The sequence below is a fragment of the Corvus cornix genome, chromosome 9 (assembly GCF_000738735.6).
Source record: "Corvus cornix cornix isolate S_Up_H32 chromosome 9, ASM73873v5, whole genome shotgun sequence".
NCBI lineage: Eukaryota > Metazoa > Chordata > Aves > Passeriformes > Corvidae > Corvus > Corvus cornix.
The window spans coordinates 4689125-4924285 of NC_046339.1; the positions used below are offsets into that span (position 1 = coordinate 4689125).

Consider the following 235161-nt stretch of genomic DNA (forward strand, 5'->3'; position numbering starts at 1 on the left):
ATGTGGTTTAGGGGTTACAGCGGTGCCGCTGGGTGGGCGGCTGGCCTGGATCATCTTGAAGGTGATGATTCTCTAATTCTATTATTCTACGATTCTAAGTAACGATGAGCGGGTCGGGGTGGACACGAACAGCGGAAGACGCGAAACGACACCGGGGAGAGGCGAAACAGAAGCGGGGCGAGGGGCCGAGCGCCGTGTCCGCCCCGTGCCCGCCCCTCCCGAGCCCCCGCCCCGGCGGCGCGGAGGCGGGGCCGGAGCGGGGCTGGCCGGCGTCCCACGCCCGCCTCGGCTGCCTTTTCGGCGGGAGCCGCTACTCCAGAGTGCGCGGTAGCGTGGGCCGGCCGGGGCCCCATGTGGTGCCGACATCACTGACATGGCGGAATCCCCGCCGAGTCCTCCCGGCACTCGCTCCAGCTAACCGGGACTCGCCGCCCCGCACCGCACCGCCCTCCCGCAGGTAAGGACGCGGCGGCGCTGCGGGGAAGCGGGTGCCGGGTGGGGAGCCCCGCGGCTCCGCTCCGCTCCGCTCCAAGCGCCGGGGAGCCGCGTCCCCCGCCCCGCGGCGCCGCTCCCGGTCCCGGCTCTTTTGTTTAGCGGCGGGACGCGGCCGCACTCGGCGGAAAGTTTCTCTCCCCGCCCCGTCGGCTCCCCCCGCCGCGGGGAGCGCCCGGCGGGCGGGCGGGAGCGGCCGCGCTCGGGGCTGGCGGCGGGACGGGCGCTCCAGCACCGCCCGGCTGTCCCTGGGGGCGGCCGGCCCGGCCGCTGTCATCGCCGCCGCCCTCCCCGCCCGCTGCGGCTCCCGGCGGAGAAGTGCGGGAGCGGTCGGGGCTGGCGGGGGCCGCGGGCACCGCGGGTGTGTGCGGGGCGCCTGCCCGCGGCGCCCTCCGAGCCGCGCCCCGCTCCGCAGCCCCGCTCCGCAGCCCCGCTGCCCGGCCGAGGGTGCGGGCAGGTGGAGGAACCGGGGGCTCCTCCGCCTCCAGAACGTCGGGATCCAGAGGGCATGTTGGAGAAAAAGCTGGAGAAAGGCGCGACCGTCTTCTCTCGGCCCCGTCCTCCCCGCCCGGCTCCTGGCAGAGGCGGCTTGGGGAAGGAAAGCCCTGGAAACTTTTTATTTTTGCTTGCCAGACACCTTTTTAAAATGGCATGCGACCAGCAGACGGAGTGAAAAAAGAACAACTCTTTTTAAAAGCTTAACCTCTCTTAGGTTAAGACCACAGCTGCATCCCCCCCTTCCCCGGTTCTCAGAAATGTTCTATTTAAATAAGGTTTTGGCGGAGGTAGTGCGGCTTGGAGTTAAATGTAACGAACCATTTATCCCATCTATATTTGTAGAATACAAGGCGCGGGGCAAGCCTGCCTCTCTCCATATTAGTAATTTTGTATTTCATTTGCATTTCTTTGTGTCCTTTGAGTATCTAAAAGTACTGGCCTTAAAGGGGTAGTTACCCCATCACGGAGGGGGGAGCTGAGATGGGGAGAGATTGCAGTTTCTTGTTGGTCTTCTTTTTTTATTTTGGATTTTTAAAAAATTTGTTATTTGAACTCTGTGCTGGATCAGTGAGAACAGGATTCACGTATCCCAGTTCCCTGTGCCCTAACCACAGCTGCTCTATCCCTTAACCGCTTACCCTGCAGAACACAGGGCTCAGCCAGTATGTTCCTGAAAGGTGCCAAACCAGTCTAACTCGAGTTTAATAATGTGCTAGGTAATGGGGTTTCAAACTTCCACAGGTTTTTAAGTGTAGAACACTATTTCTCAACGTTTTTTTTTTTTTTTTTGCAGCAGAGCTTGCTTAAAAAAGGTTGAGAGTGCCAGGCCTGGCAGTGCCTCAGTGCCTGTAACTGGTCTGGGTCTGCGCTTTGTTCTGATGGGGAGCGGCTGGTCTGGACACGGATGACACAATGTGTGCTTGGCTGCAAATCCAGATAAAGGCATTGCTTCCATAAACCTCAGGAATGGGCCACGGGCTGCCTCCTGAGTGGAAGCATCTTGCTCGTCTCGCCGTGTCCAGCGCCGGTCTGGCCCACCTACCGCCCGTGTGTCTTTTTCAGCAGTCGGAGAATAAGCTGCCGGTGCTACCAGTAAGAAAATGATTCTTGGCCGTGTTCCCGGGGTCATTTCGGGTCTCGAACAGAAGCGGTCTGTTAGTGCTTTTCTCTTAATCTTCAGCACTCTTGTGGTTCCTTCTTGTTAGTTTCAAAGCTGTTGTGATTTGTGGTTGTATTGGGACCCTGCTGTGGCAGAAACGTCTGCTGCCCCAGAAGTATCGTGTATTGTTCTTCCCCGTTCAGTATCTTTTAGCTGCTATGCTTATAATGTAGCTCAGAGATGAGTCTGTGTGGAAGGTGATATATTTTAACTTTTTTTTTTTTTTTTTTTTTTAATTTTAGGCCTTTGGGACTCATCTGGTTTGGGTTTGAGGTCACTGCTGGGACAGCAGTGAGAGGTTTTTTTCATACTGTTAGCCTATAGTTGGCCAAAGGATAAGAAATGAAGGTAGTTGGCAGCCAAAATAAGCTGATATTCTGCTATAGCCAAGAAGCTCAGAGCTGTAACTCTGTACTGCAAGTATTTTATCTTTAGTGTCAGAAGAGTTTGTAACTTCCAATCTGAAATCTGTTTATCCTGGCACTTTTTTTTCCTACGTGTAGTATTTAGGGAACTGAAAGAAGATTTCTCCATTATACCTCTTTCTTAGCAGAGAATTTGGGTTTTTTTCTCCTCACTTTATAGTGTCCTTTATGTCTTCTGAGAAAGAGAAGCAGTTGAGGGCAGTCAAATTTACGCAGTTCATAAATCTGTGCAATATACACAGACCATGCAGCAAACTTCTGCATGTGTGTGGTTATATTCATGAACTTTCTAATAAGTATAATTGACTTTTTCCCTCAAAAATGTAGGTTGTCAGAACCAACATTTACAGTATGAGTAAATATTTGTAGCGTGGGGCTCTTAATTCCTACTAAATACATATAATTAAATAAAAGGCCCAGAGCCCAAACATACCTGAATAAAACAAATGACTCTCTACAGTGCTTTTCTCTTCACTGTAGTCTGCCACTTCCCTCCAAAGAAAAGACACGAGGGAAGATGGAGTGACCTCTTTGGAGCGCCTGGAGTGTCAGTTTGGGACACACTGGGAGAGCATCCCATCATTCCACCAAGGAAGTGGCTAATGAGTGTTGAAGTCTGGAAATAGTGTCCCAGTGCACTGGCATTGTTTTGAGCAACATGCCACAAGTTATCGAAGTCCCATTTGTTTGCAGTAGCCTTTAGTGTCCAGCAAATAAAATAAATAGCAGAAGAAGCCAGCAGAGCCCTGTGTAAATCCCAGCTGTGCAAAATACCGGCGAGGCAAAGAGTTTCTCAAGCGTTGCCCAAAGAGGATTTGTGCCTCAGTGATTGTCTCTGCACTGCTGTGTGGTGGAGGATCCTTTAGAAACAGCAATATCAAAACTCGTGTTGTCTACGGCCAAGGTTTAGTGTCCCTGTGTGATCCGTCCCTGGAGATGGAAGGTATGTAGGAAGAGGGAAGTTCTTCAAACAAGGCAGTGGAAATAGGAGCCGCTGGATATGCAAGCCATCTACAGGCAGGAATGTTGGTGTGTCAGCGAGCAGATAACTCCAAATAGCTTCCAGTGGGGATGTGGTGGTTGGTGTTTTTATCAGTTTATTCTAAGCACCTCTTTGCAAAATTAAAGTTGGAAGCCTGCTCGCTGTTCGATTCCAGACAGCTAGGAAAAAATAAAAAAGCACAAACTAATTAAACGTGATTTATCATGGAATTTGCAACAGTGTTGGAGAGATGAGTTGCCTTTCAGAAATGGTGCTGTGGATGTTAAATCTGTGTTCTGCTCTGGATGAAAAATGATGGTGCTGTTGAGCAACTACATAAGAAAAATGTCATCTGTGTTAAAGTCTGTTCTTGAACAGGTATATTCCCTGGAGGTCCCAGGTAGTGCAGCTTTGAGTAAATCTTTGTGGTGCTTTTAATTGGGAAAAGGATGGGTTTCCTTGAGCTTAGAGGTTAAAATGTAGGGCTTCTCCAGTGACATGCTCTCTGCGTTTGATCTGAGGAATTCTTTGTTTACAAGTAAATTGTGGTGTTTGTTAGCAGATAACAGACAAAAAGCCAGCTGCATAAAAAACATTCTCTATTTGTTTTTCTAGTGGTGACAGTTTATAATGGTGATATACTGAAAATTGCCATGTGGGTACTCTGCTTAGTAAACTGCAGCTATGTATAGTGTTAGTTTTGTAATATGAAGCAACAAACAATTCCTAAGTAATTAAATATGTAATTTATAACTTTTTTTGAAGAGAACAAAACTGCAGCTGTTACTGATATGTGGCATTTGCTTATTCTGGCATCTGCTCCTTCTTCTAGAAGGTACTCAGTGCATTGACAAGATGGATTCAGGAGAGAAGTTTCTGCTGTTGTGTTTTGGTTTATCTTGTTATTTGTTAGATTTAGAATAACTGAAAGCGAGCACTTGAATTCTCTGGAGATGAAGGTGATAAGCCTGTCTGATTTTTCTGTGTTGACTTAGTGTATGGCAATTCTGTGGCAGCAATGCAAATACCTTAAAACATGCTTTTACATCCTGGTCTCTTATCATTGCTTTAGTCGTAATTATGGACATTCCTATTATTAGGTCCTTGCAAAGGACTCTCATAATAGAATGTGTGAATACATGTATTTAAACATATACTTCATGTTTTCAGGAATGTTTTGAAAAGAATGCTTTGAAAAGAGAGAAATTACTTTCAGGAGGTTAATAAAAACTTCAATAAACAACAATTTTAGATGACCCTTGCCACCCTCAGAGATGCTTGGGATGATGTGTACAGATTTCCCCATGCTTTTAATCTAAACTACCAAAATCAATGTGTTCTGCTTAGTTTGTAGATTCTCTGGGCCTCTGTGCAGCTGTGTCAATTTTACACAGTTGCTCCCTGTTCTCCATTCACCCACTAATAAAATGCCAATGTTTATAACCTAAATCCCAGTGTTATCTTTTGCCCCAAATATTGCCACACAATTCTTTAGTCAAGCCCAATGCTGTAGTGAAGTAAGATGGTGTGATTATTTTGGACTATCTTGATAGCACAAACAGCATGGGAGTAGAGAGTTGTCCCGATTTGTTTCACGATGACCTTACCATTTTCCTTTAGTGTATGATTAGTTAGCTGAAGGAATTCATTCTCCTTTTTAACTTGCCTTTGTTGTAGAAGTATGTCCTTGCTCAGTGGCAGTTCACGTGACATAAGTGACCTTATGCTTGCAGACACTTGAGCTGATCCGGGTGTGTTACTCAGTGTTACGCATTGCTCTGCTCCTTGTTTGTTTATTGATGCGGAATAATGCTGCAGACGAAAAAAATGATGACAGCATTTGTGGATAATGAGAGCACTGAGTGGGTTTCCTTCTGGTCAGCCTCTTATTTTTTGTGGATTCACGTGATGCCAACTCATAGAAGAGGAAAAAATTGCTTTCAGTGTCTTGTTACTAGCGAATGGCAAGGAGAAGCATCACTTCGTTAGAATAAATTAACAGAGCACAAGAGACCAAGTTGGAACTGCAGAGCTTGTGGACTATTTTGGGTCTATAATGCCCAAATAGTTGGGTTTTCTGTCTCTAAGCACTGGTAGAAGTGGTGAGTTTGAAAAGCAAAGGCACAGCTTGGGCTTGACTGACTCCAGGAAGGGTGTTGCTTTGCTGGAGGACTCAGTATTTTGTCTTTCGTACAGTGTTAAAGTATCAGGAATAATGGCTTAGGTTGAAGTAGGAAAAATTCCTCCTTTTGTGACAAGATAAGGCAAATTGGGATATACCATGTACATGATTGTTCTAGATGTATTTGAACTGGATGCAAGTCTGGGACCCGGTTGCATACGTGCCTGCATACGTGTGTGTTCTGTTCTTGTAGCAGATGGTAATTGGTGTTTGGCTTTGAGGAGTGTGTTTGGCTTGAACCGTTAAAATGTTGGTCTTGTTCTCCCCAGTTCTTACTTCACTTTGCTTAGCACATATTAATATCCTGTTCTTTTGTGCCACTCTGAAGCTCTGAGGAAATGATTTTATAGTCTTGTTAGGAGATATATTTTTATTAACTGTATTAAAAATTGAAAAAAGGGGCTAAAAATAAGCTGTAGTTTTTTCCCAAAACATTATTATTGTTGTTCCTCTGTTACACATTCTTGGAACTGTGGCTACCTTGGAAGCCATGGCTTTTAAGGTGAGGAATTTGTTCCTATTTGGTTGCACTGTCTGAACGATGACAACACGTTTCTTGAGGGCTGATTTCCACTGAGTCATCCCCCGAGCAGGGCAGAGGGACATTCAGCTGCTATCACATCTTTTGCTTTGGCAGGTAAACTAGGAAATTTGTTTTCAAAGCCTGCCTTGGGGAGGAGAGAGCAACAAGTCTTTATTTTTGAATGCTGGAAGTGTTAGAAGCTGTGGTGGCTCAAAGAAAAGCAAATAAAACAACTGTTTCTTACTCTGGATTTTTATGGAATTGGCTTCTGCTTTAGTGAGGTTTGTTTTTTTTTAACTCTGAGCTCTTCTGCTTTTTTCAGTGTCCCACTTGCCCATCCTTTCTTTAATGCACTTATTCATTAGCCACAGGTGATTTCTGATACTACAATAGGGTTTTCCTTTTAATTATCTCTCTGTATGATTTATGTTCTGTTGGTTGCACAGCTGTTAAAGGTGATCCTCGGCCATGCAGTGAGGTTTCTTCTGCTCTCATGCTCCATGCTGTGGGGCTCGGGGTGCAGCATTTGGTCACAGGAGCAGTGTGCCTCCTGAGCAACCCATCTGACAATCCATGTGTCTGGGGAGCTGAGCAACTAGAGACACAATACTTAATTTGGCACGATGGATGTTTGCTCTTCGCTGGCTTTTCTTGAATGCTTCAGATGTGGGCAAGGGAGGGGCAGCAGATCTGTGTTTGTGGAACGCTGCCTTCCCTTCTGTCCTCTTCCCTTTGACTTCATGCTCTTGTTCATGCACTGGATGTGACGTGTGGCCCCTGCATGACTAAAAGTGCAGGTATGTGGACGTGGGGCTGCTGGCTGGGAGGAACGTGTCCATCCACATGTGCAGTGGGGTGTGCCCAGCGCTGCAGCCCAGGTGGCTGTGTCTTGGCTCTGAGGTGGGTAGAAATGACCCAGGAAGGCTGTGGTGTGTGGTCCCCACATGCTTCAGAAGAGTTGAAGTGGCCTGATCTGACAGGACCACAGGTGCTGCTTCTTGAGTCATAGGTTGAGGCATTGTTGATGGTATGGGTCCCAGCCAGCTATACAAGAAGGGAAAATCCATCTTCAAAAGCTGCTTCTGAGGAACAGGTCAGAAGTTTTCTGGCGTGGTTGGCAAGGATGTTCCTATAAGGAAGGAAATGAGAGGTTGGCAGTATATAGTGAGGTGGCCTCGTGGCTTGGCTGTCGTGTGTAAGAGGTGACAGCGTTAGAAAGAGTTAAACTGCGCATGGTCTGTGGAGAGCTTAGGCCTGGAGAGTAACCCAGAAGCAGGATGAGCTGCAGAAGGTTGGTGGTGTTACGGAAAAGAGAAAGGGATGGCAAAAATTAAATCTAAATTCAGTATAAATCATAGTTAATTGGTGCTTCACTATGTCTGTGGTGATGTCTGAACATGTTGTCTCCTCTTAAATGAGTGACCTTATGTGGCTTGGAGGAGCAGAGAAAATGCCACAGTGTCACAAATAATCCCCTGTAGAAACTGTGGAGTTAAAGCACTTAAGATTCTGGATCAGTGCAAATGACTTGATAGCCAAAAGACTGACCCCTGCTCTCTTTGTGCACTGTGACCCTGCAGGCTATCAGCGCTGCTCTAAAAAGTTCAACTTCCTTTTGTACTTGTAGGAAATGTATGTTGGATGTTTTGAGGATAAAGGGTTAATTTTATGACAATTCAAGGTATATGCTGATATGTTCATAAGTCAACTTGTTTGACAGTCATTTTCTCACTGTTCTCTAATCAGAAGTTTGTTACTTAGACTGCTGCAGATTCTTTCCTGGTCTCTGATTATCAAACACCCAGAACACGCAGAAGTGAAGCCTGATTTTCTGATGATTCTGTGTTTTGCTTACATGCAAGCAGGTAGTTCATTCCCATGGCGTCTCCTTATGTTACTATTTGTATGTTGTCCTTTTGGTTTATCTGTTGTAAAACTAAATTACATTTTAGTTCAGCAGCACCTCAAAACAACAACAGAAGTCAACAAACAGAAACCTTAAAGGACCAAACCAAAACGACTTGGTATTTCACATTGTGGTTAACTTGGTGAGGTAATAATGTCATGTTCAGAAGTAAGAAGTATCCTGTGGATTTCACCAGAGACCCAGGTAGTGTCTTACTGGATGATTTTTGTGGTGTACTTGGTGGCATTAAGCTGTTCCTACCATGCCAGGAAGTTAAAATGCCATAAATAGGAAGCAGCATAAGGTTCATTGAGAATTTTAGTACTAGGTCATAGCACCAGTTTTGCTTCATGAAGGTCTAGGGTCACACTCTTACACACTTGGCACTGAACATGCAGGTTACATTATTCATAGCTGACCATAACCAATGCATGAGAAATCTTATGGCTAAAGAGGAATGCTGAGATTTTTCAACAAAGGAAAAGTTCTGCAGAGTTTGACATGGAGAAAAGTGACCGAAAGGATAGATTTAAATTAGATTCTAGGAATAAATTTTTACTGTGAGGGTGGTGAGACTGGCACTGGTTGCCCAGAGAGGCTGTGACTGCCCTATCCCTGGAAGTGTTCAAGGCCAGGCTGGATGGGGCTTGGAGCAGCCTGGGGTAGTGGAAGGTGTTGCTGCCCATGGCAGGGCGGTTGGAACTACATGATCTTTATGGTGCCTTTCAACCCAAACCATTTCATGAGTCTATGATCTGAGCCTTAATCCTTGTTTCTTGTGTGTCAGCTGGTGGCAAAATTAACTTGTTTAATTCTGCTCTGCGCATGTTTATTTTTTGCAACTCCATATGCTGCTCTAACAGATCTTTATTATTGCTTGTTAAGTTCAGTGGTGCTTTTAGTGACTGCACAAAACATAAACATCCTCTGTGACTTCGTTAGACATACAGTGCAAACTTTTTGTTGACTTGAAGGCTGTTCCTTGGGTCAGTGAGCACTGCAAGGAGCAGTCAGGGCACCGTATGCCCACAACTGCGAGGATATGTGAAACAGAAAAGAATTGTCTTGTTACCTAATTTAAGTCTTCTCTCTGCAAGCTCTTGTGTGTGTGGTGTTTTATCTTTACCCTTTTCCCTCTAGGTTAACAGGGCTGGACGTGCTTGTCCAGCTGTTCCAGCTGCCTTGTTCAGTGGGCAGGAAATGGTGATGTGGTGGAAATTAGGCAATTCTGCTGTGTGCAACCAGAAGGGTCTCTGATCTCTTCCACAGCAGCTGCTTCTGGATAAAACACAAGAGTCAAGTCATTCAGATACTTCTGTAACCACAATCTGTGTAACGAACAAGGCAGCTACACTTGAATTTTGTATGCGTCTGAATAGGTTGCTTCAGTGGATGTGTGAGAGCTGCTATGTCACTGGAAAGGCAATATTTGTAGATCTAAAACTCTGAAGTTAGACATCAACGGTTTCACTTCCTTTTGGCATTTTGGGATCATGCAGTCAAACAGGATGATATTATGCTCTAAAATGTTACTGTGAAAAGTTTTTTCAGTTTCTCAGACCTTCTAGACTATTCCAGTCCTGCCCTTCCTAGCACCTGAGTCCCTTCAGGTCTGTCTCAGTGAATCCTTATTTCTCTCTTTCCTTTTTTCTGTGTTAGATTTTTCTAGACTACCGTGTATTGATTTCAGCGTGTCCTCAGTTGTTGGGTTAGTGCAAGGGGATGAAAGGGAGTGAAATGTGGGAATTGGGACGGAGAAAATACGGATACACGAAGACATGGAAAATAGTATTGACTGGATTAGTTTGCCAGTAGACCAAGTGTATTATTATTATTGGCCCTGCTGTAATTTAAGGTTCCGTGACGTTCTCTCAATGAAAATATAAGCAAGTACAATAACACGCTCTTACGTGATTGAGTTCACTTGGACATTGATAACACCACCCTTGAGCAAATTTGATCCTGTCTGGTTACCAGCAGTGACGTGGTTCTGCTGCAGCTGTGGAGCTGTGGGCAGTGCTGGGTAGGGACGAGGTGCTGCTTTCTGGCTCCGTGTTAGCGACGTGGCAGCGGGAGATCTGTCCTTTCATTTCGGGAGGGAAAAGCAAAGCCTTGGCCTGGTGCCTGGACTAACCTCACATGGCAAGCAGAGGATTTGTATTTGAGTTAGAAAGTAAATGGGGATGGCAGATTAGATCTGCCAACTTCCCTCCTCTTCTGTCTTCGGAAGAGTTATTTTCCATTAATTATAGATACTTAAATTTTTATTTTTTTTTTTAAGTGTCCTGGCTCTGTAGAGCAAGTGAGTTGTAGCTGTGATCTGCTGGTTCCCTGAAGGACCCAGGATGACTGGCTGGGCAGGAGATTTCTCTCTGCTCAGGCAGGGGTGCAGTGAGGTTTTGCCTGTGCTCCCTGCCAGGGCTCTTCCTCCTCCTGGTCCTACTGCCTGACAAGTGCAAGGCAATTTGAGGGAGCTGTATGCAAGTTGATGTGATTCAAATGAAGAAAACTTTCCCTTAAAAATTTCGAAGATTTGACTGGTTCTTTAGTGAGTATTTTATGTTGGCTACATACTGTATAAAGTATCACTGATTTAGTATTTTTGCATAGCCCTGCTTTTCTCAGAAAACGTTTTGCAATATTCAACTTGTGCATTTATGAAAGGATTTGGCAGATGGAAAAGGGAAGCAACAACTCTTCTCTCGTCATACACAAATACACAGTTGGAAGGAAGAAACAGATAAATACCATTTTTATCTATTCTGGTATATTAGACAAAGGTTTTCTTTGTTTTTTCTGCCAACATCAGCTCTTCCTGACCTTTGTGATCAATATTAGCACTGAAGTTTCTTAAAGCAGATATGGAGACTTTGTTGTGCAACTGTTCAGCCAGAGTGTGAACGTGCTGTGATAGTGGTTATACAGCCATGAAGAAAGGTACCCACCCAAGGGGGGAATCTTACTTTGCTTTTAATAGAGATAGGAAGGGAGATTAACACTATTTTGCAAGTCCTTCTGGGATTTGTTTTGGAAAATGTATGCATTCTGATCACCTATGTTAGTGAAAGGTGGGTAAATTTGAAGTGGTAGAGTTACAGGCAAGGGTTACAAGCATGACTGGAAGTGTAGAAAGCCTTTCTCGTAAGATGAGATGGAGAAATGTTTAACAGGAAAGAAGTTCCAATGAACTTTACTATCTCTAAATCCATCAGAGGTAAACACTGAAGGCATACAGGACTGTTTAAGCCAAAAGCCGGTGTTGGCAGATGAACGTGTGGATGCAAGATGTCAGTAAATAAAAACTTCTTTAGAATTTGATCAAACAGCTTAGTCCAAACCCAGTCCAGCTATCTAAACAGGAGCCAACTTATGGCAAGCAGGAAGACCTAAGTAATTTTAATGTACAGGGCTTAATGCAAGGCTGTTAAAAGAATATGTGGCTGTGGTATTCCCAGATATGAATAAAGAGTGTACAAGTGGCAGACTGGTTTCAAGGAAGTGGGAGAACAGAGAACCTGGAATATAGTCTGATGAAAGTACTGTGGGCATTCATTGCAGCTGCAAAATTTATAAATCTAATCCTTATTTTTTTAATGAACTGGCATAATAATAAAAATACTTTTTTTCAAATCTGCTTGCACCTGAAGTTATATATGTGCAGAGCTGTACAATACTGGTGGTGCAACTTCAATATGGCTGGAATCCTGGTGGAATTTCACTTTGTGTCCTGTTACTTCTATTGGTAGAAGGTCCTGATGTAACATAATTCCAGGAAAGGAGATGGGCAGCTTTCAAAGAGCTTTGAACATCAGGTCAGACAGTAAAGGTGCTTTCCCAAAGTGGTGGATCACTTATCAAAGTGGAGAGATTTGTATCCAAAACTTTACCAATGATGATCTCTAGGAAAGAGTATATTAATTCCTTAGATAATCACAGGCTTCAAAGCAAAATCAGAATGCAAGATAAACTTTTGTTTGCACTTTGTCTTAGGAGGGGAAAAAAAAGTAAAAATGTCAGGGTTATACAAATGTGAATTTAAATACTTAAAAATCAAAATGTCTGAATTTGTTTGCTGATAGAAGATGGAAGCTATACCAAAATAAAAGGTAAGAGTCTTCTAAAAAACTGAAGTCAGTGAATAAATGTGCAGTGCCAAAATAGATGTACTTTCAGTGGTAAGGAAAGGAAAATCCAAATTTGGTCATCTGCAACTTCAGAAGTGGCTGTAAAACCAGCAAATTGCTTGTTCTGCTTGCACCATGACTCTGGAAAAGGAAAAATCAGCATGTAGAGAAGGTATTATCCACTTAATTGCTTGGTAGCTACGCTGAAATTGCTTTAATACTGACCTGTGGTGTTCCCTTTCCCAGCAGAAATGCTTTTGTGTCAGGCAGAAATTAATGTCTCTTTGGAGAGAGGAGGATGCAGTGACTCCTGCAGACTTTCATCTGAGCCTTTTCGTCCGCAACAGAAGTCACAGGAACTTGTTGACAAAGCTGTTTTCTGTGATACAACTGAGGTTTTGTTTTGGGGTGGGGCTTTCTTTGTTTTGTTCTAAAGAGTCAGGTTTTACTTATATATATTATCAACACTCTCATTTAAGCTTGTGATGTGCTTTTTCCTGAGCTGCTTGGGGGGTGGGGGGAGTTGTTTTAATTGTCTTTATGCTAATGTAGAAGAACTGGGAGCTTGTTTCCATCCATCAGCGCTGGAAACTGAAACAAAAGCCAAGCAAACTTGCAGATGGTTGCAGATCCTGGATCCCAGCCACTGCCCGATGCTGCTCAGTCTGCCTGCCTCTGTCATTTGCTGCTTACAAAACACTGTGCTGGGCGTGTGAGTGTGGACTTTGCCTTCCCGGAGGACTTTGCCTTTGTCAGCAGCAGGAGGAGGAAGGTGCAGCCGTGTGCTGGGGCAGGAGCAGTCCCTGCGGGGTCCTCAGCCTTTGGCCAGGGCTCCTCGCCAGCGACGTAAGGATTGGCTTGGGAGTTCTCCAGGGTTATAAAACACCCAGCTGTTGAACTTTTAAAGTTGTGTGACTGGGCAGCTGGGATGGACTGGAGGGTGAGCTGTATTTGACGGAGGAACAATGGTTTCACAAGCGCGTACACGTACTCCCCTCACCCCCCTTCTGCGGCCATGGGTGTGCACTATCTGAAATCCTGTCGCTAATTAAAAATCACAATAAGCCAATGCACTTAAAAGTGGGTTTTGTTGGCTTTTTTTTTTTTTAATTTAAAACTGCTGTGACTGGGGAGTTAATGAAACAACTGGGAGCAGCATCTCGCATTGTGGCCACTTGCTCAGTCGTGGCTGAGTTGGTGCAAAGTGTGTTGGAGTCGATTTTTATTGTTCTAATGGGATTTCAGCCTACTGTGGCAAGGGAAAAGTTAACATAGGCAACAAGAACTAACTCAGCTTCCACGGGTGAAAATGCTGGTGGGAGGCCAGGAGCTGGCTGGAAGAACCTGGCTGGGAATGGGGCAGAGGGAGCATCCCTGAGGAGGTTGGTGGAGCCAGGAGCACAGCAGAAGTGATCAGTGGGGCTTTATTTAATGCTGGCTGGGTAGTATGGTTTAGTTTCAGTCTCACCCACAAACTGCTAAGCATATCCTGATTTAGGAAGGTCAATATGAAAAAGCTTGCAGTGTAAAGCTGTAGTTTTTAATGTGGACAGTCAAACAAATCCCGTGAAGTGATAATTAGTGTTACTGGTCAGGGCAGGCTGTCAATTTTAGTAGGAAATCATTAAATAAATACTGGTGAATAACCAGTATGCTGGTTCTTCTTCCCTTGGAAGAGACCAGAGCACTAACAGAGGTGATGTGTTTCATTATCCCCATTTTGCAGCTGAGAAAACAAGACACAGAGGTGAAAATACTGGAGATACTTTGTTTGGGTCTTGTTTCAGTTGAAGCTGGACTAGAAGTCTTATTGGTGGTCTGCACATGCCTGGGGATTTTTCTCCCCAGCACAGCTCTTGACAAGTGCCTGTGTGCAGTTCCTACCTCTGAAAGCCTCTCCCAGAGGAGGTTTCCTTGGCAAGCGGGCAATAACTACTTGCCTTCTGCTCAGCATATTATATTGTATCTGTAGGAAGCCTTTGTGCAAGACTGACTTGCTGTTGGTAAGGGGGGGGCAAGAACAGTTCTCTTACAAATGCCAGCTAGGTCTTTGCAAACTAATAAAATTGTCAGTAGGCAGTACAGCATACACCTGATTTAGTAAGGTTACCGTTCTTGTTTAGGAAGGGTATAGTTATCCTGGCTTACTTGTAATTTATATTCTGGTGAGCGCATATTTCATATTTCCATTTCCATAAGAGGAGGAAATACTGCTCACTTCCCCTGGCTGATTCCATCTACTTCAGTAGCTAATCTTTGGATTTTCATTTCTAATGTTGTGCCCAACTCTGATTTGCCTGGCTCCTGCTTCTACTTGCTGGTTCTTACTGTTCTTTAACATCCAATCCTCGTTGGCCGTGGGACCATTATAAAAATACCAGCCCTTTGAGAGGGCTGATTCACACACGGTGTTATCAGCTCGCAGATTAACCTGTGGTCAGTTCGCTGGCCAGCTCTTAATACATTGGAGATATTTCATTTTGATTGTGCAGTGTGAACTCTTATCAGTGTTGCGTGGTACCAAGTCAAACACTGGCTAAAGAACACACACATGCTAACACAGCTATTTCTCCAACCAAAGGTGTAATCTCGGCCCAGAGCGCACTTGGAGTTGTTTGACAGGGCCTGTTTTATATAGAAGGACAATGCTGATTATGTTTCTATCTTTGAATTCTTTATCACTGGAATCCTTCATTGACTTTTGATTGTTTTATCTGAAAGCTGTGTCTTACTAATGGGATGTGATTGCACTGGGCAACCTGTTTCCCTCTCAGCTGCTGGTGCTGGGTTAGCACAGTCTCTCTCTGCTCTATCCCTCTGCATCAGTGTGTCCTGATGTTGGTCAGGCATTTCTTTAAAGGCTCGAATCAAAACTTAATTAAAAGTTTTCGGGGCTGACTTGCCCACTGGGGTAAGTCAACAATGTGATACAAGTGCATTTTGTGGCTCTTCCAAATACCAAATGGAAGAATTTGTTAAATTCTTTTCCCCTGCATCATTAGCCCTATTTTCACTTCTGTTTAGCAGTGGGGTTATTGCCACTTATTATCCTTAGTTTGTTTTAGCACACAGCTCATTTTCTGTTTTCTTGCAAGTCATGGTTATTTTTCTTTGACTTGCCTTGACTTTAGCCTTGGTTTCACTTACCAAATTTCTGTACTACTTTCACTATCTATTCTTAGCTTCCCTCTTTTACTCCTTTTTATGCTGCCTTATGTTTTTATTGTCTTTTTACCATGGCATCAGGCTAGGATTTTAGTTTAAGTTTCCTTCTTTCTCAAACAAGGGAATCATATTTTTTCAAGTTGTCTTTTCTGGAAAAACAAAGGCGCTTACAATTGTAGGTAAGTTTTTTCTCGTCTGTTTTTCCCGTCAATTCTCATCAGTTTTGGGAAATTAGCATTTGTTGTTCTAAACCTAAACTGCATGTCCTGACTCCAGTTAATCTCCCTCTAATAACATTTGATTGCTGTGGTGATTCGAAAGTTCTCATGGGATGATTCTGACTGGCTCTGTGAAGATGAAACTTGCAGCTGTTGGGTATTGAGTGCACAAAAGTCACAAGGATAATAAAACACTGAGTTTTTTTCACACATCTTATATAGGTTGTGTGTGTATGGTGCAGGAAGTTTTGTTTGCTCTTGAGCTATGTTTGCATTCCCTTTGTGGTGTAAATCAAATAATTCTCCAAGTACGTTGTTGTCAGTGAGGGAAGGAAATGGTTTCACAAGTGTTTGCCATACAGAACTTGGCAAAGTAATTCAAGTAGTTAAACATAATGATATTAAAAAAGGAGCTGCCGAGATCCAACTCCATGTACGTATCACTACATAAAGTACCACTGATGTACATCAGAGTGTGAGTTCATGGCCTGATGACATAGCCCTAAGTTGGTGCTGCTACTGAAAGGTCAGTCCTGCCTCCCACTCCCTTCATTCTTGCTTTGGCTCAGTGAGTCAAGCTCCCTGGGCTCCTCTGAAAGCCAGCCTTGAGTATGTCTCCCCTTGCTGCTGGGTGAGGGCCATCCTAGCACAGGCAGTGAGGGTCCATTGAGGTTCCCCCCGTACCTGAGTGGGGCACAGCATGTCCTGGGGCACCTCCTGTGCCTGCTGCCCCAGCGCGCTCCCCAGCAGGCAGGGACGTTCCTGCTGGGGTGGACTGCAGAGGGGAACCATCCTTGTTAAATGGACAGAAAGTGTATTGTGCTTTGCTTTTAGTACTTGTGCTGTTTGAAATCAGTGTCAGTGATTGTTCTCCCTGACTGCCAGTCTCGTTCCCTGAGCACCATCTCCCACACTGAAGGAGAAGGGTTAAGAGAAGTGCAAAAGTGCTACACGTGCAGTCTCGTGGCCTCCTCAGTGCTCTGCTGTGTGTGTGTGTGTGGGACAGCTTTCTCAGAGTTGTGTAATACTCCTTAGCAGGTGATGTGCCAGTTAAAAGAACCAGCTCAACTACCTGGTTTTCATTTAAATTACATGTTCTCCTTCAGTGTTCATTTTAGCTACCTGTCCCAATAACTAATTTTTCCGCCTTTGAAGCTGTCTGTGCTCTCGTTTCTCATGTTTGAAGAGATGGGCTTGCACATTGCCTGTATGAAAGGGCATCAAGAAAGATCTTCCCTTTTTCCTCGGAACAGCTTGAGGCGGAGATCTGTCTTTCTTTATATTTACTCACTGCAAAGCAGGTTGCACTGAGTAGCAGCCACTCAGCCTTCCTGTAACAGCGTGTGCAGCAAGAGCATGTGGACCCTGGGTCTGTAAAAAGGCTCTGCCATGGGCAGGGGTCCATCTTGGCTTCTCCCATGGACAGAGGGCATCCCTGGCAGCCCCCACGACCTGCGTCTCCTGCGTTGTTTGAATTCTGCATTTACTCTGTGTGGTAAGAATATCTCCTAATTACTCACTGCTAAAACTTGGTGTTTAATAGCTACTTAGAGGGAGAACTTGGATGGGAAGAAAGAGTTTATAGATAAAAGTTGGTCATTGCTTGTTAATTAAAGTCTGTCTTTTCTCAGGGATAATTACTGCAGCATTGGCAAGAGGGAAACAAAAGTTCAGACAGAACACAGCTGAGCTGTAATCTGCTTATGTTAGAGCCTGAAATAGCAGAGGGTGTGTTTGACTTGAAGTGCTTGTCCGTGGATCTTTTACTCCTGTCCTTGTGGGGGAAGGGATAGCGAGCTTTGAAGTGCAGGCACAACTCTGATGCTGAAATACCAAGGTATGAATGAATAACAGAAAGGTAACAGGTACCTTGGAGGTAGAGGTGTGTGTTGGATTCCAGGTGGTGTAAACAACTACAAGGTTATTAACATCATTCATATGCTGGTTGGAAATCTCAGCTACTAGGATGCATCAAAAAAAAAAAAAGGCATGCTGAGATATGGAACAATAATTAATGAGATCTGTTTGGTTTTTTCACCCGAAAATGTAGCCCTGGGGTCGTGTTTCCCTATGTGTGTGTGTATATAGAGGGCTGCCCTTACAGCAGTGGGCTTGAATTGAGTTCAGCTGGGGTACACAGGGTCACCTACACCGGGCTGCTTTGCCCTCACTGTTGCTCCTCACTCACGTCCCGGGAGAGTTGGCAGTGGGCTTTGTCTGCCCAAGGCTGGCTGAAGGATTTCAGTGTAGGCATGAGAGAGAGCTGGGATGCCAGACTGCAGATGGGAAGGTCTGTGTAATGCAGAAGGAATTCCAAGCATCTTTTTGGTTAATTCTGTTTTTTAGAGGACTGTTAATGTGGCTTGATGGGAACTTGCATGTTGAGTGCAGCTTAAGGCTTCTTGAGTATTTCCATAAATGGTTTTCTAAAGTCTTCCTTAAAATCTCTTTGAATTGACAATTACTGTACATAAGACAATTCAAAAAAGCCTAATCTTTTTACCTTTGTTATGTTCATGAAACTATTGATAATACCTTGGCAAATACTCTGACATTTAATCTATTTTACTCCTAGTGAAAAAGAGCCCTGAGCACATCTGACTCAATTAAATCCATGCATTCCTACTCAAGGACTGAATTTTACTGGACTTAGTATACTGTACTGAAAATGCCTTATTTTTTATAACAATTGCTTTGATTTTACAGGGAAAGACATATTTCCATTGTATTTTTAAATGCTACAGCATTTCTCTGCAGAATGTGCCGGTGCTATTTCCAGGACACCTGGAAGGATTTGGGATGCTGGGTGTTGTTACTGAAGTAGTGATGGTGATGTAGAATTAAAAAGAAAACAACTGAAGTCAGCTTATCAGAAATAAACTTCAGAAATGTTCATTATATTTGGCACTTAGTGTCTATGAAACTGAATTTGGAAAAATGTCTGAGGGGACTTAATATCCTCTGAAATGCTCCATTACCTTGTTTGTTTCCCTCACCTTCTTACACAGGCTTGTTTTCTGTAGTGGTTGTTCAGGTTAGAACAAAAATGGGAATTTGACAAGCATGTAGGTGGCCTTTTCTCTGATGCATATCAGCAGAGCTTCATTGTTTTCAAGATATTTATCCCTAAAACACTTAAGTTTTTAAGCTGTTAAAATTGTCAGTGATCTGATCAGCTTCGATGGCTTGTGATTAGATTGTGCATTCATGACTGATACTGTCAGTGTTGGAGAGTGTTTGAATGGCAAAGAAATGCAATAATGGGGATGAATGTTTTTGAAAGAAATTATCCCCTGAGGAATTATTACCTGTCCAGTTTCTCAAGAGGCTTAATGATTTTGCAGATTGAGATGCTGCTGTGAGAATAAGTGCTGAGTATACAGGGGATATTTTATGGATATTGCAGAAAACCTCAAAAAGCCTCCTTTTCTTGATGTAATGTCTTTAAATGAATTGTGTTGCATAAAATTGTCTTGAAGGAGGCTTTGAATCGTGTGAATTCGGTTTGTCATTTAACTGCAATGGACTGACAAGATCTCAGTGAAACTCACTAGAAAGACTTTAACCATTTTGTTAGTTTCTTAACTTTTTCTTCTCAGTTTTATTTTTATTTTGTATATGTGTAGTTAGATTGTTGGGATTAAATTAGCAAGTGGTATGTTTTTTTATAGGTCTGTAGTGTTGTACACTTGAACTGATGATACATAATTAGACACTTCATTTTGCTTCCATTCGACATCTTTTAGCTAATTAGTTACTTGGGTTGCTTTATTTTGCATGACGTTGTTTTCAGTTGATTAAGTACACTTCTCTAAGGGTACAGAATTAGGAACATACTAATTGCACAACAATTTTGGCGTGTGTAGGTTGCCTCAGTGTCACCTAAGGACAAAGATTTCTCTGCTTACATTGCTGGCTCTATTCTCTTCGTGCCCTGTGGGCAGATGTGTCAGAGCAGACACTGCTCTCCAAATTCCCTTCCTCACTCCTGCAGTCTAGTCAGAGCTTGTTGGCAGTGTCTACTGTAGGTTCTCGCCCTTGGAAATGTCTTGATTTCGGCTTTTGAGTGTTCAGACCCACTAGTTTGTTGAGGTTTGATGAGTTTGGAGTGTTGGTGGTGGGACAGAAAGGCGGTCGCAAATCAGAGACCCAAAGGTGTTGTGTATTATGCCTGGAGAAACCAGCAAGTTTCACCTGGGAGCTGTCATGAGGTGGATGGGCAGTTCTGATGCTGTCTGCTGGCTGGAGTAAATTTTGATTGTGGGCATTTCTGGGACTATAAAATATTTGAGCACAATATTTCTAGAAGCAAGTTTCCCCCAGGCATTGAGTGTTCCAGAATAAACATGACTTTATTATAAAGTGCTTGCTCTGTGCTTGTGAGCAGATCAAGACGTCCTTTTTTTGCATTTTACTTTGAACATCAGTTATTGATGTGAGGCACCAAGTAGACTCTAACCTGTGCCAGCTAACAAGGGGAAGCCAACAGAAATGAGAAACACTACAATTATACTTTTGTTGCTGCAGTGCTGACTGAAGCCTGAGTGTGTCCAAGCATGTGGTGTTCAGACAAGATACATATTTCTCTCTGTGGAACTGCTTTTCAAAGGGAATGCTTGCTCTTATGAAAACTGGGTCCATGGCCATAGTGGAGTACATATCTTTAGGTATGCTCTGCCACAAGAGGATATGCAGGTGGTGTGAAAGTCATGATGTCTCTCTTCTACCCCATGTAGCCATTTAAAACTTTTAACTGTGTGTTCATATTTGGTCTCAGTTAATCAAATCCTCTTGAATATGCTTACACCTGTTTGTTGGTGTCAAGGTGCTTAGTGGGCAGTGTTGCTGGATGCTGTGGTGGTCGTTGGGTGTGGAGTTGAACATTGCGCTAAGAGTGGGAGAGCACTTCCATGTCCATGTGCTGACACAAGGGCCAGTGCACAGGGCCCTTACCTTGGAATGGGTCTCCTGTACCCATGAACTTGTCAGATGTTGCAAGTGTAATTAATTGGAATGAGAATATCCTTTGGCTAAGGCCATCATTTTTGGCACACTAAAAATGGCAGCTGGTTTTATTTTGAGGTCTTCTACAGGAGCATTAGCCCCTTGTTGTCTCCAGTAAAACCACAGTGATTCGGTGTTCTTGTAAAGAAAAGGTATTTAAATAGAGACTAGTGAAGATGTAAAGAGTAAGCATTTTTTTATTACTGAGGCTAGATTTGGGTGCCTGTTAAAAGAATAAGTGGCACTTAAAAACCTTTAGAGAAATGTTTTAAAAAGGTCCAAATGTCATGGCTGCAGTTTTGTGCTGTCAGAGTTAGTGCTTTTCTTTCTTGAAATGCTTTCTTTTTTTTTCATGTGGAACAGATGCCCTCATTCCAGAGGTGGCAGCCTTGGCTCTTCCTCAACTGCTCCTTTACATTTAGATTTGGATGTTGCCTGTTCTCCTCATAGGAAGAGACAGCAAGCTACTGAGGTGTCAGAGTGCCTTAAAGGGATTGGATTCTGATTTTAATAGGAGTGATTGTTAAGATTTGTCTGCCTTTGGTTAAGAAGTGTAAGCTACTGACTACTGCAAAAGAGTTAGATGTGAATGGTCAACTCTGATATTGTTTCATGAGGCTTGAAGCTGGTCAAGCAGGGAAGAGTTGCACAGTGGGTGATGGTGTGACTATCCCCTGTATCTACATTGTAAAATTTAGGTGGCTTCATTAAAAGCTTGAGATTTCTGTACAGTTGTTGTTACTTGCAGAAGTCTAATTAACCATGCCTTTGTTTGGCTCCTAGCTGGTCTCATGGGGAGCCCATTTTAGGGGTGGGATGGGCACAGGAGCTGCTTGAAAACCTGTCCAACTCTTTTACAACAAGCTGTCCATTACCATAACTTCTGTCCCATTCCAGTGGGTGAACTGGCTCTGTAATGGGACAGCTGGTGGAGCTCCCCAGCATGAACTGGATCTGTGCTGCTTGTCCCCACTCCCCTCCTGCCTGTGCTGCTGGCAGCTGCCTGCCCCAACTGGGATCTGGCTCTGGAAGTGGGACAGGATGTTTGCTTTTGTGGAGTGCAGTCGTTGAGGAAATTAAACGAAGGGATCTCTGAAAGGGCAAGCCACCTACATCAGATTAGGCCATTAAGATGAGGGTTGTGGGCATACTTTTAAAGCACCTTATCAGGAGAAGTTGGGGAGGATGTGCTCCTGATAGCCAGCGGTGCTTGGAAAGCTGTGTTGCGTCATCTCTTTGGACTGTGGAGATGGCTGGGGTCGAGTACACAGAAAAGGGGAAATCTTGAAGAAATCTGAAGGAGCTGGTTTATCCAAAGCTGTGAGGCTGCAATCCCAGGGGCATATGCAGGGGGAGGCCCTTCCTGGCCACCCGAAGGCGTTGCACACCGTCTCCCATGCCGGCAGCTGGCCGTGCAGTGACAGATCGGGAGGAATGCGCAACATTTTATGTATCATAAAGCTGGATATCCTTTGCTCAGGATATTTCCTGTCCTCAAGAACTTATTTTTCAACAGTATTATTGGCAGAAAATCCACAAAATGGAAGTGGGGGAGGGGAACTTGTACACTGCAGAAGAGAAGTTCCTAATTTTCCCATCTTAAGTGAAGAGATAAGCTTTGGAGAACAGAAAAATACACACCCCTTATGTAGTGGTAAACCACCAGCATGCCTAGCTGCATGTCGAATATTCAATGATTTTTATTTATTGCTGTCAACAGTGTACAGCAATTAACCACTAGTTTCTTATAAAAATGAGACTTTTGAACACTGTGATTAAAATGGCATTTAATTCCAAAGAGGGCTGAGCGTCGGGACAGGGGTAGCCAGAGCAAAGCTCTCCTGACTGACTTCCACCAGGCTCTGGTGCACGTTTTGCCTTTGCGTTCGTTAATGAATTAAAGCCTAAATCATAAAGCAGGATTTAATTGGTGATTTGTGATCTGGTTAATCCCACAGTGAAAGTAAAGTGCACTTAGTAGTGCTGCTGCTGCTCCCCCATTGATGGCGGGGCTGCCGCTGCCGGAGCAGCAGAGAAGTGCTTGTAGCTTCCTGCTAGGAAAATACCTTTGTGAGGATGTTTGTATATGCTTCCTTCTGTAAACTTCAGATAGAATTCACTCGATGCCATGAATGTGGCTGCGTGTTCTGGGGTAGCTGTTGTGAACAAAGACCTTTGGCTATTAAATACAATGAGAATTTATTGTTTACCATTTATTTTCCTGTTTGTGTGTGTGTTTCTAGCAACAAGTATTTTCATAAAGGATTCATTTTCCTGTAAGTCTCTCAAACTTAGCAATATGTATTTGGCAATTCAGTAAAGTTTGTGGGAGGAAGGCAGTGTAATGAAGAGGTGAGGCATTAGTGAAGTACCCTGTTCCTATCTTCCTTGTGCTTATAAAAAGAGAAAAGAATTTGGTAGGTGTGTGGCATTCTCAAGGTTTACAGCTGGAATTTGTTTTTGGAAACATGAAGATTATGGTTAAAATTAACCCATTTTCCCTGCATCCCCAGCACCCAAGAGAAGATTCAGTGAAAGAAGACTGAACTTTACATGCTGAGATTGCACTTTTTGAGGCTGGAGTAACGTGTTATAACAGAAATCCAAGCTGATGAGAACATTTTAGTCGTGATGCAAAAATGATCTGGGATCTTTGGTATGTGCCAGTGGCAGGAGCTGCGCTCCCCAGAACTCTGCTCTCTTGAGTGAGCGCGTGTAAGGCTCTGGCATGCAGGCGTGCTGGGAATCAGGGCTCAAGGATGCACTGTCAGCCCTCACAGGGTTTGGTAGCAGGTTAAATCCAGGAAAAAGAGAGGGAGAACTTGAGATTTTCCTCTTGACCACTTTAATAGTTCTTTGGACTTGCTTATTTCTGAACACGGCTTAAGCATTCCAAGGGTCTTAAGATAAATGAAGGTATTTATGCTATGTAGATGATGTGTATATGTGTGGGTATATGTACATACCTCATGACTTGTGTGGTGATAGCAAACCTCTGTGATTAGATGTGGGAAGAGTAGGACTCTGAATGAAGCCCACAGGAGATAAAATTGCCGAGGGAAGCTGCAAAAGTAGTTACCAGATTTATTGTATTGATGGAGAGTGGCCTGACACTGTTGTACTGAACAGAACCCACCTTGTTTTGGTTGGGGGGCCACTGGCATGCCTTGAGATGCTGCAGTTTGGAACCACTTCTATCCACCTGTTCTGCATGTTCATATCTTCTTGCCACTGATTGGGTTTCTTGAATTCATGTTTAAAAAAAAAAAAAAATCTTTGTGACCTCTACCTTGTGTTTGACTATGTGTTATACTGAATTTAACAAAAATGTCTAGAACAAAGACTTTATCCTGATGTCTGGCATAGCTATTTACGTTTGGGATGGGGAGCTCACTTGCTGTAGTTCTACATTACCAGTTTGCCAGTGACTGAGTAACTTGATGACAAATGTAGATCCCTGTTACAGTATCGGTTACGGGTCTGACAGCTGGTGTATAATGTTTTACTGCACTACATTTTTTTTCCTATAGTGATTCTTCCTAGAGGGAATGGTGACTTGAGACTGAATCTCCAGTCTGTTAGCTGGTCTGAAAACCCTATTGGCTTACCAGCTAAGTATCTGTGATGTTAGATACCTCCATGTTTCTGCATGTTTCTTATCAGCTTTCTGTTAATCTTCAGGAATTCTTAATCCTTTTAAAACCCAGTGATGCTTCAGTAGTGATGCTGTAAGCAGAATGCAGTCAGGGATTGTACAATTGCTTTTTCTTTGTTTATTACTAGCCCAAGTACTGTCTCTACAGGTGGTAGGAGGCTCAATCCACTACTGTTTGTCATAAGAAGTAAATTACTAGTACCAAAGTGACTTTCCTTAATTTTCTCAATTCAAGAAGTGTTCAAAAAAAACCTTAAAGACTAATGTACCTTGACATGTTCTTAATAATAAACATGTTGTAATCTGCTCAATTTAGGTGAAAATGAATATCTCATCTGTTAGTTCAGACCAAGTACTCTTTTGAGATTTCTGTACCACTAATGTATATGCATGAGAAAGGGGAAAATCAGAGCATCTCTTCAGCTTCAGATTTAAAGACAAGTTGTAGCAGCTTGAGCTTCTGATGGAAATAATAATAAATCTTGTTCTGCACTTCCTTGAACAGAGAAGACACTGAGGGTAAAGTAGCTTGCAGTTGTGCTGAATTTCATGGTAATAACTTCTGAGTATTTAAAGCTGTAGTGGACAATGGTGATGACTTTCTGTAGAGCTGTAGCACTGACTTAAGATGTGTTGTGATCTCCGGCACCTGTGGGATGGTGAGGGGCAATCTGTGATTTAGATTATTCATAGCAGGGTTTGATGCAGCAATACCTGGGAACACAGAGCAGTATTAGAGAAAAATCTTATGGTTGAAGTTTCATCTGGGGTGATGGGAAAAAAAATAGTCCAAATTCATTAAGGATGAAGGAATTTCCTTAGTGAGCACTGGGAGGAGGATGAGCTGCTGGACAGCTGTTTGGTGTTGGGGGGTCTTCTGCACTCACTTCTGCTCATGTTCTCATCAGCAGGTTAAACCTCCTGAACACCCAGGCTGTTTTTCTGTACCACCCTGGAGTTGTGATTAGGGACTAGAGAGAGAAATGGGGGGAGGAATACGTTCCTATGAAAGAGTGGGAGTGCTTTTTTTCCTGCACGGGTCTGTTACTACTGGGAATCTTTATTAAAATTGTTGCATGGACATGTCATCTTCCTCCCCTGCCCCAAGAGGAATATGCCATAGCGTAGGTAGAGAATAATATCAGTTTTACTTATTTTTTACACCAGGTATTAACATGTCAGATGATGACAAAGTGTCTTCCCCTTACAAGCTGGGGAACAATTGCAATCTGCTTGAATCTCTGGGACTTGTGAAGCCTTTAGCTGGGAGAACAACTGGTGTTAATGGATAGGTGTTTGTCACTGATTAACTGTGGACTGTACTGTTAAGGTGGGTATCTGTGTGGGCTCTGTGCTGCCAAGATGTGGCTGAACTGGGTCAGAATGTAAATATTAAAGAATGGAGATTGTGCCATAGTTTCAGTGATAGTGCCTGGGTGTTCCAGCTTACTCACACAAACCGAATGTGCCTCGGTAGAGCTCCCCTGGGAGTAAAATCTTGTCGGGTCATGTGCCAGGTAAAATTGAGAACAACTAAATTTGACTGGGAACCTTTTTTCTTGCTCAAGTCCTGTGCTAATGCAGCCAGAACCCTGCAGGCAAACTCCTGCATTTGCTGATATTCTGATGTTTCTGCCTTCACTGTCAAAGAAAAGCTGCTGTCAAGCCACACTGAATTTTTCAAATTTATTTATATTACATATATACTGTATTTGTATATTTGACCTAGACTTAGTGTAACATTCTTTGCTCCATCAGGATTTCTATGAATTTCTCTTGCAGTAGGCAAAGTGAGATGCATGGCCAGGAAAACCTGAAGGCTGTCAGGGCATGTGGTGGTAAAATGCTTTATGAAAGATGCTGTAGAAAAAAAAACTCCAGAGAATTAGCCTTTCTTGTAGTTTCAGTCTTTTTACCACTTGGCTTTCTTCCAGTTGAGTTATGAGATGAGTTTTCTTATATTTGAAGGACTTGTATATTTTGTTCTTGAGTGTTTATTGAAATTCTGTGGATGAACTGTATATTTGTACCTTTTCCACAACCCTCCAAAACTGCTTGCTCTTAAGGTAATTTTCCCCACTCCCATATGCTGACCAAGTCTGTTTCTTGAAATTCAGGTTTACATGTTTTAAGATGCAAAGCTAATTTTTTCTCTGCTTTTCTGAAATACTTTAGTTTTTGAACTCTAGCTAGAATTATAAAAGAAAAAATTATCAGAGGACATGGTAGGGTTGTAAAAAATTTCTTCCCAGAAAGCTGAAATCCTGTGAATGGTTATTGCTAAAGATTATCACAGTCAAAGTGATTTTGTGTAAAAAGATTCAAAGATAAGCTGTGCTTTGTTAATGATGATTTTATTGGTGCTTGTCTGCTCTGAGCTTGTGCAATGAATCTACCATGTTGATAAGTGGCAAACAGGTTGTTTACACCAACCTGGGACACAAAGGAAGTTGGAATAGTGTGGTGTATCCATGGGACTGGGGATGCTGTTACGGAGCCAGGCAGAGGGAAGGACAAACTGTGGTATCTCACAGAGCAGAAATAAAAGTGCATCTGTCTTAGTAAGTCGCACACTTTTTTTTCCTCATGATCAAAACCCCACTGATGCTCAGTAAGACCAGCCTCTCCAGAGAACAACTTGGAGCAGGCTGCCCAGGGAGGTGGTGGAGTCACCAGCCCTGCAGGTACTGAAAAGATGTGTAGAAGGTGGCACTTAAGGACATGGCTTAGTGGTAGAAATGGCACTGCTGGGTTAACAGTGGAACCCAGTGGTCTTAATGGTCTTTTCCAACCTGAACGATTCTGATTCTTTCTTTCTGTGGATTTTTTACCTGTATTTGAATAGACTCTAGACTCCTGCACCTCTGAAGTTAGTAGGTGGTTATGGAAATAAATTTCTCCAAGTGTAACAAGGGAAAATGAAACTTCAGGTACATGTGACATGAAGCTTGAAAGCTGGTTTGCTTTCTACTGCTTGTCTGTTTAAGTTTTTTTGCTTGACTGGAATTTTGTCATTTAAAGGATGCGGAAAGTTCACTTGAGCTTCAAGGCTTTAATTAGCTTCATTGGAGCTGTGTGTGCTTGTACCAATAGGGAAATATAAAGAAGCATGACTGTCCCCTTTTTAATTAAATACAAACTTTGCACTAAAAAAAAAAAAATTCAGTTTGCAGGAATTTACTTTCCCTTATTTAGCTCAACCTGGTTCTTATTACTGTCTTGTGTATATATATCTCTTGACTTCCCACAGCTTTCTTTGAAGCCCCTTAATAATAGTGCTTGTACCTGAAAGCTGTAGTATCAAAGTCAATAGGTGAAATATTAGGAAATTTTAATTAACAAAGACTTGTACCTTAGTAATGAGTAACTCCTGTAACTGGTAGGACTGGGGCTGCTGCCTTTTAACTTCTCCCAGGGTGGGAAGAGCATCCGTTCTGCTAGCACCATGCCTTGAGCCTGCCTTTCAACCAGCTACACTCCTGGTGTAGTTTTAAGTGCTGTTGGTTTCCCAATTCATAACACAAGCATGTACTTCACTGTATTTGTTATTATCAAAGACCAATACAATTTATTGACAGTAATTTTCATCTTTCCATTGCCTGAATGATTTGGCATAGAGTGGGAATGAGCTTAGAAGGGTGATGATTCAGAATTAAACTGGATACAGACCATCTGAGTGCTGGTGACCCCACTGGATGGTCCTTGCTGTGTAAACAGAACTTTGTTTCTCCTTCAGTCTGTGTTACAAACTGTGCTCCACTTAGAGAGCAAACCCTAAAGGTTTTCCCTTTTAAACCATTTAATAGATACCTTGAGCTTTATAGCTGCAGCAGGTGGCTCATTCAGCACAGCATTTTCTGTCTAGATAAGAGACCCTTTGTCTTCCCACCCTAAAGAAAACAAACCCCCTTAGTACTCTGCATTTAAAGATTTGGTATTTTTCATTCCTTGATGCTTTATTATCATTGGAGATAAAAATCAGATACCTGGAGTGGGAGAGGCTTCTTTCCTGTAAGGTCCTGGATACCAAAATTACTCAGTCAAAAATGGAACAATGACTTGACTTTGTGTGTGTGGTTTCTTTTTTCCTGGTGAGTTTCAGGTCTTTGTTTAATGTAAATTCCTGTCTATCTCAAGTGAGGAGAAGCCTTCATAGGTAGCATACTGTCTTCATTTTCATGAAGCAGTTCAGAAAAGTAAAAAAACTTCTGAAAATTGTACTTGATGCTCTGTGAAAGTGAGGGACAATATAACAAAACTCTAACCTTTTCTCCTGATGCCGAAAAGTTACGGAGTGATGGCATTTGAGTGGTGGGTTTTGGGTTGGTTTTCTTGTTACTAATGTGGTTTAAGCACTTGGACCTTGTGAGCACGATGAGAATACTGGGCTCAACTTTCCTCCTCCATGAGAACCCTCTTCGGCAGCCATCCAGAGGTGCTCCCTTGCAGTGGCTGCCCCGTGTGAATGCCTGTTCTTGAGTCCCAGGGCTGAATGGGAGATCTCTGTGGAGTGCTTTCCCACAAAAACACAATGAGCCACTTTGTCAGCACAGCGTCAGCCCGGAGTCAGGTTAGCGGGGAATGGCGACAGCAGCAAAGTTTGTGTTGCACAAAGGTGTGCTGAGACCTTGTTGGAAATGGGATTTGGTATGCAGGCTTTTCAAGAGCTGCAGATTGATATGATAGATAGCCTTTTTTTTTTTCTTTGTAGTTTAATTAGGGGTAAAAAAAAAAAAAAATCCCCACCCCGTTGATTCCAGTAGGTTCCCCATTGCACAGGAACTCCAGAAGAGATAACCAAGGTCTTTGTGGTAATATTGCAGAGAGATTATTATTTGGGAGAGCAGAGTTGAAGGGTAGGGTATTTATCGACAAATGCTGTGCTTATCAACCCATAACCACGATTAATACTTTGGCTGTTAAATGGAGGAAGAAAGCAAATAGATGAAGCATTACCTGTACCTTATCTGACTTTCACCTTTGTGGAAGAACTTCTCTTTGCATAGAGGTTTTGCTCGTGTCCCTGGGCATGTTCTTGGGCTTGCAGCCCTAATCTGGGGGAGTTCAGTGCTTAATAAAAGTATTAAGAGTGCATAAAGACATACTCTAGTGCGAATGTGTGCAGGATCAGGGCCCAATCTGTAGGCAGGTGTAGGTCTGGATTGAAGGGAGTTGTTCCTCCTCACACAAATTGCTTCAAGCAAATAGCAGTTATTCCAATTGTGTTTAAACTTTCTGAATATCTTGTTAGACCTTTTAAGTGAATTTTACTTGCAAATTGCTTTTGTCAGAAGCTATGCAGAGTGCAGAGAACCTGAAAAGGGTGATCGTTTAGCTAGAAAGAGTGCAGGGTTGTCTCTGTTGCATAGAATGGCTCTCTGTGCTTGGGGGACCAATTTGTGCTGTGGGTGGAGGGCTGTTGGGCCACTGTCATCTTCCTCCCCTTGCCCTGGCAATGGGGGACCACATTTGGAAGAGCTCTGTGCTTTCCTGCTGACCTGTGGAGAGGAAGATGTCATCGCAGAATCACAGAGTGGTTTGGGTTGGAAAGAACCTTAAATTTTCTCATTCCACCCCCTGCCATGGGCAGGGGCACCTTCCCCTGTCCCAGGTTGCTCCAAGCCCTGTCCAACCTGGCATTGGACACTTCCAGGAATGGGGCAGCCACAGCTTCTCTGGGCAGCCTGTGCCAGGGCCTCCCCACCCTCACAGGTATCACACCCTTCCTAATTATGTAGTCGAAGTCTACTCCTGCTTTGTCCCCATCCTGTTTCAAGTGACTTGTGGTTTTTTAGAGAAGCACAGAGATGGCTAGTGCAGTGGGGGGTGTGTTGTACAGCTGGCAATTAAACAGCACTCAGAACTCTCCTAACTCAAATGTCTCTGAGGGTGGACAAGCAGGAACAAATTAGTTTGAAATATTAATTGTTGCTTGTATTTTTGGGAGTGCATAAAATAATCTCCCTTGAAAAAAAGAAACAAGTTTGAAGTAGTTGCTATTTTAAACCCAAGTTGTGCCAGAAACAACACTAAAAATCATGGGGGGGGAAAAAAAAAAGCAATTGGCCACTATTGTGCAAGAAGGGTTAAACTCAGCCTATGGCTGCTTAGAAGAATTGCTGTGAAATAGTGTGAGAATTGTGTGTTTGAAAACTTCTCTATTTTTGCAGCTACATCTCTTGTGAGTCCCTTTATCCGTTGTGATTAATATGGAAGAAAGTGAGGAAAGAAAGGTGTGAGAACAAAGAAGGAAAGGAATATAAATAGTAAAAATGACTAACTTAATTTTCAGATTGAAGAAAAAGCACAGAAAAACCCAAATGGTGAGAGTGAGTTGTATACAAGTTGTCTCTGCAGCTTGCTCTTCTGCCAGCAGTGCAGGCTGTAGCCGTGGTGTGTTTGCATGTTTTGGAATTGATTTTTGAGCAGCAGATGAATTTGCTGCTCTAATACTATTTGCAGAAGTGAGAATGCTGCGGAACCATTGGATTAGCTTGTCTGCCTATGGCTTTCAGCTCAGCTGTAGCTAATATAAGCCTAATAAAAAATTTGAAGCTCTGTTTCACCCCTGGTGTATTTTATTCCCTTAAATCTAGTTCCACTAGGTTTGCACATGAATATGACGGCCTTCAGGCACTGCATGCCCAGGTGTGGGTGGTGGTGGGAGGAGGGCAAGCTCACTTTTCCTGCATGAGTTTTCACAGGATTTCCCCCTGGAAAACCAAGGGGAAAAGCCCCTAGTGGGGTGAAGTTTTCCTTTGGTAAAAGACTCCTTTGTGTGCCAGGTTGCTTTATTCCAATATTTCATCAGAGCTATTATCTGCTGATTAGTTGTACTGGCCTTGTGAAATAAGACACTCCCGCATGGTGCAGTTTGACCTGATATCCCCATTCCTGATGCTCATTTCTGGTACATGTTTGAAGTTACTTGGTTATTCCATTTTTCCCTAACGTTAAGCTAGGAACCAATTTTTAATACTTTTTCTGTTCCTGAATGACAAACATTTCCTATGAGGGGTGTGCAGCTGGTAACAGCGCAAATTTGTTGTTCTTTAAGATAATGGAGTTTCAAGCCTGGAAAATTTGAGGTCAAATTTTAGGTCTAAATAAATGCAAACTACTGAAAATCTTCCTGTCATTACCCTCTGGATTGCTGCCTTGGGAATCTAACACCATTGTGGGGGAAAAACAATGTTAACTTTCCTTGATCCTGCATAGAATTGAAATGCTGCTGATAATTCTGTCTTCAGAGATGGAATGTACCATGCACATTGAAATGTGTTGTTATTTAAAATAAACTAGAGGGGAATAAACCCACTGATTAATTACAGTGGTTAAGTTTTGGGAGGATGTTTATGCTTTTCAGCTTGCTGGAGATAGGATCCAGCTACTGTGGCCTTGTGTCTGTGAAATGGCACAGAGAGCAAGCAGCAGGCATTTCACTACCTCTTCATAAAATGCCAGTGGCTTTGTGTGTATGTGCTCCCTCTAATCTGTTTTCTTTTGTCATAACAGATTTTTAGAATTGCATGTATTTCTTCAAAATTGTTATGAAGAAGCCCGTCTGTTTGGATGCTTCCAAATTAATCTACCGTGTTTGTAATTAAACAGAGAAAGAATGTGTTCAGGTTTCAGTGGCGCTTCAGACAGATGTGATTTAACTAAACTAATGAAGGCACATCAGACAAGACAAATTCCAGACTGTTTGTGCCTTGACCAACCATCTGTGCACATACCTCCAGGTACTGCTCATGTCTCAAGAGGCTTTTCTACATGAACAATTTTTACCACTCCTCTTCGAATTGGAGTGGCAAGCCATGGCAGGAGTCTTTGGAAAGAAGCTATATTTACCACTCTGCTTTTCAGTGGAAATATAATTGTGTTATGTATGTTTTAATTAATCTTAAATTTCAATGTGTGCTGTACAAAATACAGTAGGCAAACGGGGCAGTGTGTGAGTTCTCTCATCTCTTGCACATAAACACCAGCATCAGCAGGAAGGTGCAGAAGGAGCAGTCCTCATTCAGAGCCTTCCTAGTGGGTTGTAGACTGATTTTAAACTCTGTGTCTGAGAATGTGTGTGTGTATAAGACTGTGTATGCATATTCTCCTTGTACATACTAGCAATTTTTCTCCTAGTTATTTTTATTTCTTATTCAAAAGATTATTCAAAATTACTCTGGAAAACCACCCATTTCTTCAACTATATAATAACCAGCATTAACATGATTTGACATGCCAGACTTTGATAGGGTTCTTCAGTTGCACATATAACCTCCTGAAAAATAACAAATAATTTCAGGACTATTTCTCTTTATGGAAGAAGAATAAGATATGCTGCAGGTAATGGCTTCTGTGAATACTAAATTATTATTTTTTAAAATTCTCATTGTATTTTACTGTATATATTTTCCAAAGTGAGTTTTCTTCTAGAAATATGAGTCTTCCCTGTTTTCAGGGTCTGTGTTTCTAAAGATGTGTTTGACCTCTCAGTGTTGTCAGGTGGGACTCCCTCTCACATGAACCTGTGATTCCATACATATTTTTTTAACCATGTCAAAGCCCTTTTGTGCAATTCCTCCTTCCTCTTGTCCTGGTTATAACAACACAAGTGTTGGAGGGTTGGTGCAGTGCGGTGGATAGGGAAAAAAACCCCCTGTGTTCAAATCAGCTGTGCAGGTGACTGGAGAGTTTGGGCTGGCCATGCTCTTAGGGTGTGGTTTGGAGGATGCAGATCAGATATCACAAATCCTTTCCATTTTGGGTCAGAGAACTGCCAATTTCTGAACATCTTCACTGCAGAACCTGGTTTGCCAGGGAAAACATCTGGTGGGGGGAGAAATGGTCACCTCGTGACTGCTGGTCAGTAGGTCAGTTATCAACAGACTTTGGCTTTTGATAGCACCTGGACTGGCTTTGCCCATGGTTGTAAAGTACTAAGGAAGCTCCTGCTGGGTTGGATTATTTCTCCGGCCAGTGCATCAGCTTCTGTGCAAGAGAAGCTCACCCAGCCCATGCAGCGTGGTAGAAGAGTATAGTACATGTATTAAAGCAGAGGTAGAAAGGAGTCTGTTAGACTCTGTAACCCTGTGTGTGTACCAGCTATGTGTGAACTTTGTCATGGTGAAGTGGTAAGGGTTGGGGTTTTTTTTAAGGCTGGAAAGAGAAAATCCTTCCATTTTAAGTTTATACTGTGTGCGTTTCAAATATATTCTGTATCAAGGGTAGGACTGAAGGCGGGACAGCTTCTTACTCTTTTTGCAGTGTGTTCTTTTCTATTCAGGCAGAATACCCCTAAATATGCACTGCAGGAGTGAAATGTGTGTTTAGCACTGAATTTTAGTTGTGAATTAAATAAACCAGGGTATGTGGCTCTACTTAGTATTGAAAACTCTTTGTCCGTGTTGTAGTACAACTTCTGTAATTCCAGATGATTGTGACAAAAAAGCAGAACACTTTGTTCAGGAGCTTTTAATGGTCTGCTGCAGGGAAATAAAAATCAAGTCTTTGAAAAGAGTGGTCACAGGACTCAGTATTCACAACTCGTCTTGCTTCTGCCAGGTTCTCTGCATTTGTCTGCCATAGCTGACGAATTTGCCTTTGTAAAAGACAGAAGGTGGGAAGAAAATCACAGAAGAAAAATGTTCTTGGCTTCCAGCCCCATAAATAACATGGGTCAAACCTTCTAGGAAAAGTAGAATTTGGTATCTTGATGTGGTTCACACTACTTTTGGAATTTCAGGAAAACTGACGTAACCTGTTGGGTCATGTTATTTGACCATACATGGACATTGGATTTTAGATAGTTAGGCTTTATTCTTCTGGGTGTTTTAATTTTCTCTCTAGTGCCATGTGCAACTAATTTATGTATTACTAATTCACATATTGAATTAATTTAAGGAAACAGAGTCATCTCAGGGATCAGTAGAAGGCTGCAGTACTGAATTGAAAATCAAGTTTGCAACAGTAACTTGCAGACATCAAAAGATTTGGAAGTATTGTTTGGGGACAGAGACATCAAACTTGGATGGTTTTTTCATCCTTGCTCTACAGCAAAGTGGAAAGCTGTGATTACCATATTCCTGAAGGAAGCTAGACAGGGAGATGCAGCCTCTCACTCCATGTTGGCGTTGTTGTGACCTGTCCCAGCCAAACCTAGGGAATGTAGACGCACAGGAAATATCTTTTTAAAATTTAAATGTAGTCAGCTTTCTAGACAAAACCCCAAATTTGAGTTAGTACCTGAAAAAAAAAGCTGTGGGTTAGTATTTGGCAGTTCATATTTCAGCTGAGGAAGAATTCTCATATCCTGGAATGTGACCTGGCTCTTTGAGTTGTGTCTGGTGTTTTCTTCCATCGATGTTCCCAATTTGCAGGAAAAAAGAAACTGCTTGTGTTCAGACCTCACCTTCTTTGTATTAATCAGCTTTGCATCCCATGAGGGAGGAGGAGCACTAGGCTTTAGGAGGGGTGTGAAAGCACGGCTAATAAATCTGTTTTAAGTAGGATGGATGGACAAATAAGCTCAGAAAGTGCGTGAGGCCTGTTTCCAAAGGGTTTGGCTTTGCAGTGAAGTCTGCCAGTCTCACTGTAGATGTCTTAACTCTGCCTGGAGTACATCTGTGTGAAATACTGCAGAAAAACGCTGCCAGTCGCTGTGCCTTGTAGCCAGTACTGCTGCTGGTATCGTCTCTGGTGGGGTCGTACCCCACCTGACAAATGGAGGAAGCCCTTTTTATTTATGTTTTCTTATTTTTTTTTGTTTTCTCCTTCAAGTGAGGCAAGTGTAGACACGGCTGTAGTGACAAACCATTAATAAAGCAAAAGGAATGTAGCTGCAGCACTTTAAACAGTGACACGTAGCAAATAAATGTCAACGTATTCGTTGTTGTGCCTGGAATGGAAATATTACTAGGAAAATATGTAGCTTCAAGCTACAGTCTGGGGATTTTTTTCCTCAAGAAATAACATCAGTGTGATGCTTAAATTCTGTTGAAGCTCAGCTTTCAGATTCAGACTAGATGAGTGTGTCATTTGTTTGGGGATTCGGGTTTTGTTTTATATGGGTTTAAAATGGTTTCTATGGACATTGTGTTCTTTAGAAATAAACTTTATATGTGAATATATACATTTGCACACACAACAACTATAGATGCATAAATAATTATATGTGTAGCCAGAGTAGTTGGAGGTGCACTGGCTATTGACCAAATCAGTCCATTTCCATTGAAAGCTGCTCATTTGTGTGCTCTCTGGTGTTCAGTTTTGGGCTTTCAGTCCTTTTCTTAATCCCAAGCAGTTAAGAAATGGTACAAAACCTCACATATTCTCTTCTTCCTTGTTAAACAAACAGAACCCCCAAAAACTGAAGTCGTGCTGTCCCACTCCTTCTCCAGCCCCAAATCCCAACACCTGTGAATATTGTTGTTGGACTCAGATCTTTCTCAAAATTAAAACCTGAGACTGTGCAGTAATGAGAAGCAAAAGCTTTAGGAAGAATCTCCAAAACCTTACGGGAAAAATGCACTGGGCAAAGTTTCTGGTCTCTTGGATGTGTTTCTGTAGCCCGTGTCATGGTTGGGTTGCGGTGACTAAGTCAGCAAGGCTTTTGGGCTATGCTGGATCACAGAGCTTGATCCTGGGAGCTACAGGGGTGTGTAGTCAGGGTGCTTATTCCTTACCTCAGGGGTGTGTGCACTGCAGGGCAGGTTATTCAGGATAGTGGCAGCAGTAGGACTGAAACACTTTTAAGCTCTGGGACAAAGCAGTTGTTGCAGGTAGGAAATAGGACTTGAAACTGGCTGTGGATGTACCATCCTAACAACAACTGTATCTGAGGCTTCTGGAGAACTTCTGTCCTGTAACCTGAGTCTTGGATAAAAGGAGGGATTTAATTTAAAGGTGGATAAAAATACATTGCCTCTGTTTCTGTCTCGGTGAAGTGATGATTAGAGAAGTAGTGTTTTCACACAAATGAGAACAGTGGGAAGAGCTGTGAGAGTTGTGCTAAATTTGGTACTGAGTTAAATTAAAATGCTGGTCTTGAGCTGTATGGCTGGAGGTCACAGTGCCAGGTTTGCACATCTTCTGAAAAACAAATGTACTTTCAGTCTTCTGGTTCTGCTTAGATGTGAAGGGGCCTCTTTGGTGACAGTGAATAGATGGATGTGATTCAGTCTGTGTGGGCACTGCCATTGCTTCTAAATCACACAAGTGCTCCTCCACAGGAGCTGGAGAAGCAGCTCCTGGTCAGGCTGATGTTTTTGATCATGAGGCTGTGCAGGTGATGGGATTGCAATGAGCTCTGAAAGAGGTTGATGAAAGTGAAGATACTGTATTTCAACTAAACTAATAATTTAGCTGTTGAACTAAAAAAAAAAAAAAGAAATTTAAGTCTAGCAGTATTTGGGGCTGAGGGGATGTAAGACTTGCAGCATGCATGGAATGGGATGCTCCAACCCTGGTGAGGCTGGCTCAGTCCTTCATCCCCTCTGGAGTAGATGAATTAAACTCCTGGTTTATGGCTCTGTAATTGTGTCCCATGCTCTTTGCCAAAAATTCCCCTTTCTGTACTCTGGTGTACGCTGACCATCTTGTGCCAGCTGATTACCTATGCTGCCACCTAAGTCACATCATATTTTTTTTCTAATTTGAATTTGGGATGTATATGAAATTATTCAGGAAGACTTTGGGATTCTCTGGCATGAGAGGTACTAAGGAGGCTGCTCACCCCTGGACACTGCTCTGCTTAGGAGTTGTGCAGAAGTCTAGATAAGCTATGTGATGAGATCATGCATTTTATTCACTAGAGCTGTGTTATTGCCCCATAAACCAGCATGATGATACCCTTAACACTGAATTAAGACTTGTTTTTACAAAGCAGCTTCTCATGGTTTTTCTGATGCTCACAGATCACATCAGTTAGCTGTGACGGGGGAGGGTGTGCTGGAAATGATGTGTGATTTTTCACAAATCCGTAAGTGATGTCATCATTTTCTATTGTCCTTCATAGAATGGGATGCTCAGAACATTGAGGGATGTGCTGGCCCTCCTGCTCCAGCAGAAGCCTTAATCCTTTTGGGTCATGATTAAGTGGGAGTCGGGCGTCTTCTCTTTGTGTTATAGTGGTAGTTCACACTGTTTACAGGGCCCTAGAAAGAAAATAAAGATGTTTGGCTTTGAAGTGTGGCTATTGAGTGAGATTGCTGTAACATCTTAACTGTGCAGGTGACATAGTTCCAAGAGCTGTGGCAGCAAGCAGGATGCTGATTTAAGAGCAAAGCTCTCTCAAAGTGTCTCAGAACCTGCCTATTTCAGCAGTGAGGGCTGAGTATTATGATTGTGGGAAAGAGTGGAAATCTGGCTAGTTGGTTTTGGAATTCTTGCATGGAAACTTGACTTTCCATGCTCTTGATCCAACAGTTAAAACCTCCATTCACAGCCTTGAGCTCCGTTACACATCCTGTTACAAAAGCAGGGGTCCTGCTTAAGTTCCTGAATGCAGAATGACCTTCAGGAGGGTTTTTGCAGGGTCTTTAACTGATGTTTCTCTTGCAGGAAGTCCGTTGAGGAAAATTCTCCATGAATGTACGTCACAATGATGATGACCGACCAAATCCCGCTGGAGCTGCCGCCGTTGCTGAACGGGGAGGTGGCCATGATGCCTCACATCGTGAATGGCGATGGATCACAGCAGGTCAGAAATTGGCTGGTTTAAATAAACTGTTTCTAGGCCAACAAGGAATTTTCAAGATGGGGAGGATGGTTTTCCTTAGTACAAGGGTGGGCAGAGTATTTCCTGGGATGTAGAAATCTGTCTTTACACTGAAAAGACACTAAAACAGTGTTTGAAGTGTACCATTAAATTGAATGTGTTTGTTTGCTTGCTTATGTGTTCATCAAAGTAAAAATAGTGGAATTGAAACAGTGGCTGTAAACGCTGCATATATGAGGGCTTTGCAGAAAGTTAGTCTTATGGTTTACTTGTGCTCAGTCTTGTCCAGACATTTTACTAGCATTTGTGGTGAGATTTTAAGACTTCAAAAATATAGAAAAATGGAAGTAGGAAAGAAATGGAGAATAGGAGTGATGTCTGCTATTCTTTGCTTACCTGAATATACCTTTCCCAGCAGGTCTTGTGTTCTACACTGTGCTTCCTTGTAAGAAGCAGATGTGAATTTTGAGTGGGTTTTTGAAGGAAGATAAGATTAATGGTTGCTTTTATTCTTTTTCTGGGAGATACTCTCTGATGAGCGTGATCAGAAGTTGGTAGAATGACCATAAGACCTTAGCGATGCTTCCATGTCAGGATACAGCCTGGAGGTTCAAGCTGGCGGGTGGTAGGCTCCCAAATATGTCATCTGGAGTCAAGGTGTCTCTTTGGAGAGCATCTACCCTGGCAATATTTTTATGTTGCTCAATTTGGTTCTCTCCTCATGTGGGACATTTCAGCAAAGTATTGTAAAGAAGGTACGAGCAAGCTGTCCCTCTTGAATCAATATAAAAGGTCATTCTGTTACTTCTTGTTCCCTGGATCGTTTGTTCCTCCTTTCAAGCTGTGTTTTGAGCTAGACCAACCTAAAGAGGAAGAACAATTTCTGCTTTCCTTGTGAGCTTCTAAGTCTGTGTGGTTATCTGGATTCTCATTAGGATGTAGATTGTCATTGTTGTGATTTGTTATTTTTTTTAAAGTCATTTTTGCAAAGTGTGCTTTGACTTGAAAAAATGGAAAAGAATGCTTTCAATGGCTGTATTTACTGAGTCCAGTATTACTACACCTAGGTGAAGGAACAATCTTATTCATACGGGAAAGGATAATTGTTCTCTACGTACACACTTTCCTCCTTGCTGGAAACCACTTATCAGGTCAGACTGTCCTGTCAGTGGGTCCTTCTGTATTACAGAGAGAATAAGTGAATTGTTCTGAGCCCTCTAAGCCCAATCTTTCAATTTCCCCATCTTTGATGATTCATCAGCCTGGCTTGGCAGATGCCTCCATTGCCTTTAAAATAGTTTCTCAGCTAATCTTTTGCATTAAAAAGAATTGCAGGTGCACTAGAAGCACATCGCTTCTTGCTTTTGCTGTGTTATGCAACCATGACTCAGTAGAACAGTTCTGGGCCAGGTCTCTCCTGTTTGCTGGAAGATGCTCTTAGATCTCATCTCCTTATCTCTTGAAGTACTTGTAGCTGAAACACCAGTTTTCCATGAGACTTTTTTGGCCTCTAGTCTGTATGTGCCCTCATCTGTTGCTAAGCTTAACTACCTTTATGCTTTATCATTTTCATCCTATTCCTGAAGCTTTAGGTGATGTCTTTGCTTTTTAAAAGTACAGTTCTAAAATGGAATGAAATCGGAATAAATGCTTTGTTTGATCTTTGCGAATGAACTATGTTAATTGCCCTTAACATGGTTTGTTGTAACATAGAAACGAATGTTAAGTGTTTGTTGAAAGAGATTTATTTTAGTTACTTGTAAGGTGGGAAGAGCCTTCAGGATAGATTCACATAGGAGTGACTTCCTTAACAAAGATGGTTTATATGACTCCATAAGTAGGTCCTAGCTTTAGGAGGACGTGCTTTTACACGGTATAATTACAGTCTCCATTAGAAGCTGGTGGTGAGAAAGCATCAGGGCAGAGCTGGTGGGAGATGAGGCGTGTGGCGTTTTCCTGGCTGCAGCATGGCCAGCAGGCAGCTCAGTGCCTCGTGCTTTGGGGCTGACAGAATGGAGGTTCTGATGGGCTGCTCTGGGCACACTGGCTGTTGCTCACCCCTGTGTCACTGTATTTGTGAAGCCTCAGCTGTGCCAGCACCACAGAGCTGCATTAGGATCTGTGCCTGGAAATGCTGAGCTCCAGGGAAAAGCCATTCCTCAAAAGACCCATTCTTATACACATAGAATAAAGCAGACTGGAGCTGGTGAAACACCTTGGCCTTGCCAGCAGCCAGCTGGAGAGTGATGCAAAAGGCAAATCTGCCAGTGAACAGGCCTGCAGTGTAAGGCAATTGCATGGGAACGTTCACTTGCTTTATCTTCCTGAGAGTAAGGGCTGCAGAGCTGTACAGGGCAGGGCAAGGAATGTCTCTGCCTGCTTGACAGTAATCCCTCTCCTCTAGACTCTAGACTACCCAAAATGGCATTTCTAGCACTGACTTTGGTTGTTTTGTGTTTTTTTTTCGTTTCCCACACTTTATTTCCACTACTGCTGACTGTGTTTAATGCTTTCATGTTGCTTCCAGAGCTGTTTCTGCTTCTAATCCACTTGTAACTCCTTAGGGGATTCAGGGAGCAATAATTAACCTTTTGGTCCAAGAATTTCAATGGTTTCCTGTAGGTACTCCACTGTAAGCGCTAAAAAGCTTGGAGTATAAAGTGGAGGGGCAGCTAGCTGTGCTACAGCACATTTGTACAGAATGTTTGGCTTATTAGTTTGGGAAGTTTTATTTCAGGTTGTTTCACTCAATGCACCTGCAGAGGTGCAGCAGGTTTTCTGCTTGCCTGCTCTTTGTAAAGCTGTGTTTACCAACCCTGTGGTTTCACCATTTGGCTGGAGCTCAGGCATTGCACACAGTGCTGTGTGTGTGCTGGTTCTTGTCTTTTAGGGTCACAGGCTTTAAATGAGGGAAACAAGAGTACAGCTGAATGAGGAACGAGATTTGGTACTTTCCTGTAGCATAACAAGTCTGTGCACCTTGCAAGCAACTGAAAGCACTTAGCTGGGTTTTATACTGAGCTGAGTGAGTGAACTTTGTACCAAAATTTAGTTACTTCTTCATGGTTTCTCAATTTATTAATTTATTTTTACTGCTTTGGCATGTGTGTTTTAAGGTTTGATAAATTAAGAGGTTCAGGATCTGCCACTGGGGTTTGCTGGGCTTTGCTGTAAAGAGCACTCATGGTAAACTGACTGAATTGCTTCATGCCTCTATTAATGCCTCTATTTTCTGTCCAGTCAAAAAAAAAAAAAGTTAAGCCCAGACACTATTATTGAAGTATTCATGTTAAAAAGTCAGCTTTACTGTTTAAGGTGTAGTATGTTCCCTGATTTTTCTTACTGAAGAGAGGCTGAAAGTGTTTAGCCTGCCTGCTCTGTGTGACCGAGGGATGTGTTCCTGAGAAGAGTATTGCACCCAGTTCCCTAGTGTGTGAGTTCCCTGGTCCTTCCTGTGGGATGCACCTGGAGATTCACTGGGATCTGGGGCACAGTCTTTTAAAGTAGATAACAAAATGGTGCATTCCATAAGCTATGCACCATAGAAATTGTAAATGCAATAAATCTTAATGGTTTAAAGCATTTCTGAGGACCCTGTGGCTGGATCCCAGGTGGTGCCTATGATGTTGTGCTCCCCAGCTGTATGAAGCATGATGCATCTCATGGAAGGGAAAATTCACTACACTGGAAAATGTTTAATGTGGGGTTTTAATAAGCCTAAGCCCTGCAAGCGGCTGTTTGACCTTAGCGAGAAAATGTTCTCATAAAGGGGAAATACTTAAGTGAACTCTGGGACTGTGTTGCATCACATGGATGCAGGTGAACATCATCCTCATCACTGCTGTGAGAGGCCACAGAGTAGTTGGGGGATGATGGCCTGCTTTGAGTGTGAATTTTCTTTTGTGGGCTTAAACTCTTGTGTAAGTAAACCAGTAGTATACAAAAGAGATTGTAGTGTATGCCCTTGGTCCTTATCAGGTGGCATTTCTGCCTTTGTCTGAGAGTGTTTCCCCACAGTATATATAGTTTTATATCACAGAAAGGCTTTAACATCCCTTCCAAACCAAACCAATCTCTTTCCACTTGCTGCCATGGGCAGGGACACCTTCCACCACACCAGGCTGCTCCAAGTCCTATTCAACCAGTTCTTGAACACTCCCAGGGATGGGGCAGCCACAGCTTCTCTGGGCCGCCTGTGCCAGGGCCTCACCACCCTCACAGTAAAGAAATTTTTCCTAATACCCAATCCAAAACTTCCTCATTCTGTTTATTTATTCCTGAACCCCAGCTTTATGCCTGCTTTGTGAGCCCTTCTTTAGTCTCTTCCCCTGCTTCCACTGGCCATGAGAGTTGGATAGCGGGAACAAGGGAGGCACGAGTGACACGTGCTTGGCTTGTCATGAAAACTTAGTCTGGATGTACTCCGTGGGATTATAAATATTTATAGTAGCTATGCAACTTAGTAACATTCATCACTCAACAAACACGACTTTCAATGAAATAGAATGGCATTCTTAAATGCAAAAAGAGTACTATAGAGATAACAAGCTTTCTCTGAGGATGCAGCAGGTAAGGCTGGGCTTCAGCACCGTGTGGATGAAACTGCTAAATTAAACATCCGAGTACTTTTTAGGGAAATGAAAAAGCCTTTGGGATTGTGCTGCTGATGCGCTGCTCCCAGCTGTCACATGCTCCAGCTTTTTGGATGGGAGGAGGCCAAGGACTGAAAGTGGGCTGGAGTGACTTTGGACATGAGACCGCGCCCTGGAGATGCTGCCAGCCAGCAGCGAGGGCTCTGAGTGACCCTTCAAGTTCCCTCTCCTCTGTTGCCATCTCATAACTGTGCATACTCTGGATGATGAATATTGGAAGAGGCATAGCACAATTAAAGATCATCTGGGTTTGTTTTCATTAAAATAGTGACATTATCTTTACACTTTTTTATTGCTTTCCTCAGATTTTTTTAATTAAAAGTTTTAGAAAGGAGGCGTTCTCATGAAGATCCCTTGTGTGAAAGCAAAGAGGGAAGCTGCGTTTCAGGCTGCAAAACATGATTTTGTTGTTTTATGAGGAGGTGGGGAAAAATAAATCATGGAATTAGTTTTATATACTTAGTGTGTATAAACAAAAGAAGTCACAGTGTGCCTTGACATTTTGTCCCAGGCAAGTGGGACAAGTCAGGGGTGTTGGCTGGAAGGTGTCCTATATGTAACACTTGGTGTGTGCTGGCTTTAATGGTTTGGCCTCAGCTCTGCATCTCTTTGATCAGTGCTGTGCAGTTGTGAGCTCTGGGGTGTTGTGTGCAGCATGGGGGGACTGCAGAGGGGATTGGGTGGTGGGATGGATTATGGGAAACACCCCACTACCCCAGTTTTGGGAAAGGAGGGGCTGGGGCTGGGTTGCAGCCTCTGGAAGGATCTTGCCTGAGGAGCCTGGTTGCTGCTCCTGGGTCTGAGGCCACTTTGGTTACATGTCCTCCCTTTGTGCCCAGCCCTTGCTCCAGTGATGACCCACATCAGTCACACCTTGGCTATGCCTGCTTGCTCTTGATATTGCTGCCTTCCCCCAGCAACAGCCTGTAAATGTTTTCTTCGTGCCTGATTTGAGCATCTGTCAGTAAGGAGTTATTTCCATATCTATAACATTTTATTAGAAGCTACTATAGGTAAGTCCCAGGCTCTGCCCACAGGCTCGTGATGGGGGAACAAAGCTGTGCGGCTGCTGCTCTACAGGAAACAAACTTGTTACTGGAACAATTTTTTTGTGTTAAAACCCCATGTGATTAGGCAAGGATGATGCTGCTTCATTTTGACCATCAAAAGCAACAGCTGTGATTGGGGATATCACCGTTTTTTAATGCAGAGCCCCAAGGAGTTATTTTTAAGGGACAGCTGCAGGCCTGCTAATGTGGACACTTGTGCTGGTGATGGACTCCTGGGACAGGAATTTGTAAATCTTCTGATAACCCCGGGGTGGGCATGTGCCTTGTGTAGGAAGAGGAATCCCTCTCTCCTGCTCTAGGGCAAGGATGGAGCTTTACATGCACGGGGCATCAGGCTTAGTTAGGGTCTCTATTTTGAGGAGCTGGACCAGTTTTCCAAAGGTGTAAAGGCGTACAAGGGCTTCTGATTTATGTTAATCAAATTTGTTGGTAAATAACCAGCTTTAGGGCTGTTGGTTTAGACATATAATGCAAATGAGCTGATGAAACATTTCTGTGATTCTTGGCTTCTTTGTGTTCTGGTTTCTTGTTTGTTGTTTTGGATTTTTTTGTTGAGCTGGATGACATTGCTTTGCTCTGCGCTTCTTTTGACCTGATGCCCATGTCCTGTGGTGGATAATTCACGCCTATTCATAGCAAAAAAGCACTTAAATGCTGTCACTTAAATGTTGATTGTTCAGAGATTAGGGATGGAATGGCTTTGTGCCTTTTATCTTTTCTGAACCATTTATTGTGCTCTGTATGCTTGATCAGATCCACCCTGATCAGTGCTCCCTGAGAAATGATTGTTACAGACAACATAATGGCTTTCATATGTCATTTCTCTGATTTCCAGCTTGTGCTTTAAAAATGTTGGTGGAATAATGGGTTTCTGTAGGATTACTGTAATTCAAAAGGTCATCTAGGTAATAATTATCTTACGCATTTGGCTTAAGGAATTCAGAAACACACCATGAATTCAAATTCTCTCTTTCTAGATTGAATGATTAAATCCTGCATGCAGATGTCCCAGAATATAAAGACCAGACCTAAATTTAGAGAGAACTTCCACAAAAAAAAGTAGATTAATCTTGGTACAAATTGAAAATTTAATTTATACCTTGATTGAACTTCTGACAATGCGCGGTTAGCAGAAGTGTGTTTTAAGTATTTTAGTAAAAGTTGCACGAGCAGCAAGGTGGGATAAATGGTCTGTAGATCCCAGTGAAACTGTCCATTAAAGAAAGAATTCTAAATCATAAGTTTTAAACCCATTGTTTAAGACAGCTGAAAATTAATAAAGATGATACAACATACCCCAAACTGGGACATATTTTCGTGCTTCCCGGTCCATGTGTGTTCCCACCATCTGCAGAATTCAGCAATGGGAGACTGGAGTGATCTTTTTATTATTTATAAAAATATTATATTTGTTAATAAATAGTTTATTACTGATGTACAACTGTTGAACTGTGTGTGTGCCTACGGGTTTTGTTTAACTGAGATCTGTTATGTGCAAGACTGGAGGATAAACTTTTAAAAACATAGTGGATCAACTCCGCACAGCAGACTTTTATTCCTGTGAACTTGAAATCCCATTATGGGTTGGTGCTGCCTGCTGGAGTTTGTGTGCTCTCTGTTTTCATGTGCCAATGGTCTGAAGATTTATGTCCTTAGCTACCAGCATTTGGCCAAGTTAAACACACCCTCAAGATTTTGTTGTGGAACTCAAAGCCATAATTCTCACCTGTATGCAATTCAGTTACATCTTCATTTCAGCTCTTAATGTGTAGATGAGTAGGTGGGTTTCAAATCTCTGCCTGCTCCTGGACCCTGGGACCCACAGATGTAGTATGCCAGTCTGTTCCTTCCCTGCCTCCACACCTCTTCCAGAAAAGGGATAATACAGTTACTGTTTTGGGGAAATTTTAATTTTTGGAGATCACAGTGAAACAAATGTTTGTTTATTTTCCTTTCTGCAGGTCTTTTTGGTTCAAGTTAATCCAGGTGAAACCTTTACAATAAGGGCTGAGGATGGAACCCTCCAGTGCATCCAAGGTAAGAGGACAACACAGACACATGGATGGGCATTGCTTTGCTTTATGGAATACCTGTTCTGTCATCTCTCCAAAACCGTGATAATGCAGCTCTGGAAAGGCACTGAAGCACTTGGGAGTGAGAACTTGCAGACGTGGCTGCTCTCTGTATTCTAGGAGTTCAGTATCTCAGAATGAGTCATGCATTTCTTGGAAGTCCAGGAGGATTTCTCTCTTCAGTTATTTATCAGTCCCATCTTGCAGCCTCTTTTCATCTTTTCTGTGACACCCCCTCCATTTAAACAGTGGAGGAGTGGGTGGTTCTTGCTTGAAGTTCCATCCCCATGGAAATGGTGAATTAATACTTGTTTGAGATAGATGTTACAGAAGCTTCCCTGAACACCGTCCAGGGTTATTTGGTCTTGATGAGCAATAATAACAGCAGTTTAAAGTTGCTTGTTGAGATTTATAGCCAACATGCTGTGTGGTAAGAAATTGGTCCATGTGGCAATTAACAGAGGAATAAAGCTGGCTACTCCTTTTACTTGAAATGAATGCTTTATTCTGGCTTAATACTTGAAAGATTTCCATTACAAATATAATTATGACCCTATTTATTTATAATTTTGTTCATGCTTAAAGTGGTGTTCAGACAGTGTATTTAAATGGATGCAACTTGAAACCTCCTGGTTCTGTATTCCCAGTAATTTAACGTGTTTGTGCCAATGGGACTTGTTTGGTACTCATCAGCAGTCTTTCATAAAATTGATTTAGAATTTCTAGCATAAGATTGTCTCCTTTTATTTGCTTTAGCTGCAGTATTGACTGCCAAAGCTCATGTTTATTTGTATACACCCTTTCAGCTTGGCCTGAAAATTCTTGATACTCTTTTCAAGCTAGAGCTTCAGATCCTACTTTATTGTAAAATATTTTTATTGCTGAACTATGTACATGTTTCATACACAGGAAGGCACCTGCTTGTGTTGCTGTTGTGTTTTTTTTTTTGTTTTGTTTTGATGAAGCTGCTCTTACCATGCAGTTGTGGAACTTAATGTTAATAGTGATCTATTGCAGAAGATCTGTTGTAATCAGCCTGCAAATATACTAAAACTTGGATTTGTGACAGTTCTGGTTTTGTGCTCTGAGGTTATTATAGAAGACAGGCTTATTTTGTGTGCAGTGGTTTTGGAAATTACACACCTCCTTGCTCCACAAAACTTAATGTCTTTTTTTTATTTCCACCTGTGATAGAGTATTTGGTATGTTTAAAGGTTACAGTGTTTGGTCTGTTTAGAGGTGAATGTATTCCCTATACATAGGGCAGCACTCAGACAATAATGATGCATTTTCCAATGCTCCCACATTGCACTATGATTAGTAGGATAAGGAATAATTTTAGCACTATGTTAAGGCAGCATGAAAGTCTTTTTGGGCAGTGGCTGTCAGCTGGTAGCTCCCTGTGGAATAGATGATACTTGCTTTTTCCTTACTGCCACGTACTCAGGGTTATGACATAAGATGTGCTGCTGAATATTTGCAGTGTGAAGGACTGCTTTATTACAAACTGGGTGATTCTCCTGAGTTCAGGGAGTGAACACTGTTAATAAAAACTTGAGATGTCAGGCTTGGTAACACTAAATTCTTCAGGATATACGAAAGCTCTTCCCTTTGCCGTGTGACCGTTCTGCAGGGTCAGCTAACTTTCCTTATGTAGAAGAATTTTTTTTATTACTTTTTTTGCATATGACTTTTTGAGCAGTGTGAAATCTTCAGGTTGTGCTTCTGGAGCCTGTTCTGGAAATCTTGTGAGCCCCACTTTATGTCCAGAGCTGTGTTTGGCTCTGCAGCTTTGGTGTGTCTGGTGATGGTGTGCTTTAGAGGACTGAGGCAACAGAGAAGAAGATGACTTACTGAATCTTCATTTGTCTTATCAAGGTTGGAAGAAAGACACTTGCTTGAGAAAAACCTCTGTGGAATATCCTCTGTTTTTAACACTCTGAAGTGTAATTAGCCACTAATTGAGTAATCACTGTTTTAAGCCAGAAAGAACAGATGCACATTTGAATGTTTCTGCTGTTTTGGAGTGGTGGAGAAATCTCAAATGCAAAAACTTTTTCCAGTTCCTTGGGGTTGTATCAGTAAGATAACCAGTGAAAACTTTAAAAATAAAAATATCCCCTAAGTAATATAAAACTGGAATAAATATTTGTAACTGAGGATGCAAGGTGTTGCAGCAAGTGCTCTCTTCATTCCTGTTTTCTTTTTGCATATAGCTGGAGATGACTTGTTTAAGTCATCAGTGCTTTATAAGCCCTGTAGATCATGGTGTAGGTCTGGATTAGGCAGCTCTTGGAAATGATGGTGGCTGGGAGAAGTTCAGCTGATCAGTGGGCATGGAGAGGGTCTGTGGTTTCCTTTACAAGACAGATTTAAAGAGAAAATAAATTAAAAAAAACCAAAACAATATGTCTGGTCTTTTGGAGAAATCCAGCCCTTGAGTGCACAGTCTACACGTTGAGTTGTTTAGGGAAGCATCTGAGCAGTTCCAGGGGCTCTCAGCAGGAGCTGTTGTTGACTTCCTCAGGACTTGCCTTCTCCATCCCATGTGATAGAAGAGATGCTGTGGTATGTGACTTTTGTAGCCTTTGTAACAATAGCCAAATAAAGGAATAAAGCAAGGGGATGTTGGGGATTAATTTGGATTAATTTTTTAATAGTTGCTAGAAGCTGAATCAAGTAGAAGCCTGTGAGCTGAGGCTGCCTGTGTGGGCAGGAGGGCTGTGGTGCTGCCCACCTGGGCTGTTAAACACCACAGGGCTTGCTGAATGTTGGGGCTGGCCTCCTGGCCTGTGGGATGGAGTGGAAACATAAAGCACATCCTTTATTCATGTGTGATTACGTGGCCCGTCTTTGTTCCTTTGAATCCATGTGGGTGTTAATGACAAATTATTGATGTGCTTCCTTCGAGGGGAGCCCTGCTCACCCTGAGCTGCCCAACACCCAGAATGAGCTTGGGGCTCTGACTGCAAAACTGCCCCTGTGGGGAAACTGATTTAGGACTGATTTAGGATCTTCATCCAGTATCTTTGGGAGATGGAACATATGTATGTGCTCTACCATCAGTATTTTAAAAGCTGCTCTTCATATAAAGTTTGACAGGTATTAATTAGTTCATAAATGTGTCAATACTAGAAATACTTCATTTCCTTCTCACATATTTCCTTTTAATTTGTCAAAAACTCAGGACTTGACTGTTTCTAGCTCTGCAAGAAAAGGACAAGGGCAAGGCATATTCTCAGCCATTTCTTTGCTCAGCTGTTAACTTGTACTTCCTTTGTATGAAAGATGACTTCTAGCTAGTGCTTTGTGGTAACCACACTACATGAAATATGGAGCAGGCTGAGAACCTGGATCTGGTAACTACAGAATGGAATTGAAACAGACCTCTGAATTAAAAAAAAAATTACTCTGCTTTCTAAATTTCAGAATAAATAGGTCTCATGTGAATCTGATGTTCAGGAAACTCACCTTTCCCTAGTGACTGATTAAAGACTAGTTTTTTAGCCAATATCTTAAGATCTTTGGTAGGAACCTGTGTTGCTGCCTGGGAGTTTTGTCATTCACACTTGAAAAGTTCACGGTTTGTGTGTAGTTTGGGGCAGTGAAGCTGTACTTGAGAATCTGTTCTGAGTTATTCCCTCCTGGAAGGCAATAATGCCAAGCTGTCACACCCGCTGTGGTATGAATAACATGGACAGAATGATTATTCTGGTGCCACTTGACCTTGCTTGTCACCCACATGTTGAAAATACCTATGTGCAGAGTATGCAGGCTGCATAAAGCTTCTATCCATTGATCACGTAGAATTGCCGAATTATTGCTAAATGTCCTTTTTGTTGCCCTCCATGTAACTGGTCCTCAAGCTGGATCTCATTTTCTGCCCCCAAACTGAATTTTCTGTATGTATGTAAAGCTGCAAAAAGCCTGTAGCAAGGTAGAAGGACAGGGAGCAGAAAAGCAGCTCATGGAATAAAAATTGGAATTCCTGGTAAATTCTGCTTCACCCATGCTGCTGGAAATACTCTCTTGAAACTCACCTCTAGTCTTTGTCTCCTAGGACAGCACAAGGTTTGGATTAGTGAAGAACAAAATTTGCCTGAAAGGAAAACAAATATGCTAAAGGATAGAAATTCTGTTTCAATTCTGGCCTTAAGCAGGGGGAATTCACCCTTGCATAGGGTGAGCAAGGATCTGCATTAAACTGGCTTTTGTGATTTATTCAAGGAGAAGGTAGAGATGTGCAATGGCACGGAGGGGTTGTAGCTGTGTCAGGACATAAATATCTGTGTTGCAGACCTGAATTGCTTTTGGGTGGTTACATTTTGAAATGAAAACAGGATAAAAACATAGACAGTTTACTGATACTTGTTTCAAGTGATGTTTTCAAGTGTTTTGCCACTGAGGCTGAGCTTGAAGTCTTTGCTTGTTTCTTACCTTGTAAAACAAAGAATGCAAGAATTAAATTTCAGCGCTGCTTTTTCTGTGGCTCTAAAAGTGACTAAGTCAAGAAAAAGACCAGAAGTATGCTAAAAACCTAGCTGTGGCTTCTCAAATGAAAGATTTCCTGGAATTATTATTCCCTTAATTTGGTGGGTGGGTGTGGTTAGGTGTGGGTAGTGCAAAGGAATGGATAATATTAAAGGTTTAACAGCTGTATATTTGTATAGGAAGAGTGTGTGTGTCGGTGAAATAAGGCTGTTAGTGTAGTCTAAGCAAACCAAACAAAGTGTGTATTTTTTTTTCCTCTATGGTATGAGGTTGGAAATGAGGAAGTGAGTCAGTTTCTTACAGGGAAGGAAAGAGTTGAAAATAGATGGGACATAATGTAAGCAAATGAGTGGTACCTGTGGAGTGTTACTGGGTGGGGACAGAGGCACCAGGATGAGAGTGGTGATGGGTGCACACAAGGGAACAGATGGATCATAGAATCCCAGAGTGGTTTGGGTTGGAAGGGACCTTAATGATCATCTCACTTCAACCCCCCTGCTGTGGGCAGGGACGCCTTCCACTATCCCAGGTTGATGTTGGGTTGCTCATCGGTGGACCTGATGTGGTTTCACTCTGAGATGAAAGAACAGCAGCACCTGAAATCATGTTGCTTTGGAGACACTTGCAGAAAGCTGAAAATACACTTTAATAAAGAGTAACTGGTGAAATCTGCAGGTGGAAGGTTCTTTGGGCTCTCCAGGGCAGGCAGTGCCTGTGTGCTGGTGAGAGCCAGGGGCTGGAACCACTTTGGTTTGGTACCTGCTTCTGTCCAGAGCATCTCCTGAATTATCGGAATTTGGCCCTTGGTTACATTTAAAGAAGTAAGTTAGTGACTGTATTCAAAGTATGCTGCAAAGCACTGCATTGATCAGGACATTAAATTTGGCAAAGCAGGATGAAACATTGTCCTTTCTCACCTGCATCTGCTGTCTGATGGTAGTTGGGAACTGCATGTGGTCAGGCACACTCCTGGGGACAGGCTCTGGGGGCACATCTGCAGGGGTGCATGGGAGCAGGACAGGATGGACGTGCTTGGCTGTGTCAGGGGAGGGAGGGGTGAAATGCAGGGTGAGCTCTGATTCTGTTTCTCCTTGTTTCTGCAAAGCGTTTCAGCTCTTTCCACCTACGTGCTGGTGGGCAGGCTGGTTACACGGGATGGAAAACTCTCTGTAGGAAATGCACTTTCAGTTCAGACTGTTTTGGTCATTAGGGCTTGGAGCAGAACAGTCTGTGTGGTGGTGTTTTGCAGCATAGCTCTTGGTATTAAATAGCTTTTGTTTACACTTTGTTTATTAAGCTTTGGCTCAGTTTCTTTCTGTTTACCAGCAAGGGCCCTTTTCACCCTACCAAGTTTTAAAATGTACCTCTTATTCCACATTTACATGGCCTTACTTTGACTCCTGGTACTCGGTGTCTAGATTTAGTGTTTGATGGAAAAGCCAGGCCTGCAATATCCACTGGTCTCCTTGGTATATGAACACAAGTAAGTTTTTGATTTATTAAAGTTCTTTCTATTCATGGACAAATGAAGAATTATCTGCATAAGCATCCTCCAGAGCAAAGCTGTGGTTGAGAGCTCTAACTGGGAAGAATCCCATGTCAGTGTCTAACCAGCCTTTGTTGTATTGGCCAAAATATTTTTTAAATATATATGTAACAGAGTCAGTATCATCCTTTAGAGGCATTGTCACCATCTTCTGGCTTTGGCCACTTCAGTGTTTCAGCAAACTCAGCTCTGTAGCACAGTCATGGCCCCAGGCCTGGGCTCAGCTGTGCCTTTCCTGTTGGGATGTTATCTGTGGTGCAATCCATAGTTTTTCAAAGGTCTTGCTATAAACCACCAGCTGTTATACTTAATCATATAATCATAACAGATACTGTTATTTTATTTTCACATTGTTGCCCAACTAGGAAATACCAGAATTTGTAGCGGAACCTTTTATCCTCTGTGGTATTTCTGGTGTTTTTGGTGCCTTTCTGTATGTCAGTGATAGGCTCACTAAAAGTCAGCCCTTTTAGTGTTTGGTCACCTTAGAAAACTGTGGTCTGGGTGATGTATCCTTTATTCCTTTCATGTGCAATAAATACCTTTCAGGTTTTCATATCTTTGTGAACCTTGTGTTGAAATCTAAGAGAGAGCAAAAGACTGCTAATCTGGAGTAAGTTTTTCCCATGTCATTGTCAGTGAGATCATACCACCATTCTCTGTTCGTCTCATGGTTTTATTTTTTTAGCACACCACAATCAAGTATAGGAAGCCATGTAAGAAGCCAAGAGTAAACAATGGGATGCTTTGTTTACTGTGTGAATAATCTTAGCTTCTCCATTTTAAATCCGATAATGCTAAGAATAATTATGGAAATTTATTTAGCATGTGTGTGATTAAATCTTGAACCAGATGCACCTGCACTTGTAGCTTTGCTGGGTGGAATATCTGCTTCTTTACAGTTGGTAGCTGTTATTTGTTATAGCTCCCCTGACACAAGACAAAAGGAAAAAGAAACTTGGCACATAACTAAATTATAATTTGGCTTAATCTTTCCAAATCCTAAATTGTGACTGTTTTGTAGTACACACTGAGAGAAAGGGAGAATGATACAGCCAAGGCTGGAAATAGTTTGGAAATTCTATGAAATTTCCAAGGATTTCTTGGGACTCTTGCTGATGGTCTGTGTCCACCTATGGTGGAGGAATGGCCACAGCCTCTCCCGACCTTGCAGCCTGGTCCCTGGGGAAGCCACTGGCCTGGCCAGGCTGGGATGGGACCTGGCAGTCTGTCCTGTGTCCTGCCGACGTGGCCTCCGGGCACAGGAGCTCTGGTGGAGGAGAAGGGCAGGGGCTGACTCATCAGCAGGGTGAGAAATAAAGGCTTGAACCAATCCCGTTTACACGAATGTAAAAATCAATCATCCTGCTTCCCGGCAGAACAGCACCCAAATGAGCAGAGAAGCACTTCTTGAAGCTTGTCCTTTGCAAAAATGAAGATATTTTTGTATATTTTTCGGAATGCCTAAGAATCTGCTGCTGGGAAATGCGTTGATCTCTAGAATTAGGGCAGCAGACTTTAAAGACAAATGTTAGAACATATGGTCTGGGCTATAATTTCAGACTTTTTTGGGGTTTGTAAATGTGCAGGACTTGTATTTGGGGTTTGTCTCTGTCCTTATTTTACGTGTGTGTGTGTGTGTGTCTGACAGAATCAGGAATCATGGTATATCCAAGAGCCCTTGGGAAGGCTGTCTTTTTACCAGCATACTATCAATTTTTAAGCTTCCCAGTATCTCTGGATCTCTCCCCAAAGCACAGGGAAGCTCTGTGAGTGTATGGGTGTCTGCAGGAATGTTGGAGTTGTGTCAGCCCTGCTCAAATGTAGATAATCCTCCTAGTGTGGACCCAGTGCATTCCAATCAATGGTGGCAGGATTTTAAAGTCCAAGATCCACATTCTTTACTCAGGGTACAGACATTGCAGACCTATTAGTCAGTGCTTTCAGTCTTTTTACAGTGTATTAGTGCAGCTATGGTTCTGAATTAGTAAGGCAATTGCAGTCAACTTTCTTAATCTGAAGTAATTATATTTGTTGACCAGAAGAATAATGAAATTATTCCATTATCCTTATTAAATTCCTTTACTCTTCCTCACAGGCAAATATTTAGTTTCCCATGCTTTTTATTCTTTAATGTCTGTGATTCTGGTTCATGTTTGTTGTTCATGTAGGAGATGTGGATTGGGGAAGGGGAAGGAAGCACATTTCACTTAGAATCTTTGCGGGGCTTTTATTATTATGCTTCCTATTTCTAATTTTGAAACAAATCTCAACTTGGATAAGTGATAATAATGAATTGACTTTAAATGGTAAAGAATGTAAATTGGATTGCTGGTTTTGCTAAATTTTGAATTGTACTTATTCCCACAATAAAAAAAAAAAATCGTATAGTGGTTGTTGAAAGCTGTATTGAATCAGCTGCTGATTCTGCTGTTGTCAGATTTCTGGGGCTGGGTAACTTTCACTCTCTGACAGCCTAACCCCTTCTATATTTAGCTACAATTTGTGTGATTATATCTTTAAGAGTCTTGTTTGTTCCCTCTGCACCAGTGTTTTCTCATGGTCACTGCGTGGGGTGGGTTCTGTGCCTGGGACATCAACAGCTCATTTTCTGTTTCATGAATATTTTCATTAATAGAGGTTTGAAGAATAGATGATATTAACAGAAATAAATTGCTGAGTCAGCTTTGTAATGAAAGCATCACTGGCTTCAAAACAAAAAGGAAAGGAAAAAGCCCACTCAACCACATTAACCAGTGTGAGATTGCATAACTGTGGACAACCTCAGAGTGTGTAGACTGCCATCCAGTTGTATCAGTAATAGTTGTTTAACAGTAAATCTAGAATCTGACTTAATATTCCAAATTATTTAGGACAAATATCCTAGAAATAAATAAACCTACACTATGATTTACTCATTTAAACACCACAAGACTTAAGTTTGGTTTTTTTCCTTTCTTTGTGGGTTAGAGAGCTTCAAATACTATTTAAAAAATCAAGCTACTCCTGGAGATGAGTGGGAGTTTTGTTGGGCCTTTTTTTCAGTGTTCAACAAAAGACCAAGTTCTGTCATAATTTGTGCAATTTAGTTTTTTATTAATGTACACTATGTGTTATAATATAAAGCTTTAGGGTTCTGCACATGCTTTGTTTATAAGATGGATTTGATTACTGCCTGACTTTTTGCCTTCTTGATTACGTTATTAACAACAGTTTTGATGAAGTGTTTTGTCTTTTTTTTTTTTTTTTTTTTTTTTTTTTGCTCCTGTGTTTTTTTAAGTTTATTCCTCTTACTTCTGTTGGGAATGAGATGGGGGAACATTTGAGTGTAGATGGGTTGTCACAAGCAGTGCCTTCCACTCTGGGTTGCTGTTAATTTTCTGTCAATATGCCCCATATAGGAGATCTTAAAAAATATTTGGTAGCACAGAACCACGTTAACTCGGTATGTATGGGGAGGATTGCAAATTACTCATCATCAAGGTTTGTTTTTGCTTCTCCTGGCAAGTGAAGGGCTCGTGACCCTGCAGGTATGGAAGAAAGAACCTGTGCAGAAATCCTGGTGTAAGACTTTGTCAGCAAAATATATTCTAATTGTTATGTTATGGAAAGACTTTGGTATTGCCAGCACTGGCCAAGCAAGAGCTTGCAATTTTTTTTTTCTCAAAATACTTGGAACTTGGTTGTTTTTTTTTTTTTTTTTTGACCATACAGCTTTCAAGCAGAGTTTTATAAGTGGCCATTTGGTCTATAACTGTCTGTATACGTTTATCCAAGCTTCCCCTTTTAAGTGGTGTACATGTTGAGCGGGGCTGTGTTATTTATAAAAATCCAGCCTAAAATTCCTAGAAGCTTGTGGAGTTTTGGTTAGCCTGCCTGCTGCTGCAAGGGTGAGACTTTTCAAATGCCTTCTCAGCGAGGTCACTCCAGATGACCTCGGTGTAAAGTGATAAAAGACTATTCTTGTCTCAGCAGACGATATTATCTCACCATAACATTTTTGAGCATTTCTGGCTTGATTGTTCTGAGTGTTGGAGCTGTGCCTGTAGAGGGGACCGAAACACAATGGCTGCCATTCTCAATTGTGTGAGCACTTCAGTTTGATGATGGGACTGTGGTGAGTAGGGTGGGAGTAGGACATTAATTAGGCCCCTCCAGTCCAGTTCCCAGCACCTGTAGCCTTGAGACTTACACAAGCTCAAAATATGTTTAATTTCTAAACCAAGTATTTGTGTATGAGTGTCTTTGTGTAAATATGTTCATATACTTTTACATGAAACAGGTATCTACGTACAACTATGCAAAGATACATACATATATTCAAATATATATATATATATTTGTATTTATATATGGTCATTTTATCACCTTAAGATGGTTACTCAGCTCTCTACAGCCATTCCCAGCCATGGCTCTCCTCTGAGTGGAAACTTCTCTAATCCTTCGTGCAAGCATGGAAATGGCAAGCAAGTGCCATTGGGTGATTTGCCCACAGGACTTTCACTGAGGCCTCATTAAGGTTACTTAAGTTAGAAGTAATTTGCCTCCCTTGAGGGAAAATTCTGATATTTGGAATGTTTATCAGTCATCTGCAAAACGGAATGAACATAATTGGTGGCTAATTGTTTGCAAGAACTGTGAAATACAATTACGAAGAGTTAAGCTGAAACCAATTGTGTTTATGAAATCTAGCATAAGAAACACTATATTAATCCTGCCTCAATACCAGGAAACGCAATTAGTGTAATTAAGACTATCATACTGTAATTTTCTTGGCGACTCCAGGCCTTGGCAGCTGCGTTGCCCTGCCAGGGCTGGAGCGGAGCGCGTTCCTGTCGGCGGCTCCTTCTGCCACCGCTGCCAGGGGAGCTCTAACATGGCTTTGTTTACCCTGCTGTGGGACGCAGGGGATGCAGCTGCTGTCGAGTCCACAAACTGCTCCACAAACTGCTCCACAAACTGCTCCACAAACTGCTCCACAAACTGCTCCACAAACTGCTCCACAAACTGCTCCAGCTCCTGCGGTTGGGCTCGGCTGTGGGCACGGAGTCATTTCGCAGGCTGCTGTCTGCGCTGGCTGCAGCTGCATCCCCGTCTGCAAGCGAAGGGAAGTGCAAGGTTTGGGATCCTCTGTGGGGTTCCTCCAGCTGGAATTTCACCCAAGGCGCTCCTTGGATTGTGTTTTCTGCCAGTCTTGCCCTGGCAGCACACAGCAAGCTCTGCCTCCATCCTGTGGCACCCTGGGGGTCCTGAGCCCTGTGTAGGAGGGGCCAATTCCTCTGCAATTAGGGCAGAGGAACAAAGAGATGGGATTGCAATTAGACTCTCGTTAGCATTGTGTGCTATATCATGAGAAGCACATAAATAAATAGGTTGGATTTGGATTGAAGTAAACTTCAGTGTGTTTAACTTGGTCTTAGAGCAGCAATCAGAGATGTCTCCAAGCTGGTAACAATATGGACCATCACTCTTAAATGAGCTTGAATATACATTGCTGATGGTTTTGTTGTAGAATGTGCCCAGGTCAGGAAAAAATGAGCATGGTAACATGGTTGTTATTGTTGCAGTTTGTCTGTCACTGCTGTGAATGCATGTAATTAAGGGATAATCAGTATAATGCCTACTTTGAGCTCTTCTTAATGGTTTAATTGCTTCTCTGAGTTAAATAAACAGTCTATGCTTATTTTACAAATTTTTCCCTGGGGACCTTGTCACATGGAAGTGTATGTGCATGTATTTATTTTTTAAACATGAAGAATAATCGGTTATTTAATTAAGCTTCTCCTGAAGTTCTCTTTTGGGACATTCTGTGTTCTTATGAGCTGCTCTGATAACTAATGTGTCAGAATAGGCTGGGTAAGAGAGGTAATGAGTTTGTCAGTGGGAAAATGAACGTGCATGTTAATGTTATTATTCCAGAGTCATCTGCGTGCCCATCCTTTGTGGACAGAAGTGCCTGTGTAAGTTTTCCTGTACTTTGTGAAATGCTTTAACAGTTTCAAGTGGCTGGGATGGCTGCAGAGGATGGCTGAGGACTGTCCCCAGATAGTGTGAGGCTGAGCATATGCAGATGTAAGGTCTCCCTAGAAATTTCTCTTTTCTGGGCTAAACAAGAAACTGTCCAATTATTTGGATCTTTTTTTTTATTCATTTTCATTCTGTACATTTGTCTTTTAAAAGACACTTTATTTCACTGCATGCCACATGGATCACATGTCCATTGGGATTGCCTGGAATCTGCAGAAAATTGTACCTGGCTCTTCCTCCTACTGTGTGAAAGTCTTCATGTCTTTGTAAAAGATCACCTACCCCAGAATACTTACAAGAGATATTCAGTATCTTTCTTTATTACCTGCATTTTTAGATCCTGTCTGTCTGCTCAGCCAGGGTACAGCTCACTTTGAGTATGATTGGAATTTGCTCCTTACAAAAGGCCAGAGCAGTGTGCAGCCTGGCAAGCAGGCTCCTTGGTGAGCTGGTGACCCTGTTCAGCAGTGACATTATTTAGCACAGGAATTGAATGTTTTCCTGATAGTTTCTCAGCCAAGGAGTCTTGGTTTACAAAATGCTTACGGGTGCAGTGCAATTACTACATAAAGGGCTTCTTCCTTTCCTTCATGCAGGGGAATTTAATGTTTCCTTGAAATGGTTTAAAGTGCTGAATTGATTAATACACTAAGTTAAGATCATGTTTAAACAATGCTGTTGTAACTGTCTTGTCACTTCTCTGGAAGTGCAGGTCTAGCTGTGGTCCCTGCTCCATGGTGGTGTTGTAAATACCACACTGAACAGCCAACCTCACCCTATTTTGAAGCCAAGTTGTGTTGATAAACACCAGACTAATCTCTCTAACGGGGCTGTGAATGTTTGTGTGTGGGTGGTGGTGCTGTGCAGATCAGGAGTGTTTTTGTTTATGACCAGAAGGGTGTAAGGACAAATTTCATACTCTGCTGGGTCTTGGAGTGGTGAGTGGCTTTGGATGCACATGTGAGCAATGAGAACTTGTAGTCAAGTTTTTCTCCTCCTCTTCACTCCAGCAGCTTCTCTGGAAGTGGGGCTGAACTCTACAGAAAGGTGGGGGTGTGTTCAAAGGCTTTCCAGTTTATTTATTGATGCCTTGTCTGTATTTGAACTACGGCCTTTTATATGTTCAAATAACAGAAGCTTATATTTTCCTCAGGGTGAATCTAAGACTGAAATTGTGTTGTTGACAAGCACAGCAAATTGAATGAATTTCAGCTTTAAGGCCAACACAGATACTTGAGCAAATCGAATTTGGGTGCTTTGCTTTGATCATATACACAAAAGAAACAGAGATCTACAAGCTGATAAATGGCATTTATCAACTGCTGCTCATTCACAGTTATTTCCATTCTTTATGCAGCCAGAAAAGCTTATGCACAAGATGGGTTAAGTGAATTAGGCAGTTATTCGAGCCAACTGCTATGTCAGAAATAGAACTGTAGCTATTTTCTAAGCTCAGACTGTATAGTTGCAATATTCCTTCAATACTAGTACCTCTCCTCTGCTTGCAACTTCTTAAACCCCTTGTTTCATCACTTTAGGAGCTGCATGGCAAGAACCATTTTGAATATCCAATTTGGAGCATTATTTTTCTTGCTTTATTTTGCTTTTAAGATAGATGTGCTAGGCAGGCATAGTGGTTAATCTTACCCGCCTGCATTTAGTGAGTTGCTAAAAGCAGTTTGTGCAAATGTCTGGGCAATTTTAAATTGAACTTTTTATAATTAAAAATGTAATGAGAGTCATTAAAGCAGCAGTGATTCTATTCTAAGTACAAATGCAGTTAGAGGCTGAAAAATTGCCTTTCAAGCCAGATAGCCCTTAAAAGCTGGCAGCATGCAGCACTGCTGATAAGGAACACGGGACTCTTTTTAAGCCCTGCATGCTTCCACATGGGTTTTGCTGCTGTTTTCAAAAGTTTGTAGCAGGGGCTGCTCTCTCCACAGGTTTCCCACCCCCCTCAGTAAAAAGTGACTTGTGTACAGTGTGGAGCTGACATTCTGACTCCCTCTGGAGACAGCTGATGCTTCTCCCCTATGAGATGTGCCTGGGAAACGTGGCCAGAACAGTTGTGTGCTCAGTTGGGGTAAGAGCTCTGCCTGCCTTCAGGGGCACCAGAGACCCCCCCAAATTCCTGAACAGGCAGTGGAGCAAATCTGCCCCCTTCAGAAGGAGTTTCAGAGCACATAAGTTAACTACATGCTCTGATTCATTGTCTTTTTGAAGAGTATTTTTGAGGTAAAGAGGGAAATGACATGCTGCAAGTCTCAGAGAGTGTTGGCCGAAGGAACATCCTCCAAAGATGATAGAGAGAATCATGCTCAAAATTTTAATTTTATTTTTCTGGACAGAGATAAAGTGAAAATAGTAAAGTGAAAAGAATATTTTATTTTCTGCCCCTGTCTGATTTCTTTTCTCTTCTGTATTCTACCTGCTAATTACTGTCTTCCAGTATGTCTAACCTACATTCAAACCTTTGTTTTACTGGTATCTCAGGAGCTGGATAATGGTTCTTCAGTCTCGCTGTGGATGTGTTGCTGCTTGTAGAGCTTTCAGCTCAGTAAAGTGTCTGCTCTGTGTTGTAGTGCTCTGAATTGCTTCTCCTCTTTGTGATTTTTGTGTTAGTGGAAGACAGTTTTTACTGGTAAAAATGGAGGTTGTTTTTGACTTTGAAAAAGTTGTGGTTTGATACAAATGACCTGACCTGATGGAGAGCTGCTGCTGAAAGACATGACCTCATGGTGTCCTCTCCACCCTTTGCATCATTTCCCACTATTTCTTTTGCATGGTGCTGGCATTTGCCTGACCCATTAGCCTGGTCAGGAAGGAAAAAATGATCATCTGCCATTTAGTCTCAGCTCCCACAGTTCAGGAGCAAAAAAAGAGGAGGAGGTCAGGAGGAGGAAGAAATGAGAGGGATACTTCCACTTTAGTAGCATTAGCTCACAAACCTATTTATCCAGTCACTAATTATGAACCCTGGTAGGAAAATGATGAACTAATGTGAGTTAGGAACATGAGCTGCATGTTACAGGGGTTTGAATACAAGGAAAGCCACTTGCTGAATTATTTTTTCAGTTCACAGATGGTTTTAAGTGCCTGCTTTGCACTGCTTGTTGGGTGTGTGTGCCACAGGCTTTGGGAGCCTGTGGGACATCATCACATGGGCCCCCCAGAAGAGAGTCTGGGACCCTTTCGTCTGTGAGACCCTTTTTATTGTTTCTTCTGCATATGCTCTTGCTGTGGGGCTTTTGAAACCCAGCCCATAAAGAAACCATCCATTACACTTGGGTCACCTCAGGCTTCTTTCTGCTGTGAACTAGAACTGATCATCTGCTGAACTGCCCAGAAAGAAATGGAACATGCAGATGCCTGAGGGGCACTTGAGCTGAGGAGGTGCTGGGCAGTCAGTTGTCATTTCAGTCCTGTGGAGATCTACTGGCAGGACTGTGCCTTTTCTTTGAGTTATCTGGGAACAATTTGATTTATTTTCAAGGAAAATTGCAGACACTTGTTGGGGATCAGTAAATTGTGAGGGGTGCACAAAGGTCCCTCCTCCTCGCTGGTCCTCAGCTCAGGAACCCTTTCACTAAAGGATGCTGTGTGGAAAGGAAATCTCTCCCTGATTTCAGAGCAATATAAATTCTATGTTCAGATCAATATAAATTCTTCAGTTCAGAAACAGAGGCCTTTCTTCCTGTTGTTTGTCTCATTCTTCTATCCAGTTATCAGGGGAATCACAGTGTCTTTTGGGCTTGAGAGCTTGGCACATTTTATTTCAAATTCAGATGAGGAATGTCAATTTGCCTGCTCTAGATCTTCCTGCCTTGCTTGCAACTTGATCTACATGTTTTGTACTTTGTTGTGCCAGTGCATCCATTCTACAGGAAGCACTTGGGACTTTTGTACCTGCAGCATTTTTCCACACTAGAAGTCAGCTTTGGCAGCTTTGACTGAGAGAGCACATCTTGGGCTAAAGCCTTCGGGTAGATGCTGTGATGCATCCTGCACGCCCAGTGTGCCCCTGTAGCTTCACAGGCTGACCACAGCTGAGGGTCTGGAGACCATAAATCTGCCTTTTTCTTGGTCTGTGCATGAGGCAGAGAAACAACTGAATTGGTACTTAAGTATAAACGTGTACTATCTGTGCAGGTAGCGGGTTTTACCCAAGAGCTTTGTAAAAGTGGAAATTTGTCCACTGGATGTTTTATTAAATTTATTCAATGTCCACTATTTGTCCTTGAATGAGAGCATCTCAAAAATACGCACCCAAATAGGTTTGCATATCTGGGAATTAATATTCCTTTCCACCTGGCTGTTTCCCCATTTCCTTTTTGAAGTTTCTGCTACTGCCTGAAAACTGGAAACCTTGCTGGCCTCTAAGTGTCTTCTTGAAACTGGGCTGGGTTTTTTGTGTTTTTTCTTAGTATAAAATATCACCATCAGCTTCATTTCACCATTGCACATGCTTTCCTGTCCTGTTAACCATTGTGCTGTATCTGCTGGAAGCGGAGGGTTTTGTTACCTGCAGACAAAGAGAGGCTCCTTCGAGGTGTCTGCCAGCAGCAGGACCCAGCTCCCCACCTGGCCTTGCACACAAAGGGGCTCTGTCCTCAGGTTTGTCTGTAGCTGCACGAAGTCTGAAAGATGAGCTCTGTGGGGAAAACTGACACAAATTCCACGTTTGCATTGTGAGCTGGGGGTTTCAAAGGTGCTGCACCTGTAGCCTGGTTTAAGACATTATTGTAATAGTTACTATCTCAGCAGATGTAGGACATAGTATTTTGTGTTTGAAATGACTTTGTAAGAGGGAATATGTTTTGTGTAACATCAGTCTCAGATGTGACAAGAGGGGTAGTAAGCAAAAACTGTAACCTCAAGCACTGGGATGTTCCTTTGACTTCCAGTAGTCTGTGAGCAGTGATAATCATTTACTTATTTCCATTCAGGGATTTATCAAGGGGAGGGGGATGATCATATTTTCCTTTACTTAAGCCTTAAGTTGAAGCCTGAGGTGGTGAAAACTTGTCAGGCTCTCATGTGTTTGTGCTAAAACCTTGGTCAATGCTACCCTTGCTTGCAGCCAGGGCTGAAGAGACACTTGGTGCATTTCTGTGTTACCAGTGGGCAGTTGCCCTAATGCCAGAATACACTGTGATTTCCAATGAAAAATACATACATGGCAGGGAGAAACGATTTATTTTGATGTTCCTTGAAGCACAAACAGCTGCACTCAACTTTTTTTTTTTTTTTTTAAATTTTAAAAGCACAGTGGCATCTCCCTCGATAATCAGAATTACAGCTGAGCATGAACAGCAGGGCATAGTTCTGTGCGGAGTCACTTAGTGAAGTGTTGCAATACAGATTATCCGATGTGAAACAGCTGTATTCATTACTAATAGAGCAATTTGACAAAACACCAACATGGCTTTTTCCCACAATAACAGATGTGTGGAGCAGGCTGCCACCCCCTCCCCAGATTGCCAGCATCTGTGCGTCATGTCATGCTCCGAGGTGCGGCGTGGCCGTAGCTCCTGCCAGAGTGGATGCGTTTATTTTATCCCTACGATGGAATAGTTATGTTGTGACTAATCGGGCTCCATCGGCTGGAAAATTTTAACGACTTGGAAGAAAATCTTTCTGCCTTGTTATTACTGATTACTTAATAATAGTGTTTTGTGGATGCAAATGTATTGTAGCTTCCCGACACATGCCAAGCACATCTGAATGTCTTTCTTTTTTTTCCTTCCTGTCAGCTGTTAAACAGGCAGTAAAGGATTTGTAGTTCACTATACACCTCCTCTCAGGTTCTCCCTGAGATCAGTGGAGCTGTTGCTTAGCTTGCAGGTGGGAAAATACGTATTATAGCCAAATAACGTGAGGCTGTGGACAGCGAGAGTCCATTTCCCTTCCTTCCTGCCTGTATAAGTCAATTTGTTTATTCCATGTTTAAGTTCTCAGTAGAAGCACCTGTGATCACAGTAACTTGTTTATAATTAAGCTACTATATCATAGGGGCCACTTAAACATACTAAATAGAATCAGAAAGCTTTCTGCCTTTGGGAGGTCATTGGTCTCTGGAGTAAGAGGAAGGGAGGAGGGAGAGCAGCAGGGACTGTGTGGGGAGCTGGGGAAGACTCATGGCTTCAGACAGTTCAGAAATAGAGCTTTGATTTATTTCTGTTATTTGTTAAAAATATCAAACGGTCCTCCTTGTTGAAATGCAAGGTATTGAATAGCAGAATGTGATCACAGTTACTTTTTATAGAAGATAGGATACTTTGTGCATCAAAGCAGAGATGACAATTCCATTTCCCATGTCCCTGCAGTAGTGTTTTCTTTCATCTGACTAACATGCTGAGAGTTGCCCAGTTTCTCAGATTTTTGGGTTTGGAGAGATTTCTCAGATATTTGGTCTCCGTGTCTTAGAAGCAAATAATTTCCAAACCCTGTTTTTGTATTAGCCTACCAATAGTTGTCAGTAAGTGTTTCACTGGAAAGAAATGAAGAGCACAGAAGGTGAGAAATCCAAAGAATCTGAGAAATCCCATGGAAGCCGAAAATGAAATAACTGAGAGTTTTACTTCATGTACAGCTTGTTAGGCTGATGAGTGTGATCGAAGATTTTTCAGTGTTTCATGTAAGTCCAGGCAGTCATGGGGGGTAGATCCAGCACCTCGGTGCCCTCCATAATGGGAAGGGCATCCCAAGGGGTGCGTTGGACAATCAAAGACATGGACAAAGGGTGTTCATGGGCACCTCAGCATCTGAAAATTTGGTGGGATGGATCTGGATTAAGGCCTTTACAAAGAGTTGGTTTGTGTGAACCTGGTGGAGATGCTCAGTCCTTGCTGCTTTGGCACAAACTGGGGAGCACAGACAGAAGAGGTACAGCTGCTGCTCTAGAAATAGGCACTTCATTTTCTAGAGAGGTAAAGATGTGCTTGTTGTACTCCCATCAATTAAACACAATACAGTTAAGGTGTAAAGCAAGTTTCTTTCATATGCTGATAATTTTGGGGGCCTTTGGTAGCATGTGGTTTTTATAAAAAGAAAGCCCCCTCTTAGTAACCTGTAAAATCTTGAGAGTGCAAAACAGAGGAAAACCAAAGAGCTTTCCAGTGTGGACTTTTTGGGCAGCCCAGCTCTTGCCAAAATACATGTATTTGTGTACAAAGGCAGCAGTTTTAGGCAAACACAGCACATGGGGACAGTGCTGGTGGGATGCTGGGGAATGCCAGGAGTGAGTGCTGTCGTGGCTCAGGGAGAGGAGCAGGACAATACCCAGGCAGAGCCCTCGGCAGATCAAACACGGTGCCTGTTTTCATCGAAGCAGCCGAGATCACTATCCTTAGCCAGACATGCCCTTGGCACAAGAATGCAAAAACCCTTGTCACAAGGGAGGCTGAAAGAAACTGTCTTTCAGCATGGTCATTTTTCCCTCCCATTGAGCTTTTTCAGCAGATGTTAATAAAGCTTTAATAATGCAAATATTTGTTAATAAAAAAATCCCTAACTTGATACTTGGAAGCAAAATGATGTGAAAATATTTTTCTGGTTATTCCTGCTTGCAGGTTTTGTAATGTAAATTATTTTTTAATATTCAGGTTGCCAGGATAGCTCACCGCATTCCTTCAGTAATGTGGCAAAAATGTGTCCTTCAAACTTGTTAACCAACCGTAGGCTTCATAAACACCACTGGGGAGACAAAAGTATGTTGTTTCGAAACAGGACAATATCAAACAACCCATTCATTTTAAAGTTAGCTGGAGAAAGTAGGGAATGCTTGTAGGTGGTCTTTCATGTTTTGGTTTAGAGACCTGTTTTCAAGAAGGAATGTGAGTCAGCTGGACCAGCTGTCATGGTAAAATCCATACTGCAGGTGATGTCCTGTGTCCACTGGGATGCTGGGATTAACACATTTCTGTTAGAGCTCCTTCCTTCACAGTGTTGTCAACATTTTGAATGTATACAAAGTTTTAGTGGGAGAGTGTGTGCAGCTGGAAAACAACATCTGTGATGCTCTAGTGTTTCCTTCTGATGTCCAGCTGATGCAAATAAATGCATAGCTATGGTTGTGGTACTGTTGACTTATTATCCATGGGAGTCCTCAGGAGTTGAAGGCTTTATTTTTCTTTAAAGGCATAGCTGTTTCTAGCATATGCTTTTCTAAACTTTGTTTAGGGTTTTGTCTACTGTCTGTGTTTTGTTTCAATCTTCTAGTAAGATTATTTAAATTTGACATCCTAACTGTTCTAGGACAATGTTTTTAGAACAAACCCTAAAATGTTTGTGTTTAACGTATACAGATGTGAACCAGAAAATCCATATTTTGCTTTATTATTCTGCCAAATGTTATGTACATTTCCTTTTAAAGTATAAGAATTCAAACAGTAACAGTTGCTTGACTTGGAGCATAAGTTGGTAATGAGATGGTTAATGACACAACGATATTAAAAGTAAGGAAGTTAGACTGCAGCAATTAACTCCTTTTATTACTTGTCTGGTGTTTTCTTGTGTTAAGGATGCGGGGTTCCTTAAATAAACCTCTGAAACTACTTTCCTCTTTCAAAGTGAGGTTGGTTTCTACAACTCCTTCACATCATCTTGAGTCTATAAGCTGCTAATGGATCATGATCTGTAACTGACTGGTTCAAAATACAAAGTAGAATATTGGAATGCATGCTTATAGATTCATGCAAGTATTAAAAATCAAGGACTGTGGTTTGCATTGAAGGAAAAATGCATCTTTAAGTCCAACATCAGAATACCAGACATTCATTTAACATTTGTGGGTTTATTTACACCTTTGATTTTCCTTTTCCTTCAGCAGCTTGTTATAACCTTAAAAAAATGAAAAATTTTATAACTGTGTGCCAACAAATACTTTGTTTGAGACTGACCTAAATCATTAGACCAAAGAAGTAGTAAAGGAACTTGGTGGCAGAGCTGCTCAGTTTGTCTTGTTGGTTCAGGATTTCTTGTGTTTTGTGAGGGAAAGCTGAAAAGAGAGAATGTAGCAACATTTGTAATGTTTTACATGCAGTATATGGGGATGGATGAGCATGCCACAAGGTCAGTTATATGCTATATATAGTATAAAATATATAAAATATTTTAATTGTACTGAACCAGTCTGTGTAACAGCCTTGCAAGAGATTGTGGGGTGAGAGCTCCATTTTTCTTTAATAACACAGGAAATGGATGTTGTGTTAAGATCATGGAATGGTTTTGGGTTGGCATGGACCTTAAAGATCTTCCAGTTCCAGCCCCTGCCATGGGCAGGGAAATCTTCCACTAGACCAGGTTGCTGCAAGCCTTGTCCAGCCTGGCCTTGGACAGGGATGGGGCAGCCACAGCTTCTCTGGGCTGTTGCAGTGCCTCCCCACCCAGTAAAGGTACTATGTAATGTCTAAGCCAAGAGAAAAGCATCTTTCTATTATACAATTTCATGTATATACCTTAGCAGATTATGTATTATGCTGATGGTGATTTCAGTGTCATAGACCCTAATCACTGCATCTAAAAAACACCACTTGTTTGCTTAGACTCATGTCAAGTGGTTTTGATACCTGTGGGGATTCACCCTCCTGGTGAAGGGGAGAGAGCAAATTTTTGTATCCATTTTTTGTAGAAGTAAAGGATTTACAAACCTTAGTTGTGTATTAAACACTTCTATCTTCAGCAATCAGTTCATTTGAATGAGAAGTTGATTCATGTGCAAGCTCTTTGATAATCAGTAATAATATTCAGCTTTCTATAATAAAAATTTAGAAATAGTACTAAAAGTGTTAAGGCTTCTTCTCCACAACCTTTGTGTGTTAATGCTGTGAATTTTCAGTCTTCAAACTTGCCTCCAGGCTCAGGCTGTTGGTTGAGTTTTGCGACAGCGCTGTGTGGGATTGTGTTCTCACTTTCCAATCTCTTTGGGTGAGTAGTGAAAATTAAGGATATCAGTTCATCTGTGTGATCGCTGGGGAGATTGTTTATAAAAATTCTTAGAAACTTTCTATGTCTGCTTAGGGTGACTCCAAAACCAGCACATCCTGCATCTGTGCCAGTGGACCACCTGCCTGTCTGTGCCTTGGCGGTGTAGGAGATGCTGCAGACTGCTTGAAATTGGTCTTGTAGCTCCTGTTTTGTGAGCTCATGAAATCAAACATAAAACTGTGCCTTAGCTGCACCTGTTTCACTGGGTGTGTTATCTGGAATGACATATTGCAAAGGTATCTTAGCAGGCGGGTTCACATTGCCTGAAATCCGAGCTGAGTATTAGATACTGCAAGACAAGCCAGGTTAAAGTATAATTTTAGCTGCTGCTGTAACAGTGAGTGACCCAGAAAGACTTTCCAAAATCTCAAACTCTTGATGCTTTTGCATGTTGTCTTTGTAATCCTGCATGTAGCATTGTCTGGTTAGCTTTCATTTATCTCCTCACGGTTTTGATTTTGGGAGAGTGCTTTTAATTTTTTTCAATCTGCATGTAGCATGGAATATGTAGATTGCCACGAAAATAATGTCACGTTAATTAAAAGAGAGCTTAAACACCTACTGAACTCAGGTTTCTGAGGCTTCAGGTTTTTTCTCTTCCATTAAACACCTCTCCATGTAAGTAATAAAGTGCAAAATACAATGTATTGTGCCTTGGAACAGCTTGAGTACATGGATTATTTTGGTAAACCACACTTGCAGCCAGTTCATACCGAATGCAAACTGGGACCAGTCTATTTCCATTGCTCTCCAGTCAGACATAGCACTCACTGGCTGCCTCAGCTGGGAATGCAGTGGTCTGTACTGGCTGTCTGTAGGTCCAGCTGTGCCTGAAAAGGCCGAAATTAAAATTCCACCCAGAACTGATGAGAGAATTGATGAAAATCAGCAGTTTCTGCTTCTCAACAAGACTATCTACATAGTGTAGCTGTATGGGAGCTTCACTTGTGCCCAGAGCACCCCCTCCCTTGATTTCTCTCTTATAATTTGCTCTGTGCCTCACAGACCTTTTAAGTGTAATTTAGAGACAGGAAGGGTTTTACCTGGTGTGAGGGCTTTGTGTCCAACATGGGCATGAGGTGATGGAGCTCTTGGTCCCTCCTGGCACAGGAGGGGAAATATTTCACTTCCCAAGGGTACAATCAAACACCTTGTAGAAAGAGGTACTGGTACCACCTTCCTTCTTCCTGGGAGCAGTTCTGTAGTGACTGAGCCAACTTTATTCAAGAAAATAGGTGAAATTGGTGTAGCTGGTGGCTGAGCAGAGATAATGCTCTGCTGCAGCAAGTAAGTCAATGGCACAAAAATTGCTCCTGGTTTCTCTTTCCAGTTGGGTCACTGGTCACAGTGGAAAACAAGATACATGGAGTCTTTTCCCCCAGTTAATAGCAGTTGTGAGAACTGGTGCACATTCAAGCTTTTATTAATAGAGCAGACCTTTCCACTTCATGTGCTCTTGTTATTTTGCTGTGAAATGGAATCTGTTGATTTCAAAACCTTTCAGACCATCCTTATTTCACAATGCTTTATCTACACGGCCACATATCATTATTCTTGCAGTTACTTTTGCCCTGACACTGAAATTATAGTGCTCAAGCATCCAAGGAATTCTAGACATGGAGTGGGGACAGTTCCTAGGAAGTGCACTCTTGCCGTGATTTTCTGTAAAAGCAAAAATTCGTTGGATATTTACATAATTGTCATAATAATTTGCATAAAATCTCTACTGAATTCTAAAATCAGCTTTTAAAATAAATGCAGAAATACCCTTTTATTTACCAAAGAGATGAGGTGTTTGGTAACCAGCCTGCAATTACAAAAGGGCACTGAAGTGAGGCTGCTGAATATTTAATTTGCTTAATGTACAACTGCCACTGTTAATAGCTTTGACACAACTAAAAGCTTTGCTCATTGAAAAGGCAACAATTAATAAACAAGATTAATTTTAAAATTAATTATTTATTTACCAGAGGAAAAGCCTTTTGTTCTTTTAAAAAAATAGGTAGATAATTTTCTCCTTGGTGGGTATATGCAAAAGTAAGTGAGCGTCTTCAAAAGGTATTTGCATAAATATTCCCATTTTTATGAAGTAAAAGTGATTTAATATAAAAAGAATTTAGGGGAATAATTTAGCTTTAAATTATTTTCCTGTATGAAAACACATTTATGTATTCTTTGGTTCCACTTGCAGGAAGAGTGCTGCTGAGGAGGAGAGGGCTGAAAATTCAGCTGGTTTTGTTGTTTGAGGTGTTTCTTTAATGTTTGAAAAAAACATCATCAGTTCTACCTACTTTTTGTGGGCAGCTCCTTGGGTGATTTTATTGTTTGTTTGCCTTTCTCCCCCTCCAAAGATGCCTTTCCCAGGGGCCTGTGGCAGGATGGAGACATCCCATACCCCGCTGTAAAACAGCACCTGGGGGATTTTCAGCCCTGGTGTTTTGCCCTTTGCAGGCAGCTTTGTCACAGGGATGACTCCGACATCCAGCAGCTCCTGGGATTTGCCTGTCCTCCCTTGTCATGCTTTACTGGGTTGCTTTGGAAAGCTTCCTGCTGCTGCATGTGCAGGATTTTTACAAATCACTCACTGTCCCGTGTCTCAGGAACACCAGGAAACGTAACAGAAGGGTTTTGCGAGAGCTTGAACATTTTTGACACGCGTTAGGTATTCTTGGTGAGCGAAGGAACTGTCTTTTACTGGGCTCTCCCAGCTGGAATAGGGATGCACATGGTGCTACCCCAGGATAGACAACTGTTGGTAACTTTGTACATTTTATGACTTAAAAAAAAGGTGTTTCCTTTTACAACAGCTCTCTGATGGAACTTCTGCTTAACAAAACTAAATATCATCATCTTGTGCCCAGTCGGAGACACAAGACAGGATAATCTCGAGCTTGGAGGAACTGCTGATCAAAGACTCATTTCCAAATTTGTTTGAGCTGTGCTTGTCTCGTGACACTTGAGCAGGGGGTTGGTTTGTTGGAGTGACTGGAAGTCTGAATGCCTGGTTTATTTAGTAACCACTGGCCCCGTAAACATTCCCAGTAGTCAAATGAAGCAGATGCCTCTTCTGGTGCAGCTTGTGTGTGCAGGGGGAACCTTGTACTGCTGGGGTGGGAACGTTTCCTTTGGAGTAGAAGATGCCTCAGGTGCAGTCAGAGCACTCTCTAAGTCTGGAGGAGGTTTTTTGTTTTTTAGATCTTGCAATCACTTAGAGCACCTCTTCTCCTAAAGTTGAGACCTCACAGAACTATCATGGAAGTCAATTTTGAGGAGTTTAAGTTGATGGTTATTAATGCATTAGTCCACCAGGACAAACTTGTACTGCTTGTGTCAGAATCATTTCCAAGCGTTAAGAAACCTGGGTATGGAAAAATGCATCTTTATATACAGGAGTAGTTGGACAAATGTTATCGGGATCAGTCCAAAGGTGGTTGGTTTCTCATGTATTTAGTGCCAAACTTTTAAACCCTCTGGATCTTCTTAGTCTGGTCTCTACTCCATTGTGTGAAATCTTATGTATACTGTAGTACATAACATTTACATACAACATTCATTCAAAAGTCTGTAGTACAGACTTTTTTGGCTCATCCGGTTGTTGAGGACCTCAATAACCAGTGAAGTATTTCTGGGGAACGAGAAATATTTGTGTGAAGATGACAGAAAATCCCCTTCTTTTAGTGGTTGCAGAAGTGACTCTTAGCAAAGCCCACTCCTCCCCAGCCCTGCAGGATGGTTTCCCACCTGTTTCCTGAGCTGTGAGTGCTCCAGCGATGCTCGGGCAGAAGAGGATGGACACAGCTGCAGCACGGACAGGGCTCCTGGATGGAGGTTTTCAGCCTGTGCCACATGGGTCCCACTCCTGGTGGTGTTCTCCTGCCATCTGCAAACTGTTCCTGGCTGTCAGCTGTTATTTGTTAAGAGCTTTGTTTATCATTTGGACCCTATTTGTTACTAAAGTTGATACATAGCAAAACATGGCCTGTAAAATTAATTTCGATATTTTTATAATACAAATTCCTTCAACATCTATAGAGTTGTGCCTGATTTACTGCAGTGTGGTCAGTCCCCAGATGGTAGAGCATGGTTCCCTAAAGCCCTGAAATTATCTGATTATAATGATTTTAATGCTGATCATGAGTAGCAGTGGTACAAAGTATCCAGCTATACTTTTGAGAGCTTAAAAAGATCTTAATAGGCTTTCTTAATGGCAGTCTTAAAATTAAATAAAGGAAAAACAATTTCACTGTTCAAAGACGAATGCAGGCTGGGTAATTTTTTAATCCAGTGGACTCCATTAAATAGCTGTGTGCTGTTTGATCATATCAACAGTGACCTGCCAGGTTTAGGAGCTCTTGCTAATGGCAGGAGTATTTAGAAGCAACGCTTTCAAGAGGAAAGTTGCTTTGTCCACACTGTTTACCCTACATCAGAGGAAAACTGAGAAGGTAGCAGGATTAAAGTTCCAAAAATGAAATGTCTCAAAGATTCTTAGACTTTCCTTGGTACTCTGGTGCATTCCTGTCTTTTTGTATAAGTAATTCACACAGTATTAATAAGTGTTGAAACAAATCGTGGCAGAAGAAATTTCCAGGTGTTTTCTACCTGATATTGCTCACATTCTTTTCATGCCTGGTGGGTTCATAAGGAACTGGCTGCTGTGGAGTAATTAACAGACCGTAACTCACTTAACAGACATGAGTAGAAACCTTGTATTGTGTAAACTTTCCTCATTATTATGGTACATTTCATGCTGTTTGCATGTCTTTGTTTTTTAATTCTTGTATTTTTAAAAAGCCTTTGCAGATAGCACTTTCCAGGCCTTTGTACAGCATTAAAGCTTTTTCCTGCAGAATTAAATCATAGAATTGTTTAGGTTAGGTGGATCTCCAAAGGCCATCCACAAAGCCAAACTGAGCAGGTTGTTCAGGGACTTCTCCAGCCGAGTCTTGAACATCCCCAAGGATGGGGATTCCACAGCCTCTTTGGGCAGCCTGTCATTTGATCACCCTCATGGTGAGTGAATAAAGAAAAAGAAAGAAGTCCTCATTATATGTGATTGCAATTTCACGTGTTTGAGTTTGTCTGTTGCCTCTCATCGTAGTGCCGTGCACTTTGGAAGAGAGTCTGGCTCCATCTACTCCCTCTCCTCAGCAGTAATGGGTTTTCCTTTAGTTACAAGCTATTTTCTCCATCTGGACAAAAGCAGAAGTGGTAGTTAAACCCCAGGCTGTATTTCCTTGAAGACCTTTCTGAAGTTATACATCACAAATTCCCAGCTTGATGTTTTGAAGGTGGGGGTTGGAATGTGGGTGGTTTTCCATTCTGGTTACAGCTGATCTGCTTCTGTCCATAAATATTCAACAATTCCATTCAAGAATATTTTAAACTGCTTTCCAGTTAGCAGCATTGTGTGTTTTCTGTTCTCAAACTTTTAATTTGGCAAGTTAGATTCAGACACCTACCCAGAACTGTCCGCAAGCCTGCAGATTAAATTGAGGTGTAATGACCTGGCAGAAGCTCCTGCTGTGTTCTGCTGGGGCATCTGCACAGTGCCAGTTGCATTTGGTAATTAATGGGTTCTCTGTGGTGTTCTGCCCCATGGAGACTGGTATTCTGTATTGTTAAAACTGACAGGTGAATTGGGGGAAAGTTTCCAAAGCTTCACCAAAGATCATGGGCTTTTCAAGAGCGTGCTCTTCTTTTAACCAAATAGGGTTCATTTGTTGTTTACACCTCAAAGATGTGGTGGAGTTCAGCCCCATGTACCACCTGACAACACTGGAATGATAAAATTAATCCAGAAGAAACTTGGATGGATGCTTCAGTGCCTCTGTGCAAAGGGAGTGTGTGGACTTCTCCATTTAGTGCTGTATTTCTACCACTGTATTTTTAAGCTACACGCAGTACATGTAATTCCATACTTGTGAGATACTGTGTGTGCCTTTGTGGGTCGGTCAGGTTTCTAAAGTCTGAGAATTACATGTGTTCAGGATCTTGCTGGATCAAACTAATTGTATGTATTTATGTAAGTGATTGACAGGCTCACTTAGCGTGCTAAAAATAATGAGGCTCCCTCAATTTATTCAGCAGGAAACTTGATATTCCTTTTCAAAAGAAGGGCAATGCTGTTGTTTAAAAAAGAAATGTGATGGCATGTTATTACTTGTGGATATGTTGTTGTAAGTCTGAGTCGTGAGGCTTGGAACAGCTTTCAGTAGATGACGTACCTTCTCGTGCCTGAATAAAGATAGACGTGCTGCCTTGGGTTCTGTGTTGGAATTCCCCCAAATAGATTTCATCTCGTAATTTCAAACAATTTGTGGTATCTTCTTTGAATTTTGTTTTCCATTTTTCATTGTTAAACCGCTCCTGCCTATAAACCCAGACCTGTTTCATCTCAGTGGCAGATTGTCACCTCTATATACCTGGGCTGCACGTCATTTGGTGGCCATGTTCCTGTGGTAAAGGTAAATGGTTTCCTTCCCTACCCTCTTCTTTTGGGGATTATTGCATATTTTAGGTTTCTGAGCATTTTTTGGAAACAGTTGTTTTTGAGATGGGGAAGAAGATGATTGATTTTAGTGTGTCTTTTTTTAGCCTGGCACATGGTTTCTAGTGTTCAAAGATGAGGAACAGGCAGAGTTGAATCCCATACTGAAATAAGGCTTCAGGTCTAATAACTTGGTATCTCCATGGCCAAGAAGTGATCACTTGGTGCTGCCAGACGTGTCTTCTTTCATGTGTTACTTAGTTCTTAGCTAAAGTGCAGTAGCATCTAAATGCAGAGGATGGATAATTTAGGTGTTGGCATATGTGTCTTAATGCCTGAATTTGCCCTGGAGTAAATTCTCAGTGTTCAGGTGTGTTAATCGAGGCTCAGTGCCTGGCCTAATTTAACATTTGAAGAAGAGGGGAATAAAATGGGCTGGAAAAAGATAGCAGGAAGGGAGGAACTAGGTAACCTTGCTTGTGAGGCAGGCTATTCATGTAGAGTAATCTGGATTTTTTTTTCCCCCACCTTTCCCCTATTTCTGTGTCGTAGCCTGATGATAAAGGGCTTTTCCCAGAGTTATTTTCTGTTTGAGTTTAATGTCAGTGTGGAGATTAAAGATGTTTGTTTTCCATTGGCTTAGTAAGTCTAAATCCAGCCTTTGAAGTCGGGTCATTTGAGATTCTTTAGATGAAAAATCAACTCTTTATTTGGTAATCTACCCAACACCCTCAGATTTCAAGCTTAAATAAAATGCTGCCTCTGCTACAAATGATGTCAGTATTGCCTGAGGTTTGTTTAAGCAGAAAGCTGAAGTCAGCTTGAACAAAACTTGGCAAAAGTGGGATGTTTTATTCATGTGGATGATTTGAATAATGTCCCAGAGTTTCCGTGGTATAATTTTGTTGCACTTAATGTTTAAAGAGATCCCTGTCCCCTTCATTTAGGGAAAGCCCTTTGGTTGGGATTCATGTTTAGGCTTATGGTGAGTGGTGTATTATTGCAGTGTAAATACAGACTTTTTCCATACACACAAGCTCTCCTAACATTTATGGAGCTCTGCTGAGGGCTGCAGGGCAGTACCTGAGAGACATGGTGCTGCCAGCCTTGGAAGCTGGGAGGCAAATGGAAAAAACATCCCATGAGTTTCAGGGTTCCCACTTACTTACCCTCCCTTTTTCTCCTGCTCATCCTTTGCACGATGCCTTTTGAAGCTTTGGAGAAGGAATTTACCCCTCTTCACTGAACATGTCAAGGAGCTCATGGGAAGGTTGTTCTTGAACTGGGGTGTATCAGAGTAGAAAATTGCTCCTGGTTTTACTCTGTTCTTCTCCCTTCCTAAAATCCCAACAACAGACAAGCCAAAAAACCCACCTCCAGCCCAGCTACTGACTGTACTGGGGACAAGCATCAGCTTCAGAACAGGAGGTGGGATTGTGGTGATGCAATGCCCCTTTGTATCATTAGTGCGTTCAAACAGGGCTGTTCTCATGGATTTTTGTAGTTTTGAGGTTTTTTTTCTCTGAATCTGCCCCTCCATGAATCTATTAGAAGCAGGACGTTTGATTAAGTATGTAGAAGTTGTGGGTCTCTCCGTTAGGGCTGAGTTAATGAATTCCACAAGTGCAAAATAGCAATAGTTAAGATGGAGCACACGTCGGGCAGAGAAAAGCTAATTACTTCCATTGATTGCTTGGAGGCCTGGTGCCGTATGTCAGTCTCTTTGTATTGCAGAGACTTCCCAGCTTCCTGAGGCAGGAGCTGATGTTATAACCACAGATGGGGATGAAGCCCTGGCTCATTCCTGCTGGGATGCAGCGAGGTGGGGCAGAGGGGAAGGAGCGCAGGCATGAACCTGCGATTCCCTTGCCCTCACCCCTGCCAGAATGGGTGACAGGAGGCTGGCAAGGGTGTGTGAACCTCTCTGTGCCCACCTGAAAGGCAGATGTGATCAGGAGAGGCAGAAGATCTCTGTGCATTTCTAGGGAAGGCTCCCACTGCTGGCTGCTGATGCTGGGTAAAAGCTGCAGTTTGCTGTTCCTTGGCTGAGGGTGTATTTTAGTTTTAATACCCACTGCTAACTTGCAGCCTGTTTGTCGCTTGGTGATTGTGATTAGTTACTTTTGAAGCACTCAAAAAGCCATAGCATTAGGAACCAGATAAGTATCCAAAGGCAGATTTGTAATATTGTCCAAAAGTTTAAGCTACTAAAGATACACTTAACTATAATTCCACGGTATTTCCTCCCTGTTTTCCAGCTTTTGAATATTTTTTTGGATCCCAACCTAATGCTGAGTGGAGGGAGACAGCTTTTTTTCTTGTAGAGCCCGTTGAATTGTGAGTGGGGCATAAAGGGGTGTTTGTTCTGGAGCCCGAATCTGATGGGCTGCGGGAGCCCCGACAAGGGCCCGCAGTGCTCCTTGCGCCGCGTCCCAGGAATGCTGCTGTTTGCCGAGGGGATGGCTGGGCTCACTGTCCAAACAGATCTCTGCTTGCCAACTGGGAACATATTGCAGTCTCTGTGAGGCACTCCATCACGGCTTGAATAGCTCCTCTTGTGCTCAGGCCCTCTGAATGCGAGAGAGAGAGAGAGAGAGAGAGAGAGAAATATTCCTTTCAGCCTTCTGCAATGTCAAAAAAACCTTTAGTGACTGTATGAGAGCATTGCCTTAATGCAGGGGTTCAGAAAGGGAAGGAAGTTAAGAAGAAGGGATGGGATTTTTACCATTTGTTGCTATATTTTTAGATTTAAACTTTTCTTCACATTACAGTGTTGCTGTATCTGCTATTTCTTGGGGAAAAAAAATTGTGAATGCACATTTTTAACATACCACTCTGTTTATTTGAAAAAATGTTTGCTGTCACTAGCAAGTTCATCCCAGCTCTTTTCTAGGAGACTAATGTAGAGCTTGTAAAATAATTCATTTCATCTTCTTAGCCTTCAGCTGTAGTTTGTAAACACACTCGTGTTTTGGAAAATTACCATAGTAAGGCCTGATTCCACAGCAGCATGTGCATTAATTGATCCATTACCTGTGCAAGCTTATCTGGAGTCAAAGGATTTTATACAAGCTTAATTCTATGCTTGTGATATTTGGTTGTAGATAACTTGATACGATTTTGGTGAATTGATCTGAAAATTGTAATACGAAGTGTAGTAACTTGAGGCTCTTTGCAGCACAAGCAAAATTTTGCCCTTGCTCCCTTCCCTCCCCCAAGCAGCATTCTCCCATTCCCAAACTATATTTACATCTAACTTAAATAAACATGGATTATAATTCCTTTAAGTGCAGAGCTCTTCTATTTTGGTTTTCGGAATGCTTCACAAGCAATTTTGCAATTCCAAAGTGGCGGAGCTTTTTGCATGGAAGGAAAAGCTGTTGTGAAAACGGGAAATAAAAAATGCATTTAAAAGCCAAGTGAAAAAATCCTGGGTTTTGCTCAGGACTTGACAGTGTGCACACATTATCTAAGAAATAACAAGAATGTGTTTGTTCCGGGACTTCTGTGTGCAGGAGAGGGAGGAAGGACTGCTCTGCTGTCACTGTTTCTATAGTGACAGCTCATTCTCCAGTCAGTATTGACATAAACTATAGTCAATCATTTATAGCGAGAAAACATTAAAACCAAAAAAAATTAACCACCTAGGAGTGTTTATAAGCTCTTCACAGTATATTATAAATTGTATGTGGAAGTTATTCACTCTCTGAGGGTTGTGTAGTTTGCTGTACTTTGAGATGCTGATAAAATATCCGGATGTGGTGCACATTTTTATGGAATACCTGTAAATGGCTCTGGCTAATGGATTCAGTGTGGTGTTATTGCATTATAAAGTATCTGTGAGTGCATGATGGTAAGAAATTTATCTTAAAGCAGGCAAAGTTAAATCGCAACAGCAATTTTTACCAGATGTTCCCTTATCTTTTATCATTAATGTCTTGATAGTCAGAAGCCAAATTCTAAAGTAGAGTAACCTATAAGGAAGTGTTTAGTTATGGCCACATCTTACCAGAACCTCATTTGGAACTGGCCTTTGTAGGAAGAATGGGCTAAGCTTGAAACCTGAGCATGCCAGTGTAGGAGTTATCCCCAGAGATGTTGTACCACCAGCAAACACAGGATCAGGCTGGTGGGCTCCAGCTGTGGCTGCTGCCTTGCCTGTCTGACACCAGCTGTAAGGACTGTGGTACCACCTATTGTGCCAAGTTGTGAGTTCCTCTGTTTGACACATAAATGCATAATGTGTTCTTACCAGAAGGATCTGGGGCAGTGCAGCCCAGACTAAACCCCAGATGGCCACAGGTTCGCTGTAGTGGGTGCAGGAAGATCCTGAAGGCATCTTTAGCTTGTCAGGTCTTTTGAATTCCTGGTGGATAAGGGGGAGAGATTCCATGGCAGCTGCTGAATGTCACTTGAAAAGCCTGCCCAGCTCTCATCAGAGTGGCACTAAAGTTTTCCATGAAATACAGTTTGATTTTGGCAAATTTGCGTTTTCTGTAGGAAAAGCTTGGTTGGAGAATGGTTTCAGCTTGCTTGAAAGTTGCTGCTTACTGATTTGGCAAAGAGATATCCTTAGTTTTGGATGAGTGTTGGAAAAGTGAACATTTTGCTGTGCATGCAGTCACTGTAAACATTTTCCTAAGTAGATCATTGTGAGGCATTTTGCATTCTCTGGGGTTTCACCTAGATGTGGCTAGAGTATATCACATGGGATGGATGAAAATCTTCTATGACCACAAATTTATGGGTTAAAATTTCACTGTTCTTAATTTTTTCAGAATTATTTCATGTATGACACTGTGTATAACTATGCTCTGACATACAGAAATTAGAGAAAGAAAGGAGGGAAATCACTAAAACAGATGGTGTGCTACAATATTTCTATTGCACTGACACAGCAAAGTTTTTAGAAAAGATATTTTCCCTAATGCCAACTGTACTGATTAGTGTAATTCAGATGCAGGACAAAATGTGAGGTGACAAACCACATTTTTCAGATAACTTTTTGTTATTTTCTTTCACTGTTGAGTCTTAGATACTGAGGGAGAGGTATTTAGTAGTTAGGGAGATGAGCAATTTATTTCTTCTCCTAATTCTTTCTCTTGCTGTCTGATAGTTTCTCCTCTTTGCTGTGCTCTCCTATAAAGGGAATATTAGAGCTTACAAGGTAATGTGTGATGGGATTTAGAGGTTCTTTAACGCTGTTCTGTGCAAGGTGTAATTTTTGATGCTCAACTTTCTCTTAGCAAATAAATGAGGTGACTCTGATTATGTTCTGCCAGCTCATGTCTGGGGTTCAGCATAAAAATACTTAATGCCTCATGTTCAGATTCTCTGGTGGACAGTGTTGTTGCCTACAAACCAAAGGCTCACTTGCCTTCCAAGGCTGGGGTGACCTGGACGTGAAATGCAGCATCAGGAGTGTGATACAGAGAGTGTGCAGCAGAAAGGAGCGGAAAGAAAAGGAGATGAGAAGCTCATGGTCAAAACTTGAACTCTTTGCTTTGGAAAAAATCACCGTATTAGGTCTTTAGGGATGCTGCAGATAAAGACAAGAAGCTTATTAGAGAAGTACATGTCTGTGGCATGAAGTATTTATTTCTGAATGCATCCCCTTTCTTGGCCAGAAACCCATTTCTAGGTCTGAAATAAAAGCACAGCAGACTTAGAAATCACATAGAAGTTGAGTAAAATGGTTTAACATAATGAAATGAACCTATTAAACACTCCCAGCAAATAAAGCAGCAAGTGCATGAGGTGTGTTTCTCCGGAATGCTTTTTTCTGGTATTTTCCAACTCAGTTGATGCACATCATTGCAATCTTAACATCAGAAAGGCTTGTGGTAAACAACGCAGTCTTCAACCACAAAGGTTGGTGAGTGTTAATTTCTGGACTTCCAAAGAAAATAACAGTGATATTGGGATTTTTTTGTATTTTCCAGTGATACTAATTTCTCTGCATTATTTGCTTCTTAGCCAGACCTTATGATGTGTGCACATTTCAGTAACTTCTTGATGGGCAACTGCATGAGCAAATACAGGGGAAAACAGTTGAGTCACGAGCCTGAGCCCCATGAGAATAGATCTGAAGCCAGCATGATGCAGTGTTACAGAAACAGGGCTTTCTTCGAGCTGTGGAGACTCTGAGTCACCAGGACAAATTGTTTTTGTTATTTTGGGTTTTTTTAATTGTGTGCTGGGAGGGCTAATGCACAAACTCGTATGACCCAGTGAGTTGTTTTGCTCCGTGTTAGATACTGTTGGATGTGCAGCAACTCTGACTCCAGGTATTCCTGTCCCTTCATCAGCACTGCTGTTGATGGCAGTGCTGCCTGGTCACTGGAATGGTTTAGAGATAAATAAATGCTGTTCACTGCTTGAGTGGAAGCGAGGAGAAAGAAAAGGAAGAACATGCCTGTGGAATCTTCCCTGTTTTGAGAGTGAAGCACTTTGGTTGTGGGTGCAGTGCTCTAGTTGCACAGTTGTATCTGTGTGAAGTTTTGGGGTTGTAGAAATACCATTCAAACTTGAGAGTTGGAACTTGAGCAGAATTTATGGTTTCTACCTACATCAAAGTTGTTTAGGGACAGAAATGCTAGAAAGAGGGATTTGCTTTCTTTACTTTTTTTATTGCTCAAAAATAAATTAAATGAAACAAGGTGGGTGAGATTTGTGTTTTAATCAGTCAGATTATCCCAACCGTGGAAGTGTTCAGGGCCAGGGTAGATGGGACTTGGAGCCGCCTGGTCTAGGGGAAGGTGTCCCTGCCCATGGCAGGGGGTGGAACTGGGTGAGCTTTAAAGGTCCCTTCCATCCCAAACCATTCTGTGCTTCTATGATTAAATTAAGGCTGCTGTGCTCCCTATTTCTGTCAGGACACTCACAGTCCTTGCACTTGTTTGCACGTGCAAACCACAATGACCAAAGATATGTTTTAGAATTTTACCTTTCGAAATTTGTCATTACCCATATTTTCTTAGCTGCCACTTCCCCTCCCTTCCCTTTGGACTCTTCACTTCCTTTACTAACTGAGATGTTAGATCCCAACAATAGAGCTGAAGTAGAAATTCAAATAGTTCAGAAGACAGTTTTTCAACCCAAGGTTGTTAAGAGGAAATCAAGAGCATTCCTTGAATAGTTGCGAAGTGGCTAAATCCCTTCTCCCTGCGCCCCACTCCTCTCTGCAAATTCCAGGCCCTGCGGGTGGAGTTGTCATGGCGGGCTCCTCTGCCGTGTGGGTAATCCCTCTGGGAACCTCTTTAGCCTGGGAAGGGCCCCAGAAATGGGATTATTCCAACGCAACTGCGCCCATGGAGCCTCCTGAGCGGAGACAGCCCCCGGCAAGGCGCGGCTTTTCCTCCTCTGCTGGGAGGGAGACGCCGAAGACCTGGAAATGCTGAAAGAAAAGCATTTTACTCACACGTTTGAAAACTCTGTAATGAGCTCTGAAGAGTGATGGCCAGTTGAAATGCTCGTTCCCTGGAGGACAGGGGGCTTTTAATCTCTAGCAAGCTGCACAATGAATATTTTGGGTAGTAAATTAGTTTCGCAGTTGCTGTAGCCAACAAAAAATCCCCTTTATTGCACCTGAAAATTCAGAGTATTTCAAACGTGCTGTGGAGAAAGCGTCCTAGAACCATTCCGGTTGGAAGTGTTATTTGAATAATTAGAATAATTTAGTTAATTACATGGTATTTGGTTCTCATCAGCAGTTAATTTATATAGAAAGGGCAGAGTCTCAGTCTCCCCGCTACATCGTGCTGTGTGCTAGGATTTTTTTTGTCTGGGAGCATGAGAAAATCAGAATTTATGGTTTATTTTTTGAAGGATGCAGTGTTGTCAGTAGCCCAGAGGCATGTTTTAAACACAACTAACGTGCTCCGTGCTCAGCTCAGAAATATGAGAGATGAAGTGAAAAGGAGGGCAGGATGACAGGGTCCTTCAAGCATAACCTGGTGACTCACAGCCTTCCTCCTCACCTTGAGTGTTTATAAATGAGAGCAGGATGTGAAAAACTGAGTTAGTGCCTTTCTGGGACAGCCCCTGTGTAGCTGAGGAAGAGTCTGCTGGAGTGGAAGCCGTGAGGAGGAACCAGAGTCAGCATAACCAGCTTCCTGTGCCTCGCTGAGATTCAGGTGGGATTTGAGCACCTTCCTTAGGCTTGGCACGACTGCAAGAGGTTCAGAGACCAGCAGCCAAGAGAATGGGGGGGGCTCTGTGAACATGTGAGAAAAGCTTGGCAAATGGGTTTTGTTTGGGCTATGGAAGGATAGGCTCGAGGGAGATGGAGCAGTGAGGGATTTCAGGAAAGGTTGTTGGTAGGAAAACAATAGAAGGCTCCTCTGTTACGAGTGGAGAGTGAAGAAGCAAAAATGTTAGAGGAAAGAAGCGCAAGTTGGACACGTTTCCAATGCAAAGGCAGGTAGGCAGTGGGGATTTCATGGAGCTTCGGTCACTGGAGATGCTGAAGAAGCAACATCAGTGAGGAGAGTTGGTGCTCCAGCAGCTCCTGCTTTCACGGAAATATTTGTCTGCTGCGCTCTGATCTAGGAGAACAATGCTCTGAGAATTCTCCACTTAAGATGCAGCTTTTAATTTTTTAATTCTTAATGAGAATTAAATTGTGAAACCCCTGTGAAGGAAGGAGGAGCTGGCTCTGTCTCTGGCTTGAGCAAAGCTCAGCTGGGAAAGCCCTGGGCTCACCAACAGCATCTCCAAGCCCTGTGCTGAATGTCACACTTTACATTTTAGCTTGAATTTTTTTCCACGTTAATTCTGGTGTAAGTGCAGTACTGAAATGAAACTCACAACAGAGGGACAGAGAATATTAATATATAGTGAAATTTGGTTTTAATACTTACTGAATATATATGTATGAATGAAAAATATGTATATATTATGTATATATGAAATGTGCTTTTTACTCCAGGGAGATGGCAGTTCACCACAGCCTCACAAAATAGCCCAGCACATACTTGAGAACCACCAGTATTCATGATTGTCATTCCCTCCCCACCCTCACACGATAAAGAGTGCTTATTTGTGACAGGTGGATACTAATTGCTGTGTTTTTGATGAGCACATTCAAACAGAGACTTTCAGATGATTCACTGAAGTTCAGGATCCAGACATGTCACAAACAAAACTCATCAGCCCTGTGATGGTGATGGGTGGCACTGTGGCAGGGCTGGGTGGGGAGGGAGGGGGTAGGAGGTTTGGTTTAGTTCAGTTTTCACTGGCTGGCTGATATTTCTCCCTGTGGGTGGACAGGTAAAGAATAGCTGTCACCTAATTGCTGCCTTGTTTGGGGCAGGTGGAAGAGAACGTTCTGTGTAACTTCACTGTTGGCCAGGTTTGGCTCTGTTGCCAGTTGTACAGTCCTTCTGGTGTTGCCATGGGTATGCAATAATTATATTATGAATAATTGGAGCATTTTCTTCTACTGTTGCAGGAAAGTGGTGTTGTATAATTATTGCTGCCTTTGATGGAGGTTGTGCTCAGAGCTGAGCGTTCAGCGTTTGTATAAACCTGTTGCAGAGAACAAAACTTTCTGCAAGTGAATGCCCTTTTATAAATGTGGCTGAAAGCTGACCAATGCGCACACACATTCCCCAAAAACCATTTACATCACTAGAATGTGTTGAAGAGCTGTCTCAAAATTGAAAAGGGAAAAATAACATTTTTAGTGATGTTCTCATGGCCTGTTGTTTCTCCTTGAGGCGAATAGTGTCATACTGTATGCAAATGGCAATGCTGTTGATAACTGGTGCAAAAATAAAATAATTCTCATTTCAGGACATGTGTTTCCCTTAAAACTGAGGTCAAAAGTTAGTGCACTGCTTGTATAGATCTGGTAGGAAGCTGAGCTGGAGGGTCCTAATCCTAAGGGTCCTTTTGCTGTTCAAAGCTTTAGCAGTGTAAAAACTTCATAAATGAGATTTTTTGATGCTGACAGAGATCTCCTATCATTTGTGTGGGCTGGCAGTAGTTACTTGATGGGTTTTCCCCATTTCTAAATTCAGCTTTGTGGTCTCCTTTTCTCTAGTGTAGCCTCCTGCAAGGGACAGGCCGAAGTTTTCTGTGCAAAATCTTTTCTCTCTCACGTTTCTTGGTAGTGCTGTTCTCTCTGTTTGTCCATGGACATTCTGGCACATTTTTGTCATAAAACCAATGGTTATGCAAAGGAAAAGAAGACAGTAGATATGAGGAAGACTTTTTTTTTCCAAAACAGAGTATTTTTTCTGTGATACCCTACAATTTTTTAGCAGTCTGAAGTTTTAGTCAGGCTTAAGTATTGCTTTATGACCTAAATCCTATTCTGGGTTTGTGTCCAGTTGCGTTCCCACAAACTTCCTGTGTGACCCTGCAGCAGGCATTTCATTACTTTGTCCCACAGTTTCACTCGTGAAGCGAGGAGAATAACAACCCTGCTCCAGCCAGATGTTCTGGGGATGGATTCGTGAGTCCTTGTGGGGTAACGTGGTGCTGGGTCACAGAAACGCTTTTGTGCTCCTGCCTCAGATGTCAGGATGTCATCTTGGGCTAATATTCCTCACGAAATGAATGTCTCTCCAGTTTCAGGTTATTGTGTTGTGGCTTGTGTGCTAATGGATTAATTTCAGATGTTTTCAAGTAGTTGGTTGTTCTCTTTGTTTCCAAAGTAGTCCTAATTTATTTAACAGTATTTGCCATTCAAGTCAACTGATTTTAGACAGATGTTTGTCTCTTGTGTTTCAGTCTAGACATTTATGATTTACAATCTGTAGCCCATCTGGTGAATTGCCATGGGAATATGCTTATTTTCAATGCTTGAAGTATTGCAACATATTCTTTGCAAGTGTTTTTGCAGTAGCAACTGGTGAGCCAACTATCAGAAAGGATTTATTTTAGCAAAAGACTCTGACTTGTTTGTTCAGATTAGGACAGGAAAATACTCAATTTCTGTTCAAAACAACAAAAAATGTTCCACTCCAAAATGTTGCCTGTAAATTGAAACTCTAGAGTGGTAGATACATGGGTCTAGTTTTAAAAAGAAACAAAACCCACCTGGGAATGTTGAAGAACTGAAGAATCCACCTTGTCCAGCTCCATTCTCTGTGGCTGAACAAGTTTACTTGTTCTAACCTTTTTGAAAGACTTTAGTGAGCTTGAGATGGTCCAAGTTTCTCATAATGTGTAAATACAAATATCATCACTGCAGAATGTGGTTACTGGTGTTTTGTCACTGGTGTGGGGTAGCCATACGCTCTGGGACTGGATCCTTGTCCCCAGGTGCTTCCTCCTTCCCTTCCAGCCCCATGGCAGGAGGAGAGGCTGTGGATGCGCCAGGGGAAGATGTGCCAGGATGCTGGACAGCCTTTTGACCTTGTCTGGACTCTTCTCTGCTTGTTAAATTAGTGCAGTGTGGTGATCCCCGAAACCAAAGGTGCAGGATGGCAGGTGAGGAGCAGGACAACTCCTTGTGCTCTCAGGATGAGTATCTCCGAATGCAAACCACTTCATGTTTGAAACAACAAACGTTTGATGCTTGAAAAGTTATTAATTCATAGTTCTGTGGTGGACAGAAGTGAGCATTTAACCTGACTTCCTCTCAGAATTCGGCTGAAGTAGTGCTGCTGTGTGACTGCTGCAGTACCGTGGCTGCTTTGGACAGGGCATGTTCAGGGCAACTGATAGTTTTTAGTTAATTTCCTGTTTTTACAGGTTACGGCATTATTTCTAGAATAGGCCCCAAACCAGAATACAACATCTGGGAGACACACATTGCAAACTAGCACGCTGCTGAGTAGGAGTCTTGTGGTTCTGACATGAAAGCTTGGGGTGCTGTTGTTTAACTCCAGACTGGACGTGCTCGAGCCTCCCGCTGTGTGCAGCAGGTCAAGTAGCAAACACCGGTAACGCAGGCGGCTTTCAAGAGGCTCCAGTGTAAACAGCAAAGGTGCCATCATGTAAATAAGCCAGAAAATGCTCCAGAAGCTGTCTGCTGGATGCATTTGGCAGGAATTTCTGAGCGGTTTGATTGGATGTTTGGTTGAGTGAGTTTGTCTGCACATGTTGAAAGCATCAGTCAAATCCAGACTGGAGCGTGGCTGGTACTGTCGGGTCTGTGGCTGCAGAGTCCAAGGGCTTGAATGTGTCACTTGAGTGTTTGGGGTTTGCAGTTTGGTGTTAAAAATGATTGTGCACTGGAACTCTAAGACATCAATGTGTTTTTTATAACTTGTATTGGTTTGGCATCTTATTTTTAATTATGTTTACGGCAAATCGACTTGACAATCTGTGAGAGTGAGTAAAGAACTGTTGTATTTGTAACCTCTCCTAATCTAGTCCTGGGATTTAGAAAAAACATGAAGTAGTCACAGAAGTCACAAAGGAGTTCAAGAAGTGTGTGTTACCTACATCAAAAGTGCTTCAATCTCCACTGTCAAACCCTGTGTTTGCACGTACAGAGGTGACTGTGCTCGGTGGTTAAGCCATGCACCTGGAGGATTTCTCAGGCTGATACATTTTTTCTTTTAGACATTCCATTTACATTTAAATAGTCATTTGTTGCAGGATCCAAGATAATTTGAAATTCATGGAGCCATTTCTGTTAAACTTGAGGGTTTTGGTAATGTTTTTGTACTCTTCAAAGGTGAAGGAATTACTTCATACTATTAAACTGTGATCTGAATAGAAAATAACCAGTTGAGGTGCCAGAGTGTGAATGGGCGTGTGGCAAGCATCCTTTCATTCACATCTTGGTGTGTAGATGAGGTCATCTTAAAAATATTGACAGATCTGTAGGGATAAGCAGGATAAAACTTTGCCTGCTGCCTGTTTCAGGCATGAGCTGGTGCTGTGGGATGGCCAAGTGCTGGACACGTTTCTTACATTTATCAAAGCACAGGGTTATTGGTAACATTATTTTAGCACCTTTCACTACCCTGCCATTGGCAGGTTGAATGCAGCATGGGTGGGACTTTTTTTTGCCATTTCAGAATTCTCCAAAGGTATTTTTTAAAGCTGTCATCCCTTCAAGCACTTAATATTGTTTAAGCTACTCCTTTTTTTTTTCCTCGAATGTGGAGCTGCTTTAATCTACAAATTCACACTGATCTAAGGACAAAGTATTTAGATCTTGATCAGCAGCAGGTTTAAGACCCCTGTGTCCTAGGAACTTGGGTAGAAACCAAGACTCTGCCTTGTACCATACGTGAGCAGAGTTAAATTAGTGGCTGAATTAGCTCTTGTCTAGGCGAGAGTGCACCTCAAAATTCTGGTGATATTTTATGTGAAAGCTCTTTACATCCTGTTTCAAAGGTTTTTACAGAATGCTCTGACATGCTCATGTTTGCTTGTGCTAACAAAGAGTTTTAGGCTGTGGCCAAAAGGCTGGGAAAAACGCTCACCACAGCTCTGCTGCAGAGGAAAGAAGATGAATGGAGGATCCAGGGTTTTTTTTTTTCTTGTCATCACCTTGTTTAGTCCGTAAGCTGCTTTGAGAATAACCAAGTGGAGGGAGAAGACACGTGTGCCTGACAGGGAGCCTGTTTGTGCTTGTTTCATTGAGGAAATTGTTCCGGAACAGCTGCTCATCCATGTGAAAATGCAAACCCTTGGGTCCCAGCCAAGGTCAGCAAGCCCTGGGTCATTTGTTTTAGCAAAGCAGACCAATTTGCCCTTTAATTATCTCTCCTTTTCATTCTGTCACACCTCTTGCTTCATAGATTTACTTCTTGAGAAACACCACATGTGAAGATGTGATACCAGTTTTGTTGTGGATCGGGGGAGGCAGAATAAGTTCTCATGGGTTAATTTTAACAGTTAAGCTTTATTAAATATAATGCATTTACCTCCCTGGATTTAATTTTTTACTTAGCTGGTTCAGTAGGTTCTTGTTATTAAAATGTACAGGATTCTTAACTTTCAAACTCAAATTGCAAAACCACTTAATTTCATATTGTTTCTCTACTAGTGCAGGTATTGTGGTGTGAAATGGTAAATTGGTATGTGTTTGCTGGAAACAGGGCTGAGAAATTCCTGAACTTCAGGACATTTCCAGTAACTGCTGTCAGAATGGGAACTTAATAACGAAGCCTGATAGAGTTTGGTAATTGCAAAACAGTCACTAGAAACACTGTGTAAAACATATGCCGGTGTGCTGGAGCTGGATGTGAAAAATATTCTACAGGGGACATAAAAAAGAGAGAAAAGCAATGGTCTCTAAGCACTCAGGAACATGGTGTGGTAAAATGACTTCTTTGCCCTATAATGTTATGTGGAAAGAGGGAAATAGGAAAGAAGTGTTGCTATAGCTGGAGGAACTGAAATGCCAGATTCAGGCCTCTACAATTTAAGGAAAGAAAACTGATTAAAGTGATCTTTAATGCATGCATTAAAGGTCACTAGGGAACAAGGAAAAAAGGTGTACTTATTCCAAAACTGGTTTTGTACAAGAAATTTGAAAGTGTCGTGGGTTGCAATCCAGGCTATAATTAGCCTTGAAAATCTTGGGACAGAAGTTTCTGAAGTATATGGTGACATTTTTCCTGAAGGAATACAAATGACCAGAAGAACTGTCAATCTCTGCATGACAGGAACATCCTTGTGCCAGGGCAAGTGGGAGACAGAGGTGGAAGAGATTCCTGCTTTGATGTGCAATAAAATCACCCAGTAAAACACAGCACAAGAAGGAATAGAATGATTGTTGTCATTTTTGTTAGACTGAGCATGCAGGTGTTTTTTAAACAGGCAATAGATTTACAAAACCTTGTTGGTTATCTGAAATGGTTAAAATAATCAGCTTTAATGCCATCAGAGGGGCGACAGAGCAGCAGAAGAGAGTAGGTGTCTGGGAAGAGGAGGAAAGGCTCAGACTGGGGTGTCAAGCTGTTAATAGTTCTGCCACAATACGAGGCTGAGTTGCTTCTTTTACTTATTCAAAGTTTTATTCTGTTAATTATTAGCGTGTTAGGGAAACTGTGCTCTGTCTGCTGGGGACAACTGGGGTCTGGCACCTGCCTGCTGAGGTGGGCATTGGGGCTTCCAGCGTGGTGCCTCCTGCTTTTCCTCTTCTGTCAGAGGAGGGGGAATAATTTCCTTGCACCTGCATTTTGGACAGGGCAGCCCTCCAGGAGTCAGAGGAGATGTGCTGTATTCCCGGGAAAGAAGCTCGGGGTGGAATTTGGCTGGTGGCTTTGTCGGCAGAGGTGGCCAAGCTCTGCTGGCTCAGTTTCATTAGGAACTCAGGAGACAACCCCTGTTTTTTAAGAGGTTTGAAAAGTATTCCAGCGAGCTCACTGCAGTGTGCAGCATCTCTGACAGAATGGAGGGACATTTCTCATTTAAAGTAAACTTTGTGTTGAACCACGAGCTTCAATTAAAACTTGCAAAGTTGTGATTCCCAAGAGTACACATTATTTACATCTCTCCTGTGAATAGAAGCAGCTGAGGAGCATCCTCTTCTAAAGTTCTGCTTTTTAACAGGTCAAAACTATTTGAAATAACCAAAAATACTGAAAAAAAAAAAAAAAAAGCCAACCAAAACAACCCAACTCCAAAACCAACCAAACAAAACTCAAGCCAAACAAAACGTTTGGTTTTATTTTAGTGTTAATTAGGGAATGGTTTGACAACAAGAAGAATCTTTAATAATTGCTGGGACTCATTGAGCTGTGGAGGTGGGGGTCTTTATTTTACTACCACTTGAAGTTGTTTTGATAACGTTGATGAGAGGAATGCAATAATGTATGCTAAAGTCATTTGGCTAACCCTGAAATCAAAGCACTGGAAACAAAATCTAGCTGCAAATCACCAGGCTGTCAGTCTTTTAAAACCTGTTATCCAAATGACTTTAACAGTTTGTGGGTCATATGCAAGGTTAAGACTCATCTTGCACAGTGCACGTTTTGATGATAAAACACAATATTCCTTTTTTTTTTTTTATTGGAGTGGAAGTGTTACAGTCAGCAGTATCAGTGTGGGAGTTTGATTTCTTCCTGCAAGTAGATCACTACTCCATATGAACAGTTGGCAGAAGGTTTGGAAGGACAGATATGAGGCATGCCGAGCAAACTGCTGCTTATTTGTTGTATATATCTGCTCTCTACGTAGAAACTCCAAAACTGTCCCATTTTTAAGTTTATTTCCAAGTCAGAGTAGCTATTTTTGAGAACGACTGGCCAAGACAACTAAAACAAGTTTTGGTGAGGGGCTGAAAAAGATTATGCATAAAGCTTCATTCTATTGAGCAATATTTACGTGCAATATTTAAATTATTTTCTATTTCAGTGGTGAACTCAGGATTTTTTATTTTATATCAACAGTTTTTCTTGCAGTTTTTTGGGTTTGAGACATCACTGACAAGGAATGTGTTGTGTAACTGTTAACTATTCATTTTACCTATTCTCAAGCATGTTCTGTCCTGAGGAACTGAACAGCTCTTGATAATCCAGTGTGGATTAAATCCCCCAAAAAAGCATCATTGCATATTCACAATATCAGCATTTACATTTTATATACTGTCCGGCTTACTGTGGAGCAAAACTTGGCAGTGTATACAGACCAGAGTGAGTTCAGAGAGAAATGAAAAACTATATTCCTCAAAAGAAGTTTGCAGAGATTTTTTTTTTGATAGGGAAAACACATTTATTCAAACAATATTTCTGTGAAATTCTTTCTGAACCAATTGTCACCTCGTATTTTTGATGGATTTAAATAAAGCCATTTGGATGGCAGCTCCTTCCCAATAATCACTTACTGCTCAAGCTGAATTTTTCCCATTGCCACTAAAATTGTTGGCTGTCTAGGGAGATAAATATTGTTATGTGGGCCATAAGGTAAGAGAGAAGTCCATATGAGCTGAATAATAAGTAGTAGTAACTTTTTTTCCCCTTACTGGGCTTGTAGTGTAGGTAAAGTTCCCCACATAGGTGTAGGAGAGTATGAAGTCCAGAAAAACCAGATCCAAAATATTTAAATTTAAGCTTCAGAGTTCCCATTTCCCATTATACACCTGATGATGGTTTACCATATTTGAAATCTAGATGTGAGCAGTAAAATCTGTAGGTGCTGGTTAGACTGTAAATAACTGGATAGAGAAAACAAACCAAGATAAGGGGAGATAAAAATAACTCAGATGGATTCCTGTGTGTAACTTGGATTTTGGGAGGTGGGAAGTTCTGCTGATTGTACCAGAAGCAGCCTGAGGAGTATAAAAATGCACATGGATAGGGAATGACTGCTAATTTAATGTGGACTGGTTTTGCTGATATCAGGCAACAGACTGACTCAGTTTGTTGTTGGAGATTTCATTAGATTAGTCTAAATTTTAGGAGCAGTCACTCCTACAGGCCATTGCATCCCATCTGTGCCTGAAGTGCTTCATATGTTTTAGTGTTCAGCTTCCTTCCCCAGAACATGATATGGTTTGGAGATGTTGGATGGCTTCTCCATCAAAGGAGATGATGGAGTTACCTTTTGTGTTGTCAGTCAAAGCTGGAATTTGGTTTGCAGTGACAAGGAGCAGAGTCTCTTGCTGAGCTCCTCTTAAGAGTTTGACCATGGGGGCAAATGGGCCCATTAACAGTTCAGTGTCAGATTTTAATGTGTAATAAGGAAAGAATGAAATTAATTTTTCTTTTCCAAGCAGTAAACTCTTGATTGCAAACATCTCTGTGGTGTTTGGGGGGTTTGTTTTACTGACTGCTCCGTGTGATGTTCCCAGAGTTAATGGGTGAATCAATGAGCAGTTGAGAGAATGATTTCCATTTTATCTAGACACTTTCTTTTAGCTGTGAGGCTCCATTTCCAGAAGCACAGTGGTTATGGCGCTTGCTTTGTTGTACTTGTACTGAGTGCCTCAAAATGGAACTTACATGTTCAGGGCTGGATTTCAGAGTGGAAACCATAAGCTTCTTGCTTGTATAACCACATTCCAAGGTTAGTCTGAATAGCTGAGATAATGAATTTGGTCTTTGTGCATTCTTAAATAGATAGATAGTTTTTCACATATGTGACTTTTTTTTTTTGCTACAATTGGACGCTTTCCTTGGGAGCTGCTTAATTCCAGGCTGCACAGTTTCTGCTTTGTTCCCTGCTCCTATGCCTTCAACAAGAATAACTTAACCGGAGTTCAATATAGGAATTGTGGGCTGCTAAAGGACATATTGTGTTACTGCTTAATGCTGTATGAGTTGATCAGTGGGTAATATAAAGTCTATGTTCTAGCTGTTTTATGATGAAAATATTATTTCAGCAGAATATATGGTAAAGTCATTGAACAATGATCTTATTCTCTGAATGATGGCACAAGGCATTTTCCATATGCCAGAAATTAGTGGAGCTGCTCATTTTGTTATTGCAGGCTTCAAAAATAAAGCTATTTTTAACCTTTTCTGAGCAATTATACTATTTTTTCAACTAAAAAAACCTGATATCTTATTACTTTCTTTCTATTAGGACCAGCAGAGGTTCCCATGATGTCACCCAATGGATCCATTCCCCCTATTCATGTGCCTCCTGGTTATATCTCACAGGTATGCTTCTTGAAGAATTAAAATGGATGTAAAAGCAAAAGCATTGATCCACATAGAGAAGTCTACTTGGCTGAAGTTTAATTTAGCAGTTTTAATGAAAATGGTAATACATGTATTTCATACTCCTCCTCTTCAGTGATACTACACACACATTTGCACAAGTGGCCAGGGATGTGCACCTTTACACACTGGTATTTGTAGTAGATTTGGGGTTTGAGCAGCAGCAAAAGCTCTGCACACAGACTGAGCCTATGTGTGCAACTGTATTGTTTGTGGGAGGGAGAGAAGTCCTTGATATTGGGTAATGCCTCAGATTATTGTGTGACAGAAGGGGTAGGAGGCCATGGAAGAGAGAGAAGGAGCCACTATAGCTGTAAAATATACTGTTGATCCTCAGTGTCTTTCCAGCAGAAATCCTGCAGCATACCAAGAACTGGAGGTGTTGGTGTGTTTTCAAGAATAAATGTGATTTAACCATCTATTTATGGAAAAAATGGAAAAGCTTTCGCAAAGCTCTTAGGTTTTGGAACTCTTGAACAGCTACTGCTCTTCTGTGTAAATAACCCCAGATTACCAGATTGTTCCTTCCATCTTCTGCAAAGCTTAGGCTCCTTCTGAGGTAAGGAAAAAAAAAAACAAACCAAAACCAAACCAAAAGATTGATGTGAGGCGTAACAGCTGTGAACAATACAATAAATCCAATAGTTTCACCGTTTTCCTTGAGACCTGAACCAAAAGCTTCCTTAAAAGTATGCAAAGTATTTCAGATATCCTTGATGAATAGCATAAGACCTTTTGATAGATATAGTTTGGCATCTTGTCAAGCAGAAAATAGATGATGTCCTTGAGTCCCTTCTCCTCCCCAGGAAACGTGTGAGCTTGTGTAATTCTGAAAAATTGTGGATGGCGTCATACTTAAATCCCACAAAATACTGCAATCACTCTGTGGTATTTTGACTTCTGAACAGAGTGAAAACATGCTTTAAGTATGGGGGAAGTTGTTAGCCAGCCTAGGAGAGAGGGCCGGATGTCAGGGTGGTCCTCCTGCTGCTCAGTCCTCCCAAGGGGAGTGGTTGGAGTTTTGAGACAGCATTTGGTACTTAATGCTCCTCATGGGCTCCCCTAATTTAATAAACTGGCCCATATCATGCAGAGGTTTTCCTAAAGATTTATTCTTCCTTTGAAATAACTTCTAACACCTTTTTAATATTAAAATGTTTATACCTTTCCACCTCTGTGCTGAGATAAATGGTTGGGTATAATTGGAATGCTTTCCAAACCGGAGGGATGAAAGTCTTCCAGCTGTATCTCTGTCTGAGCCCAGTTCTTCTGTAAAGCTTTTTGTGGGGCACCATAATAATTCCACTAAAGCAGCCTTTAAGTAGTTTCTTAACCAGAAAAAAATCCAACCAAAAACCCTCTTCTGAAGCAGTTTTTCCAGGGAGCTGGAAATATGTTGTAAAGTTTTAGGGGGAAACTCTGTATTTGGTGCTTTTGTGCAGCAGAATGTGTGTTCTGCTCTGTGGTGAGTGAGCCCCTCTTGCCTTTCAGACTGCTTCATATTAAATAGTAGTTGAAAGTCTGTAGTAATGAAATTAGCTCTTTATTGCAATAAATGTGTCTGCCTTATTTGCTCTTGCTTTTGTCTATTGCTTCATAGTTTAACCCACTCTTTTATGATAAACAATTAGAACACAACTTAAATTTAACATGTCAAGGGAAAGGTTATAAGGCAAATTAATGCACTCTGGGATATGAATCAAAATATATTTGATTTTGGTTTGATTTGTCCCCAAAGTGTACATCTAAGAGTCAGGCAGACAGCAGTACCCCTGCGGAGAAGTAACAGTGCCTATTAAAAAAAGGCATGAAATCTTATTTCCATTTAGTTATGCCAAGCCTGTGTGAGCTGTGAGTGTTAGCCCTGAATATTGCATGAGTTATCGAATGATTGCTGCCCTGGATTAACGTGGTGCTTCATTACCTCTCGGGAAAAATTGGCAGGAGGATGCGAGCCCTGCAAGGTCGGCCTCACTGGAAGCAGCACAAACACAGACTCTGTTTCTAGACTTCAAGGACCATGTTAATAATTGTGACTAGAAGCTGGGTTTGTTGATGTTAAGGAGATCATCCCAATGATGAGGCTTAGCCAGGGCAGGAAATGATCCAGGAAAATAATAGAAAACAAATACACACCACCAGTTCAAATCTTTCATGCTATGGTTTTGCTCTCAAAGACCAGCTCTTCAAAGAGCCAGTATATTTTGCTTTATCTTTCCAGCAGACAAACCTCTGTGTACCTCTGGCAGATATGAGCAATCAGATCAGAGTTCACGTCCCTGCAATTCTTTGGGCTAAGGGTTAGTTAAATACAGACGAGAGGAAAAGTTCCTTGCTGTGCTCTTGGTGGGCAATATCTCTGCTGTAGAAGTTGATTGTGGAAGGTGACATGGCAGAGAAATCCGCATTAAGTGTGTGTGGTGCCAACAATTTTGGCTTCAACTGTTAAGCGAGATTAAGGATTTGGAGGCTAAGGTGTTAAATTTGGGGACAATATCATGGGTTGTTGTTCCTGCTTTTCAGTGTATGTCAGGGAGGAGAGAACGAGGGTTTGGAGTATTCTAATCAGAGAACTAGAAAAATGGAAATATCAAAAAGCAGGATCATTCACTTGTTTGTTTAGTGCTGCTGGCTGAGGACTGCTCTCTCTCAAATAAATTTGGAGCAATTCCACTCGAATTTGAGAAGTTACTTGTCTGTAGTTGGACATAAAAATTTGGCATGAAACTCCACTTTTGATTTTATTTACAGGTTTGTTAATATGAGATCTCTGCCACAGATATTTTAAGCCTAAAGGGCAAATTTGCTGGTTGGATCATGTGTTAAAAGCCTTCTTTGGCCATGGGGTTTGTATGTTCTGAACTGTTTAGTATGAGCCATGATCCTGCAGTTCAATATCCCTGCACCAAACACATGACATTTGACAGAACTAAAGCATAACTTTTGGAAAGAGGAATGTCTTTAAATGACATTTAAAATGGTAGAAAATCTATCCCATCCTCGAAAATCAGGATTTTGGTCCTGGGTACATCCTGTTCCCTAAGAGGGCTGTTCTCTTCCAAAAGCATGTTTGGCTAGCATCAGGTTTTAGTGACAAACTGCTCATTTGTGAGGCTTACTGCTCACAGAGCTGCTCTGGGTGTTTTGTAGACTGCAGTCAGTTGAGGCATCCTTTAGCAGGATGATCCTCATTAAAGCTTGAACACAAGGAAGGTTGTGCAGATCTCATACAGTGCAAGCCATGATCCTTTTGAGCTCATGGGCACTAGTCCTGAAGAACTGTATCATTCTAGATTTAAAGTACCCCAACATGCTTGCCAGCATTCTAGATGTTTGTCTGTCTGTTTTCCATGTTGAAGGTATAGATTTAATTTGGTGCTTGATTTAATACTGATGGATTCTAAAGATAGTGATGCAAACTTGCCACGACTGGCGTGAACTCGGATTGGCATCTTTAAGAAATTAAATGAATAAATAAAATGTTGACATCCAAGTGCCTCCTGAATGAGCTCATTCTGTACTGTTTTTGGGTACAGATTGATTTATGAATGAAGTTTCAAATTAGTTTATGAAATTCCTGAAGTATTGGTTGTGGTCCACCCAGTGGCCATGTTCCAGATGGCCTTGCTGAATCTAGCACATCAAATTTAAGTGAAATAAGGGTTGTTTGGGGGTTTTTTTGAAAGCAAGTGGAAATTACTTGCATATTACCATATTAAACTCATGCAGTAAATGTGTGTTACAGAATGAGGGTGGTTGTGTTTCTTTAACTGGATCTCACAAAATACAGATACAGTTTACCTGTGCACAATTAACATGTCTTTTTCCTTAGAGTGTAATATTAAATTTCAGCGGAGAAAAATGAGACAACATGGAGCTTTGTCATGTACTTTGAATACGTGAATTATCTCTAGTTACTACAGTGATATCTGCACTGGAAAACAAGTAACATTTAAAATGGCATTCCCAAAATGTGACAGCCAATGGGGGAGGCAGTTTTATTGTGCATGAGTAATGTTAACCCAGACTGCCCTGAAAGATCATCACCCACCTCATGTAGCAATTAAGCTCCCTAAAATATGGGATGAAAACCCACACAGAACTGTGCTATAATAGTATTGTTATTGAGGTGGCATGCCAGTTACACCAGCAAGCACAAAAAATACCAGCAAAAGACAATTTACCTACTAACTGTTTGAAAAAAACCCCACAAAATAATGAAAGTTTATCTCTAGGTGCCAGATGACCAGAGATATTTGTTTTCTCTAAATATAAAGTGCTAAAATTAGTAATAGCAATTACTTTTAATATTCCAGTTGCATCTAGAGACCTCAACAGGGATTAGGATTTTGTTGCTTCTTGGCACTGAAGTAGAGACAGTTTAGCAGCGTGTTTCCAGATGAATTTATGATCTTTGTAACAAATGGTTTTAAGCAGACACAAAGAATTGCAGATTTCTTCTTAAAATAGCAAAGTCGAACCTCTCTGCTAAGTTATGTTATTTTCATTAATGGATCAAACCTGACTTTCTCTGTCTTTGATGAGCTGAGTGTTGTCTCCCAGAATGGCACTACTACAATCTACTCACTGCAGGTTTTACAGGTCAAGGGATGTCTCCAGTCTTCATAGCTACCTAATGCATGTAGTGCATAATAAATCTGATTACCAACTTTGATTTGTTGAGGACAGAACAGCGTATTTAAAGACAGTATGTACAGCTTCAGAAATGTATATCAATAATTCCTAGTTTAGAGAGAAAATGCCCTGTAGGATTGGGAAATTAAGTGGGTTTTGCAAGGTCCCCTGTATTTTTGTGTTCATGTGTAAAGTAGGCACATGGAATAACAAGAATGCTGTCAGCATTCATGGGCTGGGAGGAAACAAATAAAAGATATGAGTGTCTTGGCTTTTCGACTAAAGTAATTTGGAAGGCTGGCTCATCCTCTGAGTTGGACTAGTTGGTGGTTGTAGGTTCCTCCCGACTGAAATTCTCTATTCTATCCCCTCATCTCTGGCTTCTCTCAGTCCTGTTATTTTATAGCTTCATCTAGCAGGGTAATTTCATCAAAAAGGTCTTTGACAGGACTCTGAGCTTCCCTCCCTGCTTTATAGATTATATTTCAGGAAGCTGAATCCTAATAATTTTAAATATGGTTTACATTATGTGCTGCTCAGCGTACAAACTTTCTGTCTAAATCTGTTCCTTAATATATTCATCTTTCACCAGAGCACTAAACACATGTGCCTGTCTAGATGCAGAGATAAGAACTTGTACCTGCCTGGAAGATTGGGGTTGGCTTTGAGGCTTGGACTAGTTAAAGCCACGATGAAAACCTTTCACATCAAGATGTAGGAACTTGCTCTCTCAATTAAGCAACAGCAAGATCAGAGTCTGAGAGTTAAATCCAGCATTTCTGTGCACAGTCCTAGATAAGTAGTTCTGTTTTTCAAATATGTGCTACAAGGAAAAGGATTTCCCTCTTTTCCAGGTTTCAGAGTGCAGGCTTGAGACCTGGCAGCAGGATCAGAGGTGCTGTGGAGTAGAACCAGTAGCAGAAATGGGAAGCCTGAATATGCAGTGGTTGAAAGGATGTGATAGTCTAAATCTCTGAGGTTCATCTGTCTTTTGAGGACTCTGTAAAGTCTTTGAAATTTAAAGCTGGCAGCTGACACACTGCTAGTGGAAATAGTAAATGTTGAGGGTAGAATCAAGTATGCTAAGTCAAAACAATTACTATTCTGGTTACTCAGCAAGCAATGCATTTTTAATGTGAAATGTTACAAGTGAAGGAATTAACTTTGTATAAAAAGTTGTCTTCTGTAGAGGCCAGCCAAGGCACAGAAATTGTCATGTCCATGGTCACATCCCATAGCTAACAGGTGTAAATACACATAACCTGAGGCACACATGGCCTGGGGGAGGAATTGGGTCGGCTAATCCTCGGTGAGTTTTCCCCTGTGATAGCTTGCTCAGCTGATGCCTGGGGCATGAGCTGGTGTTTGCTGGAGCAGTTCTGCTCAGGGCTTTGGGCATTGCCCCGGGGCAGGGCTGGCACAGGCGGCAGAAACAGCCAAGTGCCTGTGCCATTCCTCTGCTTCAGGGTGCAGAGTTTTCTTTGTGGTTTAGAGTAAAGACACTGGGATGTGATGAGAGCCACTGGAGTGTGGGCATCCACAGCAGGGTCTCTTCTGCTGGTGCTGCTGGGGGGTGTGGATAACTCCAGCTGATGGTGTGGTAATCAGCTGAGAGTGGCAGCGCCTTGCAGCATGTGCCTTTGGTGCACGTTCACTTATCTCATGCAACATATTCATCACAGATACTCCTCCATCTGTGTGCCATCAGTCAGTTTAGAGAAAATGAAGTTTTTAACAACCTGTTTGTTGTATGAAATTAAACTATGCTTCCTTCATGCTTTTCTACCTCATGCATGCCAGCATACTGAGTCAAAGGGATAGTAATTGTTCTTATGTGGTTGTATTTTTTAATATAAGAAATGGCAGAAGCTTTTTGAATGAGCTTCAAGAAAAGCTTGGCTCCTAAGACTGGACTGAAATTTGGCTGGTTGACTGTTCTCCAGAAATACAGCTCTGGAAAAATTATAATCCGAAAAACATTTTTCAGCCTAAGCACATTTCCACCTTCCTACATCTGTTTTTACATGCTTTGACTCTGGCGTTAGGGGCCAAGTTATGCATATGCAGAGCTGGTTTGTGTGGATGTGCAGACCAGCTCTGTAACAGAAACAAACCTTCTGCCCTATGATTTCTCTTGAGCAGATACCTGTTATGAACAGAGGAGCTCCTTTGCAGACGTGGGCCAGCACAGCAGGTTCCTGCAGAGTACATGTCTCTGCACACACACAGCCTCCCTGCAATAGCAGTGCCAGCTGCTTTCCAAAGTGTTACTAACTCCATACTCAGGGCACTGTCAAAATCCGTGGTAGAAATTTTATGGTCAGTCCCAATGAGTACACTTATTTTGGTGCTTTGTGTTCCTTTTCCAATTGTTTTCCTCCCTAAATGCAGGTTATTTATTCTGTCCCTTACCCACATAGTTATCACGAGCAGCACTACAGCTCCCAGTGATTGGTGTGGATATCTGAGTCTCCAGGAAAAGCCACATCACCACCATGGTTATTTCTGCTGATATTAATTTTAGAATTGTGTTTATTCATGAAGCTAAACCCAAGGACCAACTGTTTTCCAGTGGGAGGACAAGCTGTAAACAGTGCTGTTTTAAAGGTGGGCCTGGTTCAGACGCTGCCTAACGTGCTCCTTTCCCTTTCTCTCCAGGTGATAGAGGACAGCACGGGCGTTCGGAGGGTGGTGGTGACGCCGCAGTCTCCGGAGTGTTTCCCTCCCAGCTACCCCTCGGCCATCTCACCAACCCATCACTTACCCCCCTACCTGACACACCATCCCCATTTCATTCACAACTCCCACACAGCGTTTTACCCTCCTGTCACTGGACCTGGGGACATGCCACCGCAGTTTTTCCCACAGCATCATCTTCCCCCAACAATATATGGAGAGCAAGGTGAGCTGGGAGGAAGGGACTGGCCTTTCACACTTGTGTTCAGCAAGTTTTAAGGGCTGGGGGAACCAAGAGTAGGAATGAAGTGGAGAACTTAGAGTGGCTTTGTTACATGGATGGAGCCTCCTTTAATATCCTGAGTGGGGGGCTGTAGCTATCCAGAGTATCCATTTTTATTTTTTAACAAAGACAAAACTGTTTTGGGCATGATATGCTCAAGGTTCACACTCAAGGTGAACAAAGGGGATTAACTATAGAAAAAAGCAGGAAATACTGTGATTCCTGCAAGCTGACCTGCCTTAAGTTAGAGAGAGTCATCCTTGGAGGGGGGGAGTGGGGATTGTATTTAATGAAGTGTATCTGAGGAGTGCACATAATATTTATGATAATTCTCAAACTTTTTTTAGATAGTTTTAATTCCCAAAGCTTCTACTTCATGTTGCACTTCTCTCCTTAGGCAGCACAACTGACATGATTTTAAATTCTATTCATACTGGGAAATTAAATTGCATATAATCAGGGTTGGCAGCTTGAAACCGGCACATCTCAGCTTGTTCTGTCCAGTCAGGCCCTGAGGAAGAAAATGCTAAATTGCTCTGAACTTATGAAGGCTTTTTCCAAAAGATCAGTTCTGTCTGGATTTTTGCTTGAAATCTGTGTCCCTGAAACACAAAGACTGAAAAGGAGGGGAAAAACTCTCAACCTAATTGCTGTATTTTACACACTCACCCAGAGTAAAATTCTATCATCAAAGGAGCACAGTTAATACAAAATAATTGCAAAAAAGGGTTTTCTTTAAAAAATCTCCAGAAACATCTGGAGTCATTTCATTTGGAGATGTCCAGGAATTTGGTTTTATGAGGAAAAAAAAAAAAACCACCTCAGTTATCTTTGTTGCTCCGAGTTAACGCGGGTGAACCATTCCGTTTCAGAAATCATACCACTATATGGGATGTCCAGCTACATCACCAGGGAAGATCAGTACAGCAAACCACAGCACAAAAAACTCAAAGACAGGCAGATTGACCGCCAGAACCGCCTGAACAGCCCTCCCTCCTCCATCTACAAGAGCCATATAGGCAGCTGCACGACGGTGTACAATGGTTATGCCAAGAGCCACAACGGGGCGAGCAGCGGTGGCGGGGGAGCCCCGGCCCTCAAGAAACCGGAGCGCAGAGCAAGGAGCAGCCCAAAGTCAAATGAACAAGACCCACATGGTAAAAAGAGGGGTTTATTTATTTTTAATTCCTTTTTATTGCACCTTTCCGGCTTGTGACCTCCTCTGTATGGATCCAGCGGCCCTGCCAAGAAACACTCCCACCCACGCGTAAAGCGGTGTTAATACAGTGTGAACTTAAATACGAACACTGGGCTTGCTGGGCTGTGTTTGTTTTGTAAGGTGAACCTGGTGCCTTCCCATCTTTCATGGCTACTCCCTTGGTAGATGCAGCATCATTCTTTTTGTATCTGTTGGAAGCAGAAATGCATTTTACGGGCAAGGTCTTGGTTTTATTTTGCTTTTCGGAGAGGCATCTTGGCACTTCGCAAAAATCTTCACAGACAATTGAGCTATAACCAAAATCTTGACTACTAGGAACCACTATTTTGTATATCCTAGGTAAACCTAGTTAAGTTATTAGAAGGTTTAGAGGTGATGGCTGAAAAACCAAGGGTTTTTTTTTTATGTGGAAGTTCAGTGAAAGTAAGATTAGTTGAAAACAAAGAAAACTGAGAAGTTTTCTCAATGTTAGCCATTGGAAATAGTGGTCAAATAAGTCTGGCTACTTTTGAAATAGTTTTCTTCAGCATTTTCAGAGACTTGCCATTTAAAAATGTAAAACTTTAGATAACAACCCAATGTTTTACTGTAATCAAATCTCCTTTATCACAAGCCATTCTGCACACAGCCAGTTCTACCTAAATTTAGCTTAGTAACTTGTTATAATCCCTTATACCTACCTGCCTTTCTCCTCTCTGCCTGTCCCTTTGCTAACTGCTACAGCAACAGCTTCCTGAACAAACTTTGATGTCCTAACCAAAGCAGCATGTCCAGGATATTTGCAATGTAGCACACTCTGAAATCTCTTGAGTTAATTTATGCATATAACATAGGTTTTCCATTATCTGTCTATAGTGTATATTTATATAGCTGTGTTCTTTTTACATGTGAGGCATAACCAAAAGAAATAGTCACGAAAATTAACTGTACCAGTTGCCAAGGAGGGGGGGAAAAAAATGCTGCTGGCATGGTAAGGAATGAGGATTTGCAGATGTGCTTTCAGGGTCTTTAGAATTAGCAAGGAGCTGTATTTGGGAATGCTGTAATCCAAGAAAATGAATCACTGCATTAGACTTTCTAGTTATTTCTTGCCAATCAGCTTACGTGAACTTTAGTATTCTTACTTATGTTTAGGTGTTTATCTGAGGTGGAATACATGAGGTGTTTGAAGCACGTGTGTGAAAGACCTGGAATAAAGTATAGCCTTGCAATATAGGCTCAGTGAGTTCTGAGTCAGCCTGGCTGATCACTTCTGAAATAATCTAGAAATAATTTAAAAGCATCTTGTCTGAGGGTTTCCTGCAACCCTTGTGTTTGTCTAATTTGTTGCCTTGGGCTGGTCTGCTGTGCTGCAGCTGAAGAGCCATGAGTGCTTTTAAAATGCCAGGAAAATCAGTGGAGTCAAGGCTACGGCATGTCCAATCTTGTCAGCCAGAGTGCCTTCAAACTGGGAACAGCAAGGGATGGAGTCCTCCCCCAGCTGTGGAAAAGTCCCTAACAGGAGGCTGTGCAAATAAGCATCCCTTGTCCCACCCTCCTGCCTTTTAAAATTAGGTTCTGCGTCAGCACCCAGAGGTGGCAGCCCTGGAGTCGCATCACCTGCTCAGCAGTAAATCCATGACCAAAGCAGGAAGAGAGGAATATGTTGCATATTAAAAGGAAAAAAAAAAAAATACAGTGGGTTCAAATGTGATGTTTTTGACATCAAAGTGTATTATTATAGTCATACATGGAAGCTTACATGCAAATTCCTGCAGAAAGGTCACAGAGGTTTCTTAAAGGCTCTCATGAAGCAGCTCCCTAAAATAACTTCCCATTTGGTATTTACAAGCTTCTAATCATATCTGCTGCTTTATATTTACCTTCTCAGTTTCTTCTTTAATTATTTGGGGATTTATTGATGAATACCCACCTAATGTGGCCATACAGGTTATTTGGGTTAGAGTTAACAGCAATCTGGGCTCAGTTGCTAATTTGATTTTTGCTGCTAAGATGACTGTGTGTTTAGAATAGCCAAGAAAATGAATGTGCCAGAAGCAAGAATTAGCAAAGGGATTTAAACTTATAGGTTTTGTGGATGTGTATCTGTTCAAGCCTGCTAATAGTTAAAAACTTGGTGGTGTTGTGTGGCTGCTTCCAAAATTGCAGAATAGCATGGAAAACCTATTTTTAGATACATAAATATATAAAAATGTGTGTGTGTATATATATATATATATATATGTATAAAATTTGTGGAGAAGTCTTTATTTAGAAAACCACTTAACCAAAAAACTCCTTAAGAGGCAAGCAGGAATGTATGAATTTGCAGTAAGATTTGGAATAAGGTGAAGGAGAGCTGGAGCTGAGGGCTTTGTTTGCACAAATTTTCTAATTGGGTTTGTGATATGCTTGATAGCCTATCGTTTCATAGCTGGCTGTGGGGTGTGTGTGCTCCTGCAGTGGAACTGGCATGCTGCTTCTGGGAGTTTGGATGATGGAGCAATCCTGGGATCCAGCTGCTGGCGAGGGAGGGGGCTTTAGGAGCTCCGGACACAGCTGGAGCAGGCACTTGCACAGCCTCAGCTCTGGTTGCTGCAGAGAACAGCCTGTGTCAGTACACAGTGCTACAGCCTGACAGTGATTGCTGTCCTTTGGGATTGGGCTGTCTGAAGCAAAGTTTGGGAGCTGCCTCAGTGCTGGAAGCAGGGGTGGGAGCTTGCCAGGGGCACCTCTCCCAGCAGTCCCAGCTGCTCCTGAGCTGATGCTCTGAGAGGCAATTGGAGTGTCTGCTTTAATCAGCAGAGGAATATGATCCACACAGGGGCATTTGTGACAGGGAAGGTGGGAGTTTCTGTTCTTGGATCTGCTGCCACTGTGTTTAAGGTGATGCTTGTCCTGCTCCTTGTCTCTTGCTAGTGATTTCTTTGAGGGGTGTGTTACTCCTTCCTTAGCACACCCACTCTGCTGTGACTGAGATTATTACAGTGTTGTAATACACAATGTTGTATTACAGGAATATTAAGAGGGGCTGGAACACCTTCCTTATCAACACAGACTGAGAGGGTTGGGCCTGGAGAAAGGGGAAGACCTTAGAGCCTATAAAGAGGTTACAAGAGAGCTGGAGAGGGGCTTTTGGAAAGGGCATGGAGTGACAGGACAAAGGGGAATGGCTTTAAACTGAAAGAGGGCAGGGTTAGATGGGATATTGGGAAGAAATTCTTCCCTTTGAGGTTGGGGAGGCCCTGGCACAGGTTGTCCAGAGCAGCTGTGGCTGCCCCATCCCTGGCAGTGTCCAAGGCCAGGTTAGATAGGGCTTGAGGCAGCCTGGGATAGTGGAAGGTGTCCCTGCCCAGGCTGGTTCTGTAACATAGCAACATCCTCTTTTTACTAGGAATTTACAGTTTCAGATTGGGGAAATAAGTACAATTCTGACCTTTTCCACTGACTGCATCATGCTATTTTGTGCGGTGCACTTGTAAATAAGGAGTTTTTGTTATGTTGGAAACACGCTGTTTTAAGGCAAAAAACCCAGGAACTGATGGCTTGTAATTGACTGAAAATTTAGCAATTCTTCTCAGTGTTTCTGGTAGGATGATGGATGGTGTCTTGTATAGACAGAAGGCTTGGAGGTATGATACTGGGATTCTGATTAAAAATCCATCCTGGAGCTTTTCTGCAGAGCTGTTTTAAAAACCAAATGGGAGAGGAGGGAGCGGGGTTGGGTTTTTTGTGGGTTGAGCTTTGTTTTTTTTTCATAAAGGAGCCTTGCCATGTAAAAAGATCTGCAAGCGGAAATCCTGTCCCATTCATGCTGTCCTTTATGAATTTCAGTCTGAGTCACTTCCTTCTCATGCACTCAGTGGCTCCCTTCTTGGTCATGCAGTGATCTGGTAGTTTGAGAAGTTCTGTGTGTGGCTGCAAGTACTGTGGGAACATAAGCAGTTTTGAGCATTCTTACGATGCTTTCGCCTATTTCCTTATAAAACATCTTTTTTTTTTTTTTTTCTCCCTTTGAATGAGATAAAAATCTTTTTTTTTTTTTTTTTAAATTCCTCATTGAAGTTTGAAGAGCTTAAGATAGCAAAAACTGAAACACTTCAAATGGGTAAAAGTGGGAAGCAGGCAATGGATTGTGGCGTGCATCCTGTGCAGGAGCTGGGTGCCAGAACAAACAGACCCAGCCCGGGCAGGGAGGCGGCTCTGGGCTGGTCGCGTGCGCCTGTAGGAAGGTGTTCTTAAAGAAGGTTTTTGTCCTCATTTGAGAAGATTTGGCTCTACAGGGTCAGAACAGGGGCCTGTCTAGCCCAGCAGTGTGATCAAGATGATGCTGAGGGGCAGCCTGCAAGCCTGCACACATCCCACACATCCCACGCCCCTCTCCTGGCTCCTCCACCAGCATCCAGACCTGCCAGGCACCAGGGAGGGCCGAGTCCTGCCCGGTGCTTTGGGTACCCACCCACTGACCTGTCGTCTGTGAACTCATCTAACTCAGTTTTGAAAAGCAGATTTGCTTTCCAAGTGAGGAAAACTGACTTTGGTGTGCTCTTCAGTGCTCTGAGCAGCTGCTTTCTTGCATGTGGCATTGATGTGCTGTACATGTGGAGAAGGGAGGAAAAAACATAGGAATCAATGTAGAGTTCAAAGAGTTGTTGTAGACCATTGATAGTTCATAAACTCCTGTAGTACCATTGTCACATGTGTGCAAGCCTCAGAGGTGTTGCTTTCCTATTGTGAAGGTTTTGTAAATCTGATTTTTGTGCACTGAAGCAGCCTCCAGCTGCTCCCAAAGGTGAAAACCATGGCTTCAAATTCCTGCCTGCACTGCTGATGAAGTTTCTCAGGAGATGTGGGTAGCTCTGTATGCTCATTTCTTAGAGAGAAGTGCTTTGTGAATGCATGGAAAATGGGCTTGGCAAGAGAACTTTCTGCCAGTGGTGGTTTTAATTGGAAAATGTTTTAAAATAAGTACTGTACTTGGCAAAGCAGAAGTTCTGAGGTGAGGACGTACCCTCAGGTATCCCTGAGTGGGGTGGGATGTACTCTGCAAGCTGCTGAGAAGTGAGGATGAGTGGGTGACGTATGAAAAACCAGAGCTGAGGTGTTCTTGGTACAGCCCCATCCTGTTCTCTCTGAATCTTCCGTGTCACATTTAAATATACTTAGGAAAAACGTGGGGTTTTTTCTATTTTTGTTTAACTATATCAAGTTGTTGTTGTTTTAATCCAGAGCCTGTGAATTAAAGGGAAATTGAAGGAGGTGTGATTCAGTGCAGACAGGAACCAGGCGAAGTTCCTCTTCTTACTCATTCTAGATCCTGTCAATTCTTTTCTATTTTGGTCCTGAATCCATTTTGCTTATTGAGTCATACATTTATTTGTGCCTGTATATCCTATAGATTTAAAAGCTTAAAAGAGTAGTTTCATCACTTTTGGTCCATGTAAGCAAAGAGGCTGAGAAACACTGGCAATATATGTAAATTTTATGTTCTTTTAGCCAGGAACTGATGATTTGGTACATGCTAATAGACTTTTGTTATACAAATGTAGAAATGTTCTTCAGAAAAAACTGGTCATAAATGTTCTTTTTGCTGCCATACAAAATACCCCTCTGTTAAATGTAGCTTCTCTGGTGTCCCTAAATGTATTTGCTTCTATAAAATAAGGAGTTTCAATAAGATTGTCTCCTGAAAACAACCTGTCAAAACTGACACAGTGATTTTATTAATAACATGGAAAAAAACACTCTGAAGAGTAAAATACATCTGTCAGGTTAAGTGAATTTTAGTATTATACCAAGTGATGCAACGTGGAACATAATATTTAGTGGAACCAGTCACGTGTTGAATCTTGTGAGCACAGATCAGCATCATATATTAAATCTAAATGGTGTTACTGTTTCTGCTGCATTTTTTTCTACAGTTGTAGGCATTAATACTACTTGTCTGAATTCTTCAGCCTTATATCTCATTAGAAACAGATTTTGTGTGCTTTTTGCTGTTTTCCTCTAAGTTTTACTGCATGAGAGGAAATAGGATGCATTAATTAGGGCACAGTCTGAACTTGAGAATCCACTGTTCATTTTCGACACCTGGAATTTCCAGTGTGATACTCTCGTGCCTTGACTTTATCTCCCACATCGTGACTGAGCTTGTGCTTTTGTTTGTTTCTATTTGGAAAGATGCCTGCTTCTTCAGCAGTCTTCATCTTTGGTATTTTCTCTGAAATAATAGGCTGTGAATTGCTCCTTCAGGCAGTAAACAAAGTGGTTATGAGTGTCAGATACACCTTTGTGTACCAGACTGAACTCCATTAGCTGGGCCACACAGATTCTCACCAAGTAATACTTTGCCTAACAGTCACGTAAAGTAACCACTTAAGTGAGCTTTATGTAGACTGATGGCTGTATTAGAAACATATTGCAGGGTTCAGGTAGAGTGCATTCCCAAGTTCATGTCAGTCTGTGTGCCTGCATCCAGATGAGGCTTAATTTGTGACTTTTCTTCAGCAAAAAGAATGGCTGAAATGTTGATCCAATGTCACTGAAATACACTGTGTGGAGGAAGGGAAACAAATCTGTTTCCTTTGCTGTCTTGAAGCTTAACTCATATCATGGAGGCTTTGATAAAGAAAAGTGAAAGCTAAATATCACAAATGAACACCAAGTCCATGCCCAGTGCACTCCTTGCCTCTGCCATAGCTTTGCCCAGTTCTAAACCCAGCAGTGTTTTGCTTTGAGCTGCCTGTGGGTACTTCCTTCTCGTGCATCTTGGCCAACTCTTTCCCAGAAGTTGCCTGAGTGCAGATAATTCCCAGGAATTTGCAAGCCTGTGAAATCTTGTCTGCATGTGACCTGTCACGAACACGGAGGTGTTCTCTTGCTGCATCCATACTGCAGGAACAAACCCAAAGTTTATGGGAAGCCTGGATGCCACAGCAGTCCCACCTTCTTTCACACCACATTGCTTCGTTAGCACGGAGTTCTACAAGCTGGGAAGGGCTGAGGCAGGCAGAGAGGAGATACACGCTATTTTTATGTGCTTATCTTGAAAGACTAAAGAACCAGCTTCATAACTTTGGCACCAGAAGTTGTAGATAAGAGACTCTCTTCATCAGCTAAGTGGGAGCGCCTCCTCTTAATTTAATTGAGCAATATTCTCCCATCTTCAGTGTCAGCTGGTTTTAAAGGCGGATGGAAATGCCTCAAACTTGGTTTCGTTCAAACTTTTTGTACTTGAAAATGCGAAGAGAACACCAGGGTAGTGTGGATACACGTGCTCCAGCATGCTTGTGAGGTGCTCTGAGAGCTGGTGGTCTGGGCATCCACAGCTCTGAGCCATCAATGGGACAGAATGGGTCACCACAGTTCTGGTTACATTTTTCAGTCTCATCACAGCAGCTGTGACAAAATAAACCTCATTAGAAGCTTCCTAATCTTTCTAAGTGTGCTAACTACAGGAAACACAGCTCAAAGTCCACCGAGGAATGTGTAGGGCATATCTAGTAAAGAGTGGGGAAATCTGGCACTGGGGCTTGCATTTGACCTTATTGGGGCTTAAAAACCCTCTTGGCAGTGGCTGGTGTTTTACCTCAAAGCTGTTTTTCCCAATCCTGATCAGTTTCTGTAGACTCTCGTATTTTTATTCTCATCCGCTTTTATCCCTCCCTTGCCTCATTTTGCCAGCAGGATCTCCTTGGCAGGGCGAGCTGGATAAGCTGCCTGCTCCATCATTTATCAGGAAATCAGTGCTAAATGACGTAAGGCACAACCTCTTCCCCCAGAGGATCTTCATATTATCTCAAGAATTTGCAGCTTCTGCTGCAACTGACGGTCAAATCCAGAAGACAGAAATCTGAACCTTTTTCCTAGGAGTTTACATAATTTATAGATACACACCCAACAGAAAAAAAAAATCATACAAAGTACATTTTCATCCTGCTTAAATGCTCACTGATTAAATGCCTGTGATGGGGAGAAGAGTTACACCAAGATCTCAGAGCTTCAGAGCAAGATAAGCAGTGTATCCTCAGCAGTTAGGAGGAGATAACACGGGCCACCGACAAAGGAAGGGAATCGTGTTTCCCTTATTTGGCAGTATCTGGGACATTGAGGCAAAAGGGAGAGGGTATTTATAGGGAAGAGGTGGAACATTTCCTCCCTGCAGACTGTAAAAAATAAAACAAGTTGAAGTCTAATGATTTAATGAACACCACTTACTTGTATAGCCAGATGTTCTGGACAATGTCCGTCTGTATTTCCAGCTGGGTTTGCAAAGGTGGTGAAATGAAATTTCATGTCCCCCTGAAGTTAATAGGATTTGTTTACTGAACTCTCTCAGGCTGTGCTTCAAACCCCATCAGTTACTCTTCCTTTTCTGAGGAGGGGTGGAATTTGATTTCCAAAGTTTTTGTGACTTTCAGTATATTTGCTTTTAAGGGGAGGAAAAATTCTTAACACAGGGTGATGCTTTGAGTGTTGCAGTTAACAGAAAGGACAAACGCTGTTCTAAAATGAAGCAGCCATTTCAATTTTCTCCAAGGTTTATTATAAAAGATTTTGTCCTGAAGCTCAAGTTTGGGTTTTTTGTTTCTTTTATTCCCTCTAAGGAGCTGTGCTTAGAAGCAGCTGCTTTGATTTACTGCAATTCATGTGACTTGTGCCTGAATTTCGTCTCAGCAATGAAATCCAGAATGAGTTGAAATTCCTGTAGCTTTGCCGAATCCTTCCCAGCCATCAGTAATCAGGTGGATATTTCTGTGAAATACTTTAAATATTTGGAAAGGTTCTTAGTGGTGAAACTGGTTGTGCAAATATCCAAGATCACATTTTGCCCTTGTTCCATACAGGACTGCTAATTGCCCATGCACTGCTTTCAGCTCACTGGTAGAAAGTTGGTACAGACATTATAGATCAGGTTTTTTAAACATTCTTGAGTTCATTCTTCCCATCTCACACATGGGAGGGCACAGACAAGACTACATCAGCTGTTTTGACTTCTGCATTTTAGAAATTCAGGCCCCAGTGTTTATTAAATGTTCTGTTCAGTATCCTTCTAGCTCACATAGTCATAGTTCATCCTTCAGACTTGACTGCAAAACAATTTAGGCTGGGATTGCTTGAGTCAGTTGATTGTCATCTGTCATGAGGAAGACAATTTATTTCTGTTCTGCTGTCAATCTGTAGGTGTTTGGGTTGATTTGAAGAGGGGAGGGGAAGCTCTTTGCCTTCCCTCATCTCTGAGCTCTGGTGCCTGGGCTGAGTGGAAAGAAAAAAATGTTGTCTTTTGTTTTCTCTTGAACAGAAAAATGGTTTCTGGGATTACTGTGATCTCCTCCACTACTCACTGCAATTTCATTGTATCATAGTTTTCATCTGGAGAAGTAGGTCAGTGATTTACATTGGTAACAGAAGAGCTTAGGTTGGGGTTCATTCAAAGAATGTTGTAATTGCAGCCCCTCACTAGGTTGCCATTGAAAAATCCCAGTGAAGGCTTCATGAAAAATCTTTGCCTTTCTAGCATCATGATTTGGTATGGTTGTATTAAAAACAAAACAAGAAAAACGAACCAAACAAAAAAAACTCCACTTTTTTTTCCTGAGGAATCTAGCATCTTTCTGCCCTCAGTTGTGACTGAGGGCAAAATTTGGCCTGCAGTCATTTTCTTAAAACTTTTTTAGTTCATGATGGGTGCTGCTGTGCCTCTGCATTGGGGAAGTGCTTTGCTGCCTTCCTCTTGTTGTAGCAAACTCCATGGCTTTACAAGGTTCACTGCCAAGGAAGTTGTTAATTTTGGCTGAGGTGCTCTGTTTAATCCCCAGCAAGTTTGGAACTCCTATGGAGTCTGTTTTGGCTGTGCTGTATGATTGTTTTTCTGTGCAAATACGCAGTTCTGCAGGTTATTTGGCTAGTTTTGTGTTTGATCAGGAAAATGCTCTTATTGTGTAATAGGCAGATTAACAAAGGGTTTTATGGCCAGAATTGCCTATGGTCATATTTTTGAATGCCAAGAAGTAAGTTTTATTTTGTGTTCAATACTGGTGCCATTGTCCCCAACACTGGGGATGGTATTTCAGAGGAAAATATTTCTTCACTGGCATGGGGCAGCAGACACAGGAATTTGAAGTCCAGACTGGGCACACTGGAGATTTGTCACTCTGAGTGCATGAGGGATTGTGCTTTCCACCTCAGTTCTTGTAGAGTTCAGGACTCACCTCTGCCCCAGCAGGACTTGGTGTGGCTGTCCCAGCAGAGACACTCAGGAGTGACAGAGACAAAACCAAGCTTGTGGTGGGATGCAGTGGAGCTGTCAGTGACCCGGTTGGGAAGAGAAGACTAATTCTTGGTGCTGTCAGACTTGTGCTTTTTGTCAGTGCAAGGAGGAGTTGTGAGTCTCCTTTCACTATCTGTGGTCATGATGCTGAGGCTCCTACTTTGCCTGGCTGTGAGAGTCAGATGCCAGGACTGAAGGGAACCTTTTCTTTCTGAGAGGAAATCTCCCCTCTGTAAATGCCAGATGGTGTAATTTCACAGCTGCTGTCAGACATCCTTTTGAGCCACTGTTTCACAGTTTAACAAACATGGGTGTCTCAGCCCTGCTGCTGACCATCCCCTCTTCCTACTCTGAGCTGGGGAAACCTGTGGAGTTTTTATGGCCATGTCACCTGGGGTGCTGGGGACAGCAAGGTGCAGCTCGGCAGAAGTTACATCCCCTCCTGATTGACAACTGGGTTCCTCAGCCTGGAGAGCAACCCTTGAGTGTGGCAAAGGCTGGACAGGCAGTCACTGGGAATGAGGAGAAACAAGAGGGACAAAGCATGAAGCAGCACGCAAATAAGTGGAAGGAATTAAGGGTAAGGAAATTCCATGCATCCCAACTATTGTACAATTTTTATTGCGCTATTCTGAGGAGTGTGAAGAACATCATTGTTCCTAGGAAGAGATTAGTGTTTGTTGGCAAAGTCTGTAGTGAGAACGAAACATCAGCCTTCTACCTGGAAAGTGGGAGTCAGGAGCTCCAGGAAAGTTTTAGGAGGGACTTCCAGTCTTCTTGTCAAATACTTGACCAGAAGTTGGAGGGGTGGACACTACTTTGTTTATCTGCAAAGCTTTTACTGTCTTCCCAACCCCACATAGTCTGCAGGCTGCTGCAATAGAACAGCAAAAGGGAAGCTGCTGAAAATAAAAAGAAAAAATATTTTGACACAGAAAATAAGCTAAAGCAAGTTGAAATGATGAAAAAAGAGCGCTCCAAGAGGAGGTCCTGTGTGTAAGTGGTTTGTTGTTCCAGCAGATTCGGCTTGGGCTTCCTCTGTTTCTGTGGGTTATGTCATTGTTTAATTTGGTGTTCCTTCAAACCCAGCCAGCTGCAGCCATCCACAGTGCACTGCCTCTGTTATCTGCTTTGGGAGATGTACAAAGCGCTGGCTCAAGATGTCAAATGGATGTGATGGAGATGGGGGGTTGCTGTATTTTACTAAGAAAGCCCTTTTCTGCCTTCTAATGGACCAACTGTGTGTTCACAGTAGGAATTCGCTCAGATCTCCAGCCAGTAAAGTAGGAGTTGTTTTTGCTGTCTTCCAGCAGTAGCAGCAAAGAAGCAAAGAAAAAACAAACCAAACATGTCACTTACCCTCCGTTTGTCCCTTGCATCCAGCCTTTTATTTCCCTTGTAGGTTGCTATTGATCTTATTTTCCTTCCTCCACCCCAATGAAAAGCATAGATCCAAACAGTAATGGAGGACAGGTAGGACTGGGCACCCTTGCATTTATTTTTAAAACACTTTTTAGCCCGGGTGACTTCATTATGTACATCTGAATGCTTCCACATCTGATCCTGATCCCTGTGATAGCAAGTGCCTTTGGTTGAAGAAGGATGAGCTGTGAATTTGCACTCCAGGTACTTTGGAGTATCCTGTCCTATGGACAATAGGATACTGAAGCAGTCAAGGTGAAACTAGCAGGTCAATAGATATGGATTATGGCCAGGACATCTCTGAAACGTGGGATTAAATTCATGCCTAAATCACAGTGCTGTAGAGGCAAAGCACTTCGGTTATCCTTTGCTTTATTGTCCCAGTGAATCTAGATGACTAGAGATTTGATTTTTCTGATTCCAGATCTGAAAATGTGATTTGTGATTTTCTGGAGTTTATACAGGGGTTTTGTTCTGTTTGCCTTCAGTTATTCGGGGAGTGACTTGAGGGGTTTTTTGGTGGTGTTGTTGTTTTTTTGGGGGTTTTTTTTGGTTTTTTTTTTTTCTCTCTATATGGTTTGGTCTTTAAGGACAAATAATGACAAATAAGCTCCTAGAAATTAATTAAGGCATGTTAGCAGGAGAATTCAGATAGCAACAGTGGGAAGGCTCTTAGAAATGGAAAAATTGTGATACACTCATGCATAGCAATTTTTAAAAAATTAGAACATGTTTTAGCAATTGTATCTAAAGTTGGATAACATCAATCTCTCTACCTTTGTCTGGGGAGCCATAATTGTGTTTTATCATTGGTATTTTTTATTAGCTTTTGTGTAATGAACAGAAATGGGAAACATTTAATATTTAGAAATCTCATCCAGGCATTTGTAGGCTTAATTAATCTTCCTTGGTGTATTACAGGTTCAGCATGGTGTGATTGACTGTTTTGAGTATAAATATATTTTTTCACAGGTTTTTTTTTATTCTGAAGGGCTCCTTGTTCTGCCCAGTGTGGAAGTAGTGCCGGGAAGAGTATTTTAAGTACTGTGTGTTCAGCATGACACTGGGTTTGCCCTTCCCAGTATCACATCTGTCAGGCAGCAGTAGCCTGGCAGTTTATCAGTGACCCTGCCCAGTCCTGGGCTGCCTCCCTGACAGACTGGAAAGCTGCATCAAACTGGGTTAGGCAGGAATTTGTCCTAGGTCTAATTTTATTCAATATTTTCATTAAGGACTTGAAGGATGGAATAAGGATTGAGAGTTATTAAATTATAGTCCATATCAGGCTCTGATAGGGTTGAGAGTGCGTGATGGGTCAGGGAAGGAGAACAAGACAGGAGGAGAGCTCTGTGATGGCCTTCAAATAAAAAGTTTGATGAAGGCAAGAGCCATGTACTGCACTGCAGATAGCTGTTCTCAGACCTGCTGGGTTTTTTAATTAGGTGGTAGTTCTGGGAGGAAAAGGAGATTACAAACCCTAAGAGTCAAGTTATTCTGTAATTAAAGAGAAGAGGAAACCTCCAAGAAAGCTCTGTGAATGGGTCCTTCGTTCTGGTGCTGCCAGGGCCCCAGCTGGTTCACGGTGGGCAGGGCTGTGCCACGTCTTCAGAAGGATGGAGACCAATTTAAAAACATGGCACAGGACAGCAGCAAGTGGGGTCTGGTAAAGACAGGTGTGGAGAAATGAGCTTGCTTTTAGTTAAAGGAAGAAATTCCTTCAAGTATGTGAAAGGTGGCAACAAAGAAAGGGGTGATGAACTGGCCTGGGGCAGATGTGCAGGAAGGAAGGGATAAGTTTCAGGTTCAGCAGGGAGAGTTGAGATGATCTTCCCAGTGATGAGAGGAGTTAGATGCTGTGGTAGTTCGACTAGCTGAGAAGTTTGGAGATTGCCATGATCATGGGGCAGGAGGTAATTTATTTAATTGTCATTTATTTTGAAAAAAATGGGCTAGGGAGCCATTTCAGAGAAATGGTTTGGGTGTTGATGATCATGTTTCAGTGTAGGAGGATGGACTCGGTGACTCTGTCACATCCCCTCTGGTCCTGTGACTCAGCTGCTGCGTGACATCTGCAGCTTTAGGTTTGTTCTTGTACAAGGAGCTTATTAACTTATATTTCTGCAATTCCCTGAAAGTGTGCATGTGTTCTTCTTGGTGCCTTCAGCTTTGACATCGGCAGGCAGCTCACAGAGGAGCTGGGCTGTGTTTTGAAGAGTTCATTTTCTCGGGGGCTGTAGGTTGTGCTGTACGTGACTGATGAAAGATCTTTCCCAGCATTAAAGCTGGTCACAGCCCCGATAAATCTGGAACAAATTCTGAGAAAGCATGTCATGTTATGACTGGCATATCTGTGAGCATGGAGCTCTGCTTGAGAATTAGACTCAAAGTTTGCAAAGTGCTAGTGCTGATGTCATTCCCTTGGAATGGAAAGGCTGTTGAAACAGTAAATACTTTCTGTGGCCAGAAGCTAAGTCTTGAGCCGGACCTTTTCCTCTCTTCGAGGGAAAGAATGCAGAACAAACCTAAAATGTGTATTTGCAATGGGAAAATCTTAATTAGTTTAGAGCTTTTAGCTATTTCAAACCATTTACATACACAGCTGCTGTTCATGCAAACATGTAAACTATGGATGGAAGCTTCAAACTTACCTTGAACTGACATTTTTTTCCCTGTTTTTTAAAGCTGTGCTTGGTGTTTAAAAGTATGGTTGGAAAGGTCTGAAAATTATATTTGTGCTGTACGTGCAGAAAGGAACATAGACACAGGCTAACAGAAGCATAGAATAAAAGGCTTTAGTTCAGCAAGACTTGACACTGAAACCCTGTTAGCACCAAACAGCTGCTGAGAAAGTGTTTGGTGTTTCGAGGCGTTTACTCCTGGTTGTATCTAAAGACTTTTGTTTATGATTCAAAACTCTGAAAAAAGAGAGCACTGAAATACAAGCTTAGATGTAGTCCAGGTCTTTCAGCTGGCTTTTCTGCAAAAAAACCTTGGATCCAAAGAACCCACAGCCTGGGAATTAGAACCTAATGCTGCATCTTGGGAGTGCCATAATCTCCCTCAGACAGTGGGATTAACAGGGTAACTCAGATTTTTGTACTGTCCCTCAGAGGACCCCATTGAGCATTCACAAGGAATTCATCCCCACCCCCAGCTTCCTCCTAGGAGGAAGAGTTTTGCCATGACAGATGTGGGGAACAGATGTTGAGAGGAAAAGTTATAATGGGACAATGACCTGAAGTGTTAGTTGGGCTCTTCCTTAACATGACTGAGCTTCTGTTCCCGATGGCAACGGAGGAAAGCAGCTCATGCTGCCCCTGCAAGCCCCAGTGTTTGGGGGGGGTTTGACACACAGAGATTTTCTGTCTTCATGTCAGATACTCAGTGTTCAGTCAGCTGAGGGAGAGGAAGGGACCAAGACTGAAAATGCAAATCGACTGTCTGTTGTTCAGGGACAATTAGTCCCAGGTGGGTGAATCATGCTCATCCACCCACCACCTTTCCTGAGCAGCTCTAGGTAGTTTTTTTGAACTTGAATCTCCTGTTTTACATCAAGACTTGCCCATTTCTTGCTGCTATTCTGCATCTGTGGTGTCCAGCAGATGCTCATGCTCCTTGTCCCTAAATGCTCCAGTGAGCTAATCTGGAGTACAGTCCTCGATGGCTGCTGAGTAACAACAGAGAGCAGGGAGAAAAGGCCTTCCAGCAGCTCTGTGTTACCAGATAGGCCATATCAGATGATTTCTTTCCTTCTCTATTGTCTTCTGTTTTGGAAGGCTTTCTGCTCTTTGTTGGCTCAGAAGGAAGATGTTGAGCTTGATACTTGAGAGAGATTGGCAGGTTAGAGCAACTTCCCTACTGAGGGAGGGATTTGGGACAGGTCTCATTCTCCTTAGCTTAGTCTAGCTCAGGAGACTGTGAATAATTATGTTTATTACAGAAAGGAAGTCAGCCACCCAGAGAAGCCTGAGATTTTTTTTATGGCTCTTGAAATGGGAAACTAAGTTTTGAAATACTGTAAATACTGTAATTCTTGATAACCACTCCTGAGGTCCCCTTTCAACCTGAGCTATTCTCTGATGCTATTATAGACCTCACTTGTGGATGTTTATTGCTTTCTGCCTTTAATATGTGCTGTGTTTTCACAGGGCATTATTTATTGTATGTATCCCATTCCTTCTCTCCCTCTCCCCAAAGTTTTTGAAGGAGACTTGTCTTCTTCTGCCTCCATCTTATCTGTATAAACTCTTGGTGACATAAATGTCCATATTGACCACATAAATGTCCACCTCTATAATAACCCAAGTCTTCTGTATCTGGTGCCCAGAGCCTTCTCTGTGTGGACGAGATACACAGTTGGGACACTAATACAAAAAATTCCCTGAGTAGGACTCTTCTTTGAGAAGTTTGGAGTACTTAAATTACTTATTTGCTGGGCATACCCACCTCCCTTAAGTGCTGGAGTCAGTTCCTGTGCCTGGAGCAGTTTGAACCCTCAGCCCTGACCTGCAGAGGGTCGGAGGACTCAGTTACTGTACAGAGCATTCACCTTTCATGGGAGAGGGAAATGAGATTTCTTTGGGCTTCAGGGTTTGTTTTCCTCTCCTGCTCAGTGCAACAGAGCATCCTTGCTAGAAAGCAGAGAGAGGAAGGAAAATTCAGTCCACATGTTTGGGATTTAAGGTTGAGAGTGATTCACGCTCAGCTTCTGGGGGTTGTAATTAGGGGTGACATAATAACCATAAGCTTTCGATAAAATAGTAGCAGCTTTCTTGTTATGCTCTGAGCTGCAGAAGCTGCTTCTGATTAGCATCCCTTTGAGATAGGCCTGCAGGATCTCCACACTGTGCAGATCTGGCCCCAGGCTTTTGTGGCACAGTTCAACTTCTTTACTGATGCTGAAAGGAACCCTGAATTCTGAAATATCCCAAATTTTGATGTTTTCACTTGGATCAGCATCTCAGCCTTTTCCTTGGCCATTTTAGTCCATCTGTGTAGTTTTTAAATCAGTATTATCATATTCTGGCTCAATCCTGCCAGTTTATGCTCTTTATAATACACTCTGAGGGTTATCTGCTATGGAAAAAAAACCAATCTTGCTATCCTCCACTTCTCCTGAAATATTACTACTCCTTTTTTTTCCAAGTGGCTGAGGCTAAAAGGAATCCAGGAATGTGTGCAGCAGGAGATCTGTCATTCCCACTCCACACCAAGGTGCATTCTTGTAGGGAGAGATGGGCATTTACACTGGAATTCTGCCATTAGCATTCAGCCAATTCTATTTTTTGGCAGTCGAGCACATGGAATTTTTAAAAAGAAGATCTACTTTTTTAAAGCAGGTCACAGACAAAAATAAAGACACATTCTTGGGCTACAAGAAGTAGGTCAGGTTTTGGGGGAATCATTAGTGAAAGCTGTTGATCTGATCCCACCTGTTTATTAATGTTTTTGGCCTTCCTATGCCAAGTACATCTGGCTCATTTTGCTTTAGGTGAGATATAGTCTTCTGCTTTGGTGAGCAAACTTTTTGCATTAGCATTTTAAAAAAGAAAAATAAAAAAACCCCAGGAAAATATGTTCCTAGTTTTCCATTAGAGAATACTGTAGTGGAAAGTGAGGCCTCTCTGTGCTGTCGTCCAAAAGGAATAAAGCTGCTTTGTGTCACCTCATTACTCTAAGCTGATGTTTCACCTCAAGATTGTTTTGGGGGGGAGGATGGGGGAAAGGCTGATTGCACTGCTGAGAGGATGGCCTCTGCAGCACGTCCTGCACAATTATCCCTCTAATTTAGGGGGAGCATTTCACAGCTTGTAGGTACCTCTGTAGCCCCTGCAAGAGCTGCTGTGCCAGGCACAAGGGTCGGGCAGGGAGGATGGATTGCTGCTGGTCAGACTTTGGAATTCGCCTGGCATCACTTTATTGCCTGTGCAGTTGGAAGGTGGCTGTAAAAGAGCTTTGGGCATTACCCAGTTTAAGGACAGGTGTCTGCAGGGTGGGTGCTGGGGCTCAGGGCAGGCACCTGTGTGGCTCCTCTGGGCTTTCCCTGAATGGGACAAGGACACTTGTCCTCTCCAGATCCCTGCTGAGCAGATGGACAGCCCAGTCTGCAGCTGCTGGAGTGAGGGTGGGTTTGGTTCACAAACCAGGGTTAGGTTCAGCAGTAACTGAGAAACTGCTGGGCCTCTTCCACGGCCGAGCTCTGGAAGCGGGGTGGTTTTGCTCTCTGAATGCAAATCACAATTACCAGCACTGTTTGTGAAGGACACCTCTACAAATAGTCTCACCTTGCTGAATATCTGCAATTAGTGGAAGTTTCATTCTCTCCTTTTTCTTTTTTATTTTTTTGTAATGATAGTCCTTGTAACTGCATGCCTTAAATCCACAAGGCAACTGATGCTCGGATGCAGGTGATGTCTGTCTCTCTCCCGCCCCTATTTTTATGAAATTTTTGTATAATTGTGGTAATTTATTTCTCCTCCTCTTTCCACATTCTCTATTTTACAGAATTTGATTCAGAAACAAAAAGGGTTCAAGACATTCTTTCTGGAATGGAGAAACCACAGGTATGTGATCCCAAATTGCCCCACAAATGTACAATAGCAAATGTGGTAAGTAGATTGTGTCAAAACATACTGGTGATTTCACAGGGGAGCACCTCTAATTTTTTCTCTTAGTAGGTTGTTGCCACTAACTCATTTTACTGGGATATAAATCTGAAGGATCTTTTGTGCTCGGGGGTGCTTGAGGGCTCTGCCCACTCCAGGAATTGCACCAGCTGTCTGTTTCCAGAGGACAATTCCCAGTATTCATACTGTGATGGGGAACTCAATGCACTGGGGTGACTTACATAGCTCTTACCCCCCTCTCCCCTGGGTTTTATTTTATTTGTCATGAGCAATTTGTCTTTAATCATGATTAAATTAAGCTAATTCTATTATTCAATGGCAAATTAGTGTAGTCTGTGTTTGTCTGAGCCATAAAAGCCTGTGAATTATAATGGAATTGAATCACCCTGTAAATAACCCTAATGCTGAGTGTGACTGCAGTCAGGTGAGGTTATTAATAAATCTGGTTGTAAGCCCTTTGAATGTCATGGTTTTCTAGTTTCATGTGTCCAGTGAAAGCCAGAAGAGTACTGTGGGTCTGAATGGATGGTCCAAGCCAGCACTGGAAGAAGCAGTCGTGGGGCAGAGGGAGACAGAGGTCCCAAAGCACAGCCTATCTCCTTTGCTCTCTAGGGCTCAGGCCTTTCTCTGTCCAGCTGGAGAGATAGGGCACAAATAAGCAGATAAATAAAAAATAGTGGTGGAAAGCTCATGTGAAGATTGGGTTCAGCTGATAGAGGCTGATACAAAGACATTCTGCAGTGGGAGCCTTGGCTGCAGGAGTGGCAGAGCTCAGGGATAGCCAGGTGTGAACACAGGCTGTGTTTTATTTTTTGGCCTCTCTTCTCATGGATGCTTTTGTTCTGAATAAATACAAAAGGTGTTTGGTCTTAAATTGCTCCATCAGTAGGTGCTGGATCCTGGTGTCCTGGCATGGGCAGGAGCAGGTTCAGAGCCAGCCACAATCTAAGCCAGACGTGCCAAGATGATGAACAGCAGCCTGAGTTCTGTTCACAAGGAGGAAGTCACCTCATTGTGTGTGGAAACAAGTGACAATACTAAGCTGAAGACTTGAGAGAAGAGTTTCAGTGTGATCAGAAGGGAAGAAAGGGCACTTACACAGAATTAGGCTTGTTTCTTGTACAGAGGGAGTCAGTATTTCTGTACCAAGGACCACCTGAATGTTACTCATTTGGTCAATAGCCACAGCCAGGTGCTTTTACAAAGATCCAGAGAGCTGACAAGAAAAATGTGTTGTTTCACACTTTATCTTTAGAGGTAGGAAGAGAAGCTATTAGAGCAATTTGCAGGATTCTAAGATCTGTACAATTAGACTTACGGTAACCAGAGACTTTAAAGCAGAAAGAAGCAAACCCCAAAAAATAGACAAATATAATTTTCCTTTAATCATATAAAAAATAGGATTTAAAAAAAAAGAAAATCTAAACCATGGCAAATGCTGGTTCAATAATAATGACATTTACTGAGGTGATGTTGGGGATTATCTATTACTCTCTGTAACTTTGACATTTGTGAGTAATTAAACTCACAGGACTCTCACAAATCATGAATTGCTGTGAATGACTGTGTGTAGTCAGTATTACATCTGGTAGAAATATATCATATTATGCATAAGCAGTAGTCTTGGTCATGTTTCTTGGCAAATCTTATGCATATATAAGTGAAAAATAAACAATATATAGGAAAACAACAGTAAAGAAAGAAATGATGCAAAGCAAAAGAGCAGAGTGGTGAGTCAGTGACAAGTGGGTGATGCTGTGGCTGCAGCACAGGGATTTGATTTGTCCAAGTGGGCAGCTCCCTCCATCCATGGCGGGGACCCCATCTGGAGGGATGAAGCCATCCAAAGGGATTAGCCTTGTGAGCAACTCCTGCAGGAGAGCTATCACAGGGAGGTTTCTGGATTGTACAGGTACCTCTCTGAGTACAAAATACACACACTTTTAAAATCATTACTTCATAGAAGGTCTGTTTTCAATAATAGACATTGTTACCTGTTGGAGAGATGTGCAGCCAAGCTGTAAATTTAATCAGAGCTTTGTCCCTTTAACAGCCAGAATTTTAAAAGGCACCTTTTGCTTTTATTCCCCCGTGATTTTGTGTCAACTGAAATATGTTTTTAGTGCACGTTATCACAGACAAAGTAAGCATTCTCTGAAACAAGTAACTCGGTGAGGGGAGGGAAACTTGACTCTGGGTTTCTGAAGTGGCCGCATCTGACGGCGCGGCTGCCGAGGGGCTCGGGGGGACATCACCCCCCGTGGGGAATCACTGTGGCTCTGTCAAACCACGGCTCAAACATCAGCCTGGCTTTCCAAAAGGCAGCCTGCTCCCGCTGACTGGCTCTGCAGCGAAACTCATATTTAATCACTGAGGTTTTTGCCTAAAATTGCAGGATTAGAGCCATAATTTAAAAGCAGAATCTCGACCCAGTAATAACCGTGAATTCGTTTGACCCCCGAGCCTTTCAAACCGTGCCCTCGAGGGAGTAAATGAATGTTGCTTGCAGTGTAGTTCTCACACATACAATGAGCCCCCGAACCACACGATGCCTGTGAATGCTAACCCGGAATTTGAAAGATAATGGAAGTTGTACAGAAACATTTTTCATTACCTGAAAGATGGGAAGGACCGATACCCATCAGTGTTGTAGCCTTATTGAAGTGGTGCAGGAGCTGGATTCTTTCCCAGGGGCTTTCATGGAATAATTATTTACACCACCGAGTTTTGATAGAGCAGAAAGGAGGCATTTACTGTGTAAACCGAGAAGTTTTCAGAAACTAATTAACTGTGCTTTTCACCAGACGTACAGAACTCCTTGTGGGAGAATCTTTTGTTAGGTCTCAGCTAAAAGGCCAAGCCAGCCCTCTTCAAAGGAAGCACAGTGATTTGGGGACAGATGAGACAGGCTGGGGGAGCTCGGGAGCAGCACAAAGGTTTACCTGCCCAGCCTGAGAAGAGGTGCTCTGGCTGCTTATATTTTGGTCAGATGGAATTAGTGCACTGTTAATGAACAATAAGCTGGTTTTTAGTGATGGTGAAGTATTTCTGTCTGCAAGTTCAGAAGGGCTGTTAAGCCCAGCATCATGGTGGTAGCTGGGCTGTTCCTTACAGCATGGAAAGGGCTGGTCCAGGTCTGGAAAGGTATTTGTGTAAGCTAGAAAAGTTGGAGGTAAAGATACTGAGCTGTTTTGCAAGTGTCTGCTTGTTATTCTCAACATATCATAACCCCATTTATTTAACTTGCCCTTTTTCACAGCAAAGCTAGTGCTTCCTGCTCCAGGTACGAGTTCCTTGGTAAACTAAGTGGTGGCTTTGGCCATGACAGGAGATACTGGCAGGTAGCTGTGATATGGTATCAGCCTGTTGGTCACGGAGCAGCGATAGGTTTATCTCCAGCCACACAAATAAACCTGTTCCCAGCTGACGTGCGCAGCCCAGGGAGGGAATAGATTTGCCTTTTCTGACTTATCTCGCAGACAGTGACCCCTCACTTGCTTTCCTATACTTGCTGTGTGTGCTCAGTGCAGGTAAGACTGGTATTTAACAGTTTCCAGCAGCAGTTGCTGTGTACCTACGAGCTCCAAGGCAGCCAGCAGCCACTCCGGGTGCTCCTTCCCTCTGAAATTAATGGTGTAGCTGGAGCAGCTTAGCAACTGGGTTTGGACTTTTATCCTCTGCATGCTGGCTTCAGAATAATAGTCTGACAGTTTCTAGCAGTTAGCCCACAAGATACTTTCCCTTGTTTTCAGAAACCTAAGACCTAACTTTTTACAGATTGCTGAAGTTCATGGAGGGCCAGAGCTTTGCCGTATGCGGAATATATACGTGTGTCCTTGGGAGTAGTCATAGAGAAAAACATTTCAATAGAACATTGGCAGGATATCATGCCTCCAGCTCCAAGTCTGTCTGAATTTATGAAAAACAATTATGCAAGCATATTTCCATAATAAAAGAAACTGCATGTTGATGGGCTGAGCTGGCATAGTAGTAATGTCTGTTAAAAAAACCCTAAAATCTATTTGGATCTTGTTATTCAGTTTTCTGATCAAAATATTATTTTAAATGCCGATTGTATCTTTGCCACAATTTCATTTACATACGTGTGTATATACATATATGCATGTATCTCAAAAAAATTAACTTATTTGCCTTACTTGAATAATTCAAGATTCTTATAAGGTATCTGATCCAGTATCAGGGTTAACTGGTCCAAGATTTTAAAATAAACATTGATTTCATAGCATCAGAAAAACACGATAAGAAAATGCCATGAAGGCAAGGAATGCCATGAAAATTCCTACAAGAATTTGCTTGTCCCTATTTTTTACAAAGAAAGCTTGATGCTACTTAAACCTTCTTGCCTTAAAACTTATTTTTCACATTATGTTGAACAAAGGTTTTCTTTTTTTGGCGAGACTTAAACGTGCTGCTATAAATTAAAATCTCTAACTTTTGAGATCATGGTGTTTATGATGAGACATTTCATGGTGTCACCTACTTGTCAGGCTGTTAAAAATGGATTTATGACTTGCTCAGAAAGAATCTGCGTGATATATGGGTATCAGACACAACAGTTGCAGTGCTCATCAGCTGGAAGCAATGTGTTTCCATGCGAGAAGTTAAATATTCTCCATTATATAAAGATATCCAGAAGCTGGAGTGCTAAACAAGCAGTCCCTGAAAGCAGATTGCTAATAATACTTGATTCCCAAGTAATTTGTGGGTAAGGGGTTTCACTTGTCTCAACAAAAGTTAGGAAATGTGTAACTGAGCACCTGCAGCATTCATGTTACACCTTCTGAAATAACGTCATCTTGCTCTTTGTGTTGCAAAAATCTGTCCAAATTACAGATGCAATGAAATTTGTTGCATAGGAAAAATAAAGAATATAAACCCTCACTCTTTGATTCCTCCATATGGAGGCTAACTAAAAAATATTCTTTATATATTCACTACACTTAAGAAGGGAAAACACCGTTATTTTAATGATGAAAAGTTGAGAGTTGGTGGCAGAACATTTGAGGCTCTGGAGGCTTTGAGGCTTCCCTGGGATATTTCAGCAGGCTTGTATGAAAATGTGCTGCCTTTCCCAGATAACCAGTGCAGCTATTGCTTTTTATTATTTTTCTTTTGAGACAGTGACAGGGGGGATTTTTTTATTCTTCTTTCTTGGCCTGATAACAGAAGGCTGTTCTCTGGGAAGCTGCTGCTGTGTGCAGCTGATGTGCCAGTGGCTCTCCTGGTGAGCAGGGTCAAGCTAGTTCTGTAAGCTGTGTGAACCTGGCTCTCCAAAAGGATACAGTGGCACTGGTGGAGTGGTAAAATCGTTTTGGTGCAGGGGTTTGAAGTACTTTTTCCCTGTTTTATTAAAAGAGATTCCTCACCCATCTGCCACAGAGGTGTTGCACTCAGTGGTGACTGCAGATCACACACGGATCCTTCTCTCAAAGCACAAAGTGATTGATTTGCAATGTAGTTTTTAACTGACAAATTGGACCTTTTATTATGATTTTCCCTTGTGCTTTTGAGCCAGCATAACTTTGCAGGTTGAATTGGGTTTTTCTGCTTATTTGCTGTTGAATTATTGTGGTTTCAAGTGGCAAGAAGGAACGGGATGACTGAAAAAGCCATCAGAGTTTCATTTAAAAAGCTCCCCAATAAAAACTTTAGAAAAATAATTGTGTACAAAACAATCTATAGAATAAAGTCTTTGTTCCACTTAGTTCCAGTTCCCTTCTGGGAATGGCCACAGCAGCAGGTGCCTCCAGAGTCATCCTTTGCTGGATGCTCAGACAGTGACGAGGCATTTCACTGCAGGGGAACCTTTCTCTGTATTCCTCATCTGTCAGAGATTACTTTATGCCACGAATCTGTATGCTTGTGTTGTTGATCATTTCTGACTCTTTACTTTTCAACTCTAGCTCTGAAATTTCCATTTTACAAGAAATTGATTGTGAAGATGCAAGCAAAAAGCAAATACTAACAAAGTAGTGGTTTTTTCCTTGGATTTCAGATAAACTGATGTTTCTTTTACAGGTTACAAATATTCAAGCAAGAGCAGTTTTGCTTTCCTGGTCACCTCCCACTGGCCTTCTCAATGCAGATAGACACAACAACGGTTTGCCTTACACCTGTACCTACGAGGTTGCCTTATCAGATAAAGGGAGGGATGGAAAATACAAGATCATTTACAGGTAAAACCATCATTTTTACACTTTTTTGTTTCATTAGGAGTAAGTTCTCTGACCTGTTCAGGGTGTATTCTGGCATGCCCATCAGTCACAGAAGAAAGGCACATTTGAGCACCCTGTTCCCTCACCAGAGGAGCTTGCAGGGAGCTGGTGGAGTGCATGTCACAGGGTCCCTAATTGCCACCCCATCCCACCTCCCTGGCACGTGGCAGATGCTGCCTCCAATGCTGTCACTCCCATTGCCAGTGAAAAGGTTACTTTTTCTTTTATGCTAAATGTCAAAACCTTTCATGTTCACCATGCAGGCAGGAGAGCTGCCTTCCTAATGGGCTAATTTTGTGTGGACTTGCAGAATTTAGAACAGTAAAATCTTGTTATTTCAGCTAACGAGCAAAATTTGATGGCTTTGCTGCTTTGTAATGTCTTAGGATGAGCAGAGGAGGGAGTACAGCAGTCAGTAGGTTACAGAGGCTCCCCAGAAAAACCCGAATACTTGGCTCTCAGCAGACTTCAGTAAAATTTCTGAGGGATTTCTCTGTGTCTCCTTGCAGTGATCCTCTGAGCTCATTCTGTGATCAAGTACATATGGTGTTATGCTTTTCTTTTTCCCCACTAATGACGTCTAGGAAAGAGAATTTGGAGATGTGACCTTGGCTATTGTGAAATAGCTAATCCTTCCCAAATCTCATTAAATAAAGTCCAGGTGATAGAGCATTCAAGGAATTACCTCTTGAGACCAGGGCATCTCCTTTCTTAAGATGTCCTGTGAATTAGGGTATTCCTCTTGGTATGCTGGAGGCAGGTCTTGGATAACACAAAAAGGGTGTATTAACCAGGGAAAGGCTGCCTGATTTTTCTCTTTTTCTGGCATTTACACCAGCTGTTTGTGAGCCAATGTGAGCATCTCCATAGTCAAATATGTGCTCTGCTGAGCTTTTAAAACGGGAAGGACACTTTCTAGTACTTCTTGTGCTTGTTGGTGTGATGGCTGCACATTTTCTCCTGGTTATGAAATGTTGTGCATCTGTTTTAAAGCTGCTGGTGGTGATGTGTCTCCTGCTGCTGGCCAGAGTGCAGCCTTTAGCTTGATGTGGTATGTTCCATCAGCAGCAGCAGTAATTGTTATTACTATAGGCAAAAGAGAGTCTGCAATATGTTGAATACATTGTCTTTGTGAGGAGGTACGCTCATTTCAGAGGGGAAAAACTGGATTTGGAGAGCATTGGATTATATGAAAGAAAAAATAGAAGGCTTTCTGGTGGATTTCTGGCAACCTAGCAGGCATGTGCTTTCTGCTGGATTTTGTTCTATTGATTTTGAGACATCTCCCTGTACTTGTCCAGCTAGCTATGAAATATTTCTTTATGCTAAATTGAGAGCTTTCTTGTTTCCCATATTTTAATAAAATCATGAATAAGCCAAGCTCTTACATGAGATGGCTATTACTTATTAAGCACTGACCCGTACCTTAATCTTCACAGATTTGGCAACACATGACTGAGCCCAGTGTTCATTTACCAGCAAACAAGCCAGAAGGAAAAAGAATAGCCCTAACTATGTTGGCTGCTTTTGAAATTAATAGTTTTTTTCCCTAAAATGTCTAAACCACTTTGCTTTAAGTTTTCTTGGTATTGAAAGAGAGGTGGGTCCAGCTGTTTGGGTGTTAATTAAATGTCTCCTTGCCGTGGTCCTCACAGGGAGTGTGGTTCTGGAGGAGAAAGCAGTAAGTGAAACAGTTGTGCAAGAAACTCTGCTTCTTCCTCTGAAGTTCAATGGGTCACTTTGTATGAAGCATTTTGAATAGGGAATATGCAGAAAGTACAACAATAATGTTTGGGTTTTGCTCCTTTCAGCTCTGGGAGGGTTGAAAACCACAATGAACTTTATACAAATATCAACAAAATATAAGATAGCATTGAAATAAGCCCATATATTTAGTTTACTGAATAAATTGGTGAGATGAATTCTTTTCTTCTGTGCATATGGAGGTTTATGAAGTTTTCTAGAAACATGAAGTGTGTTGACAAATTGTTGGTATATGGTTTACTACTGTTTCTCTTTGGAGGAATTATTCTTCTTCTTTCAAATTATATCACTAGAAAATCACTAGCTGTGCTAAGTGTATTACTGCTTTTCATAATTTATTAATTTGTTGGGTTTGGATTTCTTTCCTACAAGTGGAGAAGAATTAGAATACAACCTGAAGGACCTTAGGCCAGCAACAGATTATCACGTCAGGTGAGTTAGCATGAAATGAATGTCACTTAAATATAAACTCTTCAATTATATGGGAATAAATGTGAAAGTTTTTAAAGTAAATATGCAGTGTAGTTCAATAACTTCATGGTCACCTCTGTAGGTGTGTTTTTCAGTGGTTTCTAAATATTTTATGATTTTATCTTGCACTATGAGAGTGCTTTTTGAACAATATCTTTCGTTGTGTTGTTGTCATTGCTGTAGTAAGAGGCAAAAAGAAGTTTCTTTATCTGTATTTCTGTATGGATAACAGGCCTGGAAGTGCTTGTGTATGAAAGTGGGATATCTGAGGTTGTTTAAAAATTTGACTCAAGCAACTGGTGTTTCTTCAGTTCCTGTACCATAAACACTGAAAGTACTCCAGCATGCTTTTTGCATAATTAGGCCATGCTTTGGGAATTAAATCTGCTGAATACAGATCCATCTGACCATAGTTATTTCAGCATTTATTCCAAGGGGAAAAAAAGGATTCACACTGACCTGTGTTGATAATTTCATAACATATTTCTCTTTATTCTGATAAAGTGTTTTACACATTTATTAACTATTAACACATTCTAGTTTTGCTCTCTGATGGTTTTAATACTTTGTTACCTGCTCATGTTGCTTTTTTAAAAAGGTTTTATTTATGAACCAAGGCTTTGAATTTACATCCTGTTCACTTACCCCCAATATCCTAAAAAAAAAAATCCTTTCACTCCTGTCTATTGTTCCCTTCTGTTTTTCCTGACAAGGGCTAGGTTTGGCACACTGTTTCACATCAAGGTTGCTCCTGTTTGTTTAAAGAACAAACACCTTGCTTCTGAGTTCTGGGGAAAAAAAAAAAAATCCAACACTGAAATGTGTCCATCTAGCTCTGATACTATAGACTCTTTTTAATTTTAAAGGTAGTTTCTAGTGGAGCCCTAAAATGAGCTCTTCAAGTAGAAGCACAAGACCAGAAGGAACTTGTCATAAATGAGGAAAAGATGCAGCTCCCAGGTCAGGCAGGAGTCCTGGCCTTAGCAGCAAAGAGGTGGTAACAAGGAGAAGGTTGTAAAACACTGTTGAGCTTCCTTCTGTAAGCACTGGACGTCTCTTTTGAAGCCAACTTCAAACACCAGAGAGGTCACCATGCACAGCTGGGCTGAGATTTTGGTCATTTTTAGGGACATTGTGGGTATTTGCCCCAGGTCCTGGCTGACTTCTTCCTCCCTGCCTACAGTTCCCTCCACCTTCCTGCAGGTTTGCCAAATTGTAGGTTGTTTGTGAACAGTTAACAGTAACTTGTGTTTAAAAAGGAGCAGCTAAATACAAAAGTCAGACTTGCAAAGCAGCAGCACTGCTTGTAGTGGAGCAAGCTGACACTAGAACAGCTGCTGTTTGCTTTCCACCGTAGGTTTTTTTTTTCTTCACTGAAACTGCATTATGTATTAATGACTGTGAAGAAATAAATCTGTTGAGTAAAGAAATTTATGGGGCCAGCAGTTACTGGGCAGATCACCTCGGGTCTCCTTGACCTTGGCAGCATCTCTCAGGGCTTTGACTCTACTGGACCAAGGTGCTTGTGTTTGTTGCTGCCCTGCTGGACCCTGAGACAACCTGGTTTGCTCTGAACCAACACCTGCTTTTCTTCAGGAGTACTGTTTTGGTGCCCTCAGAGCTGGCTGTGCTCAGTGTTTCAGTGACTTGCTGAAGATGCCCCTCGAGCTCGTTTTCACACGGTGTTATTTCCCTTGTGGTGCGTGTTGGATGCTCGGCCATGCTCAATTCCAGCACATGTATGTGCCACTTGCCAGATGCAGACTCAGTTAATTACTTGCCATTCTTGTCGCTCCTGCCTGCTAACAGGTGATGTGTAAAGCAGCACCAGAGCAGTTCTTGTTCTGCGTAGGTGGCCATTGTACATAAATCACTCTTATCTACTGAAAACAAATTTAGAAATTGCCCTTTCTTTAGCTCTGCATTCAAGCACACAATAGCTACGGCCAACTCAGAGGTCATTGTCTGGTCATGGCCTGAACTTTTTTTTGAGTAGAAGACTTCCAATTTGCACTTTTCTTTTGCTGCATGGAAAATGTGAAGGGAAAAAGTAACATCATTAATTTTCCAGAGAAAAGCACCTCGTGAGGAAGTGCTCAGGTATATCCTATTTGCTTTCCCCTGTTATTTGGTATTGCATGTTCTATGCTGACATATAGAGGATTTGTGTGAAATCAAATTTGCTTTGAAGATTTTTAGTTTATCAGAGCAATGTTGCTGAGCTGTGTTAGTTCTAATCCATGGAGGTGCACTAAGTGTTGATGCCTGAGTTATGTAGAAGATTGTACCCACAGAAGGAGACCAGCAGATACCAGCACTCAACGTGGTACATGTGGATCAAGTGTAAACCAGGCATTAAAGCTGATACCTTTTTCTCTGTTGTATTTTAAGAAGGATTTTAAGAAGGATCTTTTCACAGTGTGTGAAAGCCTGGTAATAGGCAAGGAAATACTGGTGGAACAAAAAGATAATGCAGATAACTCGGTCTTCTGTGGGAGTATTTGCACAAAACACTGTTCCTCTTCTGCTGTAATCTTTTTTGCATGCTTGTATAAGTGAGGTGAAGGCAGCCATTGGTCTGTGATAAGTGTGTCGTGAGTGGATGGTGTGGGTGCTTTGGTAGTCAAACACTGTGGCCGAGGCAGTGCCACTGTAACTGCCAGCACATTTATAACCTATTTGAATGCTGTTTCCAGGGTATATGCAATGTACAACTCAGTAAAGGGATCCTGCTCAGAGCCAGTAAGCTTCACTACTCACAGCTCAGCACCAGAGTGTCCCTTCCCACCCAAACCCTCGCACAGGACCAAAAGCTCCTTAACCTTGCAGTGGAAGGTAGGTAACGCTTGGATTGGGCAAAAAGCAGGGAAAAAGAACTGACAGTGAGCACAAATGGTGGAAATAATTGGAGGCTGAGACAGTCATTTTTCAGTAAGGGACTTGAACTTGCTGTACTCTGACAAATCCCCTCCTGTGCACTGACTTGACTTTTAAAATGTATGTGTTTCATTATGTCCAGCTTCTTCCCGGCATTCGTTAAGAGGTTGCCAAGCCATGTGCAAGGCTTTGGTTTCACTTGAAACTGTAGTCATTTGCCTGGGGGAGGTGAAACCGTTTTCTCTTATTCCCCAAATCACCTTTTGTTTGTTTTTGTTTGTAGGCACCCATTGATAATGGTTCAAAAATCACCAGCTACCTTCTGGAGTGGGATGAGGTAAGTAGTAACTAGTTGGAAAAAATACACAAATAAATGGTACTCAGACTTTACAAGGATTTTGCTGAGTAAAGAAAAATAATTAAATACAGGAGAAAGTAGAAATGGGAAAATGAAATCCTGATGGCATTAGGTAAAGAGTTGGAAAGGTGAAAGAGGCAGCGGGGGGAAAACTTTCCATTCAGTGTGTTTTATACAGAGACAATATTCTGTTTCCGTACCCTTGAAATCTTTTGTCGCTCATTTGGTGTACTTTATTTGTTAGTTAGCATTACTTACTATTTAATTACTTGTGATGTATCTTAGAGTTCCGTTCATGATCTCTTTCTTCCTTTGCTGAGTGCAGAATAAACACTTGTTCCTGCCTCAGAGGACAAGAGCCATGATCTTGCAGACCTTTCTACAGAGAAGGTACTCAGGGTCAAAGCAGTGTCCTTTGTGTAGTGGTAATTAGTTCCTTTCCAGACACAAAGGAAATAAGTTCTCTCCTAAATATCTTCCATGGTTAGTGAGCACTGGGCTGTTGGGAGAGTGTCCCAACAGATGATGTGGAGGATTTGCTGGAGGTGGGTTCTTGTGAGTCCTCCCTCTATCCTCTAATTTCTCCCCCCTTTCCTTTGTACAAGCCATATTTCTGCAGAAAGCATGAGTCAGGGAGTACTATCTCTGAAGGAAAAAAAGAAATATTGAGTAACAGAAAGGGCTTGGACAACATGTAAATAAAGGAACGTCACGAGTCAGCAAATGAAGGGTGTGAAAGGGTGTTTGGTTGTAAAGTCTGAGAAACATCTCTTGAGGTCTTTTGTAGTCTAAAAATATTCTAAAGGGAAGTATTCTGTTGTGAAGTTTTCTACCAAGGCATTAGTAACACATTCCCTGCTCGTTCTGCTACATGTTGGGTGTTTGGAGCCGCTCACTGTGCAGACATTTATTGTATGCACTGTCACAGCTAGTGGGGTCTGCGTGGTGAGAAACCCTCAGAACCTGAACTAAAGTTAAACAATAACTTCAGAATGACTTGCTGCCCCTCTGCACATAATGGAAAGCCAAAGGTTGTCACTGAAAAAGGGAAAAAGGGGGAGTGTGAAGTCTGGGAAAGGAGACTAAAGAGAGATTTCTCCGAAAGGACGGGCCAGGATGATCCTGTAGACCTTCTGTGGCACCTTGACTGTGCACTTGTGATCTCTTCCAAGGCTTCCAGTAACTTGGAGCTGAGGGAACAGAGCAGCACAGAGCAGTGGAAACCTGGATGAGTCCAGCCTGCAAAGCAACAGAGGTCTTGTCAGAAGAAGGACCATCAGGAGATAATTAATACAGTGCAAATACTTGTAATGTTAATTTTGTCTGCATGGAGCTTAGACATAATTTTGGAGATATATATAAGGCAATTCTAAAGTGCTTTTGTCCTTTAAACTCTTTAATAAGAGTTTTGTCTTCAGAGAGAATGGTTATGACTCCTGTTTTTCACAGAGCAAAAGCAGTTTGGTTTAGGGTAGTTCAGTTTCCAATGGGAAAAAATGAAGGCATCCCGATTCCCTTAGTCTACCTATTTTAATTATCTTGTTTTCTCAGTAACAACCCTGAAATCTGAGATTATAATGGATAGCTAGCCAGCACAGATGAAAGAATAATGGCCCTGCACAAATTAATTTGGTACATCTCCAGTGGTCTGACAAGACTCCTGGCTGAAATGTAGCTGTCAAGTTCTGAGACAGTTAATGCCACAGGTGTAGCTTCTCTAAATTTTTTTTTCCTCTGATAAGAGACAGAAATGCAACTTTAAGCCGCTGAAATTAAAACCTGCTATTAAAGCTTGAGAAAGGAAAAGTCTGAAGATGCAGCCTGGCTGTGCCTGGGTTTGCAGGAGCCTTGTCACACGTAGTGGTGGGCTGGCAGGCTGCTGCACTCACTTTTCCCTGTGCCATGGCAGGTTGTGCCTCTGGCATGAAGTGCAGTTAGATGCTGGAATTATGGCACCCAGGTACAAGAGAGAATTCACTTGCAGTGCCCCGTAGGCTCGCGCTTGGTTGTGTAAACTCCACGTAAGCAAAAGCACTGCCTTCTCCACAATGCCACACTGTGTCCTGCTGAAATCAAGGAATACATACATCAAGGCACAGGAGAAGGCTTGCCAGGCAACAGGGAACGTGGTGCCAGATCTCAGCTAGAGCAGCATTCATTAGCTGCGAGGCACAGGATAAAATATAAACACGGGAAGATCAGAGATCACAAGGAAATTAAATCGTGGCTGCAAAGCAGAGAGGGCTTTGCAAGAGCAGAGAGCAAGAAATCTGTCTGATGATAAAGGTGGAAAAACACCCAAAAGTGGCAGCCTGCCTAGGAAGTTGAGTCCCTTTCTAGGAAAGAATGGTGTGGAAAGCCCTCGCCACACTCATGGCACACAGGTCCTGGAAGGCTGTTGGGCAAAGGCTGCAGCTCAGACTCTGGAAACAAAGCTGGCATTGGGCATGGGAGATGTGGAGAGTGGTGGAGGCATCCAGGTAAACACTGCCAGTTGTGTCCCAGTCACACCAGTGTGTTCCTCCAGCTCGAGCAGAGTTACCCCTCCAAGGGAGGGGCTCCCTTGGTGCTCAGGGCTGGGGGGTCATGGGTTGTCTGTCTCTGGGGCAGTTCAGATCTCAGAGCATGTCAGATGCTCAGCAGTATCTCACCTGGTTCCTCCTGTTTCTTCAAGGCAGAGGCACAGTTTGTAGCATCCAAAATGCCACCAGGAGTGTAGGTGGCATCACCTGTATGTGCAGAAAACAAACTGTGGCTGTAAAGTGGCAGCAGAAGCGCTGTGTTTACAGCCCCAGGATTAGGTGAGGTGGGAAATTCTAGGAGGTTACACTGCTTACTGTGTTACTGGGCCAGCCCTACCCAGCTGCTGCTTCAGTTTAGTTCTGAGGTTTGGGGTTTCTCCTGACCTGCAGACTCTGAAAGATTGTCAATATATAAAGCTATTCCAGCTAGCCTACGTTTTTCAATCCCAGTTTGGAATAAATGGTTTGTAATGTGACTGGTGCTGCGTGTTTAGTTAAAAAACACAAATGCTTTCCCTTTACTGATCCTAGCCTTTGAATTAGAGTTGTAATACCTTGCTAATAAACTGTTCTCTTAAAATGCCCTAAGAACTATGTAGGACACTTCATTCTGTAATAGGAGAGTAAAAGATCAGTCCAACAAATTATCACTCAGATACACTGGGTGTACCCTGGGAAAACTTCCACTGACTCCAAAGGAGTTAGGGTCAACCCCTGTCTCAGGTATTCTGGATTTCATTGGGATTGGAACACGCTTGCACCACAGGTGCTGGGATTGGCATTAGTTGTCTGGCAATAAAATCAGTAATTACAGAAAACTTCATCTTCTGGCTCTTTTGCTATGAACTTTGAACTTACAAACCTGAACTAATCAATTGATGACTTGGTGCCAGGACTGATTATTCAGGGTAAGCAAAAGGCTAATCAGGGAAAAAATAGCATTAAAAATATACCAAAAAGAAAACATGACTGTAAAGGAGGTGATGCTTTCCCTGATGCCAGCATTCATCAAAATCAGTAAACTGTAACTGCACTGAAAAATGCTGCTGGCACTGCTGTAAGAACCAGGCCTTTGTTACTAATTAGATGTGAAATGCTTGTTGTGTGATTAAGTGATAGTAAATAAATGTTTCTCTTGTGTATATGGATAGCAAGACTATCCTATTCATTCTCTATGGGAAAGGGCAGGAATACTCCTGAGCCAGAGACAAGGACATCCCTCTCACACAGTGTATGTCCCTGGTTTGTGTATAACTCAAGGCAGCTTTAATTCTTACCCAGTAAGCAGCTCATTTTAATGTACTGAAGAGAAAGACCAACACAATGCCACACTATTTAATGATTTGATGATGGATAGTTAATAGGGAAGTTTACATAGAGATAAATAGGGATAATTTTGTTCTGCCAAAAGTTTTAAATTCCTCGAGGTAGCAGAGATGTGCTTGTTTATACCAGCTGATAATCTGAGCCAGGCATCTCAGTGGTGCTCCACCAGAACTGGATACAGGGAGCTCCATGTTTGTGTTTGTTCACTTACCTGCCCTCCAAGTCTGTTCTGTGGCTGTGCCACTCTTGTGTGACAAGCAAGAGGAGAGTCTTGGGTAAAATTGGGGTTTGTGTATAATTTAGGGATGTTTTGTAGATCCTTTGCTGTCTTCCTAAGTGTCTATAGAGAAAATTCAGTTACTTGCATAACTGGCCCAGTAAATGCTTTGTAGAGAGATCTTCGGGTGTGTTACACTGTTGACAGTTTGCTCCACAGCTCTGTGTCAGATTGAATTTCAGTCCATTCCTTTTTATTGCCAACGTGACCCAAACACAGAAGCCAGTGCTGGTGTGGCCACAGCAGATGTCAGTCCTGCATCCTGGTCACAGATGTGGTGCTGAGCTTGGCTTCAGTCGCGTGCAGTGAGGTCTTGTGCAGGACTGTGCTCCGTTCCTGCATTGCTGTGCCTGCAGTGGCCCCTTCCTCCTTTTGTGTTTATTTACTGGGTCTGCTGCAGGGAACTCAGTCAACAAAACCCATTTCAAACCTCAAATCCCTTCTTCAATAAATACACTCTCCAGAGGCAATCAAGCACCCTGTGTTAAGTGAGTGTGCAGCTTGAAATATTGCTGAAATAGCAGGCAGAGCTCTTAAGTGTGTTTAACACTGTGTTGGAGTATTGTGGAGCTGAATTGTCCTTGTTTCCTCAGACAGGCGCTGATGGTCCATCCCAGGGTGGGCTGTCCTGGAGAAGAAAAGGGAACACGGGCTGGGGAAGTCCGACAGCGCTCTCGCTCCGAAATCTGGGGATTAGAAATACTTGCAGAGATGATACAGTGTATTTTAAGCAACTTACGAAACATTATTTGAAGGATTAAAAACTTGGATGCCGAGTGTACAAAGAATAGGAGAAGGATTCTGGGAAAGCTGTAAGACTCTTGGGTGGCAGCCAGTACCAGCCTGCCAGTTGTTCCTGTCTATAATTATGCCAGCATTAGTGCTTTCATAAATCTTGGGAGAGAAGGAGTGGAGAGGCTATTTCCAGGCTATTAATGCCAGGATAATTAGAAATATCGGCCAGCCTCTCCAATTAGTGCCAATAGAATCCAAAATACCAGCCAGTCTGAGTAATCTGAATACCAGTTGGTCTCTGAGTGAGTCTGGGGAATGTACAATACCAGTTCTAGAAGAGAAATAGACAATATCAGGGTTTGTGCTGTTACAAAGTTAAGGATACCTTAAATGTTCGGCAATTTTGGCAAAGTTTTAACCAACCAGTCTGACAAATGAGAGTTTGCTTGGCCCATTGCTCTTTGTTCAGGCACTGTGCTATAGGTGAGATTTTTCATGGTTTTCCTTTTTAGCCAGCGTTGTTTTATTTGACCACATGCTTAGCAATTGGTCACTTTGTTCTCTTGGAAAAAAAGCATAGGAAAATCATTTTTTAAAAGGCATTCTTAAGCAGAAATCCAAAAGAAATTAAATGTTTTCAGTTATTTATAAGTAGTAAAGTCATTAAAAAGTTGGAGAAAAACTACTTTAATGCAACTCAACCTATAAGAGTTTGCATAGGGGGAAAAAAAAAATCTATTTTTAGTAGTGCTGCACTGATGAATGGATATTTTACTGAAACATAAGATTCCTAATTAGGTTTTGTATCGTCTGCATTTTAAATATATTACTGCTGAGCTGAGAAATGTGCTCACCTGTTATTTTTGACCGAAATAAATTCTATCAAAGCACTGTATAGCTAGGGATTTTAGATCTGAAAAGGTTTTCTCCTTTACAAAATGTTTTTTGCTTTGGGTTTCATGATTCTTTTCCAATTCTGCTCCTTAATTTACTTGAGCTGTGCAGTAATGCTACAGCTGGAACAGGTGGGTGAGATTGTGTGTGAAGAAGTTCTAGAGCAAGTGTAGGCTCCTGCTGTATAAAGAAAAGTTCTGGCTGTTTGCCAGTGTGCTAAATGTCCCTTCAGTGCCTCTGCATTGTTGTGCTGTGCTGGAGATCTGCGTGGTTGCTTCTAGCCTGATAAACACATTCTGGAGATTCACTACAAACATTTCAGGGAGTTTTTCCTTCTGTGTCACAATCCGAGGGAGATGTAGAAGTTGGCAGGGGCTGGAGAATGGGCCCGTGAGAAATGCATGTCCCACTGAGGCATTTTTGAGGTCTTTAGTGGTGATGTTCTGAGCACGGAGGAGGAGCAGTGTGTGGGAGGGCAGAGTGAGCCCAAGGAGGCACAGCAGGTGAGGGTGTTGGCCTCAGGGAGGGATGCCTTGTGTAAATAGTAAAATAAAAATTAAAAATTGTACAGACACGTGCCAAAACTAGTAAATGGCTGAGCAGAGCTTTTTGGTCAGAAGAAGTTGCAGAGATGGGCATAAATAACCCTGTCTCCTGCACACGTTGGAGCACATGGATGTGCTTTGTCAGGCTGCCATTCTGGTCTGCTGCTTTTGGGTACTCCATAATGTAATTGTCCATTAATTTTGTATTTGAGTATTGCAATTAAAACTCCTTTCAACTGCTTCAGTTCTGGTAGATATTATTTATGAGGAGCTGAGCAATCCATGTCCTTTCTCCTGGAAGATTTCAAACTGACTGTTCTGCATGTGTGGCATAGAATGAGTCCGGATATTCCCTGTTACTTTAGGGTCTCTGTCCTGCAAACAGCTTGGCTTTATTTCTCCCCCAGGGTGTACCAAGCTGGGGTGGATTGACAAGGGTTTAATTTTGTTTTAAATGTGGTGGGGTAGGGGAGAGAACTTCTGAGTGTCCTTGTCCTCAGTGGTGCTGAGGTACAAACCGGTACCTGAGGAAATACTTGGGAGCTGGAGAAGTGTCTCAATACCTTCTGGGCTGCTGCCTCGTGTTGTCTTTGCCGGGGTGGACCATTGCTCCAGGTCATGGTCATGTGAAGCTTCCATAAACCATCCCTCTGGCAAACAACTTCCTTAACAGAGTTGCAAACTCCCCAGCAAATCCTGCTTGCTCCCCACAAGCTGTGTGCTCCGGGCAGTGGGGTGCGTGCAGAACCTGGCATGCTGACTATTCCTCTGGGATGAGTAAATTTTGCCCTGGAGAGCACGGGGCGGGTCGCACCCAGCTTGTCCCTCTGGCTCTGGCCGTGCTGGACCGTGGGGAGCGAGAGCCCTCTTGTGGGATAGAGAATTCCTGAAACAATCCCAGCGAGGGATGGATGTGTGCAAAGAAACGTTGGCTGTGCCTTTTCTGTGCTCCTGTGACCGAGTAGATTCAGAGATTCATTTCAGTCATAATTTTCCCACTTTTTTGTTCATGAGTGGGATAAATTGTGTTTCAAGCTGGAGCTGTAGATATGTCTCACAAATACAAGAAGATGAGGAGGGATCTGACAGCAGACTGACTGTGCTGATCTGTGTGATTTTCAGAGCACAGCAGTGCTGTTAGTGCTTGCACAGCTTCCTTTGCACGGTGCCCCTATGAAAACATCTAATTCCGATACCGTTTAGCAGCGCCTTTTAAAATGAGCATGGCATGGTTTTGTTTCATAGCAATCCCATTACAGGTTTATCTCTTTCTAGGGAAAGAGGAACAGTGGTTTCAGAGAATGTTACTTTGGGAGCCAGAAGCATTGCAAGCTGACCAAGCTGTGCCCAGCTTTGGGTTACACCTTCCGGCTGGCGGCCCAGAACGACATCGGTACTAGGTGAGTTCCTCAGGATGCACATTTCTTGAGAAAAAGTGGTAGTTGAAGAGTTTACTGATCAATGACAGCATAAAGAGGAATTTCTGAGGGATTTTTGTTTCTTTTCTCTTCATGGTTTCGAGTTAAATATCTGACATTTGCTCTGTTATTAATGCTTCAAGGTAAGTCACACTTTCCCTGGGGATATCCTTCACCTCCCAGGGAATTGCTGTGTACCTTCAGCATGATGAGATCAGCCTAAGCAGATAGACTCCTTTTGAGGTGTTAAATGGTGTTTTGTGGTCTATTCCTAATACAAAAAGAATACATCTGTTATGTTAAATTCCCACTAGGGACCTCTGTGAACCAAGAAAAACAAGCAAGGGGAAGTTGAGTTACAGATTTTGAAAGGAATCTTGATATATTTATTTTTCTGGTTTAAAGCAAAGCCCTTCTGTCTCTTTTCAGCAGTACAGTCCCTTCCTTCTTTGAGACTGGCAGGGCTGGCTGATGGGATGGGAAAGAAGGGAGAGACAGGCAGGACTGAGAGAGGTCAGGCACATCCAAGGCACTGAAAGATGGGGTTTGGCTTCTGCTTTTCCTTGCATGTGAACTGATGCACTCAAATGAAGATGATGAGAAATCAGACTTAATTCAGTCCTGTGGGAGCTGCTAGGGAACACTGGGATGAAATGTTCTGCAGCTGAGGAGCAGAGCGTGGCCAGAGAGACATTGTGCTGCAGGGGCTGTGTGTGCTCCTGTGCTCAGGCAAGCAGAGCAGGCCAGGAAAGGTTTAGCTGTGAAGAAGCCAAACATCCAGTGCCCTTGTGTACTCCTTTATTGTCCTTCTTAGCTAAACAGGATCTAATAATTATTACAAGGACACAAAAGAAACACTAGTGATATATAACAATGTGTTTTGTGGCAGGAGACTCCTGTATTGTTCTCTCTTCTAAAACACAAGCCTCTCAGCAATTGATAGCTTTATAAAGCTTCTTTATTCACATCCCTGTGTTTTCCTGAGATGGACTGAGACCACTCATGTGTGCACAGAGTCCCTTTTCCCAACTTCTTGCAAGAGTGATTCCCTCCCCTTTGAAATGATGCTCGATGTGGAGAGAGAGGGGGGCTGAGCTGGAGCTGCTGAGTGTAGCTGGAAGGGAATTGGGTTTGTGCAGAGTTCCCAGTTCTGGCATCTCTTTTCTTTGCCAGATTCCAGATTTTTAAAATATCTTAGGGCGTGTTTCAACACTCCTCCCCGCCTCCCCTCCCCTTTTATTTTTGTTCTCTTTCTCCCTTTTTTCTCTCCCCTCAGGCTGTTGAGGAAGGAGTGAACTAAAAACTATTTATGGTCAGCTGCTCTGTGCTAATCTGTCAGATAAGCACCAGCAGCACATGCCTTATTTTTATAGACAGCACTCAAAAGTATGGCACGATAATGTCATCTAACACTTCATGTCATGAGATAGTTTTGGTTTGTTGTAATGCTTGTGGACTTGCCATGTATGATGATTTTGTGTTGTTTTGGTTTTAGTTATAGATGGTGTATTTAAATATAAGTGTATTTCAACAAATAGGTTATTTTTGAGAAAGAATATTAGGATTAAGGAGATGTGGCTCTTCCTGTGTGTTAAATTAAGTTCATGGTGTGACTTTAAGGCACAAAATATGTTTTGTACTTTGGAAACAGATTTGAAAATTGCAAGAATCTCACCTTCCATTGAGAGCTTTGATATGAGTTTATAGAAGCTGTATTCTGCACATTTCAGGTTCAACATCCAGAAGGTCAACATTTGAGGCTTTATTTCCTATGTTTTAGCTCCCCTTTGTTAAATGAGATTTTCTTCCACTTCACAGTTAATAACAAGTTAATATTTTTAGGCAATCAAATCTTTTTTTCCAGTGTTACTGTGGTGAGATCTGTAAAAATGACTGTGAGGACACGCTATCCTGCATTTTTTTCTATTCTTAGTTCTGGCACTTCCTAACTGGGTGTTCATCTTTTCCACCTGAGCAATTTGAACATTGTCCAAATTTTTTGAAAATGTGAAATATTTCTCTAATACATTGAGATTTAGGTTTCTTTAGCTTAGTGTTTTTGTGGTGGGTTTTTTTGCTGTTGTTTTTTGTTTGTTTTGTTTCTTTGGTTGGGGGGGTTGGAGGTTGGTTGGTTTGTTTGTTTGTTTTTAATGTTCCTCTCTCTCTGCTGTGTCTCTGAGCAGTGGGTACAGCCAGGAGGTGGTTTGCTACACTGCAGGCAATATTCCTCAGACCCCTTCTGCACCACGGCTTGTTCGAGCTGGCGTTACGTGGATCTCATTGCAGTGGAATAAAGTGGAAGGGTGCACACCAGAGGAGGTGATTTCCTACACCCTGGAAATTCAGGAAGAAGATAATGTAAGTGCTGTGCTGCTATAAAGTGCACGACTTAGGCTGAGTTTTGATTTATTAATTGGAGATCACTGAGAAGAGCACGGACTGCTGCTTTGGAGGGCCTTCCAGGAGTACTGGGTACTTGGCAGGGAGGAGCTGTGTGATTTGCTCTGCTGCGCAGCAGAATTAGGAATCCTTAGCTAAAAATCTCTGCTGTCATCTGTGATTATTTACAAAACCACCCTGGATTCTGTGAGATAGAAGGCAGCTTGTCCTTTGCCAGGTCAGTCTGCTGTGTCCTCCTGGCTGCTCCTTGGTGGGCTTGTGTTCTGTTATCTGTTACTTCCATTTCTGTAGCAGGTTAACCTGCCACGATTGTTTTTGTGCTTATTTTGCAGCAAAATTATACTATTCAGGGCAGCTGCAACATGCTTCTTCTGGAGGAAAAGCATTATGGCCTTGCAGCTTAAAAGTGGTAGTAGTAATAATAATTAATATTATTATATATATATATATTATGTTTGTTTTTTTTTCTTGTTCTTTTTTTTAAAGCACTCAGCTATAAAACCCCTTTGCTGTGATGTGTTGTAGGTACAGACTGTAACACAGGAAACCTTTTCTCAGACTCCTCAGTTACGGGAATTTGTTTGCTTTTGTGTTTTTTTAGGATAGCGTGTTTCACCCAAAGTACACTGGAGAGGAGCAAGCCTGTACTGTGAAGAATCTCAGAAGAAGCACACAGTATAAATTCAGGGTAAAATCTTTTTCCTCTTGTCATTGTGTAGTGTTTTCTGTGTTGGGTTTTTTCCAGGTACTACGGGGATCCTTTAGTGCTCCCTCCAAAACTGAGTCATCAAATACAGATTTGCTTTATACTGTGACTTAATACATTAAACTGTTAGCTGTATTTTCACTTTTATCACACAGGAGATGCTGTTACTCAGACTTTGGGGAGCAATCACAGTTCTCAGTATCATGTTAGGAGGATGTTGTAAAAGTGTACCTCAGGGTGTGAGGTGACAGTAGCTGGCTGCATTGTTCTCAAAAACCTGGTCCCTGGTGGCAAATCCCACCTCACTTCTACAGAATGCAGCAAACACTGTGAGGTGCCCAGCCAGCACAGCTGTCCTCCCCAGCACAGGGGCCTGTCTTCCCCTGGCAGACAGAAATTGAAGCATTTCTGTCTCATATGTCCCTGTGGCTGGTTCTGGAGCTGATTTTTAGCAAGTGTTGGTGTCTTCTACTCTGTGGATGCTCATAAATACAGAGCCCCCAAGAGATGCTCTGGAGTCTTACTGCAGACATGAAGTTCAGTCATTTTCCTCTCTGATGCTGAGGTCTCTGATCACAACGCAGTGCTGGGTGCTGCTGTCGAGGAGAAGGCAGTGGGGTTTATCCAGGATCAGCTATCCATCCATCCATCCATCCATCCCCAACTGTCCGCTGCAGTGGCTCCACAAGATGTGCCACCTGGGCTGTGGTGTCCCTCTGGAGATGGCCAGAGGCTGTGTGTGCAGCCAACAGCTGGTTTCTCTATGTCTTAGTATATTCAGGAGCAACAAAAAGAAAACTTTACCCAAAGATTCCTTTAAATCATAGAGTCATAGAATGGTTTGGGTTGGAAGATCACCTGATTCTAACCCTCCTGCTGTGGGCAGGGACACCTTCCACTATCCCAGGGTGCTCCAAGCCCCTTCCAACCTAGCCTTGAACACTTCTGTCCATGGGGCATTCACAGCTGCTCTGAACAGCCTGTGCCAGGGCCTCAGCACCCTCACAGGGAACAATTTTTTCCTGCTCTCTGGGACAGAAAACCCTGTGAAGTTGCATGAAGAACTATCCAAAGAATTGGGAAGTTTTTTGTTGTCACTCCCAGATGATGCCTTTTAGCTTAGTGTTGTAAAGGCTGCTGTGGCTGGTGAGAGAAGAGAACCCTTAGTGCTCCTTTGCAGTCCTGCTTTCAAAATAAACATGGATTTTTCAAAACTGCATTGATATCGGAGCAAATTTGTAGCCTGGTGTCACTGGTGATTACTGATACTCTGAATTACTTAGTTGTAAATAGCAATTTGAAATACCTCCAAAATAAAAATAGCAAAGTTATTGTTATAGTTCTCTTTTTTTTCTTTTAAGAGAAAAATACTGCAAGTTGACACAGTTATTTTAAAAAGTGACTTTTTCTTTAAAGGAAAAGCCCTGTTTTTATCTTAAACATGTCATGATGTCTTGCTGATGGAGAGAGGGGAAGAAATCACTGTGGTTTGTAAAGAAACACCATGACAATCTTAATATCTGTTATTAGAACCCCACACACTTGGGGATGTGGCATACTTTCCAGTTTGGTGGCATTTGTGCAATTACTAGAAGTAGTCTGATGCAGAACTGCCAGAAAAGCAGTTGCAATGAACAAGGGCAAACTCACTGTGTTCTGTTTCAGCTGTTTGCTTCCAACGTGGAAGGGAAGAGTTCTCCCAGTGAAGTGTTGGTCTGCACAACCAGCCCAGACAGGCCAGGACCTCCAACCAGACCCGTGATCAAGGGGCCAGTAACATCTCATGGCTTTAGTGTGAAGTGGGGTAAGCCAGTTCAGATTGCTGTAGCAGAGCTTTTTGGGGTCGTAAGAAAGTCAGATAAAACCGTGTAAATACGTGTTAGAACTTAGACTGTTCATGCTGCTTCTCAGTCTAAAGTTGAATGTGTTTGGAGAGCTTGACAGCTTAATTTTTTTCAGTACTGTAAAAGGGGTGTAGAAGCTCTTGTGTGTTCAGAAGCAAAAATGTTTTGTTTTTGATAAGCTTGCACTCAGGTGCATCTTCAGGCTTTTCACTCTCCATTTCATGTCCCATTGAAGTTTTATTCCAGCTGCTTCCTTTATCAGTGGGACAAACCTCCATGCAGCTTCTCTTTCAGTGTTTTTTCCATATGTTTTGTTTGGATCATCAATATCCAGCAGCCTTATTCTGATTCCTGCTGAAAACTAACTTCTGTCACCCACTTCTGCTGCATATAACTTGGTGTAATTAATGTGGGGGAGTTTGTGCTGCATCAGAAATCAGAAACAAGTTTGGTAATTGTTTTGTTGTCTTTCACTCCTATTCTTGTCTTAATTTTTCAGATCCTCCACAGGATAATGGTGGTTCAGAAATCCTAAAGTACCTGCTGGAGATTTCGCAAGGAAGTCCAGAAGGTAAACTTGAGAAAAGTTGTCTCCATTTCAATCCAATGTGGTTACTATAAGGAAGTCCTGACTCTTTAGGCTATTATTGTTATTATCATTGATCCCCTAATAAAGTGATTGAAACAGATTTATATTTTGTAGAGTTCCTGGGTAAGTTTGGGTTGGATTTTGGGAAGGTTTTGTAGTGGATTCTTTAGGTATCCTCTTTTTACTAATAACGATAGTATTTTATGGGTAAATCTAGAAATATTTTAATTTATATTTGTGTGCATATATTTGCAGATTTATACATTATATATAAGAATTATTTATTTATACTTGTAAGTATATGTATTTGCATATCTGTCTGTGTGTTTTCTCCAAGTGGGAAATAATATTCATAGTGGTAGTAATACTAATGATTTTCCTGAAATACATCACTTGTGGACGACCACATTGAGGATTTTCCTTTCTCCTAGACACTCTTAAATGTGTTAATTTCCACTTCTCTAAACTTGGGTATATCTTACTTTTAGCAAATCAGTGGGAAGTGGCCTATAGTGGCTCAGCTACAGAATACACCTGTACTCACTTGAAACCAGGCACTTTGTATAAACTCCGGGCATGCTGTATCAGCACTGGTGGACACAGTCAGGTGGGTATTATCTAATAATAAGGGCTGTTGGTTTTATGTTTTTCAGATATTTATCTGCTATTTTTTGTAAAATACTGCTGCTTTCTAAAGAAGGGGAATGTTTTCGCTGCAGCACAGTAAAACTACACTGATTGCAGTTAATCTTACGCTGCTGAATTTTAGATTTCTATGTGTACCTAATTTTCTTTTCAGCAAGCTGCAATTTAGTGAGATTTGGTTTCCTCAAAACCAATCTGTAGTTGTTTATATTTACATTAGAAAAGACCATAGTGTTTATCTGGTGTGGCCACTTGCTTGAAAAAGGCCAGACTCTAATGTGCTTGACCCTGTATTGACTGGAGTTGCAGAAAGAGGTAGTTTGTTCTAACAATTACCTTTCATATGGCTGAATTGTTTAAGTGTTTGGGTTCCTTTTTTCAGCCCCTGATTCCTGTAATTCCCTTCTTTGAGTTAAATTGACTTCAGTACCTATATTCTTATTCCTCCTGCTTTGATTTTTTTTCTCATTTAAGATTGAGTACTTTAGGCCTTGACATAATTTTAAAACCAAGGAAAACTAAAATAGAGAGCCCAGTTTTGAGAATGCTAACGAAGGAGCTCTATTGTTTGTATTTGTAAGTAACAAATGCTTGACAGCATCTCCTCTCCTTTGTTGTTTATATAAATTTCCCTGAAGTGGTGGGTGTAGAAAACAATTTCTCTGTAGCCGTGGCTTGCTTTGAAGGTGGTGACTGTGCCAGAGGGGTAACTGGGCTCTGTTCTCTCCCAGTGCTCTGAGAGTTTACCTGTCCGTACGCTGAGTGTCGCGCCGGGGCACTGCCGCCCGCCCAGAGTTCTGGGCAAGCCGAGGCACAGGGAAGTGCAGCTGCAGTGGGGTAAGCCAGCAATCCTGCTGCTCTAATGCTTTGCTCCTGGTGGTCAGCTGCTCATCTTGCCTCAGCCTTTGTTTCTGCTGCTTGTGTCCTGTGCACTGGGAAGTGCACAGCAAAGTCCACTGGAGTCTGAGCAAGTCTGAAGTGCAGCTTCCCATCGACTGCGGGGGCTCAGTCTTGGATTTCTGAACTCAGCTGTCCTTTAACTGTGCTCCCATTTTTTTTAGTGAGGACCTGCCCTTCTCAGGGCTATCAGCTTTATTAGAATGTCCATCTTCTTATTTCAAAAACACAGTGTGTTTCAAATTCTTTTTTTTTTTTTATTCCTTTGCAATATTGGCTTGGCAGAAGCGTTTTGCTACTTCTAATACATAACTTTTCAAAAATTTGAATTAGAACATATTGAGGGTTTTGGGTGGCATTTAAATCCTGATCCACAGTATAACACACATAATCTATTGGACCCCTGTTATTTTGCAAAGATGTTGGACTACAGTCATGGCACTAAATTGTCAAAAAATGCATATTTTTCAGAATATGAGGCACGTGCCACTTTCCCACAGTGTTTTCTTTACAATGTTAATCTTGCAGCATCCAAGTGTTTTTGTGGCATCATTTGTTAAGCCAAATTCTGGATAAGTGAAATTTCTAACTGTCAAATATATTCCAACACCAGTATAAAAATTCACCCATATGCTTCCTGGAAGCATTTTGGTGGCCACTGTTTTTCTGATTCCCCCAGGCAGTTTGATTCTGTGGTACTGGCTTGTAACATAACCTGCAAGTATTATCAAGTACATTGTTTTCATGGGCAAAAAAAAGGTGCCCACAACGAAAGAGATACATCTGTGTGTGTGTATCTGTACAAACACACACATTATATACATTTCTGTGGTATATGAAGTTAAAAATGGCTCTTCCTGGCACACTCCATAATGTTATTAACAAATTGCATGATTTCTTTTAGATGTCCCTCCGTCAGAAAGCAGCTGTCCTGTCTCTGAGTACAGTGTGGAGATGACAGCCCCTGAAGAAGTTGTTTCTGAGGTGTACCATGGGCCTGATCTGGAGTGCACTGTCAGCAGCCTCCTCCCTGGGGCCACGTACAGGTTCCGAGTGCGGGCGCTGAACGACGGCGGGGTATGTGCGCTGCCCTGGCACTGCTGGGGCTGGGGCTGAGCTGTCAGTGCTGCTGAGCAGGAGGGGCAGGGGCAGATGGGCAAAAGAAAAAGCAGGTGATAAATGCTTTAAAGGAAATTTGGAGGAAGAGCTGCAGTTTTAGACCTGGGTCTCTTTTAAAAGGGGGTTTTAGGTACTGGTGCGATTTGACTGGCCAGAATCAGCTGCTCCAAGATGTGCAAAATCCCTGCTTAAAGTCATAGCTGCTTGCAAGGAGGATTCTGTTTATCTTCACTCTGTGGTATTTCCTTCTTTTTGTTTTAAATCTAAAGTGTGTAAAAACAAGAACTGCAGTTTCACCCAGGTGTTAGGTTTTGAGGGAAACACATTCCTGATGATTTTCTTGTTTTAATTTCAAAAAAATACATGCTTTATAGAGTCTGTGAGACTTTTTTGTTAAATTATTTCCTTGGAAGAAGTACCTTCCCAAATACATCAGAAATTCTGTTTGATGTCCATGGAGATCTGCTGAAAGATCTTTTTCTCTGAGGTTTGGGTTGGTTATGCTTCCCTTTGTGTCATTTCAGTGGTGTTATATAAAGTCCCAACAAAGCTGCACGCATTGATGCGTTGCTTCCCAGGAAATCTTGATGACAAACATAACACAAAGGTCTAAAGTTATTTGCTTACAGGGAGAAGTTCTGTTAAAACTTTACCTGGGTATTAGAAAAATCTGCAAGACTGTTAATCTCTTTTGTCATAAAAATACTCACTGTTTTGTTTTTGTGAAAAAGTAATTAAATGCACATGGAAAGATTAGATTTGCTTGCTGGAATGAAAGACATTGCCTGCCTGGTAGCTTTGAATATATGATGCCTTGCTTGCTTTTTTTTTTTTTTTTTTTTTTTTTTGGCAGAACAGTTTCAAAGCATTTCTGGTTCCAGTTCACCCTTTGTTAAATGAGGGGACTGGTTCTGGTTTGGCTGGGTTTTTCTACCAGGTGCAGAATAGGAGAGGATATCCTTTGCCAGATTCTTCCTTGAAAACAGCAGAAGTCAATAAATGAGATTTTTTGACATGTGCATTCTTTGTAAGACAAAGCAATCAGTGTTGGCCTTTCTTTGATGGCAGATACTGACACGTCTGCAGAGAAGTTTTCTGGGGTTCATCCTTTCTGTGTTGTTTGGCCTTTTGTAGTGGCTCATTTTTTTCAGGCTCACTAATACTGCATTACAAAATAAGTAAATATCAGTGTTACTCCTCTTAATTGCTTCCAAGTGAAGTTCCTTTGTTCTGGAGAACGATTTCTAATTAACTTGGGGATGTACTGAGCAAACTTCACTCTTCCACTCAGGAGGCCTCAGAAAGGCTGTTTCAGTGCTATCTCCTGTCCTCGCACTGCTGGCTGAAGCCAGGTTCCCAGACTCCTGAAAATTGGCTTTTTTTTTTTTTTTTGCTAATATGCATTTAAATTATTCTCCTACCACGGGCTCAGGAGTTGTCTGAGCTGAGCTGCCCATGGAGCAGAGCGTCCACGGCGTGTGTGCAGCATGTCCCTGCACCTTGTACCAGACTGGGGCTCCAGCATGTCCTGTCCTTCTGCAATGAACTTGGGCAGGCATTTTATGCAAAAGAAGCTGGATATGGACTCCAGTATGCACTGTGCTCTTGCTGTGCTCCTCTTTATATCCATGAGAAGCCGATTATGACATGTGAACACACTGTGCTAAGGTAAGGCAGAGGGACACAAACTGTTCCTCTGTTACTGAGTGCTCATTCTCACTTTTGGGCAAATTGGAGGTGGTTTCTGCTTTTGTGGGCTCTTGCTGCCACACAGGAGGATGCACAAAGGATGTACATGCTCTCAGCTTGTTCCTGAGCTCACCTCACACTTCAGCTCGCAGTCGTTTGTGTGGTCTCATCCTGAGCTCTGGTGTTTGGTGCTGGGTGTTGGAAGCCCAACCTGTCTTGGAGAAAGTTCAGTGCGCTGAAAAAAGTTCATGTGCTGTTCTTGAAAAGCCCTTGAGGGCTTTGAGATGGATGTACACCTGTATAATAATAATAATAATAATAATAACCACCTTGTTCCCCTCTAGTACGGGCCGTATTCGGAGGCGACAGAGGTCACCACAGCAGCAGGGCCACCAGGCCAGTGCAGAGCACCTTCCCTGTCCTTCCTGTCAGACACACGAGTCCTGGTGAGCTGGGAGGTGAGTCAGGTGCCCAAGGTGTTTAATTCCACCTTGCTTATCCAAACCAGTATGGTCACCACAGAACTGAAAAGCGAGCTTGAGAGCTGTTTACTGGTCTGGAACTATCTTTTAATGCAAGGAAGCTCTTTGTAGAAACTACTGTGTTGTAGAAAAATCATCTTCTCTACTTTGCTCTGAAGAATTGCATAAAGTTGGTCATGAGTCTTCCAGACTAGGTTTCAGACACAAGACCTCCTGCACTGACATCAGATGATAGAAGTGCTCTCTGCAAGCTTTTAGCACATCAGCATGTTCTGAATTGGAATTATGAAGACAAATATTTGATTTTGGCTGGAACTGGAGTCTCTGATATGAAATTAACTCCCCATAAGTGCTTACAATGTAGGGCTTTTTCCCCCCTCAAAAATTGTTTGTCTCTTCCCCAGATACGTACTTTTATTTCAGTTTGTGTGCATTCCTCCTCTGTTCTCTGGCATCTTGGGCATTGGGCTCAAGATAAGTGCTAGCTGAAGTGCTGTGGGGATGACTGGTGCCATTAAAAAAAAAATGTTGTGTAATTAAGGCAGAAAAGAAAGGATGTTGCCATAAATAACACTGTGGTGTGGTTCAGTGGGGCTGTAGTTCTGCCACAGACTTAAAATGAGAATCTAGCAGCCATTCCTGCCCTGCTTCTATTGGGCTCCTCCCCAAAACAATGCCCCTGTTGAGAAGTCACTGGCATTCACAAGATGCTCAAATAAATGGATTGTGCTAACAACATATCTAGATACAAACGTAACCTGCATTTAATTTTATAACAGACACATGTACTTGGTACAGTTTGGGGGTATTAGTCATTTTTGCAACTAGAAATTGCACTGAACTTTCAGATGCTACCTTTTAATGGTCAGGGATTTTCTCTCCCCAGCCGTGAAGGGATGCAGCAGTGGTTCTGGTAGGCTCTCTATTTATTTGGAGGATTTATATTTGTTTATTCTAGCTAAAAATGAAGCTGTGGTTTGCAGTGGTTATGTTTTCTTAAAGAGTGTCATTTTTTGGCTGATATGAATAAGAAGGAAAAACAGTGAAGCACTGTGGAATCTGGCTAGAGAGCATGCTGTGGTGCCTACTGTGATGCTTTTTTTTTTTTTTTTTTACACATTGTTCTAAAATCTGCCTTAGGAGCTCTGAATGTTCCTACTCAAACAGCTGGAAGCTCTGAGGCAGCCAGAGAAGCCCCTGTGCCCTGTGCAGGGTGGTCGCTGTGGTGTGCAGCAGGGCTCTGGATCCTTGCACTGGAAATTACACCTTGCCTGTCATAATCACCAAGTCCCTGTGGGCCACACTTCTGCAGGCAGAGCTTCCCTGAGCTGCTTCAGGCTACACAGTACAGCTCTAGGTAGTTCTGCTAAAAACACTGAATATTTTGGGTTGGGAACCGTGCTGTTTTGCCTGTATTGGCTCATCCTCCAGCTCATTCTGGCATTCATTTTGTGTTCCCTTAAATAAAGGGATTGCTGGGAATATGTGGAAGAGGACAGGTTTAGATTAGATATTGGGCAGAAATTCTGTATTGTGAAGGTGGTGAGACCCCAAAACAGGTTGCCCAGAGAAGCTGTGGCTGCCCCATCCATGGAAGTGTTCAAGGCCAGGTTGGACAGGGCTTAGAGCAGCCTGGTCTGATGAAGGTGTCCCTGCCCATGGCAGGGGCTGGAATGAGGTGATTTCGAAGGTCCCTTTCAACCCAAACCATGTGATGATTTTGTGATCCCATGGGAATCTCACTGTGGATGTGAATGTGCCAGGATCCACACTCCCAGGTCCCATTCCGGGACTGATGGTGACTTCCACAGAGAACCTCAGGCCAGCTCCTCCCTTGAGGTGGTTCTTTTCTTAATACGAGTGACTGCTTCAGGCTCGAAAGGCCAGTGCTTCCAGAGCTGTGTTTTGATCTAGCTGCACTAGACTGATGCTTTTTTTATGTTCTCCATGGTTGAGCTTCTGCCAAGCCAGTGGAGAGACAATTTATTCCTGAGTGTCCTGATGGAAAGCAGAGTAGCTGCGTACGCTCACTCTTTTCTCTGAATTTCAATCAGGTAATTTTTGTGGAGAATTGTCCTGTTTCAGTAACCTCTTAGGGAACATTAACTCAGTACATTTCCATTTGCAGCAGTAATGGTGTATTAATTTAGAAATAAGGGTGGTTGTTGGGGTTTTTTTCCCATGTACTTTATTCCTTCCCTGGTGAAACACAGCAATCTGAAGTGCTCATTTCTGAACTGAACCACATAAATATTTGTATTGCAGAGTCCTGAATGTTCTGGTGCTGACATCTCTGAATACAGATTAGAGTGGGGAGAAGAGGAGGACTCTCTACAGCTTGCATATAGTGGCACAGAAACCTGCTTTGAAATGGGTGACTTGGCGGCGGCGGCGCATTACTGCTGCAGGCTACAGGTACGGTAGGGCTGCGTGCACTGCCCCCTGAGATCCAAACAGAGTTCCCTTCCACTGCTGTTCTTATTTTTATCATTATCCCCTCTGAAGTTATGTGCTCTCCAAGGCAGGAGGAATGCACATGTGTTTTAAGCAATGCAGACTGATGTGTTACTTAAAAATTGCTTTCGTGTTTTGTTACTTTCTGTGGCTAATGCTTGTAACAGCCACCTTCCCCTCTGACACCAAAACAGAATGGTAATGGTTTAAAAAATTTTTAAAAGAGCATTCATTTTTTTCATGGTAAGGTGATTAAATAATATCTACCTCCCAACTGGATATTGAAGATTTCCCTGGCTTGAATAATGAATTCCAGCATCTGTTTAATTTATCAAGTAAGGCAAAGCAGCTGAGTAGATTCCTGTCTGTATAGGAGATGGTACCTGCCAGAAAGTGAGTTCTCATCTCTGGCATTTTGTCTCCTAGATTTGTGAGATTTGATCTCATATAGAGTCTCTATATGATTTATTTTTCTTTGATCTCTTTCTCTCCTATTTTCAGTAAAAAGTAGCTGTTAAAGTATATTTTGTATATCTGTATGAAAGTAAAAATACAGGACACTTCATCCTTCATCTGCTGATAAATAAATGGAAGGTAAAGCAACTGGGAGTGAAGTAAAAATATTTTACCCAAGATACTCTTCCACAAGATATATTTGTATGTGAAGACAGAATACCACCACTAATCCAACCCAAATACCCACCCAGCTGGTAACATGTGGACCACCCAGGGTAATTTCTTTGATCAAGGACAACATGCTTCTGTTGAGTGTTTCCTTCTTATATTTTTTTTTTTTAACAGGATATTGATTTTTTTTTTTATTTTTTGGGAAGAAGGTTTTGAGGAGCTGGCCAGCAGCCCAAGAGCTCAGGCCCCAGCAGCTCCAAGTGCACTCAAATGTATTTTGTGTCTTGGCCAGAGCTGGTCTGTACCTTGCTCTAGCACTGTGGGGGAAGGAGAAGAGGGAATGTGTGAGTGGCTGGGAGGTGTGAGCCAGAAAGTGCCTCTTGTTCTGCAAGAGGGAGAGCATTCAGCATCTGCTGGCAAGAGAGGAGACTGTGAGACCACTGCTGCGGGGAGCCCAAGGAAAATTTCATGTTAAAAATGGAAACAGCCAGCTGTATGCCATCTTTGATTTCCAGTGGGTGCTTATTTCAAACTGCCTGCCACAAAAATGTTGCACAAATCTACTCAGTTTTTAATGCAGCTAGTATAATTTAATCCATAGGCAGCAGTTACAGGAAAGGCACAACAGCAATGAGACATTTTATTGAAGCCTGTGAGTGACTCAGGTATTACTTTCTAGAGAGCTTCATCTTCTTGATCTGATCCTCTGTGTTATATGAAAAAGAATTTCTTACAAGAGATACTGGAATCTTCAAACAATTACACAAAAAACTCCCCACAAAGTAGATAAAACAGACAAAGAAAGAAAGTGAAATAGCATCAGAAATTTTAGTTTATTTTATCTGTTACCAGCTTTAACAGAAGAGTCTTTTCCTTTTTAAAAACAAAGATTCCCCAAACCACATTTATTCAGCCTCCTAATAAACACACAGTATTGCTATCTAAATCTACAGTAACTCAATAAAAGAAGGATCTGAGGAATCAGGCATATCTAACTGCAGGGCAGACAAGTGTCTTCACTATTGCTCAACTTTTTTCTTGTAATGAATATTCCTGAAAACAACAGTGGCTTCTGCAAAGGGAAATATTGTGTCATTTGGGGGTGGCAGGGGAAAGCAGCTAAGCAGCAAAGCCCCATCAGTTACAGTGATGAGATTGTCCAATAAAGCAGTTAAAAAACACCACTGACAGTAAATTGCTTGGAGCAAGGTACAAATTGCCAAACAGTGGTTTAGAGGCAAGACAAATCATATCATTGGTAGAGCACAAAACAAGGCTCACTTCTAACAGCTCCAGGAGCGCTGCACTAAATAGAAGATTTCCCCAGAGCAGGATTTGTTTTGAAGGGCTTTTTAAAGGCTGACAAATCTAACTTTATTATCTCTTTCTTCAATTGAACAAAACACCTCCTGGAAAAACAGAACATGGCTTTGTGGTTGTATTATGCAGAGCAGAAATTAGTTATTCACTGCAGTTAAGCATAGATTAGAAATCAAACAATTGTTTGGTGTGTCCTATCGTTGCCGTCAGAGTCCTGCTGGCAACATGGATTTTTGAATTAATTGTAATCTGCTGGGAGACTCTGGGCTAACTTTTCTGAGTGTAAAGGAAATCTGGAGGGTGCTGGGCAGTATCAAAGCTGTTTCTGGAGGCCTGTACTTTCTGGACTCTTGTAGTTTGTCCTGTACCATGTTCTATAAGCTCTCCCCATACTTTGCGTGCTGGCAAGATGCGGGGCTGTGTCAGGAGGAGCCCAGCCAGCAGGTCCAGGGAAGCTGGTATTGCCCATTACATGCCATTCCTGAGAACCTGGAATACTGCATCCAGGGTTGCTCCAGGCTCCAGGTTGAAATAGGGATGATCAGATGAGATAAAAAGAAAAATATGATCAATGGCTGTGCAGGCAGTTAAAGATCTAACAGTGGTCTGAGGGGCTGTGCGATTTACATACCTGGAATTTTTCAGGACTCAACTGGAAAAAAAGCTTGAGCAACCTGGTCTGCATTGTCTGACCCTGGTTGGAGTAGCAGGTCAGGCTAGATGAATCCCCTTCCAGCCTGTGTGGTTCTGTGATTGAGTTTATAGTAATCCTGAGGAGGTGACATCAGTCATTCCCTAGGCAATTCCAGTGCAATGAGTACAGCTTTTGCCACTGGCTGAGTATCAGCTGATAAAACCCCAGGCCTGTACAACTGTGCAGTGCTGGGCTTGCAAAGACAACAGCCCCTAATTATTGAGCAGAAATGGGCCAGGTTTTCAAACTTGGTTTCTGCTGGGATTCAGGATCTACCAGTTAGGATTGGAAGCTTGATAAATTGTTGCTCTCCTCTTTTGTGGGAGGTACTGAGCTTTGTGGTTTGGTAATGAGTTACGAGTTTTCCAACTTTGATTCTGTGGTTCTGGGGGAATTTGAGTCATAGGCTTAATGCCCTGAGGAGTTCCTATATTCTTATATCAGAAGCTTTTTAGCATGAAATTAGTTATCCATTTTCCAAATTAGGAACCAGGGTAGTTTTTAACAAGCCAAATATCCCCTATCTTTAGGGATATTTTGCTTGCATAAAGCATCTGATGGGGCACCCTGCAGTATACTGGGGACTTTGTACTGGGTAGCTCAGTAATTTTGGGTAGCCAGTTTGCTGAGCCAACATTATGTCACCTGTCACTGGCAGCATGACTGTGCCATCTTCCCTTACTAATCAAAGTTTGCCACTGATAGAAAGGTTATTAAATATCTGTTAGGGAAAAGAGAAATATTCTCCAGTTTTTCAGAGACATTTCTGAGTGACAAAGGAAGATACTAACTCCCTAGGAGAGCAGAGGTATGAGTCATGCTTTAGAGAGGAAGCCAGCAGTGCATATCCTCTGAAGAATTCATGCAGCTCTTCCAGGCTGCACAGTCCATCATTATGAACCTGACACACACGTGAAGGAGAACATAGGTAAATATTTTTTGTTTTCACACCCAGGCCATTAACCAGGCTGGAGCTGGACCCTACAGCGAGCTGGTGACCTGCAGAATCCCCGCGTCCGTGCCTGATGCCGTCTCCATCCTGTCCGTGCTGGAGGATGAGCACGTGGGTGCCTGCCAGCCCTCACCCTCTGTGTGTCTTGTACTGAGCTGGGAAGAGCCAAGCAATAATGGGGCTGAGATCACATCCTACAACATCGACCTGGGGGACGTCAGCATTCCCGTGGGGAACGTGACGAGTCACGTCATCGAGGGTTTGCTGCCCGAAACCTCGTACCGGTGAGTGCGGCTTTGGGGACGGGGCAGACAGCACACAGCTCAGTTTGACTGCAATGAAATGCAAACCAACAACCCAAAGAACCAGCCTAGGGAGCACAGGAATCTGCAGTCATTCCTTGATGGAATGAATTGTGGTAGTTCATGTTCAAGTACTGTTTTCTCCCACCTTTTTTCCTCTTTTCTCCTCTCCTTGCGTTATCTCTGACCTTTCCCCCTTTTTTGAGTTGCTCTGCTAAGCTATGGTTACAGTGCTCATAAGAAATTTAAAAATAAATAATAAATAATTAAAAACAGTGTTACATCTCATGTTTTTTCAGCTACTTGGAAGTACTATTCCAAGGGATTAAATTACTAAATTATTGATCCCTGTGTAGGGTTAGCAATTTTCACACAATGAGCTTTTTTTTGTGTAGCTACAGCTATTTTTTGTCTCTGATATATGGAGATTAATGAAAAGATGATCTGAATTTTAAACCAATTTATATTGCTTCAGTGTCTAAATTGCTAAGTGGCATTGCCAAAATTTTATTAGTTTAATGTTCAGGCTTATATGCTTTCTCCCTAATTGCTAATTAAGAAAGAAAAATGGTTCCATGCAGGCAGTGAACAGCAATACAACACAATATGTGACAAAAGCAATTCTATTTTAAGTACTGTTCTAATAAAGACTGAAATCTGATCACAGTTTTAAAATTAGATATGGCACAGACTTGCTGTAACATTTTTCTTTTTTTTTACTTTGTATTCAAGGTCACAATCCTACAGGTCTTGTATGCGATAAGTTAAAATTTTATCCTGTACCCAAGAAAAGAGAACCTGTTGTAGCAAGGACACACATACACTAGAAGTTATTTAAAGTGAGGAGCACACATTGCTTGCTCACAGATCATTCATATAAAGTTGAAGAGTTTGTCTGTGGCTTGGTCAGCCAGCTGTGGAAATGCATTGTCTTTGGGCAGTCTCGTGTTCCCTGGTTTCTCCTCAAATGTTTGTTCAACCCAGAGCTAAAAAAGCTGAAATGGGAACTTTGAGCAGCTCACTGAAGACAGAATGTGCCATTTAAATTCTTCACCAAAGTCTTACTTCTTCAGTCTCTTTTTTATGTGGTTCTTGGTTGTCTACAGCTTCCTTTAGGGAAATGTCATCTTCAAGGCCTAGAAATGGAGATTGGGATGATATTTTTTTTTTGCATTCTTGTTTCGTTATTTTGTAAAAAGCACCATATTAAATCACAAAGTTTTAGTCAGGGATTATGCCTGTCTCTGGTCCAAATGAAATAACTAAAGCCACAAGCATTAACTGTGCTAAATATTGTTATAAGACTAAGTTCCTACCAAAAAAACCCCACTGCAGAGCACAGACAAGTGCATGACTGATCAGAAGTAATAATGTAGGAAAGCTCTTTTCTTGCATAAAATGAGAGAAACCCTAGATCTTAAATCTCATTCCTGTCAGGAAAGACAAGTGACTGCAGTTGGATTGCAAATGCTCCTCATCAATAGTTTGAAGTATTATTTTGCTAATCAAAAATAGATTTGTCAAAGTGGTTTGATCATTAACTTTTAAACTGATACTTCTTCAGGCATATCTTGACACCTGTCTTTGATCAGGGAGTGTCTGCCCTGATAAATCCTTAAGGCACAGGATTGTCAGGCTATGTGCTAAATGTTTTCTGCCCTCCCTGGCTGAATCAGAAGAATGTTTCAGAACATCACTGATCCCGTTCTCTCCCGTTTCTTCACTGATGAGTCTTCTTTTCATGTCCATTTTGTTTAATACAACCTACTCTTCTCCCTCTCAAGAGTTTATTCCCTGCTGTGTGTAAAAGCAGTGAACATATTTTTCCTAGACTAAACAAGCCAAGTGCTACTGGGTTTGAGGCTCTGAACTCCCTTGCCAAAGTTTCAGCAGAATTTGGAGTAAATCAGCAAAGGATTTATATGTTTCAGTTGAGTTGGAATTCCACTGTCAATGTTTTTGCTTGTGGGAAACCAAAATTGAAGGCAAATCTTGGTTATTATGAATCCAGCAAGTCCAAAATCAGAAATTTAAATTGTTCTGCATAGAGGGTGATTCTGACACCCTCTCCACGTGTGTGCACCCTGTTGGAGCTGTTATCTTGGGTCTGGCATTGCTTTGCTTCCAGCTTCTGTGTGGGAATGGCCATACAGGAGCAGCCCAAGAACACACAGAGAAACTCCAGGCTCTCTGCAGAGATGGGCTCAGAGCTGATGAGCTGGATGCTTTGTGTCTTAGCAGCAAATCCAGCCAGCATGCCATGAGGAGGATTAACATCCCAAAATGCATTTAAGACAGGAGGAACTGGAACATGCCTCTGTCACACTGTGAGTGGCCATCACTGGGCTGAGTCAAGAGGATTCCAGCTCAGACACATCCCAGCTCTGCTCTGCAGAAAGCAGATGCCTCCCCACAGCACTGTGTAAACATCCTGGCTGGTGAGCAGCTGCAGAAATATGTCTGAGTTCTGCAGTCTCTCTGCTTTATTGACACAGCCACGAAGCTCTGGAAACTCAGATTATAAGGTAATATACTTGGCCTGGTTTTCTGTGAACTGATGTAACTAGGAGTGAGTTAATAAATATTCCACAATAAATAAGTATTCAACAGTCACAGAAACACCAATTTTCTATTACACTCTGTTCCCAAGCTTCACTTAACACATTCCATAGATAATTGTGCTCTGCTGTTGAGATACTTCACTGCAAAACAACTTCCAATTTTTAAGAATGCTTCTTCTCCTCTGGAGTTACACAGTGTACAGAAATATATAGTAGCATTACTAAATTTTAATAGAAGCACTTAATTTGGTTTAGGAATAAAAATTCTAAATATTTTGATTTTTTAAACCGTATCAAGTAAAAGATCATCCAAGATGGAGAGAAAAATGCATGTGGATGCTCAAATTAGCAAGGTTTAAGTGGGCTATAAAACAAAATATGATTTGTAGTGTAAAACTAAATCTTCTTCTGTGAATCATGAGTGGGGATTTGTGGGGCAGTGTGTGATTGGTGTTCATCATGTCCAGGCTGCTGCTGCTGGGGGAGGATGCTGCTTCCCCTCCCCTTTGGAAGTCCTTGTCATTTTAACTCCCACAGGTTTCCACAGGCACGTGTATTGCAACTGGTAGCATTCCTCTTATGGGAACTAGGGAATCAAAGTCTTCTCATGTCAGACTCTAAAATTAATTCAAAAGTTGATTTTTCAGTTTGTTGGAATACTATACAAAGGATTTTGTGACCAATCTGAAAATAGCATCCTGTTTAGTGTGTTTATTTCCCTGGGTCAAGAATCTTATAAGAGAGAATGGTCTGTTAAAGATCATTTCATGGTTTCTAAATTTGACTAGTCTGATTTATGGTTTTTCTTTCTAAATGTTTAAAAGTTGTAGTGGGAAAATGTGAGAATGAATACAAATATTATTGGTCCAGGGTCTGCAGAATTAGGTACCATTCCTAAATACAGTCTTTATATTTTCAAAAAATTTGTTGTCAAATTGTGATTGTCAGATTGTTAAACCATCTTTCTTTCCAAGAGGACGTTTGGGGTATTTTCACTTAGAAACCATTAGTGGAAAAGTTGAAAGGAATTCAGGAAGTGCTTTTACTGCAAATATTTCTACTTGTCTATACTTTACTTTTACATGAAAATAAAGAGTTGGTTTTTCCCAGTACCAGTTCTGTAAACAGTAGTTGGTCTCCACTTCATTGTGGATGTTCTCTTGCCCACCCTGGCTGTGCTACCCAGCTGGAAAAGCTCAGTGTCACAGGCTGGGGCAGGGACACACAAAAGCACATGAGCTGGAGCAGAGATGGTGCAGTACAAGGGGCTCTCCCACCACCATCTGCTCTCCTCCCTTCTCCACATGGTCCTTTCTCCCTTTTCTGTTTCTCTTCTTCCTTCTCCCTTTCCCTTTGGACTTCCCAAGGCCTGATATCTATTGAGCAGACATTACTGGGCTTCAGAGGGAGGTGACACCTGGGTTTGAGTTGCACTGCCATGTGCACAGGAAACACAAAATGAGTTGTTTATGTGTGTCTGATGAAGCTCAGGCCCTGGGAATGACAGTGGCAATTTACAGAGCTTTATGGTGGTGCAATCAGCAGAAAAGAGTGGCTACATCAGCCATGTTAGAGTCAAATAAATCAATTCCTGCTTTCCTAGTGTCATAGTTCATTTGTAAAGATGCCTGTCTCTATTTTAAGGCCTAAGAGTTTCCATCAGTCTTACTGTGCTCCAGAGTCAGAAGGGGGGTGTGTGTGCATATTTGTGTGTCGGAATGGGGGGGAGCAAGAACTCTGTGCAGCAGAGGAAAGCAAGAAAAAAATGAGTGAAGAGACACATTTTTACATTGTGCAAATACCTGGAAAAAGCAAGACAAGTAAATGAAGGTGAATGTTCATGCAAATATCTAAAAATCACATCTATCAGCTTCTCCTTAAAAAATTAAAAATCTGATATTGGAGAGAGATTCATTTCACTCACTGCTTGTTTTCAGGTGTGGTGGCTGCCATTTGGAAACCAGCTAAAGTTACAATGCTTGAGGACAGGAGAGGCTTTGTTAACTCTTTATAAGAACTGTCCTTGCTTGGCAGAGATACTTATTTTGACTGAAGAACATAAAGTGATGCAAGTTCAAACAAACAGCATATGAAAAATTACTTTGCTTTGAACAGCAAGTTTTCAGCTCTTGTAAAGAGTCTTTACCCATGAGAAAATACAAGGCTGCTGTACACAGGATTTCCAAAGTAAATGGCATCTCTCCAGCTAACTAAACTAGGCTGAGCTATCTCAAAAAAAAGCTTAATTAGTTTTCTCCATCCTGGTTTTTCATATTTTGTCATTGATTTAACAAACTTTTGAAACCTTTCAGGCTCATTTGTACCAATGTTTTTATTTACACAGTCCTCAAAACTGTTTGGAAATGCAGATTTCCCATTTTTGTTATGGTGTAGTTGATGTTACCATAGTCAGAGACTGCTACTCCTCACTCATCTCAGATTCTCAGTGTTCTAATTATTAAACTAAGGTGCAGGCAGGTAAGAGAAAATGAGCAAAGCAGAAGGCAGGAGTCATTTGCTCAAGAAAGAAATAGAATTTGGAAGACTGGCTCAGTCTTAAGAACATTTCTAATTTCTAGCTGCAGTGACCAGGCAGGTGATCTGCTTTACTTCTTGGTGTCCTCAGTGTGATTCAAATGGCTCGAGGGCTTTTGTGCATCTTGTGAGAGCGACTTGGGTCCAACTTTTATTTGATCTAATAGATAGTTCACTGACAGTTCTGCATTTCTGCAGTTTGTGTCAGAGTGTAGGAGGTTTGAGGATTTAACCTTCTCCATTAGTTCCTCCCAGCAGTTTCCTGTGCTTAAATAGTGTACTTTGTGAGACACTGAGGTAACACTGCTCTTGGACCTTCGGGGTGTTTGCCAGCAGGGGGATGGGTTTTGTGGCAGTGACACCAGTGCTTTCCCTGAATGATTTCACCTAAAGTAGTCCATGATCCTTGTTAGACAACCACAACACACTTTTGCTTGTTGTTTACTCATGGCACTTCCCATTTTCCAGGCTGTGCTTTTCCTGTGCTGGTGTCCCTTGTCCCTGTGGCTGAAGGGGCTGTCACCAGGTCCTGAGGTTGCTTACCCGAACCTTCCCCTCTGCCTTGCTGCATTTCTAACATCTTCACTGCAGCTCTTACAATCTAAGCAGGATGATCCTTGCTGTGTTGACAGAACCTTCCAGTTTGGCACAAAAAGCACTGGGAGCTGGGGTTGGGATGGAGCAGTCAGCCCCAGAAGGCTCTCTTGTCCCTTGAGATGTGTTTATATCAAGAACCTCCTGAAAGCACTTTATTTAACATTCATCTCTTTGCTGTTCGTTTTAGGATCAGGATCCAGGCTGTCAATGAAATTGGAGCTGGACCTTTTAGCCACTTTATTAAAGCAAAAACCAGGCCATTACCACCCTTACCTCCACGGCTGGAGTGTGCTGCAGCAGGGCCTCAGAGCCTGAAGCTGAAGTGGGGAGACAGCAGCTCCAAGCTTCACTCTACTGATGACATGGTCTATATCTTGCAGATAGAGGACAGAAATAAAAGGTAAGAGAGATTAATCTTCCTTGTGCTAATGAAAAAGAATCCTGGTTCATCATAACGCAGTTGGGAATGAAAAAAAAGTGGTGTTCTCCTGATTGCTTTGTGCCTACAAATATGTAAAAAATACTATTTTGGTAGGCATTCTGTGCCTGTAGTCTGAGCAAGTTATGCAGCAAAGCTGTAAATGATACAGAATCATTAAGGTTGGAAAAAACCTCTAAATCATTGAGTCCAGCCATTAACTGAACACTGCCAGGTCTAACAGAAATCAATCCTGTGCCGGTGAAATTTCAGCAAAACCCTTGCCTCTCTGCCAGTAAATTTAATATCGAGTTTCATGGCCACAGTGCTTTACCTTTTGGAAAATATGAAACAAAGATACTGCACCCAGCTTGCTGTGTGTATTAATAAAGCCAAGGGTTACAAATCAGAGGTCTAGGAAAGGCAAAACCTGAGCAGAACAAAGTTTTTTGGGCAACATGGTGGTCATGATTTTATAGCTGTAGTGTTTTACAGCATTGGAAAATATGAACTTGGCATCAGCTTGGTAGCTCCACAATAATTTTGAAATAAGGTGTGCAAGAAACAAGAAAGTCTGTGTTTAAATTTAACAGTCAGTGCTGAGCAAAAACTATCTTCCCATGTGAACTTTGTGTGGGAAGATTTGCTAGTGTAGCTCCAAAGTTGTGATGAGATATATTCAATTAAAAAAGGGAAGGAAAGAAAGACAATATGCAAGCATTGCCTAACAGTCTGAGCTCTTCAATGAATAAATATCATACATGGCTCATAATTTACTAAGAAAAACCCTCAACTACTTCATTTAGCTAAAGTAAGTGACTTATCGAGTAGATAATCCTTAGAGACCTTCAGCACAGATCATAATTTGATGCGAATTAGCACAATTCCTTTAATTTAAATAGAGCTGTGCTGAGTTTATGCCAGCTGAAGATCTGGCCCAGAAGCTCTAATTTTAAGTAATAAATCCACCATGAATAATGCCTTAATACTTCCCAATATCTCAACTGTACTGATGCAGAGAGGGTACACGCTCCCCTGTATTAATCCTGAGAGGTGTCCAATGAATATAAATACCCGTTTGAAAGTCTGACTGGTAAAAACAGTTCCCTCAGAGTGCAGTGATGCTTGGCAGGAGCCCATCACCTGCAGCACCCTGGGATTCAGTCAGCTCTGAAGAGACATCCCGCAGGCTGCTTTGCTTTGCTTTCATGTAGCACTGCAGGTCGGATGGTGAAGAACTGTAAATTGTTTTTAACCTGTCTTTATACTGGAGAAAATAGTAAGTTTCCTTGTAAGAATAAAATGTTACCTTGCAGCAGGCAAGGAAAGCTTTTTTCTCCTTTGCTTTGGCACAAAGCTTTAGCATGATCCTTGGCTTTTTCACAAGATTTTCCTACTGCAAATGGTCTCGTACGAGCTTTTAATTAGGAGCAATTTGAACTTGATACTCTGCTGGATCTTCTTAGCTTTGAATTTGGCTTATAGTCCACGTGAAATCCCAGAGATGCAGAGAAACTGCTCTCCTACATTGTGCTGTCTCCTCCTGCTTGAACTTGCACGAAGTGGCTCCCTTTGGTGGTTGGGTTTGGAGCAGCTAGCTCAGATAATTCCTGAAAGGAGCCAGAGCTGGGGCTGGTGAATCCATCCTGGTGTGGGCACAGCAGAGGAGCGGGATGGGTGCACTGCTGTGTTTGAGAGCAGCTGGAGCTGGCAGGTCCTGGCAGTAAGATCTGTTTATTTGTTCCCTGTCTGATGGTCCCTTTTTGCTCTCCATTGTGTGCACTGGTCACAGTGAGATGCACCTGCAAGGTACAGTGCTGTACATCCCAGAGAGCTGTCATCCCTGATGAGCAGGGAAGGACAGCCCACGCAGGAGCTGTAGGAGCAGCAGGTGGTTACAGAGGTGGGAGTCCTCTCTGAGATCATTCCCATTAAATAGACCCTGTTGGGACCGAGGGGTTGCTCACCCCTGTGTGTGCTTGTGGAAAATGCTGGAATACAGCTCTTTGAGCATCACTGGCCTCTTCAATTGCACAGGCTAATGGCAGTAAACTGTGCACATCTAAGGGAATAGTGAAATAGAACAGAGTATTTTAGCTGGAAGGAACCTGCAGTCATCCAGTGTGACTGCCTGGCTAGTTCAGAGCTGACCAAGTTAAAGGGTGTTGTTGAGGGCATTGTCCAAATAGCTGAATCACTGACAGGCCTGGGACTGACCACCCCTCTAGGAAGCCAGTCTTTTGTATTGAAAACCCTCAATTCAGTATTACCATTGTCCCTTCTTTGGTTTAAAATAGAAGTTACCTTTAAAATGCTGTTGAAGCATTTTCACAAGCAGAAATATAAAGATGAGCAAGCTCTTTTAAGATAAGGAAATAATCAGTAAGTTCCATCCTGACCCAACAGCTTTAAGTGCTTTTTGGTAAAGACTCAAGCTCTGGTTTTATGTAATGATAGTCAGCCAGTGCTCTCCAGTGTGTCCTGGTCATTAAGGATTGTTTTTAACTTTTCCTTTCTGTAATGAGGTGTAACAGGCCAGTTGTTGGACACTAAATGTTCCATTGATTGCAAGACCTGTGAAGCAAAATACTTGGAAATCTTCTGGGACTGATTAGTGTAAGGGCTTGAAGAGGTGTGCACATCAGAGATGTACCTGTGTTAGCTCCCATTAGCTCTTCAGGGTGTGACATTTTAGGAAGATGAAATTAGCATCACTTGTCCTTTCAATTATGGGGTAGCACTGAGTGGAAATGAAGAAAAATCTGTTTCTGGAAAGCTCAGTACATAGAAATGGTAGTTGAGAGTAAGTGACCTTTATGTAAAGAGGACTATGAAATTCCTTTTCATTTTAAATAAACTATCAGTTGTGACTTCATTTTCCAATTGTGGTAATGTTAAGAAATTTATGTTAATCAAATTGCACTACTTTCCAGAATACTATGGATTTTTCCTCTCTAGAGCAAACGAACCTAACTAATGGTTTTTATTTTTTTTCCTGTTCTACTGGTAATTAATCTTTAGTTGTTCCTACAACTAATTACACCTCTTAGTGTCTTAAAGTGCTCACAATATCCAGTCTGAAAGGGATAATTAGCAAGTAAATTAGTAGTGGGTTATTTATCAGTTGCATGTGTTTCTTTTAGATCACTGTATGTTGCAGTTGAGCTAAATAGTGTGATTTTTGTGTGTGTACAGAATCACAATAAATATATCCAAATATAATTTCATTTTAAGGGAGAGTCATTGGTAAGATTGACTAAGAAACATCCTAAACATATCCTTTAAAAATTTCTTGTAAGGATTATTGGCAGTTCTCCCACACTTCTGTTCAGCTGGAGGTAGCAGGGGGTGGTTGAACACATGAACCTCAACATGGGTGCTTGCTCTGCTTTAACTTGAAGGAAGGCAGAATAGAAACACAGAGGGGTCAGTTGCTGAATGTGCTGCCCTTGCCTGATGACTTTTGCATAGTCATTCCCTGGTTACTGCAAGTTTCAAGTAGTCTGATTAAAAAATTGTTTACACTCCTGATTTGATCAAGACAATTTGCACCCATTTTAACAGCAATTACTGTTATTTGTCAGTCCTACTGGCTTGTGAAATTCTATTAAATACAAAATCAGGTAAATTAACGTATCCTTGCAAAAACCTGCAGGAACAGAATCATTTTCATATTGGGTAAAACAGTGATAAAAGGGAATTAAGCATGAGCACCAAGACAGATGGCATGCTACAGTTTCCACTGCAAGCCTGGCTAGATAAAAAGTTAATGTTCAGAAAAGTTTTCCAGGTAGCCTGTGTTCATATTACTGCATTTTGTAGGTGAATACTGCTATTAGTTATAGTGATATTTATGTTAGGAGCATTCTGATCAGACACTTGGGGCTTTGCAAATGAAAAAGAAGAGGGAGAACTGTTCCCAAGTGCAAAAAAGTTAACTTGTTAATGCATTTCAGCTTTCTTCATGGAAATAGGAGTAAACCCACATTTGTGGTAGGTGCAAGTTAACTGTATGTGTGTCATTATTTGAGACAAAGTGAAGTGTGACAAAACCACATTAAATGTGTGAGATGAGGTGTTTCAGCTGTTAGGAAGCTGGGAAGACACAGAGTAAGATGCTACTCCATAAATATATTCAAAAAATCCCTGCTTTGTTAACAAATAAAATTTTCTCCTTTATTTTGATCTATGCACATCTGCAGGTACTTCAGACTTCATGGGTAACTGAAATATTCCAGACAGCAGATCATAAATAAGAGCAGCATCTAGACCCAAGACTGTCACTGTAATAAAAACTATTTTCTGCACATCTGTAACAACCTTTTAAGAAAAATAATGCCTTGATTAGAGCAATGACTCTAATATTTAATCTCTGAAGTAGTAATGGAGGCTCAGCTTAGTGCAGCAGGACCACGTTGCCCAGTTTTCCAAGAGCACATTTTAAGGTTTCAGCTTCACTTTGCTGAGGTTGTTGAAGTAGAGACTGAGCTTGGCTTCCTTCTCCAGCTCTGCCCAGGTTCCTGGGGCTGTCACAGCAGCAGCTTGGACACAGTGTGCTCAGTGAGCATCATTTGAAGGCCCATAAACACTGTTAGTTGCTGCCATACTGGGAAAGGGGCTCTAATGCTGCACAAGGAAGATAAACACGTTTGAGGCTGTGAGAATATTGGTTTGCTGCTCTGAACTGTTTTTGTTCTCTTTTGGCTTTAAGTCCACTCTTACTTATATCTGCTCTTGGTGTTGCAGCTGCCTCGTTATCTAATTCTTCCTGACTGTATAATTTGGAGAGTCCATTGGGTGCTCTCCCCAATTTCTCCCAGATCTTCCATTCAAATGCTGTTACTTCCCATTTAAGCTGTGCTCAGTATTGTCCTCCCTGCCTGTTCCTTGCCTCCAGATGTGGCTGCACACAGGAATCATCTGTCAGGCACTTTGCTGCTCTGCCTTCCATTCCTCCTGAATGTGCCCAGATGCTCCTTCCAAAAAAAGCAATTCTTCTTGCTGTGGAAGAGCTTCTGTAGGCTGAAATACTTCAGCTCTCAATAATTCCAGACGTCTGACAAGTGACTATCTGTTGTAGATATGGGTTACAAACTCAAATTCAGCAGCAGGTGAAAGATAATCTAGTAGAAACAAGCTAAAAATCGATTTTTGGCAGCAAGTACCCTTTGTCTAGATTGCAGATGTGCTAGATAATTCAGGAAAGAAAACCAAACTCTTCCCATCTGACTGTTACCATTTCTTTTTCTGTTCTCCACTTAGTTTTGCTTTTCTAAGTGTAAGGAAGGAAATGTTGTCCCCTTCACTGGGTCCTGTTGTTACTATTATTATTCATAGAGACAAAAATCACACTGACAGTGGTGAGCATACATTATAATACATATGATATGTATTACAGATAAAAGTTTCTAAAGGGAATCTTCCAGAAAACAGATCTTCAGATCAAAGGGGCTGGTGCATCCCATCTGTTTGGTCCACACCTTATTTAGGACTGAAAGACAGAGCTGGGAGAAGTAGTGGGAGCACAGAACTTTTGGGGAACTCATGTTATCCATTTGTTTTCTCTCAGCACCTGCCTGCAAAAGGAGATCCCAAAGAATGGCTTGGAAAAGTGTCCCAAAGCTGGAAAGATTGGGTCAGCCTGGTGCTGGTTATAGGAACAGTGACTGATGTGGGGATGGGGGATGCTGCAGATGTGAAAGTTTTCTCTTTGAGTAGAATGTTTTAAAACACAGCAGAGATTAAAAGAATTTGTGTGTTGGCTTTACTCCTGCATCTCTGAATTAGATGGTTTTGGTTCAAAGCTTCCCTTTCCGTGTTGCCGCCCACAGTCCAGGGAGCTGCTGGTGGAGAGAGAAAAATCACATAAATCAGTGAGTGTTTGATAATGTTCTGAAACCAAATTAGAGGAATAGTCTAAGAAAGTAGGTGGGGGCAGTAAATGTGTAGATAACTTGATGTAGCATTAATAATATTAAAAGAGCTTGTTGGTTTGTGAAATTCTTGTACTTTAGTTTCTAATTAGGCAGGTGCCTGTGTGTGCTGATGTGAAGCCTCAGGTTGCCGGGTCGGACTGGTGCTGCATTAATGATTTCTCTCCAGCTGAAATCCTGCCATCTGACCACTTATTTTGAGAGGCAGTAACAGAGTCACTCAGGTGGCTCTTCCAGCCTTTGTGCCTCCCCCCAAGATTGCCATCTTTAGTGCTCTAGGGTAGAATTTCTTTCAAATTAAATTCTTGTAAGAACCAACGGGTTACCAAAATATAAACGAAACCCAGGAGTTTGAAAGGGAACCTGCTGTTCAAAATGTGCTGGGAATTAAAGAGCAGAGGCAGGGTGAGTACATTCGTATTCTTCTGCTCGACTGGAAGTGACTGAAGTGGAGGAAACAAAATAGCTGCAATGTGCAAAATACTTCCAAGAAGATCTTCACCAGGAATAAAGGGGTATTGATGAAAAACTAACAGCGGTGGTGTCTCCCTAACAATCACGGTGGGACATGATGTTCTCTCTCCTCTGCTGTGTGCAGGTAAATGAATAATGCGTGACTGATGTGAGAACATTTGGGAAGGGAGAATTGGGATCGCTCGAGTGAGATGAGGGAGAAGTAACCTCTGGGAGGTGTCTCCACCCCTGGAGAAAGTTGCTTTCTTTTTGGTATCTGCAGTTAATTTAGTGGAGAGGAGAAGCAGCACTGTTGCATGGAAAATTTGAATAATTGAGGTTTAATTGCGCATGGTGCAAACTTAAAAAAAAAGAAATACAGCTGTATTGAGAATGCCAGTAACCACAGAGGCTGAGTGTTTTCAAAGGCAGGGTGCCAGCTGAGGTATGTAGCCTATTGTCTTTTGAATTCAACTGGGCAAACCTCTGAGAATTGAAAATGTCTTGTTTTGAAGAAGGTGAGAGGGAGATAGAGGACCTGGAAGGTTTCCACACGCAGATTAAGTCAACTTTTCAGTGGATAAGAGATTAAGTCCTTGCAAATAAGCTCAGAGCTGACTTGTTCTTGAGGCAATGTCTGGAATGAGGCCTGGATGAAGCACAGTGAACAATAAAAGGCTTGCCAAGAAGGCCAAGGGTATATAGAGCTCATGTTCCAATGTGCTTTATAAATTAGATTTAGATTTTTTAAATGAAATTGCAGTAATATGAACAAGTTATCTTGCTTTAGATAATTTTTAATGTATGCAGACCTCACAGTACAATAACAGCAGTTACACTGATTGACTCAACCTTAAGTTCATTGTGGTCCTTCAGCAGAAAGCCCAGGAGAGTGAAAAAAAGCCTGCTCCATACCTATAGCCATCTACAACAATTAACTACAGTATTTTCTAAAATAACAGAAATAATCCTGGAGGATTTTGAAGTGCCTTCTTTACACATGAGGAAAATACTACCTTATCCAAAAATCACAAGTATTTTGAAGTTAGTCTTTAATCTTCATTATGTGCCTTACATCATGATCTGCATATTCAAACACAATTACAAAGCATTAGTGTCACAATAAAGCCCAACAGCAACTGAAATTTGATGGGTTTGGTCATCAGCATTTATTCTTCCAAAACTGGAAGCCCTCTTTCTTCAAAGATGGTCGAATCTCAGAAGTTAAAGTGTGCTTCCATTACAGTCCTGTGGTGCAAGCTTCTCTGTAACAGTTCCTGCTTTCCTTACAGATGATTTTTGAGATAGAGAAGTAGAAATGAGTGGAGATGGGAACTGGATGGGAGTGTTGGTATTAACTGAACTGGGAGTATTAGTCCAGTTCCCAAATGACAGAAGGAGCTCAAATGTTTTTCAAGATCACTTCCTCAGTATTAGGAAGTGTTAGTGACCTTAGTCATATCCAAAAGATGAAAACCTCATTTGAGTCATTGGTATTGACTGTATGAATGTCTGGGAAATGTACCTTAAGCCCAGCCTGGGGTAAGGGTTTGCTTCTCTGTTAGCTGGGAAGGCACATTTATCTTCCCTTCCTTACCTAACTCCACAGATGATTGCAAAGAGGTCATTGGATGTTTTTTGCTCTCTGTTGCCCTTGGATCAGGGTCAGAGACAAGTCTCCACACTCCTGTGAATACTGCAGTGGTTTCTGAGCCAGCTGCCTGATTGAGCAGCAAGAAGGGCAGAGGGAGAGTTGTCTTGTCTCGAGTCTTATTGCTGTCCTAAGTATGTGTTCCTTGCTCATCACCCAGTGAATCTCAAGCAGTTTTATTCCATGAGAATGGGTTTGTTTCAATCTTTTGAAACATGCTGTGGCTGCTTATGCGAGCCTCCGAAATGTGGGGTAGCAGGGAGTTCTTCAACTGGGTAAGCATAAGGTTAAGGAAACAATTATTCTTTGGAAATTGTCTCTAAACTATCCTCTTAAAGACTTGTGGGTGCAGATCTTTGGTTTCCTACCTGAGGTGTGGGTCTCACTAAAACTCAGTGGGGGTAGTAAGTCACATTAGTCCTCAGAGTACATTTCCAGCAGTTTGAATTACCTGAATATTTCCTTTTATTACAGATGGTTCTTGATCTCTGTTTGTACTTACGTGGATTGCAGTCATAACGTAATACAAATTGATTTCTGTCCCGGAGAGCTAATTGGCAGACCCAGTTTCTTTGAATTGCTCAAATTGCTTGTACTGTGTATCTCATGCAAAGCCAAAGGATAAAGCTAGCACCTAGATTGGGAGGTCAAGTAAAAATATCTCTTGGCTTCCTGGTGATTTAAAACCTTCTGAAATGGTTAAGATACTTGAATAAGGGTACTAAATAATCATAAAAAAGTATGTGATCCTACACAGCAAATTTTCTGTTCTCCAAGGCCAGGACTATTGCGTGCAAGGTGTTGTTCCCTGGTGGAGGCTGAGTGGATGGATGCACAATCTGGGTGCTTCCTCTTTATTTGCTTTCATCCCCACTGTGCTCAGCTCCTGGGGGTCAGGGGCTTAGCTAGAAACTGCAGGCTGACATACAACTGCTAGTGAAAAGCATTTATCTGAGCAGAGCAATAGAAAATACAAGTTAGATTCTCTTTAGCAACTGTATACTTTATTTTTTTTGAGTGACATTGGTTTTGTTCAGCATTATGCTGGACAAGTTTGTGTGTGCTCTTGTTTAGTCTTGTCCATGGAAGTGTTTTGGAAGATGACACAGATGACTGCAAGACACAGTCTTTGTGTCTTAATGTGCAAATAAAGGCCAAATCTATTAAAGAGTCAACATATTAATTGTGTTTTCATCATACTTTTAAACCAGCAGCACACATGGTGTAATGCAGCAGGACACAGGTTGAATCTGTTTTGATTCCATGGCAGCAGGGATCCCACTGACAGATGTTCTTCCTGATAATTCATGTAATCATTTTGCAAGGTAATAGTAGTTTCAAAAGGGACAATGAACTGCTGCTTTCCCCAACCTTCTCATCATCATTAGTGTGTTATAAACATGACATTTTTATACGTGCTTTTAGCAGCCCTGCAGGGCACATGGTGCCAATTTTCACAAGATGGATACTTGGAGCTGATAAATGCAATATCCAGAAATGTCAGTGCCTCTCCAGTGTAACTACATACTCTCATTTTTATGGTTTCAGGTTTATCCCAATTTATAGGGGACCAAGTCACACGTACAAGATACAGAGGCTGACGGAATCCACCTGTTATTCGTTCAGAATACAGGCAGTCAATGATGCTGGGGAGGGACCTTTCTCAGAAATCTGTACCTTCTGCACAACTAAGTCAGTCCCACCTGCAATCAAAGGTATGTAGTAGGTTTTTTTACATGTAAGTAACATGTAAATATTTATGTAATTGGTAAGTATGGGGGGAGATTGTAAGGGTTACCATAAGTATGTAATAACTCATGTGAAGAACCAGTTTGTGCTGGCTGGAGGTTTCTCTGAGTTGTGAAGTTACTTAAGCTAAATTACCACCCCAAAAAAAAAAAATCACACAAGCAACATAAATGTTATGTCAGCCACTGTTGTAATAAAAGTCTGCTAAAATGCTGCTGCTATCAATAGTGTTTACCAGGGGATTGCTCTGGACTACTACAGCATTTATACAAGAGGTCTAACAGCTGTAGTATATGTGTGTACCTTCTAACTTAGGCTTTAGTAAAGTTTAAACATTTTTTGTTGTGTAGGTGATGTCCCCAACATAGACCTTCAGGGTTTATTTTTTCCTTTAATGTATAAAATTAATCATGATATTTCACATACAGAGCATTAGACTTAGAACTCAGCATGTGTTCCACTAGAAGAACTAAAGGCCTAATTAAATGAAGTTTTTATAATGAAATGTCTTTTACTGAGTGTAAATTTTGTCCTAAGTAATTATGATCCGGAGGAGGAGGAAGGAAGGAAGGAGCAAAAGTAGAAACAGTAAAAACTACAGTGAAAGGTGTTTCATGATAAAACTTGGTGTAATTAGGGCTTTTGTTCTAGGTCTAATTAGGCCTTCTTTGGCCTGTTACAAAGGCAGCGGGTTTGCTGTATGAGCTATCAGATCAGCTGAGCTGAAATCAAATGCACCTTTTTTCCTGGGTGCTGAAGTCTTCCCTGTCAAGCCCTATCATTTACTGAGAGAAACAACAACTCTCAGTTTGTCAGAGAGGTTTCTTTTGCTTCTCTATGTTTAAAATCTGGCTTTGGTGATTTTGTCACCTTTTGTAAAAAAATACTTAGAGAAGGGAGAACACTGTTGGGGGTGTCCTTCCCTGCTAGATCAGCTGCTCTTCTGTGCTCGGAGCAGTACAAAGGAATTTATGTGATAAACTTGATTCGGCTTCTCATCTCTCAGAAGAAAGTGTTTATTCTCCTGTAAGGTCTCCTAATTAGTCTCTTAACGATGCCAACCCTAGAATAGCTTTGTTGGTAATGGCAGTGTTTTGTAAGTGTCAGACAAAAATCTACATGTATTGAAGTGAGGATGGAAGGAGAAGGAAAAATAATTGAGATTGTTGTTGTCAGCTAAGATGAAGGCGTCTATTATCAGTCTCTCAACACTAGCAGATGTGCAGAGAGAAGTAAATGGATATTGATTACCTTTGGGCCTTCATGATTCATGCCTTCCTCTTGGGAAGTAACAAATCAGGCTAAAATTCATGTAATGTATGCAGCAGCGTTTGTTTCTGTGGTAGACCCTCCTGTTGTCTGTTTTTGTAGGGTTGGGGATCTAGATTGCCTTTAACAAGCTCGTGTCCTTGCACGTGCACGTGCTCACCACCTGATACAAGTATTCAGGGCTCTTGTTTCTCCCAGTTTTTTTTTTTTGTTGTTGTTGTTTTTTTTGTTTTGTTTTGGTTTGGTTTTTTTGGTTTTTTTTTTGTTTTTTTGGTTTTTTTTGTATTGTTCTTGCTGGCTCTGCCTGATCAAGAGGTTGGTGGACCCTGGATGCTGTTGCAGTTCTTTGCATGCCTTCCAGTGGCAGAGGCTTCGTTTTACATGTGCTGCCCCTGTCTGTGCTTTGGCAGGCTCACCTCTGAGCTTGCCGTGGGTCAAGGCACAACATCCCTTGGCTTTCAGCTGGTGAGGGAGCCTCTGCCAAGGACAGCAGCCTTGTAACAGCTGACAAATTGGATTTCTCTGGAGTTCTAGTGAGAGCACTAGTCTTAAGTCTGGCTAGAAATAGCAGGTCTGATCAAGTGGATGTCAGGCTCAGAGTTAGATACAAGTCCAAGTCTTGAAAATTACTCTTGTCCTTTTGCTTCCCAGCCTGGGCTGCATCTCTAATACAGCAGATTCTTTAGTTTCTCTTCTCACATCCCTTCTCCTATTTTTCCTAAATGAAAAGTTCGATATTTTTCCTCCCTTTCAATGGTGTGTAGCATAGGAGGGATGTGCAGGTGTCTCCACTGCCACAGATGTTTGCTCAGGACTACACAGAATTGTTGCTTTTATGAATGCCTGTGTAATTTGTGCCTTGGCTTCTGATTTGAAAAGATCAGTGCAATTAAGTTTTGAAAGTTTTCTCTAAATCAACTCCTCCTTTCTAGCAGCTCACAGAGCTGACAGGTAAGAGGTGCTCTACCCTGTCTGGTATATATTACAGTGCTCATAAAAGAAGATTTCAGTGCAGTCTTTATCTTAAACATGAACACATTTCCTTTTATTGTAGCCCCTCGAGTGACACAGCTGGGAGGAAACTCCTGTGAAGTTACCTGGGAAACGGTCCCACCCATGAAGGGAGATCCTGTTGGTTATGTTCTGCAGGTACTGGTTGGAAGAGAATCTGAATACAAGCAGGTAGGGAAATGGTCTGGATTTAATATTGTTAAATTGATGGCATAATGGAAATGGTTTTGAAAATCCACTGTGCTGCTTCTTTCTACTGTATTGAATTACACCCTATGGTGATGTGTCAGGTGCACTTTGGTAAAGGCTGAGTCAAAATTAAGGGCTGTAACGGGCTGTTTTCTCCCCTGAGGGAGTATGTAGAACATCATTATTTTATTGGAGTGATTTGTGCTCTTTCTGTGGTTAATCACTATTTTTAACTGTACTAACCTTTAAAAAGTTACAATTGTGGCCAACCCATGCTGGCTGTTCTTAACCATTATCTGAAGATGAGATGAAGTCAGAAGATGAATCTTTCTAAGCCAATTCCAAGACTGTCCATCAGGGTTTTCAGTCAAATACCACATTAAGTGGTTTGTTCATCTGTCTCATTCCTTTCTGAGGTTTTGATGCACGTGTAATTGCTGTGTATCCTGTCACTGTGGAAACAGAGGCAGTGAAGTACAGCTGATCCTTCTTGCCTTGTCTGTCTTGATCAGACATCACAAGTGGACACTTCCCAGAGCACCCAAAACAGAGCAGCTCATTCACAGTTAGATCTTTTATGTCATCTGTCACACCTCTGACTGTGTGATTTGCAGTGCACTTCATCTGTATGCTCTCTTTTTCCTGTGCTTTCTTTTGTGGTCATGCAGAGTCCAAATAAATCCAAAATAGGGAATGAGATATGCTATGTTAATTAAACTCTTACTCTATGCTAGTGAACTCTTACATTATGCTAATTAAACTCTTAAAAATTTGTATAAGGTAGTACTTTCTTTGCAACTGTGTCTTTGTTCCTCTTCAGTCTGTTTTTGAGTGTTACTGTGAACTAATGAATTACCAAAAAATAACACAAAAAATGCCAAGACAATTCATGGGGGTGATAAAGATTCAGAAACCTAACTATTGTTTTTGTGAGGAAACATTTTTGGTGCTGGTGTAGGTAATGAAACCCCTGCGTACTGTGTTGGCCTCACGTCAGTGGCAAGTGGATAACTGGACCTATTTTGCTGTTGCCTGGTGTACAAAGTAGCTTTGGTGTTTCACCTCCTGCTACAGCTTCAGTAAACATAGCCCCGGTGTTTGAAGTGTTCTGGTGTCCTTGGGGAGAACTGGGCACACCTTCATGCTCCTGGGAGATAAGTGATGCCTTAATCTGCACAGTTCAGAACTTGTGGTGTGAAAAAAAAACAGCAAAGGAAGTAAAAAATACTTTTAGGACCTTCTTATGTTGCAGGTCTTCATTTCTCATGGGCATGACCCTGAGGAGGGAGTTTTGTGAGTTGTTACAGTTGTTACCCTGGAAGAAGTTCCTGGCTGGGATGTTCCAAGTGGCGCTGGGACTTGTGTAAATGTGCTGGCTGATAACCAGCCGAGGGAAAGAGGGGGACTTGCACTGTTTTGCAGAAATCACCTTTGCCCATCAGGGTGTTTTATCTTCGTCAGGAATGTGGGTGGTGCCTCAGCCCTGGGGCACATCCCTGTCCATGAGCTGCAGTGGCTGTGTGCTCTGAGCCCCTGTAATGTGCAGGGAAGATAAAATACAGGAACACCTTTCAGTGGTAGTCTGGCTAATACATTTCACCTCTGCTTTGACATGTCTGTGATCACCTGCTACTATTTAACTGAGAAGTACTGTCATTAATAGGTTCATTAATGTTAGGGATATGTTAATTACCTTTGAAGTGCAAGTCCTAAATTTATTTTAAAATATGTTTTGATCCCTGCAAGTGACATACATCTTTTGCATATGTATCTAAGGGGGTGTATTATTAGAAACGTTTTGCAAGTTGTTTTGAAGGGTTGCACAGATGAAATACACTGTAGATTTTCAGGCTATTCATGGAATGCAGCATCAGCCACCGACATGCTTTTGGGTGAAGCTGTTGTTTCTCTTTAGACTGTCACATCTGAGCTGTCTCACTCCCCTGTACACGAGTGTTTGCAGCCCCAAAGCTGCTGATTTTCCACCATTTGATCTATCAGAGGTGATACCAAAGTACTCAAAAGCCTTTTTTTTCAGGCTGGGACTATAGCCATCCCTGCCCTCCTCTGGGAGAATATTTTGTAAATATTTCTCTGCTGAGAATTGTCTGAGGAGCTGGATTTGCTGGAGCTAAACAGATAACATTTTAGCTCTCTGGAAAGTGTATTTTAAAAAATGCTAACTACTCTTTTCCTTGTTTCTCACACAGTGTGTTCCTTTTTGTGTATTTTTGTGCTTTATCTTTACAGATAATTTTTAAAAAAGCAATGGCATGGGACAATTCTTTTTAGGAAATCAAATCTTCCTTGTTTATGAATCAGGATGTAAGCCACAGGAGATTACAGGAATCAGTGGCCTGGATTTGTTTTTCTGTTTCTTGCACTTTTATCTAGCAAAGCTTACTCAGAATTTAGCTCCAAAGTGGATTAAAATGTCTCTGTGCTTGCATAGTTTTAATGTGGATTTAGGTGAGTGGGCTGGGCTGTGCAGCACTTGCAGGAGCTGCAGTTTGGGATAACAGCTGTAATGCCCAGCAGCCTAAGGTTTGGTTTCCCACTTGAGCAGCTCTGGGGATGACATCACCCAGGAACCAGCTCTTCCTAAGAGCTGACCATGGGAAATGAGAACTGAGCTTTTTAAAGCTTCTTTATCCTTAAATTGTTTGCCACTGAAGCAAAATGTACTGCCTTTGAAATTTCTGAGAATTTGGAGGCAGCAGCGTTTCATCAGCTTCTGCCACATCTCTTCTGGGAAAAAAAAGTCTCCAAATGCTTTCCAAAAGAAGAAAAAGTATGGGTAGGATACACTGGGTGTGTGAAAATCCCCCAGCAGTTCCCAGGTGTGCACTGAGAGCTGGATGCCTGGGAGACCCCAGCTGGCCTAACTAAAGCTCTCACTTTAATTATTGTTTTTTCTTTGGTTTAAATTCTGTAGATACATAATCTCTGAAATGCTTTAGTGAACTGATAATTTCTGTAAAGCTCTAATCAGCCAAAAATTGGGTTTCCTTCTCTATTTTCAGTAACAAGTCAAAGGCACTTGTGCTAGTTATATGCCAAGATACAGCAGAACTACACAGTACCTGCTGGCATGTAGTGCCACTTGCATTGAGTATTTCCTGTGCCTCCTGGTGCCAATTTTGTGTCATGAGATGGAGCAAATAATTTCCTTTGGTTGGGGTTTTTCAGTGCAAACAACCTCAAGGCAGGTGCTCTAAGGGATGGTTGTTTCTCTGTTCAGACAAGGCTGTCACACAACTCTGGGGGGTTTATGAGCACCTCAGCAGTGGAGTGAGTGAAGCTGATGTTGGATGAAATGATAATCCAGTTTCTTAAAAATAAATCTGTCAAGTGACTTAGAAGAAATTAAACTTCTGAAATGGGCATGCTTTTGACATAGATTGAAACCCATCCCCGGGAGTTTTCAAAGCCAGCTTGGACAGGGCTTGGAGGAACCTGGTCTGGTGGAAGGTGTCCCTGCCCATGGCAGGGGGTTGGAATTAGGTGATCTTTAAGGTCCTTTACAACCCAAACTATTCTATGATTCTTTATCTTTTTATCACCATACAAAATAGGCTTTTATTAATTATTTAACACATTGGCCATTGCATTGGGGTGCAACAACCAGGTGAGGTTACCCTGCACTTTCCAGTTGCTTATAGGGCAATTATAGCTGTTATTGTTATTATTTGGAAAGGAGGGGAGAGGGTTGGGATTATTTAATGAGATCAGTGAAATTGAGAAATCGTTGCCTGCAGGAATTCTCTGTCTGTCTAGTTCAATCAGTAGGATCAAATACCACAGGAGTCTTCAGCAGCAGTTTATTACTTGTGATGTTATTTTCATTGAGGGAGCCAGGCAAAAAGCTCATCACATTTTTGTTATATTCTCAAGTGTCCAAACCAAAAAGCTGTTTTTAGGAACTGAAAGTGATAAATTGGATAGGCACTTCACTTTGGCTTGTTAGCCACCAAAGCATAATGTGCTACATATAAAATACTGTGCTGCTTTATGGAGTTATATTTGATTTCATATTTGTTTGGCAGATTTAAAGACCTTATTCATAGTTGTCAAGGGTTTTTTCTGTTGTGTATGTTAAGTCTCTTAACAGGGTGTTCACAACCAAATGTATTTGTGCTGGGGACATCCTGCCACAGCTCTGAGGTGCTGCTGCAGCCCCTGGCAGAGGGTACAGAGGCTGCTGTCAGGAGTGGGTGACAATTTAACAATTGTTGCTGAGAAGAGACATGGTGGTACATAGTATGTACCACTGCTGGTACATACTCATCAAACCACTGAAAGCAGGACAACTTCCATCACTGTCTTAGCACTAGTGCAGGAAGTGTTTTGTCTTTATCATTGGTGGATATTAATTCACATATTCTATCTACTTCCAATAATTTTTCAAACTTCCCTTGAAGATACACTCTCCTCTCACTTGGCTGTCTGGCCTTCTTCTGAGAAGTGCTGTTGAGTAGCTGGCTTGAGTGAACTTGGCCATCTATACTTGTTAGACTATAATGAAGATATAGGGTCTTTGATTTAGCCAAACTTGGCCTCCAGTTACACTGGTATTCACCGCCCTGACAGAACAGAACAAGTAAAAAACCCAATTAACTGGACAGGATTTTTTTCAGTGCAAAGACAGGTTATGGGATATATATCCCATCCCTAGTATCTGTTAAATGTAATTTATGAAGTTTAGATTGTAAATTTTTATTAAATGACATTATTTGGATTTTATTGAATTTTTAATTTTGGTTCAGAAGTGATCATATTGGTGGCAAAGGTATATTGAGGTTTTCTGGCTATATGTCTTGAATGAAATTAATAATTACAGCAGCACCAGAAAGCAAACCTTGCTGACAGTTGTTTTGTGAGGGCTTTGAGTTGCCCTGACTCAGAATCTAAAGGAATGGGAGTTAGGCACATCCTCCATGTGGAAGAATCCTGACTCAGTCCTGTGGAACAGCACAGTTGCCCACAACAGGTGTATTAGAAATGGAATTGCCGTTGCAGAACAGAGTGGCAGAGGTGTTCTTGGGATGAGGAGTGCTTTGCAAATGGATATTTCAACCCTCACATCACTTCTGTGGGCTGCTACAGCACTTCCAGGTTTGTTTTCCCTGCAATTACTGTAACCCAATGACTCACTGCTCGTTGGCATTGGGAAGAGAAACAGATGAGAAGAAGGGCAGTGGTGCAAGGCTGTGGCCAGTCACAGGGGTTTGTGGGATGAATTTGTTGTATTCCTGTCACTGGACCTAGAGGGAACTTCCTGCAAATGCTGAGCAATACTTGAGCAAGGCAGCGTTTATTTAAATGTTGTTTCTTGATCTGTGCCTCGGGTCAAAGAAACATGAGCCAGTTAGAGGCCTTATGCTTAGTCTGGAAACCCAGACTCACCATCATTCAAACTGTATTTGGAAAAGGTGTGAAAGCTGAAAAAGGAAGGGAGAAAACTAAAGAACCACCTTAATATTTTTGTCCCAGGCCACCTCAAAAAATCAGCAGGTGACTGTTTAACCAAGGGATGAATCTCAGGGGCAAGCAGAGCAGGAAAGCTGAGCTCTTTAAGTGGTCTTTAGCTGAGCAGGTCTCTTCTCTTTCCTCCTCATTTCTTACTCCAGGGTGACACACAGGAACTCCTCTGTGGGCTTGGGACTAATTTGCCACTTGCTCCTCTTTTCTAAGATGAGTTCTTGCCTCTGGGAGGGCAGAGATGCTCTCAGCCTTCTGCTCCCACACTGAGGAGAAGGGAAATGCTAAGTAAACAGAGGAAGAAGTATCTGAGGGTTCAGGATGTTTTTTTCCCAGCAGACGCAGGCACTCTGACACTTTTTTCATTTCATAAAATACCAGTTTCAACAACCATCCATTATATAAGTTATTTGTTTTCAGAGTTGGTGAATGTTTCCAGTGTTTTTTTTTCCATTTAAGTCACAAAGTTGTCTCAGGTACTCAGTTTTCTCTCTCCTTTCTAATGCCATGACTTGTGCTCTGAGTCATGTGGTACCTGCCTTTGATTAACATAAATATGTGATGTGTTGGTAAACAACCAAATACAGTGCAGTCAAGAGGAGATTTTTCACATCTTAATAATATTTTATTATTTCCACCATTCTGCAAGTGTAATTTCTGGTAAGATTCCTGTTTCTTGAGAGAAATGTGAGGGGAAAATACATTAAAATGACATTTATGAGCAATTTTACAACTGCACATTGAATGACTCTCAATAACCTTGTTCACAGGTTTTCTTCCTTTTGAGGTGACTGTCTTAGACATGTTTTAGGCATACAGTCACATTTTCAGAGTGCAGAAATACATTTGTGACTTTTTTCATGCCCACAAACGATGAGTGTGTGTTACCATTGCTGCACTGTCTGATGTGTTTGTCTGTCCCTGTGTGCACTGTGTCGAGACATCCTCCACACGCCTGTTCTTACAAAACCTGCATTGACCCAGTGAGTTCCTTCCTTTGGAGAAGCATTTCCGTAGAGACTCGCCCTGAGCTTCCAGGCTGAAATCCTTGCAAAACCCCGCCTTGTTGCGCTGTTTGCCGCCCTGCAAGCAGGAGGAGGTTGTGTCTCACCAGGCTCCCTGGCTTGTTCTTGCAGGTGTACAAGGGAGAAGAGACCACATTCCACATCTCAGGCCTTCAGGTGAACACAGACTATCGGTTCCGGGTGTGCGCCTGCCGCCGGTGCTTGGATACCTCACAGGAGCTCAGCGGGCCCTTCAGCCCCTCGGTGGCCTTCGCGCTGCAGCGCAGTGCCCTGGTGCTGGCGGGCGAGCCGGGCGGCGCCGATGACGCCAAGGCCAAGGCCATGGTGCCCACGGACGAACAGTTTGCGGCCCTCATCGTGCTCGGCTTCGCCAGCCTGTCCATCATCTTCGCCTGTATATTACAGTACTTCTTTATGAAGTAGACAATTCAACGGGAGTTTGAGATACAGATTTAACTAATGCTACGCATTATAATCCACACATTTATTCAGATATTCCTCCTTTTTTTTTTTTTTTTTTTTTTTTTGGAAATCCTTTGTTCTACCATGCGTTTTATATACTTCTCTTGTTTTTACAGTTCTAGCTTGAAGAAAGATAAATCAGTGTTTTGATGCACCTTTTTGAAATTCAGAACTAGGAAGTGGTCAAACTGGAGAAACAAACAAACCAGATACCAAAAGCAAGATTTTTTTGTTTTTCCTTCACGATTTCAAAATTGTCACCAATTTGCCTTTTCAATGTTGCTTTGGGTCTTTTCACTGAAGTTAGTGCAGTCTCTTATTTTATCTTACTATTTAGGAAATTTTAATCATGAGTCACTTTTTTTGTCTCTTCTTTTTCCTTCTAAACATTAGTCACAAGTGTGTATAGTGGTAAGACTAGAATACAGTGTTAGTCAAGTACCAGTTTTTCCTTGAACAGTATTAGCAATGTTGCCTACGAATTATTCACTACATTTGCCCCAATTTTTCAAGATAAAACCTAAGTTCTTAGTTTAACTGTTTAGTGCATTTAAATTGGAACAGCATCCTGCAGTTGAAAAACCTTTTTAGTTATCTGTTATTTTTACCGTTACAAACACTATAAAAACTGCCTGTATAAGAAATCAAATAACCAAACTGCATATAAATTATGAAGCATTATAGATCTTTTTTTTTTTACCATTTTGATTCCTAGCAGTAATTTTAAGTAAGAGGGCATTGTGCAATAGTTAGTTATTCCCATGTTCAGCTATTTAAAAGCTGCTTTAACTTGTCTGTTTGTCACTGTATATAACTATTCCTAATCTGATGCTAGATATTATTCTATTATGTTCAGCCTGATTTATATGATTCGAGCTGGTGACAGCTTAACTGCCTCTACTGAATTAGGTGAGATTTATACTCAATGGAAGCAAACTTTACTGTCAGTTGATCTTTTTTTATGATTAATATTATTATTATTTTTTGGAGGGGTATCCATTTTATGGAACTCTTGGAGGTATCAGAAATCACATCTGTTCGTTTTAAATACCTTAAATGGGTGTCTATGCTGTTCTTACCACGGGGCTGATTGAAATAACTTGGTACCTGGCAAAACTGAGGTGAGAGTCCTGCAGAGGAATGGTCCCTGCTCTGGTGGCAGTGTCCCCCTCCTGCCTGCCCCTTCCCAGACACATTTTAATCCATCGAGACACTAGATTTTTAACTCTTGAGTCATGGGGTTATTTATATTAAGTCAACATTGTGCGAGTACCTCAGGGACATAAATGAGCTGGAGGTGCAAATAGATTCCAAAAGGGTGCAACAGACACAGTGTATTTCCCTGCCTCTTGTTTTTGTATATTTTTGCTACTTGGTTTTGCTTTTGTCCTAGCTTTTTTGTGCTCTGTCTCCATCGTCTAAGATTCAGTGTCCTGTACTAGCATAATATTCCCTTAACCAAAGTAATGGGGAAAAAAACAACATTATTTTTGTTTTTAGGTTTATTTATACTATATACTGCATACAGTACTTTAAATACCAATTACAGTGCAATCTTTTTATTTATTGTAAAAAAAATAAAAAATAAAAAGTGTACTTATGTACTAATCTAATCCCCCTCTCCACCCTCCCCACAGCATGTTACATTTTGTCTGTTTTATACTGTTGTACTTTAGGTCAACTTTTTACCTGGCAGCATTCCTAGTATTATTAATCTTCTTGCATTTTCTTGTGTTTTTGAAGATGGGAGCATCTAGTACATTAAATGCCAAAAAAACCCATTATCAGTGATTCAAACGTTTACATGTATCCAAAAACAAAATCATCTCTGGAAAGAAAGTGCTAAGATCAATGAATTATTCTGTGTGCCTCTCTAGATGTAGCAAATATTAGAAATGTTCTGTATTTTGTTATTGACTATAATTAGTTTGATTTAGCCTTGCAAACTAATGGCATTGAGCTAAATATATATATTTTTTTGTTTCTTGCCAAAGTCATGGCTTGTCAAATTTATTTACATCTTATTTAAATTTATTTGTGATATGAAACTCTGTGACCTTGCATCTGTATTTTGTGAGCAAAGAGTATACAGCTGTTTTCATTGGAGGGGAGAAGAGTGTATTTTTTAAAATGATGAAAAGACCGCTAGTTTGGAAAAAACCCAGAAATTTGAATAGATTCCCTTTTTTTATTTTTGGTATATTGTTTGAGCACTGCTGCTATGAAATCCAAGCTTGACAGCTTTTTTTTAAAAAAAACAAAAAAACAAAACCTGCTTTAATAAAGAAAGGAAAAAAACCCAACATGCTCTAGATTAGCAATTTTGAAAGTTTGAAATACGAGTGATACTAAAAGCAGTGAGCAGAAGTGGAGGGGAGAGCAATCAGTTACACTCAAAGCATCTCTGTCACTGCTGATTTGTTTGGTCCCTGTGTAACCACACTAACCAGAGCACCCAGTCCAAGCCTGAGGTTTTGGGAGATTGTGCTGGAGGAGCTGGGACAGGCCCAGTGAATTTGACATTTTTAGTCTGTGTGTCCTGCCGTAGTGATCTGATTGTCACTCGTGTGTCGATGACAAAGATCACTGATGTCAAACCCTTCTGCTCTGAGGGACGTTGTCCCTGACCCACCACTGCTGATGCCTTGGCCCTTCCCAAACCTCCTCGTGCCCCTGATCCAGCAGTGGCAGGTGTTGGATCCAACCCCAGGGTGCTCTGCTCTCACAGGAATCACCACCAACAACAGAGGTAGAATGAAACACTAAATGTTTAATACCCTTCAGGAAGGAGAGAGATGTTTTTATATTGTTCTGCCTTTTTCTTTATGAACTTGAAGTGTTTTCTAATCCTGTTTGTTGGCTCCAGTAGCTCAGTATTCAGTGTCACGATTGAGAAGTGCCCTAATTGAATGTGTATGAACCTTATCCTTGCACAGTTCTTTAAATTGAAAAAGAAAAATAAAATGTTTTTACCTCACTATGGGAACATACATTCCAAGCTTTTCAACTTTAAAAAAAATAATCAGAAGTTTTCTTGTATTGTAAATTTTAGACTATTTCATATGCATTATATTAAAACTGCCATATCAATTTTAATGTATAGATTTTGCAAATACTACACTATGTATGTAAGACTTAACTGTATCTGTAGTGTATATGTAATATATTTATGCCCAATAAATGTTTTAATTCTTTCTGTTTTAATTCTTTATTTTAATTGAACACAGCCCTTTGGGTCTATGTGGCCCCTTCTGGCAGGTCAGTGCTGTTGTGCAGCCTGGAGCAGGGGTGGGAGTCCTCCGTTTACCTCAGGATGTTTCTGGTTTGTAATTGAAGTGGTTTTTGTGAAGAGTAAATTTATAGTAATAATCTGAAAGTCAGGTGTTCTAATCACTTATTTTAAATAGCTTGCATGAAAAATTAAGGATTTATATTTATAAAAATATACCTAGGTTGGTTTTCTCTTAGTAATTAAACACTTGAAATAATAGAGCTTTTAACTTATTATGTGCAATGAATTCAGTTCTTCATCACAATGAATTAATATATTATGTGTTTCTTGTCAAACACATTCATGTTAATTTTTTTAATGCTTTTCTTCAAGTCACTGCATAAATACAGCAATTCGTTTGCTTTTTTTAATTACTGCAGTTTACAACATGAGCAGGGTTTTCCTAGGGAAATACAATGATTTTTTTCATTTGCTTGCTCGGCTTTTTATTTAAGCAGTGCTTGCCAAAACAATCTCTTTAACAAAGTATTTTAAATATGTCTATAGAATAGTAATCAGCACTTTGGCATCTGAGGAGATCTTTTCTTTTCAGTGGTCCCTGGTTTATTTCCAGGGGTGTCTGCAGAGATGCTGGAGGGCAGTGAGAGCCCATGGGAGTGGAGGAGGATTTAAACATTTGCTGTTGGAGTTCTGAATGTTGTTACCCTGTGCTGTCATCACCCACGGGTTTGTGCAGAGGTGCTGGGTGCCTTTCCACACACAGACTATGCAGAGCTGGGTAAGTAGCACTAGATTTACTGTGGGTTTTGTTTTGCAAGGAAGTGCAGAGCAAGTTGTAGCTGGGCTTGGGTCATCCTGTGTTTACCAGCAGCTCTTTGCCTGCTGGCAGGAGAAGAAGTACCAGCTTTGAAAAGTTCTGGGAGAGAGCAGAGGCTCGTATTTTGGATATTTCTGTGGCCTTAGGGGTGGTGCAGCAGTGGGCTGTGGCCCTGGCACATGTCACAGTGTGAGCATGCCAGGTGTGCCCCAGCAGCGCGTGGTCCCCAGGCTGGCGCTGCCGTTTCTATGGCAGCAGCTATTCTCTCCTCGTGGTAATCACAGAGCTGCTCAAAAACCAACGCCTGGGATTTGTTTTGCTCCTCATTTCAATTGCTCTTGCCAGCTCAGAGCATGTTTGGTGTGGTGCAGGAGAGCTGAGCCCCACTGGAAGGGAGGTCTCTCCGAGAAACCAGGGGGTCAAAGCCACGTGCGGCACGAGTGGAGCCACGCGCTGCCGGGACGAGTCGGGAAGCAAACAGGATCTGGAGTGTCATCAGCCCGTGTTGTTCAGCTCCTGTGCAGCTTTTCCACAGGCTCACCTGTGTCTTTGAATTTCAGGAGATGCTCAAATCCAGCCTGCTATAAAAAGAAAAGCACTTGCTGAAGGGGGGTGGGTCTTAGCTCCAGTGTTGGTGGGTCTCCTACCTGTCCCTCCCATCTTGAAGCATAGCTGAGGTATTTAAAATCCCCCTGAAAATTAAATAGTTGGGCTGGAAGCAGATGATCATTAAAGTCCCTTCTAACCCAAACCATTCTGTGATTCCATTCTATAAATTTATGACCGGTGGACATGGGGAGATTCTTCTCCAACATTAATGACATCTACATCAACAGGATGGTTCTGTTAGACCTGTCTGCAAACAAAGGTGTTAGAGACAAAAAGAAATTTGTGTGGTAATATGAAGTATAAATTATATTTCCTCTGCAGATCTTCTTCTAGAATTAGTGCAGAGTTCGTGATGTATTGCCATTTATTGAAATGGTGTAGAATTATATTCTCTCTCCTTAACCTGGCCTGGAGTAAAGATGCAAATGTTACCTTTCTTTTTCTCAGAATGAGAACCAGGATTAAGTAGAGAGATGGACATTTTGTTTTATTGTTTTTATGGCTGAGCAGAAAAGCCAGCTGAGAGATCCCCTGAAAGGGCTGTTTTATTGGTACTACATTTATAAATTCTGGACAATTACATCTATTTCTGCTCTTGACAATTGCACTCTCAACGCCCAGATTCCAGTGAAATAAAAAGTTTCACAAGGCACTTTCAAACAGAGTGGATTGGCCTGGGATCTGCTGTTACCTAAGTGAATGTGCTGTTATTAGTTTGAGTAGTTACATTTACTGCACTAATTGGTGGCATAGATGGTCTTGCATGCAATCAAAGCTATTTTTAGGTCTACTGACATGGTTAGTAAATAACTGCTTGGGTCAGTGTGCTCAGTGGATGTCATTTCTTAGTAATTTTATTAGCCCATCTCTCACTTTCTGTCACATGGAAGCTATTATTCTCTACAAATAAAATGGAGCAAACAGTAGGGATGCAGAGGTCTTGTGAGGCTTAAGTTGTGAACAGAGTTGAGAAATTCACCCTAATCCAATATAAATATTGTCTTTGTTAATTTACAGCTCAAATGCCCTTTCTTTCCATGAAAAGCTTGTGAGCTGGTGGTGGTGTCCTGGGCTCAGAGGCTGTGCAGCACTGATGGTGTTGGTGTTCCCTGGCTGCACTCTGGGCAGGATGCACTTGTTCCCTGCCCAGCCATGGCTGCAGCACATCAGGGTTTGCTGAGAAAATCAGGTCTTTGAACTCAGCAGGGCCAAATATCCCCTGGATGCTGCTGTGTGGAGTTTGTATAGTGTTGGATGTAGCTCTTGGTTGCTGATTGCTCTGGGTCACAGCACTGAAGCTGCTGCTGCTCCTGTTCTGTCTTCTCTCCAGTGTGGGAGTTCAGAGTTCCTTGTGCTCTTTATGGCTCTGTCCCATCCTTGTTCAAAGTGTTGGTGATTGACTTCAGTGTTCTGAAACCAAAAGCATCGTAGCTTTACAAACCTCTGGTTATTCTCTGAGTGAGCCCTGTCTGGACGGTGATGGTGCAAGCCCCTTCCTCTGGCCCACATCAGCCTGTCTCACAGGAAGGGGCGTTGGATACAGATCTGGGCTTTGGATACAGATCACAGCCTTTGGCAGGGGCACTGCTCTGGCTGTGTGGCAGAATCCAGATTCCGCTGCAGTGTGGGAAATCAGTCACGAGCCCACAGCAAAGACTGAAAGGAATCAGGTAAATACAAACCTCTTATGGGGTTTGACACCACAGCTGGTCTGAGGTGTCTTCTCTGTGAGGGTGGTGAGACCCTGGCACAGTTTGCCCAGAGAAGTTGTGGGTGCCCCATCCCTGGAAGTGGTCAAGGCCAGACTGGGTTGGGTTCTGACCAACCTGGTCTAGTGGGAGGTGTCCCTGCCCATGTCAGGCTGTTGGCACTAGATGGTCTTTAAGGTCCCTTCCAACCCAAACCATTCCATGATTCTGCATACCAGCATTAGACCAGAGATCCTCAGGCAGTGCCCGAGGCGTCCAAGGGATGAGCCCCACAACAGCACTTTTCTCCCAGAGCCAGGATACCAGCTGATCCACACAGAAACGCTTGGGCTGGCTGCCCACTCCCCTCCTCACAAACTTAAAAGAGTTGAGTTGGTTCAAAACTCCACATTCAATCAAAACTAGCTCAGGCAATTGCACCTTTCACAGCCCCGTGCTGATGCCCCCAGCATAGCACAGCAAATTTTAGAAAAATCAGTCTCATTGTCACTGCTTGATAAAAATACCAAGGTGCTATCGACTGGGCAGGATCTGTGCCTTGGTGTGACCACGAATCTTGGCTTCATGTTGGTGAGAATTTGCAGTATGAGGTTTTGCTGTCTATTGCCATGTTAAAGCTCTTTAAACCCCTGCTCCTCTGAGCTCTTCGTGCTGTGGCTGATTGCAGAGCAGGCTCGTGGTGTCAGATTCCCTGCCTGCCCACCCTAATGAGCCATGATTCGCAGCACCAGGTCATTAGTGGAAGGAGGCTGTGAAGGGAAGAACAATGTGGACAGAAGCTTGGAAATAGCTGTGCCTTTTCTTTCTCATGGACAGTGCTGTAGTCATGTGAAAATCAATCAGAACATGAGAAAAAAGCAAAGGATCTTTTGATCCAGAAGCATTAAACATGGGGACAAGTGCTGGGAAAACATCTCCTGAGCCCTCAGAGCAAGCTCTGAAGGTGAGAGTGGGGTACTTTACTTCTGAGAGCAATTTTGCCTTATGGACTCGCACACATCACCAAACCATTATTTTCCTCCCAGTGAAAGAATCAAAGCAGGTGTGGAAAGCCATAGAATGCCTTTATTTGGCAAAACACAAAGTTGTTTATCTCCAAGTACAACTGGAGGAGCAGTCTGTAGCTCTCTGAAGGATGTATTTGTGCACAGAAATGAGAGCTGAGATTGGCAGCTGGGCACTGGGGGGTTTGGATGCTGATCTAGGGGTCAAGCCCTCCCCTCCTCCTGGGGGTTGCTCCCATCCCTTTGGGTGGTTTGCTGGGATGCTGCACAACACCTGTGGGGCTCTACTCTGCTCACATGGTGTTTTCTCCTTGTCCCACCCATGGCCAGCAGTGTGAGGGCTTGGCAATGTGTCAGGGCTGGGATCCGGGTGACACTGCTCATCAGTGTGCATCATGGGTTTGGAGGTGTTTGCCCTCCAAAACTGTGCTGCAGAGCCACCTCCTCTCACTGAGCAGAACCGGGTCAGTGTGTTTGCAGGGCTCAGAGAAATGAGCCTTCAGCATCACCAGGTCAGCCCCAAGATGAAGCCCCGGTGCTTTTCGTTTTGATCCAGGTTATTGGGTTAATGAGAGGCTCTGAATTTTGGTCTTAGGGGAAAAGTCATGGCATGCACCCATCCACAACTGAGATGGGGAAGGGCCATAACTCACAAGCGCTGGACTTGGAAGGGCATGGAGACCTTCTTGCTGGAAAAAGCACTGAGGAAGCCTCTTAAAGACCCACGAAGTGTGCTAGTTACACTGGATAATGCTGAAGTGCTGTACTGTGCTGGAATCACAGCTGGACTGAGGCTTGATGGCAAGTGACTGCAGAAACCTCTTAGCCTGTGTTAATGCAAGACAGATTAAATTCTCTTTTTCTCTGCTGTACTTGCATAATCACAATTTAGAGATAAGAGGCAAATCCTGATCTAACGTTTGCTTTTCTGGTTTTTCCCTAAACAGCAGCAGACAGGGTTGTGGTTTCATGATGCGACAGGGCTGGCACAGCTGGACCCCATCATTTAACAACTGCTTGGGGCAAAAGTTTGGCCAGGGACGTGGGACATGCAGCCAAACCCCTGTGGGTTTTACCTGTCTCTCAGCAGAACTCATTTCAGAGGGAAAAGCCATTGGCAAGCATGTCTGTGTGAGGAAATTGTTTTGCTCCTCACACAGAGGGGTGAAGTTTATGCGGAGCTGGGAAGGATTCCAGGTGATCCATCAGGTGGGGATGTGTGGGGGAAGGAGATGGCTGAAGGGGGGTGTGTATCACTGCCCTAAGTGAATAATGGACTTGCCCAAGCGAGCAGAGGTTTCCCACTAACACCATATGAGCTTCCAGCTCCCCAGATACTGCTGGCATCACGCTGGGCAGGGTGTGTCTCCAGCTACCTGTGCCTGACACCAAATAGTGTCAGACAGTGCAAACTGCCAGGGGGCCCGGGGCATCCAGCTCCTGCAACTGCATCTGCTGGCTCATCCTGAGGATTTTCTGGGGAGCTCCTGTGTGTATGCAGGCCCGGGACCTGGTGCAAGGATTCCTGTGCAGATACAAACCCCAGTGCAGGGGTAGGTTCACCATGGACAGCAGGGATGCAGAGCCGGGGCTGTGGAATTGGAGTACACAGCGTCTCTGCAGTGTCAGCCAGAGGTTGCTTGCTTCCCAAATGAAGTTTTTTGTGGGTTGCTGTGCTGAGCACTCTGGCAGCACAGCTCAGGAACAGAAAACTGATGCTGGGAGCTGCCAGACCCAGCCCAGACCCTGGGAAGGACACCCAGAGGGTACAAGTGGATCCACACGCCATCACTCTGGGACAGTAGGGTTTGAGCAAGGGGTTAAAATGCATTTAAAATTAATTTTTGTAAAACAGGGCTGATACTTTATATTGGGAGTTGTGAGGGTAAAATGTAGTTATGGTGCTTTCAGCTGGGGGGTGAGGAGGGCAGTTCAGGGTGTGGGGAAGTAACAGCAGGTGCATCACTGGGAGATGAATTAAATACTTTTTTTTGTTCCAAATTTGAATTTATTTCTCAAGATATAATTTATCTCTTCAAGGCCATGGGATTTTTGCAAAAGATCCAGGTTCTATGGAAGCCCGGCCAGAAACATCCACTGGGCTCAGAGCAGCAGCATCCTAGAACCAGTAGATCCATGACAGAGAGGGGGTTCTCCTCGGTGTTTAGGTATCTAAAAACTGCTGATTTTAATAGGGCTTATGCAAATGTAATTTGATGCAAACTTACATAACTGCTGAATATCTATCAATTCCACTTTTGACAAGGAAGTGCTGGTTTTCCAGTGTATTTTATTTTTGGCAAGAAATACAATAGGACATGATTTTCTGCCTGTGCATGCCTCCATCAAAGGTACTTTTCTAAAATGAGTGAAGCTTTCTGGTAAAGTCCTTTTGACCTATTTCATCACCAATTTAACACACTGCCAAGAAAGAAAATGCAGCCAAATTGTTCTTGTTTATTTGTGAAGCTGTGATACAAAATGTAGAGGTAGAAAAGCTTTTAGAACTGGGACTGTTTAACGAATGAACTTTCAGTTATTTTCTCTATGGGCTGCTCCCATTCAAGTCAGTAAGAACACAGCAAAATTTTGACTTTTCAAGTGTCTACACTGGTTTTTTTCAGTCAGAACTGGCTAGGTTTGTTCCCACAGGGTAGAGTTTCCAGAAATTGAAAGGTTCAACAGCCTGAAAAAACTCTTCCTGCAGAGCTGCCCTGTCTGCCATGCCAATGAACAGCCCAGTGCCTGCAAGGGCTCTTGTCTTCCCCCCATGAAAAATGGATCTCAAAAGCCATGTCCAGACCCAAAATGGGATGGCTTTGGGGAGAAGCTGCCAGGAACATGATGTGCTGCAGAAATGCCCCAGGAAGCACAGGGTAAAGGCTTTGTCTCTGTTGGGAAGTGTTTGCCAGGACAGTCCAGGCTGAGAACGTGGAGCGGCTCCGGTGGGTGAGGCAGGCAATGAGACCGTGCCAGCATCACTTTGCCAGCACAGGCTGTTTGCTACTGCCCTCTGCACCTGCAGCATCCTCTGCCCCTGTACATCCTGCCAGAGACAAGGCAGGAGGAGCCTTGCCCCTTGTTACCACCCAAGACAGATGGATGATGTCTACCTTGGACTGACTTCACCATTCTTAGGTAAAAAATGCTCTTCAAACCTTGCTTACACTTCTTTTTTCCAGTGATTTTTTACAACTTGGCCACGGTCTGGTTGGATGGGGCCCTGAGCCATCTGATCTAGTGAGTGGCATCCTGCCCACAGCAGAGGGTTGGGGACTAGATGGTCTTTAAGGTCCCTTTTATGTTCTGTGATTCTCTGACTAACGCCCAAGACAAGCAGTGCTGGATTCATCCACCAGTGCAGGTGGGGATGTGTGTGCGTTTTTGGAGCTATCAGACAGAAGCTGAAATTATGATGCAAAAGCGAGGGCTATCCAGGTTTTGAGGTGTTTTTATTTCCTGCTTTCCTTATAAAAGCAGTTCATTATGAACCAGTTTGAAGCAGCAGTTCCTGTTCACCATCTGCAGTCAGCACGTGCTGGTGTGGCCCCACTGGGTTTAGAGAATCCATAGAGAAAAGTTTTGGTACTGAGGGAAGCAGAACTAAAGGCTGGTGTAGTGACAGCTACAGTGTGTTAAATGTTTGTGTTCTCTGCTAGATGTGAATATTCTCCTGCTTGTGCAAGAGTCATATGAAGGTGGCTACTCTCCTTTAATAAAAATGTGTGTATTTTGCAAATACAAGTCCATTTCCTCACTGAGAAGGAAAAAGTCCTGTCCTCCCTCCCAAGAAGCAACCAGTCCCTTTCTTTCTGACTTTTATGACCCCAGATCAAATGTTTTAAATTTCATTCTATACACAAAGTTGTGGAAATTTTACAGTGTTGGTAGAGCTAAAATTTACATTTTCTCCTGATGGAATGTTTAGGCTAGATGAAATTATTAGTATGTTTGTAGTTTGTATGCACAAATTACATGTGTCTACACAGGGCTTTAATGTTGCAGTTACTCTGGTTAAACAAAATAGCCTAATCAAGTTAGTTATCCAGGTTTGGGGAAAAAAATTAAAATACAAATATGAAAAAAAAAAAAATATTAAATCCGATTGCGTGAATCCCATCCAGCACCACAGAGCCACTGGGTTATAAAGGGTCTCATCACTTTATTTCTTTTTCTGTTCACATTTAATAGCACAGACACAGCTGAGATTTGAAACACTGATGTGACGCCGGGTGTGTGTGATCAGCTCGTTTACACAGACAGGTTGTTAGTGAGCTCACATCTCACCCTCTTTCCATGGTTCCCAAATGTCTTGTTTCCCTGAGTTGCATGACTTGTGCCACCAGACCTGCTTGTCAGTCAGTGGGTGAGAGAACAGCGAGGTGGATGTGGGTAGAGGTGAAGCAGGAGATGATCCTGCAGTACCTCAGAGTGGGTGTTTGCACATAAATCCTGCTCTCCTGGAGTGGAGAGGGGACAGGCTCAGGTGCCACCAAGGAGCAGCAACCAGCAAAGGTGAGAGAAAAGACACTGAATATACAGAAGAAGCCAATTTCTCTTGTGAGTTCAACCTGAGCAGCTGAAGGTGTAGCAGGGGGATAGTGGCCCATCAGTGTGAGCGGGGGGTTGAAGGCCGGCGAGTTCTGCTAACACGAAATTCATTAGGGAGAATTAAAATTCAGCAGGGAGAAAGGGCTGTGGACCGGCTGGGGATGAACACTAGAACCAAGTGAACAGAAAGCTGCTATCACACATGCATGCTCCAAAGCTCTGTCAGCTCTGTGGGCCGCAAAACCCACAGGTTGGTGAGACAGTAAAAGCCATATTCATTAGCACAGAGAATGGAACGTTTTCTGGTTTGCTTTGAAATGGCACACTTGAGGTATAAAAATCTAATTTAAGGGGTTTATGAATCAAGCATGAGAATGTGTCTGCCTGTGTCTTTTAATGCAGATTTTTCTATTACTTTCTCAGGTCACGGTGGTTAAAAAATGCAAAATGTTCTCAATTCAATACTGCAGCAAATGAGCACAACAGCACACCAGGCTTTGCAGGGGGATGTGGCACTGGGAACAGACTTTTAACAGAAACATGGGGGGTTTACAGGCAGGATGCCCATCCTCAGCAAGTTTTGGGGTGCGGTGGGGTGCAGTTAGGGACAGGTAGCCACAGACTCGTTACAAATATTGAAACAATCAAAAGCTTCCAAGTTCAAACACATCAAGTCATTCACAGTCAAGCTGAACAGAACAAGTACAGATGATTTAGCTAGTAAAAAAAAAGAGACTTTGGTGGGTGATTGCATTCCACGTTTTTATAGCATCACTGCAGGCCTGAAGTCAGCACTGTCCTTGTCCCACTGATATATATATTTCAAAAAAATATTTCAGTACAGTCACATTCTAAGCCACTTCTGTGAAAGCATTTTTTTTGTTTCCTTTCTACTTGGATGTGACATGAAGGTTATTTATTTTTAGCATGTTTAAAAATTATCCATTTTATATCTCTTTTTCTTTTTTTTTAAGAAATCATTTTCCTCATTCAGAGAAAAACGTGAGCTTACTTAAAAATTAGTATTATGAAAAGTGTATCAAATTTCCTGTTTACTACTCCAAAAAGGCAATTCCATTTTCTCTCTCTAGGGTCTGGTTAGATGCTAGCAAAATTCTTAGCAAAACTAAAGCTAACTCTGGAAAAATTCAGCTCGAATTGGCCGCCGCTGAAGTCGTACAAACTCTCGAGTGAAGTGGGCCATGTTTGCCTGGTCAGAGCGGCACAGCCTAAATCGGGGCTAAAGTCAGCGTTACAAAATCATACAGGCAAAAGGAGCACAAAAATAACACCTGGAGCACTGCCAAATTCTGTGACCGCTTGTCTCTCCTCTCACAGTCCCAAACTTTAGATTGTTCCCCTCCCATCTTTCACTGCCTGCATCGCACCTCTCAGCCCATCCGGGTGATGACCAAAGCACCGCTTCCAGTGTTGTGATTCCCGTTCCTTGCCCTCTTCCCCCTCCCGTTATGGCTTTCTGGGAGACTCAGCGAGCGCAGCTCTGGGCTCCTGCTGTCATGTGGTGACGCTGGGCTCTGTCCACCTGCGGGAGCTGCCCTGCTTGCTGCTGGACAGGCTCTTCCTGGGCAGGGCTTTGAGTCCGAACAGGCGGCAGGCGGCCACGCGGTACTTCCTCGACATGATGTTGTAGAGGATGGGGTTGATGGCTGCACTAAGGTAGAAGAGGACAAAGGACACCAGGTTGCAGTACTGGCTGATCACTGCAATCTCCAAGGATCCAGCTTCGAAGGATTTGGAAAATAAGTACCGTCCTACGTGAAAAGGCAACCAGCAGAGTATGAACGCAAATACCACCACGACTAAAATAAAAACAGCAGAAGAAAGTGTGTTAAAGTGTGAGTATCGACATACAGGTGATTAACATTCTGTTTTGCAGCTCTGCTCCTTTAACAAATTAATCACAAAGTGTGAAAATGCCTCCCCTAAGCTTTCAGTTGTGTCTCAATACATTCTCTGAGAGTATAAATAAGTGATACTTAATACACTTGGATCGTATCTAAACAGGCTGCCTGAATATTGCCCAACTAATCTGATGTAGCAAACTTCTGACCTATAAAACTTATGTTTGCATCAACAGAGCATTAAAGAATCCAAATGGTGACAAAAAAAGTATAAGCATCTATCATTTGCAGTGTTTAAAAAAAGTAAATTATATGTGATAGACTCAGCACTGTGGTTTATAATGAAGAATGTAATCACTGGGAAGCAAAATTATTTAAGACAAAAAGCAAAATTGTTTAAGGCAAAGGCCCCAAAATAAAACACAGAATGGGGACTTGTAGAGCACATATGACAAGGTAAGAAGAGGAGAGTGGTGCACCCCTCCAGTTTGTCCATTTTTTGGAACATGAGTTACCCCCAAGAAGAGTAGAACTAAATGTATAATATATAACTGCACAGAATATCTGTGATAATGTTTTACTACTGCAGTTGCATTTACATGTAAACATCATGTCTGTAGAATAATAGAAATGTGTGTATCTCAGAACACTGGCCCATTGGAATTTTCATCTGAGAGAAAGGGAAACTGTTTCTGTTCATTTCCTGCGTGCCTTTGACCTTTATTATTTTTCATATTGCTCTCAGTGTATCTATTAATATGCTGCAGAGCAAAACCAGAAAACTCGAGCAAGGGTTTCTGACATTCTTAAGCAATTTTTACAGTTAATCTGTTCATGGAATCACAGAATGGTTTGTGTTGGAAGGGAACTTAAAGAAGATCTTTTTCCAGGTCCCCTGCTAAGAGCAAAGACACCTTACACAAGACCAGGTTACTCAGACACCTGGCCCTGGTGTTCTCTTGTTTTAGCAGTCCTCATATCCTCATATCACGTCTCAGAAGACAATAAAATTCAAATTGCTAAGAGCAATGGTTTTAGTTATCTTTCCCAAAAATTCTGCACCAGCATTCCCAAGTTTAAAAGGATGCTTATGCAAGACTTGTGGCAGACTGGAAGGCACAGAGCTTGAGGTTCAGAGTAGGTTTTCCAGCTCTGCATTTTCTTGAGCCAACCACTCCCAGTTTTCCCTCACTATCTTCACTACATAATTCAGATGATTTCCTAGCTCACATGGGGATTTGAATCCATGTAATGAATATTACCATTGTTCATAATGAACACAGTTTTAAGCACAGTCTATTGTGACTAGAGTTTTAAGCACGTGTAGGCATGCAATATCCCTAGTCAGGCTTTTGACAGTTTGATCTTCATGCTTGCAGAATCCCATGGATTTCAATAGGAATGGGGTGTGACAGCTCCTTTGCAAGTCAGGCTATACATTTAGGTGTTTAATTTCGGACCCAGAAGCATAACCTGTCTTTACAGTTAAAAGAACTGCTGATGCTAATCCCATTTACTTGATGTTCAGGCAACTGATAAAGCCTCAGAAAGTGCCTTCTAAATTTTAAGCAGAACATTAACACCAGTGACAGCAAGACTGCATTGAGCATCTGCTGCCACTGAACCCTCACTAACTTCTTTCCATCTTTCCATCAGGCATCAGACTGTTATCATTTAAGGAATATTGGCTCTCTGTCAAAGGAGTGTCTTGCCACTGCCTGGCTGTTCTCAGACCTTGTAAAAGGGAAAAATAGTGCCTGAAATATTGCAATGCTTGTGCCAATATTTCAGGGCAGAAATACATTTTATTTCAAAATTCTTTACGATTAAGTATATGGAAATACAAACATGGTAGTAATATAGGTAATTTACTTACAGTCAGTGGAAGTTCATAATCTTGAACCTCTGGAAGTGTAAACAATTAATTACTTCCAAGGTCATGCTTACCAGACTGAATTCTATTGATCATAAAATGGAGCTGAAAGGGCATAAAGAATGCTGTGGGTTTTATTATTCTTCCTGCTGTTGCAGAGTAATAAATCAGGACATGAACAAAAAGATCAGATAGGCTCCTATTTGATAATTAAGGTACTTAGGACTCGCTGCCACCTCTTGTCTGCCTCATTAGCCCACCACTTCAACCCTGCTGAAAGGAGCCTGTGAAAGCTTCTTCCTGCAGAGCATCTCATCCCCCCAAAATCCACGGGATGACTTCCACTGCAGAGGACTTTTGGCTTGGATAAAAGTATGCAGCAGCAGCAGCAGGATTCTGCAGTTTTCAGACGCGAAACTGCAGGACAACTTTTTGGGTTTGTGTATCAAACTGCCACCACATGTACTGGCTTAGTAGGTTAAGACTTGAGTTTCCATGTGCCAACCACAAGCGTTGTTTCAAGCATTCAGCAGCGTCAATATACAAAGTTAGGAATGACAGTGTCGGTTATCCTGATCCTGTTTTCTTACAGTCTGTGAGATTTTACAGCATCACAGACCTCAAAGGAGACTCAGTGCTCCTGGTTCAGCATATCCTGCTGTTTTGCTAATATAAAAATGCAGATTAATTTTCATAAGCTTACACAGCCAGGGTAGGAAATAACCCCAATTTGCTAAAACCTTGGTATTCTTTTCCTATGAATCTTAAGTGCACATCATGCCCTGCCTGCATGGCTGTAGTCTGCAGCTTGACTTCATGGCTTGAGAAGGGTTTAGTTTTGTTTAAAAATCAAATAAACTGTTCTTCTGTAAATAACATTGCTATTCACAACCAAAGAGCAAAAATGCTCAAAAATCTCCGGGGCACAAGCTAATTATAACTGTAGTATTTGTCATTGTCAGGGATTCTTATTAATGTTTGTTTAACTGTTTGGGAGTCCCCAGTTAGAAATAAATCTAAGGGAGGAGGAGAGTTATTCTACAGATACCTTGAGGTTTACCCCTTTGCATGAAACATTTTCCGTAAATGCTTTTCTTTGGAAGCAACTATAGTAAACTATCAGAGAGCTCCCAGTCTTTTTGTCTCTCACACACACACACGAGCACACACATCCTTTTGGAAAAACAGAGCAAGAGGACTCGTACCTAACATTTTCACAGTTTGCTTGTTGTTCTTATCCCTGATGACAGAGTTTGGACCGATGTTCTTTCTCTTCCTCCTCCAGAGCTTCCTCCCGATGAGGCTGTACAGCACGGTCAGGCAAAACACGGGCAGGAAAAAGAAGATGCTGGAGGTCCAGACCATGATGGTGAGCAGCCCCGAGCGGATGGCGTACTCTGTGGCTCGGCACTCATTGGTGCTCAGGGGGTTCGTGCCGTTCTCGTGCTCGACCCCCACCAGGATGAAGATGGGGCCGGCACTGATGAAGGAGATGGCCCAGAGGAAGAGGATGACCAGCTTGACCTTCCCCTTGGTGATGATGACTTTAGCTCGCAGGGGGAAGCAGATGGCGACGTACCGCTCCACGCTGAGCGCCGTGATGTTGAGGATGGTGGAGTAGGTGCAGCTCTCGCTGATGAACTGGAAGAGCTTGCAGAGGAGGTCCCCGAAATTCCAGGGCCGGTACTGCCAGAGGCGGAAGAGGTCCAGGGGCATGCAGAGGAAGATGAGCAGGTCGGAGAAGGCCATGCTGGACAGGTAGAAGTTGGTGGTTGTCCTCATGTCCCGGAACCGCGACACCACCAGCATGGTCATGAGGTTGCCGATGATCCCGATGACGAAGAGCAGGACGCAGGCGACGGTGATGCCGGTGAGCACGGGCACGGGGAACAGGTGCAGCGGGGGCTCAGCGCCCGTCCGGTTCTCCGCGCCGCGGCCGCCCGCGCTCCCCTCCCGCATCCTGGCGCCGCGGGCTGCGCATCCCCGCCCGGCGCGGCGCGGCCCCGCGCGGTCCCCGCTGCGCGCCCGGGCAGGTGCGGGACCGGGGGCGGGGAGGGACGGGCAGGGACGGGCAGGGACGGGCGGCCCCGCTCCGCCTCTCCGCGTCCGCCGCTCCCCCCGGCCCGGCCCGGGGCGGGCGGGCGCTGCCGCGCGTCACAGGAGACGTGGGCACCGAGCGGCCCCGCCGCGACCCCGCGGGCCGCTGCCCCCAGGCTCCAAACTTTCTTCCCGAGCCCCCCGGCGCGGCACCTCTCAGCCCGGGCCGGGTCCGCCCCGGCTCCTGCCCCGCCGCCCGCCCGCTTGGGCAGGTGCGGTGCCGCCTGTCCGTGCTCCCGGTGCTGTCCCCAGGTGCGGTGCCGCCTGTCCGTGCTCCCGGTGCTGTACCCCAGGTGCGGTGCCGCCTGTGCGTGCTCCCGGAGCCCCGGTCCCTTCCCCAGGTGCGGTGCCGCCTGTCCGTGCTCCCGGTGCCTTCCCCAGGTGCGGTGCCGCCTGTCCGTGCTCCCGGAGCCCCGGTCCCTTCCCAAGTGCGGTGCCGCCTGTCCGTGCTCCCGGAGTCCCGGTGCCGTCCCGGGCCGGCGCTGTCAGCGCTCTGTCCCCGCACACGTCGCCCCGCGGCGCTCCGCACACGCGGCCGGTCCCGCAGCCGTGGGTGCGATCGCTGCCTCCTCGCTCCGTATCTTTGCTCTGCCCTTGGATGTTGGCAGGAGCCCGGCCAGGCTCCAGTTCAGTGAAGCTGCAGCAGTCACCCGCTTCTACATGATTTACCTGCAATTAAATTTCCATTCAGCGTGTTACCGCTGTCCTCTGCTCTGCCCTTTGCAGGCACCGACAGAACCGTGCTTCCCCAGCTGCAGACTCCTATTGTACTAAAAGATAATGCTGTACCCAAGAAGAAATAAGATGTAAGCAGAACAAGGTGAGATCAGGGGCAGTAAAGTAACTTCCCACACGTATGTTTAGGGTGTATTTCCCCACCTTTCCAGCTTGTCCCCACAAACTGTAAGGGTATGTGTGCTGCAGCACAATCTTCTTTCATTCCTGTCTATCTACAGGGGCTGGATCTCGTACCCCATCTCTCAGGGGGCAGGCAGTGCTCTGATTCCATGTTGGTATCTAGCTTAACCATAGAATCATGGAATGGTTTGGGTTGGAATGGATCTTAAAGGTCATCTCATTCCCACTCCCTGCCATGGAACACCTTTCACTAGCCCAGGCTGCTCCAAGCTCCATCCAAGTCAGCAGGGAAGCAGGTTTATGCTGTTACCCTGGGTGCAGTCCACCACTGCCATTCCCATTTCACGGCTGCAGGGCTTTGTTGAAGGGTAGCTAGAGCACAAGTGCAGTGTGACACAGTGCTTAGTTACTCTGAATGTGCCTGTTTTCTGTAATTTGTGCCTTCTGTAATAATGCAAGCATTAGCCTTAGTGCCTTGTCCATATCCTAATTGGATGACATATTTTTGCAGTTTCACTGGAATCAGTATTCTCATTCCTGCTCATGAACTGTGAGACAGTTTTGCAGCAAGTTACTCAACAGTTGCTAAATTTTATGAGGGATGGCTGCGCATTAATTGCAGTTGAAAAGGAGGAAGAGCCTAATGTACTTCTCACTTTGTCTATCCAGCTGCCTGTATAGTTGTGTTACATGTTTCTGAATAAAAATCACGGGCTTTATGCCCCTAAGATAGTTATTTTATATTAGAATTGTGTCCCCAATCTAATTTACATGATATTGCTTTATATTATGGAGGAGATGGCAACTGCCTCTGTGGTTAGGCTGCCAAATACTTTGCATTATTATAAGGAATTATTTCACTCTTTTTAAAAATTTCTTTTCCCTAATAAATTCTCAGACCAGTGGTGTTAGCTGCAGGATGTTGACATTTGCCAGAGAAAATGGCCTGAAGCTATAAATGTGACTTTCTATGTTGAGAGGATCCTTCATTCTCACGAAATTCTTCCAGTTTTTGCTGAGCTGTATCTTGTCAAAAGTGACCATTTCTCTTTCCCCAGACAGACAGAAGCTTCCTTTTTCCTTTCCTTTCCTTTTTTTTCTCTTCTTTTTTTCTTTTTCACCCAGGAAAATAATTTATTCCTTTCTAGGATAGTAACTGAATCATGGTGTGTATACCAAAATCAAGTACCCAACAGTGAGTTAGCACTCCAGATCTGTACACTCCAGACTACCTGAGCTTGCAATGCAGTGATTTAACACTGGATTCCTTGGGAGTTTGATGTGTTGTGAGCCATTTGGATCAGAACTGGCAGCTGTACTTCAAATACAGCAACATCGATCTCCTTCTTAAAAGGGTATCATGAGTCAAGGGCTCCTCTGGCTGCTTTTCCTGCATGGGGCTGGGTCAGAGCCAGAAAAAAATGTCAGTTGAGAGAGAAGAAAAGCAGCTTTAGTTTTCTGATTCTTTCTGATTTTTTTGGCAATTGCAGGCCAACTTTAGATGGAATATGAAGATTTGTCATCCCACAAAAAACGCACGATAAGGGACTCCTGCTTCTGCTTTGCACATGCTAAAGGACAGTGGTGCAGATAGTGGTGATAGAAGAGGTAAGAGCTGTGAGAGAAGATGGCTCTAGGTTCCCAAAAGTTATCTGCTAGCCCTCAGCTGCAAGAACATCAGTTTCATGTTGCCAACAACACAAGAGTGAAGGCATTGGTCTTACTGCAATGAAAGAAAGGGACTGAAGTTAAGTATTTTTTATTCAGTTTTATCCACTAGCTGGATGTATGAGCAAACTAAACATTAAAAAGAGAATTTAAAAAACACATTATACTGGACATTTACCTCTCATGGAACTCTTAAAATATTAGTGGTTCTCTTCAGTAGCTTCAAAATTGTGTTGAGCACTGGAGATGAGGTAGAAGAGTTTCTATTTCTGGAGTTTTGAGGTCTCTCTCCTATGTTCCATTCTTTCCATTTTCTTCTCATCCAGTAAAGTTCTAATTCTTGCTTATATCATTGTTTGTTGTCATGGAAATATCTGAAGGCTTTGATTCTACAATGATTATGTGCTTATTGTGCAGAGTAGAAGAAACTGGAAAAAAAGACTTCAAGGTAGAGATTAGTTTTAAAATTATGTATCTCCAACAACTCAGAGAAAAGCAAATTCGGGTTTTTTTCAGGGACAGAAGGTGTTTTGACTGCTGTTACAAATGTGGTTTAGAGAAGAAGGTAGCACCTGGTGTATGCTTTCAAAGGTTATGGTTTAGCAACTCCCATCACTGAGGAGTGCTGATGGAATAGCAGTAATCCAGTTTAATAACATAAAACACAGAATGGGCTCAAATTACTTTACAGTTGTTTATATGGCAGTAATATCTGCAAGCAGACTTCAAAACACTGCTGGTTTATTAATCAAAGCCGTGCTCTGAGGTCACTAATTCAGAGGTAGCTGGTTTAGACTCAGCTTTTGGCCGTGCTTCAGCTCACTGTGTCACTGGGTCACACTTGGGCATCATGTCCCTCTTCCTCAGACTCACTCCCCAACTTCAGAGAGAACATGGTCCCTTGGTGTAGTGGTTCCACCTCCCTGCCATGGGCAGGGACACCTTCCACTATCCCAGGTTGCTCCAAACCCCGTCCAACCTGGCCTTGAACACTTCCAGGGATGGGGCAGCCACAGATGCTCTGGGCAACCTGTGCCAGGGCCTCCCCACCCTCACATGGAGGAATTCCTTCCCAACATCCCATCTAACCCTGCCCTCTGGCAGTGTGAGTCCGTTACCCTTTGTCCTGTCATTCTGAGCCCTTGTGAAAAGTCCCTTTCCAGCTCTCTTGCAGCCTCTTTAGGTGCTGGAAGGTGCTATAAGGTCTCCCAGAGCCTTCTCTTCTCCAGGCTGAACAAACATCTTCTACTGTAGTTTGGTAATGAGTAAAGATCAGATGTTTTGCTTCTAAATAAGAATTCCCAGTGCTTAAATAATTGCTAAAGCTCAGAAACATGATTAGTACCTCAAGAGAAATGCTCAGAGTTTTGTCCTCTGGTCACAAGATTGTTTTCAGGGATTTCTTCAGCCTACTGCTTCCAGATGCTGTTCACCAGCTGGGATCTGGAAGCCAGTTATGGGATTACACAATATGGCATTGCTCAATGGTTTGCATTTTGTCCTTTGCATTGCAACCATTTCTGGCATTTAGTGGATTATATCTGATACCAATGAATGTCAGGGAAATGATTTAAGACAGGGTTGTTATGGAAGCCATAAGATGACACCAATAATCACTGCAAGACTAAATAACTATTTAGTAAAAATGTTTTATATAAAAGGCACGTAGAAAAATTTACAATATTCACACATTAATGCAACCTATAAAAATTTGCTACATATGTCATTCAGCATAAAGTGAGATGAAAAGTGTGAGTCAGGACACAGCACAAACAGAACCTGCTATATTTTTCCATTCTTCTTCAACAGTGTCCTGTCTGATATCCCTTGATAATCTACCCCCAAGATAATATCTGGCAAACATGCCTTCAGATCACTAAGAAAATTACTATTTGGTGTGACTCCTGTTGCAATATGCTCTGCATGCAGAGACCAAACCTGATAGCAGGGGTCAGTCCTGCGCTGTAATCACCAAGCCCAGTCCATTTGCAAGGAGAAGCTACAAAAGTCATTTCTGCAAGGTAACAGACATACAGGTGTGTAGGGAATGGCTCTGTTCTCCAGCCTTTTCTGCCAGGGAGACAATTTCTGAATTAAATACTGAAATCATAAAGAAAACTGTAGAAATGTTTTCTGTTCTCTGTCAAAACAGATGATCTCAGAAGGAGGCAAAAACCAAAGTGTTCCAGTAAATGGTGAAGAATTTCACATATTTGATTGCCACTGAAAACAGTGTGTGTGACACTGTTAAACAGCAGGCAGAAGTTAAAACTCATTATTTTCAGTGTACACTGGTGTGTTTCTTTGCCCTAACCTGCCAAACGAAGGGTGTTCCTGAAATTCTTCTCTTGCTGCTCCAACACAGGGATTTAAGTGAGCCAACACACCTGCCTGTCTGAATGGCCAGATAAATCCAGGGGCTTGTGTCTATTAATCCCCTCTTGTTGGCTGGCAGGAAGATGAACGATGCCTGTTTACTGGTGAGGCCCATGTGCAGGGGCTGCCCAGTGATTTAATTACCACAACATGCAGGTGAATGGGAGGGTTCCCACAGCAACCCCTGTGTATTCAAAAAAATAGACAGCCAGACTTTCTCCTGCCATCACTCTGTTGATGTAAAGGAACATTTGCAGAACTCTCTTCCTTTTCCTCCAATATTTTTTTTTTCACCTTCCCCACTGTTTTCTCTGAATCTGGGCAAAATGAATTCATGGTCCAATTTGCTATTCCTCCACTGACAATGCTACAGATGTGCTGATTTACACTACCTGACTTTTGCTGTGCATTGAGCCCATACAGTCTGAAGTTTCAAATCCTTTTAATACAAAATAGTCATTTGCATAGAGTTAAAAAATATACTGTTCATTTTTTTAAAAAAATGTATTTTGCAAAAAAAAATTATGGCAATTTTCTGCCCATTCCTAAAAATAAAATCAAATAATTACAGCATTACCTAAATAAGCAGCACTTTTTTAAGTACAGATAGTTGTGCCTGTTTTCCTTAAAATGTTAGTCATTGGGGTGTGTTATTCTACATTACATCCTACCAGACACAGACCAGTACAAATAAACATGGAAGAATCTTGTCATGCCTAACTTGCTGCAAATTTCTCACAGAATTCAGTATTTACAGAAACCCACCTTTTTTTTTTTTTTTCTGGATCCAGTTCTTGCTGCCAATAAGTGTAACAGCAACTGCATTACTGAACTTACTGGAAGCCTGGTGAGATGTCTGCAGCACAGTAATTAAGTAAATAGGCACTGTTATAAAATGTTGATCAAAACACAGATTGATTTCAAAAGCTCTTCAGTGCCATTCCAGCAGCTGTTCTTATGTACAATATCCCAAACAAGACAAATGTGTTTACTCAAGACATGATCCTGGAGAATGCTTAAGCACATACTTAATTTCAAGCATGTGGATACCCTGATGTAGTCAAGACTGTTTGTGTGCTTAAAATTAATTAGGTGCTTAAGTGCTTTGTTAAGACGAGATGAAGATGTGCAGCTTCTGCAAAACTCCTGTTCAAAAAACTTCTGGAGAAATTCCACGGGCACTTGGGGAACAGGATGTACAAAAGCTCCTTACAGGAGCTGACATATTCAAGAGAGGGTCCCAATGGAGACCACAAATAAAATTTGATATCCAGTCTGAGCCTCGAGTAGCCAGACCTGGAGCATCCGCCATCCCTCGTGCCACAGCTGAGCCAGCCTGGAGCATCTCTGCTGCTGGTGAGCACTCACCTGCCCGGGGTTCTGGCCAAAGGTATGGCCTGAGGAGTGTGAATCCCTCACACATCCCCAGCCTGGCTGCCTGTACCTGCACAGAGCATTGCCACCCACAGCCAGCTGCTGCTGCTCTTCCTGGCTGCTGGGACAGAACTTGGCATGGTCGGACCTCGCGGTGAGTGAGCTGAGAAAGGGGAGTCTGCTCTTGTTGGTATCGATACAGCTTTTGCTTGTTATCCCCTATTTTATAGGAATTTAGGCTGTCCCTGACTAGAAAAACTGGGCCATTTGGGATCATGATTTTCATGTTCTAACCAATCATAAAGGCTCCAAAAAAACTTGCTTCTTTGTCCATGTCAACTATGTCACTGTTGCTGACAGAGACAAAAATTCTGTCCTCTCTCTTCAGCTGAAACACACCACCTTGATAGATGGAATAAAGTCCATATTCCGCCTTTTTAGACCAGCAGCTTGTCCTTGCACTTTTCATCAGCAAAATGGGCTCAGGGTAATTAGTCAGTTTGTAAACATACTGGACAAGCTGTTTGGGGTTCCTGATTTGTCCCAACAAATCTGAGTCCTCGTTCTCGTTTTCACGGAATCGGAAGTAAATTTGTGAGTAGATGTAATAAAAGCCCGTCTGGGGTATCACTAACTCGCCGTTTCTCAGCTCCACATTGTAAAGGAAGGAGTGGCCTTTTCTTGATGATTCCCAGTTGTTTATTTTGTGTCCAATCCCTCTTCTGGGCAAGGGACTTACTGGAGAAAAAAAAAAAAAAAAAGAGAAATGTTAACTTCAAAACCACGTAGTGAAGCTGGGCAGCTGCTAGCTGAGGAGCCTGGTTTTTAATAATGAAGTAAGGAAACCTGCTCTTCCCAGCCATTCTTTAGGTCCATTCTCACAACAATTTGATGGTCCATAAGTAAGCTTTATGTGGGAATTAACATGAACTGCCTTTATTTTTAATATTTGTCTCCCAAGTAAGAGAAAAAAAATCATGCTTCTACTTAGTAACAAAATAAAAATATCCATTAGTGTCTGATAGCCTCTGAAGCTGCAGAAACCCAAGCAAGCCCTTCATTAACATGGTCCAAATGTCAAGTCTCTCCTGTCTGTCTCACATTTCTAATAGGTCTGTCACCATAGCAGCTGGGACTCGCACAACCGACAGAAGGAAATGAAAGGAAAGAGGAAAACTTAACACTAGGAAGAAGGACATTTACATTCTTTTTTCCCCCTAATGAAGGTTCCAAAAGAAGAGTTAGGGAGGCGCCCAGAGGAAATGGGCTTTCTCTCTGTTTGGTGAGAATTAGCAGAAAAAACCCAATGCGTGAGACAAGATGATTTGTTTCCTGCTACTAACCCGATATAAGTATTAAAAAGTGTTTGTAAGCATGAGGGTAGCAACTAGAGAGTCATTTCTGTGGTCTTTAACTGTTGTTAGAGGTTTTCCTTACTGCGTGAGGACAGGGCACTCCTCCTGCTGCTGCTGCTGCCCGTCAGATGCGCCGCGATCCTGCGGGTGGGACCACGCGGCGTCTGCCCCTCCGTGTGTGGCAGTGTCAGAGTCCTTTCAACTAAAGGAAGGGGAGAAAAGAAACCCCACATCAGAAGGAAGAACATTAGAAGGCACATCTGTTCCATCTGACTTGATTTTAAGGAATAGGTATGTCATTTTTTGACTGAATCATGGACTGATGGCTAATTATTGGCTAATAAGGCTCAAATTCCACTTTCACTGTTGCTCTTGAGATGTCTTTATGTGCCTCTTTGTTCTCCTTTTTCTCCTCCCTCTGCCTTCAAGTTGTCAACAGACAAAATAACCCATAGTACTCAATTTTATGGTTAAATACTCCTAATCTTCCCCGTGAATCTCCACTTGGAGATTCTAATGCTTTTTCCCAGCATCTTTAGTGTGAGCTTCAGCAGAGCTATTCCTTAACTCACCTCTGCAGCTTTGTGCTGCATGTTCCAGGAGCTTTTTAAGGGGAGGGTTTTTTAAATGTCCCCCATAACACACGGGACTGAGATCTACAGGCTGAGTCCTCTACATCCACCTTGCATAATTACCTTGCTGTAACCACTTGACTGTATTTCTGCCTCCTGAAAATTCACCTTCTAGTAATAAGTAATCATTTTTTGATGACTTGATGCCAGTACAAGATCTTAGTCAATTTTCCGCACTTCTAAAAAATCAAGTCATTACACATCAAGTGCCACTAGCGGCTCCTTTTTACCACAGATAATAAAATTATTATAATACCATTGATCGCAGATATGTTTTCCTCGTAGCTTCTTGACATCATCTGCCAACAAACACAGAGAAAATGAATTAGCTTGTCATCTGGGGCTGACAGGTGCAGGAAAAAGACACACCTTTTTTTACTCATGAATAAAGAGGATTCTGGATTTGATCAACAAGCAAATAGAAAAAAACCCCACCTATTACTTTGTTGTAATAAAGAATTTCTATGTTTACATCTTTTAGATAATGAAAGACATGAGAAAACATTTTCAAGAGCTCAGGCATAAATCTGTTGAAAAAATCTGACCTTCATGCTTCTCTCAAATAAGAGAAGTGTCCAAGCACCAGCTTCCATTTGCAGAATACTTGCTAGTGTGAACTGCAGGGTCTTAGATCTGAGAAATTAAATTAATTTTTTTTTTATACCTCTACCTATCTAAGTTCTTAAACCAGCATATTTTACTCTGTGCATTCCCCTTCTTCATAACTGTTTGCTGACTGCTGAAACAAACCAGTTTGGTATGGACAGTGGTACAGCTGCAGCAAGCATGGTGATGATTTACCTGGCTGGCTAATAAGGCCTTTATTGCCATTTACTGATGGGTTTTGTCCTGTCACATTTCTATTTATCCATCTATCCTATTAGCAATAGTAGTATTAGTTACATTATTGTAATTGTAACTTACTCTGGCACCCAGGCTACCTCCTCCCACGCAATCAGGGAGTTAACAGATATATTAGATGTGTAAACATCCACCAACCAAAACAACACTTTCTCTATGCAGAAGTTCAGGGACTTCACTGGAAGAGCTTCCACCAAAGGAGCCGAGATCTCAGAACACAAATGAAGAATCTGTTTTGGACTGCAAGATCTGTTTCTGCCAGGAAATTTCAGCCAGAAGAGAACTTTTATGGATCAGCTTGTTTATGTGCTGGAGATGGGGTTTTGAAAGCCATTCCAGAAGATTTTAGCCTCTGCGATTGTTCAGCCAGACTGACTTTGTTCTCTGTAGCCAAAATTATGTGGATTGTGTGTAAGTCACGCAGGAGGTGCTCTCTGGAAGGTGCTGTGCCCGATGCTGTGTGCTCACTTGCTCTTTCCTCCACCACTACATCACCCAGCTCATGACTGGACCATTCCTTAGGCACCTTTGTAGCTCTCCCTGTGTTACATTTAATCTCATTTTCTCTTCCCAGTGTCCCTGTATTTCCAAAGAGGCAGTGACAGCTCTGATAGCACCGTGATCTGTATGGTCAGGTAGAAACCCTTTATCCTGAGGTATTTCAGACAAGCCAACCCATCACTGGCATTTGCTTAGTAAAAGCTGATAGTTTTTGTTTTATTATTTCCTGAATGCAGTGAAACCACTTTTATGGGTTGGGGTTTTTTTGGTTTTTTTTGCTTCAGTGCAAGCACTCTGCAGCTGGAGCTGTGGCCTGACAATTGCTTTGCAATAAAACAATCCGAGCCTCCTTTATTCTGCTATTAGGATTCTTTCAGCTGTAACATCCCCAAGCACTCTGTTCCCAAATACCTTTTTAATTAACTTTCCCAGGTGCCACTTTACTTGCCAGCAGGGATCAGCTTCTCTGTCTTCGCTTTCGATGAGATCCAAGTTTTGGATGGAATTTCCGATCTCCTCCCCGGTGAGACAAGCGATGCCGCTCTTGGAGTACGAGTCCTGGAGCTGCAGCAGAGGGGAAAGCCAGGATTTTTCACCCATGATGTGTCTGCAGCTGTGGTATGTCACTATATTCACTGTGCTAAGGAACACTTCTCTAGAGCATTTCCTGGTGCAAGTAGGGCTATATGAACATCATGAGGATTTAATCCATCCTGATCTGACATATTTCAATATGAGGGCATACCTCACATGCAAAACTATGCTTGCATTGTCTCCATGGATATAAATTTGGTATCAATTTAATAGGTTTTGTGAAAATTCAATACCCAAATCCCTCATGTTGTAAATCCTTTAGTTCCTCTAGTTCTGCATTGAAAACATTTCTTTTACAGAAGGGTTTGGTTTTTTTTTGTTTGTTTGGGTTTTTAAAATATATTATTGAAAACAAATACTAGAACTTAAACATATTTTTTATGCTGTCTTTTCAGCCAATTCCATTTGTAATCCAGACTTTTGCTGTTATATATCCATTCCATATCCTCCCCATATCCAGTTTGGAGTCTCTCCTAATAGCATTTGTCATAATAGTCCAGACAACTGAAATGACATTTGAGCCCAAATAAAATTATAATGCTAGATGTTTTTGACATGAAAATACCAAATATCTATCTCTATCCTCCAGTCATAGAGAAAACACTTTTTTTTTTTTTCCCTGCTAAAGAGAAATGAGCTTGAAGAGATTGGCAAAACTCCTTTTGGCTCCAAGGCAATCTGACTGGGAGAGCTTTCCTAGCGGAAAGCTCTGTCCAAGCTCCCTGCGGATGCGACTCCAGCTGGCGCTGTTGGTTAATGTGGGAGCACAGAACCTGTGACCAGCCCCTGTTTGCTTTGAGCTGGGCTCCTGCTGCATCAGCTACAGACTGGTCAGCCTTGTGGAGCCAGCAAAGCACTGCGGGAACTCGGAGGAAACAGCACTAAACATGCAAAGCATTCAGATGGAATTCTGGTAGTAGCATTTAAATTTCACTTTTTTGTTGTGTTAAAGAAGCTTGGTTTGGTTTGCTAAACAGATGCATTTTTTTCTACAAGTACCAGTTTTTAGCTGTCCTTGAGACTGGTGTATTGAAAGCAAGAAATGGATTTCCTCCTTCACACTCCATGCTTTTCCTGGCTTTTAGAAAACAAAGGTGTCTACGAAGAGATTTCCTGCTCCAGGGGGAGGAGATTTCACCTCCTTCAAGTCCCACCTTCAGTTTGCAGCAGCAGATTCCACTGAACTTCAGCTAGTACTTGAAATGATGTTGTGTTTTGTAGGCAGCAGAAGGAAAAGGGGCCGGAAAAGGGGCCCCCATTATGAGTGTTTGTGAGGGTTTCTGTGTCTTTGCCAAGGAGTACAGTGGTATTTTTAAATCAAGTTTCAAGAACTCAAAGTGATTAATACTATGTGCTCATTGAGGTAAAACTACAGCTCTGACAGATTTAACTAAACAATGAGCTTCTATAACAAAGTAGTTTGACGAGTTTAAGAAAAAAAGCCAAACGTAGGCAAGTTGTGAGGTTACTGTTTATTCTCTTGCAGACCTGTCACAGCTCAGCTCCCAGCTTTGCCCTCCCACCTGTGCCTCTGCCTCCACCTTACCTGTTCACTTTTCCCCAAAACAGCTTTACTCTCCTGGCACTGGAACCATGTTTTGTATGCAGTTTGAAATCCTCAGGGAATGCAACCTTGCAGCAGCATATTACAGTACTGAAGGATTGGAATTTCTCTTGTAAGATTTACTCAAATGAGGTTTATCTGAAGCACTGAACCCTTTGAGGACACAAGTCCTGCAGGAATCTTATCTTGTAAAGACTCTCTCTTATGTTAGGAGTGGTTACTGGACTGTTTTTGAAACAGAAGGAAGCCTGAGGATGTTGTCCTTGCAGCCCCATATCCTGAAGCATAAGAATTTTATTGTCTCAGTACTTCCTCTTAAAGCAAAACAGTTAAACAAATGTCATACTCCTAGTCCTAATCAGTCCTACTACAGCTGTAGTGGAAAAACCCTGCTGGTTACCAGCATACTTTTTGTAAAGACAGAAATGCCTGCAGTCCACAGTAATTTGGTGAAGGCGCAATGCAGGTATTGTGAACATCAAAGGGAAGAAAAACATGCAAACAAAAATCATGGTGTATCTACAGAGATTTATTCCACATGCACCATGTGGATGTGGAGTAGCAGGCTGTGTCTAGATGAGGTTTTTCCTGTTGGTTGTGCACCAAATGGCACATGCAGGAATATGTGGTTAATGTACCCCCTCCAGAGCCAGCAGCCTTCGTTTGTAGCCCAGCATGACTTAAATTTGGACAGATTTATCCCTTCACACCAAAGGCAGGCTTGTTATTCTTCAGAAACTGTGAGTTGTATTTTGGGCAAGTCCCTGAGATGTGGTTGTGTCCCAGGTGTACATATTTGAATAGAAGGAAGGAAAAGATAACTGTGGTTACTAATTACTTAGATTGGCAAGTTTGTTAGCAAGGGACTCTGAACTGTGTGCATGGAGAAATGAGGATGCCTTTATATATTTTTCTTCATTAGCAATCATGTAACCTGATTTCATAAAGTCAGCACATTTCTGTGATTCCCCCATTTGACTGCCACAGCTATAAATTCAGCAGGAAAATCTGTTTTATACGTTTTGCAAGTATGAACATTGGCTCCTGTTGCAGAACACTGCACACCCTTTGCCTCACAGAGAACTCTGACATCTCAGAAGACTTCACCTATTAAATCCAACGTGGAATAAGTGCATATATAGCACAATATGCATATATACATTATTAATAATAATGTGATTAATTATGCATCGCTGAGTGCATATATACAACAGTAATTTACATTTATGCAATACTTTCTGAAGTTGTAGATGTACAGAACGCTTACCTGCAAGTAGGTTTACCTTTGTGCCAGGAGGAGCAACATATAGGCACAACTTACAGCAGGACAGTAAATTTGGGATAAGACACTCACGGAAACCCTGAGCAACAAGGGGTCCATGAAAAGCAGGGCCACACACATGGGACTATAACTTAAGTGCAGCTTTCTTGGAGTGTAAATGATCTTTTGCAAGAGGAGGGAAGAGTTAAGCAGCAGCTGGCAGGCCTGAAGGGTGGCTGCAAGGAGACCAAAGCTTCTAGACTATACAATGGATATTAAACAATTTATTCTGGGGAATTCAGTAATGTTTGCTGTCTGGTGCAGTTCCTTTAGGATTAGTCACACTCTTAAAACCATGCATTGTCCTAGAGGACGCATCTAAAAGGCACTTGAGCTTTCCTCACTCCTTCTCCACGGCGCCTGGACTGCCCAGCTGACAGAGCCTGTTCCACCCAGCCCTCCCGGCGCTCCCGCACCGCAAAAGTGATGAGACGGCGAATCCGCGCTCTGATGGGAAACACATTTCCTGCAGAAGCGCACAACTTTGTTTATTTCGAGTCAGACACTTTGTAGGTGCCCTGGCTTGGAGCTCCGCTCCCCGCGCACACCCAGGGCCCGGCTGTGCCGCGGACAAAGGGGAGCGCAGCTCTTTGTCTGCGGGGAGCGGGGGCTCAGCGCGGCCCACGGCTGCTGCTCGCACCGCCCCCGCCCACCGAGCCCGCGGCCCCCGGCTCGGTCCGTCCGAACGGGCAGCGCGGGGTCCCCCCCGCCGCCGAGCCCCCGCACAGACCTGTCTGAGCTCGCTGGTGAAGTACAGGAAGGTGACGGCCACGCACACGGACTGCAGGAGCACGGCGGCCACCAGCACGGCCCCGCAGGTCAGCGCGGGGCTGGGGCCGCCCGCCGGCAGCATCGTGGGGCTGGCTGGGGCGGCAGGGCCGGCCTGGGGGCTCCGGGGGCTCTCGGCCGCTGTCCCGCAGCGAATGCAGCCCCCGGCGAATGCAGCCCCCGGCAGCCGCCGCGCTCAGCCCGCCCCGCCGGGGGATGGAGCGGGCGGGGCGGGGCGGGGTGGGACGGGCCCTCCCCTCCCTCCTCTCTCTGTTTTGCCTCCCTGCCCTGCCGGTTTTCCTCCGTCTCCTCACTGGTTTCCTGCCCTGGTTTCCTTCCCTTCCCGGGCTTTCCTCCCGGGTGCCGCCGCTTTCTCCGCCTCCCTCCCCGAAGCGCGGGATCATTGCTGAGATGTGCGGTCACAGCTCAGCGCTGCTGGAGTATTTCCGAGCAAACTCGCTGAGAGGTCGCCACCAGAGAATGGTGGAAGCTGGTTTTCTTAAGACATTAAGGCTCTGGTTATGTGCGCAGAGAAGCCCGGAGTTTCCTGAATTCAAGCTGTGTTACAGAATCACAGATTGGTTTGGGTTGGAAGGGATCTTAAAGTTCAACTCGTCCAACCCCCTGCCATGGGCCAGGACACCTTCCACTATCCCAGATTGCTCCAAGCGCTGTCCAGCCTGGCCTTGGACACTCCCTGGGATGGGGCAACCACAGCTTTTCAGGGCAACCTGTGCCAGTTTTTCACCAACCTAAGTGTAAAAACAGTTTCATTGTAAATAACTTCTTTCTTATGCCTAATCTTAATCGACGCTCCTTCAGTTTAAAACCATTACCCCTTGTTCTATCAAAACAGGCCCTGCTGAAAAGTCTGTCCCCGTAATTTTTATAAGCCACCTTCAAGAACTGAAAGGTTGAGTTACTGCCTCCCTGGAGTCTTCTCTAGTTGAACAAACCCAATTCTCTCTGCCTTTCTTCATAGGAGGTGCTCCTATGAAGCATCATCTGATGCCCTCTGAGCATCATCTGGATTCACTCCAGTAGGTCCATGTCCATCCTGGTCTGTCCTATCTGTGTCCTATCCTCTGCAGCTTCTCCTGTAGAGCTCGTACACCTCAGAAGGGTGCCTGTGAGCCAATAAGCTGTGCCATGAGCTCCTTCCCAGTGCTACCAGTGCTTCTACTCCCTGGTCATGACATGATTACTGCCACAGTACATGGACATCAGGTACGTTTTGAGTTTGCTTTATCGGAAGGCACTTTGGGGTTTGTTTGGTGAGTTTTCAAACTTCTAAGGCTCCTTCTTGCAAGCTTTTCTCCAAGCTGTTCCACCCAGATAATTTTCCAAAGGCATGTCCATGCTTTAGGGTGTGTCCCTTGACTTTCCCTGGGGTTTTTGACACCTTCACCACATACAGACTGGGTTATAAGCAAATCCATAATTATCTGCTGATACTTTTAAATCAGCAGAGGTAGCACCTCTGCTGACTATGCAGCCATGGAAAACTGGGATTTCAAATCTAAGTGCAAACATTTGAGTCAGGTCACTTTCGTGCTGTTGGCTACAGGGTAGGATGAAATTTTGGCTCCTGCTCAGCATCTGCTACCTGAGTTCCAGGAAGCAGGTGGGAGTTCTCAGTATCATTACAGGGAAAAATTAAAATCAAGATCTCTTCATCTCTCCTGACTATTGAGATCATCTTTAGAAGACATAACTGCATTGTATTCAACCATTTAGAGGAAAATTAATTGTTTTTTCTTCCATCATAATGTAGCAAAATAATCCCCGAATCCCTGTTCAACGTGGCAGCAGGCAGTTTATTTGTCTGGCTCTTTGAGACATTCAATCTGTGTGCCAGAACAGTTCAGATCTGTGTGATTCCAACACATATGTCAGATGGAGGATAACGTCTTCTCAAAAGTGAGCTCATGGTCCCCTCCTATGACTTCTCAGGAAAGTCAGTGTGACATTTTGGGCTCCTTCTGCTTTGTTTACCATGGTTCATAAATTCTTAAGAAAAATTTCATTTGAGAGAGTCATGTGACGAATCAGTTAAAAGGTGGCAAACTGACTTGGATGAAGACTCCTGCCTGCTGAAGGGAGTTTTTGTGGCTATTCATTCTAGTTGTTTAGGGAGGTCATATCTCATATGAGGGAGTTTCCTTTCAAAAAGAATAGAAACAAAAGTGAAAGAGAGCCAGGGCACTACAGAGCACTCTTGTTCACAGTTAGGAGCTGGTTTGGATTCTGTGTTTTTCCAGCCTCTTCATGGATTTCTCCTCACCCTACAACTTTTAACAGAACTATTTTGTAGGTTAACATACCAGTTCAGGAAAGATTTTTTCAAGACCCATATACTCAGTTTGTTGCCCTCTACCAGGCATGGCCTGTGTCCCCCTGACCCATAATTTTAAATCCTCCATAGGTATTCCTTATGTTTCTGATTTAATACTTGTTTAATTAGTGCCAGGCACTAATTAGTGCAAGGCAAAATTAGCCAAGTGTGGTTTGAAAAGAGCGATGGGAAAAACACACTCAAATCCATCTCTTCAAAAAATTATGAGTTCACTATCTTTCTGAAGATTTAAGATCTGCAAATTTCATTACAAATTTCATTACACAATGTTTATGAGTTTGCACACTGACATAGGATATTCCAAAAGTGAAACTCCAGTCATTTCCAGCATTGAATGCACTTGAAAATCTTTGCTACTTTCAATGCTCACTTTCCTGCAATCAATTTTTGTCTCTAATAAGTGTGAGTTTATACAGAAAATAACTTGTTTTAAAGGTTCCAAGAGCAGAAAATGAGTGTTTGGATGAAATTTTGCCGCAGTAAAGCTGGGGCAGTGACACCAGTGGGAAGGAATGGTGTTAGCATTCTTTTAAACAGAACCAAGTCATGTGTTTGTGTAGTGCTAGACCAGGGCAGCTCCCCAGTAAAACCTCTGATTCTTCCTGGCTCCTTCATCCTATTAAAGCTTACTCAGCGAGCTGTTTAATTAGAGATAAACCTTAATCTGTGCTGTAGACTTAGGAGGCGTCGCTTGGCATGTCAAGGAAACACCGGGCAGAGGACCTGCCACACTTGTCCCCCACCAGTGTGACTGGTAGGAATCTATAATGGCTCTGAAAATGGGCAAAAATGAAGGAAGAGTGACTTGAAAAAGTCCTTCCGTTCCCGTTGCTCACTGATGGCAGTGATGTGGGTGACGAAGGTGTTTTCAGAGGAGGACAGAGGCTCCCGTACACGTACTGCTGCCAGCCGTGCAGGTGGCTGTCACCGCTGCTGCCGCTCCCTGCCAGCCCCGGCACCGCAGGGCTCTGCTCGTTTTCCAGGGCAGACAAAGCAGAGCTGATTTCTGGTACGGAGCAGGTACTGACTTTGATTTCTCTGCTGGGCAGCAGAAGGGGTCGTGTTTCTCATCACAGCATGTAGCTGCAGAGAGGGAATGAAGCCGTCCCTCCTTCCCCCCAGCAGACGCCTGAATGCAGCTCTTGCTTTGGGCTTTGCTGCTCCAGCCATCAGTTCCTGCAATGGAGCCGCCGATTGTTTGGCTCTGAGAGCGCAGTGGGAGATTGCTGTCTCCTCTCCTTCCTGAAGGGAAGGGGAAGTCCCTGCCCATCTCCGCAGCCTCCTAGTTCATCTCTGGGGCGCTGCCACACTCAGCTCAGGGCACGGGTCATGGACAGAGTCACCCTGCCGAGCACCCCAATCAAGCAGGCACAAGGAGCCTGCAGCCAGCACAGAGTTAACCTTGCCGTGTGGTCCTCAGCCCTGCACATGTGCTGGACAGATCACATCTGACTCCCGTGGTTTGTTCATTCCCTCGTGGTCCCTGTGCCAGATTCCAACCTCATGTTTTACTGTTAGTTGTAAACCATCTCAAATCCATGAGTTCATTGTGATTTGTACTGTCAGGGGATCAGGATCTATTTATCAGTGCAATATTCTTTTGGCCTGTGGTGTTACACAAACAACAGCAATGGTTTGGCTGGCCCCAAATACACCTATGAATTAAATTATTCAGACCTGACATCTCTCTTTCAATGCCCCAAGCAGTGGATTTGATAAATAGAGCAGGAAATATCTGTGCATGGACATGCCACGCTCATGTCCAAAAGTGCTGTAGCAACAGCATTCATTCCAGATCTAACTTTGGATCTCTCCATTTTAGTTAAGAAAATACTTTACCTTTTGCCTGTTGATATACTGTATATATTTTGAGCTTGTTCTTAACTTTTGTCAGTTATATAGGGGCACTTCCAAAAGTATATTGTCCTTTATGAGTGCTTGTTATGAAATCTCTCTCTGAGAGATTTAGTGTCATAAAATCACTGAATTGTTTGGGTTGGAAGGGACCGTAAAGCTCATCCCTGCCCTCATCCCATGGGCAGGGACACCTTCCACTGTCCCAGGTTGCTCCAAGCCCTGTCCAACCAGGCCTTGAACACTTCCAGGGATCGGGCATCCGCAGCTTCTCTGGGCAACCTGTGCCAGGGCCTCCCCACCCTCACAGGGAAGAATTTCTTCCCAATATCCAATCTAAATCTGTACTCTTTCAGTTTGAAGCCATTCCCCTTGTCCTAACACTAGTACTTCTTTAGCTTTCAAGCCCTAGGGATTGTCACGAGGCACATCCCACGTGTTATTCCCTGAATGAGTACAGTTGGTTTCACTAGGGTGCCCTGATCCAAGATTCCTTCTCACACTGGGGTTTTTTTAACATAAATCATTTCCATGTCATTGTTTTCATTATGATTTGTAGTGCCACACCTAGGAGTTTCTGTTTGACAGAAATGTCTCACATTTCAACATTTCTGTTTGTCTTAGAGTGAAAGATTTTGATTAAAGAAAAGTTTCTAAATATGTCATTTTGGAATAATTGAAACACCTTTATCATTACAATAAGGCATGTATCCATTGTAAGGGATACATGGCTCTGCTTTCCTGTATTCCCTGGGGATCCCTGAAGTAGCAGGAACTCCTTTCAAGTGCAGATTCCAAAGCTGGACCTGGCCATGTGGCTGTTCCATTACTGCACAACCAGTCTTGTGTGAAGTGCTAGATGCTGCTCAGGCTCCCTGGCTAGGGGAGCAAAGGGAATGTTTATAGATGCTCTTAAGTCTTTTTCTATGTTACATTAACAAAGTGATAATGTTGAAATAGGTTCATTGTAGTCTCAGCTCTGGAGGGAGCTGGGAGGAGATCCATAACACATCCATCTGCCTCCCCAACATTTCAGAAAGAGGAAGAATTGTCCCTGGCACACAGCAAAGATTTGCTATGCAATTAGCTTAAGCCTTGAAGCATGAAATTTGATTTTCTTTACCATAGGTGAGTGCTTTTGAACTCCACTGAAAATGGAAGACAAATATTTCTCTTTAGGGTGCCAGTTGTGTATGCAGAGAAATTACTTTTTTTTGAGGCTTCTTCTCAGCAAAGCATCTGTCACACACCTGTCTATCTTCATCTGGGCTACAGATTCCTCCTGGGACAGATGAAAATCAGTAACAAGGCTGTAGGTAGAGAAGTGAAGGAGATTTCTCTTTCCTTGCTGGGGCTACCTGGCATTCACAGTCCCCTGTGCTGTCAGCATCGTGGCCAGGGTTTTGCTTGGATATGCTCTCCCAGCTGGCAGCAAAATGCTGTGGGTGCAGAGGAACAGGGGAGAAGCAGGTGGGGATGATTTGTACTTACATGAAGCCTCTTCCCTCTTCCTGGCAAACCAGGACATGATGGATTAATTGGATGGGCTGTGTCTTCTCTTGCCATTGAAAAAAACGTGGAGTGAATTAAATTCTCGGTGATGTCCAGAAGGATCTCTTTTCCTGCTGTCATAGTTTGGTTTCATCTACAATATGTTTCATCTGTGTTGAGGATGTGTGGATTGGGTTTTGCATCTGTATCAGCACAGCCCTCATGGGGACATACTAATGGAAGTGGGGAAGAGGTTTGTTTGTATCTGCAGCTACTCATCCGCGGCAAGAGCATCGCCGTGACATAGAAGGTGATACCCATTGCTGTGTGTGCACTTTGTGGGCTTATTTACTCTGTGTCCTACTGCTGTGGAGGCTTTGGGGCTGCCTGGTGGCTGCTTTGTTCTGAGGAGTGGCACAGACCCTGGGAAACACCGTGGACTACTCTGATCTGTAGCAAGTGGGTCTGGCTCCCAGATGATTGATGAAGTGCTGCATATTTCAGTCTGCATATTATTCTTCTACTGTTTCATTTATGTCTATTGAATGACTTCATGCCAGTAGATAGAAAATACTCCTCTGCTCAGTCTTCTGTGCTCTATGATTAGTATAAAGCCCAGGGAATAACAAGAAGAGAATACAGCCATGAATATTGTAGCTATTTCGCCCTGAGTGAGGGACATGGGAGGAATTTCTGGGAGTGGGGTGCAGTGACTCTCATGCAAGAAACACTTGGATGAGAGTCACTCAGGGGGTACCTGCACCACCTCGAATGTGGTTCTTTTCAGATTGACAGCTGTGAATTCAGGGGGGCTGGATCAGGGACTAGCCAGGTGAGTCAGGGTTTGACGGACTGTCCAGAGGCTTGTGAGCAGGAAACACGAGTCACTGGAACCCGTGGAAGACTGGAAGAACTTGAATTACTTGTGCAGATTGCTGGGTTATCAGTTAGTTGGAGCAAAGACGGAAGGGAGCCTTGGCCTTGGTGAATATGCCAATCACATCACGGTGGTGATAAACAATACACGTGCTTTATGTTATAAAGGTGCTTCATAAATGTCAGCTGCAAACGTTATATTGGAATTCTGTGTATCTGCATCTTTGGTGACCAGCTGGTATTTTCAGTGACACCTAACTGCAAAGGCATTTGCCTTCTGTCCTGGAAAAGGGTCATTATCAGGCAGGGAGCAGAAATTCCCCACAGCTACTGCCAAAGAGAGCATTGAAACAGCTCTGTGGCCAGTTTGCCACAAGAACAGAGTCTGAATTGATCTGGAGCGGATAGCAGATGGCAAATTTTGCCAGATGTAAGATGTTTTCTTGGGCTTGTAGGCACTGAAACTCAGTAAACAGAAAGAGCTTGAGGAAGAATAGAAAGCGAAGCAGTCTCCTGGGTCAAATTTCAGTTTCATCATTCCTACTCCAAAAGTTGTGTAATATTTAACTGAAAAAAGACATTTATAACCATAACAATATTTAACTAAAAGCAAACTGCAGTGTACTTCATCAAGCTGCAGTATATTTACTCTTGGACCAAGATTTTTGCTTTTCCTCACTAATTTTCAACTTCAGCTAACATTCATTTGGAAAACAAGAACTTGAGTGTCTGGGAATAAAACTCATGTAACAAACGCTTCCCTGGGCTCTTCGAAACAGGATTTCCTTATTTACTTGGAAAGGAAGTTGGAAAAGGCTCCTGACAATAAATATCTAATGCAAAAAATATTAAAGTGGAGAGCATAATATTTTTTTAAACAACCCCACTGGTTTAGAGCTAGAGATTGCTACACCGCAATCAGTTTACTTGTTCTGGGTAACCCACAGCACTTATCTTTTCCCATTAATTTTTAGCTAGCCCTGAGATGTAACTTAATACAGGAGTGCTCCACCAAACAAACCCTGGAGACTTTTTCATATCTTAGCAAGCAAAACATTCCCAACTTGTGTTTTCAACTTTGTTCAGTCATTACTCTTATTTGCCTGAACACCACAACAATATCAGCAGAGTTTTAAAGTAATCTATTAACCAGAAAGGTGATTCAGGCAGTGCAAATAAAGACCATCTGAAAACAAAATGTAAGGTGTCAACCCTTGGAAGGAATGAGATTGCACAGAGGTGCTTTGAGCCTTATCAGTCTCATCCTTCATTGTTCCAGGTGTCTCCTCAGACCAGAGTGCACAGGATTCAGGAATCCCTGGCATTTCAGATGGTGATTCCAGGTGGACTTTTAGGGTTGTTGGGCGGTTTTTCTGCTGAAGAAAACATCCATATGATGACATAATCTTGATATAGGTGACCTTTTTTAAGGCCCAGCTCCTAGAGTTTATAAAGATTTGTAGATGTAATAAGGAAAAGAAAAAAAAATCAGGTTTTACTGTGAAAGAGGAAAGGCTGGAAATACAGCAAAAGTATGTCCTGGGGGTTCAAACATAACTTCAGATATTAAAGGAATCCAGAGTTGCCTGTAAAATATTTTGCAATAGTAAAGCCATCTCAAAACTTTTTTAATGATGAGTGTTGGAAACTTGTTTTGGCAGAATCAATGCATGAGATTGCCATGGAGAAGGCTTGGGAGGATGTTTGGGTCCTTATTAAAGCTACATGGACATAAATAGCTATGGAGTCTCTGTTGCATGCCAATATTACCTGACTGGGTAAGATTTTGCACTTCTTTAATCTCCTGGATAATTTTGGGTTTGGGGTGTATACTGGTTAAGCTGGTTAAGGATTTGTGGAGTTTGGGATAAGAACAAATTGGAAATGTTGCAACAGAATGTTTGCATTAAAAGAATAAATGCAAAAGTAATTTCTTTATAACTAGGAAGAATTATCACCAAAGGGCACTTGAAAAATAATTGATGACTGCAATCAGCCACTAAAATAGTTCTTCAGCACAGTTAGATTTTAAAACTACCTCCATGACTGACTTAATTAAAACAATTACCAAGGGATTTGCCTTGGCTTAAAATGATATGTCTGTCTCTATGACTTTTGGAGGCAGGTGAACTCTATCTCCTTGGCTTCTCTAAGGCTCCTGTCCAGTAACATATTTGGGACAATTAGGTCCTTAATCACCTAGAGAAGAAATATCACTCACCCTGGCACCAGAGAGCCATTCCCAGCACAGAGATTGTTCTGGCGTGTGACTCAAGGGCTTAATTTTAAAAAATGGGCAGTTAATGTTGCAGATGCAGTTTTGTGAAAGGAAAACACCAGGAGATGATGATATGGCTTCACAAACTTCCCCCCGCTCTGTTGGTGCCTTGGTGTCAGTGGCAGCAGCAGGATGTGATAATTGGGTAGGATCTGATACCCATCTCTCTACACAAAGCTAATGCCAGAGTGAGGATGACTCTTCCCTGGCCATGAGGAGGGCTCAGCTGCCCATCCGCCATCAGCCTTAGCCACTCCAAAGTGTTTTTGTCAGTGCAGAGGTTGGATCTGGCTCATCATCAGGCTCTGGCTTCTTTTAAGGTGATAGTTTAAAGGAAAAGACTCAGTGAATGGCTTTCTCATCACCTCTGCCATAAATTTTTGATGAGTGCTTTCAGGCTGCTGAAACTCTCCTGTCAGAGATCAGTGGGGAAAATCTTACCTGTTATGTAACACTCATTTTGGGAAAAAACCACTGTTTATGAGAAACACAATGCTTACTTCCTCCAGTGAGATTATCATTGGTTTTGTTTTCCTTTTCTTTGTTACCAGCAGTTCCATGTTTAGCTTGAAGTGTCTCTGAAGGGAGTTACCGACAGAGCCTCAGCTGAACCTGCTTTCTGTTTCTGTTACCAGCCACATCTTGAGGTGCTTCCCAGGACAGTCTGTACCTGTGGGAGGTCTCAGCTGGGGCCAGGTGAGGCCTCAGTCAGACACAGCTCCAGAGATGCCACCAGCAGCTTTCCTGAGTTGGTGGTTTGGCCATCCCACTGGCAATATCCATTGACATCTCCCACTGCTTTTCAGCATGTTTGAAACAAAAATTCAGTTTCCCAGAGAGGTTTGTGGTGTGGTGACACAGAGGGTTCTGTTAACCTGCTTAAGAGGCGAGGAGGTGCAGGGCAGGGTGAGAAATTCCATCCCAGGCTGTGGCCTGAGCTGCCCTTTAGTGAACAGGCTGGGAAAATGGGTCAGTCCCTCACACAGGTGGGTCAGGCCCTCACACACCTCCTTCCACCACAGCTTCCCACCCAGATGTGAAAAAGGTGCTGATGTCACTCCCTGCCAGCAGCCAGCTGTGTAAAGGACCTCTGCCTTACGCAGGGAAACACAGACCCTTCTCCATAGAACACCTTTCACGGAGGCTGAAAGTGGAGCTGGGGAAGCACCTCTGGCTTGGCTGTGAATGTCATGAGGTAGATGTGCATTTTAAACAGAGAGAGTAGAAAACATGAGACCTTTGAACTCACTGTTATCAACTGAAACAGGAGAATGGAGTGAAATTCCAATTTTAATTTGAGCAGTGAGGTTACTATAGAGCTCATCATGTTTGCCAGTGCTTCTGTTCTGCTGATTGCTGATAGATATGCAGATTTTATTTAAATTACAGGATAGCAGAAGACAATGAGGTGCTGTCACAAATCTAGACAGAAGGGTTACTAGGATTTCCAGAGAGCTGTTGGGAGTGAATACGCAAAGGATGCTCAGCTCTGCATATAACTTTATTTTCTTTTCTTCAATGTGTCTCCTTAAGAAACATTTACCACCACTGGCCCTCTGTCACATGGAAGAGGTGCTGTTTAGTTTGTATCACTTAAAACTGTTAAACTGTGCACAAGCAAGGGCTGCTTCTTCAGAGAGCCCTTGTTCTGCAGCTGGTTATGAAAGAGCAATTTCGTTGTCCTTGCAAGACATTAATAGGGAGGAAGTTAGAAATATTTTATAAATATCCCATACATAGCCTATTTATTATGCTCATTTCCTCTTCCCTTGCTCAGAAACTGTCTCAGGGTCACTTGAAGCTGTAGCTGAAGATGCACAGCAGCTCTCCCCACGCTGCCATGCCGACTGCAGACTCAGATTTGCCTCCTATGGCCACACTTAGAATGAATCAAATTCTTTCGGAAAGAATTACACACAGTCCTGAAAATGGTTGTGTGCAGGTATGGCAAATCAGATATGCCCTGAATATTTATAATAGTAATCTGTTTGTTCTCTTGTGCTTGCCATGCACAGCTGCACAGGCATTTATTCTCCAGGGAGCACAACAGCTGGACAGGGCTAGCAGAGATTGCTGTGATAATATGTTTGCAAATCATTAGCAGGACAAGGCACTAAAGCCCTTTGAAGCTTCCCACAAAGGATTCAGCACATCTGAGTTAGCCAGGGCAAGGGCTGGGGTCTGGCTCTGGGGGAGGGCTATGGCAGCAGGAGATGGAAGCTGGCAGGAGGGGATTTTTGGTATGAAGAAAAGCAGATGTGAACACGGGGTTTGTCCAAACTCCCTTTCCAAGCACCGCTTCCTGCCTGCTGAGGAGGCACATTTTTGTTTCAAAAGAGCTGAGTCAGGTCCCAGTATTACAGAATTGATGCTCCTGAGGTGGGTTTTGATGCTTCATCTGGTTGAGCACACAGAGGAATCCCCTTCTCACCACCAAACCAGTGCCAGCTTTCCTGCTCCACTGAGTGCTGTGAAGGAACAGGCTCCCATCCAAATAGGACCAATGTTGTTGTCAGCCCAGATGCAAGTCAGAATATAGGTCAGCAATGCTCCATCTCTGCTAAACATGTCCCTGAGGCTGTTCTCTGATCCCCAGCACCAAAAACAACATTGCAGAAAGAACAATAGCAATGCCAGAGTTACAGGAATCAGGTTGATTTTGTTGCCTCTGGGAATTTTACTGCTGAGTCTGCCACAAGGAAAAAAAGCTGGGTGCCAACACAGCTGGGTGCTGCTTTAGATTTTAAGCTTCTTTGTGGTAAAAGTGAATCAGTTTTCTCCAACACTGAACCTTTTTGAAGGTTAGCGGCAATGATTCACAGATCCATCACTGCCTTACTTGGAAAAGAACCTGTTGCACATAAAAATAGGTTTAATAACCTCTTTCCTTCTCTTGCAAGTCGCTCCTTCAATCAGAGAGAGGGAATTTTGCTAGCCAGCTGACTGCCAGGGCCTCCAGAGTATGGTTCTTAAAATGCAATACAGGAAATTCCCCAAATTTAAAAAATGTTCCAGAGGCAAGATTTGTAGGAAAAAAGCAGTAACTTCTTCTTCATTTGCACTTTTGCAAATCAAAAGAGGGGCCTGAGGGGTAAATTGCATTCCTTATTTGTAATCCTGGCTTGCTGTGGGTCTGACCCAGGCTGTGTCTGATTCTTGAGGTCACATAGTGGTTTTAACTCCAGATTTGCATGTGAAAAAAGCATTCAGTGATGCTCTGTGTTTAGGCATGACCTGCAGGCAGGCAGCAAGTGGGGAATGTGTCTTCAGTGTGACCCTTCAGCTGCTGGTGCTCACCTGCATCCCACCAGAAATAAGTTTGTGAGTTACTGGTTCTCTTCATTCCCCTGATCAGAGCCAGTCCTGTTGTAACAGCCTCCACAGGCTCAGAGCTCTTGTCCCTGCTCATGATAGAGTTCATGGAGAGAGAAAAAAAATCCCCTCTGACCTCATCATTTCTTGGCTATATCTGTCTGAAGGCTGGATGGCTGCACCCTCCTCAGGGCAACAGGCTGACAGGTCCCCACAGGTCTGAAAAGAAAATATCTGGTGTTCCTTTCCCTTCTTTTGGGTTTTTCTGAGCTCTGCACTTCTTACTGTAGTTTTTAGGGCTGGAAACTTACTTTTGTTTTCTTTAGGAAGAAACGTTTGTGAATCTAGGCTTGATTATTCACCTGTTTCTGAGGTGGTGTTTCTGTGGACAGCAAACTGCATCAGGCTGATGGAGATGTGAACCAAGGGGACACCTGCCAGCTCAGAGCCCCTGAGAGCTGCACTGGGCTCTTTGTCAGATTTCTGCTCTGACTTTAGCCAGATTCTTCAGCTTTTCTTCCACAGTGTGTCCCTGTCTTCAAGGAGACCATCAGGTGGAAGAAATCCCAGAAGCCAATCCCCCCCCAGGCAGATTACGCAGAATTCGTGCCTGAAGAGCTCTTTGTGGGAATTGACTTTCAAGGCTGAATTATTGATGCATTGACAAACTTCTGCTTTCTTTTCACAGAGAAGGAACATCATGAGAAACAGACTGCTGAAAAATCCTGCTAATCAGATAATCCTTGAACATGGTGCTGCTCCAGACTTGAAGTCTCCACACCTGCATGGATGTAGAGGTCTATTCTATGAATGAATGCACACTCCTACCTAAACCTGCCCACAGACATTCAAATATATGTCTGTATTACAGATGTAAGTCCTCCCAGTGCACGGTAATCCTGGCTTGGTGCACTTAGCAAAACTTTGATTTATTGGGCTTTAAGTTCTCTGGATGACAATCATCCCCAGATGGAGTACTGCTGTAGTTGAGCCAAATATCTCTTTTGCCTGTAGGACACCTGCTATTACACTTTCTTAACATGGAGAATGTTCATTTTTCACCCAAATACTGTTCACTGTTAGGTAAGCATGTAGCTCTCCAAAATTCTTGTCAGGTTACTTTGCTGTTTCTGGCAGCCTGGAGCAGAGGTTTGATGTATGTTTAATGTGTATTTACACTGACCTGGAGGATTTGCAGTTCTAGTAAAACATCTTGTATTCACCTCATTCTTTTCTCAACTTTATGTCCGTAGAAGTATAATATCCAACCTGGCTTCCAAAGTTTCTCACCTAATTTCTGCATTTTGGTGGGTCTCAGCTGTTACAGCAGAGTGCAAAGGGTCTTGTAAGGGTAGGAGAAAGTGTGCAGGGTGTAAGAGTTGGGTGATCCTAGACAAGATATTTATCTTCTGAGCAGAAATGTTCAGGAAGCTTTAGCTGAAGTAAATACAAAGGCTTTAGGTTGTGTTTGGATTAAGATGCTATTCATTCACCCAGCAATACCAATGCTGACAGGTCTGTGTAGCTGCAGAAGGATTTGTGCTTTATCCTGACACAGGCAGCATCAGCAGAAAGGTCAGCCAGTGGTCACGTCATGGAGCTGAATGCTCCCACAGACTGAACCTTTGTGGCCCAAGGAGTGTTTTTAAACTATGTGGTATCTACTTTTGAAATCCAGTTTTCAAAAGGCAATATATATATATACATATACATATACACACATACGTATATATATATTTCTGAAGCATTTCTTCCTTGTCATGGCAGTTTAACATTGCTGGACTCATTTCAGTGCTGTGAGTGTGCAGAGTGGAGGGAACACAGCTCAGGCTGTGCTGCTGGCAGCTGAGGTAATCTAGTCATGACTTGCTGTGACTTTCTTGTTATGAAATCACTGGTACTGGATAAACACAGAACATCTGCCTTCCATCCCTTCTAACACCTCATTTTTGGCTGTAAATAAGTGCTCGCTGTAGCACTGATCTGAACTGAAGATTGTAAATGTGCAGGTGAGTGAAGACACCTCAGAGCTCTGCAGTGAGGCATCAGGGACAGGAGTGATCCCTGCAGGAGCCACAGAGGCACAAATCATGCTGGAGACTCACCCAGCTAATGGGATTACTGGGGAGAAATGCTGTGCCCTTCAGGAGCTGGCCTTCAGCAATACAGCGAGGGGTCTATTGGAACAAGCACTGAAATGTCAGGGTGCAACCTTACACTGCAGCAAAGCCAAGGCAATGGCTCGTGGATGCTGGGAAGGGACTGTTCTGTCACTCAGCTGCTTGCTCCCACTGCCTCCCAGGAAGCTGTCAGGAATTCACCTGTCCCTGCCCTGGGCCAGCCCATAGAGCAACCCAAGAAATGCAAACAGCTCCACGTAAACAGACAATAATTTCTTTTGGCAGTTTGCTCCCTGACTGGAGTTTCCCCAGATGTTTTGTTTTCACAAGTGATGGGTTTTGGGTTTGAAATATGTGTGTCTTTGGGACCTTGCATTGGATGTGGGCCTGCCCTCATTCCAATTCACAGCAAATCCCAGGAGAACTGCAGCAGGAAGAGGCTCGTTTCATGGCTCACAGCCTGGAAATACTCTTCTCAACATAGTGTGGCTTTCCAAAACTGGAGGGGATCAACAGCATCAGTGCAGTGTTTTGTTAGGTTAGATGGCCAAATAATCTGTGAAGAAGCCAAATACAGACATGCTTTCCTTTATAGTTAGTAAAAAATGCTTTAAAAAAATGGTGAAGAGTTGCCAAGAGTTCCTTGAGTTTTAAGTTTAATGAATATTTGCAGTTTAGAAGTTATTTGCTGGATTTGTAGATCAAACAGGAGAAAACCTACCTTGACTTAAAAGTCAAGGAAAAGTATTTGTATTTTTACTTATTTCACCTTTCAGCTCTGATGGACTTAAAGCTCTGGCAATGTGTTGGTGTATTTGTCTAAGCCCATAAAGATAATCTTAGCCCTCAAGGGCTTACAGTCAAAATAATTTCTTTGCAGTTCCTTGGGTCCATAAAAACAGCTGAGTAGCACCGATGGGAGTATTGTGATAGTTCACCTCCACTGTACTTGCAGGGCTGATGCCTTAAGCTGGGCACAGATAATTAAATCTGTTGCTGCTGTCAGGTTTGTAGGAATGTCCTTCTGTTTCAAAAGCCTTTTACCAATTGCACCTGTAATCACAGAAGAATCTTTCAGTAAAGTCCCTCAGGCATGCAGGGAATGGAGAGGTGCACCCAGCAAGATGCTCTGTCTGATCCTACTCCTCCCCAGTCACTCTGCTGACAAAGCTTTCTCACACTTGTGTGAAATGCTAATGTGGGAGGGGGATTCCCTGGCTCCAGTCCCTCCTGACATTTTCAATCCATTTCCCAGGCCTGTTTTTCCATCCTGAAGTGTAAAATTAATTTTGATGAAATCTTGAGTGAATTAAACTGCAACACAGCGATCTCTTTGCTCAACTCATATTTGCTGTCTGCCTTATTTATATTGAGAAGAAGCACTTGGGCATGCCAATTGTCCTGTCATTTTTTTGCCTTGTGCATCGAGCCTTTGGCTACTAGAATTAAACTGGAAAATACAATTAAAAGCATTAGCTGTAGCAGACATACAAAAAAATATCATTACATGCTTGACAATGTTCTCCTTCATATTGTTAATCCCTGCAGATCTACCTCTGTTATTAGATTTCATCCACAGATTTTATTTTTCTTGGAAGACTACACTAATTGGAATGAGAATTCCTGGTTGTATAAGGAAAGAAAAGGAAGATGTCACCAAGCTGGAAAGCCTCACCTGACTTTTCTTGGTGAGTATGGTCTAAACTTGAACTTGAATTGAGCAAATATTATTCAGGCTGCAAATTATTTGCAGATAGCTGGACAATGTTGTTAGGTAACATGTTTGGCTTGCTGCACCAGGGAAAATATTTGCGTGTAAACTCAAATTATTATGTAAACACACATTTTTACATAAACAGAGTTGGTCTGTGCTGAAAAGCAGAGAGAGGCAGCTCAGATGGGATCTGGGCAAACCCTTCCTCCCTACACACTTTGGCAGGGAGCACGGGCTTGAGAGCCATGCTGGTGATATCCTGCAAGGAGCAAACTTAGGTACTGAGAGTGCAAATGTCCTTCAATCTTCACTCCCAGATTAAAATACGTGATCAAAGAAAAGCAAAATTCTTACACACAAAGTAGCTGCAGCAAGTTGGAAAGCACTGCTGCTGAGCACAGCACTGAAATTTCTGTAGTTCTTTTCCCTGTGAAAATATTTTGGGGCAAAAAAGTTCCTGATAAGATAAGAAAACCTAAAATGTTGTTAAACCAGTGCAAACCCAGGTTATTTGCCTTATCAGTGAAACTGAGAATGCAAGAATGCCTAATGCTAGTGCCTCTCAATCCACTGAGCTTTATTGCCTTCTTTATGGTGAGAATATATTATTGGTCATATAAATAGCTCACAGAACACTTAAAAAATATACCTCTTAACCTCTAGTAGAAACACACCATTGCAAGAAGACTTTATTGAAAAGACCTCACAGAAATCCCTCAGTTTAAACCTCCTCTCTACCCGTGGCTGCCACCAAGAAAGTAATTCTAAAGAAAACAAATGTCTAGAGAACCAGGGGCAGGAGAAATAAAAGGGTGAGAAAGAAAGACAAACCTTCACAAGTCCAACTGAGTGGTGACATGTCTGCATCTGCAGTGATGGGATCAACACAGACAGGCTGGCACCTGTGCAGAGTTAAAACAGACCAGGCTGGGAAAAAGTGACTTTTTCCTTACCCAGGGCCAGCATTTCCAGCCCTGCATGCTGTGCTGCATGCAAACATGCTAAATACTTGAGACATTAAATCCCAACTATAGCAAAAAGCTGAAATTACAGGCATTTAGTGGAAGAGCAGTATTTTTAAGAATGGTAGTGCCAGGAGCAAGATACCTCTGGCTGTGTGCTGTTTTGCAACATTTTATCATTTCTTGTTAGTCCTGATAAAGGCTGTAAAAGAGTGTGTAAACCAGGCAACCTTGCCCAGCTGGACTTGTTTCCTTTAATGATTACTGCTCAAGGGAGACCAGAGAGAAAAGAGAAATGAAACTCTCTACACCCAGGGCAAACAAAACTTCAGATCCATGGGACACTTCAAAGCCCATTAACGTACTCTTTTCCTCAGTTGTAAGGGGTTTGGTTTTGGCTGGCCAGGTCTGGATACCCCCAAGAAGGTTTTGCTAAAGGGCAGAACTGTCCTGATTCGCACAAGATCCCAGCATTTCCCAAGATTTCTGTTGAGTGCTGCAACCTCCCGGCTCCAGGAGGGCATGGCTGAGTCAGTAAACAGGCAGGGCTTTTTGGCCAGCCTCCTTCCTTATGAGCTACGAGCAGCAGATTGTTTAATATTCAAAGCACTCTACTGAAACCACACTGGCTCATTTATTTTCAAACATTTCAGGGAAAGGGAAACAAGCTGAGTGGAGGGGTGGAGCAGATAAGCAGCAGTGTTTTTCTTTCCTTGGCTCAGTATTTTATTGACATTGTGGAAAGCACCGGCTCTAAAAGTTTTGACCTTACCTACCTGTGTTGCAGTTCGCCTATGCTGAAAAATACAATAAAATCCCATTTTATTTTGTTAGTTCCAGTCACTGCTCTCCTTGCTCTGGTGTCAGAGGTTCCTTTACCAGCACATTAGATGAAGCAGCTACAAATAATGTGGGCAAAATTTTCTAATCTGAGTTAGTTGTGTCCCTATTCAAACCTCACTGACACAGCTGAGAGATGCTCACAGATCCTTCTGGCTGGGGCAGCAGCTCCTGCTGCTGGGCTCTTGGGGCTCTGTCTCTGTCAGCTGTGGGCCCAGAGCTCCTCAGGACAATGTCAGTCTCTCTGTTGGATTCAGCAGACTGTAGTTAAGGTCCTAAAATGACAATATGTCATCTAATTTGTTCCTCACTGAATAGCTAAGTCTGCTCAGCTGTGAGGAGTGTAATATTTTTGGAGGACTCTCCATGCTCCCCAGCCTGCAGCAGCTTGGTGCTGTAGGAACATTGTCAAGGAAGAAAAGAGCAAACTTCCTCAGTTAGGGCAAGTGCCAGTCCTGGTGCCAGCCCACTGGCTGCTGGTGTGTTTGTGTCCTAAAATCCTTGCCTGAATAAACACTGCTGACACTGTGGTGAACTGGTGCATTCTGCAGTGCCTTGCACAGGAGACAGAAATCGCATGGATTGCGTGCAACCCCTGTGGCCGAGCCCTGGGCTAGTGAATCCCAGCCTCTGGCTGCTCCAGCTCCCTTCGGGAGCAGAAAAGGGGCTCCCTAGGCTGCCAAAACAGCTCTTTTTGTTAAATTCACAATCTCTTCCTTCAAGCCTAAACGAGGAAACGACTCCATTGTTTTGCTTTGCCAGTTTATGAAGAGCTGGCCCATGTCCAGGTGCTAGGGCAGCAGTGACAGAAGGGGTGGAATTCCCCTGCCCCACCTGGAGCAAACAGCCCCCTCTGCCCTGCTGGGGCTGGCTCTGCCCATGGGAGAGCTCCTGCTCCCAGGCCTAGTGGAGGCACAAAAGTTAAACGCAGCTGATCATCAATCCTTGCTGGCTTGGTTGCTTTTTAAACTCTCCTCTCCCCAAGTCTGATGCCCTCCTTCCCACGCAGTGAAAATCCCCTGGCTCCTGAGACAGCCCTTTGGGAAAGGATGAAGTATTAACAGGAAAATCATCTTCTGCTTTAACTTGTTATTTATCTGGAAAATAAATGACTTCAGAATTTCATTATGGATCCTGGCACAGATTAGCTCTTAATGATTCCTGTGCCCTGATTGACTTGGAAGGGGAAAGATAGTTGGTTTTGCTCCCAGCTCCAGCTTTGGGAACTGAGTCTGGGTCAAGGCGAGTTGCTTGGATGTTTGCAAGAACTGTGTGGTGACTCCTGTCAGCGGGGACAAAGAGGTGCTAAGTTAACCCTGCTGCCCTTAACCCAGTGCAGGTTAGCAAACAAGCCCGTTGAGGAAGCTTTAGGAGGAAGAGCACCCAGCCGTGTTGGCTCTGCTGCGTTAACATGCAAACAGCAAACGGCTTTTTACAGCTCAGGAGATACTGGTCTGGGCAGAGCAGGAGAGGTGACACCATAAAAATAAACACTACTCAAGCTAAAGTTGCATTTCAAAGTGACACTGAAGAGTCAGTCAGAATTGGGATTTGCATTTTGCAGTGAAGGCCCAAAGGGATTGCAGAGTGGCTGATGAAGTAAGTCTATGAATCTGCCTCAAGGTGACAGGTCAGGAGATGTTCAGATCTTGCTTAAACTCCGACATTCCCTTGGAACCTCAGTCAGGTGAGAAGATCACCAGCCTAAGAGATCAAGATGATGACACTTATGAAAATAAAAGGCCTGAGCCCAAATTTATGCCAATATCATCATTCTATCATTTTAGCCTGACTAAAAGGACCATTATAAATCTAGAGCCAGCCTACAGTCCTTAATGAAGTGGTTCTCGGTTTGTATGATGTCAATTTATGTGTATATGTGTATGTGTATATATACATATGCAGAAGTAAAATTTATAGCAAGTAGTTTCTGAGAGTGTGCTTAAAAATATACATTGGCTCAGGCTAAAAGCTTCTGTTTCACCAGCTTCACCATTTCACTCATGGTGAGACATGTGATTCCATAGGCCTTTCTCGCATTTGTACCCCTGTCTTGGATTGTTCATAATCCTTCTGTGGAGTTGGCCAACACCCAATTAAATCTGTGTCTGCATCCAAAGAGACTCCTTGCACTCCAGATGTCCTGTCCACGTGATCTCTGATTAATCACCTGGTGTTTTAGCAGATCACACAGGACCTGAACTAAGCAGCTGGTTCATGAGCATGCACCCTGCCCTGGGCACAGAGCAGCAGATTTCCCCTGGGTGCCCTCCCTCGCCCTTCTGACTCGGCAGACTGGAGACGTGCACAGGCAGCTACAGCAAACCTGGGGCACTGCCCACACCCCAGCCAGGTCCCAGGACCTGAACTAACAGCCAGATCACCTGAAAAACACCCTTACAGTGTGCCAAGGGCTGAATGATTCATGCTGAGGAACCACACAACGTCTGGGTTGGAAGGGACGTTAAAGCTCATCTCTTCCCACCCCCTGCCATGGGCACGGACACCTTCCACTAGACCAGGTTTCTCAAAGCCGTGTCCAACCTGGCCTTGGACACTTCCAGGGATGGGATATCCCTGGCAAGGAATGATTATGAGGTGCTTGTTAGTTAGGTTGTTTGGTTTTTTTTGTTTTTTTTTTTTATCTGAGTAATTCCCCATTGGCACGACTTTCCTGCCTTGTCCATGCATGAACTCACAAGTCACGGCTGGGCTGCCCCAAACGTTCTGGTGCAGTTCCCACAATAACACTTCCAGTTCGACAGTGTGATTTCAGAAACTGCTGCACCAGGCTTTGCTTTAAACGCTCCCTCTGCTGGCTATACTGCAAATTATTGTCTTTTAATTAAAAACCTCAGACTGGAGTTGGATTGTCACGACATTACTAGGTTAATTCCCTTTATTCCCTTTATTTCTCCACCACACCCTGAATCCCAGCTCTCAGTGGCACTGAGTGTACTGCACCTGTCCTGACACTGGCACAGTGTTGGAGGGAGAGGGAATTTTCTATAACACCAATTATTATTGCTGATTTAGGTCTCTTAATACAAAACTTACTCTCTTGTTTAACAAACTCTGGCTCTCCTATACCCCAGACTGTCTTATGATGGGAAGTGCTGGGGTTTGCTGAGATTTTGCTTCAGAAATGAACAGTTGTTGTAATGGAAGTATTTAGTGTTCCCTACATTTTATAAAGTCAGAAAAAGTTATTTAAAATATAGTTTAAAATATATTTAAAATATATTTAAAATACAGCTTTCTGTAAAAGCAGCTTTAAAGGAGCCATTTCAAGGTTTCTTTTTTTGATTTTCTTTTGCCTGTCTTCCTGCTGAATAGTTGATAAACCCTTTAAAGTGCTGTAGAAAAATAATTTGGAAAAAATACTAGATGTACATTGGGGTAAATTTAGTCTTATAGTAATGATGTGCTGTCAGCTTTTTAGACATTTATAAAAGAAAGAAATGCCATTGGGTTAGTGCCAGAAAAACTGGATGTAAGAACAAGGGAAAAACGTGTGTCTCCCCTGAGGATGAACAAAATAAAACATGGCCCAGCTCCAAAGAGTTTTCGAAGTGTGAGGCAAGGAGCAGCACCCAGCCAGGCAGGGTGCTGGAGAAGGATTTTGGGATCCAGCTGTGTCAGGCACACCTGGGTCAGGCACAGCCCCATGGGGCACTCACTGCTGCTCCTGCTGAGAGTGGGAGGTGGGAAATAGGGCACAGGGACAGCCAGCTCCAGGACCAGCCAGGCATGGGATGTGGTCACAGCCACACTCAGCTGAGGGAGGCACTGCCCCAGCCTTGCCAAGCCCTGCAGTCAGATGTTTTATGACATCTGAGAAAACATGACTGGAGAAAAATGTTCTCTAAGGCCCAGCCTGTTTTTAATGCATTCAATGTAATGCAAGCAGGAGTATGACTCTTGCTGCCTTAAAAAATAGGGTTGTAAGTCCTTTGAAGCTTTTTTCCTCACCAATTTTTTCAGCAGGTAAAAAGCTTTGTGTTCTGTGAAAGGCAAGGGAGCCTGCTGGACAAAATGGGAAATGCCCCACATCCGGATATTTCAAAAGCAATGCTGCTCTGCATTGAGAGAGCAAGGGCAGAAAATGGGTTACAGGTCAGAAAAAAAGAATATGAAAGGAAGGCAAGTAGGAATGAAAAAGGAACCTGGACTTTTGCTGGCTGA

General features: G+C 42.6%; 3 protein-coding genes and 1 long non-coding RNA gene across 8 annotated transcripts; 2 read left to right on the top strand and 2 right to left on the bottom strand.

Annotated features, from left to right (window-relative positions):
* Positions 1-275: 275 nt before the first annotated feature.
* Positions 276-184743, top strand: FNDC3B (fibronectin type III domain containing 3B). 2 transcript variants are annotated; one of them, XM_039556875.1, is made up of 26 exons: positions 276-457; positions 37891-38029; positions 45731-45806; positions 92824-92900; positions 100254-100497; positions 101427-101711; positions 119949-120007; positions 126110-126267; positions 128443-128502; positions 131238-131376; positions 131702-131755; positions 139351-139475; positions 141677-141851; positions 142495-142581; positions 144265-144403; positions 144943-145014; positions 145521-145639; positions 146409-146514; positions 147479-147651; positions 149727-149840; positions 152130-152279; positions 155915-156195; positions 162094-162306; positions 171910-172076; positions 174434-174561; positions 181197-184743. In XM_039556875.1, exons 2-26 carry the CDS (start codon positions 37919-37921, stop codon positions 181506-181508), a joined length of 3624 nt encoding a protein of 1207 aa, XP_039412809.1. In that variant the 5' UTR covers positions 276-457; positions 37891-37918; the 3' UTR covers positions 181509-184743. The 2 variants fall into 2 exon arrangements, with proteins under 2 accessions (XP_039412809.1, XP_039412810.1); XM_039556876.1 differs by lacking the exon at positions 276-457 and adding an exon at positions 1866-2082.
* An 8320-nt stretch (positions 184744-193063) lies between these two features.
* GHSR (growth hormone secretagogue receptor) lies at positions 193064-199192 on the bottom strand. Of its 3 annotated transcripts, none has more exons than XM_010397379.4 (2): positions 198410-199192; positions 193064-195141 (listed from the first exon to the last, which is right to left on the bottom strand). In XM_010397379.4, the coding sequence occupies exons 1-2, from the start codon at positions 199161-199163 to the stop codon at positions 194861-194863; spliced, it is 1035 nt and encodes a 344-aa protein (XP_010395681.2). In that variant the 5' UTR covers positions 199164-199192; the 3' UTR covers positions 193064-194860. The 3 variants fall into 3 exon arrangements, with proteins under 3 accessions (XP_010395681.2, XP_010395682.1, XP_010395680.1); XM_010397380.4 differs by having other exon boundaries at positions 194891-195241; XM_010397378.4 differs by having other exon boundaries at positions 194891-195289.
* Positions 199193-203456: 4264 nt separating this feature from the next.
* Positions 203457-213352, bottom strand: TNFSF10 (TNF superfamily member 10). Its single transcript, XM_039556921.1, has 5 exons — positions 213136-213352; positions 209338-209490; positions 207821-207863; positions 207015-207134; positions 203457-206315 (listed from the first exon to the last, which is right to left on the bottom strand). The coding sequence occupies exons 1-5, from the start codon at positions 213256-213258 to the stop codon at positions 205867-205869; spliced, it is 888 nt and encodes a 295-aa protein (XP_039412855.1). The 5' UTR covers positions 213259-213352; the 3' UTR covers positions 203457-205866.
* On the top strand, positions 213136-229142 carry LOC104688034. 2 transcript variants are annotated; one of them, XR_005602645.1, is made up of 5 exons: positions 213136-213223; positions 214265-214400; positions 221412-221528; positions 226029-226213; positions 229009-229142. It is a non-coding gene; the product is annotated as an uncharacterized LOC104688034 (long non-coding RNA). The 2 variants fall into 2 exon arrangements; XR_005602644.1 differs by having other exon boundaries at positions 226029-229142.
* Positions 229143-235161: the final 6019 nt, after the last annotated feature.

Excerpts from the sequence above, each read along its gene's own strand:
- TNFSF10 (XM_039556921.1), bottom strand. The coding sequence starts at position 213,258 with ATGCTGCCGGCGGGCGGCCCCAGCCCCGCGCTGACCTGCGGGGCCGTG. Across the intron at positions 209,491-213,135 it reads TCACCAGCGAGCTCAGACAG|CTCCAGGACTCGTACTCCAA; the intron begins GTCTGTGCGGGG and ends CCTCTGCTGCAG. Across the intron at positions 207,135-207,820 it reads AAACATATCTGCGATCAATG|TTGAAAGGACTCTGACACTG; the intron begins GTATTATAATAA and ends CCCTTCCTTTAG.
- GHSR (XM_010397378.4), bottom strand. The coding sequence starts at position 199,163 with ATGCGGGAGGGGAGCGCGGGCGGCCGCGGCGCGGAGAACCGGACGGGC. Across the intron at positions 195,290-198,409 it reads GCAAACTGTGAAAATGTTAG|TCGTGGTGGTATTTGCGTTC; the intron begins GTACGAGTCCTC and ends TTTTTATTTTAG.
- FNDC3B (XM_039556875.1), top strand. The coding sequence starts at position 37,919 with ATGTACGTCACAATGATGATGACCGACCAAATCCCGCTGGAGCTGCCG. Across the intron at positions 131,756-139,350 it reads ACCTTCTGGAGTGGGATGAG|GGAAAGAGGAACAGTGGTTT; the intron begins GTAAGTAGTAAC and ends ATCTCTTTCTAG. Across the intron at positions 145,640-146,408 it reads GCACTGGTGGACACAGTCAG|TGCTCTGAGAGTTTACCTGT; the intron begins GTGGGTATTATC and ends GTTCTCTCCCAG.